Consider the following 232549-nt stretch of genomic DNA (forward strand, 5'->3'; position numbering starts at 1 on the left):
ATTTCACTTGGGAAAGTAGTTTCATTTTATGTCGTTCTTTAAAACACCTTGAGGTAACGGTTGTTGTGTTTTGGGGCTACATAAATAAAACTGAGTTGAATTTCCCATTGAATCTAAAGTATTTCACTTTCTGGCTTTCGGGATTACGCCTTCACAAACTAAACGTGTATGTGGGAATTTTCTGTTATTCTGGATGTAATTTGCATCATTTTTGTGTCATCTTTTGTTTCTCACATCCAATCAATATTTTAACCTAAAGCATATCAAATTTCAGGTAAATGATTACAGAAAATAATCTGTCGAATCTGTGAAAAATATTCCTCCTGGCTGTAAACGCCCCGTAAAGATCGTCCCTCATGCACTCTGGTACATGTAGTTTTTCAAACATGTTTTTCGGTCTACAACGCGTTCATACAACTACACTTCCCATAATGCACGTGGGTGAAGCTGTCTGAAAGACGGTGAGTCTGTCCAACATTTACCTGATTTGAAAGTGCCTTTAGCACTAGCTCACTAGCTCCTGTCGGCGTTTCTCTGCTATCTTGTTTTGTTTTCTTAACTGTAAACGTGCCCGTGTTTTTGTTACTATAATGTGTACTGAATAATAACGGGGCAAGACCCGGCACGGGGTTTCCTGTGCTCCACGTGACAATGTAAACGTAACCGCAAACATCCGCGAGCTTAACAGTCCCTTTAAGTTAGCCAGCCTGGCTAGCTCAAAGCACCGTGTTTGAAAGTAAAATAATGAGAAACAGTGAGGACGACACTAACACGCAAATATCCACTGACAGTTGCGTGTGGTCAGCTTGGCTTAAAGTCGCTGCCCCGTTCTTCGTTGTGCTGCTCACAACGTTTTACAGGAGTACTGCCCCTCACTCCACACTCCGCGGTGTCTGAGGGTTTGTTTGCTGTGGGAGCTGTTACCTGCCATGGTTAAAGTTTACCTGTCACTGGAGATAAAGGGCTGTTCACGTTTACGTGTGATGAAACATGGGACGTGGGATTGCACCTGCCACATTCATAGGACACAAGGGTTCAGCAACTGATTTTACAGTCATGAAAATCGTGTCCCACAAACCACTCATTCTTTTGGGGACAAAAGAGTGTTCCATTAATTAATTATAACAATAATAATAATACATTTAATAATTTGTGATGCCATTCCTTACATTACTTTTGAGCTACTGTGTAACGTGAGCTAAGATACATTATCACATAATTACAGCATAAACCCAGAAACCACATCCCCTCCCAAACGAGGACACACATGCCTTTTAGTGTTTGCTGAATTTAATACAGTAATCTGTTACATGGTACAAAAATTGTAAGTTTATTATGGTAACTTTGTAATTCAATAAATATCAGTTAAACCCAACAACGCTGTAAATACACGTTTCCAAAAAGTGGTAATGATGTGTATGCATCTCAAGATAAGGGGCTTTTTAAAGTCCCTTTTTTGACCAAGAGGCACTTAGTGATGGATATGAAGTGGTACCATCACACACCATGAACTTGAATTGTGTGAGCAGAAATTAGACGCAACATCATTTTCTGTTTTTGGTGCCAGTCGTACAGTGAGGATGATGTGGCCACTGCATTTTCCATGTGCCTGTATTACTTCTGCATTGTTTTCTGATTGTATGGAAGGACTTTTAATATTCTCATCTTTTTAATATCTAAACACTATTTTGGTACTAGTTTACTGATATGAAATGCTTAAACTTGATATGTCAAAGCAAAATACTGTTCCTCCAAAAGGAAAACGTATTCATGCCTTCATCACCTCTAGATTGGACTACTGCTGTTCTCTGTATTTGGGTCTTGAACATTCCTCTGTTCCTTGCTTGCAGTTAGTCTAAAGCACTGCTGCATGTCTTGTAACAGGTATAAGTCCAAAACTTACATCATCGATCTAAATGCTCTTGCATGCAGCTGAGGTCTTAATTAAAGCATGGAGGGCTTTCTCAGTTGCAGTGTCTGGATTAACCTCCCACTGGATATTCACACTGCAGAGTGTGTACAGTCTTTAAAATCCCGTCTTAAAATTCTCTTATTTACCTCGACTTTTAATTCAAGTTGAGTTTGAGCCCCATCAGGTTTTACATTGTCTTTTTTATTATTATCTATTTATTTGTTGATCTGTGTTTTTTTTCCTTTGCTTTTTAATGTTCTGTAGAAATAAAACTGACATTGACATGCACCGACAGCTTGTTCTGAATTATACCTGCTGCCAGTCCAGAGGGAGTGCAAGAAAGAAGGAGCACATAGAGCAGAAAAGTAGTTCCCTTTTCCTTATGGTACTTTAACTTGGTATACGTAATTATAGTCGACCCAGTGATATTGAATATGCAGTACATATGTTGCTCCCAATGTGTCTTTAAATGACATTTAATTGCAGAAATGCTAAAAATACTTTATTTCATTTCTGTGACATTAATTTACCGAAAATTGTTGGTTCTGTAAAGCTGCTGACACGATGTCGGTATGATTGTCAGCAGATGTTAACATTAGGCCACATTTTATAGTAATCAATGCGGAAATTTTGGAAATGTCAAAGAGTTGAATTTCTTGAAACCTTGATGGATCCACATGTAACACTGACCTGGAGTTTGTCAGGTCATATGGCACTGTATGTATAGTTTACCTTTTTGTTTCAGTTTCAAAATGTCAGTATAAGATCATACATCACCTGATAGTATTATGATTATGCACACAGCAACATGTCAGCATACTGGACATATTCATTTAAATCATAGCCAAAGTCATTCACAGAGCTGCTGCTTTGACAGTATGAGGCTGGTCTTTGAGCCAGCAAATGTTTTCAGGTTTCTATGATGAAATTTTTCCACTTTTTGTAAACGTAAGCTTTGTCTATACCAGGGGTCGGCAACCCGCGGCTCCGGAGCCGCATGCGGCTCTTTAGTCCTTATACTGCAGCTCCGCGTGGTTTGGGAAAATAAATTAGAAGTATTTAGCTGAAGTGCATTTTATTTGTGTTTAGTTCTTTTTTTAACTTGTAGTTCTAAATTGGAAGATTATTGTGATTTTGAAATATAAAAATAAAATTATATTCTATTATTTTTTTTCATCGCTCAAAATAAGAGTCACACTCGCTTAAGCCGGTGTACCCGCCGAAACGCCGTGCATTTATCGAGACTTTCGACCCCAGGTAGGCCAATTATGGATCTGGATCCACATTATGTCGGCAGCTGTTCTCCACCGTGAACTATGTTAAAAACAAACACGCTCACGCCTCACAGATGACAGCTTACAGTCCTGCGTAAAGATGAAAGCCCCGATTTGCAGACGCTGTGCGCAGAGGTTCGGGACCAGAAGTCTTATTGTAAACATATCACGGCAGACCCGACGATGTTTGCATGAACACGCTTTTCAGCATCTCTTTATTGACCACTTTTCACACACGGTTGCTGTACGCATACAGCCGGCTGTAGCTTTTCAGCTCACAGCCCGACATACACCACCACCAGCACAACAGCAGCAGAGAGAGCACAGGCTTTAAGGCGGCGAGGCGTGATTGCGGGTGCGCTCAGGTGCGTCCGCCTCCCCTGCAGCGGCGCTGCAAACCACGCCCCGCCACACACATTAACAAGGTAAAATACATATTTAGGCAGAATTTTGCAAATATCTATTTTTCATCTTTTAGCAGCATAGTGCTTTTTTTCCAATTACTTTTTAAAAGTCAGGTCAAGGCTCCAACAGCCCAAAGGAGATATAAGGGAGGCGGCTCACAACAGTTTTTGTTTGCTACATGGATCATTTTAGTTCAGCTGGGTGTCTTTCCTTTTGTTATATTTCTTTAAGAGTTCAAAAAGTGTTAATTACATAAATAAAATGTAATTTTCTCTGTAGCACTTCATGGATTTCATAAGCAGCACACCTTAGTTGCTCTGTGGATTCTTTTAAAAAGCAGTTAAAAACTTTTCTGTTCAAACAAGCCTTTTGTTGATCTACGTATTTTATATTCTTTACATTATTTACATTTGATCTTTTACATTGTGTATAAAGTCTATTGATTGTATTGTTTATTTTAATATTTGTGTACAGCGCTTTGTGACTGCCTGTCTGTGAAAAGCGCTTAATAAATAAACTTTACTTACTTACTTTAGATGTTCATACAAAGCACAAAGGTTAAAAACAATATATACAGTGTTAGCTTCATTTTAGATTTCAAAAAGTATTTGCGGCTCCCAGTGTTTTCTTTTGCGTGGAAACCGGGTCCAAGTGGCTCTTTGGGTGTAAAAGGTTGCAGACCCCTGGTCTATAACATTTCCAATCAAGATTCACATAATGCAGATCTACTTCAGCAAGTCAATAAAGCATCACAAGTGTTCTCATCTATAAACATGGTTCACAGTTGCACTTATTTTCTCAAGAGGAATCTCTTTTTTTAAAACACTGTATAAAACTCCCAAAAAGGGAGGGGCGTATCAATAGGCTTTGATCAGCGGCCATTTAAAAACATTTTAAAACAGAAACTTAAAAAATATTTCATAAATGAAGCTAAAATTTCCCACCAACCATTATATTTGTTTACAACAAGCCTGTGTTGATTTGAGATGGAATGACCCCAAAGTGCATTTGGTAATCTGAATTTTTTTATTTTATTTTATTGTTTCTGGCTCACAACATTTTCAGCTTTTATACTCATGTAAAAGTTCAGCATGAGCCTTATGCACTCTTTCATAAATGACATCAATGATCTCCAAACCAAGACAGTCTTTGACTCAAATTCAACCAAGCCTGGTCAGAATAAGGGTAATAAGTGAGGAACCTCTAACCTCTGAAAGTATTTGCTTCTGCAATGCCTTTATGAACAGCCATTATTCATGGCCTAACTTTCTCAGTTCTCTGTGACGATATTGCAGAACTTCAGGTCCCTTTTAAATGTACCCATAAAACGTAATGTGGGACCGCTGACTTTCCTGGTACCCTGGGTTAGCTGTTCATACAGGATCTCCCAAACATCTATTCAACAAACATACCCAGGCCCTCTCAGGTGGCTTAGCAGGGGAGAACATGCTGGGGACCTAGGCCTGTTTCAGGATGTCTGGGTGTGGTGGGCAAAATACTAACCCCAGTTTGCATTTCTCTGATACATCCCTTGGAGTATGAATGTGGATGAATGTTAGCTAGAAAGCAGTTAAAGTTTAGGAGAAAGTGCTTGTTTGAATGGCTGAATGTGGCATGGTGTATGTTGTAGGATGAAATTGGAAAAGCACTGTATAGGAAACAGTCCATTTACAATTTAAAATGCTGCTTTCATCCAGAGGTCAGCTGGAGTTCCCCCTCCTTCCCTTGGAGCCCTTTTCACTCAGTTGCAGTCTCACCAAGACATGGTGAGACTGCAAAAACAAAAAAAAACCCTGACTTGGATAGTTAGCTATAGATGATTTTCTCAGTAGGGTCATTAGTATTGTTGTAGGGTCTTTGCCTTACTATGTGAAGTGTATTGAGGCCACATATGTTTGTGGTGCAACATGTACAGTAAATGGATAGACTTTAGTCAGTTTGCCAAGTCAGATATTTTATACTGCAAATCACCAGAACTATTACCAGTAAACTGTTCTTCACTCATCCATTTCAGTCTGATCTAATAAATAGATACAATGTAGAGAAAATAACATTCTTGCACCCAAGCTTCCTCGTGGATGCCAAACCAGATGTGGATGCTATTTCTGAGACTGAACTTCAGTTTTCATGTTAGGTTGTAACTTAATATTTTGATTTATTCTTTAGATTTCCTGCTCCCACTTCCTGCTGTGACAAAACAAATTTCCCACGTGTGGGACTAATAAAGGTTAATAAAGGTTAAAATAAAGGTTAAAGGTTAGATTTATTTAAACTCTTACATTGTGCAACAGTCTGGAGTGACCCATAATTTCTCTATATTTAGCATAAGAGAAGCCAGACTGTCACCTAGTTTTTATTTTTAAAGTGCTCTCCAGGCTTTCTGAGGTATTTCAAAGTGGTTCTTTGGACATTGGCTGCTTTTTAAATCATTTTCAGTCCTGTATGTGTACTTTACCTTGAAAAAATATTCCCCTCTAAAGTATATTATGTTAACTTGATAGATGGGGTGTCGATGTGTAACTTTTATCCACTGTTTGGACCATGTTTTATCGCAGTTGAGCTGGGTCTTTGGAAATTTGAGCAAACAAACGAAACAACCTCATGATGCTTTCACAAAAACAGGACATTAGAAGGCTATCTGAAAACTGCAGTCTATACTACTCTGTGAATTCCATAAATTTAAGGTTTTCCTACTTGTTTCAAGAAGCAGAGTACATGCTCTGACAGTTACCCTAAGATAAAAAAAAGGGATATTCCGACATTGGAGCTTTCATGAACGCAGCCTTGCACTGAAAACTGTTTTCTCTGACTGAGCGTACCTAAATAAACTAACCAGGCATGTTCGGGCTTGTTAGATCATTCCATCAAGTAGAAATTACTCTGCATAGTTTTAAGTTACACTCTGTTATATACCCATTTCAAGCAGCTGTATCTGTAGGTGAAGTTGTTGACAACTTCTAGGACATCTCCATTGGTGGTGATGGAGGGAGTAGTGATGACATCTTCTGCATCGACATCTTTTTCAGGCTAATAGTAAGTCCAAACTGTTTGTAAGTCTCTCAGACTCTGAAGGCCACATCTCCATGGTTAGTGCCATTTTGGTCTTTGAGCACAGTTGTGCCAAGTTGAATAACTTTCAATCAGAGCTTGTATGCAAGTAGATAGCTTCGGTGAATGAATCAAGGGCATACATCCTACAGAGTGTTGGTGCTTACACACAACCCTACTTGACTCCAGTGTTGAATGGGAAGGAGTCTAACAGTGATTAGTAACTTAAGTAGTAAGTAACTTAACTTGACACATCACAACACAACTGTTGTGATGTTATGTGTCGTGTTGTGTCCTTTTGTGTTGTATGTAGTGCCGACGTGGGACAGTTTTCCAATTTCATTGTACTATTGTACTGCTTGTGCAATGACAAAGAGTTATCTTATCCCATGATGTCAGGGTGGAATGAGATCAAGGTCGCCAACTTGTTGCGAGTACCCCAAAAAGTTGATTCTGTTCATCTGGACGTAGCTGGTGATCTCTCTTATTCTGTAAATTGTCATGAGTGGCTTCTCTCATATTCTGGGGACTCTTCCTTTGTCCCTGCGAAGGTAACGGGGTTGTACAGGGGCTGAGGCAGAACAGATTTTTCATGCTGGATAGCTTTTTCCATATCCCAAAGTTTTCCCTCCTGGGAGAGGGCATTATTCAGCTCTTTCAGTGATGGTAACTCATCCTGTTCCTTCTTAAAGCCAGCTTTGGTGTGCTGCTGACATCAGAGGTGAATGAAGAATATATGGTGCATAACATAACTGCACGCAGCGCCCCCTATTGGGCCATTTGTTTCTCGCACAAAGTGATCTGAGGGGGGGTGAAACCTTTCACATCAGCGCTCAGGTTCCCTGGCTGTGTGTGGATTTCAACTTAGGAGTACAAATTTTGACCTGATTTATCTTCCTTTCAGCTGACTGGTCAATGTCATGTCAATCACAAACAGTCCAATCAGAGAACAGATGGGTTTGGCTGTTGGAGGGGTGCTTTACTGAGCTCATATTTCTCAAAAAAATTTAACATATGTTTGGGTGATCCTTTTATTGTGCAAATTTTAGAAGATCAATTCTGGGAACATTCTACATGTCAAGAAAATCTATCTGTAAGCGTACGTAAATGATTTCAATTACATCCACCTTACTCCTATAAAGAAGAAACTTGAAAACAGCTAAAAGTGAACTATTTGATTAAAAGAATGTTTTCTTTCTAAATGTTAGACAAAACAAATTATACAAATTATACAACAAAGCATTACTCAATGCAAAATAATAACCAGTGTTGGGACTAACGCGTTATTAAGTAACGCGTTACAGTAACTACGTTATTATTGTGGTAACGAGCACGGTAACTAGTTATTATGCCAAAACCAGGAACGCGTTACTCGTTACTGGGATTTAGATAGGCTCGTTACTCATTACTTCGTGTGGTGGATATCGCGGAGCTTCCACAGATTCAGTAACATTAGCAAGTGGTGGAGGCCAGCAGGTGGATGAGAGAAAGTGGAGGCAGGAGGAGGAGAGACCCGAAGCGGCCGCCGGGCCGAGAGTGTCAGGTGAACTAAAATTCAGGTAAGAAGTTATGACCTGCAGTCTATCTGGGTCAGATATAAACCAAGTTTAGGTGGAGTTTATTTTCGGTATGCTGACATTTTCGTACTGCGTGCTAGCTAGCATGACGGAGTTTCTATACAGCTGTGTGGGTGCTATGTTACTGATGTTGAACTTTATTTTGTTCATAAGATTAATTATTAGAGTTGCCAACCGTCCCGTAAAAAACGGAATCGTCTCATATTCAGAGAAAATATTACGCGTTTCGTACTGAGGTGAAAAGGAACAGTTTGTCCCGGACTTCAGCTACAATGAAAAAGACACAAAGCTGGAGTTATTCTGTGTTTACGCTGTCAGCTGCCTCTCCCTCTCTCATTCTCTCCTCTCCTGTTTCTACTTCAATCATGAAACTGATCAATGATCAGCTGATCGGCTTTTCTCTCTTGTTTGTTTATCGCCCACTTTGCGCCAGAAAGTGGAAACCAGCGGATGTCGCGTTAAACAACAGCAGCACGTTTAAGCTTGATCAGCTGTTGTTAGAATGTATTTAATATTAATTTCTAGTATCAGCTGATGTTTGCTGGAGCCACAGCTGTAAAGCTGCTGGTCATGATATCGGTTTGGTTATCTGGTGAGAGGGAAACATGCAGATGAAACCAGGAGATGTCCTTACTGAATCATCAGAGCTGAACAGGTGATGGAGAAACAGGTTTACCTTTTAGGTGACATGAATGAGTTGAAGGGAAGTTATGAGCTGTTTCTGAGAGACAAATAACACCAGGATCCTTTTCTACGTAGCTGACAGCTGGTAACTGTGCAGGGGCGGGTCTAGCAAAGTGATGCCAGGGGGCCATGTAGGGCATTAACAGGGAAAGGGGGGGACAAAGATATACTTTTCATTCTTATTCTCATTTAAAATGTCTAACTTTTAATAAATAATTATCTGAGTCTTACAACAAACGATTGATAGATTGATACATATATACCATCAGAACAGTGTACATCACTGTCACAACAGTGTTTGTTTTCATTCAAAGGCTTTATGATTTTTCCTATAATGGTGGGCTGGTCTCTAGTCAAAATGCCCGGGACGATTGTTTTGTCCCAGTCCAGCTCTGTATGCAGCTCATCTGCAGTCTGGTGTTACCTACATCTTCCTATTCAGAAGGCAGAATTTCTGAGTTCTGAGTACAATCAAAAGCACCACGACTGCAGTTTTTGTGTTGGATGTAAAAAGCGCACATGACGCTGTGACGTACGCTAGAATCATGGCGGCAGTCGACGATGGTCCAGGCGTGGGATTTCTCTTGTAGAAGTATGCACATTATTTTTTCCTTTCTATTGGTAGGTGGCACAGTGCACTTGTGGCAAGTAAGCAAGCTAGAAGACTGGCAGTCTGGCTGGGTATCCAGTTACGGAAGCAACACATTAACAAGAGAATTCTGAGTAAAACCAAAGTTACTTTCCCTAGTAACTAGTTACTCTGAAAGTAACGAGTAACTTGAAGTAACTAGTAATGTAACTAAGTTACTAATTTAAAGTAACTTACCCAACACTGATAATAACATAAATAATAATATAAAATAAAAAAAATCTTCACAGGTGGCCAGCATACCTTGTAATTAACACCAGTGGCATTTTTACATTAGTACAAAAGGCTACTGGTGGAGCCAGCTGTGCAAATTTAATTTGACAATGGCTGCATTTTATCTTTCATCATTAGATAATTGACACCATGTCCCTCAGATTGATTGACCTACTTAAAGTCATAACTTCACATGGAGATTTGCAAACAAGGATGGATAATGTAAGAGGCCTGTGTCAATTATGCCACAACAATACGTCATATGCTGGGTTTTCTTTGCCTCTGCTTCATGGATGAAACTTCTTTTTTAGGTTTGCCTTTGTTATTTTTCTAGAGACTTATCAGAATATCTCTTGGTGTTATCTGTCCATCACAGGTAGTTGGTGCTAGGCAAGTCTCAGCAGTAGCCATCTAGGTGTTGTTTCCAATGGCCTAGGCTCTTGTGACCCACTCAGTGGTTACTCCATTCCCCCTGCATCTTGCAGGTTCCAGTCTGGATTCTTGTAGACTGATAGCCTCTCTGCCTCTCAGGCATGAATGGTCACATCTGGCAGAGCTCTGACCTAGTTAGCATGTAAATGTATTCATTCATAAATAGATGGCAGTTTTTGCCTGTCCTGTCCGGCACTGTAGCAATCAGAATTATTGTCTGAATGCCCAACAGATTTATTTTCCCAAGAAGACCATTATGGCTTTTACTATACTGGTCCATTTCATTTTTATAGTTTATTCAATCTTTATTATTTATTATTTATTTTTTATATTTTTTATTTTAAGTTATTACAGTCAGAATGGACAGGACCGGGGGACGGGAAAGCGAAAGAAGAAGAAAAGAGAAGTTGGGAAGAAAGTTAACAGAAGGAGAGGTGAAGAGAGCCAGAGAGAGAAAGGACACTAAATGTCTGCCTGATCACAAGCAAAACAAAAACAACACAGCAACAATCAACATAAGCATCAGTAACAGTAAATAATAAATATTAAATGGTAGTGAGCAGTGTACAGGACTAATAGTGCATGATAAAGGCAGCAGCTAACCAAGATAGTGTGTGTCGGTGAGTACCTGTTTGTACACTTGTGTGAACACCTGTGTATGAGCGTGTATTAAGGTTTCTCCATGTAGGCCCCCCAGAGCACAGGAGCCCGAGGAGGACCACCGCAGGGGCAATCACACCACCCACCTAGAAAAGAGCTGAAGAGTGCCCTGGAGGGGGGTCACCCAGCAGCCACAGTGTAGAAGGCCCAGGGGGCCGTGACAACGAGCCTGCATGCCAGAGCAGACCGAGCTCTGAGTCCACAGACCTGAGACCCCAGTGCCCCCCCAGCAGGGGCCTGACAGAGCTGCTAACCCTATCCCAGGCAGGCTAAACCGTTCCCTTGCTCTAGTACTCATCGTAGGCATCCGATATCGCTTTCTGGTCCTTCAACCAGGACCAGTTTGCCATGGAGACCCTGCCAATATATGAGTTAACCTGCTTTACAAGTAGGCTGGACACTGGTCTTTCTGTCTGTCTCTCTGGACGGCAAAAAAAATGAGGCCCACAGTAATTCTACCATCTGAACTGTTAAAGTATTAAACAGCTTGGATTAGTCATTTCATCATGTGTTCTTTTTTAAAGATGAGTGCGAAGTGTGAAAATACTGTTCTACACAAAAAACAAAACCAAACAAAAAACTGCCTGTTTTTGTGTCGAATAAAGACTTTTACCATCTCTGAGCAGCAAATAATGCAGTTGTTTGTTTAGAGTAACGGTGATAGACATAAGGGCACCGGCATTAACCATATATATATGTGTTAAACTAAGTTTACTAAACTCTTCATACTCACAGTGGAGCACAGGTGGAGTGGTGTAGAGTAGTTGAGTTGCGTATCACTGCAGTAGCTCTAAACACTCACATTATGCAAATCAGAAAGTCTTTAGCCCTGTGAGGGCTGATAATGTCACTCCTCATTCATTCCACTGTAAACCCAGCACTCTACTGGTTTTATGGTTGTTACTGGTCATTGTAAGCTAGACCTCATTGGAGAGAATATTACCAGCTTTTCACCAGTATGTCAATTGTGCCACTGGTACTAGAGCTATTTTATGAAGATGCTGCTGATGCAGATGCACAGGCTAAACTGGAGCAGCCTCTCTTTCTTCTGGAAGCTGAGACCCTTCAGTCTATGCAGCAACATGACGATTTTCTGTCACTAGGTTTTGGCCACTGTGATGAACTTTGCTGTGGTCTGCTTGAAGAGCAGCATTAGAGCTGGTGGCTGAATAAAGCTAGCTCTGTGATTGGCTGCAAATTGGACACTTTTAAAGACATGGTGGAGTAAACAGAGTGTTCTCCATCACAGTGGAGCTCCTTCTCTGACATGCTGACTTAGCTCTGCTGCCACAAGAAGACATCAGACAGAAACTCATGCATGCAAATTGTTATCACCCTCTATTTTTATATCATCCCACTGTGGCAGCAGAGGGTTTGTTGCTGCTGTCATATAATAAAAATTAGGGAGGGGAGGGGGAAGAGAGCTCACTAGGCAGCTCTAACGTGACAAAGGATTTTAGATGGTTTCAAAAATAAAATGCCAGTGTTGCCATTTTGGCAAGTATTTGTGGTTTATTGTGTAACTTTGTCAGGACATTAGATGTGGGCAGCCACAGTGTAGGTAATTAGTGGGAATGACTATAAATTCATTTACTTCATCAGGCTTCTTCTATTTCTGTGCCCATCAGTACTGCTTAAAAATAAAAGTAATAAAGTTAGAAAGAGAGGCTGCTTGCTGTAATAATTCCAGCCATCACTGTGTCCATGCACACTGCACAAGATCAGTAGAGCTGCAACTGATTTCCACCAAGAGGGTTAATGTGGAGAAGCAAAAAACTGAATATGAGTGCTCCACCTCTCCTCTCGTTGGTTCTTACATTCACATCAAAAATAACATCCACTCTGCTTTCTCCTTCCCAGCCTGTACATTCTGCCTCAGCCACAAACGCAAGCAGTGAACCACTGAGAAATCATCCTTCAAGGTAAGGATTACAGCGCTAGCTCACTGTTGTTTTGCAATTCTGTGGTGAAAACTTAACCAAATAGCTGCAAACTGTGTCCACTTGATACAAAACACAGTCTTCATAGCATGCACATTTCAGCACACATGAACTAAAACAAACACATATTGTTAAATGTGAGTACTGTCTGTTCTGGGTGAAAACAGTTGGCATCAATTTGAAGTGTACACAATTAGTTATTAATACATGCAAACTCACCAGTGGAGTCCTTCAAGGTGGAGTATTCATCATCAGTAATAAATAAATGCAAATCAGTTGTGCTGCAAACACACTCCTGTGAGGAGCCGTGTTAAAGCAAATGGCTCATTCATCAGAGTTTGTGAGCTGACAGTGCTTCAGCCTGAAGCCTCAGTAATTCACTAAGTGACTGCTCTGCTTCCATTCATTCTGAAGACGAGGGAGTCATTTACAAGACCAAGCCCGACAGGAAGAGAGGGAGGCTCATAAAACTCATAGACAATCAGCCAAATAAGAAGAATGATCACTATTATTACGTCTCTAAATAGCATCTAATCACTGCAGTATGCAAGCATTACACTCCAGTGTTTTGGTGGAGCACTTAGTAATAATCTCCTTTTTCTTCTTGTTGTTGTTATTATTACCACAATCCATTCATTTCCTTCATGCTGTTAAATATCCCAATTCTTTAATCTTTGGGCTGAAGGAAGAACAACACTCGGTGTATAAATGCTCAATCAACAATCTCTTTATTCCATACAACACTTTGAGCATAAACGTCCGGACGGGAGATGTGGACAGGAGTGTGTCCGCCAGATCTCGAAGTGTCTGACCGTTTCTCACATTCTTCGGCCCCCCTCCACACTAAGCATTCACATTCTTTCTCTCTTACGGCGCCTAAGTGACGGCCTTGCCTTCCTGTTTTATCTCCTCCTGAAGAGATGGGGCAGAAAACCTCTACGGTATGTTCTGTTCTCTTTGTAATCAGAAAAGGAAGGCCATGATTCTACACAAACAGCATTTCTTATAACTCAGCAGTATAATGCATCATAAAACACTGTAATGATTTCACAATCTTTAATCCAGGACATATTGTGGCCTATAGCCCTATAATGATTCAGCACTTCTTTGATTAGAAGTATAAGGTGGCATAAGATGGTATAATAATCTCACAACGCCCTTAGCAACAAAGCCCAGACCTCCTTCTCCCTAGTTACCTCATCCAGGTTATCCAAAGAAACACAGGCCAGGCCAGCCAAGACATACAATCTATCACAAACACCTCACCAAAAAAGCATGCTTGTCAGATGCCTGAACCAACTCGTCTGAGTCCTGTTAATGTAGCGGTTTGGCGCTCTACACTATTCGAGGCCCACTCGAAACTGCACTCTCACTCTTCTCCATATCACCCTAGCCAACCACCCTTCAGAGAAAGCAGATTTCTGCTGTTAGTATATTCTCATTCTTTCAGTCACTCAAAGCTCATGAGAACAGGGATGTAGATCGACTGGAAAATTGATAGATTTGCTTTTACACTCGGCTCTCTCTTCACTACAGTGAACAGTGTGATTGCAGCTATAACCTGTCAATCTCCTGCTCCCTTCTCACTTGTGAACACAACCCTGAGATACTTAAACTCCTCCACTTGGCGCAGCAACTCATCCCCGATCTGGAACAATGCAAACTAAGATCTTGCAATGCTTGTACAGGGACTGAATGGGCCAGACAGTCCACAATCCTGACTCGCACCCCGAAGGATACCAGAAAGGAATGTGGTTGAATTCCTTCTGGAAGTCAACAAAATGCATGGAGACTACCAACAAATTAACTTACCTTCCAAGTACCTAATTGTAGACATTCCCAGGATAAGGATGAGGAGTGTGGTCCCCCTGTAGTTAGAGCACACCTCCCAGTCCCTACTTCTTAAAGATGGGAATCACCACCCCAGTCTGCCAACCAAGAGGCACTGCTCCAGATCTCCAGGCAATGTTACAGAGGCATGTCAACCAAGACAGCGGGACAATATCCAGAACTTTAAGGAACTCGGGGCAAATCATAACCGTCCTGCCTCCAAACTGATGTTTAACTACTTTGTTGGCCTTGTTCCCATGGATGGGTCCCCCTCTCCCCCAGAATCTTCAGTAGATGACACAACATAGCCTTCATTAGTCCCGCAGTTGGGAAATTTACATTTTTACAGCAGCAGAGTGGACAGGGTTTGAATAAATAAATAGATGCAGCATAACCTAACAACAGCAACACTATACAATGAATAAAAGAAAAATATACATGTGGCAGGGTGTGGTTTGTAGCTCAGCTGCAGGGGAGGGGAGGAGTAGTGGGTTCAGTGGGTGGTGTTCGGTAGGATGACAGACTTAGCAGATCTCCATCATCTCTGGTCTCTTCTCCTATGACTTAACTGAGGCAAGTGAAGTCTGGGTTTTGTTCTGGGTTGCCTTCTGTATGAGCTGCACTTAGAGTAATATTGGCAGGTTGGGAAGCTTTACTAGTGTTCAAAGTTTTTTCTGTTTGGAAATGACTTTTTCAAATATGGCCAGTTATGTTCACTGCAGCTCCTTAGATTTTTTTATGTGATGAGAATAAAATTATTTTACTTCTCATCACAGCTTTTCCTGCTGCACATCATCTGCATAAAAGAGAATTTTGTGTTCTGTATTAACATTTGCAATCCCCCTTAATATTGCTAATTTGTGTTACAGTGTCAACTAGTGGTTCAATGAATAATGCAAATAGAGATGGAGCCACAGGACATCTTTGCCTGATAGCATTCAGGAGAGTGAAGCTGACTGTGGTGAGGGTGGTTGGCGGTGCCGTGCGGATGCACCTGCACGGCATCCGCAATCACGCCCGCCTGTTAAAACACGGGGACCCACGGGTTGGTGGATGATTGTGGTGTGATGTATGTATGGCTGCCAGCAGAGAGCTGCAGCCGCGGAATGAATAAAGATGGCTCTCAATAACAACCTGTGGTCCCGCCGTGCCTTATTCATGCCACACTGACATTAACCTCTCAGTGTCGACTGCCTTTGGGGATGTGTAAAATGCTTTTATCCAACCAGTAAAGGATTCTCCAAACCCAAATTTCTTATCTGCTTCAAATTGAAATGATTGAATTTGGGGAATTTGTGAATATCTTCCATATTTTGGTCATTTTCAGAGGTGTTCATACAAAAAATTTCCCCCCGTAAATTTTTTATTCGTAGAGTTTTTGGAAGACTTGCTGAGTCCTTGATAACTGTGCTTGTTATTTTTTCTTTATTTTGATCAAGTATGTTTGCCAGATATTTACCAGATTTATTATTGTATGCAATGTTGTCATGTCTCAGCCGCTATATAAGAAATTTTGTCTTTGTGTTTAATACATTGTTTAACTCCTATCTATGTTTGATCAGACATAAGTGTATTCTTGATCATCTGGTGATGGTTTAACCTCCAACTATCACAATGGCCATCCTCTTCCATGTATTCCTTTAAAATTGCAGTGGATTACCAAACTTGAATGATTTTTTCCAACTCCACAGATTTTCCAACTCAGAAATTTCATAGGCGGCAGAAACATTCGATCCACGTTTGTAGAGATATGATGAATATGGATATGTGGTTTTGGATTAAATGTATGGTTGACTGTGTCGCCTGGACATGTATGAGCGATGATTAAAAGTGTAGTTTTAATGTGCAGTGGTGTTAATGTGTAAGGAGTGGCAAAGCAATATAAGAGGCGTTTGCATCTTTCCTGAATTTCTGGTGGGAATTGATCATTTATAATTGTGAGTTCCTTTCAGTTCTTTTCCTTGTTTTTTCACTACTTCTTTGCGCTTGTAATGTTTAAATGTAGCAGTTCTTTGTCTTGGTTTGTTGGTGTCTTTTTTAACAGCACCGAGACAGTGGATGTGATAAAAGGTTATTTGGTTGATGCTGTCTGTGGGGATCTTAAGCTGAGCCATCATGAAGTCCTTCAATAAGGACTATAACTCAATAATAATGTTTCTGGATCGAAGTGAGAGTGGTCAGAGGAATCTAAATTCCAGTGATAAGTAGGTTATTGCACCTTAAGCGTGATTGTAAATATAATATTGTTTGTTTCATCCTTTTGTTTTCTGTAGTTCTGGCCGCAGCTTATTCAGCGACTGTCATTAAATTCCAAACTATTTTTAATATCATGAAAGTCGTTGTGCAACAGTTAAATGAGGGAGAGTCTGGCAGCATATGAAGGCGGCTTTTGATCTATAGAAATAAGTGTGTAACTGACGTCTGACAAATAGATTTATTCAGTCTGGATTAACAAACTGGTGAATGAGTCCAGTGACCAATGGTGTTTTGATGAATTTGTCAGTGACTGTGGGCTGTGGTAATAAGTGACCTTTGCTAGTCTATTAGAAGCACAGCCAGCTCTTCTCAGTGCCTGGTAGGATGCTGATGTCATGATAAATGGGTTTTTCTCTCTTTAGCAGTTAAATATGGACAATTCAGCACAGTTAAAATAGGTGCTTGGCCCCATATTCAGTACAAACCCAGAGAGTTTTGTTTATAGACACTAGGTTTCTCTCCTAGATTTTGAGATTTCCGTCCCTATCAGTTTAGTTATAGAACAACTGCACCAAAGTCAGAATTGTGTCAGAGCAGTAGAGGTGAACTTTAAAATATAAATAAGGATGGAGAATATTTTTAGCTCCAGAGCTACTTAAACTCCTCCAGTTATGACATTTTGTTTATAGCTAACATAAAAATGAAGGCCGGGATAATGAGCGAGATACCAGGACTGTAGCAGTCTGCTCAGTCTAGTTTTGGTTGATCTAACATCACAACTGGTCTAGAATAGCAGCCACGAAAATGGGATCATAAAAAACAAAAACCTTTCATTGATTTATATTGGGCTGACCTCTGCGCTACACCTTAGTGGAGATTTCAGTTAAAATTCTATATGATGGACTAATGCAAACACACTCTCTCTCTCACTCACATAACATAACATAACATAACATAACATAACAGTTTTAGATTCAATACAACAAAAAAATGTGCAGTTAGGCAGAATTGCTCATTTGTTATTCGGATGCAGCGTCATCATTAAAAACAGGTCGGCAGTAATGCAGTACACATGTGTTATAGTATCAGTATCATAATGGAAGTCAGTGTGACAGAAGAGGGAGGCCCACAACGAGAAAGTGTTGTCGTAACCGTTTATTTATTTCTTTAAGTAATGTTATGGTGATGGGGAGTGACCTCACTTTTAGGTGCTGTTCTGCTTTGTAGTGCACTTTTTACTCTTATTTAAAAATGTAGTATAAATTAATGATCATTTTATTATCATTACCAATTGGATTATTGGTATATGACTTAGAATCTGGAATTTTCACTAAGAATAGCACAAAGCTCAAAACCACAAAACCATCATAGGAGATAACGGTCTATCTGTTATGGACATGAAATCATTATAAAGAATGTATTAATTAACTGTGAGTGGGCTGCATTTCACAGTTGTTGTTTATCTAACAAGGCCTTGGATTTTTGTGAAAAGCCATACAGAACACCTTTCTATCCAAATGTCCTTCACAGTGTTTTCCTCCCCCTTTCCTCTCTGGCTGTCTTTCTGCTATTTTGGCTAATCAACAGAGAAATGCAGCCTCCCCTGGACCAGGCCTTAAGTTCTGCTGCCTGCGCTGTTTACCACTGTGATGTCACACACTTTTTTCAGCAAACACTTTTCCCTTCACCTGCAGAACTGTCCAGATGGATGGCAGGGTGCATGTGTGTGTGTTCCCATGCCATCTGCTCATAATCCCCCCAGCATACACACACACACACACACACACACACACACACACACACACACACACACACACACACACACACACACACACACACACACACACACACACACACACACACACACACACACACACACACACACACACACACACACACACACACACACACACACACACACACACACACAGCCTTCTTTGGTTTAAATGGAGCTGGAACCTGCTACTGGCCCTCTGGGAATTGAGTCACATTAAGACTAACACACGCACACACACACACACACACACACACACACACCCACACCCACGCACACACACACACAGTCATGCAATAGTAACAAGCAAGACAGACATGGATAGCCAGTTCTCTGCTTCAGCTACAACAGCCTGCAGCAGGTTTATTTTGTGTTTAGTTCTACATCAGGATCCATCTTAAAACGGCTCAAACTGAACATGTCTGATAACAGACTACTGTTACCTGGGGATCTTTCATGATCTAAGAACTTACACACCCATCTGTTTCCAGCTGAGAATCTGCATCGTATAAACAGCGTCTGTCTTGCTCTTGCATTAACTGGCCAAAAAGGAGGATTATCTCCAGATGTACAAGAAATGTAACAGCTCTACATCCTGAGCAGCTGTGCCTTCTGAATTTCTAGGCTTGTCATTTGAATTTTTAAAAACTGCAGGTTTCTGTGTCCTTAATCACAGCTAGATTTGATGCCTTGTAGGTCATATATAGAACTGGTTAAAAATTTTAGAACACGCCAATTTTTCCAGTTATTTATTGCTTGAAATGGTGCAAAGGGAAGTGGAGAACTGCCAGAGGTTAAAAAAAAATCATGTGAATTTCTAAATTATAAAGAGAAATGAGTTTTTCAGTAAACACAAAATAGGTTAAGAATTTAAAGCTGTTCTGCAGCAATGGAGATTGATCAAGCCTTAAAAACTGGTGCTACTATTTCCTACAGGTGTTCCAACTTTTCTGGATTACTTATAAAAACAGTGTTGGAACACACTGTGGTACCATACCCTCGTGAGCATCAGCTGAACAGTATTCTGCTGCAGAAAGTAGTGTGTTGCTACAGAAACGGTGAGAAAAAGCTGATTAACAATAGAAGAGAAACAGAGCATCATAACACTTAAATGTGTTGGTCTGTCCTACAGAGAAATTGCAAAGTAAGTCAGGGTGTCAGTGAGTACAGTTTCCTTCACCATCCAAAGGCTCAGAAACAAACTGTGACAGGAAGAGGTCTGGCAGACCCAAAGACACGACTGAATCAGAGGACAAGTTTCTGAGAGTTAACAGCTTGTGTGATTGGCGGCTCACAGGACAACAGCTTCAAGCACAGCTTAATAGTGGTCATATAAGCAAGTCTCAGGTTCAGCTGTAAAGAGAAGACTTCGAGCTGCAGGTTTGACAGGATGAGCTGCAGCAAGAAGGCCATTGGTAAGATGTCAGAATAAGACAAAGAGGCTTGACTGGGCCATGAAACACCAACATTGGACTACTGAAGACTGGAAGAAGGTATTATGGACTGATGAATCAAAATTTGAAACATTTGATTTGGGATGAACTGGACAGGAGAGTGCAAAGCAACGCAACCTACAAGGTCCACATTTATGGGAACTTCTGCTACAGATATGGGAGAATATTTGATTTCTATTGTAGAAAGAATGTCACGGGTGTGTTCAGCTGTTATATCTGCCAAAGGTGGCTACTTTGATGAGTCAAAAGTTTAGAATACATTTGTTCTATATACTGATTCAAGGATTTCTTTTTTAATTCACGGAATTCTCTTGAGTTGATGAGCATAACAATGCACATAGCCTCAGGATGGAGCCTTCTAAAATGTGCTTGTACACCTTGAGTGGAGCCACTCATAACAGCTGCACCATCATATGTTTGTGCTACACAGACGCTCTGCAAGACCATTCATTTGGATCTGCTGCTGAAGCTCATTTCTAATGGACTGGGCATCAAATGATTTTATCTCTGCAAGTGCTAGGAAACACTCCTTCACTGCCCCCTCTGACACATACCTGACACAAACGGCTAACTGCTCTGCCTTTTCATCCTTTGCCTCACCTGCCATGATGGCACAGATTTTAAATGTGTCATTTCAGAAACAATGACACCAGTAACTAATAACTAACAATGTGAAATCCTTGACTCACCTCTCCAGTAGAGGTCTCTCCCCTCTCACTCTCTGTGCTCCTCCGCCTGACTCCTACAGGTTAATCCCACATAGCAGACAGGTCTGGCCTGGATCTGGTGTCAAGCCGGCACTGCTGGCTGAGTTCTGGCATGGTAAGACGTATGTCATCCAGATATGGGCCAGGCCTGGCATAGATGGCACTGTCTATGTGATGGCATGTCACATCTAGCACGATCATGGTTTGGTTTATGTGGCCCAGGCTCATAAAAAACAGGTCTGGCCCAGATCTGGCATCAAGTTGGACTGGTGTCATGGCAGGGTGTATATCAACCAGATGTGGGCCAGGTCTGGCAATGATGGCACTATTTATGTTTCTATTTTCCTATTTTAGTTAGAAGACCCAAATGCCATGTTGCAATACTATACTGCTATAGTAGCCAATGTTTCAAATGCAGGTTTGACAGGTTTATGAGTGTACACTTTAGTGGTGAGGGCTTACAACCACTGGATGGCTGTAGCTCAGGAGGTAGAGCAGGTCACTTACTGATTGGAACATTAGTGGTTCGATCCCTGGCTCCTCCAGTCTGCATGTCAAGAGTGTGAATGTGTATGAATGTAGTTAGGAAACACTCAGTTTAGAGAAAGTGTGTGATTGGGTGAATGTGGCATGTTGTATAGAGCACTTTGAGAAATCCGGGAGAGTAGAAAAGTGCTATATTAGAATCAGTCCATTCACTCTCTGGACAGTTTCGTCATGTTACTTATGCACTATTATGCACATGTTGTTATTTCATGGCTTGATTAAGGTACACATTAGGCTGACATCTGGGGCCAGAGCTGAAACTGTTCTGGCCCACACATGGGCCAGCAGTGTGTCTGCAACTGGCCTTGTGCTGGCCCATGTGTGGGCTACCTCTGGCAAACCAGATCTGGGCCACCAAAGGGCCGTCATTCTTTGCAGTATGTGGGCCATGTGTAAACACATTGTGTGGGCCAGATCCGGGCCATACCAATTTTGCTATGTGGGATGGGGATGGAGTGATTATTATTAGTGCATTATTATTATTTCCACTGATGATAACCATACCTGAATGAGCTCAGCTCGATGTTACAGAGCTAAAACAAGTGACAGAAATTAACATTATGCAAACAATTCAACTTAGTGTGCTAGCCAGGTTTTTATTTATCAAAATGGGGAGCACGTGGTTCATTAATTACATGGGACTCGCTGCTGTTAGCTGGAGGCTGGAGCTAACTAACTGTTACTACCAGCAGTGATGAAAACTTACTTTCTTGAAAAACTTGCGTATATCCATGTTGTCTTGCTGTTTGCAGCATGTACACTAGTGTGTCCGCAGGTGTAGCTGCAGCGGAGTGTAAAGTAGCAGAGAAAACGAGGACTGGATTTGTGGATGTTCCCTGTGAACAACTGGAACGGATCGGATAATGAAGCACTGATGCTACCTTAACACTGTTAAGTGAAAGGGACCAACAGTTTTATGAACATATTTAAGTGAACAGAGACAGGTTTATATTATCATTTATTTAAACTCATATTCCTACGTCTTTATAGTGAATTGATCTGCAATTTCTGTAAAAAACAAAAATAGAATAAGTAAAAAAAATTTAAAAAAAAATTAAAAAAACACCACATTATTTAGGGGGGGTTAAGAATATTTTAGGGAGGCTTCAGCACCCCTAACATAGGCCTAACGACGCCACTGTATATAAAACATTGCCTACTAACAAAAAAAAATCGCATTTACTTGTACAGTTGATTTCCGTAGTTGGATAAATTACTACTGCTCTCTTTTCCCCCACAGACAGCAGACGCAGCACAGACAGAAACTGCGGTCTGGTTTGATTGATTTGCTTAAATTATTTAGTTTTAGTTGATAAAGCTGTAATTTAGGCCTGTGGCAAATTACTACCTTAGATTTCAAATTTTACTCTATGGTAATTTCAGTTCCACGTTAACACAAAACAAACAATGCCAGTGGCAGTCGCAGTTGAACTGGCTGACAGGCCTGTACTGGAATTCTTTGATGCCTTCTCTGATTTTTTATTTTTTTTTGTATTTGACTCAAGAGCACCATGTTTGAGACGGGACATGCTTGATGCAGAGCAGCTCTGGCACTTGAATAACTTTGATCCTGAAAATTAAAAGCGGGACTTACATTACTTTATAATATATATGTTTGACTAATCCTTGTGATGAATAATGCTGAAACTGATATGTTGTTTGAGTCATTGTTCGGTTTTCATTGTTCCTCCTATGAGTCACTGAAATATTGTCTTGTGGTAACAGTGCTTTTTTCAGACACTTACATTTCTGTTTGCTGACTGTACTCTATATGGAGTATGTTACATAAAGTAGTTTCACCCTGGTTCTTTTTTATTCCTCGGGCCTCCAGAGACGACACCGGACTCAGTAGTCATTTCACAAAACCTTTATTCATCTTCAGTTACGCATGCATCTTCTAGAAGGGAAGATGTGCAAGGCCGGTGTCCCTCTGCAGATCTTCACTTCTTTGTTTGTTACAACCAGTTTTATAGAAGCGACCCCACCATAAAACCCACATGGTGTGTTGTAAACTCTGTGTTTGTGTATGTATACGCGAGCACGTGAGTGACTGTGCGTGTGGGTGTGTGTGCATTGTAACAGTTAAAGCACTGTGTGTATGTGTCTCTGTGTATGTGACTTCCTGTTGGTCATAAAAGTCCATCTCCCCTCACCCAAGCTACACCAAATTCCTCTACAAAACATACAAAACATATTACAAGCACTGAGACCCCCACTCTGCATCCACTGGGCCATTGGCCTCTTGTTGTCTTACTTTTACAGCGAAGCATGTGGAGGGTCTCCTGCAAACCTACTTCTAAGTTGTGATAGTTATGAGCTTTTATTACATTCAGGGACAAGCATCAGCATCAGCATCCCCCAACTTTAGCTTCCTGTCTCCTTTTATGACAGCAGACCCCCAGTGTCCATAAATTCCTCTCCCTCTACACAATTACACACACACTCAGGCCTACAGCTAAACCAAACTGAAACACACAGACATTCCTTTCCTATTCCTCTGATCTACAGCTGGACCCTCTCATGTAAGCACATTATATTCTAATTATGTTTTCTTTTACTCACAAGTGACATTATTACACGTTATGTACATCAGTTCCACTTAAGGCAGCAGAGAAACATATTTTGCTATAAATTACTTGTGGGCAGTGCATTAAAAATGGATTCTGTGCTATAGTCCAGAGTGTGGCCTTAGTGTTAATTTCCAGCATGGAACATATGAAGCCATCAGCTCTGAACATGCACTCCACATCTCTTCCATTACGTCCCAGCAGGAAGTGTCCCATTCGCCCCTCATCGTGGTTAATGGTGGCTGAGTGGCTCTCAGGCTGCTCATATAATGACCTGTAATGCATAACCTCACCTACTGAGTCATTTTCTTCCTCTCTCAATCCTAATGTATGTTTGAGAGTCTCTTGCAAATGTGTCATTCAGCCCAATGTCTAATGGCCAAAAAAAAAAATAAAAAAAAATTAGAACAGGCAGTTAAATGGATGACAGCACGGTTGATGGAAGGCTGGTAATTTCTTGCTACAGATACCCAAACCTTCCTTCTTTAAAGATGGTGCAAAAAGAGGAAATCAAACATAAAGGAGGAAAATTTGTATTCATTTATTTATTTATTTGTATTCCCATATTCTGAGGTGCTGCTGCTACCATAACCCAAACTGTGATATGTCCTTTAACGAAGACTCCATTAATAGTCTTACAAAAGTAAAATAGTACCAGCTGACCAGGCATTGCTCAGTTCAGTTCAGTTTTATTTATAAAATTAAATCACAACAACAGTCGCCTCAATGCGGTTTAAGGTAAAAACCCTACAGTAATACAAAGAAAACAGAAAAAACCCAACAATCATATGATCCCCTTTGAGTATGCTACAGCATGCTTTAATATGCTGGTTAGCATGCTGTAATAAATTATTATGGTCAACAGTATCGAACGCAGCACTGAGGTCTAGCAGGACAAGCACAGAGATGAGTCCACTGTCAGAGGCCATAAGAAGATCATTTGTAACCTTCACTAAAGCTGTTTCTGTGCTGGGCCAATTAATAGAGGTGTGTTGATCATATTTATGATTGAAGCATTAATTAATGGTAGCGAATCTTTGAGCAGTCTTATAGGAATGGTGTCTTGAAGACACGTTGATAGTTTGGAAGTAATTACTGAAGTTAACTCAGAAAGATCAATTGGATAAAAAGACTAAATGAATATCAATGGTACTGAAAGCTGTAGATAATGTTACATCTGTGAGATGGTTATGAGTCATGGTTAAAATTTTCTTTGTGGAGAAATTAATGAAGTCAATACTAGTTAAGGATAAAGAATTACTTGGCTCAGCAGTTGTTGATATGAAATTCCCCACTGCTGTGTGATCTATTATTAACATTATTAAATGTGATCAGGAAATGATCAGACAACAGAGGGTTTTCAGGAATTACTGTTAAATGTTCAGTTTCTATTTGTCCTAACAAGATCTAGAGTGTGATTAAATTGGTGGTTGGCTCTTTTACATTTTAGGAGAAGCAAACTGAGCCTAAACATAGATTAAATGCTGTGTTGAAGCTGTCGTTTTTAGCATCTACATGGATGTCAATACTTGTTTGATCTGAGCTGAGCACTAAAACAGATAAAAAAGTCTGAGAATTCAGACTTTGCTCTGAGTAGGGTCAAGGTGAATTGTAAATAACAACAAATAATACTGGGTTTTGAGTTTTGGACAAGCCATAAAAAGGTAATGCCGTCTCTCCTAACAAGACCAGGTTTTCTCCAGAAGGTTTCCCAGTCATCTATAAAGCTCAGATTGTTTTTTGGACACCACTCAGACAGCCAGCACTTTAAGGAGAACATGCGGCTAAACATGTCACTCCTGGTCCGATTGGGGAGGGGACCAGAGAAAACTACACAGTCCGACATTGTTTTGGCAAAGTTACACACCAATTCAATATTAAGATACGGAACCCTAAGTTGCTTCTGATGCGTTCATTGGAGTATGAATGTGTATGAATGGGTGAATGAGACATGCTGTATAAAGTGCTTTGAGTGCTCAAGTGGAGTAGAAAGGCACTGTATAAGAACCAGGCTGAAATTACTACTGCCAACTAAGTACTGCCTGTTTCTCTGAAGAGATATGAAAGCTGTCACACAATGTGACATTGTGAAATGAAAAATATTCAAAAAGATTCTTTTTTAAATTCTTTTGTCTCTGGAGTCCCATTAACACATCACTAGGGAAAGAGCTCAGCTCATCTCATTTAGCCACCACACAGAGTATGTGTTTCTCCCTCTCTGTGCACAGACACTCTTGCTTGGCATGACTAATGATCAGTGATTGTTTGCTATACAGCAACATCCTCAGCACTGTGGGCAGTTACTCTCAGAGGTTGGTAAACAAATCTTTTTGGAAAGAAGTCAAAGGAAGTTCTTGAACAAAAGCTTTGCCTGCCTCATATATCATTCATTCCATCCAACTGTATCCTTGAGATGTTTCCTTGTACTGCCCGAAAAGGCTAAAATGAGACATTACTGAAAGTGCACCACGCAATAACTGAGTCCTTCAACAGGAGAATATTAACGTCAAATCTGTCAGTGCTGAAAGAGAGAGGCAGTTAGAGCTCATACTGTGTCAACCTACATTTTAAGAATGGCTTCTTACTGTTTTGTGGTGGATATTTTGTTATTTAATTTAGAGTACTACTGTTGTAAATACAAATTTGGCAAAGCTAATATTATATATACACAATCATTGGCCAACTACTGTGATTTTCCCTCAGAATAATCTCTGGGATTTACAGAGAATAGTCTGAAAAAGACACACCCAGTGATCTGCAGCATGTCAGAGGTAAGAGTGGAATGGACAGATTGCTTAAAGGTGAAAAGAAGACAGTAACTCAAATCACTCCTTGTTAAAATCAAGCTTCCTGTGGATAGTGTGTCATTTCACAAAGCCCAGAGTTTACCAATCCTGCCATGAACTGGAAACTGCTGAATCACTACTGTATTTTTTGGATCATAAGGTGCACTGGATTATAAGGCACATTAAGCAAACAAAACAGTCAGATAAGTCAAACTTTACTCAACTAATTCTTTTTGCTTCCTCCTCTTCCGTACCATTGATTCATTAATGTTGAATCCTCTGGCAGCTGCTCTATTCCCGTGTTGTTGCAGTATATTAATGACTAACCTCGTATTGTGGATGGATTATCTCAGTTGTTCTCCTGACTGAAGTTTGGTCCGTTTACAGCATCCTGCCATGCGATTGCATTTGCCTCTAACCATCAGGAACCCTCACGTTAACTTTTATCGAGTGGAAAAAAGTTAGCGTTCATCCTCCAGCTTCACTGTGTTAATGTTATGCTAACATAGCTGTGTAGCTAGCAATCACGTAGCACAAGCCTATTCAAATGCCGGCCCGCGGGCCACATGCGGCCCAGAAGCAACCTACGAGTGGCCCTGCCTGTGGTCCTGGCAGAAACCCAGAGAAAACGCAAAAAATAAATAAATAAATTAATTAATTAAAAAAATTGAAATTCCTACAGCGTAGTGTACACTGTGAATGCAAAACACTCCTAGTAGCCTACCAATATTTAACCCACAATGCACCGTGATGTAAACATATTACACTATTATTGTAATGTATGATGCAACAACAGCATGTCTTTCTCAATCCAAAAGCGTAAAACTGACAATGAAAAACGTTGGTTTAACCCTGCCTGGACTTATACATTTTACCGCCAAATCCAAATGCCAAACCTATGTGTTTAATTTGCAGTGAGTGTGTTGCGGTAGTTACGAACGCACCACAATTACAAACACCAGACTTCCTACACTAGCTTTCCAGAGTGATCTCAGGACAGGGCTGCAAACGTACAGTTTAATTGCAAGTTTAATTGCATCTTACAACCGTTGTACTACCATGGTGAGGGTCCTGTACAGCCCAAGAGAGAGCTGCAGCAGAAAAGGCCTTTCACAGATTCTGAAACAGAGTAATACTGCATGCTGGCTGTGGTGGATGCGGTGATAAATGATGAAAAAATTAAAGTGAGGGTAACATCTGCTATTAAAAACGTATCCCTGTCAGACAGTTCAAATATTTGTAGAGTTCTGGCGTCAGACGAGTTTGAAATGCTGTTAGATGACCTGAAGAAAACTGATGTAATGTCTATAGCAGGAGATGGGTTCACAGACAGAACTGATAATGCACAGTTGTGCATATATGTCCGTTTTGTTGATGGCAAATTGCTCGGCTTATTACTGTTAGAAGGACGCACAGCTGGCGAAATAATGTTTGAGAAGATTTCAGCTTTATTTGAGGATAATGGTCTGGATATGAAGCGTGTCTGTATACTTGTGACTGACAGGAAAAGTGAGTGCTTTGGCAGCACCGTGGTTGGCTGTTGCATCTCAGTTGAGAACCTTACACTGCATTCTGCATCAGACAGTGTTATGCGGAAAACTAAGTGCGGAGCTCAAAACGACAATGGACGGCGTCATGGCTACAATTAATTTTATTCGCTCAACATCAAGCCTCCAGCACCGCTTATTCCGCATGCTGCTCTCAAAAGAGTCTGCTGAGCACCATGACCTGCTATTACACAATGATGTCAGGTATGATTGTTGATATGATCGTTATATATTTCTTTGTGTATGATGAGTCCGGTTTTCTTGAGCAGACGTTCCAGTTGGCGTCCTTCAGCTTTGAGATGGCGCAGGTTAAGAGTAAACCATGGTGCTGAACGGGAAAATGAGACAGTTCAGGGTTTAAGTGGATCAAATATGTTAAGAAGGTTGACATTATAGTGAGAAACAAAGTTCATGTGGGGATGAGGAGCTGTGAATAAATGGAAGGTCATAAATGGCAGATGAAAGATCAGCAGGGTTAATATTACAAATTTTCCTAAATGTGATGTCATGGGGAGTACAGGTTTTAGAGGCTGTTATATTTACAGTGAAAGAAATAAACATATGATCAGACTGGGGAAACAAATGGGCTTTACAGTGAGTGGGGGTAACGCCAGAACAGCAGACCAAATCCAAGATGTGACCTTTAGAATGAGTAGAACATTTTATGTATTGTATGTTTATGTAATTAATATATATTAAAACATTTTTCTACTTTGACCGACCTAATTTTTTAAATTAGCACTGGTACTAGTCATGAAAACCAAAATATAATTGAAATTCAAAAATTTTACCCTTTGAATACCAATCAAATTACGTATTATTATGTTTTTTGGGGGAAAATAGCAATAAACTTCAAATTTTTTCAGCATATGAATGATGAAACCTGATGTTTTTTTAATCATCATTGCAGGTGCTTCTGTGTGCATCCTCATTAGCAGCAAGATGTACTAACCAGAGTAGAGTGGTTTTTGTAGGCACACTTTCTACACCTGGTGCAAGGGGCTGCTGTTCCAATCCTGGAGGTGCGCCTTTTGCCTTCTTCTCATTTGTTGGTGGGGTGTGGGTCACACTCTGGTTCAGACCACTGTATCTTGAGTGGCGATTGTGGCTCAAGAGTTGGGAGTTCGCCTTGTAATCGGAAGGTTGCCGGTTTGAGCCCCGGCTTGACAGTCTCGGTCGTTGTGTCCTTGGGCAAGACACTTCACCCGTTGCTTACTGGTGGTGGTCAGAGGGCCCGGTGGCGCCAGTGTCCGGCAGCCTCGCCTCTGTCAGTGCGCCCCAGGGTGGCTGTGGCTACAATGTAGCTTGCCATCACCAGTGTGTGAATGTGTGCGTGAATGGATGGATGACTGGATGTGTAAAGCGCTTTGGGGTCCTTAGGGACTAGTAAAGCGCTATATAAATACAGGCCATTTTACCATCAATGGCAGAAGTGGCTGAGAATCAGGGACAAGGCCGTCTTGCAGTTGTTGAGGTCACCAGCATGTGCCCCAGCTCTTCCAGGATCACTCTTCATTTGTAGGTTGTAGAGGACTCCCCCACTTCAGTGAAGTTGTTTCCACGGGACAAAGGCATTGTATTCCAAGACATCCAGGAGACTGGCTGAAAGATCCAGCAGCCATCAGTTAGTTTTCCTTCATAAACTCGAGGTGCCAACATCCTGTCTAGGTTATCCAAGCTGTATTTGTGCCTACTGTAGTCCAGGATTGCTTCTTGCTTCCAGGAGTCCTCTATTCCACATCACTGACTGCTGGTTCCCTGTGTGTTGTGCTCAAAAGAAGCACATTCCTCCGTTGCTTTGGCATGTGGGATATCGCCGTGGTAGTTTTGGTGAAGCCAAAGACAGACAACAAAATCTTTCTCTGTTGCAACTGGAGGAGCTGGGGAGGAAGCTCTGGGTTGTTTCCCGTGTGCCAGTTTTCATCTGAGGAGTTCCTCTGCCAAGGTGACCGAAGGAAAGACGTTGTCCTTGGAGCTCCTCCGTCAGTTGGAGTCTGAACCCCTTTCCCTTTTTTACTTCCCGAGAACTTCCAGTGTTGTCATCCAACATGCTATGTATTGCTCAATCTTCCAGTCCTCACACCTCCTTCATGGTGTAAGTGTCACGGCTAGCGAAGCAGACTCAGGCGCAGACCACAAGTTCCTTCAAACCAAAAGTGAATTTATTTACAGTGTCCTCCACAGTGAAATATATATACACAACGGTGTCTGGGGAAAAGGGGTCGGGGTTCCAGGGTCCGGGAGTGAAAGGGGCAGGAGTCCAGGGAGGGAAGATTTCCACACAGCTCTCGCAAACACAAAGAACTCCTCTTCTTCCCACTACCACTCTTGCTCACGCTTAGTCACAATGCACAGGGAACGGGTCCAGAGGAAATCTGTACACAGACAGAGAAACAATTAGTCTCCAGGTGCAGGCGTACTCACGAACACAACTTGCAGAGAACAGGACGACTGACGCTGATGGCTCAACGATCCAGCGACGAGTAGAGCAGATCCACCATCTTAAGTAGGACTCGTAATCAGCGGCTGGTGTGCTGATTATCCCCAGGTGCGTGGGCCAGGGGCGGGAGCCCATACTGAGCTCCGCCCCGGCAGGAGAAAGAGAGAGTGGGAGAGGACGAGAGAGAAAGAGAGAGCAGAGGCGAGAGAGGAGAATAAACAAAACATAGCGCCTGACATGATGTCAGCTGGCGAGGTGCGGGGACCATGTGAGTAAGGGTGCACAGCAGCTAAAAGATCTCCGTTGTTGTAAAAAAGTCGAAAGTAGATCTTAGGCTGCTAATGCAGGGAACTACATACAGGGTGAGCCCTGGTTTGATACCAGTAGGCACTGGATTGCAGAGCAGTCTCTCTTCAGTAGTGGGACCACATGGTTTTCCCCAACCCCAATCCCCCCCAAAGAAGAGGATTTAGCCCGCGACATTCCAGAGATTGGTGAATAGGATCCTGTATGGCTTTTCCAACTGTAGTGCTTACCTAGATGATCTGGTAATATACACTAAAACATGGTTGGACCATTTGTACACTCTGCGCCAAGTATTCTACCGTTTAGCTCAGGCTTCTTTAACCCTCAATCTAGCTAAATGTGAATTTGCTAAGGCCACAGTGTCTTATTTGGGCAGAGAGGTGGGACGCAGGCAGGTGCGACCTCTTAATGCCAAGGTTGCAGTGATTATGGAGTATCCCACATCTACCACCCGGCGGGAGTCGCGCAGATTCCTGGGAATGGTGGGTTATTACAGGAACTTCTGTAAAAGTCCCGTGTTAACTGCCCCCGACTTGACGCGTCCATTCAAATTAGAGGTTGATGCCAGTGCTGTTGGGGCTGGGGGAGTACTGTTGCAAGAAGACTTGCAGGGATTGGACCACCCCATTTGTTACTTCTCCCGCAAGTTTAACAAGCATCAGGTAAACTACTCCGTCAGTGAAAAGAAGACATTGGCCCTGTTGCTAGCTCTTCAGCACTTCCATGTGTACTTGGGGTCCGGCACATTACCCGTTGTAGTGTACACTGATCATAATCCACTTATATTTCTTGCCCGAATGTTTAACCACAATCAACGACTCATGCGATGGGCCTTGCTGCTACAACAGTACAATTTGGAGATTCGGCATATAAAAGGATCAGAAAATGTGCTAGCTGATGGCCGGGTGTGAGTATGACTTGTTTTGTTGTCTGTCACGAATATTAAAATCTGTGTATACAAAACGTAGTCTTGTATTTTAAGACTGTTACGGCCCTGGGCCTTGGAGGGAGTGAGACTGCCTTTTTGTGTTCATGCAAATCCAAGTGTGCCATGACTTGTGGGTGATTGGCTGCTGGGAGTCTAGTGCCACCCTTTTTTTTTTATGCAGATCACAGTGTGCCAGACCTCACAGACGATTGGCTGCCTGGAGATCCCATGACCACTCCAAGACCAATTGACTGGCTGATTGTCTGCACCTGGGAGTATAAAAGGCTGAAGATCCTTCACACTATGGGGAACTGCTGCTCTGAAGTGAACATGCAGTGTCCTCCTCGTCTGCTTTGCATGTGAATGTTGTTTGTTAACCCTGTTCGCTGTGTTAAACCTGATATACAGCTGACCTTAGTTTTACTGTGTTGTGTTTGAGTTGAACTGTGTTTGTAACCTCTGATATTCAGCAGACCTTAGCTTTATAAGAGTCTTGTGTTTGCTGGCTCACCTTAGTTAACACTTAGCTTTTATTTCGTGTGCTGCCAGCCTACCTTAGTTAACCCTTAGTTTTTATTCTTGCCTGTTCTTTTCATTGTGTATTAATTGTTTCCCCGGTGGTCTGTTGAACAGCCCCGTCGGTTTTCGGTTTAATGTTTGTAATAAAACCCTTTATTAACTTAGATTTCGTGAGAGGGCTTGTGTATGTTTCTCCCCTCCTGTCGCCTAGCAGAGGGGGTCGTAACATAAGTGGGGGCTCGCCCGGGATCCTCCTTTTCCCCATAAGGAGAATTCCCATTTCTGCAGTCCCCTTCAGCCTGTTACCCACTACTCTCTACCTCACCTTTGGAGGTAGAGAGTAGTGGGTAAAACGTGTGTTTTGCTCCATTTTGTTTTTTTCTCTTCTGCCCTCTTCCCTGTTTTGAGCGCCATGTCGGCTCCATTTTGTTTAGAGGATTTTTTAAAAGCTCCATCTGTTGTGCTCCTTGAGAGCTGCCGCAAATGCGAATTGCTGCAAATTGCAGAACACCTTAAGCTACAGGTCTCTAAAACACTCCGTAAGAGTGACCTGAAAGCGCGGGTAGTAGACAAGTTGGTGGAGGCTGGTCTAATGCAAGCCCCTGATCTGCCTGAAGTGCCTGTGGTCTCTGGTGAGCCTAGTCAAACTTCCTCATTTGAGGGGGACCATAAAGATGGTACGGGTCATGACAGTGTGGGAGATGAGCGGGGGAAGACGCCGCGCACGCTCCCTTGCTATGATCCCCTTTCCTCTGGAAGTTCAGAAGCACGGGACGGGGCCCGGCTAAAGGTGTGCTTGGCACGACTCCAGTTGGAGGCCGAGGAGAAGGCTCAAGTCAGGCAAGCTCAATTAGAGCTTGCCTGAAATAGAGGCAGATAAAACAGTGAGGCTGCGTAAGTTGGAGCTGGAGTCTCAGCCACGAGCCTCATCTGTCTCCGCTGATGGTCCAGGTTCTGCCCCCGTGTCTACTACTCCTTATGACATTAGTAAGTGCATTTCTTTAGTGCCTGCTTTTAAAGAGGCTGAGGTGGATTCTTATTTTGCAGCATTTGATCGCATTGCTGGTGCTTGAGCAGAAATGAATGAGCAGAAAGTAACCACTTTAGCGACTGCAGGAGTTCTCGCAGATGAGTATGTGCTCACCCATAAGTCCTCTTTTCTGGTTAAAGAGAAGTCACAGTTTAGTGCCGTGCAGCAGGCTCGCCCTGTTAAACCCTTAGGCTCTAAAGAGAGTCGAGAGTGTTTCTACTGTCATAAACCGAGACATGTCATTGCGGACTGTTTGGCCCTGAAACGCAAAACAGTGAATTCTCAGCAACCCAGAGGTGTTGCCTTTGTGAAAGCAGCGTCCCATCCTGAGGTGCTTGATTGTGGTGGTAAGGTGCCAGACCCTTGTTTTGATTCATTTATCTTTGATGGTTTTGTATCACTAGCTGATAAATCCACTGATCTAAAATCTGTGCGCATATTGAGAGACACTGGAGGGTCTCAGACCTTAATCCTTTCTAGTGCTTTACCTTTCTCAGCAGACAGTGCATGCGGATTTAATGTTGTGCTGCGTGAAATAGAGATGGGTTATGCTCCCAAACCCGTTCACCAGGCCTATATCAAATCAGAACTCGTTACGGGATTTTTCCCCGTCGCAGTATGTCCGACATTACCCATAGAGGGGTGACCATGTTGCTAGGAAATGATATTGCGGGCGGATTAGTGCGTCCTAGTCTGGAGGTGCTGGATAAGGCCCTCAGTTCTGATGCCCTAGATATTTCTGTGACCCCAATGCTGTACCCAGCCTGTGTGGCCCGGTGGCGCCAGTGTCCGGCAGCCTCGCCTGTCAGTGCGCCCCAGGGTGGCTGTGGCTACAACGTAGCTTGCCTCACCAGTGTGTGAATGTGTGTGTGAATGGATGGATGACTGGATGTGTAAAGCGCTTTGGGGTCCTTAGGGACTAGTAAAGCGCTATACAAATATAGGCCATTTACCATTTACCAATAGTTTCCATTGGGTGCTAGGAGTGTGGACTGGAGTAAGGTTAAGCAGATTGTCATACCCACGCTGTATCGGTCAAAGATCCTGGCGATTGCTCATGAAAGCCAGTGGTCGGGACATTTAGGCATCACAAAAACGTATCAGTCACTATTAAAACACTTCTTCTGGCCCGGCATGACGATCGTGGGCGATCGTGGCTCAAGAGTTGGGAGTTCGCCTTGTAATCGGAAGATTGCCGGTTTGAGCCCCGGCTCGGACAGTCTCAGTCGTTGTGTCCTTGGGCAAGACACTTCACCTACCGCCTACTGGTGTTGGCCAGAAGGGCCGATGGCGCGATATGGCAGCCTCGCTTCTGTCAGCCTGCCCCAGGGCAGCTGTGGCTACAACTGTAGCTTGCCTCCACCAGTGTGTGAATGTGTGTGTGAATGGGTGGATGACTGGATGTGTAAAGCGCTTTGGGGTCCTTAGGCGGGACTAGTAAAACGCTATACAAGTACAGGCCATTTACCATTTACCATTACTCATCATCAGTGGTGATGCAGTCAGCCTCTGTGGAGATTGTCCCCTCATCTTCTGGAGATGAAGTTTCTTCATCTTGGCCAGATGTCTTTTCTTCAAGGGCAGAGGAAGGCTTGCTGTCCTTGCTCTCTGACCAGATCATATAGACAGTGCTTGAAGCAGTGATGACATTCTTACCATATTGTCAGAAAAAATGATCTGGAAGCTGTTAGGCTGTTAGGCTCAACAGAAATTCACTGCAGCCTATGTAATATTTGATGCGTCATAATTTATTCCAGACTATTTTGCAATTACATGTTTGTGCTGCTATGTCATGCACAAAAACTATTGGATCCAAACCTATCTCAAAAGTGTGTCATTCTTTTGGTCTATTGGAGTGTGGTAAGCCATCAAATGCCCCTATTGAAAACTAAGAATGTTACATGAAATTACTTGTTTGGCCAAAAAGGGTAAATGATGTAATTTGGTAAAAAACATTAAAAACTACAATTTTCATGTGTTGGGTTTAGAATGAAAGCAATTTTACCTAAATTGCATGATTTAGTACTGTCGATAACGAGGAATCAAAAAAGGTGGTTATTGGACAAAAATAGCCACGATAGAGCTTTTTTTTTTTTTTTTACATTTTTTAGAAAACAATATGAAAATTTGGCACACGGCGGTTTCCTTTTTTGTTCTGCACTGTATTCCTATAAATCCTTTTCCGACCACTAGTGGTGGGCGGATTGATCCAAATATCGATAGTATCAATACCAAGTCGGCATCGGTATCGGATCGATACTAGCCTGGTGAGATCGATTCTTTACTTTGAGTTCTGCTCTATTACAACGCTGTGCTTTCGGCAAAGACGAAACAGCCAAGTCGCTGGACTCGCCGCTCCAGTGTCAGCGAAGAGCAGGCACACTTTGCCCCCCCCCCTTATGTTTCGGTGTTGCGCTGTCACGTGACATGAGTTACACACTTTGGGGGTTGTTAAGTTGTTTACATATTAATTATATTTTTACCAGTTGTTTTTGTTGTTGAGAATTTTAATTGTAATTTTTGTATTATAGTTTATCACCAGTATTTGTTTTAATTTGTTTACTGGTTTGCGTGCACTTAAGATTTAAAGAGAAAAAAAAAAAAGAAAAAAAAAAAGATCGCCACCACGGCAGACCCGAGGGCATATTCATGCTTCGCAGCATCATTTATTCTTACAATAATCACACGGTTGCTGTAACAGTACATTCAACGACTGCAGCTCTCCTGCTGGCAGCCGTACACGTCACCACCACCAAACCTGCAGCAGCATCGCAGAACACACCCCGCCACATACCCTCATCGTCCGCTTCAGGCCGGTGAGCCATCCGGCCGAACCTACTCCGCAAGCAGGCGAGGGAATCGACCCGCACCTCGGCGCCCCATGTCCCGGCCCAGCGACGGGGAAGTGTCCACTCTGCCGCCCGTCCCTCCAGCGGCAGCCCCGGAGCTGGTCTGGTGGCCACCCATGTGGCAAGCGGAGGGCTCACGGCAGCTGGGCAGGCGGCCGGCACGGAGGACCATGCAGCGTGCCGGCCTCTGTTGGAGGAGGCCGGAGCGGACAGCACGACGCCCTCGGGCGTGGCAGGACCCCCGCGCACCTCGACCGCCGTTTCCAGCTTGGCAGGTCCCGCTGGCGTGCCAGCCTCCGGCTCAGCCCGAGCCGCGCGCTGTCCACCTTTACAGTAATCACACGGTTGCTGTAACAGTACATTCAACGGCTGCAGCTCTCCTGCTGCCAGTCGTACACATCACCACCAAAAACAACAACAGCACAAGCAGAGCACAAGTTTTAAGCCGGCGAGACATGATTTTAATTGCCGTGAAGGTGAGTCCATCTCACCTGCAGCCACAACGCAGACCACGACCTGCCACAATAATAAAGCATTTTTTAAATTTAATTATAAACTTTGTCCTAATTATGTCCTGGGTTTTAACTATTTATTAATAAAAAAAACCCACTTATTTATTGAAAAGTATTGGTATTGGTATCGGCGATACTGGCCCGTATTTACTTGGTATCGGATCGATACCAAAATATGCAGTATCGCACACCACTACCGACCACTCATGTGTGAATGGACTGACAATATTTAACACAAATGTACAGCACTGTGCAGAATTCTCACTTCTTTATATTTTGATTTTTTTTTAAGGAATGTATCCTTTAAAAAGCAGATTTCAAAGCAGAATTTGCCAATTCTAACAAGCTTTTAAAGGAACTATTTGGTGTGAGCATCAGATGACTGAAGGACATTCTGAAACCTGTGTAGCATTGTACATATGCTGTGCTCCATTGAGGTTTTTTCTAGCCCAGTATGCTTTTACTGCCTACCATTGTCATGCTGTATAAAACATGCTACAAACATAAAATAATGTTAGCAACATAAAGTACAAATAATGGTCCCACATAGGATAGTAAAAGGATGTGCCCACCCCTGCACACCGTGAAGTTATAGATGCTTTTGACAACTCTTGTGTTTCAGGAGTCACCAGCAACCAACCTATTCTTTCAGTAAGATATGAACGGAGATTCTGGGTTTAAATAATGGATAAATAATAAACTAGACTCATTGATTCTTGTCAGTTGATTCTAGAATCATTGACAGAAGCCACGTAATGACGTTTTATGGCTTTTTACCCCTCAAATGTGCAAAGCTGATGTCGTCGACCCACCAGGCGGGTGGACACCAAAGTTTGTGAATGTGATAACTAAAGAAGTCCCCTAGGTTTTTCAAATTGATACCATAGGTGTAGATACTAAAAGTCTTGGGCAACTTTGAATCCTGGTCTCTGAAGACTTTCACTCTTTATCTCTGTGTTTAGCAGAAGTTTTACTTTTCATACGCTGCTATATGTGTCTGGCTGAAAAGTAAGGGTGGAACAGAAAAGATGTGTACACAGATCAAGCAAAAAAGCAAGTGGGAATGGATTGGAAAGACTTGAGGGGGAGAAAAGAGGGGAATTACAAAACCAATAAAGTAGCTGTGTGGAGTGCAGTGGAGTGGTGTGGGGCAGAGGAATCACATCTCTGCAACATTGAATGGCCCATAGCTCTTCTGTCTTCTGCCATTGCCAGTGCTTTCCTGCTTTTAATTGCCATAAACTCATACATATTCACAAAAGGTGTCAGGCTCTTTGCTGGTGATAGATTGAAGTATACAGCCATTCTCCATAGAAATGATAGTGTTGTTTGGGTGGATGCAACAGCCAGCTCATGCTGCCATGCAGAAACAAATTGCATGTTTAGGTTATGTTTTATTTATTTATTTTGGCGATTTTACCCTTAAATGGCAAATTTTGAAATGAAATAAATTTTATATACATGTACTCTTTCTGAGCTATATTTGAACTCTTTCTGTTCAAACTCTTTCTGATTGTCTGCATCTTTGTTGCCATATGTTTGGCTCTGACACTATACAGTGTGAGAGACCGGCTGGCCTGTAGGCTGAATGACTGAGCCACCAAACACCAGCATACATGACAGGTTTCATGTGCCTTGGCATTGATTTTCCAAGGCTCTGGATGATGAGGAGGAGGACTGATCAAAAGCAAAAGGTATTCCCTTAGTTGATGTGCCAGTGGTCCAGGGACTGAAGAACTGATTTGTCACCTTATTTTTTCTATTATTAGAAAAAAGAGCACTATTATTGTTTCTAATGTATGTCTAGTCTGTGAAGGCTCTCAGTCATCCAGGTCATCGTAGTCAAAGGAGTTTGCAAAGAAAAGCGTCTGGACTTCTTTAAGTTGATTGAAGACGTTTCACCTCTCATCCGAGAAGCTTCTTCAGTTCTAAGGTCAAATGGCCGAGAGTCCCAGATTTAAACCAATTTTGAGTTTTGAGTTCCCTCCCCAGACGCCTTAACGCCCACTCACATCCTGGGCCATCTGACCTCAGGAATTCACACGACAAGGTGGGGCCAGGTTTCACAATGAGCTCACCCGAAACCTTGGCTGATTAGGTCCCACACCCGCTTTCACACCTTGGCTCATATGATTAGAGGATCACCAGGGGGTCCTTTGTCCCTCTTTGGGGGGATACTCCCACTTGGTTTAAATCTGGGACTCTCGGCCATTTGACCTTAGAACTGAAGAAGCTTCTCGGATGAGAGGTGAAACGTCTTCAAGCAACTTAAAGAAGTCCAGACGCTTTTCTTTGCAAACTCCTTTGACTAATGTATGTCTAATTCCCCTTTCATTCTCATACTTGTCCTGCTCTCCTCCACCCACCCAACCTTCCTTCCTTCTGCATCAAAACCTTCCATGACCTTCACGAACACTGAGGAAATCTTCAATATCCAACCAAAAGATTACAAACTCTGTCTCTCTCTCATTCATGTGCATGTGCACAGGGACAGAATTAAAGGGTTTTTTTGCTTGCAATAGAGCCTCATGTCAGATAAACCCATATGGAAAAGAAATAGTAAAAACTTATAAAAGACTTGCATCAGATGTGGCATCATATAAGGCTTATATGATTTACTCATGAAAGTGGCCACTTTCTCATTACTTTCATATATTGTTTTAGGAAGTATCCAAAACATACAAGTTTCATTTATATAATTTTTCAAGGGATCTTATATCTGTTTTCACTCTTGTATGCTTTTCATACAAGTTTCACACAAGACAGATACAAACTTTATAAGATTTATATACATCTTTTCCATATGGGAACACATGTACAGAATACATGTGGCCTTTTTTTTTATTTGCCCCACAAGTGTTTATGGAATACACACTGTATGATTGTGACCTGTGTTGACAGCACGCTCAGGGTGATCTTGTTTTTAGTGGTCTCTCTCACTTAGTCTGGCTCCAGTATTTTCAAGGGTAAAACAAAGACATGTAAAAACACTAATGACACAAAGTCTGCACACTGGCACAACTCCAAACAACATCGAGTGTGTCCAGTAGACTGCTTGTGGGTACATTCATGCTGTTAGTAGGGTAACACGCTATGCTCCGAAGGACTGTTTATTTTAGGTATTTTTTGATAGAACTCTTCATCATTACATTAAAGTAAATGGACAATCGGTTTCACACTACCTGCTAAAACTTAACTGAAGGCCATTTACACAAATTTGGTAACACCGGTGCTTTCTGGTTCTTTATCACGTTCTTTGAACAAAAACTGACGATTTGAGGTGCCCACAGCTAAGACTTGACACTCGGCACTCAATTGTGTGTTTTTTTCATGAACAACATTAGCATTTTGATGGCATTGTTTGAATCACAGCTTACAGGTGATAGATAGATGGATAGCTTCTTCAGGTTGTGTGTCTGTGCAATAACCTGCAGTCATGTCATCACACCAACAAAATGTAGGAATTCTTTGTAATCATGTGTTTGATGTCTCCAGGTGACAAATGTGTGACTGATATCAAAGCTCAGTCTGCTTGCTGCGTTCATTCTCATCCTCTGAACTCCCTTGAAATGTGTTAATTAGTTTCAGTTTGTTAACTTTATATTGCTTTGAATGTCATTTCACGCTAGCAAATTACTGATTTGCTTTGCACACACAAAAGCTTGATGCTCAATATCAAATCCCCCATTTGTTTCATCAGGAGGAATACTGGGAGCTGTGATGGATTTTATTTGAGTGTATTTGCGTCTGCTCAGCACCAACATGTACAAGAGTTTAATTAAAGGAGGGAAAGCATGAATGTGAATGTAACTGAACAGCAAATTGAATTATTGTATTTGTTCAGTCGTGTTGCCTCATGGGTGTACTCTGGATTGTGTTATTTTATTTCACCTAGTCGGTCCTCCTGAGAACACGGCTCACATTAAGAATGTTTGAACGTGAGTTTGGATTCCACATGTACTGTGAGGAAACGCTGGTTACACCTTTGGGCCGTTGGTGTACATTAAGGCCACCTGTGCACATCTGTATGTGTGTCTTGGTGTTGGCATTAATCTGACATGGATACAATTGCAAAAATCATTGCCAAATTCACTGTGGTGTTTTTACTGTAGTCAGCTCTGGGCTGACGTAGTGGTGTGTTTTTATTATTTCTATGATGTTCTACATTTAAAAAGATTTGTCAGTCTTTCAGTCTATAGTCTTTATGTGTCTATTTGTGCGTATTTGATTTATAATTTGAACATTTTTGGTCGTGGAATGGAATGAAGATTACAGAAACACTGAAGCACAGAAATTAGAGAGTTATTAGTTTAAATGAGGGCAGCACGGTGGCACGGTGTTTAGCACTGGTGCCGCACAGCAAAAAGGTCCTGAGTTCAGTTCCACCATCAGGCCAGGGTCTTTCTGTGTGGAGTTTGCATGTTCTCCCCGTGTTTGCGTGGGTTCCCTCTGGGTACTCCGGCTTCCTCCCATCGTACAAAGACATGCAGTTTGTGGGGACAAGTTAATTGATTAATCTAAATAGCCCAGGGGTGGTGAACTCCAGGCCTTGAGAGCCGGCATCCTGCAGGTTTTAGATCTCACCCTGGGTCAGCACACCTGAATCAAATGATTAGTTCATTCCCAGGCCTCTGGAGAACTTCAGGACATGTTGAGGAGGTCATTTAGCCATTTGAATCAGCTGTGATGGATCAAGGACACATCTAAAACCTAAAGGACACCGGCTCTCGAGGCCTGTTGTTGTTGTTGTTGTTGTTGTTTTAAAATGTGTGTGTTCGCTTCGCTTGAGTTCAGTGCAGCATTTTCATCAAATGCGCATGTGCGTCAGATGAAAATACCACAAAGTTTCCCAGCAAAACAAAATTATTAAGATGAACACAGGACGTTTTTAACAGAGTGGGAGAGTTTATATTTTTTTGTTGAACACAATGGCAAGCCATTCTGCCTTATATGTCAGATATCATTAGCGTATTTCAAAGCTTCAGATCTTCGGTGCCACTTAAGCTCACTCCATGCTAACATCGATTAGGAATTTCCAAAAGGGACTGAACTTCGCAAGCACGAGTTGGCCACTTTGGCAGAAAAGCAGGTACAGCTCTTCCAAAAATTTACAAAGCGCTCAGAGACCGTAACGCTCACATCGTATCAGCTGGCTTGGAACATTGCACCGGCTAAAAAGCCATACAATGAAAGGGAGTTCGTTAAAAATGCCTCAGTGACTTTGTTGAAATCTTGTCTCCTGAAAATGACAAACTAAAGCGCATGGTAGCAGACGTCCAATTGTCCCGCCACAATGTTGAACACAGAATATCAGACATTAACACGGCTACTGAATCACAGTTGGACTCTGACCTTCAAGCATGTGAGTATTTCAGTGTGGCATTGGATGAGAGTTGTGACATACAAGACAAGCCTCAGTTGACAATATTTGCACATTCCGTGTCAAACAATTGTGTGATCGAAGAAGAACTCCTTGATATTGTGCCATTAAAAGACAGAACCCGTGGCATCCCATATGGAAAAGATGTATATAAATCTTATAAAGTTTGTATCTGTCTTGTGTGAAACTTGTATGAAAAGCATACAAGAGTGAAAACAGATATAAGATCCCCAGAAAAATTATATAAATGAAGCTTGTATGTTTTGGATACTTACTAAAACAATATATGAAAGTGGCCACTTTCATGAGTAAATCATATAAGCCTTATATGATTCACTATATGAAGTAGGCCACATCTTATGCAAGTCTTTTATAAGTTTTTACTATTTCTTTTCCATATGGGATAAATGTGAAAGAAGCCATGATGGCTGCATTTGAAAAAGCAAATCTGCCCATAACAAAACTAACTGCAATAGCCATGGATGGAGCGCCAGCCATGATGGGATCTGTGAACGGGCTTGTGGGGCTGTGCGAAGTTGACCAAACATTTCCTGAGTTTTGGAATTTCCACTGCATCATCCACAGGGAGCAACTCCTGTCTAAATCATTGAATTTAGATAACGTCATGAAGCCTGTGATGGAAATTGTCAACTACATGTGCGTGGCCACAGGCAATTCAAGAATCTCATCGCTGAGCTGGACCCAGGTGACCTGCCACTGCACTGCACGGTGAGGTGGCTTTCAAAAGGCCAGGTACTCTCTCGCTTCTTTGAGCTTTTGGATGCCATGAAACTGTTAATGGAAGAGAAGGACAAGGACAATCACGAGCTCTCGGACCTCAAGTGGATTATGGATCTGGTCTTTTTGGTCGACATGATGTGTCACTTGGACAGACTGAACCTGACCCTGCAGGGTAAGTTAAAAATGCTGCCTGAAAGTGTGTTTGCATTTGTCAGCAAACTGAAGCTGTTCAAAGTGCATATTCAAAAGGGAGATTTAATCCATTTTCCCACTCTCCTAAAAGCCACCGGGCAAGTCACCAGCGCCGCCCTAAGTAAGCAAAGAGCCAGATATGCAACGCTGGTTGAAAACTTGCACGAAAGCTTTGTGACCCGGTTCCGTGATGTACAACTGAAAAGGCCACAGATTACGTTCCTTGTCGACCAATTTAATGCCGAGACGACTGTTTGAAAGTCCCGCTAGTCACAGATGAAGCTGCGGCTGAGTTGGAGATGATCGATCTGTTCTGACTGACACTCATGTGAAAGAATTCGAGTAGCAACAACGGAATACAAGCCAGATTTGAAGAGGGTTGTTCAAGGCATTGCCAGAAGTCCCACTAAACAACATGCATAGTAAAAGAAAAATGCTATTGTAGATTATTATATTTTTGTTTGTGGATTGGTTGAACTGAGAGTTTGTGTGTGTGAGACAGTGCACACAATGTTCATTGTTGAAAATGACCTGCCTGTGGTTTTAGTACTGTAGGAGTCCATTTCTGTCATCATCACATTGGTGTTACAATAAATCTGGCTGAGCAGAGCTGTGTGTATTTTTTGTGCGTGTGTGTGTGAGAGAGAGGGAGAGCGAGGGAGGAAGGGATGGGTGATGTTCATGTGTGCCCATGTGTATGATGTAGCTCTTTGTGGCTCTTGGTCTCTGACTGGTTGGCCACCCCGGTTTAAATGAACTAACTTTAAAGAATATGTTAGTAATATATATATAATAATAATATATTAGTAAGTTAGTATATATATTTAGTATTTAATAGAGATTTTCTTTATTACACACATTGCTCTAGCCTCTCAGGTCAGTTCAATTTGATTCAGTTCAGTTCAGTTCAGTTTAATTTATATCACACTAAATCACAACAATCACCTCAAGGAGATCCTACAATATTAGAAGGACACTCCAACAAACAGACAACCCTCTATGAGCAAGCACTTGGCAACAGTAGAAAGGAAAAACGGGAACAGGAAGAAACCTCAGGCAGAACCAGGACTGGATGGAGGTGAAGGGAGGAAGTCAGGACAAAGACTGGCTGAGAGAGCCAGAGATTAATAATAACTGATGATTAAGTGCAGTGTGGTGTATTAAATTGGACACACAAATTAGGGCTTCTGTCAAGCCCTAATTTTTTATCATTTAAGGTGCTTGGCAAAGGTAAGACCTATTTTATCCATTCTGAAACAGTAATCTACTCTTTTATTTCATCTCATTTGGATTACTGTAATGCTCTGTATTTTGGAGTTAGTCCGTGTCTTCCCTCGCGTCTGCAGCTGGTCCAAAATGCTGCTGCATAACTTTGAACCAGAACTCATTAAAGAGAGCACATAACTCCCATCCTCGCTCCACTCCAATGCTTAAACGGTCTTTCCCCACCTTACCTCTCTGAGCTTCTTCATCCTTACACCCCTCACCCCTCCAGCTGACCAGGTTTCTCAGGTCAGCTGCTCCTGGAGGTACCCAGGTCCAAGAGGAAGCTCAGACCTTCCCTGTTGCTGCTCCAAACCTCTGGAATAACTTGCCCCTGCACATTAAAGAGGCCCCTTCACTGTTCATTTTTAAAAACAGGTCTTATAACTTATTTTTATTATTATTGGCTTATGACACAGTTTGACCCTGATTTTACCACTTTAATTTAATCTGATGTGCTGATTTAATTTTTATTAGTATTATTATTATTATTATTTATCTTTTTTAACTTATTTTAATGTATCATATTTTGTCAAGTGTACAGCACTTTGTTTTCAGCTGGGTGTTGTCTGAAAGTGCTTGCTTGCAATAGGGCAGCTTTTAAATTTAGTAGAATGGAAGATTTGCATCATTGTTGTACAGCTGACAGATCTACAGCACATGTGATGCTATCCTGTTGGTGTGGACGACAATGTCTAAAGGATGTTTCCAACATGTTGCTGAATCTCTATGACGAACAATTTGTCTCAAAACAGAAGGAGTCCAACCTCAGTAACATCTACGTAATGAAGTTTTTTGTATCTGACAAAAATGACCTTGATTAGAATATGCTTCATGTAATAGCGGAAAAGCAGGCAAAGCAGTTATGTTTTCATGTGAAACTTTTCAGGCACTGAAATGAACATTTTGTGCTTAATGTGCCATGGCAGCATTCATTGTAGCTCCGTTCAGATAACAGGTTTAAATCAGCACTGATGTTTTACCATTCTGAGCAGCCTTTGAATAGTTACAATTCCTAAAAACCATTAAAAAAAGGCAGTTCACATAAAAGAAATTGTCATTTAAATTATAACTAATTCTTAGAGAGTTACAGTGTTTAATTATTTTTGTAATTCAATCTATCGATGTTCAGTGATGGTTGAAATCATCACACATTACACATTATTCTTTTTTGGTCATTTAACATATACCTTACACACTTTCAGTGGTGTCTGTTAATCTTCAGTCAGCAGTCGTACTATAGCTGAGTTTGTCTGACTCACAGGTCTGTGTCATTATATGCCAACCATGGCTTTCTTCCACTGCTCTCTGGATGGTGCTTGAGGATCACCAAAGCTCAGAGATTGCTCGGTTATCACCGGGAAGAGATTATTTTTGTCTGGCATTCGCCATGGCAGCTATCCAGTAGGTTGTTCACAGAGTTATTGTCTAAGGGACTGGAGAGGAGATGCCAACAGTCAAGACCTGCTAAAAGGCGGGAGAAGGAAAGAGATGAACTGCTGAAGATGGATGGCCAGCGCCACACTGTGTGTGTGTGTGTGTGCGTGTGTGTGTGTGTGTGTGTGTGTGTGTGCGTGCATTACCTTGTAAATAGTGCACTGTTCACTGTTAAAAGCCCTCCATCTGCTTCTGGCTTTGGTTGAAAGACTTGCTTGTTTAAAACATTGTGCTCAGCACTTTCCACACAGCCACATGAATTCTTACAGACATGTCTTTACTGAACTATCGTCATTATCCATCACTGAGATTAGCTTTGCTATTTCAAAGAAATGGTGCCTTTGTTGTGATTGGGTCAAAAAATATTTATTAATCACCTTAAAGATCTTTAAAAAAAGGCTCTTTCCTGATTTCTTTCTTTTTACATATTTGTCACATTTACATGTTTCAAAACATCAAACAAATTTTTATATTACACACTGATAACCCAAGTAAGTGTTTAAATAACGTGTTCATTATTGAAGAAAAGCTATCCAAATCTACCTGGCTTTCTTTGAACAGGTAAATTACCCCTAAACCTTGTTAGCAAGAAGTACAGTCAAGCGTTTATGGTAACTGGCCGTTCACATTGCTGTGGAGGAACTTTGGCCCAATGCAAAGCTTTAGGGTGATCCAAAGATCTGTGCTTTGATATAGCACACCAGCTAAATCCAAACCACATTTTACTGTGTTCTTGAATTCTGATATGACATTTGCTTTTTCTCCTTTTTGTTTCATTCAACTTTAATGGAACAAATAAACGAGATGCCATTTTTACAAGACATGCTTTTCTCCACTTAATATATTTTGCTTCATATATTGTTTTGTAAAACACAGAAAATCTGTGTCCATCAGAAATGACATCATAACTTCAAAAGATGATTTTCATCCCTTCTGTATAGATTTCACCACTTAATTTGTTACAGGGCCGGCAGTCCTTCTTTTAATTTGTGCTGTAATAACATTTGCATGTGTTTCACTCCATTCCTTAAAAATAATTGTTTCCTCTTGTAGACTGTATCTTATCATTTTAATATATGTGTATTTTGTCCTTTTGTATTAAGACTTCATCTGTACAGCGAGGATGAATGGGTGCCTGCACACTATAGAAATTCAGCAGTATTTTACTGTCATTTTTCCCCTCTGGTTGAGCGTGAGTCACTTTAAAACCTTAAATAAGTCTTCATATCCTTTTCATTCTCCAAATCTCTAAAATGTTCTCCTAATCTTTTCAGTTAAATATGATGTTGAAGTATGATTAAATGACTTAAGGTGAAATATTTGTGAAATCTATGATGGCAGCCCAATGGAGGGCTCATTTTGTTTAGAGAGGGCGATTCCTTGTAAGTTATTCTGTTCAGATAAGATACGCTGCTGTGTGAGTAAAGAGTAAGAGTGAAGAGGGAGAACTGACATGAGGGAGATATCACTGATTGGATTGTTGTACCTCTGTGCAGTTTCTCTGTACAATAAAATACATTTTCAAGAACCTCAAACTACTGCATGTAGTTTGAGGTGTTAACTCTTTATAAGTCACTCACAGTTTTAACTGGGAGTTATTTTTGTAACTTTTTTCAAAAATTTTATGTTGCAAAACATTACCTTGATAGTAACACTGGAGGCAAAGGTCATGAAGTCATTTTTGATCAGCACGTGTCCTTCAGTGTTCACATTAAACAAATATGTAGCAATGTTTTCTTCCATTTGCACAATATAAATAAAACTAGAAACATCCTGTCTGAGAGTGATGCTAAAAAAGTAGTGTCAATCTGTGGATCCAGCACCCCAATACATGAAGTCTTGATTGGCTCTCCGTTTAAAAAGTCCTAATCCTATGAGTCTTACCCAGTAGGCAGTGCAGCACTTAGAGCAAGGGTATGGCCTGCGACACAATTATATCCAGCTGACGAGATAATTTCATATGTCAGTTATTAATGTGCCGTTGGCATCTGGGAGACGAATCTTCAGGCCTGCTAAGAATCCATGCAGGCAGTGGTGGGACTTTATTTTGATAGGCACAGCATGCAGCCAGTCACATGCAAAGACAGACTAGGTTCATACAGTCCAGATCAATGGATAATATGGAGTACGACAGCATGCAGCGTTTAAAGCTTGGAAGTACTTACATTACTTTGAGTTTTATTACATAAAAAGTGACAAAAACATTAGCATCCGATGTACACTCTGCGTGGGAAGAGAATGTCTTTCTACAAATTAAAAAACTAAAAAATTAAACTTCAAATCTGAGCAATCACTCCCATTTCTTCTTGTTGCATGTTGAAGCTCGACTTGGAAGCTTGTTAAGATCCAACCATGCAAAATAGGATTTTTTGCTATTTTTCAAGTGGTCTTAAACTTTTGTATCGGGACTGTACTACTGTTACCTTCACCCTCCACATCTTCTCAAGCTTTTGTCTGAGTCCTTGGTGTTTCTCCAGCTTCTCATGTTCCTTTTTACTGATGTTGCTGTCATTCAGTATCGCTACGTCTATCACTATGGCCATTTTCCTCTGAGACTCTCCAGTGTCTCTCAATATGTGCACCGGTTTCAGATCAGCGGATTTATCAGTTAGTGATGCCAAACCATCAAAGATGAATGGTTCAAAAAAAGGGTCTGGCACCTTACCACCACAACCAAGCACCCCAGGATGGGATGCTGCTTTCACAAAGGCAACACCTTTAGTTTGCTGTGAATTTGATGTTTTGCGTTATAAGCCCAAACAGTCAGCAATGACATGTCCCGGTTTATAACAGACAGAAACATTCACGACTCTCTTTAGAACCTAAGGTTTTAGCAGTGTGAGCCTGCTGCATGGCACTAAGCTGTGACTTCTTGTTAACCAGAAAAGAGGACTTATGGGTGAGCACATACTCATCTGTGAGAACACCTGCAGTCGCTAAAGTGGTTACTTTCTACTCATTCAAGTATAACACTACGCTGTCTGGAAGGCACTTTTTAAAGTCCTCCAGCAACATCAATTCAAGCAGTGAATCATAATCATTGGCTTTTGACGCAGAGCACCACTTGTCAAGAGGATCCCTTTTTCCCTGGCAAACTCCACATAAGTTTGGGAGGGAAGTTTCCTCTGTTGCCGAAACTTCTGCCTGTACGCTTCAGGGACCAATTCATAGACCTGCAACACAGCCGATTTGACGCTTGAATATTCTAAACTGTCCTTTAAAGGAAGCGCGGCCACCACCTCCAGGGCTTTTCCAGTCAATTTTTTACTGCAATAAAAGAGGCCAGATCTCACTAGGCCACTGCGAAGCACCAGCAATGCGCTCAAATGCTGCAAAATAAGAATCCACCTCAGCCTCTTAAAAGCGGGCACTAAAGAAATGCACTTACTAATGTCATATGGAGTACTAAAATAGAATAGAATAGAATAGAATAGAATAGCTTTTTATTGTCACTGTTACAAGAACAGTGAAAGGCAGTTTGGCATCTCTCCATGTGTGTGGAGTACACAATAGCGTAAGTATTTACACAATAACAGACAAATTTACATTTACACAAGAAAGATATGTACAAGTTATACATACACCTGCAAACATACATGCACATACATACATATATGTATATATACATATATGCATCCGTACATACATATACACACATATTTCCACATACACGCTTACATCTACAGTTAAGCCCATAATTATTCATACCCCTGCCAAATTTTGACTTAAAGTTACTTTTATTCAACTAGCAAGTTATTTTTTGACTGGAAATGACACAGGCGTCTCCCAAAAGATAATAAGATGATGTACAAGACGCATCATTGTGGAAAAAAAAATATTTCACAGCTTTTATTTACATTTGAGCAAAAAGTATCATGTCCAGAATTATTCATACCCTTTACAAACTGTCACAGTCTCTGGGAAAATCCAAAGTTCCATACCATTCCAAATAGTCAAAGCTGTTCTAAAGCATCCTAATTACCCTGATTAATTGGGAATAGCTGTTTTAATCAACTCAACAGGTGAAAAACAGCAGCTCTCTGCAGGTGGTTTGTGGACATTCATGGCTAAGACAAAGGAACTCAGTGAGGACCTGCGGCTGCGCATTGTGGCTGCTCACAAGTGAGGAATGGGCTACAAGGCCATATCCAAATGTTTTCAAGTTCCAGTGGCTACAGTGCAAAGTATTATTAAAAAATACAAGATGTTCCGCACTGTGGAAAATCTCAGAGGACGTTGTCAGAAGCCAAAAGTGACACCTGTGCTGGCCAGGAGGATAGTGAGAGAGGTGAAAAAGAATCCAAGGATCACCACCAAGGCCATTCTGGTGAATCTGGGCTCTGCTGGTGGCAATGTCTCAAGGCAGACAGTCCAACGGACACTGCACACTGTTGGGTTCCACGGATGCAGACCAAGGAAAACGCCACTTCTCCAGGCACTTCTAAGGCATGCAAAAGCTCATTTGGCCTTTGCAAATGCTCATCTGGACAAAGAAGAAGGTTTCTGGTCTTCAGTGTTATGGTCAGATGAAACAAAAATTGAATTATTTGGTCACAATGATGTTGCCTTCATTTGGCATAAAAATGGAGAAGCCTTCAACCCAAAGAACACCATCCCCACTGTCAAACATGGTGGTGGGAACCTAATGCTTTGGGGTGTTTTTCAGCCAATGGACCAGGGAACCTAATCACAGTAAACAGCACCATGAAAAAGAGCAATACATGAAGATTCTCAACAACAACATCAGGCAGTCTGCAGAAAAACTTGGCCTTGGGAACCAGTGGACATTTCAGCACGACAATGACCCAAAACATACAGCAAAAGGGGTGAAGAAATGGTTAGCAGACAACAACATTAACGTTTTGCAGTGGCCTAGCCAGAGTCCTGACTTGAATCCAATTGAGAATCTGTGGAGGGAGCTAAAGATCAGGGTGATGGCAAGAAGACCCTCCAACCTGAAAGATTTGGAGCTCATTGCTAAAGATGAATGGGCAAAAATGCCTGTGGAGACATGCAAAAAGCTGGTCTGCAATTATAGGAAGCGTTTGATTGCTGTAATAGCCAATAAAGGCTTTTCTATTGATTATTGAGAAGGGTATGAATAATTCTGGACATGATACTTTTTGCTAAAATATAAATAAAACCTGAGAAATTTTTTTTCCACAATGATGCCTCTTGTACATCGTCTTATTATCTTTGGGGAGACACCTGTGTCATTTCTGCTCAAAAAAGAACTAGCTTGTTGAACAAAAGTAACTTTAAGTCAAAATTTGTCAGGGGTATGAATAATTATGGGCTTAACTGTATATACATACACATACATGCCATCTAACTAGCAGGTGCATTGAGAGGTGCAGTGTGATCAGTGATATTGCTCATTGAGTGGGGGGGGTGCTGTTGGAACTATACTAAATAAGGTTATAATAAATACAGTTTAAAGAGGTAAGGGTGTTGGTTGCATTGAAGTATAAACAGAAATACGATTTATAAAAAAGGTGTAATGTCCATGAGTGTTGGCAGTGCAGTTATCCTCCAATCAGGGTGGAGGTAGGGCATGTTTGACCCTGTGGGTCAAACATGCCCTACCCGCTGCAGTTTCCTCTTGTCCTCCGTGGTGCAGCAGTTGAACCAGAGTGTGCAGCAGTAAGTCAGAAGGCTCTCAATGGTGGAGCGGTAGAAGTTTACTAGCAGTCTTTGGGGTAATTGGGCCTGACAGCCTTTGTTGTGCTTTCCCTACCTGGTGGGAGATGTTTGTGGACCAGGTAAGGTCGGCCGAGATGTGGACTCCGAGGAACTTAAAGCTTTCTACCCTTTCTACCTCCTCCCCATCAATGTAGAGGGTAGAGTGCTCAGATCGCTTTGTTCTTCTGAAGTCGATTACCATCTCCTTGGTCTTGGCTGTGTTCAGATGCAGGTTGTTGTCGTCACACCATTGCTTCAGATGCTGAACCTCCTCTCTGTAGGCTGAATCATCGTTGTTGTCGATCAGTCCTATGACAGTGGTGTCATCAGCAAATTTTATAATGGTGTTACTGGTGTGGATTGGTGAACAGTCATGGGTGAAAAGTGAGTATAAGAGGGGACTGAGGACACACCCCTGTGGGACACCCATATTCAGAAGACATGGGGGCGGAACCTGGAAGATCAGCAGAGATAGCTGAGACTCGTGTCTGAGACTCCAGCTCCAGCTTACGCAGCCTCACTGCTTTATCTGCCTCTATCTCCAGCCTTCTGATCTCAAGCTGTAATTGAGCTCGCCTGACCTGAGCCTTTTCCTTAGCCTCTGTTAAGGTTCAAAAATTGGAGAAAAGGAGTACGGAGGGCTCACAAGCAAATAACAACTCTGGTCCAGAAGATGTGATCAAAGCAAAGATTTATTGATTACACGCGCGGAGTCCGACGCTGGGCAAAGTCAGCGATCGAACTGAACTTACAATAATTAGACAAAGGTTTTATATGGGTAAGACAACAAAGCCCCCTCTTTTGCAAAAACAGACACAATACAGCTTACGTCAACCTAAACCACAAAATGTTCCGTTAACTTTTAACATAGTTTTAAAGAACATTACGTCTCATCTCCATCCCGGTGTCGCACCACGAGCGCCTTCTTATCTCCCAGAACATCAGGTGCGCTTCCTGTAACCATCTGACAGTACGCCGGCACAATTTGCACTTGCAGCAAAAACACATCTTAACTTCTTACCTACTAAAATGAATCTACTATGGGGTGTACGTGTGTGTGTGTGAGTGTGTGGGTGCCTGCTGTGTATGCTATGTATGTGTCATGACCTCTCCTGCACCCTGGCTCACCTCACACCTCTCGTCCTAGCCAGACATAAGGCCTGCGCTCATACACAGCTGAACTATGTGTGACTTCTAGACTAAATGTCACACTCAAATGATGCTACTCAAACCATGAAGGAAACTTACTTAAACTGAACATAAATGAAACTTAAAACTTACTTCAAAGGATATAAGTGATAAATGATACAAACTTAAATCTTAGCTCTAAAGGATATAAGTAATAAAAGATAAAAATAACTCTAGACGTATGTCATGTAAGCAGGTGTGTTGCAATTCCTTTCAGAGCTCCTGTCCTCCTCACCGTGTATTGGCTGATCATTAACGTCTGCCAAGAGTTTCTGACCCTCAGTTGACCAGGAGCCACAGCTCTTTAATAAGCTCAAATGCAATCATGTATAAAAGATTAAAATCATTTTCATAACAAAGGTTCTTTCTTCTCAGATCTGCCAATATGTTTGCTCTTCTCTACTACAGTTCAATCATTGAAAATTACACTGATGAGCATACTATGTGGAAGTTACAGATTACATAATGGCAAAAGCATTTTGTCAGACCCCTCACCTCCAAATGGAGCCGTACCAGTCGTACCTTTAGCTGGGCCCCGTCCCGTGCTTCTGAACTTCCAGAGGAGAGGGGATCATAGCGAGGCAGCGTGCGCGGCGTCTTCCCCCACTCATCTCCCACACTGTCCAGTGTGGGACCAGAACCATCTTTATGGTCCCTCTCAAATGAGGAAGTTTGACTAGGCTCACCAGAGACCACAGGCATTTCAGGCAGATCAGGGACTTGCATTAGACCAGCCTCCCCCAACTTGTCTACTACCCGCGCTTTCAGTTCACTCTTACGGAGTGTTTTAGGGACCTGGAGCTTAAGGTGTGACGCAATTTGAAGCAATTCACACTTGCCGCAGCTATCAAGGAGCACAACAGACGGAGCTTTTAAGAAATGCTCTAAGCAAAATGCAGCCGACATGGCGCTCAAACAGGGAAGAGAGCAGAAGGAAAAAATAAAGATAGCAAAACACACGTTCTCTCACAAATGGGAATTCTCCTTATGGGGAAAAGGAGATCCCGGACAAGCCCCCACTTATGTTACGACCCCCTTTGCTAGGCGACAGGAGGGGAGTAACATACACAAGCCCCCACACAAAAACTGAGTAAAATAAAAGGTTTTATTGCGAACTTTTAACAGAAAACCGAAAGGGCTGTTCAACAGACCACTGGGAAACCAATTAACACATGTAAAGCAATAACACAAGCAAACGTAAAAGCTAAGGGATAACTAAGGCAAGTAGGGCTGCCACGATTAGTCGACTAGTCACGATTACGTCGACTATCAAAATCGTCGACGACTGATTTAATAGTCGACGCATCGTTTGAAGCTTTGTAAGATCACAAAAGACGCAGGAATAAGTAGTAGGATTTAAGAGTGTAATAGCGGACTGAAACAGAAGATGGCAGCACTGCATGTACAAGGATGCCAGCTGCCGTTACACTCCGAAGAAGAAGAAGCAGCAGTGTCCCAGAATTCATAGCGCGGCCCTGCTCAGTTTTCAACAATGGCGGCAGCTAGTTAGTTTTAATATTACTCTTATTAATCTTTCTGGGTCACAAAATAAACGTTTAACATATTTTCAGGCGAGAATGTAGCTGTGTAAACCTCAAATATTTGCTCAGTTTATCAAGACACTGCATATTTTCAAAAAGCGCTCCGACGTTTTGGAGACGTCTGTTACCCACTAGCTCGATAGCTAGCCGGGGCAAGGCTCACTAGAGCCCGTGAGAACACCGGACTCCCGGCAAATCGTTTTCAAACCCACCACTGTCTTTTCGCTACTCAGGTTAAACATATAAGTCAGTTAGATAACTTAAAAATGTTATTGTTTGGCCTTTTTTTGAGTATTTTATTTGTTCCTGAGTAAATCGGTTTGGCTGAGATTAAAGTTATAGTTTATACACGACTGAATAAACGCGTCAAGCAGACAACTGATTATCAGAAGTGTGAGATGTTCGAGAATATACTCCGGTGTCCCGTTATATTTTAGATAGCAAGGAGTTTATTAAACTTTACCGAAACAATCTGTAAATCTCATTAAATTTAATAAACTATCATCTTGTCTTTATTTTTAGTTAGCACATACCCTAAACACTTAAAACTGTAAGCTAATGTTATATAAGAGCAGATGCTGCTGGTGCAATAAGCTGTACGTTTTACGTCCAATGGATGCATGATCCGATTAGTCGACTAATCGCAAAAATAATCGGTGACTAGTCGACTATCAAAATAATCGTTTGTGGCAGCCCTAAAGGCAAGCTACCGTCACAAAATTCGAAGAGGGAGGCACGAAGGGCAAACTGCATGTTCAGTCCTAAGCAGCAGCCACTTAGTGTAGGACCTCCAGCCTTTTGTAGCCACAGGTGAGCACGATCAGCCACGGAGTATCACGGGATCCCCGGGCAGCCAGTTGTCTGCGTGGACTGTCACACTGTAATCTGCATAGAAGAGGGCCGGCACAGGTCTCCAAGTAACCAATCATCCATGAGTCCAAGCACACTTGGATTTGCATGAACAAAAAAAAAGGCAGTCTCACTCCCTCCAAGGCCCAGGGCCGTAACAATTTCAGACTCACTGAGTCTACCTGCAGGTTTTCCTGCATTAAAATGAAAGCAGAGAAAAAAGTCACTTGAGAAACCCCGTCCTCGTCGCCAAAATTGTTGTGGAAAAATAATTTCAGTATAGAATCCAAACCAATGTTCTGAGATCTATTGAAAGAAAGTAAAAATCTTTGAAAAGGGATCAAAGGATATGGGGGTTGTCTTTAAAGGTCTTGATCTTGTGTGAGTTCTCTGGTTGACATGCCTCTGAAACCTCATGTGGAAACTGGGAACAGTGGGACAGTCATAGAGCCTTTGAGCTTGGTTTGTATTGCTAGCAATAAGTCGAATACTGCCAGGGGCGCCCTTTGTCACTGATTTTGATTCATAATTTTTATTTACAAAATGTCTACTTTTAACTTGCACTTGAGTGGGTTGTAGCCTAAAAACAATGAGCTATGATTAATCAGTAAAGGCCAAGGTTCTCAGACAGGCCAGCAATTCCTTCTCAAAGAAAAAAAAAATTGAAAGAACTTGATAAAGCCTGGAGAGCTAATGTTGAACAATGTTGAAGAAAGTCTGGCTCGTTAGGGAAATATAAAGAATCATCAGAATGGGTATAATTTATTAATCCCAGATGAAACTATGAGGTCACATTTGCTTCAATTCATTAAGGTAAAGTTTGAAGTATGGGGAAAAAAATGGAGGAACTAAAACAGGCTGCATGCCGGTTGACACATGCGCACGGTTCAAGACTTTATGCTGTGAATTAGTGAATTTTGGGGTCTTGTTTCATGAGTGAGGAAAGAAAGGGTTAACAGATGGATTCATGCAGTGTCTTTAATAATATGGATACGTACAGGTCTGCTCTGTTAAAGACACAGCTCAGTGTGATTCCTGATTGCAGTGTTTCACTGGGAGTAGGCTTCAGGTAAGATGAAGGACACGCTGGAATAATCATGGCTCTTGACTAGCTTTGGAATACCTTGGGGTGTCCCAGAAGTGCTGGAGGAGGTTAGGAAAGGCTATCACTGTTTAGACTGCTGCCCCTGTGACCTGGCAAGCTGGCAAGTAAGGCCAAAACAACAAGCACTAACAAAGCCATGTCAAGTGGCAGAACTGCGGATTGGCATGGCAGCAAAATAAGCACAGAAAACTGTTTAAAAGAACAGACACAAAACAGCGCTTGTCAAGCAATTGATCAGGTACCACTACGTTCAATATTCATCTCAGTCCTCAGTATAGTCACTACTAGTCTCGCATGTCCTTTTGAAACACTAGTTAGTTTCTTCTTGTTACACCAGAAGAAGAAACAAACAGGTTAATCAGAGGGCTGGGCAAGGCTCCAGCTTCTCGCCCAGTAACTGTCATAGTAAGCTGTCAGCCATTGTCAGGCCTGTTTCCCTGGCCAGTGTTGGCAGGTAGTAGTGGTAATAGCCGACAGTGACTCCAATGTCTCCCACAATTAGTGTTCTGTGTCTCGTTCTGTGTTCTACCCCAACTTGAGCTCTCTCTTTCTGAGCTCTGTCCTCTTCTGCTCTCTTCTCCCAGTCTCTCATCTGTCAGCAGCAGATTGGCTCTTCCAGCCTTCTGTTAGGCTTCACAGTTGTGGCAATTAGCCATTCTTGATTCAAAGAAAGTTACAGTCCAGAAGAATATTCCATTAAATGCACATTAAAAAATCTAAAAAGGTTTTACACAACAACAAAAAACTCTTTTTAATGTATAATTGTTCTATTTTGAACATCTTTCTGACACAGAAATATCTCTACTGACCATGTCTTTGTGTGGTTTATGACCGGTGACACTGGTCTAGGATTTGTTAAGCCAAATCAGCGACTGGCTTTGTGTGGGCATCCTCTGGACTAGCTTAATCTCTTAGCTTGCAGTGTGTCATGTCTGCCTCCAACTGAATCTCATTTCTACTGCTAATGTCTGTTTCCTGGTGTGATGACAAGGCGCAATGTGATAATGATTCATGAACACAACTAAATAGGATCTCTTATACATTCCTGTCTTGAGCAGTGAGGGCTCCCCTGATGAGATTTGCTAGCAAGCTTTCCTGCTGAGGTCAGGAGCACCTGTTTGCACTGTGGACATGTCATGACTGTAGGGAGACTTTACAGAGTCTGTGATTCAATGGTCAGCCTAATTTTGATATTAAGTGTACATGGGTTATTCCAGACAGATCAATGTTGGCAATGTCAGCCATACTGCTGTGATTATCTGTCCACCCTGAAAACCACAATTTTTGATGTAGACTGAATATTTCAGTTTGGATATATGGTTTTACTTGTATTCTGTGTTTCTGCAGATGTATAAATACGTATACCTGTGTATGTACCACCAACGTATAAAACATCAAAACCTGTTAGTTTAGTGTTTTTCATATCAGGCAGAAGAAGCTTTGGCCTTTTTATTTTAAAAATGACCATTTTTAATAGTGCAGTGAACCAAATGTGATTAAGTTAGTAGTTTAATAACATGTTGCGTATTCACCTGCATTCATATAAAGAATTATACAAAAGACTTGCGCCCCCCCTCATTTCTTTATATTTTGCTACAATAAAGTACGATTTAAAAAAAAATTAAACTGGGATTAAGCAGTAATTCTCCGGCCATTGTCAAGGTCTTCTTTGGATGTTAGTTTTTTGGGTTTCTTAAACCCTTGACGTGTGAATCATAGCATTAACGGCACCTACCTCAAGGAATGAAGTGGTGTTATGTCTACACATAACACGCAATTTGGCAAAAATACTACTTTAAATTATACATTAGGCACTTTAATACTAGCATTAATACTAGGAGCTTGTCACAAAACGCATTTTCTTTCTCTTTCTTTAATTGAATTTGTGAAAAATGCCAAGAATAATAGTCTGAAAGGCATAAAATAGATTTTTGCACCAAAAAAGAGATTATGGTAGAGCTTTTAGTCAAGAAAATGAGTAACAATCAGATACAAATTGAAACAGTTTGTTAGAATTATTACTAATCTGGTCTATTGTGTTTGATGTTTGCTTGGATAGCACTAGATCCGGAGACCTGAAGCTGTTCTTGTGAACACACAGTGCTTTGCACTGGTGAGTAAATGGAATGTTGTAGCCGCTAACCGACATGCTGAAATGTTAACGTCACTCACTAAACAAATGTTAGCAATGACGGTGCTGTATAATTAGCTAGCGAGTAAGGAGTCCCGTTCTTCGAAGTTGAAATCCAGTAGAAAGCAATGGAATTCCAAATCCTCTTGAATCAATGATCTAACACAGAAAAATGAGCAGAGAAAAGTAAAAAATTATAAAAAAAACTATTTTTAACAACTCAGTCAACTCAATCAACAGCTTACTACTTTTTCTCCTCATAAGTTTCTGTTTGTCAATCATAATATATTCAATATAACTTATCATAACTTTTTTTTTTTACTACCAGTCAAAAGTTTGGACACACCGTCTCATTTAATGGTTTTTCTTTATTTTTATTACTTTCTACATTGTAGATACAAACTGAAGACATCAAATACATGAAGCAAGATAAATAACTCTATGCAGAAATGAGGTTGGTACACAGCTTACAGCCCTATTTTGACAACTGTTAGAATTGGCAAGAACCAATCAGCTAAGTAAAGAGAAACAACAGTCCATCATTACTTTAAGAACTGAAGGTCAGTCAGTCGGAAAACTGCTAAAACTTTGAATGTGTCCCTAAGTGAGGTCGCAAAAACCATCAAGCACTACGATGAAACCGTCTCACATGAGGACGCCCCAGGAAAGGAAGACCAAGAGTCCCCTCTCCTGCTGAGGATACATTCATCCGAGTCAACAGCCTCAAAAATCATTAACAGCAGCTCAGATCAGAGCCCAGATAGATGGGGGGGGGGGCTTTGCTGGGGAGATTGAACCAGCATGGCTACCACAGCATGCTGCAGCCACATGCCAGGACAGGACAATGACTCAAAACACACCTCCAGGCTGTCTGAGGGCTATTTGACCAAGAAGGAGAGTGATGGAGTGCTGTGCCAGTTGGCCTGGCCTCCACAGTCACCTGACTTAAACCCAGTGAGATGGTTTGGGATGAGATGGAGCGCAGAGTGAAGCCAAAAGGACCACCAAGTGCTCAGCATCTCTGGGAACTCCTTCAAGACTGTTGGAAACCATTTCAGGTGACGACTCATGAAGCTCAGAGAGAGAATGCTAAGAGTGAGCAGAGCAGGAATCAATGCAAAGGGTGGCTGTTACGAAGGATGTAACATATAAAATGTGTTTTGAGGCATTTCACACATTTTTTGTTTACTACATAAAAAAAGATGCCTTCAGTGAGAATCTACAATGTCATGAAAATAAAGAAAAAACATCAAATGAGGAGGTGTGTCCAAACTTTTGACCGGTAGTGTGCATGTGCATGTCGGACATGTTTCCTTAATCATTCTTACCAAGCACTATAGGCCTCAGACAAGATCTGAGCTGTGTGCCATTGTTTGTATTCCCCATAGGTACAAACAGTCCCAGCACTCAAGCACACACACACCAAATCACAGTAAAAGGTCAAGAGGTCAGTTATTAGAACGGCTTCATTACTCAACTACATTTCTTATTCAAGATATTAATTGGACTTTTTTGGACTTTTTATATCTTTGATTAAAATTAAACATCATTATTATTATTGTTTTAAAAAGCACATATTGATAAACTCTGTTTTAGCACTGTAATTATATTCTCTCAGATGTATTATAGGTAAGCTGGGGGGACTTCAATCTCTTTCAGTCCCACCTCTCTATACAAAGCCTTGATCAGGAATTTGATAGGGATGTGGCAAACAACACTAGAGGCCAACTTCAAGCCAATTGCACACACCACCATACGTGTGGGTTTTACCAGGGAGATCCTGTCCCCGCTGCTGTTCTGCATAGGCATAGCCCTAACTCTAACCTTAATGAATGGACCCATTGTTATCCCCCTCGTCTACATGGCATCAGGCTCTATGCCATCCAATGCAGGGGAATGGCAATAGCAGTACACTGGAGACACTGAGGACAGTTACAAGTACGTTGGAATTCCAAAACCAAATGGGAATCATGAAGAGGCTGCTAGGAAAGCCACAATCACCAAAGACCTGGAGACAGAATTCCTGAGGAGTCAGCTGAATGTGAAAAACAAGATCTGGGCATTCAGTGCCTACGCCCTGCTGGTCATGGAATAACAAACTGGACAAAGAAGGATAAAGAAGCCACTGACATAAAGACAAGGAAGCTCCTTGCCATGCATGGAGAGTTTCACCCAAGTCCAGCACCCTGAGACTCTACACTGAATTTTTAGAATGGAAATCAGATCAATGCTTGGAAGACTGAATTTATTATGAGCAGATACTCATAATGATTTTTAGCCAAGTCAAAAAGAAAGGGGAACAGCAGGACTAGCCCAGGCACACAGCAGCAATCTTTTCTTTTTCTTGTGGAAAAGCTGTGTACTGAACATTTTGTGTCCTGGAGATCAGGACCACTGTAACATTAAAACACTTAAAACCTTCTAAAACTACTTCTTTTATCGTTAAGTGTATATTTGAATGTTTTTTTCACAGTAGTGTTCCCCCTCTGCTAGTCCATTTTTCTTTTAAATCAAATGTGTTATCATAGTTGTCACAGAAAGATATAACGTGAAAAGAGTTCATTTTGTTTCGTTTATTTGTGATTTGTAGGTGATGTCCAGAGATTACGCCGTTTCTGCAAATTGTGAAATTTTTTATGCAGTGATGTTTTTATTTTCTACATACGGTGTTTATATGTATAAAAGTTATAAATAACAACTTTTATCTGTCGCATGATTCAAGGTAATTATGCAAGTACTTTGAGAGAATAAATGCAGAGTTATATGCATGGATGGTAAAGACATCATAACCCTTTTCTTGGCTAAAATAAGAGAGCATTGCTATGATTTCCATCTAATTGTCTTGGTTTGGCTATAATTATGATTTGAGAGATTTGAGAGAATTTCACAAGGACTGGATATTCGTTATCACAGGCCGTTCCTCCCAGCAGCCGTTAGACTTTGTAACCATCACAGCTCACAACAAACATGATAAATTGTTTACATCCCTGCTGGCATTTGCACAGTTTATCCATTTTCTGTAAATAGTCTGTTTTTGGTTTTTTTAAGCACAAATATATACAGCATGTTTAGTACATTAAAAAATTATCTGAGTTTGCTATTTTTAATAACTGTGCAGTCTCTTATTTCTTGTTTTTTATTTCAATATTCTTCACTTTTGTGCATGCTCCAGCTGCCTGTCAATTTACTGCTGGAACACCTGAATTTCCCCAGTGAGGGACAGTCAAGGATATTTCTATTCTATTCTTGTCCTTCTATTACCACTTACTCCATTAGCTATCTACTTATCCTTTGGTCAACATGTAATTTTGGTCTAAAGATGTGATAAGTGTGCCTGACAGATATATTGTTCACTTATCTCCAATCAGAAAATTGAATCTAAATAGGATTCTCTTTTCACGACCAAAGTCTTATTTGTGCTGAGTATGATACGTGTAGGGGACTGCACAGTGAAAGTCTTGTCATACGTGTTCTTTAATTAAATGAAAATCTCTTTTCTTACCCAGATTACCCGTTAGCAGGTTGCTTCATCACTGACACCAGGGCTCCCCTCCTGCTTGGCTAAGATTGTTAAGAAAGAGTGTAGATGGGTGTCGTAGAAAGGACCGGCCGCACACAGTGTTACAAGTATATGAATATCCTTATTTACAATGCATTAAATTTTTGCTTGAGTACCTTTCCAGCTGCCTCATTCTGTGCAGCACACAGCTCTCCCGCCAGCCATCCTCCTGAAATAGGGAGGGTGTCACTAGGTGATGGAGAACAGCTGTGTGGGCCAGCCTTCCCTGACACCACACCTTGAACCCACTGTTCCACCCCTCCCCTGTAGCTGAGCCACAAACCATGCCTGGCGACAATGACATTAAAAGCTTTTATTAACTAAACAGGCACTCGGACAGAGCCATCAGGTGAAGTCATATAGGCTTAATTTACTGTTTGTTAACTGATTTCACATTGACCTGTGTTATTAAGCCTAATTTCTTTAATAAGCAGGCTTGACAAGCACACACTGTTATTGGATTATAATACACTGTAAAAAAAAAAAAGTGCTGTTACTACAGGAAAACGCTGGCAGCTAGAGTTACCAGGGACTTCCTGTAAAAAATACAGCAGCACAGTAGATAGCTTTACATACAAAATATGTAAATTGATTTACAATGAATGAAACTCACAACTATTAAATCTACAAAAAGAAGTTAATTTCACACAATTATTGTTGTATATTCATAGAATATTTCCTGTATTTTTTACATGTAATAATTGCTTATTGTGGATCCATAAATTGTAAAATTAACAGGGAAATATCAAACAAAAAAACTAATTTGAACTGGTTAAACTGTGTATTTTAAATGGAACTGCTCTGTATATTATACATAAAAACTATTACTATGTTGTATTTTTATGTTTTAATGTAAAATTTTAAATCATTAACCTGCAAACTTGTTACTGCTATGCCTACACCTAAACATGCAAAAATACATCTTGAGAAAAGACTGTGAGGAAAATATCACTTTTGGGAAATTTATTTTGCAGTCATCATCAATAAAACAACTGACAACAATTGGATGCATTTTTTCCAACTTACACAACATGCAAGGAGCACAACAATCACACAATTCAAACAAAATGCTATAAAACTGTGGAACATTCCTACAAAGCAAGAACCATCTTCATGAAACAAGCATGTGGCAGACCCTCGACCAGAAAAAGTTACCTAGTAACCCGTTAAGACTTTAAAACAAAAATGACATATTGTGCTAAAATTACCGTAATCACCATCCTGCGCAACACGCACTCTGCTGTCACCACAACCATGGCCCTGGTCATAGGAAATACATGTGTAGTTACCATACCAAAACATCAGGAAAACCACCTGTGGGGAAACAAACCTATACAGGTGGTCTAGAAACACTGCAGTAACAGCACTGTAGAAAACAAACAAACAAACAAACAAAAACTGTGGAACATTCCTTCAAAGCAAGAACATCTTCATGAAACAGGTGGCAGACCCTGAACCAGAAAAAGGTTCAAAGTATACATTGTGGATTTAACAAAGTAAAAACTACCAGTCCACAGAGAGAGTCAATATTCAGGCTTTACGCTACTCGTGGTCGGAGGGATCCTGAATCTGGGTGAGGACTCGAGGGTTTATCAATAAATAATATTGTGCCCTTAATGAAAATAAAAATAATAATAATAATGATAATGTTCTTTAGATTATGCTTGATAGCAGTAGTTTGACTTTTGAAGCATTTTTGTGTGGAGAATAATGAAAATATATATTAAAAGTGGTTTTCAGACAATATTAATATTTTCCCTTTGGTATTTCCCAACAACAGAATCTTTACACTTCAGTCTGTATTTTAGCAATTTTCCCCAACGAACACTTCGAACAGGTAATATATGCACACTTTTGTGTAAAATAAAGATCATATGTAAAATCAGGATTTTTTTCTTATTTTTATTCATCTTTAGGCATGGAAAGATGAAAAAAATATTCAAGACATAAATCCTGTTTGAGGTTGTCATAATTCATGCATGACAGGGCTAAATAACAATAATTACAATGAAACACGTCGTACATCTATAGTAACATTAAACGACCAGTGGGTGTCAGGGTATGGAGTGACACATCAGTGTCCACTGCAGTGGTCTATGTGCAAGTATTCGGTCTTTAAGTGATGACATGATGAATCCTGCTTCCGGGCCCAAACTACTCTGCGTTTAATAAGACTTTCATGTCTTTAACATGTTTTAATGTTTTGTATCTTGTTCTATTTAATCTCAACAAGCCCTTAAAAACAGTCAGTGATCACTGTCGGCCTCTCTCGGTTTTTATTAATGGATTGCATTTATATAGCGCTTTTGTAGGCACCCAAAGCGCTTTACAATTCCACTATTCATTCACTCTCATATTCACACACTGGTGGAGGCAAGCTACAGTTGTAGCCACAGCTGCCCTGGGGCAGACTGACAGAAGTGAGGCTGCCATATCGCGCCATCGGACCCTCTGGCCAACACCAGTAGGTGGTAAGTGAAGTGTCTTGCCCAAGGACACAATGACCAGGACAGAGAGAGATGGGGGATCGAACCGGCAACCTTCCAGTTACAGATGAGCTTCCCAATCCCCTGAGCCACGGTTGTACTGCTAATCATTTTAAAGCTCAGTTTGTAAAACCTTACGATGTAACTACAGCCCAGCCCATGCAGCAGTATATTAATGACTAACCTCGTATTGTGGATGGATTATCTCAGTTGTTCTCCTGACTGAAGTTTGGTCCGTTTACAGCATCCTGCCATGCGATTGCATTTGTCCCTAACCATCGAGAACCGTCGCGTTAACTTTTATTGAGTGGAAAAAAGGTTAGCGTTCATCCTCCAGCTTCACTGTGTTTATGTTATGCTAACATAGCTGTGTAGCTAGCGATCACGTAGCACATCATTATATACCAGCTAGCCCAACTTCAGTAACCCTACAAACGTCACTGCTGTTTAGTTTTCTGTCTTCATTTATGTTGGAAGCATTGACTGTAGAAAAGATGGACGACGCGACTCCGCCTCCTCCCATTGTGCAAAAATGAAGCCAAAATATCCCGCTTGTGGAGGCTGCCATCTTGCAAATTTGGAGCCAGAGTCTGCGCAGTAGTGACTTGAGGTGGAGCGACTGTGTAACGCTCCCGCCCACACACCCGCTGGACGTGACCGCAAACACGCCCCCCTACACTTTTTACGTAGCCCGGCTGCTCGAGTTTTTTTGCTGGTTTACCACGACTGACGACTCGTTTAATTAAGGTAAATACAACCATGTCACTGTTATAAAAAAAAGACACACAGCTTATCATCTTATAGTTCTAAAATCACTCTGTTGTTAATTCGTTAGCTAGATTAGCCGCTAGCATACGCACTGTGTTGGAGGCTTGTTGCTAGCTAGTTAGCGATGCTACACACGTAATACTCTTAATAGTCTGTATTATTGAAGGATTCAGCATTTCTTATGTTTGTTATCCATTTTTAGACAGCGATGAGATCATCTGCACACGCTACAGAGGCCCAGAGTTACTGTTAATATCAAACATATAATGCTGTCCTTTGAGATTTTAACATAAGACTGTGAGTGTAATGGATCTAAAACTGTTTAAATCTTCAGAGCCCTCTACAGCCTGGTAACATGGAAACTTCAGCAGAACGTTTCAGTAGTGTAGTCTAATTTGTTCTTTTCATTTAATAATAGAGTCCATATTTTATCAACAGCTACATTCACCCTGGAGAGAAACTAGTGAGGGAGACCACCAGGACCAAGCTGGGTTTCCTGGGTCCAGAGGTTTGGAGAAACTTCTTCCTTTTCTTTCATCACAGCTGTCCTGTGCCAGAAGTTCTGTTGACCCACTGAAAGAGGCATCATTTAAGAAACACCAGGAAGACTGAAGCTCATCGCATTGATCAAGCAGGACTCATGATCTTCACCAGCAGCTCCCTCACAGGGAAATCTAAAGCACTCCTCTGTAGGCCCGATCCAGGAGATGGATACACCCAGCATTTCATGAACACTGTGATGGAGACCTTTGGTTTGTGTAATGTTATGAATACTCGGATACTCCCCAGAGGCTCCGGACTTTTACATAAAGATATTATATTCAGTCCTGTAGAAAGTTATATATTTAAAAATATATGATCCTCTCTGGTTACTCTGGTATGAACAACTCTGAATCACTTTATGGTAAATAACACACAATCTGCAAAAAACTGTGAAAGAATTCCAGATGACAAGTTTGTAGTTCAACATACAAGTGACGACCTTTGACCTTCATCAGGTTTTATTTAATTGTGTCAGAGAAAATCTCATATGCTCTTCATGCAGCTGAGTACATCAAGTGTTTAAAACGGAAGCTGTGCAGGTCTGAGATACAAACTGAGGTCCTGTTAATGCTGATATATAGTGACACAGTTACAGGGGTGATTAATCCTTTTGTTTTTTGTCTTTAACTTTATCAATAAAGCTGCAGCTTTCACTACAGCACGTGTGGTACTTTAACCTTTGTACTGTTTCCATCAGTTCATTTTGCAGTTAACATATGAACATGTTGGATGATCTGTCTGCTGTCACTGGGTGGTGCTGAGGTCTGAATCTGAGGGCAGCTCCTGTAATCACAAAGACAACAGAACCATCAAACTCAGATATAAATTTTATCCCTCAAAATTGAAATAAAGCTGATTCTTCTGTCCTCACACACTCAGGATCTGAAGTTCTTCTCTTACATTTTTTCAGTATTACAGTACACTACAGTACTTTAATCCATAGTTCCTGATTAATGAGGAGTTACTGAAGTACAAGCTTTTAAAAAAGATGTTACTGTCTTTACAGATGTGGCAAGAGACTGAAAACATGCTGTTGTTTGCACATATTTAATAATCAGCTCTGCACAGGAGCTGAAGCAGGATGCAGCCTGTTGCTTTTACAGTATAATACTTGTAATAAAAGTACAGTAACAGTAATTAGTGACTGAGCAGCCCGGGGCGTTTCTCTTGATTTCTTTAGTAAATTCATTCACCTGCACAGATTAGCTAAACGAACCCTGACAGCCGAGTGCTCATTTTAGCTAGCTAGGTCTCAGGACCTAGCTAAGGACGGTAGTTACGGATTAGCTTACAAACACGTTTAACTTACCGAAAAAGTGCAGCGGGGCCTCGGGTCCTTCTGTCGGGTAGTCCAGTTTACTGAAGAACACCTCAGGCTGTCAGGTTAAAACACTTGGTCGTGTTTTCGTAACATAAACGCTGGCCCTCCTTTCAGAGCCTACGCTCTATCTGCTATTCCCAAACAGAGATATGCAAGTTTCTCCGTGACTGCAGCTGCCAGTCAAAGCTGCTATGATGACGTTTCACCCCAATTTAACATGGACTGATTAGTAAATGGACTGATTCTTATATAGCGCTTTTCTACTCTCCCAGAGTACTCAAAGCGCTCTATACAACATGTCTCATTCACCCAATCACGCCCACTCATACAAGCACTTCTAAACTCAAGTGCAACTAATAAGCATTCACACACATTCACACTCCGATGGACGCATCGGAGGGCAACTTGGGGTTAGTATCTTGCCCAAGGATATTTGGCATGCAGACTGGAGGAGCCAGGAATCGAACCACCAACCTTCCAATCAGTAGCTGATCTGCTCTACCACCTAAGCCACAGCCACCCCAACAGCAACGTGGTAGGAATTAGAATCAAACTTATGGGGATTGATTGAACATCAATCAGCATGATGAGAACTATTGAAAACCAAAGAAAGAATCTTTGGAAAAAAAATTATCTGAGGAGAATTAATTTATTTTAGTCTGACCCCAGTCCCGTCCGCTAACATGGAGGAGGCGGGGTTTATGACCTATACTGCAGCCAGACACCAGGGGGCGATAGAGACGTTTTGGCTTCATTTTTGGGGAGCTGTCGCGTCGTCCATGTTTTCTACAGTCAATGATTGGAAGTGATAGCAGAGCTGTACGTTTGAATTTTTTCAGAAATCTCTCAGTCAGAACATGCTATATCATGTTTAGGTGGAAGCTAGCAAGCTAACTTCTAACTCCTTTAAATGTAATAAATTCTGTTTTCATGGCTGCCTGGATGTTAAACTTAATTGTTACACCTGGTAGAGCAGAACACTGATCATTTTATCACAGATGAAAGGATTTAGACAGTTTTTACCTCTCAGTGATGCTGCAGTGTTCGTTTGACTTTGGGACCCGCAGCAGAGTTTGGGCCCAGACACTACTAATGACGTCAGACTTAAAGACCGGATACCATCAACACTGACACAAATACAAGAAAACAGTCTTTGAATAGCTGTCCACTGTAGTGACCACTATGCATGAAAGGGTTAAGTCCACCCCTCAGTCTAATAACCAAGCAGAAAGGTAACGTTTAACCAAGACATCCAGATTAAATGTGTTTTGCTGCAAATGTATTTGGTGTTCATTCTCATTCACAGTTCAATTTAGTTTCAGTTAATTTGACTTTATTATTATTAGTATTTAAATTATTATAGTATAGAGGATGTCTGCATGTCAGATTCCTCGCTATTACTGCACTACAGTTCAGTATGAATTTCAGAAGTGGACCAATGGGATTGGTAAGGAAATACACATCTAATAGAATAATGCAGCCAGTTCATTTAAATAATGGTCACCAGTGTACCAGGAGCAAATAAATGGGTGAAAATGAACCAGAGTAACTTGCTAACCAAAGTAATATGGGTTAAAAATGCGCATTATCATTGTCTTTCTGTCTGGAAACAGAAAGGAAATTCAGATCAGCGAGTGACAGCTGAGGGATCACTGACTTCCCAAAAATTTACAACAGACACTTTCATATCAGGATTAGTGTGTGGATCAATGTGTATGATCTTTCAATAAATTGGAGTGATCTTTGGATCAATCCAGCAGCACAGGAGGAACGCATTATTCAACGGAGGGCTGATTTATTATAGATTATTCCATTAAAAATGTAAAAAAAAAGAATATAAAACTGAATTCTGTGTCTTACCGTTGACATTTTGCAGAACATATACTTATTGTCAGATTCTGAACCACATGTACATTAATGAAATTGTTACTGTGCCACCTTAGACGTACATATCTGATTTCTTTTGTTTCCAGCAGGCTGTGTGAGGCTGCCCCAGTGTAATTAAAGTCATTATTACATACTGTGGGATTCAGAAATTGATTGAACACACTATACATGTCTCTGAGTTAATAGCAGTATATTAATGGACGTTTTCACTGGTATGTAACAATATTAGACAGCAGAAAAAGAAAGTGGCTTTGTGTGTGTACTCTGCTCAAAAAAGACCTTTTTCACTGTTGAAACCCATGAGTCACCATGAAACCTATTCTGGCTGTTTGTAATAAACAGTAAACAAAACAGATCTTTCACTGCCTACAATTCTCCACTTTAACTTCAGTTAAGTTCAGCTCTGTTTTATCAGAATAGCAGTATCAGAAATATATGGAGCTCAGCTCTGAAGGTGCACTCAGAGAATAGCTACAGAACTAAGCCGAGGTTTTAGCACTGCGCTCGTACACTCCCAGTGGCAACTACCACATCTGGAGCAAACAAAGTTAAACTCAGCAGTAAATTGTATGCCACAGTACATCACATTTAACAATAATCTGTAAATACCCAAATACCTACAAATAAAAACAAAATAGAAACAAACAAAATATAAGAAAATGACAGCTGGAAAAATTTCAGTTACAAACCAGACTCTGGTGCAGGTACAGACCAAAAATACAGCCAATGAACTTCTCCACTGTGTCCATCCCAGAAACACCAGATTAATTCTCCTATCAGAATCACCTTCCATTCAACCCTAGTGGAATGGGAATGTCAGTATGGGTCTTTAGTTATATGTGGTTGTGTGAACAGAAGCTTTGTTTAGTGTGATGTTACTGACAACCTGCTGCACCTGCATTTCTTTCAGGCCTGGCAGTCAGTGAGACATGGCGACTCTACGCTTCGGACAACATCTCATCAAGCTCTCGGCTGTGTTTCTGCAGACTGAGCTGTCCTTCGCACTGGTCAACAGGAAGCCTGTGGTGCCTGGACGTATCTTTTTATTACTTACAGGTTAGAGGTGTTGAGCTTTGTGCGCTCCAGTGCGTGTTTGTTTCTTAACACCTTTCAGAGCCTTCTGTCCCTGGGGCTGTCCACATACTTTGTTGTGTAAGTTTTATTAGAGCGATGGATAAAGACACTGTTGTCTTTGAAACAGGTGCCTGTACGGCTCACACCACAACATTAATGAAAATGATTTTAATCCAGACAACAGGCACTCCTCATGTAAAGTTTTAAAATTCTACTTAAGTACACTAACAAAGTATTTGTACTTTGCTCCTTCCCACCTCTGAGTATGACACCAGTATGTATGTCTGAAACATCCATACAAGTCTCTTGAAGCATGTCCCTGTCTGTGCAGTCATAACGTTCCTGCAAGCAGAGCACAGATTGTCACGGTCCTGGGTCTGAGACCCAGTGTTGTGAGTTTTGTACTATTATTGATCTTTGATTTCATCATAAGTTTTCACAGTTCGTCTCTTGGTTTCAGTTTGCAGTATTTCTAGCTCCCTAGTTCTTTAGTATGTCATGATTTCTAGTCTTTTGGTTTCTGTCTCTGTGTTCCATGTTTGCTCCTCGGTGTTTATGTCTCAGGCTCCTCATTCCCGGTATTCGGTTTTTGTAATGTTTTCTATTTTCCTCATGTTCTTTTGTTAGATTAGCCTCACTAATCTGAAATTCTGAAAGTAGAAATTCTGGAATAAAAAGAATATTTTGTATTTGTTCACACATCTTCACTTTAAACTGGATCATAAATGAATTTTTACAGTTTGCCTAAGTTGTCAGTAGCTGTTCAGTGTGCAAGGTGATGTGCAGAAGGTACTTGAAGGTACATCAGGAGGATATGGCTATCGTACATGAAGCCACAGGGCGTCTCCAACTTTCCGTTGGTGCTTTGAATTAGCCTGTTAGCATTCTATCTTTAATTGCTGTCTTCCTGTTCATTAGCTGTCGATAGCAGATGCACTTCTGAGTGCTTTCACCTAATATTTTAGACTTATAAATGAATACGAAACCCATTACGGTTCAGTATAGAAACATCTATTGTGTAATGAGTAAACATGAGTATTCTCTTCTTTCCTGTCCTTGTGAGACAAACATGGTGGCGTTGTTCTGCAGAATCTGATAATATAAAACTGTGTGTAAGAGTTTGTACACAGTATTGTAAAACTGCAACACAGTATAGCCATTAACAGTCACTCCTTAATGCCAAAAGTATGTTATTTGATTTCTGACTTAGTATGAACGTAACAGCGAAGCTACAAGGAGTAGAGATAGAGAAGGTAGATGAGTTAAATACCCAGGGTTGACCTACCAAAGCTACAGACACAAGAGCACCAGAAATGTAAAATACTGGAATCAAAGACCCAAGGTAGCCTAGCCACCGTTAGCTCTCCCTGGCAGATTGTCCCGAGCAGTTGCGAAAAGAGGAAGGTGGGTTGATGGTGAGGAGGAAGCAGAGGTGGGTTGAGTATCCAAAAATTGTACTCAAGTAAGAGTATCATTACTTTAAAATATTATTACTCAAGTAAAAGTAAAAAGTAGTCGTCAAAAAAGTTACTCGAGTAAGAGTAAAAAAGTACTTGGTGAAAAGGCTACTCAAGTAAGAGTATCTGGTGAGTAACTGTTTGAAATGTCCGATTTATTTTATAAATAAATGCTATCAGACAATCAAAAATAAATAAATATACAAATTTTAGTATTTTCAAAAGGAATATATGTAAAAAGATCCACAAAATAAGGCACAACAATTCTAATTTCAAGATTTCAGTTTTTCACAACGTAAAGCTTTTTCAAGCAAAACCCACAGTGAATATATTCGCATTTACAGCAGCCTCAGAGAAAACATTAGAACGAGGCAACTTCAACATAACAGACTGCAGCTGATGCGCCAGAATGTCATACTAGGGCTGGTTCTTTTAAATACAAGGAGGGATTAAGTAAATCAGAAACAAATGACAAAGAGATGCAACAGGTATAATCCGGAAAAGTTTATTCCCAAGGCGGACAGCAGGAATAAAAAAACAAAAAAAACACATCTGTGCTAAAATTCCATAAGAATAGACATTCTAACAAAACTTATTCTGTATACTAAAATACCCTGAAGTATAGACAGTGGATTAACACAATGTAATATGTAAAATGTAAAACTACACTCACAAATAAACACTGAAATCAGAGTAAAACTAATTATAAAAGACAAATACAAATTTCCACTATGTGGATGTTCATATGTGTATGGCTCACTTTACCATAAATTGTTTCTTCAGTGAAATGGTGGTTCAGCTTCAGCTGAAAGATTAATTGCCTCTGTTTTCAGTTTTGTTCAAAAAAGAATGACTTCATATAGGGAAAAATATATATCACATATGCAGGACACCTTAAACTAATTTTTAAATTAAGCAGCAAGGCAGAACAAAGTCGGGGCTGTATCAAGACACAGGGACTAAACCCCAATTCAACCAGACCCAGAACTGATCTGGAATTAAAACAGGACTACAACAGTTCAAAATCAGGACTACTTAGGACTTAACCAGGACAGAACTAGAACCAGAACTAGATGATAGTAGCACTAAAAACCATCATAGACCTGCACTACACTTATTTTTTAATTCTACCAAAGTCCACTATTTAGATTCAGAAAAGTTTATATAATTATTTAGCCTTGTTGTGCAAACAAGCCTGCATAACTTAATATAGAATTTGAAAAATAACAAACCTAAAAAGAAACACTAGGTACGAGATACATGAGTACCTATGATACGGTGATACTTTTGGTAAACAACCATTTGACTAACATGTGTGTCTCACCTGCTCTTGTTCCTCTCTCTCCTCTTTGTGCTGACATTCATCAAATATACAGTGGAAACCAGATATTTATAAACTCTTCAGATAAAAACTAACATTTTTAATTGTAACGTCAAATCAGACAGCAGTTGGCTCTCAAGGTTCTTGCTGTGAAGCTGTGACCGTTTGGCAGTGAACAGGAGTCCTGCATGACTATAAAGTCTCTCACAGGCTGCAGATGCAGGAAGAGCTGTATTGACTTTGATCGACAGCTTCTTGATCTGAGGAAAGCCATGCAATAGATCCACACCTCCAGTGAATGGACATGAAAGGTACCTCTCCAGTTCCTCTGCTTCTGGCTTTCCTGACCCCATGGATCCATCATCTTCGTCGGTCAGGCTGCTGTTTGTCCTGGTCTCATCCAGCTCTGTGTCTAGGTGATGTCTGATGAAGTGGAGACCTGTGGAAAGACGTAAGGTTTTCAAAAGAATTAGGTCTGGTCATCATAGTGCTGTATACACTGCCAAGCTGCAGATGTTTGTTTGGAGCTAGCCTCCAAAAGCTGCCCATACACTGTGCGATTTTTGGCCCATTTTGAGACGATTTTTCAGTCGCGCAACAGTTTTGGGGATCGGCCGTGTTTTGCCTTAATTGTGTGTGCATCGTGTAGTATACATGGGGTAACGAAAAGCAGCTAACACCTCACGACCAGCTCCCAATCATCAATCGTATTGTCGCATGATAATCAAACCAGTTTGAAATCCACGACTACAACAACCAAGAGTTGAATGGACATTGCTGCTCAATCACAGCTGCCTGGTCAATGTTTTTCATTAGTAATTTAGCAGAGTTGAAGTGTGTCTGAGTGAGTGAAAGACAGAGAGGGAGAGCAAGTGACAGATTTTGTATGATAAGCTTCATGTTATGGACGCACAGTTTGAGTACTCAGGTCGCATCAGAGCATCAGGCCGTATAGTGTGAGACCCTGCATCGTGACCTATGAACTTCTAACCTCTGCGATTTAATTGTACAGTTTGAGCAGGAGCGGAATAACGCGACTGAAAAAACTCGCACAGTGTTTGCCCAGCTTAATGTGGACTGTTTAAACTAAACAAGCTGCTGTTTCACATAATAAACCCTGTCAGCCGCAGTATTGCCTTCTGTTTTAACAGTTAAAGCAGTAGAGACGAGCTGTTTGCATGTTCGTGAAACTCTAGCGTCATTAACCAGGCTAGCTGTTAGCTTATAGCTCACGCTAGCTTACCAGCGAGCAGTTAAAAAGACAGCCGAAGCTGCACAAAACACCCACAAACTTATCTCACTACAACGTAGGGCCGGAAATATGACTCGCAGCTCGAGCTCGACACAGCTGCTGTAACATAAGACTGACATCCAGCTAACCACAGCTAAAAAGATATTTAGAGAAAACTTACCGTTTCCTCAGGTTACACGAGTTGAGTTGTTTCACGCTGGTTTGTTTTGGCTCTCACTGAAGACACCGACACTGCAGACATAGCTGTTCTTTTGTGCTGCTTTTAAGCGAAACATTCTTTGTATGTGAGGCCAAAGATGTTCGTCCTCTTCAGCTCTAGCGTAGACTCTGCCATCACATTTCTTCTTTCCGTGTGTCCGCTACTTTGAAACGCTTGGGCCGCTCTGCCCGCCACGGTTTCAAACTGGTCATGTGACTGTATGGCCACGTCTCATTGGTAAAAAAGTTACCGGAAACTCCACTGACGGCATGTTATCTAATGTGTTAAACTAATTATTTTTTTTAAAGTAACGAGTCGAATTTTGCAAATGTAGCGGAGTAAAAGTACCGTTTCTTCTTCATAAATGTACTCAAGTGAAAGTAAAAAGTATTGTGCAAAAAAGGTACTTAAAAAGTACATTTTTTTCAAAAACTTACTCAAGTAAATGTAACGGAGTAAATGTAGCTCGTTACTACCCACCTCTGGGAGGAAGCGTAGTCTTAGGACTATGAAGCCCCTGGTTCATGTGTCTAATTGTTTTTTCCCACTCAGTGACACACCCACCAAGGAACAAGAGCAGGCCATATAGAATAGAATAGAATAACCCTTTAATTGTCCCACAAGGGGAAATTTGGTTGCAACAGCAGCAAGAAAAACACATATATAAACAAACAGTACACATAACAGAAACGTAAACAATTTTTTAAAATATTTACATCAAGGAAAATATTTACCAAATACCATATTATTAGGTAATTAGCCATTTTGTTTTGAGACACGTGGGAAGCTTGAGCTTAACTGCCAAAGGACTAATGATTTTGTCTAAACCAAAGGGACCAATGTAGCATGGCGACAGCTTGCGAGAAGTCATCTCTTTTTTTCTTTGCCTGTCCCGTTTGGTTCTTTAGCTGTCAGAATTGTTGTCTGAAGGCCAAGAAAGATACCCAACGGATTTATTTTATTTTATTTTCAGTTGTTACAGACGGGACAGACATGGCTGGGGGATAGGACAGGGAGAAAGAAAGATGAAGGAAAAGAAAAACAGAAGGGAAGAGGGACAGTGAGAAAGGACACTTAAAAAGAAAAAATCTCCTGGATCACCTGTTGAGAGGGAAAAAAAAGAAAAAAAAGAGAAAACAAGCAAAAAAAGAGAGAGCAGCATAATAAACACAACACCATCGCATCAATCTAGCTAAGTGTAAATAACCGTAAATACTAAATATTGAATGTTGTTGTGCAGCAGGCAAGATCGACAGAGCACAATGTGCTTTGAGGTAGCAGCCAAGAAAGGTGTAGTTTGTGTCTATTAACGCCTGTGTGTACACCTGTGAGCATGAGCGCGCTTGTATTCAAAAGGTTTCTCCATGTAATGATCTGCTAGAGGGTGTGGGGAGCCATGGCCCCATCCCCCAGGGCATGAAGCAGGCATGGAGGAGATCCAGGCCCCAGAGTGCGAGAGCCCAAGGAGGACCATCGGCAGGGCAACCGTGCCACTCTCCTGGGAAGAGCTGAGGAGAGCCCCAGACGAGGGGTCACCCAGCAGCCACAGAGCAGAAGCCAGAGGGGGCTGCAGTGATGTGCCCACGGGCTCTGCCGGCAGCCAGCTGTGCCAGAGTGAACCGAGCCGCAGGGCCATAGGCCGAGGGCCCCCCACCCCCTGGAAGAGGCCCGACCAAGCCACGGGTGCCAGGCTCCGCCAAGCAGCCACCGGGAGTGAGCCAGTACATACCTGAGTGCCCAGCCCCGGACACTCAGGTATGCACCGATGCCTGAGGGCATCAGCCACCAGCAGGGAGTGTGGTGAGGGGAGATAGCCCTTCATACTTTGGAGGGTCTGAGGTGTTCCCAGAGAGGTGGCGTCTAAGACCCGACCTGACAAATAGACACAGACAAACAGGCACACACAGACGCAAACATGCATTCCCACCCTCATGCACACATGAGGGGGTATTCCTCCCCTGCACCCTGGTGTCACACCTGCACCCCAAGGCCCTGCATGTTTGGGTGGGTGTGGTGAAGCGGGAAGAGGGAGGCAACCGGGATGCGAGAAGTCATCTTGAGGGGAATGTCTCTTGCCGCTCCGGTGCTCGGAGTCAACTGACAGCGGCACTACACTACTACGAGGATCGCCTCACATGTTTGTGTCCAGGCTTTGCGGCAGGATTGCCGGTGGCGGTAGTAGATGGTGGGAACTGTGGGCTTGTCTCATGTTCAGGAAACAGCAGGGGTTGATATCCTAGAGAGGCAGGGATTCAACTGGGATTCCATGTAGCCTGAATCTACTAAAATCCTGGCTGTCTCTGTGGCTGTGGAATGCTATGAAATAAAAGGGCGGTCTTTGAAAATCTATCTATGACAGTGAGTATGGTGGTTTCTCCTGCAGACACAGGTAGCCCAGTGACTAAATCCAAAGCAATTTGTGACCAGGGTCGGTGTGGGTGTGAGATTTGTTCCGAGTACAGAACCATTGGAGATGCTTCCGAGATGTGGGTGTTGGCCACTCTGTGACTGCCTCCACCTGCCCCCCTTCCAGGATGAAGCCAAAAGAAGAGACAGATCGTGAATGAAATTCACATTTTTCTGCTTTGATGTACAGTTTGTTCTCCAAGAGTCATTGAAGGATGGCACGAATGTGGGTTTGTTGTTCCTTGAGAGTCTTGGAAAAATCAGAATGTCATCTAGGTAAACAAAAACGAACCTGTCCAGAAAATCCTTGAGAACATCCTTTACCAAAGCTTGAAAAATGGCTGTGGCTGGTTAGCCCAAACGGCATAACCAGGTATTCAAAGTGTCCAAGAATTGCATTGAATGTGGTTTTCCTTTCATTTGCTTGTTGTTTGCAGACCAAGTGGTATGCATTGTGGAGTTTGCTATAAATAGTAGCTCCATGAAAAGGGTCAAACATTATTAAAGGCTTATTAAAGGCAGTTGATACTTGATTGTGATGTCATTCAGGCCATCATAATCTATGCATAGGCGGAGGGTTGCATCCTTTTTCTCCAAAAAAAAGAACCAACCCTACACTCAGAAAAATAGAGGTGCCAACTGGAACCAAAAGTGGTTCTTTAGACTGATGCCATAGAAGAACCTTTTTTGGTGCCACAAAGAACCTTTCAAACAATGGTTCTTTGAAGAACCATTTCTTTCAGTGGTTCATTGAAGAACCTTTAAAGGTGCCCCAAAGAACCATCAAGAAATGGTTCTTAGGGGCACCTTTAATGGTTTTTCAAAGAACTTTTTTAAAATCGGTTCTTTAAAGAACCATTTTTAAAAAGGTCCTTCAAATGGTTCTTTAAAAAAACATTTTAAAGAACCATTTTTGAAATGGTTCTTTAAAGAACCATTTTTAAAAAGTTCCTTCAAATGGTTCTTTAACAAAACATTTTAAATACTATATACTATATATAAATACTGAGAGAGAGAAAACAAGGGTCAATTATAAAGAAGAGAGAAAACTGAAACCCTCCTCAGAAGGTCTGACTCGCATACCTGCAGTCAACCTATGATGGACTCCAGTTTGGCATTCACGTCATCCCAGCGGCAGCCGCACTCCCTCGCTGTTGCCAGCAGCCGAGTCTGCAGGGTGCCCTGGAAGAGCCGAGTTAATGTTCGACTCCTCCTGGTCAGGCTGTCCAGCTGGATGAGCCGAGGTCTCCCCTCTCGCCGCCGCCTCTGAACACACAAACACAAATTGCATCTGAAGCAGGAGGTGCAGATTTTTTTGCTATTCTTTTCTAAATCCAGGTTTGATCACATGGAGGTATTTGGAAAACTTTTTTGGCCAGTGGACGACTGTTGTCTCGCAGAAAGTCAAATCAAATGTATGCGATACACAATCAATTCACAAGAACACATTAAAAAAGAAAGTGCCTGATTTCAACTGAATTCTGCATCAAAACAGGGAAAACAGAATTAAAACGAGAGTTTGCAGCAAATGTGAGCACAAAGTCTCACTTTGTACAAGCCTGCTATTAAAGTTCTCCTCTATGCAGACGACTTTCCTGTTTTCAAGGCACAACTTGGATCTGCTGTACAAATCTTATGGATACACGCTAAATGAAACAGTAGTGTGCACGACTCCAGATTCTGATCCCTCGTCCTAATATGGTCCCAAAAGGCTCACAAAAAACATTGGAATAGCAATAAAGCAAATGTTGAGGCTTTTAAATACAAAGTCCATAAACCAATGGCTGACATGGGTTTTATCATAAGGGTGATAAATATACAACATATGATCTTAAGACTAAAAGTATAATACAGATTTTAGTGTGAGAGATTTGATGTTCATTTACCTGCAGATGCACTATACGTGCCTGCTCTGTGGTTTTCCACGTTTTGCACATCACTATTTAATACAGGAACTAGGTGAACTAAAACAAGTCATCTTTCTTTGTGAGAGGACAATATTAATGAAACAAACCTCAATGACATCATAGAGATCCCCAAAGATGCTCCTGCTGCTTTTCTTCCTCCTCATCCTAAGCTTCCTCCTCCTTGTCCTCGACATCCATCCAATTGGAATTCAATCTAATTGTGTTTCTCCCGCTCCTCTTCCTCGTTTTGTTGGAGCTGTGAAAAGAATTAGTGTGAATTAATTTGTGCAAACAAGAAAAATCTACAGCTTTTCGGTCAGAGGTGGTCTTGTGATTTAAGCCAGGTAGAGTAGATTTATGTGTTGATGCTACATGCTTCAGCTCTATGACTGGCTGCTGAGTGATATTTACACCCTGGTTGGATTACAAACTTTAACCACGTGCTGAACTTCGGCCCAGCGTTGATACCTCTTGTTAGTATAAAGACCTCTTCTTGGCTTAATGTACGATGGTGGATAAATGAAACGTACAAAGAAAATTTAACTATATTACAAAAGGACATCCATCTTGGTAACATCAGATGACCGGAGCATAACTTGCCAACTAGTCCGAAAATAAGTTATACAGTAACAGTCAAAGACACACCTTCTCATGTGTCACATTTCTATTCATTCAAAACACTTATGCATTGCTGTGTTTTATACAGCTCTTACAGAATGCAAAGTACAGGCTGATGCAGTGGCGGTCCTAGCCTGTTTGGCGCCCTGGGCGAACACTCCCTCTGGCGCCCCCCCCCCGCCACACACACACACACACACACACACACACACATGAAGAGAGAGAGAGGGAGTATGCATAATATGCAAACGGCTACCAAACAGATATCATAATTCGTCAAACAATGAGAACAGGACAAATCAACAATTGACAATGACTAATTAATATTAAAATCTGTAACATAATATATTGTTTGGAGTTTAGTCTGTTAGTGTTGCTATTTTTACCATTTCTTCTTGGAGCAACTGTAACCCACATAATTTCCTTAGGGATTAATAAAGTATTCTGATTCTGATTGTTTCAGGATGACCTGCCATTATCCAATGACACATCTGCTTACCTGTATCTTTTGCTCGTTTCTCCTCCTCTTCTTTTCTCTTTTTTCTAAACTGATCACCTGATGGCTTTGAACTTTTCTTGTCCATCTTCCATTAGTTTTAATTTTGCACTCCAGTATGAACACCCATCCCCCAACCCGAGGATCACCACGACACACCTTAGTTCACAGATTCACTTTGTCTAGGGTGCATTTCTGGGATTTCACACAACCCAGGATTCAAATCATGAATACATAATGGGCTTGGATTTACAACATTATGAATGAAATGTGCTCGATTTGGAAGCAGCAGGTCTCCCTCCCCTTTCGACAGGTTGTGTGTGAGACTTTAAATCATCAAACTGTAAATTATGAATTTTAAATTGTTATTGATCCCTTTACCCCGAGTCCTAAAGTGTATATTTATTGTCTTACTCTTCTTATATTTATTGTTTGTTTACTTGCACTGTTGTAACTGGAGCCTCGTCGTCTCGTCTCTCTATATACTGGACTGTATGTAGCGGAGATGACAATAAAGTTTACTTTGACTTCAGCAGCGAGCAGGCGCACCGAGGGCTCTCGCGCTCACTTTTAGTGTATAGAATTTTGAAAAAACATCGGTGCAAATTATAAGTCTGTATCATAATGTCTGGTGTTTTTTGAGTTTGTTGTTTTGTTTTTATTTTGTTTTATTTTGCGAGTTGGTTATTAGACGCTGCTCCAGCCAGCCAGAGAATCCCCCGCCGCCCCGCCCTCTCCTCCCTCTGCCGCACGCAGCAGGCGCACCTCGCAAACGGAGGGCGCCCTTACTCCCAGCAAATGGGCGATAGAAAACCGATCGGCGCCTATGCCATTCCCAATATGCGCTGGCATGACGTCGGGGCAGCATGAGTACGAGCATTGTTTTTTATTTTTTTTGCCGATGCCCGTGATGCCGCCCCCCACCACGATGCCGCCCCGGGCAACCGCCCGTGTCGCCCGTATCTAAAACCGCTACTGGGCTGATGTGAGTATTTAATGTACGGCTCAGATCTACTGAATTTCTGAGTTTCTAGAGCAGACACAGAGCTCACGTCACAACAGGCTTCAGGTGCCATTTTAGTGACATTAACAATATTATAAATTTTAATCAGTCTAGCTGACATTACGTTATGTACGCAGCACGCAATAGAACCACATATTTTAGAAGCCAAAGGTTCAAATTAGTTGGGAGCACCTTCACTTAATTATAACAGTGGTTTTGTTAGGAAAACAGTTCTGTATACCGGATACTAAATTGCGTTAACATCAACGGCTAACGTAGCTAACATAGCTAACTGTTATTGTTAGCACAGCATTAACAGCAAGCTACAATGAGGAGTAACAAAAACAAAACAGTAAAAAAGTTTTAATGAAAATGTTTTACCTTTTCCAACAGTCCCACAATCCAGAGCTTCAAAGACCAGCAGGTACTCAAGACTGTTATTCGTTTCGCTGTCACCGGCCGTGAGAAAGTGTTTTTTTTTCCCTCAGAAAGTTCAAGGCCTGCCGGTCGCGCAATCTGTCTGCGCATGCGCATCCCAACGATTCCCACGCCCCTCTTTTGGGAGGTTGCCATAGTACGACGTGTTCTAACGTCACTCTCTCTCTCTCTCTCTGTCATTTATTTGGCTCGAAACACTAACAAATTGCTCAGTGATAAACAAGTACTGAGATCCTTTACCTAAGCAGTGTGCTTTGTCAAAACTAAGTAAGTGTGTCGGTAATGAACACATAAGTATGTTCATTACATTGACATTCTGTTGTGCAATTGTTATTTACTTGTATTTTATAATTTGACTTTACATACTGCTGGGTGGTTTGTAAAGTTTACAATAACTAGTATTATCATTATGCTATATTTTCTAATATATATAATAATCTCAAAAGTAATGCCTTGAAGCAGAAAATAGTAATACTTTATTAAAATTTAAAACTAAAGTACAGTATTTGAATGTGTGTATTGTGTCTACTGTTTGTTAACTCACCATAATCATAAACGTCTTAATAATAAATTCCTTATTCTATTACCACATTATTCGTGATCAGTGGGTTTGCGGGGTTGTGGGTGTGGGGGGGTAGGGTCTTTAGGCTTTGGCCCCCACCCCTGCCACCAGTATATTTTTAAGCAAGTATTTCTAACTTTTATTTGAATATTCAGTTTCCTACTGTTAAGGTTCAGATATTGAGGAGGAATCCAAAAATAACCACAGATCCAGCCGGGTGCAATTAGACGACATTTTAATGAATTACACATGTGTGAGTCCAAACGCTGTGCAGATTTCAGCGTCGAACTACTTTACAATAGTCAGAACAAAGACTTTATAGGGTTGGCAGTCTGCCTCAATACAGCATACGTCACTCCAAAACCACAAACGTTCTGTCAACCTTGAACACAGTTTTAAAAAAGAACATCGTCTTCGGCCCGACCCCAGGTGCTTCCTGTCACCATCCTGCCCAGGCTTATCTTCTGGAACATCAGGTCCACGTTCTGCACAACCTGTCACTCATGCACAACTTTGCAGTCGCAAGCAAAACATAATTAAACTCTTACCTATATAAATGAGTCTATCTAATATGTGTGCGTGCACGCATGGGGCGCTGCGTGCGTGCTGTGTACTGCGACGTGTCATGACCTCTCTCACTATATGTGTCTGTATGTGTGTGTATGTGTCTCGCCCTTAAATGCTCTCTCATCTCACCCGTTGCACTTCTGACCTGTCACCAGAACAGAGGCTCATCCTTACATGTAATACCCTAACTGGAACTATATATGTAATATGTTGAGTAAATGTTTAATCAAGAGCCTCTACTAAAAGCTTAATACAGTTTCATAACCTACTCACAGTACTTGCACTCAGACTCTGCTTTCAGTTTCACTTCTGCAAAAGCATGTAACTTCAAAAACATGTACTTCCTGTCGCTGCAGCTCAGTTTTCTCACCCACTGAAGACTCCAGTGTAAGAATATAAAAACATTCAAAAGCCTTTAAAATTATAGATTCAACTCAACAATTTAAAGTGGTTCTTGCTGGACCTGTAATAAAGACTAACATAATACTACGGTGGCCCTGAAGTGCAAACCACAAAAACAAATCACAAAACGCACAACAAATTGAAAAGCGCAAAAACAAATTGAAAAGCGCAAAAACAAATTCACTTAACGCAAAAACAAATTGAAAAGCGCAAAAACAAATTGAAAAGCGCAAAAACAAATTCACTTAACGCAAAAACAAATTGAAAAGCGCAAAAACAAATCACAAAACGCACAACAAATTGAAAAGCGCAACAACAAATCACTTAACGCAAAAACAAATTGAAAAGCGCAAAACAAATCACAAAACGCACAACAAATTGAAAAGCACAAAACAAATTGAAAAGCGCAAAAACAAATTGAAAAGCGCAAAAAACAAATTCACTTAACGCAAAAACATTCACTTAACGCAAAAACAAATTGAAAAGCGCAAAAACAAATCACTTAACATAAAAACAAATTGAAAAGCGCAACAACAAATCACTTAACGCAAAAACAAATTGAAAAGCGCAAAACAAATTGAAAAGCGCAACAACAAAAACCAAACCGAAGAGGTAGGTACCAATGCTGCAACAACAGGCATCACTGATTGGATGATGGATCCGTAGCCTTTTGAACCGGAAGTTGTTCTGCCGAACGTGGTTATGAGAAAGAGCAGTCAACGGCTGTATCCCAATTCAGGGTCTGCAGCCTTTAAGCACGCAGCCTCAACGATCCTCAAGGGCCGCAGACTCAAAGACCGCTAAGGCCGGAAGTGCGAGGCTTGTGAAATGGGACGGTCTAGCCTCCGTCGCGCTGCCCAGGTTGCCTAGCAACCATAACACCAACCGCTGGAAACGTTTCATACAGCTTTGACGGAAATGAAGGAGAACATATTTTGTTCGTGTGTTTGTTTCTACACGAGCTTTGTGTGATTTAATACGTATCTGAGGCTGAGACCACAGGACTGTAAAATATGATTGCTGGCCTTCATATCTGTACTGAACAGTCATTTAAGATTAGCTAGTAAATAACAATTAGCTAATGTTGTTCATGAGACTAAAGTCAGTGTAAATATGATATGGCCAATATTATAGTTATTATATTAATCATAAGTTATTACAGCAGTGAGTTTGAACTCTCAAATCAAATCACTTCTATTGTCACATCACATGTGCAGGTACACTGGTACAGCACATGTGAGTGAAATTCATGTGAGTGAACTCTGTGTCTAATACTGAGCTTCAGTAAAGATTCAAGTTGCAGTTATTTATATGTCCTATCACCTTAAATCTTCACTCAAAGACACTCAAGTATCTTTGACAGTGTATATGTAGATGTATTATATATAAGAGACAAATATTGTCCGTGTAATATGTTGGCATTACTAAATTTGGCTCAATGCTTACATATATGTGTAAATAGAAAATGTACGAGCTGTGATAACTGTGTCTGATAGAATGAAGAGTAGACTGATACATTAAATATCCCTTTATTGGGTGAGAAAATCAGACCATGTCATAACTGCTTTAAGTCATACAGAATAGATATCAGAGCCTTAAACAGGCTGACTTCTGCTAAATGGGTCAAACTGGGCAGAAAGTATACAAACACATAACATCCTTATAGAATATGATGTAACACTATAGATCAACTTACCTCAGAATATATAAAGCATATAAACAATTACAGCAATATGATGCAACAAACACAGCAGTACTACTAATCCAAAATACTCAAAGCTTCATAGAACTGAAACAAACATTTATTTTTAGCTCCATTCTGCTGCTGATACATACTTTAGGTTTCTGAATATTAAACTTGGTGCTGCCTTTCATAGTGTGTAACTTGAAGGCCCTGAGTACTTTCTCCCACACTGAAAACACTGGAATGATCAAATTATCTGAACATTACCTAATAATGATTCAGGACAGATAATTAGTTATTTTAAATGTTTCTAGCAGTCCTTCACAAACAGGAACAGTATGTCTATTCTCCACATCTGTCAGCTGCTGCTGGCTCTTCCTCCTCCTCTTCCTCACACACTGCTGAGTTTGTCCTGGTGGATCATCAGGGGTGCAAAGCCTCACAGATGATGTGCAGCAGTGGGTCCCTCAGTCTGTCCTCACTCTGGACACTTGCAGTCGTCACACATGGAAATCAAATGTGTGATAAGCTGCAGGATTCAAACACAAGTGTAACTTATAAATACATGTTCATACTTTTATTCCACAATCAGAGAGAAAGAAACAGAGAGAGAGTGCAGGACAGACAGACAGGTGACAGTCTCAGGTGTACACACTGCTACAAAACAGCACAAGAGAAGGAGGATTTAGTGTTTGTGTTATTACGAAAGTGCTAAACAAGAAGAGTTCCAGATGGTTGCAGTGGACACATGTGTGACTCCTGTGATTAAAGCATCTTTCTTTCAGCTTAACGAGTGAACCGTCAGCTCGTTCAAACACACGTTAAAGTCCGTTTGGCTCGACACCACCGAACAGAGGCAGCAATATAACATAGCTAACATTAACAGTGCAGTGAATCCTGCTTGTGCCGTGATATTCAGGACTGCAAACCGAGCAGCATCACTGACTTTCAGCTTGTTGTGTTTGTAGATATATGACTGACTTTAATTATCCATAAAATCATCACATTCTCTGTAAGATTAAGGTCAACTATTGTATTATTATATTTTAAATGCTTTAAAACAAAGTAAACGCTGAAAGTACAAACATCGCTAATGGCAAATAACTTTGCCGACATGTGGCCAACAGTAATGTTTTAATGTTCCTCATTATTAAACATTTGCACATAAAAAGTGACATCATATTCAGTACTTACGTTTAACAGTTTACTCTTCGCCGCCACGCTTCTGCCGTCTGCAGCAAAATTATCCACAGTGACTGCCGCTATAAATTGTGGGATATGTTGGGCCACGAAGTCTACACCGCCACAGCCTTAAAATTCAGGAAATGAAGGTCGAATTTGAGGGCCGCATTTGAGCAGCCTTTGAATTGGGACAGCCTTCGGCGCGCCGCTGTGACGTAATCGGCCTTAAAATGCAGCCTTTAAGGCTGCAGACCCTGAATTGGGATACAGCCAACAAGTTTTGTCCAAGTTGTGGAAAAAAGTTGGTAGAGCAGTCACCAAACTTCCGAACAGAACAACTTCCGGTTCAAAAGGCTACCGGATCCATCATCCAATCAGTGATGCCTGTTGTTGCAGCATTGGTACCTACCTCTTCCGGTTTGGTTTTTGTTTTTGCGCTTTTCAATTTGTTTTTGCGCTTTTCAATTTGTTTTTTTGCGTTAAGTGAATTTGTTTTTGCGCTTTTCAATTTGTTTTTGCGTTAAGTGATTTGTTTTTTTGCGCTTTTCAATTTGTTTTTGCGTTAAGTGAATTTGTTTTTGCGTTAATGAATTTGTTTTTGCGCTTTTCAATTTGTTTTTGCGCTTTTCAATTTGTTTTTGCGCTTTTCAATTTGTTGTGCGTTTTGTGATTTGTTTTGCGCTTTTCAATTTGTTTTTGCGTTATGAATTTGTTTTTTGCGCTTTTCAATTTGTTTTTGCGCTTTTCAATTTGTTTTTGCGTTAAGTGATTTGTTGTTGCGCTTTTCAATTTGTTGTGCGTTTTGTGATTTGTTTTTGCGCTTTTCAATTTGTTTTTGCGTTAAGTGAATTTGTTTTTGCGCTTTTCAATTTGTTTTTGCGCTTTTCAATTTGTTTTTGCGCTTTTCAATTTGTTGTGCGTTTTGTGATTTGTTTTTGTGGTTTGCACTTCAGGGCCACCGTATAATACCAATATATTTGAACATCTGAATGCATCTGGATGCAACATCACTATTAATAATGAAATGGTAATGATGATTATAGAAATAGCAGCAAATAATAGCAGTAAAATATTTCTCCTCTTGACACTACCATCTGCTCTTAAAGGGTAATTGCCAGGTAACCCGCCCTCCCCCTTCGCACACACATGCACACAAACGAAAAACACACAGTATAATTCACACCCTCATTATAGTGAATAAATATTTATGCCATTTTACACCATCAAACTTAGATGGCTAAGGATGAAGAACCTTTTGTTCTTTAAAGAACCATTTGTAATAGCTGAAGAACCACCTACAAAATAAAAAGGTTCTTTGACGTATGATGGTTCTTTAAAGAACCATGAAGACATCTGAAGAACCATTTAAGAACCATAATTTTTCTGAGAGTAGGGAATAGGACGGATGGATGATGCCTGCCGCAAGAGATTCGCAAATTTATTTTTCCATGGCCGCTCATTCGACTCAGGTCAGGTTGTAGAGATGACTGGTGGGGAGCAGTAACTAATGTGACTGGTTTAGAGCAATGGGTGATATGAGCAAAACTGGACTCTGGAGTGTTCGGGTGAATATTTGGTTTAATTTATTTAGAGCAGCGGTCCCCAACCCCCGGGCCTCGGACCAGTACCAGTCCATGAGTCGTTTGGTACCGGGCCGCGAGAGTTGAGGCTCAGGTGTGAAATGTATGTTTTTCAGGGTTTTTATCGGTTTTCAGCGTTATTTTGTTATCGTTTTTATCGTTAACTTGGTTTTCCTGGGTCTTTTCACATGTGTTATGAATAAATCTTCTTTTTTTCGGTACCGGCACTGGTTTTATTTTGTTGTATTTATCCGCGACACCTTAAAGGCCGGTCCGTGAAAATATTGTCGGGCATAAACCGGTTCGTGGCACAAAAAAGGTTGGGGACCGCTGATTTAGAGTGCAGAAATTTTACTTTGTGGTTTGGCACTTTGGATTTTTTCCTGGCAGTCAGCTTTGCAGCTGAGCATATTTCTCCTATGTTGGCTTCTCTTCATTGGCTACCTGTTAAATATGGAATAAATGAATTGAAAGTCCAAGCCAAAATTTCAGGAGGGTGGCCACATGGCCATCAGCAGAGACGAAACAGCTCAGGTGGGCAGCCGCGTGGCCAGCAGCAACCCTGGGGGATGCTCCACTGACCAGTGGAGGTGATGGGACACATGGGACACCTCTGGCAGCTTGGCAGGTCACTGGCAGCACTTAGACAGAGCAGGATCAGATGGTGCAGAAACCTCTGGCAGAGATGAAGCAGGCCCAGCAGGCACAGAAACCGCTGGTGTGGGCTGAGCAAGACTTGCACCCTAGGTGCAGGGACAGGCACAGGAGCTAGCTCGTCACCAACCACTGCTAACTGAGGAACAGGTCTCAAGGAAACGGGACAGGGACCGGCTGGGCCCTAGCCATCCTCATCTGAGTAACTGGAATGGGTGCAGGGAAAGGCAGGGTTCGGGCTGCCCTGCAAGGATGACAGATACAAGTGACTGGTTTTTATCCTACTTTGAGCACTCGAAGCGCTTTGAATAACTTGCCTTATTCACCCAATTCATGCAAACACTTTTTTCTATGCTCTTTTGATTTATAATTTTTAAATTTTGCCTCTTTGTACCATGACAGTGGATCTTAAATGAAAGGTGATGCAGCAAATTTTTTTTTTTTTTTGCCTGCCCTGTTTGGCTCTTTTGCCATCAGAATTATTGTCTATAGGCGAAGAAAGATGCCCAACGGATTTGCTTTACCAAATGGATCATCCCAGCCTTGCCGTAATGGTCTATTTGATTCACCTTTTATTGTTTATTTTATTTTATTTTCACTTGTTAAATACGGGACAGACTTGACTGGGGAAAAGAGAAGGGAGAAAGAAAGAGGGAAAGAAAAACAGCTGAGAAGAGGGACGAGGATAAAGGGCAAAAAACAAAAACCAACAGAATAAGCAGACAAAAAATACATATATCAATCACCTGGATCACCTGTTGAGAAAGAAAAAAGAGAAAACAAGCAGAAGGGAAAAAAAAGAGCAACATAATAAACAACATCACGATGATCTATGGGAATATAACAGTAAATACTAAATATTAAACATTATTGTGCAGCACGTAAGATCGACAGTGCACAGTGTGCTTTGAGGTAGGAGCCAAAAAGGGTGTAGTTTGTGTGTGTGAGCACCCGTGTGTACACCTGTGAGCATGGACGCACTTGTTTTTAATAGGTTCCTTCATGTAATGATCTGCTAGAGGGTGTGGGGGGCCACAGCCCCGTCCTCCAGGGCATGAAGCAGGTATGGAGGAGATCCAGGCTCCAGACATCCAGAGGCCCTCAGAACACAAGAGACCAAGGAAGACCAACAGAGGGGGAGCCCCGCCACTATCCCAGAAAGAGCTGAGGAGAGTCCCAGATGAGGGGTCACTCAGCAGTTGTGGAGCAGAAGCCAGGGGGGGTTGCAGTGACGTGCCCGTGAGCTCCGCCGACAGCCAGCTGTGCCTGAGTGACCGAGCCCCAGGCTGAGAGGCCGAGGGCACCCCACCCCCGAAGTGGCCCAAGTGAGCCCCAGGCTCCAGGCCCCGACAAGCAGCCACCAAGGAGTGAGCCGGTGGGTACCCAGACGCCCATCCCCAGACACAAAGAACCCCCAACGCACCGATGTCTGAGGGCGTCTGCCGCTGGCAGGGGAAGTGGTGGGGGGAGATAGGCCTCCATACCTTGGAGGGCCTGAGATGTCCCCAGAGAGGTGGCGTCTGATACCCAACCTGACATATAGACACAGACAAACAGGCACACACAGATACAAACATCCATTCCCACCCTCATGCTCTCATATGCAATTACTCAACACTCACCCAACGTGGAGACAGACATAGAGAGACACTGTACACACAATCACACCCCCCAAGCGTACTCTAAGCCTCGGGTCTAGGTACCCTTGCCCCCGGAGGGGGAAACTGCACCCAGACCCAGGTGGTGTTACCCTTTTCCCTGGGGTGGACAGAAGCAGACCACCCCGACTCCGCAGCAGCAGGGAGGCCCCACATTCCAGACCCCAGTCAGACGGCCAACTCATCCTCCCAGCCCCCCCGCTCCAACAGGCCGCAGAGAACGGGGGTGTGTGAAGACTCCAAACCTCCCTCCACCCGCTCATATGTAGTGTTGATGCATGTGTGTTCTAAGGTGCATTTAAAACCCAGGAGGGCATGGAGCTACCTGCCAGAGAGCAGCAGGAAAGCGCATAGCCCCTCCTGCTAGCCCTCAGTGTCTACGTGTATTTAAAATTGAGAGGTGGGCAACGACGCCAGGGGTGAGGTGTACACCCTGATGGTCTTTTGGATTCCGTGTAGCGTGCCCACCCCCAAGATCCTATATGTATGTGTTATGAGAGTGTGAGTAATTTGAATGTCTAAGTTGTGGGATAAAATTGAGGCAGAGGCAGCCAGAAGGGGACAGAGGGGGGGATGCCTCCCCTGCACTCTGGTGACACACCTTTACCCCAAGGCCCTGCATGTGTGGGTGATTGTGGTGGAGCGGGAAGAGGGAGGCAGCTGGAGATCGGGAGGGAAGGAAGGGAGGGGAAAGTGGCCCCTCCCTGGGGCCAGCTCCCCCGCTGACCCAAGTAGGCACCCCCATACTCTGCAACCCGCCAGGGAAAGGGGGTCCAGGCCCATCCGGACCGGGGCCCAGTTCAGCAGCGCCGCCTGGCCCCACAGTGCCCGTGACAACCCACCAGACCCCACCACAGAGAAAACTGCACCCACCCCATCATCCACTCATCTTCCAGACTACACAAGACAATAGACGCCCAGACTGAGAACTTCCTCCACCTCTCCTGTATCTCCCCCTCCTGCAGAGTGAGTTCCTGAAGAGAGGAGACCTCCTGCAAGATGTAAAAGCCTCCCCCACCAGTTGAAGAGCCCCCAGGTGGCTCGATGCACTGGCAGCACCCTGCGCCAGGGCTGGGACCCCAGACACCCACCCGCCCACAACCCCGGCAACACACCAACCAGGACCCAAGCCACCAAGGCCCAGCCAGGGCCCCAGCCCAGAGAAGGAGCACCCCCAGAACCCCACGCCCGTCCCGGACCCACCCAGGGGCAGCCAGGCTACCAGGTCAGTAACCCACATCCGTCAGCACAGACCCTCCCCTAGCCCCGCTGCACGCAGCCACGAGGAAACCGTCACCTAAGAGCCAACAGAGCCCTTAATAGGCCATGACCGCTACCCCGGGTTGAGCCCTCCAAGGAAGATGCTCCTGGGGAATCCCCCGACGCCCCAAGCCTGTCCCTGCCCCCACACCAATCACAACCGTGAAGGTGGGACCAAACTATGACCACCCACCCCCACTAGGTGATGGAGATGATCAAAGGAGTCCAGAACAATCTATCTGATGTGGTGGCAGAGGCTGTATCAAGACTAATGTAATCTAATAGATCATTTCTATATTGGTTAGAATTAAGATTATTTTTATTTTTCCAGTTCATGAGGACTGTTTTCTTGGATATGCATAGGGCAGTGAAAACCATATGGGCTATATTCTTTCTGTAGTGACATTATCTAAGCTGCCCAACAAACACACTGAAGGGGAAGTTGGAATGTTACATTTCAGACACTTTGATAAGTCTTCACATATCTCGCGCCAAAACTTCTGAACTGGTGGACAGAACCAAAGAGCGTTGATATAATTGTCCGGTAAATTGGTTTGGCAGTGTGAGCAGTTGTTGGTAGACGTAAAGCCCATCTTGAACATCTGATGACCTGTATAGTGCACTCTATGTAGTGTTTTGTATTGAATTAATTGAAGACTGGGATTTCTAATTAAATGAAAGGTTTTTAAGCATATCTGAGACCAGAAGTTTTGGTCTAAGTTAACTGATAAATCCGCTTCCCATTTTGCAATAGGAAGTGATATTGATTCATCTGTTTTAGAAAGTGTTCTGTATATTTTGGAAAGTAATTTGGGGGTTTTAAGAGTAAGAAATTGTACCACACTTGGTGGTGTTTGTAGTTCAACTTGACCCGATATAAATTTCTTTTTTATTAAGGAGTTAATTTGTTGATATTCCAAAAATCTTTTGTTGTTAATCCCATATTGTGTAACTAGTCTGTCAAATGGAATAAATTCTCTACCTTCTAATATATGTTCTAAATATTTGATTCCTTTACCACTCCAATCTGGAAAGTTTATCATATTATTGTTTTGTAATATGTCAGGGTTGTTCCAGATAGGTGTACGTTTGCATGGGATTAATGAAGATTCTGTCAACTTCAGAAACTCCCACCATGCTGTCAGAGAAGAGCTAATGTTGACGCTTTTGAAGCATTCATGTCGTTGGGTGTTTGAGCTGATAAATGTTAGATCTGAAACCTCTAGATTATTGCAAAGTGCTTGTTCTACATCTAGCCAAGGTTCATCTAAGAGGGTATGTTTTAGCCATCCTGAGATAAATTCAATTCAATTCAATTCAATTCAATTTTATTTATATAGCGCCAAATCACAACAAAAGTCGCCTCAAGGCGCTTTATATTGTACAGTAGATCGCACAATAATACATACAGAGAAAAACCCAACAATCATATGACCCCCTATGAGCAAGCACTTTGGGAAGGAAAAACTCCCTTTTAACAGGAAGAAACCTCCGGCAGAACCAGGCTCAGGGAGGGGCGGGGCCATCTGCTGCGACCGGTTGGGGTGAGAGAAGGAAAACAGGATAAAGACATGCTGTGGAAGAGAGACAGAGATTAATAACAGATATGATTCGATGCAGAGAGGTCTGTTAACACATAGTGAGTGAGAAAGGTGACTGGAAAGGAAAAACTCAATGCATCATGGGAATCCCCGGCAGCCTACGTCTATTGCAGCATAACTAAGGGAGGATTCAGGGTCACCTGGTCCAGCCCTAACTATATGCTTTAGCAAAAAGGAAAGTTTGAAGCCTAATCTTGAAAGTAGAGATAGTGTCTGTCTCCCGAATCCAAACTGGAAGCTGGTTCCACAGAAGAGGGGCCTGAAAACTGAAGGCTCTGCCTCCCATTCTACTTTTAAATACTCTAGGAACAACAAGTAGGCCTGCAGTGTGAGAGCGAAGTGCTCTAATAGGGTGATATGGCACTACAAGGTCATTAAGATAAGATGGGGCCTGATTATTTAAGACCTTGTATGTGAGGAGCAGGATTTTGAATTCAATTCTGGATTTAACAGGAAGCCAATGAAGGGAAGCCAAAACAGGAGAAATCTGCTCTCTCTTTCTAGTCCCTGTCAGGACTCTTGCTGCAAGTGAAGCCTGTTGGCTAAGAAGTAGTGCTGAAAGTTAGGTAGTTCTAATCCTCCTTTATCCTTGGTCTTTTGTAGTGTTTTTAAGCTGATATGTGGGGGCTTATTTTTCCAAAGGAATTTGGACATATATGAATCTAGAGATCTGAACCAATCTTGTGGCGGTTTAGTTGGGATCATTGAGAATAAATAATTTATTTTTGGTAATACCATCATTTTTATAGCGGCAACCCTTCCCACGAGTGATATGGGTAGACATTTCCATCTAGCCAGATCACCTTCTACTTTCTTTAAAAGTGGGATATGCTTTAATTTAGTTAGATCTGCAAGCTTGGGAGAAACATTAATACCTAAATATTTTATATTTCCCGATTGCAGTGGTGTAGAAGAAGAATTATGGAAGGAGCAATTAATCGGAAGGACTGTAGATTTTGACCAGTTAATTTAGTAATGTGATATTCTTGCAAAAGAGTTTATCAATTCAGTCACCCCAGAGAGATTGGTTTGTGAGTTTTGGGGAAAAAGTAATACATCATCCGCATAAAGGCTGATTTTATGTTCCACGTTCTTGCATTTTATGCCCTTAATTCCTGTATTCTGTCTAATTGCTGCTGCTAGTGGTTCAATAAAAATTGCAAACAGTGAAGGGGAGAGTGGGCATTCCTGCCTGGTGCCCCTCAGGAGACAAGCTGGAGGATGTTTGGTCATTTGTTTTGACAGAAGCTGTTGGGGAATTGTATAATATTTGTAACCAGTTAATGAAAGAGGTTCCAAAACCAAATTTGTGTAAAGTTCCAAACAGAAATTTCCAGTTAACTCTGTCAAATGCTTTTTCTGCATCTAAAGAAAATATTGTAGTTTCAAGGTTTTTACTGCATGAGTAGTCTATCAAATTAAGTAATCTACGTGTATTTGTTGATGAGTGCCTACCTTTTATGAAACCAGTTTGGTCAGGATGAATTAAGATGGGGGTTATTTTCTCTAATCTCTTTGAGATTAGAGTTGTGTTGGGGAGAGAGAGAGTGTGGGGGATAAATGCAGTGTGCTAAATTTAACACCGGCATTAAGTGGAGATGTGAATAGAGAAGCTTTGGTAAGCGCTCAGGAAAATGACAGGTCTTTGAGTCCCTGTTTTGCAGCCGTTGCCACGGCTGGGGAAAGCATCCTTCCCCGTTTTTTCCTGCAGGATGGCGTGTTAATGAGGCGGTAGTCCTCTGATCAGAGTGGCGCATCAAGTGTTACACAGGTGGTGGTACCATCTCAACATCGTGATCAGGTGCTAAGCCTAGCACATGATGCCGGCATGGCTGGGCATCTCGGAGTAAATAAAACTTATTACCGAGTGCTGCGTAATTTCTTTTGGCCTGGCTTAAAAAAACATGTGGCTGCTTACTGTCGGTCTTGTGCCACCTGCCAGTTGGTGGGCAAACCTAACAAGCCCATTCCACCTGCGCCGTTAACGCCTATCCCAGTAATGAGTGAACCTTTTGAAAAGGTAATACTGGACTGTGTGGGACCATTGCCGAGAACAAAAGCCGGTAATCAGTATATTCTTACTATAATGTTCTCAGCAACAAGATTTCCAGAAGCCATTCCGCTGCGTATGGTAAAAGCCAAAGCGGTCATTAAAGCTTTGATTAAATTCTTTTCTGTGTTTGGGTTGCCGAAAATCATTCAAATGGACCAAGGCACCAACTTCATGTCCAGAGTCTTTGCGCAGGTTGTTGATGAACTACATGCTAAGCATGTTACATCCAGTCCATATAACCCCGAAAGTCAAGGTGCTTTGGAAAGGTTCCACCAAACTCTCAAAGTTATGTTACGTAAGTTTTGTTTGGAGTCTGGTAAAGAATGGGATGAGGGGTTGCCCCTGCTGTTGTTTGCCATTAGAGAGGCTAGACAAGAGTCGCTGGGTTTTAGCCCCGCGGAGTTGGTTTTCGGACATGTGGTCCGAGGCCCTCTCCGACTTTTGAGGAAAAAATGGCTGTCGGAGACTCCGGAGGAGCCATGTAGTGTACTCGACTACGTAAGCCGGCTTCGAGACAGGCTTCGCCTGGCGTGGAAAATAGCCGGGGAAAACCTGAAGCAAGTGCAAACTAAAATGAAAGCTCGTTTCGACAAAAAAGGCGGTGGATAGGAGCTTTCAACCAGGGGAGAAGGTGCTGATGTTGTTGCCCGTAGTGGGGTCCAGTTTATCAACAGTTCGCTGGTCCTTACAGTGTTGAATGTAAACTCGACAACAACCATTATGTGATACGCACTCCAAATCGGGGGCGAAAAACCAGGGTTTGCCATGTGAATACCTTGAAACTGTTCTATCCCCGTAAGCAAAATACAACAGCGCCCCCGGTGTGCGCTGTTGCCACCCTTACTGCTTACAAACCGTCGGATGACGGGTTATCTGGGAAGGAAGATACCTTAGGTAGTGGGCTGAAAAATTCAGTAATTCTAAATGATCTTGAATCATTTGTTGCGGATTTACCTGAATCTGCTCAAACTGACATCATTACCCTGATAAAGGACAACTTGTCACTTTTCTCTGATCACCCGCGCCAAACGACTGTCTTATGTCATGACATTGATGTGGAGGGGCATAAGCCAATTAAACAACATGCGTACCGGGTGAACCCAGTAAAAAGGGAAATAATGCAGAGAGAAGTTAATTATCTTCTAGAGCATGGCTTGGCCGTTCCAAGTGCTAGCGCATGGAGCTCACCATGCGTGTTTGTGCCCAAGTCAGACAATATTCCTTGATTCTGCACGGATTATCGAAAGGTGAATGCGGCCACTAAAGCGGACTCTTTCCCATTACCTAGGATGGATGACTGTGTTGATCGGGTGGGGTCCACTACTTATGTGACCAAATTGGATTTATTGAAGGGATATTGGCAGGTTCCTTTAACTGCAAGAGTGTCTGAGATCTCTGCATTCGTTACCCCCGATCTCTTCCTTCAGTATACTGTGATGCCCTTTGGCTTGCGTAATGCGCCAGCAACTTTTCAGCGCCTGATGGCTAAGGTTTTGGCCGGGGTCCCAAACTGTGATGCCTACTTAGATGATGTGGTCATTTATTCTGCTTCCTGGAGCAGTCATCTCCAAACTCTCTCAACTGTTTTTAAGCGTTTCGAGGAAGCATCGCTCACTGTAAACCTGACTAAATGTGAGTTTGGAAAAGCCACCATCACCTACCTCAGAAAGCAGGTGGGTCATGGGCGAGTGTGCCCTGTAACCGCAAAGGTGGAAGCTATTATTGAGTTTCCGATTCCACAAACAAGGAGGGCGTTACGCCGCTTCTTGGGAATGTGTGGTTACTACCGCGGTTTCTGTAAAAACTTTGCCTCCGTAGTCGCTCCCCTGACTGACTTAGTCAGTCCAACCAAACCCTTCACATGGACTGCGGCGTGCCAAACTGCTTTTGAGTCAGTGAAGACTTTACTGTGCAGTGCCCCAGTTTTGGCAGCCCCTAACTTTGAATCTCCTTTCAAGTTGGAGGTGGATGCCAGTGCAACTGCAGCGGGTGCGGTTCTGCTGCAGGCAGATCAACACGGAGTGGACCATCCGATCTGCTATTTCTCGAAGAAATTCAATGAGCACCAAATGAACTATAGCACCATCGAAAAGGAAGCGCTTGCATTGTTGCTAGCCTTGCAACACTTTGAGGTCTACCTGGGGTCTAGCGCTGTGCCCGTTCAAGTTTTCACAGATCACAACCCACTTGTGTTTCTTTCGCGAATGCAAAATTCCAATCAGCGACTCATGCGCTGGTCCCTCCTGTTACAAGACTTCAACCTACAGATTAGTCATAAAAAGGGCCTCGATAATGTCTTCGCTGATGCCCTATCTAGAGCAGTGTAAGCAGATAGGAATTAAATAAGCAAGGAATTATTTAATTCTTATGGTGGGGGGTGTTACGTGTGCTGTTGGTTTGTCTGTTTCTTGATATGTTGACAGGGGATTTCTTTAAATCACCCTGCCGTTCTTCAGTTGAGACGTCTGAGTCAGAAAACACAAACAACTGCAGTTCTTCTTTCGCTCGCGAGGGCAGCCCTTTAGACGCAGGATCTGCGTCTATTGACTGTCCGCGTCCTTTATTTATACAAGATGTTCCTGTGTGTGTGTGTGTGTGTGTGTGTGTGTGTGTATGTGTACAAAGGTAACAACGTCATTTAGAGCCGCGGGTTTTTCCCCTTCACTACATTTGCATGTTCTTCTAAAAGAGCTGAGGTTTTACTTCTCTGTTCTCTGAAGACAGGAAGCGGTTAGTAGCTGCACACAAGTTACTAGGTGAAAAGTCACTTAGACATGTCCTTAATAATAAGATAAAAAGATACATTTCATATAGCTGATCATATTATACAATATTCTCTTCTGACATTCCCTCCTGTTGATCACGAAATGAAATGTACAATTCATCAGTGAGTAACTACTTGTCTTTCACATTCTCAGTTACTACATCATTAGTTACACCTCATCTTCATCTGAAAAATAGGAAAAGAAGTCTTCATGATCTTCATCAGTTTGTGATGCATCTGCGTATGCTGTGAATGACAAACTTATCATCTGTGAGATTACAGCTTTAAACAGGGAATAACATAAGTAAAGAACAGCAAAATAAAATCAAGAAAAATTCAATGACGATCAACAGTCTCTTTAAAACTTGTTAAAGTTGAGGGCTTCTTCCTGGATCAGGATTACGATGTTGCTGTTGTTGCACTTTACAAAAGTCACTCTGAAGGTGGTCAGGAATCAGAATTAGTGCACCTGTCCCAGGGTGTTTCCCATACATGGCTGTGTTAATATGCTCGGCATGTGCGAGCAAACATAACAGTCTTTCTCTGTGGTTTTGTTAAACACATATCTGTATCAGTCATTTTTCATCCAAGGATGGATGTGATCTTGTGTCATATCCATTAGGTGTAAGTTGTCGTACGTCCATCTACGTGTAAGTAGAAAGGCTTATCATAATCAGGCAAAGCCAAAACTGTATTTGTCTGTAATGCCAGTTTCAAGTTTCTGAATGCTTCTTCTGCTTTCTTCTTTGTAGATGCAACACTACATTTTGACTTAGGGCATTTTAGGCAATTCCTATTTCTCAAAGAATTCATACATCTTACATATTTCAAACTTTTAAGTTAAGGAAAAACTTCGCATTGCTTACAGCTCATAACTCACAGCTCTAAAACTCGTCATTGTTAAATCATGTGCCTAATCATTATATGTCACTGTGATCCACAAGTATGATCACAAATTTGTTTTCCAAGCTTACAAAACAAACAAACAAAAACAAAAACAAATTGCCTATGGCACCAAGGCTTTGCGTTCATTTTAATTGAGTGTAAGCTGCTTTCTTCATTGCAAGTGTTTGTTTCAATAAGGTTTAATTCATGCATCTTATCACTGAGTTCTAAATTCAAACTACCTCACTTCTAATTCATCTCAAAAATACTTTCACATGTAACAATTTGTGTATGTGTGTGGTCTATTTGTGTTTACCTCTTTTAAACGTGATATGGTGGACATCACTAAACAATCATGAGTTCCTGTTTCAATTTTTCCAATCCAATTATATCCTATATTCTCGCAGTCTTACTCGTCCACATTCACCTGACACTGGTCCCTTTTTCATTCACATTGTCCTGTTCGGGCTTCAAAGCTCCAGCAAACACAATTTGTTCCTTCTCTTTTTCTTCTCCAGTCTTCTCTTCCAAAATTACTCCAAGCATGGCAAATATGACACTCAATGTCCAGTGCTCTTCCACAATTCTTTATCCCACTGTTCAACTGCCCAGCCTGTATTTTCACAGTACATGTTGCATTACTCTTACATGCTGCTGCTGGTCGTCAGTCGTCATCAGTGTTAATGGATCCGGGGCACTGTCGTTTGCCTGCTGTATTCAAGTCCACGATGTTCTGTCGGTCTTCATCAGGCGATTAACTGTCCTTTGAACTTCTTCTCAGTTTAGGGACAAAGTGACAGGTGAAGCTGTAGAATGTCAGCCAAATGTGGCCTGTTTTTCCCAATTGTTCCTCTATACTTTCTGCCGGTTACTCAAGGTTCAATGTTGAGAGAAGCCCACCTGTATTGGCACACTAGAACATTTAATTAATATCCTTTTATCACTTTTTCTTAAAACCTCCATTTGCTTCATCTACCAAGAGTTTAACTCGTCTGTCTCTCTTCTCTGGGTGCACACTTGTCACAGTGAGTTTCCCTTTTATGGGCATGCAAAGTTCCTCTCACAACCACCACGTCCTCTCACACAGCAGGCACACAGAGCCATATTTCCTGTTTCTTCAAACTAATCTAACTCTTTTGTTTTTTCTTTGTATTTATAATCTACAGACCCTCTTTAATTCTACTAAATCTTAATCTAAAAACAATACACCTTTATTTCATTCACACTTTTAAACATTCTAACCTCTTTTGTCATTCAGTAATCGTCTCACACACTGCCTTTTCTTTCAAACAGAGTCACTCAAATCAAATACTGACAGCATTCACACGGTTAAAATCACTCAAAATACACTTTCATACGAGTATATTAAACATGCCTTCCATAATCAGAAAGAGCAAGTCAAAAAGAAAAGAAAAAAAACTGAAACCTCTCATCATCCTCACAGCTTCTCACCACACACACATAACTAAAAATAGAATCAGCAGCCAGTGCACTGTTGTGTTGTCTCAAACCTGTAGCTTTGGCTGTTATATTCAGGGCCTGACTTATTATTTATTATATTATACTTATTATATACAAACAGGTCAAGTGTCTCTATGCACTTGATTAGATTAGGTATTTTCCTTATTTTTTCATCTCATATATCATTTGTACTGAGTTTGAGCAAACCTTAAGTTTGAATCAGACTACTTTTAACAATTATCCACCTCACATCATAACTGACTGAGGTGCCTTTTATTATTAATAGTATGTCATTATTAATGTTATCATTGTATTGTTTTTCCTTTTTTTATAACAGCGATAGTATATTACAATATACTACTATACTACTAATATACAATAGTTTATTATTTTATATTTTATTATGTATCCATCACGGGTCTGTGTGAATCTGCAGCTACACACCTTCCCAAGCTGGAGACATTTGCTTTTCCTTGGCTGACCAATGACACAGCCATAATATACCTTATGCATCTCTCTTTTTTATTTTAATATGGTTTCGTGTGAATTATCTGCTTTCATGCATAGTTGTCTTCCCAATTTGTTTCATTTGTACCAATTTACAGGTTGTTATGCTTCCTATTATTAGTTTGAATATAGTAGAGATAAGCTCTAATTTGATTTAACCTTTTCTTTATTCCACTTTATTCCTAAGAGTATTTATATATATATTCAGTTGGGTCTGTATCCAACTCTTTTTAAACTTCTACTTTGATCTCAAATTTTATACTTGATGAGGGATTATTATGTTCCTCCTGATATGGGTGAATGTATAGTGGGACATTTTGTTGTCTTAGGAATTCTTCATCTACAAGCACTGATTTGTCCGGCGCCTGGACATTTCTTTTCTAGCCACTGCTCGTCAGCAGTGAGTTTTGTGGGCTGATTCCCCATTATCACAGAACTGCAAAGCTTTCTCTGGTACTAAACTCGGGGGTGGTTGCTGACACGCCCTTCTACCTTTCCCCTTTATCACCAGTACTTGAGCTTTTGCAGGATACACAAAGAAAACAATAAAAAACAAACAAACAATGGAAGTAGTTCAGCAGCGTATTGTGCTGTAAAATCAACTTACTTCCAAACACATACACAAAACAAATATACATACACACAGATAGACATTTGCGCGCTAATTTGTCACGAAGTAATTCCGGCTACCTCTAAAACCAGCCTAAATTTAGTTCCTTCCGGCGAACTCAACCTATTTCACGTGTTTTTCCGAAGTAATTCCGGCTACTTCTAACCTATTTTACGCGTATCCCGAAGTAATTCCGGCTACTTCCAACCTTTGCGCATTTCCTGAAGTAATTCCGGCTACTTCTAACCTATTTTGCGCATTCTTCTAAACCCTTCCGGCGGTTTAAAACCAAAAAGTGTTTTCTCACCCTCAGTCGTCTTTTGCTGGTTGTTCAGGTCATCTGGATCCCAACGTCGTGGACCAGTACTAAATCACCGGCCTGGACCCGAATTCAACGTTCCAGGACTCTCACCTCTACCTGGAGAGGGCTGTCGACAGACTTCGGTGCTGGTTTACCCACGGCGTCAGGATGCAGAAGTCAGACCTTATTGGAGTCACAGAAACGTGTCTGGTTTTTCCATCTCTAGGTTCGAAGGACCAATTTAAATGACAGGGGATTTCTTTAAATCACCCTGCCGTTCTTCAGTTGAGACGTCTGAGTCAGAAAACACAAACAACTGCAGTTCTTCTTTCGCTCGCGAGGGCAGCCCTTTAGACGCAGGATCTGCGTCTATTGACTGTCCGCGTCCTTTATTTATACAAGATGTTCCTGTGTGTGTGTGTGTGTGTGTGTGTGTGTGTATGTGTACAAAGGTAACAACGTCATTTAGAGCCATGGTTTTTCCCCTTCACTACATTTGCATGTTCTTCTAAAAGAGCTGAGGTTTTACTTCTCTGTTCTCTGAAGACAGGAAGCGGTTAGTAGCTGCACACAAGTTACTAGGTGAAAAGTCACTTAGACATGTCCTTAATAATAAGATAAAAAGATACATTTCATATAGCTGATCATATTATACAATATTCTCTTCTGACATATGTGTATGTAAATTCACCTGTGCAGGGGCTTGGCTGTGATTGGTGGACCTAATGAACGGCCTGATGTGACTGGTTCCTGCGGTGGACGTGAACTACAAAAGGGCGTCTGAAGAGCTGGGCGGGGGATGTGTGGCAGACTTCCCATGCACCTGCCTTTGTTCCAGACGGAGCGGCCGCAGCTATAGTCTCTTAGTTAAAAAGTCGGGCATGTGTGTGAGGTGCGGAGTAAGTAGGGGTGAGCTGCCGATTATTTTGGGATACCTTTTTTTCTCCTGTGTTTGTAGACCAGGGAAGTCAGTCTGTGTTATTTCTTTGTTTTCTTTTCCATGAACAGGTCAGAGGGGAACCGAAGCCTAGGTTGAGTTTTGTTTGTTGTGTTGGCCTTGGCTCACCCCGAAAGTATACACTCCCCCCATTGTGCCATTAGTGTGAATAAATTACTGTTAAAAGTCCAATGCTGTGGCTGTGTCTGTTTGGGCGTGGGAAGTCGCGTGACATCCCGCTCTGGTTACGGTCATTTCGAGCTGGGTCGTAACAGAGCTTTGCAGATTATTTTGAGGTCTACATTTATAAGGGATATTGGACGATAGCTTGAGGGATATACAGGGTCTTTGCCTGGCTTTAGCAGGAGATTGATGTTTGCAGAATTCATATTTGATGGAAGTCTGCCATTTTCTTTGATTTCCAACAACGTTCTGTAAAAAACTGGTGCTAGAATCGTCCAGAATTCTTTGTAGAATTCTGCAGGAAAGCCGTCTGGACCTGGAGCCTTATTATTAGGTGTACTTATCAGGGCTTCCTGGAGTTCACCTGGCGTCAGTGGTGAATCCAGTGCCATTGCTTGAGTGTCTAATAATTTAGGAAGAGTTATGTTGTCCAAAAACTGATCAATTTCCTTTTTAGATGGGTTTATTTGTGGTGAATACAACATTTTATAGAAATCCCTGAAAATGTTGTTTATTTGTTTCGGTTCATATATTGTGTTCCCAGATGAATCTTGAACAGCACATATAGTTGTTTTTTCTTTATTTATTTTTAGCTGGTTTGCTAGAAATTGACCGGATTTATTACCATGTTCATAATTTTGTAAGCGTAGTCTTTGTACTAAGAATTTTGTTTTTTTATCAATTATCTCATTTTTAATTCTAGTTTTGTTTTGCGTATTTTGTTCAATGTTTCCTGATCTTGGTGGGACGCGTAGGCTTCTTCTAGGGATTTGATGGTTTTTTCTAATTCCTGAGTATTTTTGTTTTCTTCTTTCTTTTTATGTGATGAGAAAGAGATTATTTTACCTCTCATCACAGCTTTCCCTGCTTCCCATAGAACAGATGCTGATGTTCCGGGAGTGTCATTAAAGTCTAAATATAGAGTCCATTCTTTTTTAAAATATTTAATAAAGTCTTCATCTTTGAGCAGCGATGTATTAAATCTCCAGTTTGTTCTTGGCGTAGTATTATTCTTGTGCATTAGTGTTAAAGATACAGGAGCATGATCGCTGACAGCTATAGGGTGAATCTCAGTGTCTGAAATGTCGCTCAGCAGTGAGCTGCTGACCAGAAAATAATCCAGACGAGAGTAGGAGTGATGAACATGTGAGAAGAAAGTATATTCCTTACTGGTGGGGTGAAGGGAGCGCCATGCATCGCAAAGACCAAAGTCGCTCATATACTGTTTGATTATATTTGTGGACTGCCAATTACGCTGAGTTCCTGCTGTGTTGAGCCTATCCATTCCTTCATTTAGTCCAAGGTTGAGGTCGCCTCCAAGAACAAGTGTGCAATCTAGGTGTTCAGAGAGTGCACTGACAAAACTGTGAAAGAATGAGGGATCATCAACATTTGGACCATATATACTTACAATACATAGCCTTTTATCAAGTCTAGATAGTTTAATGATTAAGAATCTGCCCTCTGGATCTATAACTGTATCGAGTACTGTGAAATTAATATTTTTATGTATTAAATTGCTACTCCCCTTTGTCTAGAATTATAACAAGCTGAGAACACATTAGGGAACTCAGGTGTTTTAAGTTCATTCGAACCTCTAAGACAGGGGTGTCCAAACTTTTTTCACTGAGGGCCACATACATAAAAATATAGGAGGGGCGGGGCCACTTACTAGAAATTAGGTATATAACCTTAACTGTAGTGTATTAAAGTTAGAAAAATCATTTAAAAGTGGTCAAATGTGTTATATTGTTGAATATAATTAAAGACAAAACTGCCTTCATCACAGCTTTCCATAGATGGATCTTTATTGATTTATTCAGAAAAAGCTTTGGTAGCTCATTCTCAGAACAGCAGCAGATTTCTTCTTAGACAGAAGATTTACAGCACAGAGAAAAAACAATAAAGGGGAAAATAGGACGGGTACATTTCAAGCTTGTTATTTAAGTTATTAGGCTTAGCAACACACCTATTAACGTTCATTTGAAACCGTTATCAACATTAACAGACTGAACTGGACTTAATAACAGGAGTGCATATAATTTTAGTGAATTATTCTGGTGAGTATCAGCTGCGCTGGGTATTTAAATCGGGCCATCCAGCCGCGGTGCTGATCCGACGCCACTCGTGCCAAAAATCCAGACAAATGTCACCTGACCAAGGAGCAGATCTGCATCAGATGAGATCAGCTGACTTTGCGTAAGCGCGCGCTGTGCACAGCGGTGTGTACTCTGTGTGTTAACAAGAAAACGCATATAAGAAAGTGGTGCGCAAAAGCAGGGTAGTGACAGAATTGATGCGCATTATTGATATTTGAAGCATGTGTACCTGCACATTAACACACCGGTACTGTGGAATATATTTTTTACTCACCTAAAGCGCTCGTGCTCTCGTCCACTCCCCGCAAAAAAAATTAGCAGCTGTGCGGCGTCTGTGGCATCGGTGCTCTCATCACATGCGATGGAGTAAAAATCAAAAGCACAGCTTTATCAGACAGTTGCAGTTTAATGTTGGCTGACAGTCTTCAATGCGTCTCACAACTGTATTTCTGGACATGCTGACGTTGTTGAAGTCCTGCACTTTTTCCGGGCACATTATTTCGGTGACTTTAAGGAGGCCGTGTTTTATGAGGTCTCCATCTGAAAAAGGCTTGCCATGTCTTGCGATGAGTTGGGCGACCTCATAGCTGCTATTGGAGCCTTTTCCTGGACAATTTGAGCACGAAAAAAATACTGTTGCTGACCCCAGGATAGCTACCCTTTGCTTTAATTTTGGCTCTCGCTCAGCACCAGTGTAGGATGCATAGGCCTGATGTTTGGTTTCATAATGACGTCGTACATTATACTCTTTCATAACTGCCACAGTTTCAGTGCAGATCAAACAGACACACGTCCCCTTTAATTCTTTGAAGAAATATTCACTCTCCCACCGTGTCTGAAATTTTCTGCACTCACTTTCTACCTTTCGCTTCTTTGGTTCTGCCATATTTGGTAACTTGGGGTAAATTTCTTCTGTGATTGTCCTTTTTGGTGGAGCAACTGCCTTGATCAACAGCAGCTCCCCCTGGTGTTAAAACTAAGAAGTGCAATACACTCAAGCAAAAGTTGAAGTGCGGGCCATTTTCTATTCTATTTATAAAATTACTTGAGGGCCAATTAAAAATGGACGGCCGCGGGCCGGACTTTGGACACCCCTGCTCAAAGAGGTCTGTGGGTCTCTTGTAAAAGGACAACATCTGCCTGTAGTTTTTTGAGTTGGTTAAATATTTTTAACCTCTTTTCTCTGGAGCCAGCTCCATTTACATTCCATGTAACAAACCTTAGTGCGCCCATAGATGTCTGTGTATAACTAGGGGTGTACGCTGTGTGTGTCGCTTAGACAGGTGGAGAGAATACATCACGTGTTCGTAAATAAAGAGGAGAGAGAGAAAAAAATGTGTGGCGAGATGCTCCCTGAGTCTATGTGTTTGCATATTTACTAATATGAGTGCGCTTGACTTAAGTGTGTGTATCCTATACGTCTGTGTGCGCTGTCTGACTGATGTAAATGTGCTGCCGTTGAGCGCATGACTGTGCGTGATCGTGCTGTGCGTATGTGTCGAAATAAAGTTTGTGGATGAGTGTGGAAGCAGGTGATCGAAGCAGTGAAAGAAAATAAAAAAGAAAGAAACCAAGGACAAGGGTGAGCAGCATAAAAACAAGAGGGGGGAAAAGAGGGGAAAAAAACGAGAAGAAAGAAAACCGGAAACATTCCAATCAAACCATTGACGGAGAGTGACGGTGTTAATTCTGCTATGATATCACACTTAAGATGCGATTTGATACTAGTAAGTTAAACAGATGTTAATGCAAGTTAGTGTGAGTGGATAGGGAAAGGGTGTAGCGGATTCTTATTTGGTGTGAAGTTAATACAGCCACGGAGTGATGTCGGGGTCGCGGTGGAGCTGTCCGTCCACGTACAGCCGGTCCACAGCGATGACAGCGCGGGAGCCCTTCTGGATGAAGCCGCGTCGGATTGGGAAGAGGACCCTGCGTCGTTCCAGGATCTCTTTGGGGAACTGGTCGTTCACGCTGAAGTCCGTTCCTTTTAATTCCCTGCCGCGGCTTTTCACATGTTCCTTTTGTTTGAAGTGGCCGAATTTGGCCACGATAGGACGTGGTCTCCCGGTCACAGCCCGCATGGGGCCAATGCGATGCACCCTATCGAAGACGATGTTCTTCACCGTGTCCTCCAGCAGCTTCAGGTGGGTTTTGATGAAGCTTTTCACCGTAGTCTGCGCGTCTTCTCCAGCGGCATCTGGAATACCAGAAAATACAAGATTATCACGCATGCCACGAGCTTGTAGATCAATAACTGTCTCTTTTATGTTTTTATTTTCTCTATTGAGCTGGGTAACATTTTCTGTGAGACATTTCACCGACTCCCTTAGCGTGGCATTTTCAGCAGCGAGCGTTTCCACCTGCTGCTGGCTGAACTCCAGGGATTCTCGCAAGGATTTAAATTCCCGGTGAAGAATCTCCACCAAGGACAGCCTTGCATCGAAGCTGGACAATCGTTGGTCGATTGACTCCAATATGTCGGCAATATCTTTGCCGGCTGGCAATGTTGTGCCGGGGGAATCTGCCGGGCGAAGTCTTTTCGACGACAGCGTCTCAGATTTGGCCGGGGAAGCTGCACTCTGAGCCTTTTTCATTATGAGATCCTGGAACCACTGATCAATGTAATCTTGGAGAGCCTCTAAACCAGGGGTAGGCAACCTTTTTGATGGCGAGTGCCATTTAAAATTTCCTCAGAAGTCAGTGTGCCATATGATTGCATTAGCAATAAATTTAATAACGCTCTATATTAACAGTTACACATTATATAGAACCACTTTATAGAATTATATTTGTTTGCAAATGTTGGCAGCTATCAGCGAATAGTTATCAGCTATTTTGAAACAAAAAAAAGACACTTTTTATTCATAACAAGAACTCCATAACAGCAAATGAACTGTACAACAGAAAATACAAATGCTATTTATGGTCTCCTCACAACAATGATAAGAAAAATAAACTGGGCCAATATGGTATGTTTGTTAATACAGAGACACACATGTTAATGTGATCTCTGGTCTCCCACTCAGAGACACAGGTCTCCGAGTGTCCAGCATTCAGACGGCTACCTGAGGACACTCATGTGAGAGAAAATCTGCTCACACAGATATGTAGAGCCAAATACTGTCAATAAAGCCTCTGCAATGTTCTGAAGACAGTTAAACTTGTCAGGTAGTGATGTCCCGCAGGTGAAAATGCAAGCTCCATGAACATGCACAGCTGTAGATTCCAGCTGCTTCGATGTCGCATTAACTGGCATTAACTCAGCCAGTTAATGCCAGACAAATCTAGCTGCTCATTAAAGATTTCTGGTTTGATCAGAAAATAAAACATTGGTCCATACACCTGAAAGTCCCAAAAATGCATTGTGTCTCGAGTCTATGGATGCATTTTGACTAAAGACCGGCCCCCCAGATATTAAAGCCATAAAGCCTTTGAATGAAAACAAACGCTGTTGTGACAGTGATGTACTCTGTCTTGTTGGTAAATGTATGATTTCTATTCATTTTACGTCAGATAAAAACTTTGGTTGTAAGCTTCAGATAATTATTTAATAACAGCCAGACATTTTAAATGAGAATAAGAAAGTATATCTTTGTGCCCCCCTCTCCCTGTTAATGCCCTACCTGGCCCCCTGGCAAAACTTTGCTAGACCTGCACAGTTACCAGCTGTCAGCTAAGTAGAAAAGGATCCTGGTGTTATTTGTCTCTCAGAAACAGTTCATAACTTCCCTTCAACTCATCCATGTCACCTAAAAGGTAAACCTGTTTCTCCATCACCTGTTCAGCTCTGATGATTCAGTAAGGACATCTCCTGGTTTCATCTTCATGTTTCCCTCTCACCAGATAACCAAACCGATATCATGACCAGCAGCTTTTACAGCTGTGGCTCCAGCAAACATCAGCTGATACTAGAAATTAATATTAAATAAATTCTAACAACAGCTGATCAAGCTTAAACGTGCTGCTGTTGTTTAGCGCGACATCCGGCAGTTTCCTCTTTCTGGCGCAAAGTGGGCGATAAATAAACAAGAGAGAAAAGCTGATCAGCTGATCATTGATCAGTTTCATGATTGAAGTAGCAACAGGAGAGAGAGGGGAGAGAATGAGAGGAGAAGAAGATGCAGCTGTGCAGCAAAGACACAATAACTCCAGCTTTGTGTCTTTTTCCATCCTGGCTGAAGTACGGGACAAACTGTGTTCCTTCTCAGCTCAACACGAAACGCGTAATATTTTCTCTGAATACGGGACGATTCCGTTTGTACAGGACGGTTGGCAACTCTACTAACTAACCTTGTGAATAAAATAAAGTTCACTATCAATAAAATCATAGCACCCGCCCAGCAGTATATAAACTCCGTCATGCTAGCTAGTACGCAGTACGAGTTATTGTAACTGACTGTAAAAAGTCAGCACAACGAAAATAAACTCCACCTAAACTTGGTTTATATCTGACCCAGATAGACTGCAGGTCATTAACTTCTTACCTGAAGTTCAGTTCACCTGAGGCTCCGACCGGCGGCTGCCTCGGGTCTCTCCTCCTCCTCCTCCTGCCTCCCCTTCCCTCATCCACCTGCTGGCCTCCACCACTTGTTAATTTTACTGAATCTGTGGAAGCTCCGCCATAGCCACCACCAAACAACTGAGTTATTTTTACACACCGACCAGCGTCTGGTCAGTCCACCACCATAAAAAAAAAAAAAAAAAAAATAATCGGGCCACCGAGCAAATGCCCTTATGCCCGATGGCCAGTCCAGCTATGGTCGTGCGTGCCATCAGTTAACCCTTCGCGTGCCTAGGGTTGCCGACCCCTGCTCTAAACTCTCCCCGTTGTTCTCCAGGGTGTTGAAGATGATTTAGACAAATATTGCTAGTTATAAGACAATTGATAAGTGTATTTGGTAATATCCATCCATCCATCTTCATCCGCTTTATCCGAGACCGGGTTGCGGGTGCAGCAGCCTAAGCAGAGAAGCCCAGACCTCCCTCTCCCCAGCCACCTCCTCCAGCTTATCCGGGGGAATACCAAGGCGTTCCCAGGCCAGCCGAGAGATATAATCTCTCCAGTGTGTCCTGGGTCTGCCCTGGGCCTCCTCCCGGTGGGACATGCCCGAACACCTCACCCAGGAGGCGCCCAGGAGGCATCCTTGTCAGATGCCCGAACCACCTCAACTGGCTCCTTTCGATGTGGAGGAGCAGCGGCTCTACTCTGAGCCCCTCCCGGATGGCCGAACTTCTCACCCTATCTCTAAGGGAGAGGCCAGCCACCCTTCGGAGGAAGCTCATTTCTGCCGCTTGTATCCGCGATCTCGTTCTTTTTCGGTCACTACCCACAGCTCGTGGCCATAGGTGAGGGTAGGGACGAGATCGACCGGTAAATTGAGAGCTTCGCTTTTACACTCAGCTCCCTCTTCACCACGACGGACCGGTGCAGCGTCCGCATCACTGCAGCCGCAGCACCAATCCGTCTGTCGATCTCCGGCTCCCTTCTCCCATCACTCGCGAACAAGACACCGAGATTCAGAAGACCCTTATGAAGAAAACATCGAGGGAACAGTTTACCCTGCCCGGGATAGGGTTACCGGGGCCCCGCCCTGGAGCCAGGCCCGGGGAGGGTGCCCGAGGGTGAGCGTCTGGTGGCCGGGCCTTAGTCCATGGGGCCCGGCCGGGCACAGCCCGAAGAGGAGACATGGGCCCATCCTCCCGCAGGCCCACCACCCGCAGGAGGCGCCATAGGGGTCGGGTGCATTGTGTGCTGGGCGGCGGCCAGGAGCAGAGGCCCTGGCGGACTGATCGCCGGCTGCCAAGACTGGCAATAGGGTATTTGGTAATACTGAAGCTTAAAGGAATTTGTTCAATTCTAGACTACCATTTGCTTTAATTTTCCGCCAAAATCTCCGGTGTCTGAGGTCAGTTACAACATGAGTCGCTTACCTTGTCCGTCACGATTATTTTACTTTTGAAAGTAATTCAGCATATATGATTCAAAGTTCTGTCACATCAGCATTTTTCAATAATAAGGATTAGTTTGATTTTGAGTTTTTTTTAAATTGCTTGTCTTGTATTGTTTATCTTTTGTTATATACTAATATAATACTAATATACTTGCTGACAGACTCTTTGAAGAATATTCAGTGTTAAGCTACACAGATATTCTCTCTTAGCAGTTGACGGGTGGCTCCTTTTCTTCAGTTGAGAGTGTGTTTTTAACTACAAACCAATCTCCCTTCAGCCAGCTCCAGGTGTGCTGCTGAGCTTGTCGGCCTCATTTGTGCTACAGAATGTTAGCAAATACACTGTACATGGACAACTTGGACTTTGAGCTTGGTCAAAAATGCACACTATTTTTAGTAATCTTTCTGCAGTCTCTACAGGCAAACACAAGCTGCCGTTTGCAGTAATTTATGAAAAAAGATTCATTTAATTATTAACCCAAACTAACAGGTGTGGAGCTGGCACAATAAAAATGAACATCTGCATCTTCTAAGCAATGAGTGGAACAACAGTGGAGTTTGAAAACAGAGAGAGTGGAGCTTCTAAATAACAGCTACACCACTAAATAAGTATTGTCCCTTTCATACAAGTAGTCATTGAAAGATATGGATAAATACTGGCTAAGTAATGCAAGAGTGCTTACAAGTGCATTTCTCTGTTATTTCTTAAACTCTCTGGCTTAAACCCAAATCAAGCAGCTGTTGCATGTTTCTACCACAAATGACAGAATTACAGGGGTGGTGATTTGCTGAATTTAGGAAGTATAATAGATTACAATACCTCTACACTGAAGTTGGACAAAAAATGCTTGCTAATTATAAATATATGCTCTAAATCTTAAATATAAATCTTATGCTTTGATGCTGTGTCTGGAATTTACTCGAGTCCATCTTTCAGTTTGGGGGCTAAAGCTCCTAATGATACAATTACCTCTGGGACCATTTGAACTTTGATTGGCTGCAACTTACCATAACCAACTTTGTTTATAAAGTACTTTAACAACAGCAACAGCAGATGCAGTGCTGTACACAAAAAATGCTTAAATACATTGAAAACAATAAAAAAGTAAAAACTACGCCATTGAAATAAAAACAAAAACAAGCAACTATTAAAACAGTCTGTTTCAGTTGTTGCCTTCAGCCAGATGTCTCATGCTCCTTCTTTGCTATCAACTAGGACTGCCACATCTGTCCCAGCTGTGGACTCTGCTCCTGTGTCTGTTTGGTTAGCCAGCACCTGCTTGGCCCACAGGAGCTTAGCCCTGTAGTGTTTTAACCACTTCTGTGGTTTCTTCCATCAGGACTTGGGAACTTGTAGTGCCTACACAGCCCAGATGTTCATGTACACTATCTCAGCTACTTGGCTGTGCCTCTCAGTGTATACTATCCCATTTTCCATCTTACTGCTACTATGTGTTGGATGTTCACCGGGTGATCTATCTCTGCCACAGTACATTTTCAGCTTGCGTCCGTTGGCTGTGGTACACTCCTGCCTGCATGGATGCTTAGGGCCTGTTGTTGTGGTGCCATGATCAGAGGTTTTAGCCACTGCTACAGATATCAGCCAGTTCTGTGTGAATATCAGACTGCCTAATGCACCATTGTCATGTGCTGTCATTTTAACCAACATTGTGTTCATTTCTGTTTTGTTCATTTTCAGCCTATAAACATAAATACTTTGGCTTCTATTAAGCACTTACATACACTGACCTTTCAAACTAATATAGACTCTCTCATAGTCATAGAAAGGAACTAGACTGTAATATTTTTGCAGCCTTACTGTGGCATTGATGGATCACTGATTACAAACTTCATAGAGGCTGTAATCATGTCAAAAGGGACCATTACTCTTAATTACCTTAAATTACATCTTGCGGGCTTATTAAGGCTGCCTACGTAGAGCAAGCAAAATTGAACTTTTCTTTTTTCCTTTTTTCCCTGGGCTTGCAAGGAAAGTTTTTTTTCTAATGATTTGTGTCAAGTTTGGTGGTGTTCTTGCAAACTGTGTGACACACACACAGCATTTTCATTTTGGTCCTCTGTGATGTGACTTAGCACGGGTTTCTCCTCCATCACTGTCCTCTCCTTCCACAAATATAGTGATAGAGAGTTACACAAGAACAGTGTATCTCTAACATTTGCAAAACCCCCCAACTCTATACAGTCCTCGTAAAAAGAAAGTATACCCTCTGTCAGTTTCATGTATCAGGAAGTAATAATGATAATATGGCAAGTCTGAGAAATGGGTAAATTAATCTCAGATGAACAATAAAACATGACGTAAGATACATATGACTCGATGCCATTAATCAGTATAAAAAATAGAAAAATAACTTAAAAAAATCAAGAAATTGTACTTGATTGCAAATCTTGTCTCAACTGAGTGTCCCAGCAAATTCAACCCAAGATCAGACCGTGATGCTCAGAGAAACTGCAAAAATCCAAATAGCTACATTTAGATTCTCGGGCCTCATTAAGCAGTAAAAGACTGAACAAGTATGGCTTATTTGGAAAGGTTTTCCAAATGACAGCCTTAGCTTAGAACTGCATCTAAAAAAAACAAAAACAATTTTAAATCAATGGCCCTCGTTCACCAATAGTGCATGTGAATGTTACACTCAAGTCCAGACTAGAGATGGCACGATACCACTTTTTTATGTCCGATACCGATATCATAAATTTGGATATCTGCCGATACCGATATGAATCCGATATAGTGTGTTTTTTAATCAATAAAACTGTTTTTTTAATATCTTGCTGCATTTTGTATAAGTTCATACTCAAGTTTAAATAAACAACAACACTAAAGCTATTCTGTTATACCTGTATGTAAAAAATACACTGCACCCAAAATATTTCATAGTTCAGCAACACTGATCAATCTAATAAACTTAAACCTACTGCATCCTTCCTATTCTGGTATTTTAAAGAGTACTTAGCAGAAATATTAACCAACCTAACTAATAGGGTTGCAAACTCCCAGCAAAAAAAAATAGGAACCACCCCCACCCCCACCTCATGATGCTTAATCGATGTAATCAACTTTAATTTGATGCAGGGTGAAAAAAATGCTCAGAAATAAATTATTTTTCAAGAATAATTAAATAGATTCAACATCTTTCTTCTACAGAATTGCAGAATTCACAGACAGTACCTTCCCAAAGGAAAAAGTACTATAGCTTACTCGGGTATATTAGACTTAACAGTTACTATATACAGTAATGGACTTTTATACATTTTACATCAGATTAAAACTTTGGGTGTAAGATTCAGATAATTATTTATTAAAAGCGAGACATTTTAAATGAGAATAAGAAAGAAAAGTATGTCTTTGTGCCCCCGTTTCCCTGTTAATGCCCTATCGGCCCCCCTGGCTAAACTTTGCTAGATCCGCCCCTGCACAGTTACCAGCCGTCAGCTACGTAGAAAAGGATCCTGGTGTAGATCATTCATTCACCCATTCACGCACACATTCACACACTGGTGATGGCAAGCTACGTTGTAGCCACAGCCACCCTGGGGTGCACTGACAGAGGCGAGGCTGCCGGACACTGGCGCCACCGGGCCCTCTGACCACCACCAGTAGGCAACGGGTGAAGTGTCTTGCCCAAGGACACAACGACCGAGACTGTCCGAGCCGGGGCTCGAACCGGCAACCTTCCAATTACAAGGCGAACTCCCAACTCTTGAGCCACGATCGCCCAGTAATATTAAATAAATTCTAACAACAGCTTATCAAGCTTAAACGTTCTGCTGTTGTTCAGCCGCTGGTTTCCTCTTTCTGGTGCAAAGTGGGCCAAAAACAAAGAAGAGAGACGGACTCGCGACAGAAAAGCCGATCAGCTGATCATTGATCAGTTTCACGATTGAAGTAGCAGCAGGTGAGGGAGAGAGAGAGGCAGTCGCTCCATATATCGGTTGTTAAGCTTAACATGGGAACGCTTTACAAACATTCAGAGATGAACTTACACACTTGCTTTACTTCTCTCTGGGATAACTTCCTCGGAGATGAAATGCTGGTTTGGTAGCGAGGCTACAAATACACACAGCCGCTCTATCACGTGACACATACTGCTCCGACATGCTACGGTTATGAGCCGAGTTACGCCGTGTCGCAAGTTTTGTGAGGTGCTTTTTTGATATTTAATGGATCGGATTAAATTTTTTATTTCTCTCCGATATCCGATCCAGTAATTTACGTCAGTATCGGACCGATACCGATACGTAATATCGGATCGGTCCATCTCTAGTCCAGACCTCATTGAAATTCTGTGACCTTAAGAAAGCTGCACATAAACAAATGCCCACAAACCTCAATGCGCTGTGGCAATATCGTAAAGAAGAGTGGACCAAAATTCCTCCACAATGACAATGACAACTGATAATCACTGACATTCCTCTTTGGGTCATACCTATAGGACACGGCCCTTCTCTTTTCCACGTCTCTCCTGTTAAAGATCAGAACAAAATAGAGTAGGTTAATTAGATAAGTGCAATTCAAGTGATTTGATGATTCTGTAATTAATAACTAGAGGGGAGCTGCCACAGTGGGTGTGGCCAGGCCTGCAATGCCACTCAGGGCTGCTGGTTTTTATCAAAGTAGGCATATCCTAGACGTCCAGAATATAGAGGCACGTAGAACTGGACAAGTCCTCTCAGCCATCTGCTCCGTCCAAGCTGTGCACTGCCTACAGGGTAATACTCATAGGATCAGAGAGTGGACTTATTAGTTAGGGGTGCAACAATACTCATATCGATATTGAAGCGTTCGATACAGTGCTTTCGGTTCGGTACGCATATGTATCGAACAATACAAAATTTTTTATTTATTTTATCAACTTTTCTTCTGACGATGCTGTCCGTGTTGAGCGCTCAGTGGATCTGCGTTCGACTACTCCGCCTAGGCTGCACTGTCAAGTGCAGATCCACTGAGCGCAGCGCAAGCTAGCAAGACAGAAGCTAAGCTCGTTGCAACATGGCAACTGCCTCAACGCTACCGGAAATTGAGCCTCCCCCACCCTCATTCAGATCTGGTGTTTGGAACTGTCTTGGTTTTCATGTGAAGCATGACCCTGATGGTAAGTGCGTCATGGACAAAAATAAAACAGTATGTCGGATGTGCCACGCAATGCTCAGTTGGTGGGAACTAGTGCGTTAGTTCCCATAAAACAGTCAATTTCTAGCAAACCAGCTAAAAATAAATAAAGAAAAAACAACTATATGTGCTGTTCAAGATTCATCTGGGAACACAATATATGAACCGAAACAAATAAACAACATTTTCAGGGATTTCTATAAAACGTTGTATTCACCACAAATAAACCCATCTAAAAAGGAAATTGATCAGTTTTTAGACAACATAACTCTCCCAAAATTATTAGACACTCAAGCAATGGCACTGGATTCGCCACTGACATCAGGTGAACTCCAGGAAGCCCTGATAAGTATGCCCAATAATAAGGCTCCAGGTCCAGACGGCTTTCCTGCAGAATTCTACAAAGAATTCTGGACGATTCTAACACCAGTTTTTACAGAACGTTGTTGGAAATCAAAGAAAATGGCAGACTTCCATCAAATATGAATTCTGCAAACATTAATCTCCTGCTAAAACTAGGCAAAGACCCTGTATATCCCTCAAGCTATCGTCCAATATCCCTTATAAATGTAGACCTTAAAATAATCTGCAAAGCTCTCTCGAAGAGACTAGAGAAAATAACCCCCTCTTAATTCATCCTGACCAAACTGGTTTCATAAAAGGTAGGCACTCATCAACTAACACACACGAGATTACTTAATTTGATAGACTACTCATACAGTAAAAATCTTGAAACTACAATATTTTCTTTAGATGCAGAAAAAGCGTTTGACAGAGTTAACTGGAAATTTCTATTTGCAACTTTACATAAATTTGGTTTTGGATCTTCTTTCATCAACTGGTTAAAAATATTATATAATTCCCCAACAGCTTGTGTCAGAACAAATGACCAGACATCCTCCAGCTTCTGTCTCCTGAGGGGCACCAGGCAGGGATGCCCACTCTCCCCTTCACTGTTTGCAATTTTTATCGAACCACTAGCAGCAGCAATTAGACAGAATTCAGTAATTAAGGGCATAAAATGCAAGAACATGGAACATAAAATCAGCTTTTTATGCGGATGATGTGTTACTCTTTCTCCAAAATTCACAAACCAATATCTCTGGGGTGATTGAACTGATAAACTCTTTTGCAAGAATATCAGATTACTCAATTAACTGGTCAAAATCTACAGTCCTTCCGATTAATTGCTCCTTCCATAATTCCTCTTCTACTCCACTGCAATCGGAAATATAAAATATTTAGGTATTAATGTTTCTCCCAAGCTTGCAGATCTAACTAAATTAAACCATATCCCACTTTTAAAGAAAGTAGAAGGTGATCTGGCTAGGTGGAAATGTCTACCCATATCACTCATGGGAAGGGTTGCCGCTATAAAAATGATGGTATTACCAAAAATAAATTATTTATTCTCAATGATCCCAACTAAACCGCCAGAAGATTGGTTCAGATCTCTAGATTCATATATGTCCAAATTCCTTTGGAAAAATAAGCCCCCACGTATCAGCTTAAAAACACTACAAAAGACCAAGGATAAAGGAGGATTAGAACTACCTAACTTTCCCAGCACTACTTCTTAGCCAACAGGCTTCAGTTTATCTCAGGATGGCAAAAACATACCCTCTTAGATGAACCTTGGCTAGATGTAGAACAAGCACTTTGCAATAATCTAGAGATTTCAGATCTACCATTTATCAGCTCAAACATCCAACGACATGAATGCTTCAAAAGCATCAACATCAGCTCTTCTCTGACAGCATGGTGGGAGTTTCTGAAGCTGACTGAGTCTTCATTAATCCCATGCAAACGTACACCTATCTGGAACAACCCTGACATATTACAAAACAATAATATGATAAACTTTTCAGATTGGAGTAGTAAAGGAATCAAATATTTAGAACATATACTAGAAGGAACAGAATTTATTTCATTTGACAGACTAGTTACACAATATGGGATCAACAAGAAAAGATTTTTAGAATATCAACAAATTAAACCCATAGTAAAAAAGAGATTTAAACCGGGTCAAGTTGAACTACAAACACCACCAAGTGTGGTTCAATTTCTTACTCTTAAAACCCCCAAATTACTATCCAAAATATACAAAATGCTTTCTAAAACAGATGAATCAATATCACTTCCTATTGCAAAATGGGAAGCGGATTTATCAGTTAACTTTGACCAAAACTTCTGGTCTCAGATTTGCTTAAAAACTTTTCATCTAATTAGAAATCCCAGTCTTCAATTAATTCAATACAAAATACTACATAGAGTGCACTATACAGGTCATCGGATGTTCAAGATGGGCTTTACGTCTACCAACAACTGCTCACACTGCCAAACCAATTCACCGGACAATTATATCCACACTCTTTGGTTCTGTCCACCAGTTCAGAAGTTTTGGCGTGAGATATGTGAAGACTCATCAAAGTGTCTGAAATGTAACATTCCAACTTCTCCTTTAGTATGTTTGTTGGGCAGCTTAGATAATGTCACTACAGAAAGAATATAGCCCATATGGTTTTCACTGCCCTATGCATAGCCAAGAAAACAGTCCTCATGAACTGGAAAAATAAAAATAATCTTAATTCTAACCAATATAGAAATTATCTATTAGATCACATTAGTCTTGATACAGCCTCTGCCACCACATCAGATCAATTGTTCTGGGCTCCTTTGATCAGCTCCATCACCTAGTGGGGTGGGGGTCTTAGTTTGGTCCCACCTTCACTGTTGTGATTGGTGTGGGGTAGGGACAGGCTTAGGGCATCGGGGGTTCCCGGGAGCATCTTCCTTGGGGGCTCAACCCGGGGTAGCGGTCATGGCCAATTAGGGGCTCTGTTGGCTCTTAGGTGACGGTTTCCTCGTGGCTGCGTGCAGCGGGGCTAGGGAGGGTCTGTGCTGACGGACGTGGGTTACTGACCTGGTAGCCTGGCTGCCCCTGGGTGGGTCCGGGATGGGCGTGAGGTTCTGGGGCACTCCGCCTCTGGGCTGGGGCCCTGGCCAAGCCTCAGGGGCTTGGGTCCTGGTTGGTGTGTTGCCGGGGTTGTGGGCGGGTGGGTGTATGGGGGGCCCAGTCCTGGCGCAGGGTGCCGCCTGTGCATCGAACCACCTGGGGGCTCTTCAACTGGTGGGGAGGTTGTCACATCCTGCAGGAGCCTTCCTCTCTTCAGGAACTCTCTCTGCAGGAGGGGAGATACAGGAGAGGTGGAGGAAGATCTCAGCCTGGGCGTCTATTGTCTTGTGTAGTCTGGAAGATGAGTGGATGATGGGGTGGGTGCAGTTTTCTCTGTGGTGGGGTCAGGTGGACTGTCCCGGGCTCTGTGGGGCCGGGAGGCGCTGCTCCACTGGTCTGGATGGGCCTGGGCCCCCCTTTCCCTGGCGGGTTGCAGAGTATGGGGGTGCCTACTTGGGTCAGCGGGGGAGCTGACCCCAGGGAGGGGTCACTTGCCCCTCCCTTCCTTCCCTCCCCATCTCCAGCTGCCTCCCTCTTCCCGCTCCACCACAATCACCCACACATGCAGGGCCTTGGGGTAGGGGTGTGTCACCAGGGTGCAGAGGAGACATCCCCCCTCTGTCCCCTTCTGGCTGCCTCTGCCTCAATTTTATCCCACAACTTAGACATTCACATTACTCACACTCTCATTACACACACATATAGGATCTTGGGGGTGGGCACGCTACATGGATTCCAATCACCATCAGGGTGTACACCTCACCCCTGGCGTCGCTGCCCACCTCTCAATTTTAAATACACGTAGACATTGAGGGCTAGCAGGAGGGGCTATACGCTTACCTGCTGCTCTGGCAGGTAGCTCCATGCCCTCCTGGGTTTTAAATGCACCTTAGAACACACATACATCAACACTACATATGAGCGGGTGGAGAGAGGTTTGAGTCTTCCCACACCCCGTTCTCTCTGCGGCCTGCTGGAGCGGGGGCTAGGAGGAGGAGTTGGCCGTCCGACTGGGGTCTGGAATGTGGGGCCTCCTGCTGCTGCAGAGTCGGGCGGTCTGCTTCTCCCCACCGCAGGGAAAAGGGTAACACCACCTGGGTCTGGGTGCAGTTTCCCCCTCCAGGGGCAGGGGTACCTAGACCCGGGGCTTAGAGTACGCTTGGGGAGTGTGATTGTGTGTACAGTGTCTCTCTATGTCTGTCTCCACGTTGGGTGAGTGTTGAGAGTATGAGGGTGGGAATAGATGTTTGTATCTGTGTGTGCCTGTTTGTCTGCGTCTATATGTCAGGTTGGGTATCAGACGCCACCTCTCTGGGGACATCTCAGGCCCTCTAAGGTTTGGAGGCCCATCTCCCCCCACCACTTCCCCTGCCGGTGGCAGACGCCCTCAGACATCGGTGCGTTGGTGGTTCTTTCTGTCCGGGGGAGGGCGCCCAGGTACCCACCGGCTCACTCCTTGGCGGCTGCTTATCGGGGCATGGAGCCCGGGGCTCGGTCACTCAGGCACAGCTGGCTGCCGGCGGAGCTCACGGGCACGTCACTGCAACCCCCCCTGGCTTCTGCTCCGCGGCTGCTGAGTGACCCCTCATCTGGGACTCTCCTCAGCTCTTTCTGGGATAGTGGCACGGCTGCCCCTCTGTTGGTCTTCCTTGGTCTCTTGTGTTCTGGGGGCCTCTGGGTGTCTGGAGTTTTGATCTCCTCCATACCTGCATCATGCCCTGGAGGTCGGGGCAGTGGCCCCCCACACCCTCTAGCAGATCATTACATGAAGGAACCTTTTAAAAACAAGCGCGTTCATGCTCACAGGTGTACACACGGGTGATCACACACACAAACTACACCCTTTTGGGCTCCTACTTCAAAGCACACTGTGCGCTGTCGATCTCACGTGCTGCACCATAATGTTTAATATTTAGTATTTACTGTCATATTCCCATATATCATTGTGATCTTGTTTATTACTCTTGTCTTCTTCTGGTTGCTTTCTTTTTTCTTTCTCAACAGGTGATCCAGGTGATCGATATGTATTTTTTTTGTCTGCTTATTCTGTTGGTTTTTGTTTGTATTCTCAGGTTGTTTTTTTTTTCCTTTCCCTCTTTCTTTCTCCCCTTTCTTTCCACCAGTCAAGTCTGTCCCGTATTCAGCAAGTGAAAATAAAATAAACAATAAAAGGTGAATCAGATGGACCATTACGGCAAGGCTGGGATGGTCCATTTGGTAAAGTAAATCCGTTGGGCATCTTTCTTCGCCTTTAGACAATAATTCTGATGGCAAAAGAACCAAACGGGACAGGTTAAAAAAGAAAAAAAAAAAAAAGAAAGTATTGGAATGGTATATGACATCAGTATTTCATTTAATCTATTTAATAAATAAGTGTACTGACCTGCCAATGGACAGTTTACTTACACTGTTGGTGTACTCCCTGTCCAGTGTTGTTGGAGGCAGATGGCTGTGCTCTGTGGCTTCTTATCAACAAGACAGTGAGTGAGTTGTCTCTTTAGCATCTTCATCAAGTGTCACCAGCTGGGAGATTCAGCCAAGCAAAAAGACCTGGGGTTATTGTGTCCTTTTGATAGTGCCAGTGCACAGAGAGCTTGTCATTTGTCTCCTTAGCTTCAGCCCTCTCATTCACCTCTCTTATTTTTCGGCCCACCAGGCTAGTAGTTAGTCACACAGTCCATACAGAAATGTGATCATCTTGCCCTTCTGCAGTTTAATTCAATTCAATTCAATATTATTTATATAGCGCCAAATCACAACAACAGTCGCCTCAAGGCACTTTATATTGTAAGGTACAATAATACATACAGAGAAAAACCCAACAATCATATGACCCCCTATGAGCAAGCGCTTTGGTGACAGTGGGAAGGAAAAACTCCCTTTTAACAGGAAGAAACCTCCGGCAGAACCAGGCTCAGGGAGGGGCGGGGCCATCTGCTGCGACCGGTTGGGGTGAGAGAAGGAAGACAGGATAAAGACATGCTGTGGAAGAGAGACAGAGATTAATAACAGATATGATTCGATGCAGAGAGGTCTATTAACACTTGTTGAGTGAAGAAGAAATACCCAGTTCATCATGCGAGTCCCCCAGCAGCCTACATCTACTGCAGCACTTACTGCACGGCATCTACTTCAGGGTCACCTGGTCCAGCCCTAACTATATGCTTTAGCAAAAAGCAAACTTTGAAGGCTAATCTTGAAAGTAGAGATAGTGTCTGTCTCCTGAATCCGAACTGGAAGCTGGTTCCACAGAAGAGGGGCCTGAAAACTGAAGGCTCTGCCTCCCATTCTACTTTTAAATACTCTAGGAACAACAAGTAGGCCTGCAGTGTGAGAGCGAAGTGCTCTAATAGGGTGATATGGTACTACAAGGTCATTAAGATAAGATGGGGCCTGATTATTTAAGACCTTGTATGTGAGGAGCAGGATTTTGAATTCTGGATTTAACAGGAAGCCAATGAAGGGAAGCCAAAACAGGAGAAATCTGCTCTCTCTTTCTAGTCCCTGTCAGGACTCTTGCTGCAGCATTTTGGATTAACTGAAGGCTTTTTTCAGGGAGTTTTAGGACATCCTGATAATAATGAATTACAGTAGTCCAGCCTGGAAGTAATAAATGCATGAACTAGTTTTTCAGCGTCACTCTGAGACAGGATATTTCTAATTTTAGAGATGTTGCACAAATGGAGGAACGCAGTCTTACATATTTGTTTAATATGTGCGTTGAAGGACATGTCCTGGTCAAAAATGACTCCAAGGTTCCTCACAACATTACTGGAGGCCAAGGTAATGCCATCCAGAGTAAGAATCTGCTTAGATACCATATTTCTAAGATTTTCAGGGCCGAGTACAATAACCTCAGTTTGATCTGAATTAAGAAGCAGAAAGTTAGCGGCCATCCAGGTCTTTATGTCTTTAAGACATTCCTGCAGTTTAACTAATTGGTGTGTGTTACCTGGCTTCATGGATAGATAGAGCTGCGTGTCATCTGCATAGCAGTGAAAATTTATGCTATGTCTTCTAATGATGCTGCCTAAGGGAAGCATGTATAATGTAAACAGAATTGGTCCTAGCACTGAACCCTGTGGAACACCATAATTGACCTTAGTGGGTGAAGAGGACTCTCCATTTACATGTACAAATTGGAGTCTATTAGATAGATATGATACAAACCACTGCAGTGCAGTACCTGTAATACCTACAGCATGTTCTAATCGCTCTAATAGGATATTATGATCAACAGTATCGAACGCTGCACTGAGGTCTAGCAGGACAAGCACAGAGATGAGTCCACTGTCAGAGGCCATAAGAAGATCATTTGTAACCTTCACTAAAGCTGTTTCTGTGCTGTGATGAGCTCTGAAACCTGACTGAAACTCTTCAAATAAGCCATTCCTCTGCAGATGATCTGTTAGCTGTTTGACAACTACTCTTTCAAGGATGTTTGATATGAAAGGAAGGTTGGAGATTGGCCTATAATTAGCTAAGACAGCTGGGTCTAGAGATGCTTTTTAAGTAAAGGTTTAACTACAGCCACCTTGAAGGCCTGTGGTACATAGCTGATTATTAGAGATAGGCTGATCATATTTAAAATTGAAGAATTAATTAATGGCAGGACTTCTTTGAGCAGTTTTGTAGGATTGGGGTCTAAAAGACACGTTGATGGTTTGGAGGAATTAATTATTGAAGTTAACTCAGAAAGATCAATTGGAGAAAAAGAGTCTAACTTAACATCAATGGTACTAAAAGTAGCTGTAGATAATATTACATCTGTGAGATTTTGAGTAATTTTCTCTCTAATGGTTAAAATTTGGGGGCAGCGCGGTAGTTAACACTGTTGCCTCACAACAAGTTCCTGAGTTCAATTCCACCATGAGGCCGGGATGTTTCTGCGTGGAGTTTGCATGTTCTCCCTGTGTTTGTGTGGGTTCTCTCCAAGTACTCTGGCTTCCTTCCACGTTCCAAAGACATGCAGTTAGTGGGGTTAGGTTAATTGGTAACTCTAGATTACTGTGGATACTGTATTGTCCTTTATTTGTGATTTTTATATTTAAGTTGTTTTTCCTGGTTTTTAGTTTGTTCTTTGTCTGTTTGGGAGCTGACACAGTCTCAATGGAGATGGGTTTTTGGGGGGGTAGCAGGAGGAGAGAAGCTGCAGAGAGGCGTGTAAGACTGCAACTCTGCTTTCTGGTCCCAACTCTGGATATTCATATTTTGGGGGGTTTAATAAATTTGTCCATATTCCTAGAAATAAGAGCTGCTCCATCCAAAGTGGGATGGATGCCGTCTCTCCTAACAAGACCAGGTTTCCTCCAGAAGGTTTGCCAATTATCTATGAAGCCCACATCGTTTTTTGGACACCACTCAGACAGCCAGCAATTTAAGGAGAACATGCGGCTAAACATGTCACTCCTGGTCTGATTGGGGAGGGGACCAGAGAAAATTACAGTCCCACATTGTTTTGGCAAAGTTACACACTGATTCAATTTAACCTCCTAGGACCTGGCGTCCACATATGTGGACATCACATTTTTGGTTATTTTGACCAAAATACTCAATTTTGCTCTACATGGGCCTGATATCCACTTACAAGGACATTATACTGCTACTGTTCTATCAAATTTTTAAATGAATATCCTCATTTGTGGCTCTCATTTTTCTTAAAAACAAAAATAAGGTAAAAAAAAAAATCTGGAAATTCTTTGTTTTTACATTCATCGGGCCCCAATATGCCCAAATATCAAAGAGAAATTAAAAATGCATGCCGTGGAAGAGTTCGGGTCTTAGGAGGATAAGGATAGCAGTCTGGGTCTTCTTCCAGACCTTGGCAAAGTGATCAGCAGCCATTTGTCCCAAATGAGCCACACCTAAGAGCTTCTTCTTCTTCTGTATAGGGTTTACTGGCAGTTGGCAAACAGCAAAATGGTGCAATGGTGTGTGGACTGAAATGACAAAAAAAATAAATAAATAACAAAATAAAATAAAATAAAATAAAATAAAATAAAATATTCAAATCCTCTCGAACAAATGGGTCTGCCTTAAAAACCAAAATACAGCCTGATAACTTTCACTTATAGAGTTCGTGCGAAACAAATCAATCAAGTCCAACTTCACTTTCATATCGTCCAGCTTTTTGATCAGTTGTCTCCTTTCAATATCATACTTCTGACAATTCAATAAAACATGTTCTATTGTTTCCTGTTCCCTACTGCAGTCCCACTCCCCTGTACAGTGTTTACCTATTAAAAATAACGTGCTATTTAAACCAGTGCGTCCTGCTCACACTAATAACCATGTCTACCATCGGTCTCCTTGTTGCGACTTTTGCTGTCCTATCTGCCATTTCATTTCCTTTAACTCCATGATGCGCTGGTACCCATAAGAATGTAACCATAAGCCCCATCATAACAATTCTGAATAATGTTTGCTGGATCTCTATCAGAATGTCAGGTCTGCATTCTGAGTGGCTGTCTTGCAGACTGGCCAGTGATGAGCTCGAATCTGAACATATCACAGATCTTAGTGGTTTTGTTTCTTCAATCCACTGGACTGTTAACAATATTGAAACCATTTCACCTGTGTACACTGATAAATCGTCACTGATCCTTTTCCCTACCTTGATATTAAATTCAGGAACTATAAATGCTATCCTGCTTTGGTTGGCTGTATTCTTTGATGCATCTGTGTAGATTTTGACATAACTATAATACTGATTAATATATTCCTGTGCTGTATGTGATTTTAAGATAAAACCCCTCTCCTTGTTCTTTTTGTTTAACAATGTGAAATCTACTACTGCATCAGGGAGCATCCATGGTGGTATTGTAGGCAACGGCACTGTTTGACTTATGTTAATCTTGTCCAGACTAGAGATGGCACGATACCACTTTTTTATGTCCGATACCGATATCATAAATTTGGATATCTGCCGATACCGATATGAATCCGATATAGTGTGTTTTTTAATCAATAAAACTGTTTTTTAATATCTTGCTGCATTTTGTATAAGTTCATACTCAAGTTTAAATAAACAACAACACTAAAGCTATTCTGTTATACCTGCATGTAAAAAATACACTGCACCCAAAATATTTCATAGTTCAGCAACACTGATCAATCTAATAAACTTAAACCTACTCCATCCTCCCTATTCTGGTATTTTAAAGAGTATTTAGCAGAAATATTTAGCAACCTAACTAATAGGGTTGCAAACTCCCAGCAAAAAAAAAATAGGGAACCACCCCCCACCCTCCACCTCATGATGCTTAATCGATGTAATCAACTTTAATTTGATGCAGTGTGGGAAAAAAAATGCACAGAATTAAATTAATTTTCAAGAATAATTAAATAGATTCAACATCTTTCTTCAACAGAATTGCAGACTGCACAGATGGTACCTTCCCAAAGGAAAAAGTACTATAGCTTACTAGGGTATATTAGACTTAACAGTTACTATATACAGTAATGGACTTCTATACATTTTACATCAGATTAAAACTTTGGGTGTAAGATTCAGATAATTATTTATTAAAAGCGAGACATTTTAAATGAGAATAAGAAAGAAAAGTATGTCTTTGTGCCCCCTTTTCCCTGTTCATGCCCTATCGGCCCCCCTGGCTAAACTTTGCTAGATCCGCCCCTGCACAGTTACCAGCCGTCAGCTACAAAAGGATCCTGGTGTAGAAAGTAATATTAAATAAATTCTAACAACAGCTTATCAAGTGTTAAGGTTCATTTTGAGGAGAGAGAGGTGGAGGAGATCGGAATAACACACTGACCCTGCCAGGGGGAGTCAAACGATGATTTTAATGAAACACATGCGTGGGAGAATGAGCTGACCCTGTACGCAGACAGCATCAAAATCTCATCTCAACAACGACACAGCATTAGTTTTATCCCGTCAAGGTATATTTTTACTGACGCCCTCTCTACGTCAGTCACATGCATCAGTTTCAAAACCACAAATGTTCTATTTGACAACTTGTGACACAATTAAAAGAACATCGCCTCGTCCATATCCCAGGTGTCTTCCTGTTGTCACCGGACGCTCACTTATCTCTCTGGAACATCAGGCCCACGTTCTGCAATAAACGGTACTTTTGCAGGCACACTTTGCAACTCTTACCTAGAAATGAACCCACTAACTGTATGTGTGTCTCGTCCTTAAATGCTCTCTCATCTCACCCGTTGCACTTCTGACCTTTCACCAGAACAGAGGCTCATCCTTACATGTAATAACCTAACTGGAACTATATATGTAATATGTTGAATAAATGTTTTAATCAAGAACCTCTACTAAAAGCTTAATCAAAAGATATAAATGATTAAAGATAATAAAGAATAACCTGGTTATTCATAACCTGCTCAAAATAACTTGCACACAGACTCTGCTTTCGGTTTCACTTCCTGCAAAAGCATGCCCTGCAAACATGTAGTTTCCTGTCTCATTTTGGCACAGAGTATACTCAACGTTAGGGCCTTTCTTTTACAATGCAGTCTGCATATAAACATTTAAGATTATAGATTCAACTCAACAGTTTAAAGTGGTGAGTTGCGGCACGAAAGAAACTCGGGAAAAAGCTCAGACTTGCAATGACACTGACGAGTGTTACACAATAATCCAGCGAAGAAGCACTCTCAGCAGCCGCCTTAAGAAGTGAGCGTGGTGATGATATGATTGCTTGCAGGTGTCCGAGCCAGGGGCTGGAGCCGTCATGACTCTGCCCCGGTAGAGCGCAGTGCGCGGGAGGGGAGAGAGAGAGAGAGAGAGACGCAACACAACAAAAACACTTGTAGCCATACAGAGTCAGCCGAGAGGGCACAGGGTCATGACACATTCATATCAATTTGCTGCATCTCCAGATCACTAACTCGTTCAAACGTCTCCCAATCTGCAGATCCAAAACACCATTTGTGCACACCTCCTGTATCACACCTCTCCACAGTCATTGCTATCTCAGTCTGTACCGGATAATGGTCACTTCCCACCGTTGTCTCTTTAATTACCTGCCATGAACAAACACCCGCCAAAGAATCTGACACTAATGTAAGATCAATTGATGATTCTGTCCCATCCCTACTATTGACCCTTGTACTGCTTCCATCATTTAGGCATACCAAGTTTTTAACTTCCATTAATTCTTCAATTACTGCTCCATTTTGGTCATTGTAACTTCCCCATAATGAGCTATGAGCATTGAAATCCCCACACCAAATTACTTTCCCCCCTAAGTGCCCCCCAAGTTCTCCCATTACTTCCAGTGACAATCTTTTACATGGGTTATAAAAGTTTACTACGTTTATGCTTCCATTTTTTGTCCAAGTTTCAACTACAATATACTCCAGCTGTGTCCCTTCTCCCAACATTCTATACTGAACTCTTTGTTTGATAAATATAACACACCCTCCCCCTCTGCCCTCCCTTCTATCCCTCCAAATATTCTCATACCCTTTAATAACAAAATCCAAATTTGGTCTGAGCCAGGTTTCCTAATTACAGATAATATGTGGTTTCTTTCTAAGATTCTTAATAAATCCCTTAAACTCTTGCCCATTTGTTATCAAACTTCTAGCATTCCACTGTATAACGATCAGACTGTCCTCTCTCCTGGTCCTCCTGCCTTCTCATCTCCCCCCAGTCTCTTATGAACTTGCTCCCAGGAAATATCTTTTATACCAAAAAATTTCTCAGCCCCTTTAACAATTATTTTAATCTTCTCTGTTTTGTGTTTAACTTGGTCTGTACAATTTATTGCATATGCAATGAATAAAATCATCTTCTCCACTGTGATTGCTGGATGGGTTTCATCAATCTGTTGTTGATCAACCTTTGAAAGTTGTTGAGCCGGTCCTTTCCCATCTTTTGCCTTGTTCACTTTCTTGACTGCTTCTGCATAACTTATATTTTGTACTGCTTTGACTTGCTCTATTTCCACAGCTGCCCTCCTAACTGCACATCCCCCGTATGTCACCCTGTGTTGCCCATCACAGTTACAACATTTATCCTGTACACTGTCACATTCATCATACCTGTGTTCACCCCCACACTTTGGGCACCTCTGCTCCCCCTTGCACAGCGCTGCGACGTGCCCATACCTCTGGCATTTATAACACCTGAGGGGAGGGGGAATGTACGGCCTTACTGGAAAACTCATGCACCCTATCTTAACTCTCCCAGGAAGTACCGGTTCTTGGAATTCCAGCATTACAGTCACACTGTCAACTCTTTCCCCATCAACCGTTCTCATCAGTCTTTTGATCCCACTGACCTCACTGCCAGAAATACTACGTCTAATTTTTTCTAAATCTTCCTCTATTGGAATGCCCGTGATTACCTCTCGCACCACTTTAGACTCCCTTAACACCTTTCTCTCTCTCACTGTCTTTCTGCAGATGCTCTCAGTATTTAACACTTTATTTTTCTGTTCTTCCGTCTTAACGATTATCAACAAATTCCCATCTCTAAGTACTTTGGCTAACGTTACCTCTCCAAACTTCTTTTTCAGCTCTCTTGACAAAACTATCGGGCTAAGTGCATCCTCCGGCCTAAATTTCAATATTATTTTAAACTCTTCTCTGACAATCCTTTTCCGGATAACACTCCCATCATCCGAACTATTCCCCTCCAAACTTCGTTTGCTGCCCCGAGTTCCTATGACACTTTCATCCTCTCTACCTCTCCTCGCCCCTTTCCCACTAACCGGCGTCCAATCTCCTAAATCCATGTCATCATCGTCTTCTACCTGAGTTGCCATTCCAGTCCAGTCACACACCAGTTTATGCCAACCGCCAAAATCTCTAATCCAAATCCGCAAGTCAGAGTCAAAACCAAGCCTTCTCCAAAGTTCAAAATCAGCGCCGCTCGTCTGTCTACTCCTCTTCCCTCACCCGGTATCCGCCCACGATCAATTCCACATCTAAGAGCTGAAAAGACCCGACTCCCATCAGGGAGAGCTAAATCTTCAGCCACTGGGAGAATCCATGTAGGCAGGGGTGGGACTTTTTTTTGATGGGCACTGTTAAGGGTTCAGAATTGGTGGAGAATAGAAAGGCAAGACAGTCCAGAAGATTTGGGTCAAAGCGATCTTTTATTGAAGTACTCGCGCGGGAAGACAGTCACTGCACACGTCAGCAAGGGTCTTCGCCAAAATTATACTTCAGACTGCTTTTATAGCATCAGGGTATTATGACGCCCCTTCTAGCGTTTACAAGCACATAATTTGCATGTACAGAACATTCATGTATTTTAAGCATAAAATGCAACATAGAGGTTCCTCTTTTTGGCATCTTCTTCCAAAAAAGGCAATGGAGTCGGGCCTCTGCAGTCTCCAGGGGCTGGTCCTCTCCACGCGTCACCTGTTGTCAAGAAAGCTCCAGTGCAACATGTTTGCTCAATACCTTAAGGCCTGTGCTTAAATCTGGTTCTAGGTTATATGTGATATATATGTGTTTTGTAAGCATGTGTGCAATCTTTCTTAAGCTCCCGGCTTCTTAACCAATGTGTCACCCAGACAGTCACGCTGAATGAAGCTTGAGACCTTTAATTACCTGGGAAAGCTTCAACTCCTTATGAGCACAGGACTGCAATGTGTGTATAAAGACATAGTAATACTGAAAGTGATTATGCTGCACCTGTAATAAGGATTAATATGGTGTCAGTGTGTTAAATGATTACTATGGTGTCCGTGTATTAACTGTCACCTAGCCAGCTTAAAGCTATACGAGATAATATTAATGCTGATTAATATGCTATCTAATATATTGTAGCAATAAAGCAATTTCCTCTTTTCCACAATCCTCCTTTTGACCTCTTGACCACAAGAGGTCACTACACCATGTGCTGTGTCACTCCTCGGCCCACTCAGTCGTTTCCATCTCCATCAATGGCATCATAGACACCGGGGTGACTGCCCCGGGATCCACTGCCCTCGTAATTACCTTTTCCAACAATCCTCTGACACAAGGAATGAGACAGCATCCACAGGTGACCAAAATCCCTAAAAAAGCAGATATAGAAAGCATTGCAGACATCACTAACCCTTTCCACTGCCCGAACACGGACGTCAGCCAACCCTCAAAGGGATTTTCAATCCCTGAGTCTTCATGCATGGTCCTGGACAAAGTTTTAAGGCCCTCCAGAGCTCGAGTAACTGAGCCATCTGGGGCAGTATTGTTTGGGATGAAGGTACAGCACATGTCACCAAACATAGCACAGACTCCGCCCCTTTCCGCGAGGACCATGTCGAGAGCTAGTCTGTTTTGGACCCCCATTAATGAGGTCGGACCCAACTGTTCCACAACTCCCTCAAAGGCATCCCTGGTTAGGTTTGAGAGTCTCAGCACATTATAATGAACATAGTTTATCCTGTCCACATTCTTGTTTGGGGTCACTGGAAAAGAGCAGAGATTATTGGTAAGTTTTCAAACCCGGCTGCTATTTGGTCCACTAATTTATACTGTTTGGAACTCCCTGGGCACTCCTATGGAGTCAATCCAGGTGGGTGAATCCATTCTAGGATCGTATGCATGTGTTCCCTGAGTGCTTCTTTTACTCAATATGTGTCTCTTACGTCTGGCTGTCAATGTGCGTGTGTTTCTTTCGGGCGTGACTTTCACTTTGTTGCCGATTAATGTCAGTGGAGCTCCCAACCTTACCATTGCACACGTCCCGACACTTCCCAGAGGAACACGGACCAGGAGAGTTCTCTCCCCACAATAATAATATAGCCCACTTCTTGCCCAGTTGCCAATTAATGTAGTTGAATGGTTTTCATATTTGTGGTTCTCCTGTGATTGTCACAGAGCACCAAGTAGGGTCGATATCTCCCAGCGTGTATCTCGTTTTATCTGTAGAGAACTTAAAGCACGTGTAGTTGTCCTTTCTGGGTCTGAATGGTCCTACCTGTGTCTGCTTGTCAATTGGTGGGAAGAGGCTGGCCAGAATTGAACAGTTGCCAGTACTCACTGCTTCTCTCGTAAGTCGCAGCATACAATCGCACCCCATTTGTCCCCTGGATACAGTGGGGCGGGCTCTGTAAACAAACGCGCCTAGCTGAGGCACAAGCAACACAGTTAGACACTTGTTGTTCTTTAGCATTTTGGGCCACCCAGTCCAGCCAGAGGTTACTGTCACTAAAACCGGTGGCACGCTCGATTAAATCCTGCGGCTTCAACCTAGTGTAATCGACCGTTAGCACTCGTCTACCTTTTGGTTCATGTTCCTCTGGGGTAGCGGTTGGTGACCCGTCCCCTCCTTTTCCTGTAATGTTCGTAACAAAATTTGTGACATTGTTAGACATGGGATTCACTAAGTTTATCCTCAGTATTCCTATCGGATCTGTACCCGAGACGTCTACCCCGATTACCAGGTAGAACACATTTCCTGGGCTCTGTGACCTGGGCAGGGTGTTCCAGGGACCCAGAGAGAGTGTGATAGGGTTTTGGGCAGTGGAAAAATCCCTCTGAATTGCTATTCCCTTCAGTCCCTCAGGCACCTGTGGCTGCCACCCTACTCCGGTCCAACTTACCACGTTCCCCCAGCCAGGGGCGCACCACTGTGCCGCTGTGTATGACGCCAGCACAGGGCGGATTCCCCGGCTGGAGTGAGGATTCCCTCCCCTTGTACAAATGTTAGGGTGGCTGCAAACCCACACGTCATATCCCCTCCAGCTGCTGTTTGCTCCTTCACAGTTAATCACTTCACATAGATCAAACGTGTATGAACTTGCGGACCCTTTAACATAGTCCAGTTCCATGCCATTATATGCGCTGAGACAATCATCCCTTTTACCTGACACCTCACGCTTGGGTCTTTTCAGCGGCCACATTTCGGTGTTCGGTTTTTCTGTCAGTGTTGGGCTGGGTTGACCTCCGTGCTCAGGCGGGCTGCGCCGGGCTGTCTGCCAAAAATACAGAAAAAGACAAATGCCCAAAACTAATACTATCTTATATAGAAGCCATGTGATTGTGAGAAGCATTTTTACCAATTTCCTCTCCTCACGCTTCTTGCTACGTGCCTGTAAGTCAAATGTGTGCATGGTGTCATGTGAAATGTGTACTACTGACATAAAAATTCCTTTTTTTTTTCTTTTTTTTAAATTTGTTACCACTCCTTTGCGTTGGCGTGGGGATCTCCTCCTTGGCTGTTCTTCTTGCTTCGGCCTCCCAGGTAGACTGCTGTTCGGCCCGTTGCACGGGTGAGAGGATTTATTTTGCCTCTGGCTGTCGCCAGCACCGTGTTCGGTGGAGCTGGGTCGTTGTCTACCAAGCTCTCGTCCGCTGCAGCACACTGCGTCCAGTGGAACCAGGTGTCGCCTTTCCCTTTCAGTCGGACCGCTGTGTTCGTCCTGGCGGTTACCTCGTACGGACCTGTCCAGCGAGGCTCTTTCCACTTCCGCTTGATGACTTTCAGCCACACTGCTTTTGCGTCTGGGACCTCCCCTCCTGCTGTGGGTCTTCCAGAGGTAACCTGTTTTGTGAAACTGGACACAAGAGCTTTCAACTCATTAAAATATTCAGCATGAGACCTGTTACTTTTTCTGGGCTGCTCCACCGGGACCACCGTCCAGGGCGCCGGAAACTGCCGTCCTGTCAGCAGCTCGTAAGGCGTGAAACCTGTGGATTGGTTAACAGAGCATCTTATGGTCATCAAAGCAATGGGCAGGGCTGCCAGCCAATTCAACCCTGTCTGTGCACATATTTTAGCCAGTTTGTTCTTCAAATTTAGGTTCATTCTTTCTACTTTCCCTTGCGATTGAGGGTGGTACACTGTCCCGAATTTATGCTGAACCCCCAACATTCTCTCCACCTCTGCTAAATCCTTGTTTCTAAAATGGGTACCGTTATCTGATCTAATTCTCTTAGGAAACCCATGTCTTGGGATGTAGTGGTTAATCAAACATTTAATCACACTCTTTGCATCCTCTCTTTTGGTCGCCCATGCCTCTGGCCAGCCGGTCAGAGCATCCACACATACCAACAAATACCTGACTCCTCCTGGACCTGGATCTACCATGTCGGTGAAATCAATCACGATTTCTTCTCCTGGTCTCTCTGGCACGAGAAACTTGCCTGTTTCTGGCTTCACCGCTGGCTTTGGATTGTGTGCCCCGCAAATCAGACAGGTTCGGGCTCTCTCTTTTATCATGTTTCTCAGATCCGGGTGCCACCAATGACACAAGTTTCTCTCCATCTGTGTCACTCCTACGTGGCCAAGTCCGTGCGCCTCGCTTACTTTCTTTTCAGCCAGCTTAGCTGTCAGAACCGGTCGCCCGTGGGGTCCTCGCCACAGACCTCTTTCTTTCCGGGCTCCTCGGTTCTCCCACACCTCCTTTTCCTCCTGGGTGGCTTCTTCCTGAGCCTGTCTGGCTTCCTCTAACACATCAATGTTTGGTTCCTCCTCCGCAGTGACCTCCACCATTTGCCTTCGTCCTTTGTAGCCTGCAGCTTCTTTTGCGGCTTCATCTGCTTTCTGGTTCCCTTTGGCCACCATTGTGTTTTCTTGAGAGTGTCCTTTGCATTTTATGATACTTACCTCGCCTGGGTCATTCAGAGCTTCTTCCAGTTCTTCCATTTCCTTCTTATGGCATATTGGGGCATTAGTTGCTGTTCTGAAACCTGCTCTCTTCCATTGAGCAAGTTCCACGTGAGCTGCTCCAAACGCATAAGCTGAATCAGTGTAAATGTTCACCTTCATGTCCTTGGCCAGTCTGAGGGCTCGAGTCAGAGCTATTACTTCAGCTCTCTGTGCTGACTGTTGGCCCTCGATTCTTCCAGCTTCTTTCACTTCATAGTGTTGTCCTCTTCTGCAAACCACAGCATAGCCTGCTTTCAGTCCTTCTTCATCACGGTGACAACAGCCATCTGTAAACCAGTCTTCAGCTCCGGGGATGGGCTCCGCTTTCAGATCTTCTCTAACTTTCTCTTCAGCTTCAGCTCTTTTAGCGCAGTCGTGTGGTTCCCCTGACCCCATCAAGTCTGCCATGTTTATTCCCTCATGTGTAAACGTCAGATTTGGAGCGTCTAGGACTTTGCTCAACCTCTGTTGTGTCAGTGGTGTCATGGTGAAGGCTTGTGAGTTCACGTATGCTACTACACTATGTGTGGTGAGCACTTTAAGTGGATGTTCTCTCACTACATGTGCTGTTTTCTGGATGATTTTTGCTACCCCAGCTGCGTGTTGTGTGCATGTGGGATGCCTGGCCTCTGTTGGGTTTAATCTTATGCTAACATACATAAGCACATCTCTACCTCCTCCTTTTTTCTGAAACAACACCCCATTTACAACCCCATTTGTTTCAGAAACATCAAGGTAAAATGGTTCGTCATAGTTGGGCGTGGCCAGGTCTGTGGCCCTTGACAGATCTTGTTTCAGTGAAATGAACGCAGTCTCTGTGGCTGGCGTCCAGGGCAATTCAGCCTTAAGGTTTCGAACGCCCACCTTTTTTATCAGGTCCCTTAAAGGGGCCGTTTTGCCTGCATAGTTAGGAATGAACTGTCGGCTGTAACCTGTCAGGCCCAGAAAGGAAAGGAGCTCCTTTACAGTTCGTGGTTTTGGGTGTGTCAGAATCTGGTCTCTGTGTGTGTTCATCAAACCCACTGACCTGTGTGCGATGACTCGGCCCAGAAATGTTACTTCCGGTCGGACCAACTGCAGTTTTTCTTTACTTACTTTGAACCCACATTCTGCCAATCGGTTCAGAACCACGAGCGAGGCTGCCGTACAGGCTGATGCTGAGGGGGCTGCAATGAGAAGGTCATCAACATACTGAATTAATGTACAACCTTCAGGCAGGTGGCATGGTGACAATGCATCTTTCAGCACCTGATTGAAAATGCCTGGGGACAGTGCAAAGCCTTGTGGCAGGCGTGTGTATCTGTATTTCTGGCCTCTGTATGTGAATGAAAAAATGTCCCTCAGTGACTCATGTAAGGGGAGACAAAAGAAAGCATTAGCAAGATCAATGCATGTAAACCACTTTTGGTCCCATGAGATGGCGGTTAAAGCCGTGTATGGGTTTGGCACAGGCACAGTGTCAGTGCGCAGTATGGCGTTAATGGCCCTCAGGTCATGTGCCATCCTGTACTTTCCTGTCCCGTGCTTCTCCACCGGCAAGATAGGCGTGTTCCAAAATGCCTGTGAAGGCTCAAGCACACCTACTTTCAACAGCCCTTCAATGGTTTCTGCAATTCCCTCCTCAGCTTCTGGTTTGTGTCTGTACTGTGGTCTATTAATTGGCGCCTCAGACTTCAGCTGAAACAGGACAGGTGAACAGGTGGCGAGGCCCACGTCAGTAGGCCCCGTCGACCACAGAGTGTCAGGTAGTTGTGAAAGCGCAGCGACTGCATCAGGGTGGTCAGTTCTTTCCCTGCCATGTGTTCTTGAGATTTCCTGGTGTTCCAGAACCACTGCATCATTAGACAGACAGGTGATTCGGTACGTTTTGCACTTCGGCGCATACCATACATTCGGAATCTGAGTGCTTTGCCACCAGCCGTTTTCCAAGGCCCGCTTGACCATCGGTCCCATTTCTCTAGCCTGATGACCTATGTGGACCGCCAATGTGACATGAGGAGCTGAATCTGATCCCATCTCGTACCAAGGCAGTTGTTCGTCCGTCAATTTCACAGCCGCTGCTACACCTTCCTGGTCAACATAGATATTGTGGCTACGTACGTTCCAAATTTGACCTTCAAGGTCAGATTGAAAGCTTTCCCGGTACGTGTCGTCGTCGTCCCTATCATAAAACAGAGTGACGTGGTACGGATCACGCGGCGGGGTGTAGACGGCCAGGCTCATTATCCAGGGTCTCCACAGCTCATATTGTCTGAGAATGCCGTCTTCCACCAGCCTTCCCCAGTAAATGTCGGCGGTAGCTTGTTCAGAGTCTTGGATCAAATATTGAGTCTTTGAATGTGTCCCCAGGCACGGGAACTGTCTGCCTCCTGGAAGAGCAACTGTAAGTCCATCTGCAGAACACATTATAGTAGCCCCCAGTTTCACGAGCAGGTCCCTGCCCATGAGATTTACAGGTACTTGTGGTGACACTACATATCTGTGCTTCAAAGTCTGTTTTCCCAGCTTGGTCAGTGCTGGATCAGTTAGTGGCAGAGTCATGGGAACCCCAGAGAAACCAACCACGCTCACAGTGTGGTCTGAGAGTGTTGCACTGTTTGGTGTGGATATAAGCGTTGAGTAGGTCGCTCCAGTGTCCACCAGGAAGGTCAGTGGTGTTCCTTCCACAGTCATCGACAGCATGGGATCTGCCGTTCCCACACCGTCCGGTTTCTCAGGGCCCCGTCAATATTGCTCTCCCTCCCAGCCCCAGTCTGCCACTGGATACTGGGCAACTGGCGCTGCACCTGGGTTAGGGGCTTGGTGTCCACCTCTGTATGCACCTCTTCCTCTGGGAGCTCCACGTGCCTGGGTTTGGTAGCCTCGCTGTTGGCTGTTCTGGCTTGGTCCGGGGTCCTTCAGCTCCACATCTGTAACAAGCATTCCAAGACGTGTAGCTGGGATTCCCCGTACCACGAGCCCGTTGTCCTCTCCCGGCGTAACCACCACGCCCTCTGTATGGTCCAGCCGCCCCCCAATTTCCCGCGGGTTGTCTCTGCCTTGGTGCATTGACGGGCCAACGGTCATCAGGATACAGGTTGGGATCCAGATCTGGCCACTCAGGCACGGGATCAGGCTGCGGCTTTGCCACCATCATTTTCTTTGTGGCTTCCTTACTTTCTTTCTTTTTCTCACTTGCTTTGTCTTTTGCTTCCGCCAGCTGCAACTTCACCAGCCACGCCTGCGCTTCTTCCAACTCCTTCTTCTGTTTGTTCACCTCATCCCGTTCCAGCGTCAGCCGGTGGATTAAATGCCGCTCCCACTGGGTGGAGTCTGCGACCGCAAAGTCCGGATTTTTCTCTAAATCAGTTCTCACCTGCTTAGGCAGCCCTGCAAGCACCGCAGCTCTAAACCAAGCTCGTGATTCCCCTTCTTGGCCAGGATGTATCCCTGTCTCTGACAGCCACTGCTCTTTTGCTCTTGCTAGAAACTCTAGGGGTGTGTGTTGTGGATCCCAAATTATTTTAGGAATGGCTCCAGTATTTGGGGTCGGGTACTTCTCACGCACTGCGTTCGCTAGGGCGTTTCGCACCTCGCGATAAGGCATGTTGTTGGCGTAGCTGGTTGTTCCTGCGATTTCTTCCACGTCCGCCAGGCCACACCCAATCATCGCCCTCCCAGCTAGGGCGCAGAAGTCACCGATGGCGATTTCCTCTCCTTCTGTTAATGCATCCAGCTTCCTCAGCCATCTCGCTCCTCCTTCTGTGACGGGTGGCAGTTGTCTGGCCAACGCTTCCAGATCCCTTACCTTATATGCTCGGTAGATCGGTTCATGTTTGGGGCCCACTATCAGCGGCAAACCCCAGCGTGGTCTCATGCCTTCATCCTCAACGTTCACAGCCCTGCTCCTTCTGGTCTTCCCCGAGCCTTTTACGACGTCAAACACTGATTTGCGTTTCACTCTGGCAGTGGACCTCAGTTTAGTAGTTGGACGTCTGTACACCGTTCTACTGCGCAAGTCCAGGTTTTTGTCCGGGTCACAGGCATCTCTTCCTTCAATTTCCTCCTCTTCTTCATCCATGTCCTCTTCCGATGACGTCTTGCACTCTGTCATGTCCTCCTCCACAACTTTCGTCAGGGGCTTATGCCCTGTGGATGAAGTCTTCCGGTCCTTTAGTTCCTCTTCCATAAGTTCCTTCAGGGCTTTCTGCTTTACCTCGGTCAGCGTTTCTACAACTGCCAGTAGAGCGTCTCGGTCCTCGTGCATTCGCCCATGAACTTGCCCGTCCCACCTATCCTGCTTCTTTGTGCTCTGCTTGCTTGCTTGGTGGTGTCTCTGTCTTTCCTGGTTCGGCGGCTCGACCAATTCTGACCTCTTGTCTTCCTCATCTTGTGAGGGCACCTCTTCCGTTAGGACAGCAGGTGAGGCTTCGGTGTGAGGCACCCCCGTCCCTTCCGCTTCTCCTAATGAGTCTCGCGTCGTCCAGGCCCGGCTACACGATGTCAAACCGGGACCTGTGGCACAGGCCGTCTGCGTCCCTGCATTCTCCCTGTTCTGTGGTCCCACCGCCGTCATTTCTCCATGTTGGGTTGGCCTGGTCGTGCCTGGGTACTCGACATTTACGAGTCCTCCTATCACAATGCCTGTCTGTCCATCAGGGCCATGCACCTGTCCTCCGTCTAAGGACATCACTGGCATCACATAAGGGGGAGGAGTCTCCGCTCCACCAAGCTGTGGCGGGGCGCTGGGAAGTTGTGGGATCCACGGGTATATTGCTGGTGTTCGAGGGTTGTTTACTTCTTCTCCCTTCAACGTGAGTTTTGCCATTTTGTCCTCCAGCTTTTCATTGTCTTCCTGTAATTTCTGCAGTAATTTCATTATACTCACCGTGTCCTCTTCCTTTGCTGGCTCAGGCTGTTCCACTTTGTCTTTCATCCAGGACGACACTGCATTGCACATCATCATCCACTTGCAGCAGTTGCCATGCATTGCCTTCAAAGCAGTCATTTCCTTTTTTGTTTTCCGGTTGACTGAGCGGCCTCCTGATTCATCCTGTAAGTTTTTTAGTTTCTTCTCACATCTCTCTCCCTCTGTTCTAAGCACAACCTCCAGAGCTGTCCTTTCATCTGTCCCTTTGTGTTGTAATTCAAAAATTTTGCTTACCTCTGCTTCCATGGCTCGGCACTCCTTTTCGGCTGCTTTAGACGTACCTGTGCAGGCCATCCTTATGGCCTTTTTCAGCTCCTCTACCTGATCCTCCAATGTTTTGTAACGTCTCTGTCCGTTGGCCGAGCTGTCCGCCATTTTGTGTTCTCCTGCAAGACAGCACGTACCTCTTCAAAATGGCTGCTGTCGGCTCCTCCCTGCCAGTCACCCTCCGGCACTTCCCTTTTCCGCCTCAGAGCTCGTCTCTCCGCTCTAACAGTCACTTCCTTTTTTTTTTTAAATTCTGCTTGGTGACACAGACAACAGTGAACTCAGGACTCCCCACACAATATTATCTGCTCAGTCGACCCCTGAGCAACAACCCAGATCCCGTCGACAACATAAACCTAGAAATAATAATCCCCACCAATACAGTTAATAACTTTTATTCTAGTTTCTTGCCTGTGGTTACATGTTTAACAGTATGTACAAAACCTTGACATCCCTCAAGGGACCCTGGTGTGCCTGTCAGGAAACAGAGCTGCTGCCTGTCACGCTGTAGTGAGCAAACAGGAACCACACCCTAGCCCTCCAGGGACCAAGCATTTCTTCAGCAAATGTCATCTAATAATCCACCCCCGTCTAACAGCCAAACTGAACTGTGTAAAGCAATAAAACAAACATGTATAAAGTAACCCCAAATGCATAGTTATTGTAACCCAACATGAACATTCCTAAATGTCTTCTCCACTCCCCTCATCCGGAGAGGCCCATTGTACAGTGTCGACCTCCTCGCACAGGTCTACCATTGTACTGAACAATGCAAAGCTCGTGGTCAACCACCATGCTATTTGTGATTCTGTGATAGTGGTGGCGAATTCAATTTCAACCGGGTCATCCGGTGCGTCCGCCCTTTCTCCACGAAACACACGACTGGCTCTGAACTGGCCCTCTCCCAGGGGAGTAATTTTTATTCTGCAGTGCCCAAAAGTCAGCATGTCACTGCGTTAATGTGTGCGCTTTATGCAATAAGATAGTATCAGTTAAAACACAGAATCAAATTTATGTATGCACACAAGAGCTATGTGGCACATAAAAGGCAACTACACTAAAGTGCAGAACAGGAAATGGGAAATGTCACACAAGCGTATAAGAGAGAAAATGTTTATCAGTCTACAGGTCTGCGGCCTCCTCGCTATGCTCTTCCACAATGTCACGTAGTGTGGTTACCAAGCGCAAACACTCATCTAATAACAGGGGGAATTCTGTTTCAGTCAAGTTCACAGTTATACTGTAGTCACGCTCAATGAGCCCTGCCTCACAGCAAACACGCACCTCTGTTTCCACCCACCATGTTTGACCGTCGGTTACTGGAGTCAACACAAGGCTGAAAGTAAAGCCGGTGACATCCCTGCGCCCTTCCCCCAAAACTGTATATTGTCTTTCATCCATCAAATCTACAAGTCGTTGCACATGAGTGTATGTACAAGACAATATCGTCGCGAGCAAAATCAAGCCGAAATACAATGCAATCTATCCGGTCCACTGAAAATCAATATCAAAGCCCCGAAAGGCAGAAGCACAAAATACGGGAAAGTCCCGTTCAGCCTCAGTGGAAGTGGGACCTCTCTCGGGATGACAGTATAAGTCCAGCACCCGAAATATAATGAGGCTACGAGCGGTGAAGTCTAATAACACTCTCTGTGAACGCCTTACCACCGCAGTTACTCTGAAGCCATAATCAATATTAGAAAACTCAGCGTGACAACGACAAGTGACGTTGGCAACGTCTCCTGTCCCGGTATACTCAACCACACAAGAGCCGTTATCGAACATGCGGGCAAAATGAGACAGCCAATTATCCTCTCCAGTCAAACAGAATATCAAAGTCCCTGAAAGCAATTCCACAAAAGGCCGAAAAGTCCTGTTCGGCGTCCGTGGGGTTTAAACTTCTATGCTGTCTACAGTATAATGTCAAGGCCCGAAAGATAACAACACTACTACATGCAAAATCCACTAATGTGTCTTCTGATGGCCCTATTACTGTAGTTACTGAAAAGCCATAGGGAATACCTGAAACCACAACGCGACATCGACAGGTTACGACATAAAGATCCCCTGCCCGTGTATATTGAAGTAAACAATACCGTGAATCCGACATGTGTATGTGCAGAAGCTTGTTATACAATATTAAAAGAGTGTCAGTGTAAACAATCAAAAAACGCAAGTCATATGAGTTTCAGCAAGTGTTATGTCTTTCTGGGACGTGTAAAGCAAAACACATCATAGGTTATTCACCATATTTAACAATCATAATGCCAACAAAGTAAAAATAAAAGCAAACCTTCCCTGAAAACACCAAGGCAAGTCTCCCTTATCTCAGGCTCTGCAGTCAGTCATTAACCACTCATTAGTAAACAGGAAATGTCAGTCTAAATAAGTCACAGGCATATCATTTACATAGACACAGACACACTCTGAAATAAAACTTCCTTATTTCGTCTCACCCAGAGCCATACACAGCACATACAAAATGTCACATTATATCCGAAAGACGTCTCACAAAGAAAATTATATATACAAGGCCTGAAAGCGAACAACCTACCAAATTTAGAAACAATTTACCATAACAGTCCGACCGATAAACTCCCCGAGTTTTTTGTAATCAATTTTAACCAGTCTCGGCCCCGGGCCGTGGTCAAATATCTAAAACCCTACACAATTTAAAAGCATCCCCCAACTCAACCCGAAAAGCCCTGTTTTGGGGACAGTCCACATCCCAGGCTTCCCTGAAGTTTAAAGTTAAAAGTTAGATGCCCGAAACCCGGTTTCTACTGACCAAAAAAGTGCATAAACCGTACCAAACGGCAAAGTGGTCCAACCACTAGTTATTCTGGAGTGCCCCAAGCTCCACAGTGACCAACTGACTATCCCTCATAGAGGACGGAGTCTAAGCGTCCCCGACTCCGGCAAGCGTTACCTCTGAGCGATGCACTTCCTAGAACATTCCACAGTTCCGTCCTACAGGAATTTAATCGTGTTTTGAAGACATCGTGTCAAACCACAAAACCTACTATATTGATGTCCAAGCCCAGCTTTATATTCAATTATAACTGCATGACCATATACAGATTTCAAATGACCTATACTCCTAAATTCAGTAGTCCAACTACTTTCACTTGTCCTTTTCCTATTTCCGGTACCTTTACCTATTCCTTTTGTATGTAAACTGCAACATATGAGATCATAACAACACAAACAGTCACCAGTAATCTAATGAGTAGACATCAATTTCAACATCCAATTCGGCACACTTCGGAATAATTCAACAGGTAGTGCCTACCTTTTTTGATGGGCTGCCCGTTTGTCCACTCAGTTCGATCACCGGATCCTGTCTGTGTGACCCTCTTGGACGTCCACAATGCCAACACTTCTTCTCCTGAACCAACCGCGGCCAATGCACCAATTGTTAAGGGTTCAGAATTGGTGGAGAATAGAAAGGCAAGACAGTCCAGAAGATTTGGGTCAAAGCGATCTTTTATTGAAGTACTCGCGCGGGAAGACAGTCACTGCACACGTCAGCAAGGGTCTTCGCCAAAATTATACTTCAGACTGCTTTTATAGCATCAGGGTATTATGACGCCCCTTCTAGCGTTTACAAGCACATAATTTGCATGTACAGAACATTCATGTATTTTAAGCATAAAATGCAACATAGAGGTTCCTCTTTTTGGCATCTTCTTCCAAAAAAGGCAATGGAGTCGGGCCTCTGCAGTCTCCAGGGGCTGGTCCTCTCCACGCGTCACCTGTTGTCAAGAAAGCTCCAGTGCAACATGTTTGCTCAATACCTTAAGGCCTGTGCTTAAATCTGGTTCTAGGTTATATGTGATATATATATGTGTTTTGTAAGCATGTGTGCAATCTTTCTTAAGCTCCCGGCTTCTTAACCAATGTGTCACCCAGACAGTCACGCTGAATGAAGCTTGAGACCTTTAATTACCTGGGAAAGCTTCAACTCCTTATGAGCACAGGACTGCAATGTGTGTATAAAGACATAATAATACTGAAAGTGATTATGCTGCACCTGTAATAAGGATTAATATGGTGTCAGTGTGTTAAATGATTACTATGGTGTCCGTGTATTAACTGTCACCTAGCCAGCTTAAAGCTATATGAGATAATATTAATGCTGATTAATATGCTATCTAATATATTGTAGCAATAAAGCAATTTCCTCTTTTCCACAGCACACTGTGGTAGGACTTGACTTAAGCAGCCAAAGAAGTGCAGGAGACAGATGCTGTCCAGTGTAGCAAGTGATTTATTCACCATTTTGTGAATGGTTCTTCGGTTTATTAGTCAGAGTTTACTAAGCAGGCAGTAATATAACCCTCCTTCCAGGAGCATGATGCCTCTACTTCTGCTGTGACGAAACCTCTCCAAGGTCATTAAGTGGCCCCAGGAACTCACATTGGATCAATTCCTGTTCCTTGCCCTGCTGGTTTTCTTTTGTCATTATTTTTTTTGTGTGTCAACTGCACCTCTCTGTTTCTGGTCGTGTGTAGCAATAATTATGGAGCTGATTTCTGTCTAAACTAAATATCTAATGTTGTTTTGTTTATTTGAAATGGAATATCTGCAGCAGTATGACAGTATGTGTACTTATTATACACACACACACACACACACACTGAGAGAAATGACAGCTTTGGGGGGAGTGGGAGAGTAACTGACTGAGGCGGTACAAATAAATTGGAGCTGTAAAAGCCCATCAGGACTGATGGCTGTGTGAGGTTCCCTCGTGAAGCAGGTCTTAGTATTGTGAAGTAGTAGACGGTGGTGTTGAATCTTGAAATAGATAAAAATAGAGAGAACACTCTGATTAATGGTAGGAATGAAGGAAGGGAGAAGGCCAATAGAGGGCAGGATTTTCAAACAAAATCACGCCTTCATGTGCTTGTCTCATGCTGATTAACTCTGTCATACATAAAGCGCTTCGAGTGCTCCAGGAGAGTAGAAAAGCACTATTTAAGAATCAGTCCATTTACTATTGCACATCCAGCACTGTAACTGTGAATGACTTGAAATTTAAGTGTTCTCGAGTATTACTTTTTACACTTGAAATTTTAATGATTTTTTTTTACACGTTGCAGTGCATGTAGTATATTTCACAATGAACAATATCACACATCCATTTCTATCTTATATTCCTATTTTAATAATATTTCTCTGACAAGAGAAGTCTTCTCGTGTTATCCCAACTGTAAGATTTTGTAAAAATCTTTAAAAAAAAAATTACGTTTGGAATTTTTAACTCTCTCTTCAAGCTCCCAGGTCCTCTACCAGAGACCTGAGAGTTTGAAGGTCCTGCACAGTATCTTTGCTGTTCCTGGGACTGCTCCTCTGGACAAGGATCTCAGATGTCATACTTGGGATTTTCTGAATGTATGTACATCTTCTACAACAGGGGACAATAGTGTTTCCTGAAGAAACTGTGGATCGAAGGTACAAACTCTTGGGAACAAGACTGGTTTGTCTCCATTTTAGGTTAAAGTGGAGGTGGTTTCTGTGCAGACAAACGATTCGAATAAGAACAGGAAGACACCACAACCAAAGACATTCGGGATAACTGGGTGAAAAACCTATTAGATAGGAATCTCATTGAACCTGAAAAGAATGCATTAGCCAAAGGACTCGATTTTGCAATATCTCTACAACATCTGCCCATAGTGGATCTTATCACAGCCACAGAAGCAGCGATAAGGATTAATAAATTAAAACAATCTGGAGCAGAGCAAATCAGGATGAAGGTCTCAGCTACCTTCTCCAGTGCAAGAATTCCTCTGTCCAACCTCCCAATACAAGTAAAGAATGCTGTCACAGCCGTGAGCAAACACCAAAACATCACCATAACACCAGATGAGAAGGGGACGTGCACTGTTGTTCTAAATTCAGCTGATTATTGATTACTACACCCCTCAGTGATAACAATACCTATGAAACCTTAAGGCGAGACCCCACTAGCAGCTAACAGTAAAAAACTTGAAAAGGAAAAAACCAGGGGATGCTGTGCTCTGTATATATGGGCTTCCAAAGATCCACAAAAAAGGGATCTCTTAAAACAAGTGTTTATGCATTTCCTCCAAACTTGGCATCCACACCCCTAGACAAAAATGGGTTTATCGCAAGGACAAGGAGAGCCATTTCGACAGGACATGTCTCAGCTGTACATCTGCATCTGAAGGACAAATGTCACTCTTTCAAAGAGGCTGATGTTCACATTTTGGACAGAGAAAACAGACCGTTTGAAAGAGGAGTGACAGAGGTTGTCTGTGTTCACTTAGAACGACCATCTTTGAACTGTCTGACACATACAATGCAGTTCCCTGCCCAGGCACCTTAACCCCCCTTACTGATGTAACTCTTATTTTTGACCAGGTTCTTGCTCAGCTCTTAGATGCACTACACACTCAGCATTGTGGGTCAGTATTGCTCCATCTCCAGGATTGGTGGGGCTGATTGAGTGGAGAACATCTGGTTTATTCTCCTTGTATCTATCTCTCTGCTATACCTCTTCAAGCAGCTGCCCAAAGCTGTGAGTCTTTGCTTGGCAGTTTCCACGGCTTGCTGTACTTCTTGGGTATCCCTTTTTTAATCATTCCTTTCTGAGGTTCCAATAGTTGGACTTCCCTATGTGCTACTTTGATCTTGGCCTCAAATCTCTTTCTACATGGAGGGTGCTGCTCCTTGTAGCTGTTTATCTTGTTCAGTGATCACTCTGCTGCCACAGTGTAGATCAACTGGTTGATTTCGGTGATGGTCACGTAAGAAATTGTACGTCATTTTTGGTCAGTGACAGTCCTGGCTATGGTGTCATATGCTATGACAATCTGTATGGTAGAGGAGTGTTTTCTTCTGGTAAATAATCTGGAAGTCACGGCTAAAAGTTCGATGTCTGGAGAGCAGGAAAGTTTCTTCAAAGTAACATTTTATTCACAATTACTGTGAAACCTCCACCATTCCTCTTACCGCTCAGTGTGTTGTCTCAGTCAGGCTGAACAGTTATGAAGCCATGTCACCAGGAAGCATAACATACTGCACTCGCAATATGCCTACTGAGGCCTTAAATTCCCAACAAAGACCAAAGGAAAGAAAGGTTTATATTTTCCTTTCCTTGCTTTGAATTTCACTCCAGTTCAACACACCCTCACTCTTCTTGAGCCAGATACAGAAGTGTAACAGGTTAACCATGAGGTGCCATTTTGCTACAAGCAGAAACTGCTGAAACAACTACAGAAATCCTCCTGATCACTGTGGCTTTATAGGAAAATCTAGGGTAGTGGTTAGCCTTCCCCTGTGGAAGGCTTCCACCTGTGTGAGCTGACTAGCTATTCATCTGAGCTGACCTTGGTTGCTGTGACAATCCCTAATGGCTTCGTCAGTTCTTTGGTCTCCAAGTCAACCTTTTGATGGAAATAGTCCATTGTTGCTGGAAAACTACGGCAACTGCCTTTGGAAGTCACTTCATCAACCAGATCACAGTACTTGGCCTTCCTCAGTTCATGCAAACTGAGCTCAACTACTGATGGTTTTGTACACCTAGTTAAAAAGATCACGTCTGGCTGGAGTGTGGTCACTGCCAAATCTTCTGGGATAACAAGCTTCTTCCTGGGATCAATGTGCATCCCCCAGTTGTATTTTGGTGTAGCCTCAGCTAAAAAAAAAGAGAAGCTCATGGTGGTTATTGACCCATTTATTCTTTTAACTTTATATGATTGTTTGTTGTGAACAAAGTAATTGAATTTTATGGTGCACGCACATGTTCCCAGGTACTTCAGACTGCTGTAAATGTGCCTTCATAGTGTATGGATACACACAGCCTGACATCTGTGCTAATTTTCCTAAAGGGTTCTTTTGGGTAAGAACTAGTGGGCTTTAGGCTCCCTGGTTCTGTTGGTGGCCTCTCTGCAATGATCCCATTTATTCATGTGGTTGGGCTCATACAGGACCTGACAGACTGAAAGGGAAATAATTAAGACTGCATACACTCACAGTCACACACATAAGTTCCTGGCTCCTGTTAGGTATAACATTGTATCCCGACGTCTTTATCAATATTTCCTTTCATCAGAGCACTCGGTCAGTGAACACCACTGAAAGGCCACCACTGCATGGCTAACTGCCTCATTAAAAAGTTTGGAGGGGCATGGGGGCAGCTAGCAGAGCCCAGAAGTGGCCCAAAGGTTGACAGAGCTCAGAATCCCTGAGGCAGTAGCCTCTGGAGGTCAACTCTCATTGAAAATTCTGATCCCAGCCACTGACTACGTCTATTTACATCCTGTTCAAACAGAAGGAAAGAACACTGCATCTCTTTGTCTCCATCCACCTGTTCACCTCCTCCCACCTCACTCTCTCTGCACTCCCTGCTGAAGTGCATCGAGTTTTCTTTGTCCACAGAGGAGTTTCTCCACAGAATCTGTAATGCTGAAAAGTCTTTTTCTGAATATATAGATTTTTACCTCATTTCATTTTCATAACAGAATTCTTAGCATCATGTGTTTACCTGTACAAGCGATCACAGAAAGTAGAAGACAAATCACAGAATGCAAAACAATAACACCAAGCTATATTTGATAAAGGAAATTGAATTCTAAAGTGGCTGTTATATGAAAGAATTGCCTGCTTTTTATTGTGTACCTTAGGGGTGGGCAATGGAAACATTGTAAGTAGAGTCGTAAACCAGTCATAATCGTAATGTGAAGCTCCCATAATGCTATTTCAGTTTTTATGGAGGTAAAGTAAGTGTGAGTATTCAGTTCTGCTGTTTTAGACTGGGTAGTGTAGTAGGAGGTAGAAAATGAGGACAGCAAAGATGTAATAAGGAAACGCAAACAAAAACAGACATGTATAACATTGGTATAAACACAATGAAGAAACACATCAAAAGTGAAGTCAAAGTGGACAGCTTGCTTCTCTTCTCTCCTTGGCTCTGCTGGCTGAAAGCTAACCAGATGGAGGATGACAGCATATGCTTAATGAGGTTTCAGACACACAAGCAGTAACCTGCATCACCAGAAAAGAAACACACGGGTAACTATTCATCAACACTTGAGGAATCCCTCATACTAAGATATGCATATTTGTCAGTTACCATAACCAGCTCAGGATGCACATTCTACACTTCCCATGAGAACAATACGCTGCTGTGGGTTTAGCTCTGGCAGAATTTAGGCTCTGCTTTAATGGCACTCTCACTGTGTACATCACTAGGCCGTGTGTGCATGGAAGCTTTTCAAGTGCTCAATGTATGTAAAAGCAATGTTGTAAAACATCATGATGAAAGAGAGAATTCACACGAAGGGTGCTGATTGTGATCACAGTGAGTCACACTTTTGTAAGCATCTTTGTTCAGAAAATTAAACCTGGTTAAAGAGATAATATCAAAAAGGTGACTGTAGTAGGCCTGGAATGAGGTTTAGGATGTTACTTTATGAACTTTAGGATGTGTTTCTGATGTAATGGCATAGAGATCACAGTTTCTAATGCTTAGCTAGTTAGGATTCCTTTAAAGGTTTCTATGGTTACACAGTGTCAAACAAAAGCACACATGTTCCACTAGAATACAGAAAATAGCTTGAAATGGTAAATTCATGTTATTTATAAGAATTCACTGTTTGTTTGTTTTTTTGAGCTAAAGAATAAAGACAGTTGACCAAATTTACATCTGTGAGCAAAACAACAGGGCACAGAAGCCTCGTCTCAAAAATTATAAACTTTGTCAAATGTTTTTTCCTTGATGGCAGAAAAACCTTATCATGTTGCACTGAACGTGTCTCAAAGATGAACTTAAAATTGATCAGGTGACATTTCCCTGAGAATCATTAGGAAGATGTGAACTCTGCTATTGCTAATGTTCAGCATTCAAGTTGAGGGTTGAAATGGAAAATCCAAATGGGAATACTAACGGCCACAAATGACTAAGCTCCATTTTCACTTTAGAGGGAAAGGTATTTTCTGTTAGCTGTCACCTGACAGTCAGCCACTGCGAGTGCCCCCTCCTTCCCTAACTTTCAACTACAAACACGCCCCATTCACTCAATTGCAGAGTATAACCAAGAGATGGCGCTTTCTTCAAAAGAAAAAACTTAGACTTGGACAGTTAGCTGTAAATGATTTTCTCAGTATTATTGTCAGGTTTGCCTTATAATAAAAAGCACGTTGAACCCACTGTTTTGATTTGACGCCATATAAATAAAACTGAATTGAATTTCAAATTCATTCATATTTCATTGATAGCTTTCGTTCGTAAACCTCTTCACCCATTCAATTATAAAAAATGTTACATTTTAAAGATGTAAAATAAATAAATAAACATATTTAGAAATTTTACACTGTAGATCACAAAAAACTATTTCCAGTAAACAGTTCTTCATTTATTCATTTCAATCTAATTGAAATTGCAGAAATTTTTCATTTAACCTGTTTGTTGCTTCTTCTGTTTGAATCATTTTTTTCTCTTAGAATTTTGATTTATTCTTTAGATTTCTTATATTGTCCTAAAGTCTTGAGCGACCCATAATTTCTTTATATTTTGCATAAGAGAGGCCCGACTGTCACTTAGTTTTTTTGGGTGTTTTATAAATGCTCTCCAGTCTTTATGAAGGTGTTTCAAAGCTGTTCTGTGGACATTGGCTGCTCAGTCCTGTCTGTGTAGCTGAGAGGGGAGCTTTGTTTTAACCTTGTCACCGTACAAATTTAAATTGTATTAGACTTTCCATTGAAACTGACAGTTTATTTCAAGGAGCAGAGTACATGCTCTCACAGTTACTCCAAGATTTTAAAAAAAAGAGTGATATTCTGATGTCTGAGTTTTCATGAACACAGCTCTGTGCTGAAAACTATTTCTGTGACTGAGCAGAGCTAAATGAACTAAACAGGCATTTTCTGACTTGTCAGATCATTCAATCCAATAGAAATTACTTCTGCATAATTTTAAGCTACATTCTGCCTGCATGATGTCACAAAGTTTGAAGATGCATCAACAGTAATTTTAGTAAAACACCCTGGGCTACATACTTTAAAAAATGAGATTTTAACATTAATCTGAAAATCAGATAAATTTTTTGTGATTAAGTTTATTAAAGGAAAAAACACATCAGTGGCATCCACTAAGGTTTTACAGACAGGCAGAGGTGTGGTGGTGGTGGTGGTCTGTAGAAGGCTCTTATTTCATGATTAGGTGAGTGATGACAGCGTCAATTTAATCCAAATGAAGTGCAGCAGCTAAACAAAGAGCACTAAAATGAAAAAAGCAAAAAATCCTTGATACCATTTACCACGCTGTGACAAAATCACAGCGATAGGATAGACAGGACATTTGAGCCGGGTTTTGGGAGTCGTTGGACTTTTGTGGGGGGTTGGAGAGCGGATTGAATGGTAACCTAATTTGTGACAGAAGAATTTGCTGTGATGCTAATAATAGCCTGGGCTCTCTTACCTCTCGGTAAAAGTTGGTTTTTGTTATGGCAGTGATTTACCAGAGATTTGCAGAGGGCAGGAGAGTTTTAAAAAATACAGGCTGTTTGTAGCAAACAATGTACTGCATGTTAAAATTATGCAATCCATACATTATTAATAAAACTACTGCTAAGACATCTATGTAATACATTTAAGAAATTGAGTATTTATGTATTCATCATTAGGATTCAGTCGTTCGTACAGTTTCCCATAAATATTCCATGGTTTATTTCCTGCATTCAGTTTGAGGGGTCCTAGGATGATGCACGATTGACCTTGATTCCACAATTTCAAGACACGATATAGTAAATGTTTAAAATAGGTATCAGCTGTTAATAATTGCATAGTTGGAAAAGAAAAGGTATTCTGTGAGGGCTGGGCGTGCTGTTTGTAGAGTCGCTCATTAAGACCAGGTTGAGTGCGAATGACTGTTAATCCTTTCCTACCTGTCAACACATTTTTGCACCTATAACTATCTAACAAGCTAAATATATAAATAAATAGGCATGAGTGTGATCGTTACCGTGATTGTTATGACTGTTAATTTATTGGGAAAATGTAAATGGCCAGAATTACCAATAGTTTTAAGCACAGTGCTAAAGCTTTGTGGTTCTCTCCTACAGCAGACTTTACTAATCATCAGAAATATTTGGAACAAAGTGCCACATATTTCAGACAGGAATACACACACATACATGTTGTTGTGCAATCGAGATAACATCACTTAAAGATCATTTAAATTGTGATTTTGCATTTTATATAAAAACAGAGGGTTTTCAGGGAATACTTGTAATTTTTCCGTTTCTATCCCATATCAGAGAAAAATCTAGAGTATGATGAAAGTGGTGTTACAAGATAAATATGTATTCTTAGTGCTAATTTTCTGATTATATTGTTTTTTGTACTTTGTGATAGAGTCTGTGACAAAGAACTAGGTCAGAGGGTGACTGGTCGCCTTGGCAACAGAGAATTCAGTAAGGGGAAGTTAAAAAACAGGAAGTTAGCGTAGCGCTGCAGAGGCATATTAATAAAACACAGGAAACCAGACAGAAAAAGCAGAACTAAGTAAACTGTGTGTGTGACATATAGCAGAACTATGTATAACCATGCTGGCTTCTAAGGCTTTCAGACCTGAGCGTGTGTGTTCGTGTGGCAGGTCTCCATTAACTGGAAATGTAAATAAATATCATTTCTTGAGCTTGACCACTCTGAGTCGGAAGTCTTTCTCTGTCACCAAAAGAATTCAAAAGAACGGAATTTAATAATTGGTGCCAGTGACCCGGATTCTTTTGCGGCTGAGAGGACAAATTCAGCTTAAGGTGGGATCTGATATGAGGCGAACAGGAGACCGGTCTAAAAAGATTTAAAGGTAAGCACAAGCCTGTTCAAAGAAAAGCAAATTGTGCACATTGGATGAATTCTAAATTATCTGTTCACCGAGTTGATGATCTCCACCGTTAAATTGGCTCAGTAGTGGTGAAATTAAACTAAATTATAAAATCTGTTAAGTAGATTTCGGGTGACATGTCCATGGTGATTTTGGGTAATTTGTGATAAATAAAAAGTAAAGTCTGGGGAATATTTGATGAAAGCTTATTGCTGTTAATGCTGGGGTGAATATTAAAGCTGATGTGACGTGTGCTTAAAGTTGGTGTGTTATGGGTGTGTCAATTGTGTTATGTCAGCCAAGGAAAGAGATTAGATTAGGATATTTGGTTAAGGGATTTCATTCCCAAGTTGATTAAAAGGGTTGGACCCGACCATCAGTTAAATAAACTGGCGGTTACAGTCCACAGTGATGCTCCTAAATTTATTTAAATTATTTAGGACTGGAGTTGGACTCCTACGGGTGCAAAAGGTTCGGATTGGTTCCCCACTTTACTGCGGACGCACGGTAAAGACCCGCGGCGACAGGAGATTCCGGGTGATCCCCGCGACAACTAAGGACAGTCGTTAATAATCAGTGGTCAAGTACCACTTTCGTTGCACCGTTTGAGCGAAGAGCTGGGCTCGGGCGTGACCATTTCAACGAGAGTGACCGGTAAAGCTTTAAGTAAAGCTTTAAGGCACCAGTTAAATACTGAGATAAATAGCATTTCTTGAGCTTGACCACTCTGAGTCCAGTCTTTCTCTGCCGCCAAAAGAATTCAAAAGAACAGAATTTAATAGTGGTGAATGAGTTCTTTTACATTTTCGAAGAAGCCAACTGAGTCTAATAACAGATCAAATATCGTGTTGAGGCCGTCAGTTTTAGTATCTACATGGATGTGAAAATCACCCACCTAATCTCCTATCTGAAGACCATTTCGTACTTTTTCTTGCATCACAGGCAACTTGCTTTCCCTCACAATAGCTCTACATATTTGCAGGTTTCCGTTCATGCAACTAAAACTAGCCAGAGCATGGCTGAGGCAAATGAGAGAAAGATTTCATGATTCTGTTCATCTGGATGTAGCGTTTTCAGTGAGAGAAACGCCATCCGCTTTGGTTTGGTTAACCTGAAAACGCTATGTCCAGATGAACAGAATCAACCTTTTGGGATTTACCTACCTGGTTGATTGAGCGTGCATCATTTGGCATCACATGATTGGTCGGATGAGGTCAGTTGAGTTCTTTTTCAAATTTCCACTTGTTTTTGACCTGACTTTTGAAGCATTGTCACAGAGTTATCTACTATATACATCATACATGCCCCATGCTCTTGCCAAGAAACCAAAGCTAAACAGTTGATTGGAAGAAAAGAACCTAATGGAGGTGATGGTAAAATTGAGCGTAATCTGTAAGTCTAATGAGAACACTCTTAGCATTACACTGGAATTATCTCTAAAACTATCGAACATGAATGAAAAACGGACTGTTTCGTATATGGCGCTTCTCTATCTGAGCACTCAAAGCGCTTTATATTACTCGTTCATTCACCAAACACTTTTTCTAAGCTGTTAAGTGGGGGATTTTTTAAAACTTAACTTGAGGTATTTATCTGTTATTGACCGTGTGTGTTTTAGCTCAACCTTTCCCAAGGTGATGAAGAAGCATATTGGAGTTGAGACTTGACTTCTAACTTGTTGGCGTGTCATGGTGCAAATAGCGTTATAGACTATTTGTTAAGGCTTACCGTAAATAAAGTTGTTGATGCAGCACCCTTTTTGCATTTACACTTTATGTAAGCTTTGGTGTAAGAGTTTTCTATTGAAGTGGAAGGATCTTGAATGTTACAAATGTTAACGTGTGAGCAAGTGCAAAAAGGTTCTTGAGTTGTCACCTGTAGTCTGTAGTTAAGTTTTAGACCTTTGCTGAAGACCTCTGAAAGGTCCAAACACCTAATTACAATGTATAGATGACAACTCAGGAACCTTTCTAGACTTGTTTTGTTGATACCTAAACATTTAGCATATAGATGAAACTATTCATTAAATCATTATTAATCAAATTAATTAGGTCCAAAACACAATCTAATTGGTGCCATTAAATTCAAATTAATATTGTCAATTGAACCTAAAGCAATACAGTTAATAAAATGAACAAAGTGTTTAAATTCTAATTAATAGCGTTAAATAGTAACAATGAAAGGAAAGCTGTTGCTTTTATAGAACAATTTCACTTCTGATATACATCACCATTGAAATTGCAGATAACAACCATATTGATTTATGTTTAATTGACCAGGTTTTGTGGAAAAGATTGCCTTAACTTTGTCAATTAAATCCAACGTTTTATTTCTTAGAGTGTAGAGAGGAAGAGGCAGCTGTGCAGCTCCTTTGTGTCTTTTTCATTGTAGCTGAAGTCCGGGACAAACCGTGTTCCTTTTCACTTCAATATGAAACGCGTAATATTTTCTCTGAATACGAGATGATTCTGTTTTTTACAGGACGGTTGGCAACTCTAATAATTAACCGTATGAACAAAATAAAGTTCAACATCAGTAACATAGCACCCACACAGCTGTATAGAAACTCCGTCATGCTAGCTAGCACGCAGTACGAAAATGTCAGCATAACGAAAATAAACTCCACCTAAACTTGGTTTATATCTGACCCAGATAGACTGCAGGTCATAACTTCTTACCTGAAGTTCAGTTCACCTGACACGCGGACCGGCGGCCGCTTCGGGTCTCTCCTCTTGCCTCCCTTTTCCTTCATCCACCTGCTGGCCTCCACCACTTGCTAATGTTACTGAATATGTGGAAGCTCCGCGATATCCACCACACGAAGTAACGAATAACGAGCCTATCTAAATCCCAGTAACGAGTAACGCGTCCCTGGTTTTGGCATAATAACTAGTTACCGTGCTCGTTACCACAATAATAACGTAGTTACTGTAACACGTTACTGTTAGGATGCCTGGGTCGTTGACCCAGGGTTTTTGGGTTTATTATATTATTTATAATTTCTAGTCTTTGGTTTCTTTGAGTTCTGTCTTATGGTTTGTCTCTGTCTTCTCTAGTTGCTCTGTCTCCCCTGTCAGCTGTATCCCCTTGTCTAGTTCGCGTTTCTGTGTATCCTTAGTTGCTATATCCCCGTGTCCAGTCAGTGTCTGTGTCTGCCCTGGTCCCATGTCTCTGTTCCGTCTGTTGTAGTGCCTGCCTGTGAGTCTGTGTCTGTGTTATGTTTCCTGTTTTATTTTGAAGGTCCATGTCTTATGTTAATATATCTGGTTTTGCTTCCTTGTCTCGTTAGTTCTGATTTCTCCCAGCTGTGCCCTCCTTCTGTGTCTCATTCCCCTCGTTACTTCCCAGTGTACTTAAACCCTGTGTTTCTTCGAGTCAGTGTCGCGTCGTCCCTCATGCTGTGTGGATCTCAGTGTGTTTCCCGTGAGTTTATGTTGTTTCCCAGTTTAGTTTAGTTTGCTTTGCTTTGTGTGCTCGTTTTCCCATGCCAGCAAATAAAGCTGAGTATTTTGAGTTCATCCCTTGAGTCTGAGTCCTGCATTTTGGGTCCACCACTCCTCCTTGCCTGCCTGCCACACAGCCAATCTTAACAGAACGACACGACCAGAACATGGACCCCGCAGACGTTTTCACTTCGGAGTCAGACGCTGAGATGGAAAGGCTGGTTAAATTGCTGGACCGCATATCCCAGTCCGACAGCCTACGGGCTATGTCTGTGGGACTGAGCACAGTGGAAGCAATGGTGAAAACCAGCCCCCGGCTTCAGCAGTTTGCTTCGGATGCCAATCTGGGCAGCACGATCGCTGCATGGAGGGAGCAGGTCAGGGCAAGTGAGCTCGCCCTCTCTCTCACCACGCCAATGCAGCAGCGGTCTGAGCTCGCCGTAAAGCAGCTTCCGCAGCGGTCACCACAGCGGGACCGAGTTTCCGCACCGCTGCCACGGACTTCCTCTCCCTCCCCACGCCAGCGGGGATCTCGTTCACCTGTCCGTTCGCCTGCCTTTTTCCTGGCCTCTATGTGGTCGGAGGATGAGGAGGAGGTCTCCATTTCTCCACCGGTTCCCTCTTCCAGAAGGAAACGGCGCCCTCGCCACCGCCACTCCTCTCCTCCGTCGCCTGTTCTGCAACCTGGTCCGGCTGGAGGATCCAAGGGGCCCGTCCGGCCTTCATCTGTTGTTCCCGCTGGGGGTTCTGGAGAACCGCACCAGCCTTTGTTTGCCTCCGCTGGGGGGTCCGAGGGGCCCGTCCAGCCTTCTGCCTCTGCTGGAGGGTCCGAGGGGCCCGTCCAGCCTTCTGCCTCTGCTGGAGGGTACGAGGGGCCCGTCCAGCCTTCTGTTCCCGCTGGGGGTTCTGGAGAACCGCACCAGCCTTTGTTTGCCTCCGCTGGGGGGTCCGAGGGGCCCGCCCAGCCTTCTGCCTCTGCTGGAGGGTCCGAGGGGCCCGTCCAGCCTTCTGCCTCTGCTGGAGGGTCCGAGGGGCCCGTCCAGCCTTCTGCCTCTGCTGGAGGTTCTGGAGAACCGCGCCAGTCCTTGTTCGTCTCCGCTGGAGGGTCCGAGGGGCCCGTCCGGCCACCTGCCTCCGCTGGAGGGTCCGAGGGGCCCGTCCGGCCACCTGCCTCCGCTGGAGGGTCCGAGGGGCCCGTCCGGCCACCGCCACCTGCCTCCGCTGGAGGGTCCGAGGGGCCCGTCCGGCCACCGCCACCTGCCTCCGCTGGAGAGTCCGAGGGGCCCGTCCGGCCACAGCCACCTGTCTCCGCTGGAGAGTCCGAGGGGCCCGTCCGGCCACAGCCACCTGTCTCCGCTGGAGAGTCCGAGGGGCCCGTCCGCCACAGCCACCTGTCTCCGCTGGAGAGTCCGAGGGGCCCGTCCGGCCACAGCCACCTGTCTCCGCTGGAGAGTCCGAGGGGCCCGTCCGGCCACAGCCACCTGTCTCCGCTGGAGAGTCCGAGGGACCCGTCCAGCCTTCTGTTCCTGCTGGAGGGTCCGAGGACCCCGTCCAGCTTCCTGCCTCATCAGCTGGAGGGCCCGAGGAGCCCGTCCAGTCTTCTGCCTCGTCAGCTGGAGGGCCCGAGAAGCCCGTCCGGCCGGCAGCTGTAGCCTCATCATCCTCGCTGGCTGCAGCTTCATCCACACCGCCAGCGGCGGCGGCTTCGTCCTCGCCAGCTGCGGCCTCCGAGTCTTCGTCCTCGCCGGCTGCGGCCTCCGAGTCTTCAGCGTTGCCGGCTGCAGCCTCCGAGGCTTCAGCGTCGCATGGTCCAGCTCCCGCTTCATCAGCGTCGCCTGCAGCGCCACCATCTCCGGCTCCCGCGCCTGCGCCTCGACAGTGCCGGCCTCCTTCCAGGCCTCTGATTGCACGTCCTCGCCCGCCCGCCCTGCACGTCCTGTCCGCCCTGCACGTCCTGTCCGCCCTGCACGTCCTGTCCGCCCTGCACGTCCTGTCCGCCCTGCACCTCCTGTCCGGCTGCTTTCCAGGCCAATGACTGGACGTCCTCGCCGTCATGGACGGCCTCCTGACCTGCTCCGTCGCCGGTGGTGCCTCCCGCCCGGCCGGCTTCCTGTACTTTTTTCTGGACTCTTAGGCCGTCGTCCTCCGGGCCGGCCCTCCTGAACTTTGTGTGAACTGTTTTTCCTGGTCGCCTGCGCCTGTCGTGGGCCTGTGTTTTGTTGTGTTGCTTTCCGGGCTCCGGTGTTTGTACTTTTTTGGTTTCTGGCTCCTTGTTTGGTTTGTCTCGTTAGTCCTGATTTGCCCCAGCTGTGTTTCCCTCCTGTTGCCCATTCCCTGATTGCTCCCTCTATGTATTTAAGCCCTGTGTTTCAGTTTGTCATTGTCGCGATCTACCGTTTATTTTGCTGTGTGTTTTGTCTGCTTGCCTGAGTTTATTTTTTTGCACTCTGGAAGTTTGTTATTTTGAGTTCAGCATTAAAGCTGTTGTGAGTTCACCTTTTGACTTCGAGCGTCTGCACTATGGGTCCACCATTCCTGCCTGCACACAGCCTACACCTAACAGTTACTTAATAACGCGTTAGTCCCAACACTGCAAATAAATAACAGATAACTTTTAAAATTCGACAACTCTCCACCCACCCTCCAAAAAAAAAAAAGAAAAGAAAAAAAGAATCTCATCTCTCTAACTACAGTCACTGCTTTGTTACATTCCTAATATGGGTGATGTCATTATGTAATGACAGTCACCTATAAGGTAAATGACTTTTAGGAGGATTTGCAAGAACACTTTTTTCCTTACAGTTTGATAGTAATGAATGATCTTGGAGGCCTACTAAGACTTAGAAAAGCCAATACAAGTTTGTAAAGTGCCAGCAACTTAAGAAGCATTTTGTAGTCGTTATCAGATGAAAAACAATAATAAATAATCATGTTTATAAACTTCACAATAGTGGTTAATGGTAGAAAGTTAGTTTGTCTAAAAGTGGGATGTACTAATTTTTTGTTGTTTTTAGTAAACTTAGTTTTAACGTCCCTGCTGTAGTTCAAGAAAAACTCCAACTTCCATCTGTTACAAGCATATTTTCTTTTGCAAACATAGGTGTGAAAGCATTGTAGTCAAGCGCATACACACTTGCACACAAACACTGTCACGCCTTGTGGTGCTAAACAGATTGCCTGTGTTGAAGAGCATGTGGGCTGGGTCCACTGAGAGATGTCTCTCTGTGGTGATGGAGTGCTTGCAGTGCTTGCTGGAAAACAAATGGGAGTTCTTTGTGTGCACAGACATGGGTGAAAAATTCCACTCATGGTAATAACACCCAGGCACTGACAGACTGATCCATGCAGGTAGATGGTGTTCTACTCTATATGTAGAAACATTTGTTTTATTCTGTACTTTGTATTGTTCACTCCCCACGTGTGCTTATAAAGCCTCTGCTGGTGTTTGAAGGTGGTAACTCACTAACTGTGTGAATCCCTGTAAGTGCCATTCTGGGCTACATTGAAATAGCCAAGCCCAAGTCAAATTGTGTTATGTTAATGTCAGATTGTGGCCATGGTTAACAGGTTTATCACTATTATGTAGAATTGCTTATGCCAGTCATGTTTCAGGCACAAATGTTCAACCTTTTTATCCCTACACTGGGGGTAAAAATGGGCCTGAGTGATCTAGAACAGCATTCCAGCAACTTAACACAGAATATCAAGTGATTGTTTTTTAGATGCACAGTGTTTCTTCCAGTCAAAAAAGACCCACCTTCATATTCTTCACCTATCCTTTTGTTGCGCTCTTCCCTGTCATGCATGCATATGTATAAATACGGTACAGTGGCCGTACTTCCCAAGGAAAAAAGGGTTAATGTGTAATAACTTGTCCTTTTAGGACAGTATTCATCATATATGTCTCTGCTTGACTGTGTACTGTCTCAAGGTTCTAAATTGGGTCCCATTTTCTTGTCTTTATAAATGCTCACCTTGGGGTCCATTTTTAAAAAGACATCTGTTTTCATTGCTTTGCAAATGATCAGCATATATCTGCCTATAGAAACCAACCGCCATGTTTCTATTCAGGCTCTGGTGAAACGTCTTTCTGTTTCCAAGATAATGTAAAACTACCGAACAGCTTTAGGACCACAACCAGCATTAATCAAACCTTTTTTCACCACCAACTTCACTAAATGAAATGCCTCACATGGATCCATATGTCAGGCAGTGCAACGCTGTTTCCTGTCAAGGGCACATGTGAAATAATTTATTGCTGTACCCAGTTCTAAAATCACACTGAAAACTCACTTATATAAATATAATTATCAGATAAAAATTGTGTTAACTGTAAATTTACCTGAGAAGGATTTTAGACAGGACTGAAAGCCTGGAGGCCAAATTAAAGTTTTTAACTATGTTCAAGTTTTAATGTATGGAGCCAGAAGAAGACTGGTTAAAAATGTGAGCAACTGGCAATAAGCAATAACATCTGCTGAGACCTTTAAGCAACATGTACAGGAGACATGGATTTAATTCATTTCCAAAAACTCAATCACACTACTTATTAATAATTAATTCGTCAGATTTATTCTTATTGTAAAAAAAATGAACATAAGCCCCAGCAATTCTCAGGTGTTTCTTCAGCAGTTCCACTGAAAGGAATCTACTTTATCATATAGCATTGAAGCTGCACTGTAGAGGAACACAAGGCTCTTATGAGAGTGCTGAGGGAGGCAGAGTGCATCATGGGAGCTAGGTTTCCCTCCCTCCATTAGATATACGAGCACTGACACACACTCCCAGCCCAATGAATCATCAAAGACTCTCACCACCCTAATCAACACCTCTTCCAGGCCTGTCAGAACTTGTGGCTTGTGAAACATTATAAATACATGCTCTGTAACACAATGCAAATTATGTTTATTTATTTATTTATCTTTCTATTGCCAGACAGATTTAGACTCTAAAAGCTCCCTGAAAAGAGTGGTGTATAGTAGTGAGTGGACAGGATGACTAAAGAAGAGAAAGAGCTGGTTCCACAGAAGAGGGGCCTGAAAACTGAAGGCTCTGCCTCCCATTCTACTTTTAAATACTCTACGAACAACAAGTAGGCCTGCAGTGTGAGAGCGAAGTGCTCTAATAGGGTGATATGGTACTACAAGGTCATTAAGATAAGATGGGGCCTGATTATTTAAGACCTTGTATGTGAGGAGCAGGATTTTGAATTCAATCCTGGATTTAACAGGAAGCCAATGAAGGGAAGCCAAAACAGGAGAAATCTGCTCTCTCTTTCTAGTCCCTGTCAGGACTCTTGCTGCAGCATTTTGGATCAGCTGAAGGCTTTTCAGGGAGTTTTTAGGACATCCTGATAATAATGAATTACAGTAGTCCAGCCTGGAAGTAATAAATGCATGAACTAGTTTTTCAGCGTCACTCTGAGACAGGATATTTCTAATTTTAGAGATGTTGCGCAAATGGAAGAAAGCAGTCTTACATATCTGTTTAACATGTGCACTGAAGGACATGTCCTGGTTAAATTCAACTTCTGTAGCAGAGTTAAGACAAATCTCTTCCTGTTATATAGAAGAAAAGCAAACAAAAAACAAAAGCTATTTTATATTTTGGATTTAATTGATGAGTGTATGAGCTTCACTTCATTCTCAAATTCTCAACTTCAACTCTAAAACACACACAAATACATAACTTATAACCTGAAGAAGAAAAGGTGTTACTTGTTCAGGAAATTCATCATTTACCATAGAAAAATAGTTTTTTGCTCTATAGAGATGACCTCCGTAAAGCTATAAGAACTTTTTATTCATCACTGATTGAACAAAATAAGAAACAACATCTGTCAAAAATAGTCCTCTAAGCTAAGATAGCACCTCCAACAGCAAAAGCTACTGTGTACCTCACAGCTCCACCTGTGCCAAGTAGCAGCGACAAACTCAGGTAGGTTGTAGATTCTCAAAAATCCCATCCACTGTTCTCTATCCATCCTTCAAAAAGTGCACTAGCAAAATTTTCTGGGACCAGGATTCTAGGTTCTCTTTCTCGATCCCTTATTCAAATATACCGTTTTCAAAACTGTCCCCACTGTCAGCACACCGTACATAATGACCTAAAACAATCATTGCTTGTAAATCTATAGACTCATCTCATTCTTCCACCCCTCGATCAGATTAAACCACCCAGAATGATTGACAGCCACAAGGGTCTGATCATCATGCACGCTTAAGCTCCAACTCCAGCTAAAGAGCTCAGTACTCTGGAGTTTGCTTCTGCATTTTCCCGTTATAGAGACATTATATAAGTAGATCATCATTTCATCATCATCATCATCACTTTTGGTCTTGAGCTATGATTCGACGGCAACTGCTTCTATCAGAACCACATCCCATTCACTTCAAAAGCTTCTGCTTGCATACAGCAGTTCAACAAGAGCAGTTGTCCTGCAAGAAATGTGGAGCACAATCCTGCTTCAGCTTGTGTGATCAAAATAACTAATATTAACACATCTGGGGTCACCTGCTTGGCTCTAATCACTCCAATCACTCTTCCAAAACCCCAAACTCCTGAATCCACACTGTATTTCGTGAGTATTCGGCTGCCCCAAGGCATAGATGCGAGGGCTAGACCTGTAATGCACCTAGGAGGCCTCATAATTTGCAATTATTTCAAATACATCAGATGTTTGATGTCAGTCTCACTATCTGCAATCCTGCTCCTTTCTCAGAGGTGGGTATTCCTGCCCAGCAGGGCCGCACAGCTCCACTAACCCTCAGCGTTATCCAGTTCCAGGTCTCTCTGCCCGTGGAGAACCTCAGCTGTTTTAATGTCCTCCTCCAAATCCATTTTCTTACTTTCTAATACAAACAACAGCTGCATCAAGGCTTCCCTTTGCTTCTTATTTTCTTTTACTAGCATCACCTAAATCCTTCCTTCTTGACAGGATCATTCTGGACAACTTTTCCAAGCTGAAATGTAGTCCTGGCAATATCTCTTCGCCATCTCAAATGGCATCATCTTCTTCTATGATCAGCTTTTATGCTTGATGGCATTGGCTACACACATTCAGCTGGGTTTTGGGGGTTAACATGGTGGAAGTTAGTTCCCAATGCCTCCAAAACTGTTTACTATCAACTTTGTTCATTTATGAAATCTACACAGTAGGTATTGCTACCTTACGCAAATGAAGTAAATTGACATTAAAGATAAACTCACCCTTAAGTTTTTATGAGCGATTGGGCTATTACCTCCAGCCGAAAAATCCCAGCATGCTTTACTGAGCATGCTTTTCAGAGTCCAGCCACGTCACTACCTGATTCAGGTTCTGCTCACTCGAACACTTCTCCTACCATTACATCCCCCATTTTTCACGACACATTCGCTTGACTCCGCTTCAGTCCCTGACCACCCAATCCAGGTCACTGGCTGCTTGTCATTAAAAGTCTGCCTACCAGTTGAATATTCACCCCACATTCCCTTCCTTTTTCAATTTATTCACTTCTCATTAGTAGTACATGGGGATATGCCTGACCCGGGAGCCACTTCCAGTCCCCTCTGAGGCCTTCCCCAACCGCAGCCTTAATTAATGTTCAAGACATCTGCCATTATCTGAAATGCTGGTCTCAGCTAGTGAATTTAGACAATCTTAAATATGACAACCCTATCTCTATTAATAGGCTACGTACTGCAGGCATTCAAGCTGGTGGTAGTTACATAAAAATGTTAGACCGTTACTTAAAAAGCTATAAATTGACCCATCTGTCTCAGGCCAATCTCCAACCTTCCTTTTATCTCAAAAAGTCTTGAAAGTAGTTGTTAAACAGCTAACAGACATTCTGTGGGGGAATGTTTAGTTTGAAGATTTTCAGTCAGGTTTACAGCTTTAGTGAAGGTTACAAATAAACTTCTTATGGTTTCAGTAGAGTGGACTCATCTCTGTGCTGGTCCTGCTAGACCTCAGTTTAACATTGTATACTGTTGACCACAATATTTTATTACGGCAATCAGAGCACACTGTAGGTATTAAAGGTACTGCGCTGCAGTGGTTTGTATCATATTTGTCTAATAGGTTCCAATTTGGTCTATTAGTGCTAGATAAAGTTAACTATGGAGTACAACAGGGCTCTGTGGTAGGACCAATTCTGTTTAAATTATACATGCTTCCAATTAATTAAACTTAAAACATAAAGACCTAGATGGTGTCTGATTTTCTGCTTCTAAATTACTCTGGATGGCATTACCTTGGTCTGTATTATCACTGAGTAATCTTGGAGTCATTTTTGACCAGGACATGTCCTTCAACGCACATATTAAACAAATATGTAAGACTGCTTTCTTCCATTTGTGCAACATCTCTAAAGTTAGAAATATCCTGTCTCAGAGTGACGCTGAAAAGCTAGTTCATGCATTTATTACTTCCAGGCTGGACTACTGCAATTCTTTATTATCAGGATGTCCTAAAAACTCGCTGAAAAGCCTTCAATTAATCTGACAGGGGATTTCTTTAAATCACCCCGTAGTTCTTCAGCTAAGACCCCCGAGTTAGAAAACACAAACACTGCAGTTATCTTTCACTCGCGAGGGGCAGTCATGAAACGCAAGACCTGCGCCTCATGACTGTCTGCGTCCTTTATTTATACAAGATTGTCTGTGTGTGTGTGTATCTGTGTGTGTGTGTGTGTGTGTGTGTGTGTGTGTGTGTGTGTGTGTGTGTGTGTGTGATACAAAGATAACAACGTCACTCAGAGCAGCGGGTTTTTCCCTTTTCTACATCTGTATGTTCTCGTAAAAGAGCTGAGGTTTCTCTTCTCTACATCTAAATGTTCTCTGAAAACAGGAAGTGGTTAGTAGCTGAATAAGTTCATCACACAAGTTATTAGGTGAAAAGTCACGTAGACATTTGCTTAGTGATAAGTAAAAGAATAAATTTCATGTAGCTGATCACATTATATACAATTTTCTTTTGACATAATCCAAAATCCTGCAGCAAGAGTGCTGACAGGGACTAGAGAGAGAGAGCAGATCTCTCCTGTATTGACTTCCCTTCATTGGCTCCCTGTTAAATCCATGCAGCCCCAGGGACACATTGCTTGACACCTTCATAACCATTGAGGATGACATTTAAATGAAGAACATTTTGTGAGATTGGCAATGTGTAGTAGCTATAACATTAATAGTAGCCACGACCTCTAACAGTATGTTTTGATTTCACACCATTGTGTGGAGTAGCGTCATTAAGAGTAGTGATGTAATCCAAATAATACATAAACCTTATAAAAAAGTCCTTTCAAAATAATATTTAATATACAAAATGGCTCTTGAGAACCACTAAAAATTGCTTTTTTCTCTTGTTCCAACTTTTTCATAACCAAATTGCATGTCAAATGTCAAAGTTAAAATGGCTTCCTTTTATTATTTATTTTGTTGGTACACACCTCTTAAAAAATTTTTAAAAAAACAAACCAATTTATTTAACATCAACATTATGCACTGCAAGTAATGTGCTGCAACATATGTGTTACTGAAACCTATTAAGCCTGGAAGGAAGAGACAAAACAGTGAGTGACATGACAAAGATCTTGTGCTAATGCTAATGACAGACCAAAACCTTCCATAGACCAATGGTATATTTTGTATTTTTCCAATTTGTTTTAGACTTGGTTGAGTGTGTCGCTGTAAATAATTCTGTTACCCATATTACAAAAAAAAGAAAAAGAAAAAATAATTCAAGGTTTCCTTCCATTATTTATATATGACTAAATCTATCCTTGATTTTCAAAGTCCGTTACCTTCCACTGTCTGAGAAAACACTAGTTGTAGCACTGATTTACAACCATGTTGCTATACTTGTAAACCTGTTCCTAGACATTAAAGAACAGACAAACACAGATATTTATTTATCAGATTTATCTCATAGTCAAACATTTAAAAAAATTCTTTAAAAAAGCATTCTTTTATTTTCTTTATAATTTTTATTAAAGTCTAAATTGTTTCTGGACTGACCAAATTATTATTATTACTCCTACTATTACATGAAGTATTAATGATATTAGTTAATAACAGAATTTATTTTAACTGGCAGTGTCCATTTTCATTTCATTTTTTTGTTTGAATCATGCATTATCTTATCCAAACCCAACCCTTTGAGTCTAGTACTGAGGTTTTACTAGAATCAGAATCAGACAGTGGAAGCAATGGAAGACACACAAACCTCTTTATTTACAATTTTTATGTTTTTTTAAATTTTCATTTATTTATATTTGTTTATGTTTTATTATTATTAATATTATTATTTGTATAAACAATATTTCACTACCAGATAGCAAAGTGGTGGAATGGTTAGCAGTGTCACCCTAAAATGGTTTTAACCCTTCTGGTTTGTTTGCATGTTCTGCCTAGGGGAGTTAATTCTGATACATTGGTTTCTTGCCACAGCTTAAAGACATACAATGATTCTACACTGGCTGTAGGTGTAAGTGTGAGAGTGGCTGGAGTTGTTAGTCACTATGCTGTAGCCCTGCAATCTTGGAGGATCTGCCCCAGGTGTACCCTGCCTTTCACCTTATGTGAACTGAGATTGTCACTGGTTGGAATTTGGAGCTCAGTACCTTACTCAAAGATGTGTGGTGGGGAGTCTGTAATCAGTGCATAGTCAGATTTTGCAGCAGACTAGGTACAGTGCTGATGCCTCTTTACATAGATCATTTAATATCCCGTCTAAGCAAAATGTGCTTGATACTCAGTAAACATAAGATAACAGCTGCATCACTGACCTTGATAACCATCATGTGCCTTTGGCCTTATCCATTCGTGTAAATGCAAATGGAAAACTATTAAAGGCAGTTTGAACACTGTATGCACCATAGAACCAAATTAAAAAGACATATATTTTAATAGGCACTAGCCTCATCTGTGGCATTTACCACTTTCTGATTAATGGCTCAGCACTCTCATTTCAATAACCCATGAATAATTCTTCTCTGGTGCCAAAGTCATGATTAAGTGTATCCATTGAGAAGAAAAAAGTGGAAAACATAGATGTGTGAGATCACCTGGGAGTACCTCGAACATAACTGGCAGTTGGATATAGCAGAGTGGAGATACTTTTAATACACATGTGAGTTTTTTGAGATTATGTGGACCAAGCACCTTTACACCTGTCACATTGGCCCTTTTGGTAAGCACTGGCACACAGCACATTTCATTCATATTTAGGATAGGTAGTTACAGCAATTAATGCAATTTGAAAGGAAATTGTTTAAATTCAATAAAGGGTGTGGTGTTTCACTCGTCATCTGATTGTTGAGGTTTTCTATATTTTCTGTAAGATTGTAGGGACAAAAAGCATACACCACACTTAACAGTACCCTATACATAGAGATTACAGCTAAGATTGGCAAACACACATGGCAAAAGACTGTATGAAAATGATTTTGGCAAAAATGAATGTCTGGTAAATCAAAGGGGAACAGATCAGAGTTAATGTCAGTGTCTGCAGGTGGGGCAGGGTGGGCTCCAGTGTCAGTGTCCAGATCCTTTGCAGTCCCTCTCTTAGCAAGAGAGGAAACAGAATGTCCTTTGGAAGTTAGAGAGTCCCAAGTATGAAACAGTTGCATGTTCACAACATGATAAACACCTGCATCCACACCGGAGTCCACCCAAGTGAGCCCGTAGTTAATGTCACTGAGTCTCTGAGATACACACAATGGTCCCTCAAACAGTGTTGCAAGTTTAGCAGTAAAGTTAGACTGGGCATCTGACCTGGGGTGCGTCTTAACTCTAACAAGGTAACCAACATGGAACGTGGCGTGTCGACGTCTCAAGCCACAGTAATGTTTTTGTCTGTCATGGCTAAAGTCAAGAGCCACTCTGGTATGGTCGTGAGCTTCCTGTGGGGAGGCTCTAAGAGTCTCAGGCTAAAGTAAACCGGTTTATCACCATCTGCCCTAAAAGGCAGAGTGATAAGGTCAAGTGTTCAACTCATGACCATAACACATCATGGAAGGCGTCATACGTGTACTGTCATGGGGGGGCGGTATGCAGAAGAAAGCAAATCTGAGGGAGGGAGGGAGGGAGAAACTTATCCCATGACGTGTGCACCTACAAAAGCGCAGATTTCAGTCTTCAGAGTCCGGTTGGCGTGTTCAGTAGCGTTTGTCGAAGGGTGATATGCCGTAGTGAGTCTGTGCACCGAGCCTAAGGCAAAAACAACCTGCTCAAAAAGCTCACTCACAAAAGGAGACCCTCTGTCAGAAATCAGGTAAGTGGGTGTACCATGCCTACCAAAACTGTCAGTGACAAATTTACCATCTGCTACCTGAGATGTACTTCTTTGACAGCACTGGCTTCAACCCACTTAGTTAAATAGTCAACAAACACGATCGAATATGCATTACCAGCAGGGGTGCGGGGCAGTGGCCCAACAAAATCCACAGCCACATATTCCCAGGGTTTCTAGGGAACAATGAGAACCATAAGACCAGCTGCTTTTTTATGACTTGGCTTGGTGAGTTGGCACACTGAGCATGAAGTCAAATAGCGTTTTACATCAGCAGCCATTTTGGACAAGAAAAACCTAAAGCGCAGTCAAGCCAATGTCTTAGAAACACCCAAGTGTCCTGCTGTGGGGTGGTTGTGGCAATAGTCTAGCAAGATGACTCTTACGGAAGTAGGGGCAAACAGTTTCAGCTCTCAAAGGGTGTAGAGCACATGTGGACTCTCTGTAATACAAAAGAGAGTCATACACAACATACTGTAACAAGGAGGCACTGTCTGAGCTGTTCAGAGAGTCCCCTTCAATGTCTCTGGGGCGATCGTGGCTCAAAAGTTGGGAGTCCACCTTGTAATCGGAAGGTTGCCGGTTCGAGCCCCGGCTTGGACAGTCTCGGTCGCTGTGTCCTTGGGCAAGACACTTCACCCGTTGCCTGCTGGTGGTGGCCAGAGGGGTGCCAGTGTTCGGCAGCCTCGCCTCTGTCAGTGCGCCCCAGGGTGGCTGTGGCTACAATGTAGCTTGCCATCACCAGTATGTGAATGTGTGCGTGAATGGGTGGATGACTGGATGTATAAAGCGCTTTGGGGTCCTTAGGGACTAGTAAAGCGCTATATAAATACAGGCCATTTACCATTTACTCTGAGGAGTGGACCTGTGATATGATCACCTAAGTGCAGCTGTCTCAATTGTAAACAATCAGCCAGAGTAACGGGTGGCAGAGAATCTCCAAAGTGACGGCTTCTTCTGGTAAAAGATCTGTCGGCCTGTCACAAGTCGGGGTAAAGGATTGCACTTTGTTGTGTGCACCAGGCTTGTGCACATAACTCAAATCAAAGTCCTGCAGGCAAAGTGACCAGCGGGCGAGTCGGCCTGTTGAGTTTTGAGGAGAGATGAGCCACCTGAGGCTGTTGTAGTCAGTGAAGATAGTAACATGAACACCTTGAACATATGGCCGAAAGTGTTCCTTTTCTGAAGTGCAGTAGGGGAGTTCAGTTTTGTTAAGGGAGCGACTAGCAAAAGCCACAGCATAATTCTGAATTTAGCACCAATAATAACCAGTCAGGTAGAGGAACTGGCGGACATGCTTCATCGTGGTTGGGGTATTGAACTCCTTAACCGCCTTTACTTTATCTTGATTGGGTTTGACACCTGAAGTGATGTGGTGCATGAGGAAGGTGAATTCATCGAGGCAGAATTGGTACTTTTTGAGCTTCAAGGACAAGCCAGCAGCCTGGAGTCTGTCCAGCACTTCCTCAAGATCCACAAAGTGCTGTTCAAAGGTAGGTGAGGCAATGACAATGTCATCCAGGTAGACAGTGCATGTTTTGTAAATAAGGCCAGCAAGCACTGAGTTCATGAGTCTCTGAAAAGTTGCATGTGCATTGCCCAAAGGGTAGCACCCGAAACTGGAAGAAACAGCAGTTAGAGATGAAGGCAGTTTTAGGCTTAGAGTTCTCCGCCAAAGCAACCTACCAATAGCCTTGTGTAAAGTCCAATGTTGAGACAAACTTTCCCCTTGCCAGAAAGTCCAAAGACTCATCTACACACGAGGCAATGGATGAGAGTCTTTTCAGGTCACTTGGCAGAGCCCTTGAAAGTCCACACAAAACCTTGGTTCTGCGGCCGCTCTGTTTACAATGACTAAAGGAGCGGCCCAGGGGCTTGTGGAAGGTTCTATGATGTTGTCCTTTAACATTTGTTGCACCTGTTCTTCATCACACTTTTCTTAGTGGGCGATGTGCGATAGGGTGGGAGATTCACAGGTTTTGCATCGCCAGTCTCTACGACATGTTCAGTGAGAGCAGTATGAACAAGACAACCATCAAAAATAGAGCTAAATTTGCTGAGCAATTGAGTAACACATTCTTGTAGTTCTCCAAGAGGCTTGATTCACACAGTTTGGCTATTAAGTCTGAGTGAATCATTTCCAATTACATCACCGTTTTAGTTGAATGTGAGTAATTGTTTTGAAGGTCCTCTTCATCATCTGTGAGTGGGCAGGGGATGTCTTCAACTGTTCTTGTGTGAATGTGAATGGGCACAGAAGCTCGTGTCATACAATCCATATCCAGAATGAAAAGAGAAGTCAAATCTGGTATTATTGCAAAATGCTGGTAAAAGTTCTTGTTCATGAATCCAATATTGAGTCAAGTGACACCCTCAGGGACACAGGGAGCATTATTGGCGAGGTTAACTCTAGGACCATACCACTTACTTGTGTTTTAGGGTAGGAGTCATTGACTTGAATGAGATCCGCTCTTACACATGAGAGGGATGCACCCATGTTGAAGGTAGCATCCATGAATGAAGCATTGAAGTTCACTTTTGTTCTTAGTGAGGTATTCCAGTGGACTTTTGAAAAATTGTCTTTCGACCGTTTCCCTCGGAGTATTCTGTGGGAGGTGGTTCAGGAGTATGGGGTGTCTGGCTTGTTGATGAGAGCCGTTTGATCCTTATACAGCCAAGAGCTTATCGCATAGATGGCAATAAGTCAGGTTCATGCCTGGGGATCTCAGATGTTGTTCCTGGGATCTGCTAGACCCACTCACCCAGCTTGGGGTCACTGCACCGAGTGCACCAATTACCACTGGGACCACTGTTGCCTTCACCCTCCAGATCTTCTTGAGTTCTTCTCTGAGCCCTTGCTATTTCTTGAGCTTGTTGTGTTCCTTCAGCCTGATGTTGCCATCACTTGGTATGGATACATCTAACACTATGGTTGCCTTCCTCTGCTTCTCCACCACTACTATGTCCGGTTGGTTAGCCATCACCAGTTGGTCTGTTTGTATCTGGAAGTCCCACGGGATCTTAGCTCAGTCATTTTCAACCACTCTAGGTGGCGTGTTCCATTTTTCAGAACTTCTAGGCCATACTCAGCACACATGTTCATGTATACTGTGCCGGCCACTTGGTTATGGCATTCCATGTATCTCTGCCTCTGTGGATCTTGTGCTGAGAGCTTGCTTGTGTGCTGTCATGATTAGTGCCTTTGTGCTGTCTTTCAGTCCAGCTTTGTTCAGCTGCTGGTAGGATTTTTGGATGTCAGCCACTCCCTCTTTCTGCCAGTGGTACATACCACATACCACTAACCTCTGACTGAACAAACAAGTAGATTTCCCAAAATGTTGGCCTGTTTAAATTGATGTTTTAATAGACAGGCCATTGTGTTTTTTGCGCCTGAAAATTTCATCATTTTATTACATAGTGAAGTGAATCTTAGCTGCACAGTTTACATGATGTATCGATTTTGGAAGTTTACTACAGAGAGTGCACAACTGACTCATCCAAACTGTTAACAACTGTGGCTTTTATGATGGATTTCTTCCTACTTAATGGGTAAACAAATGACTGTGAGAGAGCTGAAGCAGTGTGAGCATTTTTCATCTCCTGCCATTAAGGCTGTTTACATCACTCAGTTCCTATTCCCAGCAGACTTTAAGAAAGCATCTCAAAATACTTTGCTATCAACAGACACTATTTGCATAACTCGGTTAGGTCTTGAGTATGACTTTAAGCTTGTTTTTTTTTTCTCTCACTTCAATTTCCTCTCATTGCTCTCAGTTTTTGTTTTTAGTATCAAAGACTTGCTGGATGACAGTCTTGTCATTAGTTCTACTCTAAGAACAGAATGGGGCAAAATGTCCCTTAAAGGTCTTATTGTAGTTGCTTGTATCTGTCATCACTTTACAGGACATTGTAGAGTTATTGGGATGTAAAGACATACAGTGTCATTTTGCTGTTTTTGCACTCTTTCTGTTCATACATAGCAATGAGAAAAAGCTGTTCAAATGTGGCCAGCTACCCAGCTCTGACAAATATTTAGAATTTCTGCATAGGGTAGTGCCATATCTGTTTGATATTCCCTTCTGTAATCTGTTGTTTGCTCTCGTAACAACACTGTATGAGACATAAAAACAATATTCAATGCTCCCTGAGCACTAGTGTTATACTAATACGTTTCTTATCATGTGGTCTTTACTTCCCACAGGGTGACTAGTGGTCATTTTACACATATACGTATAACATTATACCCACACACATGGAGTCCATTCAAATGCACTGCAGTTTCAGCCTCCTGCCACATTCCTGCAATGGTCATATTTCTCCAGTGGTTTACATTTCAAAAGTCCTGATGAGTGTTTTGGGGTTTTTGTCTCAAAGATCTTTGTCTGCATTAAAACAGTCCAACATCCAGTGACTGTTTTTGCATTAAAAAAAATCACATAGTGATGGTCAGGTACAAAGTTGACCCTTTCTTAAATTGAATATGCAATGTTAGACAGTTGTCTTCAGAGTTGTTGTCACCACTGTAAATGTTTGGTTTAAATTCATTGTGCGCATTGGTCAACCGGCATGCAGCCCGTTTCAGTTGCTCTGCTTTTTCCTCCATACTTTAACTTTTCGTACTTTTTTCTTTGTCTTTTACTTAGTCCTTCTTGTTAGTTTGTTTTAATAGGTGTTTGTTCTCCTTGTTGCTTGTTACGCATCAGAACATGTGAAATGAACGCTACAACACAGGTGGACGTCGAGGCAAGACTATATCTGCTGCTCGGTCTGTGGCTGTTCGTCAGTCTCGTGGAACACAACTTTGTTTTTGTAACCATTTCCCTCATTGCCGGGTTTCAAAAATGGCGGTTTTGATTTTCATGAACTAGACACTCTCGTGACTCATCATCACCAGCCAGTTGGTGGCATGCAGTCTGATGATGTCACATTTTAGCGCTATGCCATAATGGATAACCTTGAAAGCTGTGGCGAACCGTGCCAAGTCGATCTGATAAGGTACTACTGGAAAAGAGGCTTAGGAGTAGAAGGTGGTCAGAGGAGGCCTTAGCTGAACTACAGGGCTGGTTTGAGGTGACACACTAGGAGACACTCATGGTAAGGGCCCCAATGGGTTTACCAGGTGTATCACTGACTACATAACCTTTTGCACCGACTCCATTGTTCCAGCTTGGACTGTCCATTGTTACCCAAACAACAAGTTGTGGGTGACTAAGGACAACAAAGCTTTCACCTTAGAGGAGGTGGGAATGGTTCAGGTATTATTGAAGGGCAACATCAGAGAGGCTAAGGACAACCAATAAAAAGTAATCAAATATATCAAAATATGACAACACATGACAAATTAGAGTGGTCTTCTTTTACTTTCAACTGTGCCATGTCTAACAAAATGAAAAAAAAACCTCCTAAAACAAAATAATGACTCTGGAAAGCTGGTCTTTGGTCCACCCATTCCTGGGAAATTTGAGACTTCCCTGGTGAAGGCACAGGCTCCTCGACACGCAAACAGCTGCAGGAGAGAGAAATCATGTAAATGTATTTGCTCGGGTGTAAATCACCCGGCGATAGTGTTCTAGGGTTAAAAACACCACTGCACTCTACAGGAAGGGCCAGAGTCATTTCTATTTTTGGAGGCAGCTGAGGTCTTTTAACATCTGTTGGAGAAGCGGATGTTGTCCAAGATAAGGACAGTACCTCCAACCCACTCCATGGCAAGCTGGCCAGTCACAGGAGCACGTTCAGTGAGAGACCGTGATTACAAATGTACCACTGAACAACACGGGGAATCATTCCTGCCTGTGCCTCTGCCTCTCTCTCTGTACAACTTTTTCAGCTAATGCAAAGTATAAAGTGTAATAGTTACAGCCTTTTGCACATCCTCTACAGGGAAAATGTTTAATTTAAATGAGAGAGCTTTGTAAATCAAACATGTATGAGGCAAGTCACATAATATCCAGTTAAGTGAGAACCATGTACGATTATTTCATGCATGGTTCTCACTCAACTTTGTAACTATATCTGACATTTTTATTCTCACACGCACTTCCATCTAGTAATGTCTCGAAAGAGGCTAAAGTGTATTTATGAAAATTACTGAATATATAGACCATGTCTCCTTTGGCATCATCAGGTGTATTCTTCAGGTTCAGCAGTAATAATGATCTCAAACCACTGGCAGTGCTAATTTAGTGTTTATTAAGATGCAATTTCAGATGCATGAAAGTTTCCATAACTATGTTTACGTGAATCAGTCCATCAGTTATTTAGATGAACTGATAATGATAATGATTTTATCATCAAACAGCAAATTCTGTTGTCTTTGATTAGTCTTTATAAACTGACACATTGTCCTTCATCTGACTTTTACACTGTATCCTGACCAAGCGACTCTGAGTCATGAGAAGTAGTGGTGAGCGATACTGCAAATTTTGGTACCAATCCAATACCAAATAAATACAGGGCCAGAATACTTTAACTCATAAAGGCAGGGAAAGGAAGAGCAGTGTGTAATGATTGATTGAGATGAATCACCATGAATTTGCAAATTCTGATTTTAATGACCACTAAATCACTGTGAATTGAATTTCAATAATTAGTTAACACAATGAAACACACCTTTCAGCTTTTCATGTATTTTGAAACTGGGGATCTTTGAGACCTGGAATGTAAATGAGTTCTTCTAATGAGTTGTCTCTGTGTAACCAGTCCTTGTCTGCAAGTGTGCAGTCACGCGGAGACTGATGTTATTGCTCTGATGAGCAATAACTAGTTTGGTTTCTCAGTAATCACTCCAACCATGCCTGAACGACTGAGCTTGAATGATCATGAGCACTTTACACTTGAAACATCTGTTGCAGGGGGACAGTTTTGAAGCCACAAAATTTTAATGATTAGTATCCAATGATCAAAGTCTTTTTGTGTATGATCAAAGTGGATGCTTATGTGCCAAGAGGGAGATAGAGAAGCAGGCCACTGTGTGTTAAAGATTAGCTTAATAAAATAGAAGGTGAATTCCATATGTTCAAAAGAGGTAATTGAAGACGTGTCTATGTATTAACATAAGTATTTTTTATTTCTGTTTTGTGGAAGGTGTTGTATTCTGTTATCACAGGGACATACACCTGAAACATTAGTTGTAACACATGTAAACATGCCACATTTTGTAGGATCACTACAGAGGCCCCCAGCAAAAGGTTTGGGGAACCAAATAGAAGTGAGAAACATTGTTAAAGTACTGTCCTTCTAAGGCAGGGGTCAGCAACCTTTAACATCCAAAGAGCCACTTGGACCCGGTTTCCACACAAAGGAAAACACTGGGAGCCGCAAATACTTTTTGACATCTAAAATGAAGATAATACTGTATATATTGTTTTTTACCTTTATGCTTTCTGTGAACAACTAAAGTGTGTTGCTTATGAAATCCATGAAGTGCTACAGAGAAAATTACATTTTATTTATGTAATTAACACATTGGTAACACTTTCTAATAAGTGCACACTATTAAGCATTAGTTAATCATCTGTTAAGCATTAGTTAATGGTTACTTAATTCTTAATTTCTCATAATCAGTTAATAGTTTACAAGCACTGATTTAAACACTTTATTCATGATTAATAAGCTAATGTACAACACTTTTTATTAATTATGTTTTCATGTTCTAAAACTCATTGATTAATCATTTATAAACGCTACTCTGCATCAGTTACAAACCACTCATTTCAGGATGTTCAGTGGTATACAAAATCATTGGTAAAAGGTAAGTAGATGGTTAACATACCCTACATAATACTATAAACTCTACATGTACTACACATAATAGTTTCAAACTAGATGTTTTATAAACACTGAATATCAGAGTTACATCAGTCAGCTGATATATCTTAACAGATGTCTTATAATACATTTATAACTGTCACTTAAAGGCTGCCAAAGCTGTAACTCACTATTGGCCAACTTCTTTTTCGATAGATTATCTATAAATACTCATAAATACCTTAATAAACTTATTTAGGAAGTTACAAACCATTTGCTACTTGTTAGTAAAGTATCTTGCGTGAGCCCATCTAAAGTGGGGACCATATATACCTTACAACCTATTTATAGATGTGAAAGTTTTTAAAGTACATTGTAACAAAAAATAAATGACAACACACAGGGTAGATCCACAATGCACTGTATTTTTAAGATGCCAATCACAAAAATATGAGAACAGATTGGACACACAAATTTTGATACAAAAATAAAAAGTGTCATAAACTATCAACCAATATTTGAGGTAATTCTCTTTATATTTGTTACCCTTGGGCCGAATCTTTGATAAATACAATTTCTCTTTTCACTTTTATGCGGATGACATTCAAATCTATTTTGAACTAGCTGAGGATGTCACGTCGTCATTGCAACACTTCTCTGATTGTATGAATGAAGTTAAAAACTGGTTACTGAGCAATTCTCTTATTCTAAATGATAAGAAGACTGAAATTCTAATCTTTGATACTCCCTTCTCTCGGGCTGAATCAACTGGTATTTTTGGGCCCTTTACTGACTCCCTTTCTGACACTGTGAGGGACCTGGGTGTTGTCTTGGACAGTTCCTTCAAGTTGGACAAACATGTGTCCTCCGTAGTTAAATCGAGTTTCAATCAACTACGTCTAATCTCTAAGGCCAAGCCCTACATACCACGTAAGGACCTGGAGAAACTTATCCATGCCTTTGTTACATCGAGGTTAGATTATTGTAATTCCCTTTATACTGGTCTCCATTCTGCCCTTATTCATAAACTGCAGCTTGTTCAAAATGCGGCTGCTGCTGTCTCTTAACTGGAACTGGCAGGTTTGAGTCTATTACTCCAGTTCTTTCCGACCTGCACTGGCTCCCTATTAAATTTCATATTGATTTTAAAATTTTATTGCTCACTTTTAAAATCATAAACAACACGCGCCCAGCTATCTTACGGATCTCCTCAGTTTTTATATCCCTGGGAGAGCGCTTAGATCAGCAGGCCAAATGCTCCTGGTGCAACCGAGATCTCGGCTCAAGACCAGAGGTGGCCGCGCATTCGCCGCTGTCGCACCCTACCTCTGGAATAACCTCCCCCTAGCTATTCGGGCGTCTGATTCAATTCAATCTTTTAAATCTCGATTAAAAACTTATCTGTTTAGCCTTGCCTTCCCCAGCTCTTAGAGCCCACATCCTTAGTGTATTGGAACTTATTTTTTACTTGTTAATGATTATAATGTTTTAACCTTCAGCCTTTCGGGTTGTGTCTACTATGCCTGGTGTATTATTGGTTAGTTATGTCACCTGCCTGTTAGTATATTTTATGTGTATTTTGTATTTTATGCTTTATATTTGTATTTATTATTGCTCTTAACTCATTCTGTGAAGCACTTTGGCATGCCTGTGGTTTTTAAATGTGCTATATAAATAAAATTGTATTGTATTGTATTGTACAGAACACGGCTGGATGCAAACTATATGACCTGTAGCTCTTTACATTAAGTTTTCAAATAACATTTTCAAAAAGAAAAAAAAAAGCAGTAGCAACATTAACTTTTAGAATTATCTGTATTTTTTGGAAATGTCACATATCAGTCTCCCCAATGTTCCATTTTTGTGCTTAAAAGACTAAATGATACTATGAAAGGTTGATAAATATATAGATGTAATATTAAATTACAGTCACAAAAACTTACCTTTTGTTTGTGATGAAAGTGACTCTCATCAATTACAACAAACTCCCTTCGGCCACCAATCTGCTGACCTGTACGAGAAAAAAGAAGATGCACATTCTCTGTCATATGGGCCTGGGATGATTTTTTGGAAGAGTGTTTTCCTGCTTGGAATTACTACTGCCCCTACCCCCTCTGCTCAGCGCAAACACAAGGCTCACGTGCGGTGTGAAGCAAAAAAAAGTTAGAGAGAGTGAGGGTGAGAGAAAGGAAAAAAAAACAAAAAAACGCGGCCCCCAATAAGAAGCCGGCTCCCTTTGTTCACTTCAAAGAGCTGACTCTAAGAGCTGTTTCGTTGCGACCGACACATCACTAAAAACCTCATGAAGCTCAGAGAGCATGCCAAGAGTGTGTAAAGCAGTAATCAAAGCAAAGGCTGGGTATTTTGAAGACTCTAAAACACATGTGAAATATTTTTCACATTTTTTTGTTTACTACATATTTTCCATATGTGTTCAATCATAGTTTTGATGCCTTCAATAAGAATCTACAATGTAAATAGTCATGAAAATAAAGAAAAACTATTAAATGAGAAGGCGTCCAAAGTTTTGACTGGTAGTGTATTTACAGGTTAGCAGGCAGAGGCTCTGAGGCTGTTTACCTGCACTGCAGTCTTCTTGAACTTTTAATGAAAAAGCATGTTGCAATTTGTGTGACTGACAGGTGGTTTGGTGTTTTTTCTCTGCCTTTGTTAAATTATAGGTGCATTGTGTCTGTTTACAATGCACTGTTTGTGTCTTCTTCACCCCACAGTAAACTACAGTAAGTCATGGGCCCAAGGCAAATTAAGCGTCTTGATTATCTCTCCAATAAGCATCGTATCTTCACAAATGGTGTCTTTCATTTCCTTAATGGACTCTCTAAAGAGCTTAAGTGGATAGAGCTTGTGGTGAGTATAGCCTAAAGCACAGAGAGGCGGCTACTGTGAGAAGAAAGCTCTGTAGTAAAGATGCTGGAGCTGAAATGCAGTTAATGGCTTGGAAGGCAAGCTCATTTAGTTGCATCTGCAGCGTCCATGGTTTATGATGATTACACCATCATTCCTGCCGTTACTGCAGGCCTCTAAGCTGTACACAGCAGCCCGTGTGAGAGAAGACGTCCACATTGGTTCACAAACATTCCATTATAACTGTGAGAATTCCATTTGGTCATTTGGTCTGTGATGGCTCAGAATAATATTTTACCTCCTAGATTCTTTGAACCATTTCAAACCAAAAGAAAATCAAAACATGATGGGGGAAAAAAAGGTCAAACAAAAGATTGCTGTAATTAGCCTGTAACCTGTGTTTTGCCTGAACAACCAAAAACCTCCTAAACATGGAATTAAAGTAAATAAATAACTCTTGGGACTAGAATATCTTAATACGTGTAGCAAGAAGGTCCTAAAGATGAATCTGTTTGTGACAAAGGCTTTGCATGTTCTGCTTGTGCCTCTGCATAGACAAAATTATGTGGGTTTCAAGAAATATAAACTCTAAACTAGCCAACTCAACTCTCTGTGTTAACCTCTGACTGACTGACAGCATTAAGCTGCAATGTTCAGTGCAGCCACTGCATGAAGAGATTAGCATTGGTTTGTCAGCCATGTAAACATGTTTGATAAGGACATGAATTATCAGAATTTATTAGCTGATTGTTCAAATCATGAATGATTGCATCTCACATCACAAATTATTTACATTCATTTTAGAAACCTACTGCAAATATGTGAGCAACTTGAGTTTACATATGTCACATATGGCATAATTTTAAGTCATTCAAACTGTGTTGATTTTCTTTATTTGAATAACGATTATTTACTAATGTAAATACACTGTATCCATATTTTAAAATACAAATTAATCACCACTGCTATAATGGTTTGTCTTTGTGTGCTTTATAATTGCAGAGCACAAATCACTATACTAGTTTTATCCCTGAGGAACCAAAACAACAAAAAGCAAATCAATGGCTCATGAAAATATAGCAGCTATCAGACTTAAAACTTCTGCTGAAATAAATCATTTTAAATAATTATAATTCATCAGCAAACATTAAAACTAACCTTTGTTTGGCCTGTTGAAAAAAAGCAAACAAACAAAATATGTTATATTTCCTATTGTAAATACTTTAGCAACTTTAGATCTATCATTAGACAATAGAAGTTTAAAAAGTAGGTTTCCATGGTGTGGCTGTAGCTGAGGAGGTAGAGCAGGTCATCTACTAATGGGACAGTTGGTGGCTGCTTCAAGACAAATATCTTTGGGCAAGATACTAATCCCAAGCTGCTCTACAGTGCATCCACTTAAGCATAGAAAAAGTGCTTGTATGAATGGGTGAATGAGAAAAGTTGTATAAATCATTTTGAGTGCTCAGGTAGACTCAAAAAGGACTATACAAAAATCGGTCCATTTGAAGAAAATGCTTTGAAATATTCTAACACGTCTATCTCACGTCATTTAAATGTTTCTCTCATTCTGCTCTATTCAGTAAAAAATGTGGAGAATACTGCAAACTGGCAAATGATACTGCTCTAAAAATAATCTCTGTAACCCATCCATAAACATAAAGGCAAAAATGCTGAGCCAAGATGGAGCGGCCAGTGTCAGCTTGAACTTTCTTCTCTTTTATTGTTTTTCTTTTACCGTTACATCATACAGACAGCTCTGGACCAACTGGCATTTCACTCTGCAAATATGGAAAGCAACCACTGGCGTTTAAGGCCTGTTGGCCTGTCCTTTCCCTTTCAGAGATTTGCAACACTTTTGAGATTACTGTAGTTAGGCACTTATCTGTCATGGTCAGACAAGACTGTGTCACCATGGTCTTGGAGGAACATTGTCTCGTTTCACTGTGTACTGTACCACACGGTGGAATTGACAATAAAGCCACTTGACTTGAAAGACAAATCTCTACAATATTAAGGTATTCTTGTGCTGAAAATACAAGTTATGAGCTCAGTACTGTATTTTTCAGACCATAAGGCGCACTAAGAAACAAAACAGTCAGATTCAATTCAATTCAATTCAATTCAATTTTATTTATATAGCGCCAAATCACAACAAAAGTCGCCTCAAGGCGCTTTATATTGTACAGTAGATAGCACAATAATAAATACAGAGAAAAACCCAACAATCATATGACCCCCTATGAGCAAGCACTTTGGCGACAGTGGGAAGGAAAAACTCCCTTTTAACAGGAAGAAACCTCCGGCAGAACCAGGCTCAGGGAGGGGCGGGGCCATCTGCTGCGACCGGTTGGGGTGAAAGAAGAAAAACAGGATAAAGTCATGCTGTGGAAGAGAGACAGAGATTAATAACAGATATGATTCGATGCAGAGAGGTCTATTAACACATAGTGAGTGAGAAAGGTGACTGGAAAGGAAAAACTCAATGCATCATGGGAATCCCGGCAGCCCACGTCTATTGCAGCATAACTAAGGGAGGATTCAGGGTCACCTGGTCCAGCCCTAACTATATGCTTTAGCAAAAGGAAAGTTTGAAGCCTAATCTTGAAAGTAGAGATAGTGTCTGTCTCCTGAATCCAAACTGGAAGCTGGTTCCACAGAAGAGGGGCCTGAAAACTGAAGGCTCTGCCTCCCATTCTACTTTTAAATACTCTAGGAACAGCAAGTAAGCCTGCAGTGTGAGAAGTGCTCTAATAGGGTGATATGGCACTACAAGGTCATTAAGATAAGATGGGGCCTGATTATTTAAGACCTTGTATGTGAGGAGCAGGATTTTGAATTCAATTCTGGATTTAACAGGAAGCCAATGAAGGAAGCCAAAACAGGAGAAATATGCTCTCTCTTTCTAGTCCCTGTCAGGACTCTTGCTGCAGCATTTTGGATTAACTGAAGGCTTTTCAGGGAGTTTTCAGGACATCCTGATAATAATGAATTACAGTAGTCCAGCCTGGAAGTAATAAATGCATGAACTAGTTTTTCAGCATCACTCTGAGACAGGATATTTCTAATTTTAGAGATGTTGCACAAATGGAAGAAAGCAGTCTTACATATTTGTTTAATATGTGCATTGAAGGACATATCCTGGTCAAAAATGACTCCAAGGTTCCTCACAGCATTACTGGAGGCCGAGGTAATGCCATCCAGAGTAAGAATCTGCTTAGATACCATATTTCTAAGATTTTCAGGGCCGAGTACAATAACCTCAGTTTTATCTGAATTAAGAAGCAGAAAGTTAGCGTCCATCCAGGTCTTTTTGTCTTTAAGACATTCCTGCAGTTTAACTAATTGGTGTGTGTTACCTGGCTTCATGGACAGATAGAGCTGCGTGTCATCTGCATAGCAGTGAAAATTTATGCTATGTCTTCTAATGATGCTGCCTAAGGGAAGCATGTATAATGTAAATAGAATTGGTCCTAGCACTGAACCCTGTGGAACACCATAATTGACCTTAGTGTGTGAAGAGGACTCTCCATTTACATGTACAAATTGGAGTCTATTAGATAGATATGATACAAACCACTGCAGTGCAGTACCTGTAATACGTACAGCATGTTCTAATCGCTCTAATAGGATATTATGGTCAACAGTATCGAACGCTGCACTGAGGTCTAGCAGGACAAGCACAGAGATGAGTCCACTGTCAGAGGCCATAAGAAGATCATTTGTAACCTTCACTAAAGCTGTTTCTGTGCTGTGATGAGCTCTGAAACCTGACTGAAACTCTTCAAATAAGCCATTCCTCTGCAGATGATCTGTTAGCTGTTTGACAACTACTCTTTCAAGGATGTTTGATATGAAAGGAAGGTTGGAAGGTCAAATTTTACTCAACTCATTCTTCTTGCTTCCTCCAAGAAGAATGAGTCAGCCTCATTTGATTCATTAATGTTGAATTCTCTCACAGCTGCTCCATTCCCATGTTGTTGCAGTATATTAATGACTAACCTCATATTTTGGCTGGATTATCTCTTGTTCTCCTGACTGAAGTTTGGTCCGTTTACAGCATCCTGCCATGCGATTGCATTTGTCCCTAACCATCGGGAACCTTCACGTTAACTTTTGTCGAGTGGAAAAAAGTTAGCGTTCATCCTCCAGCTTCACTGTGTTTATGCTATGCTAACATAGCTGTGTCGCTGGCGATCACGTAGCACATCATTATAGCTAGCCCAACTTCAGTAACCCTACAAACGTCACTGCTGTTTAGTTTTCTGTCTTCATTTATGTTGGAAGTGACAGCAGAGCTGTACGTTTGAATGTTTCAGAAATCTCTGTCAGAACATGCTATATCATGGAAACTAGCGGGCTAGCTTCCTGCTAACTTCTAACTCTGTTAAATTTAATAAATTCTGTTTTCATGGTTAAACGTAATTGTTACACCTGGTAAAGCAGCAACACTGATCCTTTTATTAAGATGAAAGAATTTAGACAGTTTTTAACTCTCAGTGATGCCGCAGTGTTCATTTGACTTTGGGACCTGAAGCAGTCGGAGTTTTGGACCCAGATTACTCCGCAAGGGTCCTGACTACGGTAGCCATAATGCCCCAACAATCCATCAAGCGGTGCGGCTTTGTAGCTTACCAAAGTCGTACTAAAACATGTTTTGCCAGATTTTTGAGCGCCGTATACCACATAAAATCAGTTTGAGGTCAGTAAGCACAACCAGAATTCATACATAAGGCGCACCGGATTACAAGGCGCACTGTCGATTTTTGAGAAAATTAAAATATTTTAAGTGCGTCTTATAGTGCAGAAAATACAGTATTTTTACATGTGACTTAGGTGACCATGCACAGCAGGTCAGCGAACGTGCATGAAGCCTGTCTTTGATTCCAACCTGCAACCGCAGGTTATGGATGTGTAATGTTCATTGTCAGCTTGTAGTACATATACATGTTTTTGTACATGCACTACAAAATTACCTTTTTTGTGATAAGTACTATTTAGTAGTATATGTCTGAGGAAGAAGTAACAAGAATAAACCACTAGAAGCTAGCAAATTGGCACTTTTGTTTTATTGTTGGGAAAGATGCTGCTGAAATTCACAAACTTTTTGTTAACATTACTTTGTGGCAGTTCATAGCTGAATTAAAAGATCCTCATTATGCTACATCTGTTGTTGTTATTTTATTTTCCCAAAACTCATCAATAATAAAATAGCAAACACTTGATCTGACTTAAATTTTTTCACTAGTTTGCAGAGAAATTTCAGTGTACATCACAGATGAGCACAAACAAGTGATTAGAGCACAACTTTCATTGAGGGACTTAAACGAGCACTGAAAGTGATTCCCTGCAGTTGCTACTATAATAAATACAGTTTATAGATAGAGATAGGAATGTTGGTTGCATTAAGGTGTAAATAGAAATACGGTTTATAAATAAGGTGTAATGTCCATGAGTGTTGGCAGTGCAGTTAACCTTCAGTCAGGGTGGAGGTAGGGCATGTTTGACAGCCTGTGGGTCGAAGCTTCTATTGAGTCTGTTTGTCTTTGACCAGATGGACCTGTAGCATTTACCAGAGGGAAGGGGGGTGGGGGGGTGGGTGGAGTATATTGAATTACTGCTTCTAGTTATGTCTTCTATTCATTTTAATATCCATCCATACATCCTTCCATTTTTTTCCACTTATCTGGAGCTGCGTCGCAGGGGCAGCAGCCTAAGCAGAGAAGCCCAGACCTCCCTTTCCCCAGCCTACTGTGGCTTATCCAGGAGACCACCAAAGTGTTCCCAGACCATCCGAAAGATATGCGGTCAGATGCCTGAACCACTGGGCATCTGGCTCTTTTCAATGTGGAGGACTAGTGGCTATACTCTGAGCCCCTCACCCTATCTCTAAGGGAGACGGCAGCCATCCTTCGGAAAAACCTGATTTTCGTCACTTGTATCCACTAGCTCATTCTTTCAGTCCCCACCTACCCACAACTTAAGTATCGTTTTTATAATGTTCTGCAAAACCCGTGCCTGCACTCCATGCTGAAGTGTCTTCATTTTGATTCAGTTTTTATTCACTTTTTTGCCTTCATCATCACTCAACTCTAGAAAAGCTGTGTGAGTATTAACTGATTGTTGTGACAGTGGTTTGCACCACATTAATTCAGTACTAATATTTACATATTCAGTGCAATACCTAATATATAACATAGAGCTCTAATGCTTGTGGCATGCTGTGTTGCCCCAAATGATCCTACATCTCACAGTTATTTATTTACATGTTTATTTATTTACATGAAAGGTGCTAAAACTGGGTGCAGTTTTAGCAGGGATTTAACTGGGATTGATGTCCCACCTCTAGTGTGCTGTTTGATTCAAGGACAACAGCAATTCCTGGCAGACTTTAGCTCATATTTTTTGTGACAGAGGGAATACGACAAGCTCCATTATACAAGAAGACAAGTTTAAGAAGCATATCATTAACTACATGAATGTTTTGATGTATTTTGCATTCGTGCATTGCAAAAAATGTGTCTGTCCCAGATTGATTTTTCTATTCAGTGTTCTGATTTTGTCTGTACACAGTGTATCTGCAAAGTATTCACAGTGCTTCACTTGTGCCACATTTTGTCATGTTACAGCCTTATTCCAAAAATTATTATGTTCACCTCAAAATTCCACACACAATACTCCATAATGACAAAGTGAAAAAGTTTGCTTGAAATTCAAATGAAGTGCGCTGTATAAAATACTGTTCAAAGAAGCTTTGGTCCCTCTGATAATCAGCCTGATTTTCACATGATGATTTTTTTTGGCTGTGTTGGTCACTTCCTGCAGAGCCTTTCTGTTCGCAGTTGAATTTCCTGCAAACCAAGCTGTGATGCAGTACATAAGTACACTCTCAACGGTTGTTCTATAGAAGGTCACAGCTGTGGTGGACCAGTAAAGGTCCCCTGAGATATGAACTCCCAAGAATGTGAAGGATGTCCCTCTCTCTACCTGGTTTCTATTGATTAAACATGGTATTGAGGGTCCATGCAGCACATGCAGCAAGAACTTTTCCAGATATTCCATCAGGTCCAGCAGCTTTCCTCTGGTTCGCCTCTATCTCATGTTTGTGTGAGAGCCAGTGAGGTGCTGCTGTGTGCTCGCAGGGGCCCGTGAGCCTCAAAGCAAGCAAAGAAGATGTTGAGTTTCTCTGTATCTTGTTCACCCAAGATGGACTTAGTTATCTTATGGCTATATTTTTCTCCTTGGTGCTGCTGGCAGTTTTTTGTACCTTTACACCTGCCTCTGTGTATCAGTGTGTACTCAGGTCCTCACTGATCTGCTGACTGTCCACTGGACAGCCGATAGCCTAGCTCAGCTAGCAAGCGATTCTTTGGCTCTACCTTCTGATTTTGCTCCGTGATGACTCGTCCATTGTGTACTCTCCTGGTTCTGTCTTCAATTCAATTCAATTCAATTCAATTCAATTTTATTTATATAGCGCCAAATCACAACAAAAGTCGCCTCAAGGCGCTTTATATTGTACAGTAGATAGCACAATAATAAATACAGAGAAAAACCCAACAATCATATGACCCCCTATGAGCAAGCACTTTGGCGACAGTGGGAAGGAAAAACTCCCTTTTAACAGGAAGAAACCTCCGGCAGAACCAGGCTCAGGGAGGGGCGGCCATCTGCTGCGACCGGTTGGGGTGAAAGAAGGAAAACAGGATGAAAGACATGCTGTGGAAGAGAGACAGAGATTAATAACAGATATGATTCGATGCAGAGAGGTCTATTAGCACATAGTGAGTGAGAAAGGTGACTGGAAGGAAAAACTCAATGCATCATGGGAATCCCGGCAGCCTCGTCTATTGCAGCATAACTAAGGGAGGATTCAGGGTCACCTGGTCCAGCCCTAACTATATGCTTTAGCAAAAGGAAAGTTTTAAGCCTAATCTTGAAAGTAGAGATAGTGTCTGTCTCCCGAATCCAAACTGGAAGTTGGTTCCACAGAAGAGGGGCCTGAAAACTGAAGGCTCTGCCTCCCATTCTACTTTTAAATACTGTAGGAACAACAAGTAGGCCTGCAGTGTGAGAGCGAAGTGCTCTAATAGGGTGATATGGTAGTACAAGGTCATTAAGATAAGATGGGGCCTGATTATTTAAGACCTTGTATGTGAGGAGCAGGATTTTGAATTCTGGATTTAACAGGAAGCCAATGAAGGGAAGCCAAAACAGGAGAAATATGCTCTCTCTTTCTAGTCCCTGTCAGGACTCTTGCTGCAGCATTTTGGATTAGCTGAAGGCTTTTCAGGGAGTTTTTAGGACTTCCTGATAATAGTGAATTACAGTAGTCCAGCCTGGAAGTAATAAATGCATGAACTAGTTTTTCAGCGTCACTCTGAGACAGGATATTTCTAATTTTAGAGATGTTGCACAAATGGAGGAACGCAGTCTTACATATTTGTTTAATATGTGCGTTGAAGGACATGTCCTGGTCAAAAATGACTCAAGGTTCCTCACAACATTACTGGAGGCCAAGGTAATGCCATCCAGAGTAAGAATCTGCTTAGATACCATATTTCTAAGATTTTCAGGGCCGAGTACAATAACCTCAGTTTTATCTGAATTAAGAAGCAGAAAGTTAGCGGCCATCCAGGTCTTTATGTCTTTAAGACATTCCTGCAGTTTAACTAATTGGTGTGTGTTACCTGGCTTCATGGATAGATAGAGCTGCGTGTCATCTGCATAGCAGTGAAAATTTATGCTATGTCTTCTAATGATGCTGCCTAAGGAAGCATGTATAATGTAAATAGAATTGGTCCTAGCACTGAACCCTGTGGAACACCATAATTGACCTTAGTGTCTGAAGAGGACTCTCCATTTACATGTACAAATTGGAGTCTATTAGATAGATATGATACAAACCACTGCAGTGCAGTACCTGTAATATCTACAGCATGTTCTAATCGCTCTAATAGGATATTATGGTCAACAGTATCGAATGCAGCACTGAGGTCTAGCAGGACAAGCACAGAGATGAGTCCACTGTCAGAGGCCATAAGAAGATCATTTGTAACCTTCACTAAAGCTGTTTCTGTGCTGTGCTGAGCTCTGAAACCTGACTGAAACGCTTCAAATAAGCCATTCCTCTGCAGATGATCAGTTAGCTGTTTGACAACTACTCTTTCAAGGATTTTTGATATGAAAGGAAGGTTGGAGATTGGCCTATAATTAGCTAAGACAGCTGGGTCTAGAGATGGCTTTTTAAGTAAAGGTTTAACTACAGCCACCTTGAAGGCCTGTGGTACATAGCCGATTATTAGAGATAGGTTGATCATATTTAAGATTGAAGCATTAATTAATGGCAGGACTTCTTTGAGCAGTTTTGTAGGAATGGGGTCTAAAAGACACGTTGATGGTTTGGAGGAATTAATTATTGAAGTTAACTCAGAAAGATCAATTGGAGAAAAGAGTCTAACTTAACATCAATGGTACTAAAAGTAGGTGTAGATAATATTACATCTGTGGGATGATTATTGGTAATTTTTCTCTAATGATAAAAATTTTATTTGTGAAGAAGTTCATGAAGTCATTACTAGTTAACATTAAAGGGATTGTTGGCTCAGTAGAGCTCTGACTGTTTGTCAGCCTGGCTACAGTGCTGAAGAGAAACCTGGGGTTGTTCTTATTTTCTTCAATCAGTGACGAATAGTAAGATGTTCTGGCTTTGCGGAGGGCTTTCTTATAAAGCAGCAAACTATTTCTCCAGGCTAAATGATGATCCTCTAAATTTGTGACACGCCATTTCCTCTCCAGCTTACGAGTTATCTGCTTTAGGCTACGTGTTTGAGAATTATACCACGGAGTCAGGTACTTCTGATTTGAGGCCTTAGTTTTCACAGGAGCTACAGTATCCAGAGTCGTGCGTAGTGAGGAGGTAAAATTATTAACAAGATAATCGACCTCTGTTGGAGTAGCGTTCAGGTAGCTGCTCTGCTCTATGTTGGTACAGGGCATTGAAGATGATAACAGTGGGTGGATTATATTCTTAAACTTAGTTACAGCACTTTCAGAAAGACATCTACTTTGATAAAGTCTACTCTCCACTGCTGTGTAATCAATTATTGTAAATGTAAATGTTATCAGGAAATGATCAGACAGCAGAGGGTTTTCAGGAAACACTGTTAAATGTTCAGTTTCTATGCCATATGTTAAAACAAGATCTAGAGTGTGATTAAAGTGGTGGGTGGGTTCTTTTACATTTTGAGAGAAGCCAATTGAGTCTAATAACAGATTAAATGCGATGTTGAGGCTGTCATTTTAGCATCTACATGGATGTTAAAATCACCCACAATAATTATTTTATCTGCGCTGAGCACTAAATCAGATAAAAAGTCTGAGAAATCAGAGAGAAACTCTGTGTAAGGCCCAGGTGGACGATAGATGATAACAAGTAAGACTGGTTTCTGAGTTTTACAGCTGGGGTGGACGAGGCTAAGCATCAGGCTTTCAAATGAATTAAAAGTCTGTCTTGGTCTTTCGTTAATTAATAGGCTGGTGTGAAAAATTGCTGCCACACCGCCCCTCGGTCTGTGCTTCGAGGTTTCCGGTAGTTAGAATGACTCGGGGTGTTGATTCATTTAAACTAACATAATCATCCTGCTGCAACCAGGTTTCTGTAAGGCAGAGTAAATCGATTTGTTGATCAATTATTAAGTCATGTACTAACAGAGACTTGGAGGAGAGAGACCTAATATTTAATAATCCACATTTCACTGTTTTACTCTTTGGTTCAGATGTGGATACTGTATTGTTCTTTCTTTGTGATTTTTTATGTTTAAGTTGTTTATTGCTGGTTTTGGTTTGTTTTTTTGTCTTTTGGGAGCTGACACAGTCTCAATGGAGATGGGTTTTTGGGGGTAGCAGGAGGAGAGAAGCTGCAGAGAGGCGTGTAAGACTGCAACTCTGCTTCCTGGTCCCAACTCTGGATAGTCATATTTTGGGGGTTTAATAAATTTGTCCATATTTCTAGAAATGAGAGCTGCTCCATCCAAAGTGGGATGGATGCCGTCTCTCCTAACAAGACCAGGTTTCCTCCAGAAGGTTTGCCAATTATCTATGAAGCCCACATCGTTTCTGGGACACCACTCAGACAGCCAGCAATTTAAGGAGAACATGCGGCTAAACATGTCACTCCTGGTCTGATTGGGGAGGGACCAGAGAAAACTACAGAGTCCGACATTGTTTTGGCAAAGTTACACACCGATTCAATATTGATTTTAGTGACCTCCGATTGGCGTAACGGGTGTCATTACTGCCGGCGTGAATTATGATCTTACTGTATTTACGTTTACCCTTAGCCAGCAGTTTTAAATTTCCTTCAATGTCGCCTGCTCTGGCCCCTGGAAGACAATTGACTATGGTTGCCGGTGTCTCTAGCTTCACATGTCTGAGAACAGAATCACCAATTACCAGAGTTTGACCCCCGGCGGGGTGTGTCGCCGAGTGGGGAAAAAGCAGTTGAACACATGAACAGGTTGGTGGTGTACCTGGGGCTTCAGTTTAAGACTATGCTTCCTCCTCACCGTCACCCAGCCGCCCTCTTTCCCCAGCTGCTTGGGGTCTGCGGGGAACAGCTAGCGGGGGCCACGCTATCTTCGGCTGCACCAGCTACAGGGGCCTGGCTAGCTACGGGTGAATGAAGGGTGCGGCCGAGTCTCCAATTCAGTAATCCTGGCCTCCAGAGCTGCAAATATGCTACATTTATTACAGGTATCATTACTGCTAAAGGAGGCCGAGGAGTAACTAAACATCTGACACAATGAGCAGGAAAGTGCAGGAGGGACAGGTGAAGTAGCCATGGTGCTAACGAGTCAGCTACGAGCTAAGCTAAGCTAGCGAAACAGTAAAGAGACAGTGAGTGAATACTTTGGCTATAAATTAGGTAGTGAGTACACAGAAAGGGTGATTCAGATGAAGCACGTTAAGATTATACTATGAAAAAGGAATGTATCAAAAGATTTAAATTAAATTGCTAAGCAGAAAAGCTACTCAGAAACACCACTGTGTTTGAGCAGGAACAGGAAGTGATACTATACCACAAAGCGAGCGAACACCAAGTGACAGCGCCACCAAGAGTCAGGTATCTATTTAAAACATTGGTTCTTTACTATTTATTATTTCTGATATGACTGTCAGATACTGTGCCTGTGCTGTAAATAGTTTTTTTGAGGCCTGCTGTTTCGCCTTTTGTCATCTAATTGTCCAGTTTCCTCAAATAATAAGGATGTGTCAGTAGGTTTTCAGCTAATAGCTATGTAAAAATCATCTTGTGGTCCACAATTTCATGGACATGTCACTTGAAATCTACTTAAAAGATTTTATAATTTAGTTTAATTTCACCACTACTGAGCCAATTTGACGGTCACGATCATCAACTCAGCGGACAAATAATTTAGAATTCATCCAATATGCACGAATTTGCTTTTTCTTTGAACAGGCTTGTGCCTACCTTTAAATCTTTTAGACCGGTCTGTTGTATATATTAAGTCTAAAGTATAAGTATACCTAAGTATAAAAATAAAATCAAAGGTCGATTGCTCTACCACCTGACAGCCACCCCAAATACTCTGTCTCATGTTGAACCTGGGCCAATAGACTCTTTTAAATTAGACCTTTTTATAGTAAAAATATAGATGGGAGAAAACATTTTACAACTCAACCAGGACAAATCAGAAGTTTTAGGTTTTGGTACTAAGGCCAAGAGAGAGAAGCTGTCAGCACATCTATATTTACTAGAAATTAATACCTCCAAATCCAAAATTTAGGTGTCATCTTTGACATGATTCTTAGTTTTGAGCTGCAAATCAGAAGTGTAACCTTTTGTTTTGGTTATTTACTGTATTTTTACCAGGAGTTACAGAAATCACTGGATTGCAGTTTGCCTCATAAGGCTTTAATAAAATATTTAGTTTAGGGTACACTCAATTTTTTCTAGGCCATTTTCACAATTATCACAATAAAAATCATTGTCTGATTATATCTTTTAAGCTTATATTACTTCAACAAAAAACTCTCAGATTTACTTTGCTGAATGAAGAACACGAGCTTTTGTCATAATATCTCAGAACTAACCGACTTTCTTATCTCAGTGCTTTCTGACTTCACAACCATGTCTGCAGCATGTTAATTCCTTAACAGAGCTGCTCAGATGTGCTGGTGTGCCCACTCAGACCAGTTGAGCGTTTTCGGGATCTTCGGCCGGATGAGCTAGCAGATTTGTTCTCCACCACTCAGAGAGTCGCCAACTTGGTGGAGAAACACTTCAGTGCCACCTCAATCACCATCGCCATTCAGGTAAACCACACACTCAGTGACTGTTAAAAAATATTTTCGTCACAGTCAGGGGAGAAGCTGACTTTGTGGAGTGACCAGGTGGACCCAAGTGCAGACAAGCAAAAACCCAACTTGATCTTAACAAAGGGCAAGCTGGAACGTGAACATGAACATAGAAACCTGACATGAGAAACCTGAAACATGAAGACTTGGCATCATTTCATAGACCTGGAAACATGGCATGACAAAGCAGGATGGACAGATGAGAAATGAATGAAAACTGACAGACTAAATACACACAGGAGGTGATTGAACATAATGATGCCACAGGGGACAGGAACGCCACAGGCATCATGACAGGACGCAGACATGAAAAACACCATAAACTCAAAATGCTGGGTGATATGACCCAGAAGCATGACAGTACTTAAAAAATAGGGTAATAATAAAAATAGGGTAATAATAAAAATAGGGTAATAATGCAGTAATGCCACCCTCCTGAGAGCCAGAGGCAGACAGGGTAAGACCCAGGAGACGCCAGCCGTCCACGGCACCCAAGAGAGCTGAAGATCCGAGGGGAGCAAGCATGTCTTGAGGTGTGCCATGACCAGTCGCTCAAAAAACTATGGGCACGAGTGCAAGAGGGCGATAGTTGTTCAGGCATGTTGGTGCTGAGTGTTTCGGCACTGGCACGATGGAGATGGTCTTGAAGCACATTTACGAGAGAGACGGGGGGAAAAAACTATGTAATTAATTTCTTTTACTGTAAGGTGATGGGAAGTGATGATCAGTGTGGTCACATAATTGTGTAGATACTGATCGTATCCTTTTTTCTACAAACCCAACTCTGAAAAAGTTGAAAGGTTGTGTAACATGTAAAAAAGAAAAGTCAAATTCAATCATCACATCAACCATATTTTATTCACAATATACCCTTCAAAACATATCAAATGTTAATCTGAAAAAATGTCTTTTCTTAGATCTTTTTGCGCAAGGGAACAAAAGTAAAGAAAAAAAAGGTGGTGATTTAGTTATAGTACATGTGAGAGGATCGGTCTTTTCAGATGTGGGCCCATAAACTGGTAACTCAGTATTTATTTCACTTTCCTTCATTTTGGAAGAGAATCAAGGCGCAAAAAATAGTCACTCGCCTCCAGTGAGTATTATGCTGCAGCGGACAGTAAAGGGACAACAATCATACTGCGTCTTGTACTGCTGCATCTGTAACAAACCACATTCACACTCTGACTAGAGCCACAAAAAAGGTTTTAATAATATTTCCTAGCATGGAAAATCTGAGTGACCCAACTGGGTGACTATTGCCAGGGCAATCTTTCCACTGCAGGTAAGCTCAGTGGAAAAATCACATACAAAATACATAAATGCAATTAGATAATCACATTTAACATAATTTGACAATCTCTACAAGATAAATGGAGAATTTACCTGCTGTATTTTCACATAATAGCTGTTAGATCGAGTGTTAATACCTGTTGTGCAAATCCATCTGTTCCAAAAGGTTTTGAGTAATGGTTTGAAGTGGAGATTTTGAGTTGGCTGTAATTCTTAAACAGATACTATATACCTTTGTTAAAACCCTTGAATTAAAGTTGGTTGTATGCACTTTAGTCTAAATATGGAACATTTAAAAAACTAACTCCCATTGAATAAATATAGCCAAAAAGTTGTCTAAGAAGACAAATATCTCAGGATAAAGACGGCTTTGACACAAACGTTGTTTTAGGGGAGATGTTATACTTCATCTTAAATTAAATTCTTTCTTTAAAATATTAATGCAAGTATTTCTAAATTCTCATCTCTGGACTAATTACCCCTTTCTGTTCCCACCAGGATGGCCCTGAAGCCGGACAAACTGTGAAGGTGAGAACTTAATAATTTATGACCTTTAAATATGTCATGAACCCTGTGCAATAGTTATACACCATTAAATAATCATCATAATTAATTTGTAGAGCTAAACTCCTGGAGAGGGCGAATTATTCAGTTATCTTTTCTAAAAGGTGTAATTATTTTTAGTTTGGTTGAAGGCTATATGAAATAATTCATGTCACTTGCTTGGGAGCCATTGGGGAAGTTCACATAGGTTAAAGTGAGGGGAGAGAATCATTACCAGTCTAACTCATCCTCTTGTAAAATACTCCACTGTACTGTTGTGCAATTTTGTACTATGTTAAAAAATGTATGATGCATTTGAACCTTTTGAATAATAAATAAAATATCAGTGTATGAGATACAGCATATGTCTAACTCATATTACAGTTTGAAATGCACATCATAAGTGGAGAAGTTTTTGGCAACAAATGAGTAAAAGATTTAGATGATGTGCTTGTATGCTTTCTGAGTATGAGGCAAGAAGAAGAACCCCCCCCCAAAAAAATTCACAGTTACTTATGTTCACATAAGTTTGCAACAGTGTATTTTTACATAAAAGAACGATTTGTGCTTTTATTTCTCTGTGCACAGCTAAGGTATGGGTGAAATACCCATAGCTTAGCTGGAACAATCCATATAAATACTCTGATCTGCCATTTTTTATGAACATGTATTGGCTAAAAATGTATTTTAATATAAGGACGTTCACTAATAAGAATATAAAATTTAAATAAGAAAGTATCTGACATGAAATTAACTAATCAAGTCTTACACAGAAAAATAAAAAAAGTTTTTTTTCTTTCCTGAATTCAAACTCAAAGATTACACTGACTTAGTTATATTTGAACCAAAACCAAAAACTCGGGTGTGGGCGGAGTTCAGAGAGGCCATGGAAAAAGACTTTCAGACTGAGTAATCAGAGTCTAAGGAAGAGGGGGACGACTTGTCAATCTCCAGGGGTGAAGTCACTGACAGAGCAGGGCCCCTGAGGTGGATGAGGTTCACCCTGAGTTCCTGAAGGCTCTGGATGTTGTAGGGCAGTCTTGGTTGACACGCCTCTACAATGTTCCGTGGAGATCAGGGTCTGGATTCCCATTTTTAAGAAGGGGAACCAGAGGGTTTGTTCCAACTATAGGGGGATCTCACTCCTTGGCCTCCCTGGGAAAGTATATGCCAGGGTGCTGGAAAGAAAAGTGCGTCTGTTAGTCAAACCTCAGATAGAGAAGGAACAATGCGGTTTTCATCCTGGTCGTGGAACACTGGACCAACTCTTTACCCTCTCAAGGATCCTTGAGGGTGCATGAGAGTTTGCCTAGCCAGTCTACCTGTGTTTTGTGGACTTGGAGAAGGCATTCAACAATGTCCTTCGGAGCGTCCTGTGGGAAGTGCTCTGGGAGTATGGGGTGTTTGGCCCATTGCTACGGGCCATTTGATCCTTATACAACCGTTGCAATAGCCTAGTTCGCATAGCCAGTAATAAATCAGACTCATTCCCATTGGGTGATGGGCTCTGCCAGGGCTGCCGTTTGTCACCGATTCTGTTCATAATTTTTATTGACAGAATTTCTAGGCGTAGCCAAGTGGCGGAAGGCATTCACTTAGTAGGTCTCAGAATCTCATCTCTGCTTTTCCCGGATGATGTTGTTCTGTTGGGTTCATCAGGTGATGGCCTCAAGCTCACACTGGAATGGTTTGCAGCCAAGTGTGAAGGGCACAGAAACAACCTCACAAGATCCATAGATGGGTCTACTAGTGGTGTGCGGATTGATATAGAAATATCGATTCTTCCGATACCAGTAATTTAAGTTCTAGAATCGATTCTCATATTAAAATATGGATATTTTAGTACTTTGGGGCAAATTTGTAGTTTTTCATTACCAGGAACACAGTGGAAAGAAACTATATCATTCGGATCGTCTAAATTTGAAGGAACTACTTCCGCTTACACCTTTCATAGTCATATGCGAAATACAGCTGTAAAAATGTGTCGCAGCCCCTGGCATGCGCACTCACAACAATGGCTGAGTGTAAACGGAGTCATGTGCGGACGTATTTTACCTCCACAAACAGCCAAGATGTGGTTTGCAATACATGTGGCAAGACAGTGAGGTGTTGTAGCAACACCACTAACCTCGTCAAACACCTCAGAGTAAATCATATCACAGTATATAACGAGCTTATGTTGAGCCGAACTGAAGAGGAGGAGAGGGACAGGTGCTGCTAGGGCAAGACAGACGTCTCTCGCAGAGTCCTTTAGTGCTGCAGGCAGGTAACATGCTCAAGTAGCGCACAACTTCAGGATTTTTATTTCTATATGATAATTCTGCATTATTAAGCAATAAGAACAAGTAGTCTGATGTCCTGTAATCATTATGAAGCTATATTATAATATTATTACAATTACATAATACAATTATATATTGTATTATGAAATACAGTTCAGTATCAGTATCGGATCAGTATTGTCGATACCACCCTGAATTTTACGTGGTATCGGATCGGAAAGGAAATCAGTGGTATTGCACATCATTATGTATGGCTTGGAAGTCCTGTGGTCAAAATGTGATACGCCCCGTTGAGAATGACTGAGCTAAAATCCTGTGGGACTTTCAGATACAGATGGACAAACTGGCAATGGCTGTTTGTCCCTTATGGTAGTCATTTTGTTAGAACAAATAATAAAAGTCTATTAAAATGACTGGCTGGACATAGTAGTGGTGGTAGACAAACAGAGGAAGACAGCCGTAATGATAGATGTAGCCATACCGAATGACAGCAACATTAGGAAGAAGTACTAAGGGTTGAGTAAAGGACTCGAGAAGATGTGGCGGGTGAAGGTAACAGTGGTCCCAGTGGTAATTCAAGCACTCTGCGCAGTGACCCCCAAGCTAGGCGAGTGGCTCCGGCAGATACCAGGAATGACATTCAAGATCTTTGCCCAGAAGAGCACAGTCCTAGGGACACATAGGGATGAGAGGGGAATTTATTATTTTGCATACATATGTATATGTTGTTCATTTAATTATGCAGTCTGTGGGCCAGCTTAAAGGACCACTATGCAATTGTCCTACAAGCACTGACACCAGCCCCATTCCATTGATCACACAGGACTGCCCAGTTAAATCTGTTAAAGCAGCTGGCCCCTCCCCTATCTTCCTTGTGCGTTCATGCACCTTTTTGAAGAACAAAGTGTATTCTGGAAGACGTGGTTGAAGAAAAGGCATCATATTGGCTAAGATGAACAGGCACATGAGTGGGGCACAGAAAGGGATTGGCAAGAAAATCGAGACTGCAAGACCAGACTGACCAACCTGTGCACTGCCTGGATTGATTACAAGAAGGCCTATGACTCAATGCCCCACAGCTGGATACTGGAATGCCTAGAACTGTACAAGATCAACAAGACCCTAAGAGCCTTCATCAGGAACTCAATGGGGATGTGGCGTACAACACTAGAGGCCAACTCCAAGCCCATAGCACAAGTCACCATCAAGTGCGGGATCTACCAAGGAGATGCTGTTCTGCATAGGCCTGAAACCCCTCAGTGAGATCATTAACAAGACTGGCTACGGATACCGACTACGGAACGGAGCAGTTGTCAGCCACCTCCTGTACATGGATGAGCTGTATGCCAAGAGTGAACGAGACATCGATTCACTGATCCACACTACCAGGATATACAGCATAACATACATTGGAATGTCGTTCGGACTGGAGAAGTGTAGTCGGATGATAACAAAGAGAGGGAAGGTAGTCAGAACTGAGAACTCAGTCAGAACTAGTCAGAACTTAGAACTTCTGGTAGTCAGAACTACCAGAAGGCAACATTGCAGACATAGAGGACAGTTACAAGTACCTGGGGATCCCGCAGGCGAATGGGAATCATGAAGAGGTCGCTAGAAAGGCTGCAACCACCAAATACCTGCAGGAGGAGTCAGCTGAACGGTAAGAACAAGATCCGGGCCATCAACACCTACGCCCTGCCCGTGATCAGGTACCCTGCTGGGGTAATAGGCTGGCCAAAGGAGGAGATAGAAGCCACTGACATAAAGACAAGAAAGCTCCTTACCATGCATGGAGTCCAAGCACCCTGAGGCTGTACGCTAAGCGGAAGGAAGGGGGCCGGGGACTGGTGAGTCCAGGATGAGACAACGAACATCCAAGAATACACTGGGAAGATGGCCCCAACTGACCGAGTGCTCAGTGAATACCTCAGGCAGCAGAAACCCAAGAAAGAGGAGGGAGACGAGGAACCATCATGGAAGGACAGGCCCCTGCACGGTATGTACCACCGGCAGATAGAGGAGGTGGCTGATATCCAGAAATCCTACCAGTGGCTGGACAAAGCTGGACTGAAAGACAGCACAGAGGCACTAATCATGGCAGCACAAGAACAAGCTCTGAGTACAAGATCCATAGAGGCTGGGGTCTATCACACCAGGCAAGCCCCCAGGTGCAGGCTGTGTAAAGATGCCCCAGAGACAATCCAGCACATAACAGCAGGGTGCAAGATGCTAGCAGGCAGGAGCGCCATAACCAAGTGGCCGGCATAGTGTACAGGAACATCTGTGCCGAATATGGCCTGGAAGTTCCGAGGTCAAAATGGGAGACGCCCCCAAGGGTGGTGGAGAATGACCGAGCTAAGATCCTGTGGGACTTCCAGATACAGACGGACAAAATGGTGGTGGCTAACCAACCGGACATAGTGGTGGTAGACAAACAGAAGAAGACGGCCGTAGTGATCGATGTAGCGGTTCCGAATGACAGCAATATCAGGAAGTGCGGTGTGCGGTGACTCCCAAGCTAGGCGAGTGGCTTCAGCAGATCCCGGGAACAACATCGGACATCTCTGTCCAGAAGAGCGCAGTCCTGGGAACAGCTAAGATACTGCGCAGGACCCTCAAGCTCCCAGGCCTCTGGTAGAGGACCCGAGCTTGAAGGATAAAACCGCCCGCAGGGGCGTGCTGGGTGTTTATCTGTAGCTGTTTCAGCCAAAGAACAAAACAGTTGAATGTGGACTATTAAACAGTGTGGCCCTCTTCTTGAAGTTTGTTACTTCAGGATTGAGTAATTGATTAGCATATTGATTTATTTTGCCTTAATGAAACCTAATTACAACAGAATGAATACATTAAAGTAAATTCATCAACATTAGAATCCTCAACGCACGGGCAAAGGATGGGGTGTGGCACCAATCTTCCACTCCAGCTTATTAATTAACAGTAGACAGAATTTAAATCCATTTGACAACCTGACTGTTAGACTTGTCCACAAAAAAATTATTTGTTGTTGTCATTTGTCCACCATGCTCAAAGTTTTGGATTTCTCAGCAAAATAATTATAGTGAGTGCCTCTAACATTTTTTTTTTTATTTTGATTTATTGATTAGCATTCAAATATCTCAGTAAGAATAAAGATTACCACAAAGCAAGAAAGCACGAGACAAGGCTAATCAAAAGGTATTGGCTGAAGCATTTGCTTATTACGCCAACCCTTTTAACAAAAGATCTTTTAGCATGCAGCTCCTGTACACAGGGCTCGAACACCAAAACAAAACAAAAACAAAACAAAAAAAACTTTCCACCTTAGATAAGTAACTACATCAAAGCAAAACGAAGAGTTTCAGTATTATTATTATCACTCTTTTCATTCTTGATTTATATATTTTTCTAATGCTCTATTTTTAAACATCTTTTTAAACAAGGAAAATGAACTACACCTTTTTAAATCACAATCATAACTATTCCACAAGTTAACTCCTCTAGAAGCACAAATAGGAAGAGCATTTGTTTTGTATGCATTACCTCATATCTCTAGACAATAAGTCATATATGGAAGCAACGGAGAACATTAAAGCATGTATAATGATTTCTTGTTTCTTGTGCTTTGTTTTTCTAGAGAATAGCAATGGTTTTTGACATTTTTGTTTTCACATGTTTTATATGAGACTTCCAGCTCAGCTTATCATCAATTATCACTCCAAGAAATTTATTTTCGTACACTCTTTCAATTTCAATTCCATTAATCCTGATTTTAGATACATTTTTCATTTGTCTAGTACCAAAAATAATAAATTTTGTTTATATTTAACTCTAACTTTAACTTATTTATATCAAACCAGTTTTTTAATATATTTAACTCCTTTTCCACTGTAGTCAGAAGCTCTTCTAGGTTTTTGCCTGAGCAATACAGAGTGGTATCATCAGCAAACAATACATATTTTAACAGTTTGGAAACATTACATATGTCATATATATATATAATATGAATAAATTAGGGCCCAGCACAGAGCCCTGAAGAACACCACAAGTTACCTTCAACTGATTAGATTTTACATTATTGATTTCGACATATTGATATCTGTCATCCAGGTAACTTTTCATCCACTTTTATGCTAACCCTCTTATACCACATCTTTCTAGTTTATTCATTAATATAGAATGATCAATTGTATCAAATGCCTTTTTTAAGTCTATAAAAACACCAACAGTATATTCCTTATTATCTATTGCATTAGATATCCCTTCTACAAGTTCCATCACTGCCATCAAAGTAGATGCTGACAATTGCAGCTTCAGCACTTCATGTAATTCATAAGAAGACTCTATTAGGTTTCTCAAAGTGTGAAAGAACCCAGCGCTTTAATGACTGCATCTTGCTCTGACATAGCACAGCACAGAAACTGAACATTTGTCAGAGTTCCTGGGTCACTGACTCAGTGTTTCAGGTTGGATTCTTTGCAACTGTTTACTTCTCATGTATGTTCCCTGTCTTAATGTGATAGTCTTTTGTCTGTGTGCATTATGTTCAGTTCTACTTTCCATGTCTCATTAGTTAGATTTAGTTCAGCTGTCTTCTTATTTGTTTGTAATCATCCTCATCATCCAGTGTATTTAAGCCCTCAGTTTCCTCAGTTCCGTTGCGTCATCATTAATTCCGCATGTGTGTTCTCAGTGTAGCTCAGTCATTCAGTTCATTTCATCATCCATGCTCAGTTCATCCAGTCTCGATAATAAAACTTCCTCAATCAGCCTGGGAGTCCTGCATGTGGGTCCTCTTTCCAGTCTCCACACACCCACCATGAGAACATTTAAAAGTTTTTCCTGACAGTGATCTTTTGTCTCACCATTTCTTAATGGCATTTAGTTTTACAATGGATTGCACAGCACTGGAAAGGAAAACAACAAAAAAACAAAAACAATTTCAGTACACTAAATATCTTTCTGAATGTGTTGGAACAAAACTGAAAAAAACTCTTCTCTTCTTTGTGCAGAGCAGATACCTGGGCCCGTATCCCTAAAGATTCTGAGAATCCTCTCAGAGAGCTCCTAACTTAACCTAAAAATTCCTTGCCAGGAGTTTTAGCTTAGAAGTGATTCCAGAACATTTTCAGTGAACTCTGAGCAAGGAATGGATGGAAAATCCTATCTTAGTGAGGAGGTGTGGTTGACCCCGTTGCTAGGTATGAGTCATCATTTCAAAAGCCGTGATTGGTTGATCCTACAAGTTTGATGGAAATGAGCTTTTGGTGAGAATGAGCAAAGGATGTACCCTCAAATCAATAAACATAATTATACACTCTAATCTTATGCTGACTGTAATTGTAAATAATATTTCACATTCAAGAAAATATCTGGAAAATGAGTAGTAAGCTGTAGGGGTTATAGCCTAACATTAGAATCTAAAATATGTGAAAACTTAAACTCATTACACCCTGTTCAAATAATGATTCGTGTCTTATTTGCTCATATCAATATCCTAGCTGGCATATTTTGTACTTTCACTCCCATATGGACCCCATTGAAAACAAGATGGCCTATCTCAAGGGGCTGTCCCTAATGAAGTAGAAATCACAACGTTACAAGTCCCAGTGTGGTCTTAACGAGGGTAACACGGCTCAGCTTTTATCAATGTCTGTGATTGCTGGCTGGTCTATTTATAAAGGCTTGTTAACAAATATCCTACAAACACAGAAAATGGAGAAAAAAGGACTATAAAGCCGAACTGGACTGAGGAGCAAGGTTTGTTGCTGGCCCAGTTGGTGAACAAACATAAAGGTATCTCTCCTGCCTCTTCTGTTGGCCATTTTGTGCAGCTGCTTAGGGGAACTCCTAAGCCACTAAAAGTCCTCTTCCCTGCTCTTAGCAGATCTCGCCTTAGGAGCCCTTTTAGGCGCTAGGAATCTTGAGGAATAGCTTTTATATTAACTGGGATTATTGTGTCACTTTTAGGGGAAATTCTAAGAAAACGTCATGACTCTGAGAATTTTCTTAGAATTTGGCCGCTAGGAGCCACTTTTTGCACAAAGATTCTTTAGGGATACGGGCCCTGGACTCTACTCCCACAGAGGTCGATTATCTTGTTAATAGTGTTACATGCTCACTGTATGCGACTCTGGATACTGTGGCTTCTCTGAAAAGGAAGCAGGAAATTTTGGAGGTTGATGCCCTGGCATATCCTGGTATAAAGTCATGCCTTGAACCAGAAAAGTCTTAAGCTTGAGAGAAAATAGCTTTGCATTTATTTAAAAGATCTTTCTTTGGTTTGGAAAAAGTTTTACTTATTTTATTCTGTGAAACGTCACTGACAGAGAAAAACGGGAACAACCCCAGGTGTTTCTTCAGCACTGTGGCCAGGCTGACAAAAAGTAAGAGCTCTGTTTGAGCCAAGCGTCTGTTACCCTTAACTATTAATGACTTTCTTCACAAATACAATATTAATCATTATAGAAAAAATTATTCAGAACCAGCTTAGAGACATATCATTACGTAACGCTACTTTCTCCTAATTGACATAAACTAAGGTTCTTGTACTCTGCACGTAAAATCTTAGTCTAGATGATATTACTTTGGCCTCACATAGCACTGTTGGAGTCATTGTTAACCACAATCTGTTCTAAAGTGTGCATATTAAACAAATATGTAGGCTTTCTGCTATTTGCACAGCATTTCTAAAATTAGAAATATCCTGTCTGAGTGATGCTGAAAAAGGATTTTATTCATTTGTACACTTGAAAGAGGACAAGAAAGAAAAATCATATTTCTCCCACACTGGCTTCTCTTCATTGGCCCCCTGATAAATCCAGAACTGACTTTAAAATCCTTCTCCTGACATACAAGGTCTTGAATAATGAGGCCCAATCTTATCTTAAAGATCTCATAGTACCACATTATCCTAATCACTTTATTCTTAGGCTCTATTTTTTTTATGGGGTAGCATTTCTAAAAGTAGAATAGGAGGCAGATCCTTCAGCTTTCAGACCCTGTGGAACCAGCTTCTAGTTTAGATTTCGGAGACAAACACCTTCTGTATTTTAAAGGCAAATGTATTTATCCTATAATTGGGGAAATTCTACTTTTAAAGTAAACACAGCCAACAAACAAAATAATAGTTTAATTAATGAAATAAAAACATTTACTACAGATTGTTACATCAGTGTAGATTAATATGGCAAAATTACTCAAAACCAAGAAATAAAGATGTATAAAAGCAATTGTATAAGCAATGTTTCTGAATTTGAAGGAAGGATCAAGAACACTGCTGCTAAAACACAGTTTTATATTGGAGTGGTCTGAATTTGTCTTTTTATTTCTTTGTAAATTGTAGCGTAAACTGATGAGGATAAAAATGCATAATTACTAGTTACCTACTGTAAAATGATATGCTTAGATATCATTTTTTATACTCAGTAGTAGGACTGGGCGATATGACCCAAAATTCATATCTCGATATTTTTTTGAAGCCATAAAGTAAGAACAAAAAGAGTTCTTAGTCAAAGCTGTGTCCCAAATCTCACACAGGCACTTTTATTAACATACAGCGCAGATGTACAAGAAAAAATTACTCAGAAATAAATTATCAGCATTTATTAAATAATAATGCTCCATAAATAAAATAAAACAATGTTGTTTTTGTGCATAACAAAGAGCTCACAATTGTGCAGTCAAAATGTAAACTAAAAGACGCTGAACATAATAACAATGACAGATTTCACAGCTGCTCTGTTCCCAACTTCTATTGCGTAACTGACAGTGTTGGGGAGTAACAGAATACATGTACTGCCGTTACGTATTTAAAATACAAAATATGAGTAACTGTATTCCGTTACAGTTACCGTTTAAAAAGGTGGTATTCAGAATACAGTTACTTTGTTGAAATAAAGGGATTACACAGCGGTCTTTTCCTGTTTCATATGTTAGGCTATACCCTCTCTGTTTTTGGTAATTTCACGTCGGTGGAAACCCAAACAAAACACATTAAGAGGCTCTAATGTCTGTGTCTCAATCTCGCGGCCCATGTCACCTCTACTTACGACCCATATTTTTAAAAATGATTTAATATGAAGGAAATAGGCAGAATGTTACAGGCAATGCCCTAAAGAATGTAGCCTCATGGGCAGTGTAGTCCGTGCTGCAGGGAGAATGGACTACCATACACGTTATGTGTCTGTGAGCGCGAGGAGGGAGAAAAAGGAGAGTGGAAAAGTACGAGTTGTCACCAAGCAGAAACAGGAGCTGGAAGCATGTAAATATAATAATAACCACTGCAGCCAAGAAGAGTGCCTGACGAGCCCAGCTGTAAGTAAGCTATTAAGACTCGACTGTACACTGTGTTCGTGTTTTCCTCCAAAACAATAAGTTCCGTTGGAGCAGCCTTTCAACGCCTCTCTCTGTCTCTCGCTAGCAAAGTTGACCCAGACGACAAAGCAAAGCTAGTTTTCGGCTACAAGCCCGACACGAGCCCGACACGGACCCAACGTATTAGCCAGAGGTCCCTTTACTACGGTTCGGAGCTGCGGACCTGTTTTATATACGCGCAGTAAGGCTGCAAAAAGTGCAGCCTTACCTAATGTCTACCCTACTGTTACTCATTTTAGATTAAGATTTAAATATCTAGTTGGTATTGGTACGGCGAGTAACCTTCAGTAAAAGTAATAAATCACACAGCAATAGTGCATTCATGTAGTTGGAAAAAGCTTGATAATATATTAAGTAATCCAAAGTATTCAGAATACGTTACGCACAGGGCGATCCGCGGTAACTCGTTACCAGAGATTTGCCCCGTTAATGCAGTTATGGCGTTAACATCATGCTGACAGCACTAAAATAGTAATCCCCAAATGTTTTCTTTTTACCGACCAACTCCTCTTTGATAGCTGCCGTGTCCATCTTGTCGTTGCTGCAGGTGAAGCGATGGGGGAGGAGGGGGAGTTGTGTTCAGTGAAGGAGAGAGGCGAGGCAGAGTAACGTTGTGTAGAGACAAAAGTGGACGAAAGAGAGACAAACTTGCGGTTCCACAACTATAATTATAACGTAACATAGACTATATCGATATAAACAATATTGTTACATCTCATATCTCGTATAAAAATATATCGATATATTTAAAAACTCGATATATCGCCGACTGGGCGATATATCATGCCAGTAATGTTCTGATGGCTTCTCCAGCATACTGTGAAACTCTGTCATAGTGCTCCCAGGAAAAAGTAAGATTTTCTCCAGATCAACCACAACATCTAAACCTTGTTTGTATGTTTACAGCATGTCCACGTCCATGTGCTGCCCAGGAAGGCTGGGGACTTTCAGCACAATGACAGCATCTACGATGAGGTAAGATGGACAACTTTTGGTCATCCTTATTAGTTCATTTTAAAATTATTTTTAATTTAATTTTAATTAAAAAAGTTTTTTTCACTGTCAATCACTGTGTACAGGACACAAAAACGTGTGTGTCAGTGTGGACTTATTCTTTGGAAAGCTATGTGAAAAATGTTAAGAAATAGTCAAGGGTACCAGGACTTGCATGGTTTTGTAAAAAATATGATCTGGGTACTTGATCACTGTGATAAATATCTCAGTTTCTATTATGGGCAATCAGATACTGATGAGACATCTGTGACACAAGACAGCCACCTATTTCCCATTCTCTCCTGCTCACCAGTAAGAACATAACTAAATGAAAACAGCACTATGGTGGCTGCTGACTTATCTTCTAGTTCTGCACAACTGGTATTGTTCTCCCAAGCTCATGCTCCAGTGTGTCACCACAGCAGTATGAAAGGACAATTCACTGCTAATGAACTGATTCACATGTGGCTGCTAATAATGTTAATTAAACATTTGAGTTTGAACAAATATCAGTGAGCTATATAGCCCTCAGGAGCCAGAATCCCCAAACCAATGAACTACAGCACTTCACTAAGAAAATAATGAACATGCCTTTCAGGCTATTTTAAATTTCACTGTGATATTTTGAATTTGTAACAAGAGGGTCTGTGGCAAATTGAATATCAGTAACTGGGGACTATGATATGAATATTCTAATAACCACGTCTAATAAAAAAGAGCTCTCTGTACTTCCTTCTCCTGCCTAAGGGGAGAAATGAAACATGGATTTCCACAGTGGAGTCCCAGCAGCAAAATGTAAATAGGTTTGTTTTTAATTTGCATGTGATCATAAGGTTTATTGTAAGAACAGTGCCATTTATATTTTCCATATCACATCCAGCAAGCTGTTGTTAGAATTTATTTAATATTACTTTCTACACCAGGATCCTTTTCTACACAGCTGATGGCTGCTAACTGTGCAGGTGTGGGTCTAGCAAAGTTTAGCCAGGCGGGCAGGTAGGGCATTAATAGGGAAAAGGGGGCACAAAGAAATACTTTTCTTTCTTATTCTCATTTCTAGTTTCTAATAAATAATTAATCTGAATCTTACACCCAACATTTCCATCTGATGTAAAATGTATAGAAATCCATTACTGTATATAGTAACTATTAAGTCTAATATACTCTAGTAAGCTATAGTACTTTTTCCTTTGGGAAGGTAACATCTGTGCAGTCTGCAATTCTGTTGAAGGAAAGATGTTGAATCCGTTTAATTATTGTAGAAAAATAATTGATTTCTGTCTTGATGCATTCTCAATCATCCAGGAAAGTAAATCTCCAAAAGCTGAATCTGTTCATCTGGACGTAGCGTTTTCAGTAGGAGAAATGTTTCGTCACTCATCCAAGTGACTTCTTCAGTCTCAGCTGACTGCAGGTTTCCCCAAACCTTATAAACAGTACATTTGCATAATGACTGAAACCAGCCCACTGAAGGAACAATGGGCTGGGAGGTCAGTTCCTTAATCATAATTATGCAAATTCCCATGACCATTGATCAACAATCACTGACCAAAACCCACTGATCAAAGAACACTGATCAATGGCCATGAGTACCATTCACAGAGAGTTGGGGAATGGCTGCAATCACAGCATTGTAAGATGGCGACAGATGTACCCTTAGGCCCCCTCCTCGATTCAGAGATGGTCTTTCCCTCTTCACGTAAATGGCCTCCTTGACTCCGCGCTCAAACCAGCGTTCCTCCCTGTCCAGGATGTGCACATCCTCATCGTTGAAAGAGTGTCCACTGGCCTGTAGGTGTAAATAAACTGCAGAGTCCTGGCCTGATGAGGTTGCTCTTCTGTGTTGTGCCATCCGCCGCCAGACGTTGTTTGGTTTCCCGATGTATAAATCCTGGCAATCCTCCTGGCACTTAACAGCGTACACTATGTTACTCTGTTTGTGTCGGGGACCCGATCCTTGGGTGGACCAGTTTTGGCGCAGCGTGTTTTGGGGTTTAACAGCCACAGAGACCGGTGTTTAGAAAAATGCGTCTCAACTGCTCCGATACTCCTGACACATATGGGATCACTACAGGTTTTCGCCTGGGCAGCGGTTGTCCTTCTCTCCTGGATCGGCTGGAGCTTTCTTTAGGTGCCTCCCAGCTTTGACAAAAGTCCAGCTGGGATAACCCATTTACTCAGGGCCTTCTTGATGTGCTGTTCTTCTGCCTCCCTGGCCGCTGTGTCAGTGGGGATGGTGTTCGCTCTGTGTTGTAGCGCCCTGATGACACCCAGTTTGTGCTCCAGTGGATGATGAGAGTCAAACCTTAGATACTGATCCATATGCGTAGGTTTACGGTACACGTCAGCTTTTAGATGTCCCCATTACTGATGGAAATCTCACAGTCTAAGAAGGCTAACCTGCCACTTTTCATATCCTCCCTGGTGAATTTGATGTGTTGGTCCACCGAGTTAATGTGATCCGTGAAATGTAGTACGTCCTGAGATTTGATTTTCACCCAGGTGTCATCCACATATCTGAACCAATGGCTTGGTGGTGTTCCAGGGTAGGATAGCAAAGCCCTCTTTTCCACTTCTTCCATGTACAAATTGGCCACGATGGGTGAAACTGGGAGCCCATGGCACACCCATGTTTCTGCCTGTAGAACTGACCCTTGTATGTGAAGTAGGTGGAATGAAGACACAGTTCCAAAAGCAAACACACTTGGTCGATGCTGAGAGTGGTCCTGTTGCTGAGGTTGGTGTCATCCTGTAATCTCACGGACTACCTCCAACGCTTCCGTGACTGGGATGCAAGTGAAGAGAGATGTAACGTCGCACGAGACCATGGTTTCATCTGCCTCCATAATGACATCTCTCACCTTCTCAACAAAATCCAGGGTGTTCTGGATGTGGTGTTCAGAGCTGCCCACCAGCGGGTTGAGGATTGAAGCCAGAAACTTGGAGATGTTATAGGTGACCGAGTTGATCATGCAGACAATAGGTCTTAAAGGTGCACCCTGTTTATGTATTTTCGGTAAACCATACAAACTTGGTGTAGACTCCCCTGGGTACAGCCTGTGGTATGAGGTCCGGTCAATAGCCTTGTCTTGTTCTAACTGCTTCAGACAGTCTATCACCCTCTTCCTGTAGCCACTTCCTGGGTCTCGTTTCTGGGGCTCATAAGTATTTTCATCACTGAGTAGTGAAGCTGAGACTGAAGAAGTCACTTGGATGAGTGACGAAACGTTTCTCCCACAAAACGCTAGGTCCAGATGAACAGATTCAACTTTTGGAGAATTGATTTCTGTGCGTTTTTTTTAAACACGTGCATTAAATTAAAGTTGATTACATCGATTAAGCATTATGAAGTGGAGGGTGGGGGGTGGTTTCCTTTTATTTTTGCTGGGAGTTTGCAACCCTATTAGTTAGGTTGTTTAATATTTCTGCTAAGTACTCTTTAAAATACCAGAATAGGGAGGATGGTGCAGGTTTAAGTTTATTAGCTCAGTATTGCTGAACTATGAAATATTTTGGGTGTAGTGTATTTTTTCCATACAGGTTTAACAGAATACAGGGCTCTAGACTAACTTTTTAACATGGGCGCACCGGTACGCCTAACTTTAAAAATTTAGGCGTACCGGCACAAAAGTTAGGCGCACTCAAATTTTTCAACCGCATCGCTTAACACCGCAGTTTTACATGTGCACTTTCTTTGGGGGGGAAGTCCATACAGACAATATTCATTTCTAAATTATTAACTAACAAACTTGTGCTTAAAGTGCTTTGTCAATATTGTAGAAAATGTTAAACTTAATCATCATCTTGGCTCCTCTGACGACCTGTTTGCTGCTGAAAGGCAGTGGGGAGAGGGGACACTTGGGCAGTGCATTTATTGCAGCATATAATGTGTTTTCTGGATACACTGCTGCTTTTTCAGCATTCAAAGATTGATGGCACCGTGTCAGAGCTGGCTATGAATTTCAGACGGATCAGGCCTTAACTTAACACAAAAGTTATCAATAGTTCTTTTCATCTTTTCTTATTACCCACAGCTACATCCACTTCTGTCAGGCCTAGGCTGCTCACTAGGGCTGGGTATTGTTACGGGTTCGAAATTGAGGACGAGAGTAAAACAATGATGGTCCAGAAGAGGTCAATCAAGCAATTGATTTTTAATGAATACACGCAGCGTGGAGAGGTGTAAACTGCCAAACAGTTGTACATCTCTACCCAAAATACACTCTAGATTGCTTTTATAACATCAGGGTATTGTAACGCCCCTTCTTGCGTTTACAAGCACATAATTTGCATGTACAGAACATTCATGTATTTTAAGAATTAAATGCAACATAGAGGTTCCTCCTTGTGGCATACTCTTCCGAATATAGTGATGACCTAAGGCCTTTGAGGTCACCCTGGACTGGACATCCTTCCGTCACCTGTAACTAAGCAAACTCAAATACCACAAGAAGCTGAATACATTCAGGCCTTTGCTCAGCTACTATTTTACTGTAACCATATACTCAGCATATGAGTTATGATACATATATATTTAACTCAATCATTTTAAAGTAGTTATAACTGCACCTGTAATAAACATGTTAATATTTGATTAGGATAACCCCTATAATATAAATTATAACATAATGCCAGCAACTTCAATAAATGCTTGGATGAAATGATAATTAATGCAATGACAAAGATGATGGTTATATAAAATAATCCCTATAATTCTACAATTCCCCCTTTTGACGTCTTCCAAAGACGTCACTACACCATTCCCAGGTCCACTACCTTCGCTCTGACCCTCTCTTGGCGCCCCTGACTCAGCAAACCAGACAATAACCTCACGTCATCTAGGTGGTCCAGTAATAAAACGCCAGCTCCCACTTGAAAACACTTCATGCTTAAGTGGTCTCTGCTCCTTTCCTGGGTCCCTCTCTAGTGGAAATCTAGTGGAATGGACCCTCGTCATCAATCACTAAGTAAACTGAATTGGGGCAGGTCTCAAATAAGAAGCAGAAGACACTTGGGCCTTCGCTCAGGCCTGCTACTAGATTTATGTGTATTGTAAGCATGCATGCAATTAACCTACTATGTTCTCATCTTCCCTCAACATGTATCACCTGGACACTCTCACCAGTGAAGCTTAAAACCCTCTTGGATAGAACATCAACTCTAAACTAGCACAGTTATGCAATGTGTATAAAATGAACTAAACCTGTGAATAGAATGAATGTGATGACAAACCTATTCAATGCACTATGAACCCTGTAAACAATATTACTGGTAAACAATGCTGTAAAACATGTTCTTAATGCAATCATAAAACATCACTGACACTTGCCAAGTTTACTTAGCCACACCTTTCCATTGTCCAAACACAGATGTCATCCAGGACGCCAGCAGATTTTCGATACCTGAGTGCTCATGCATGGTTTTAGATAATTCGATTTTGCTCTCCGTCAGTGAACTCGGACCAAATTGTTCTGCGAACCCCATCATGGCGTCCCTGGTTTGGTTAGAGAGTCTCAGCAGGTTGTAATGAACATAATGCGGCCAACATTTTTCTTAGGCGTTACCCAAAGAAATATACTCTCCAATCCTGCAACTACCTGACTTACCAGCTTGCACTCATTAGGAACTCCCCTGGGCACTCCTATGGAGTTTATCCAGGTCGGCGAGTTCAAACGAGGATCATATGCATGGGTAGTCTGGGTCCCTCTTTGGCCAAAATGTATCTCTTACGTATGGCAGCTAAAGTTCACGTGTTATGTTGTGGAATAGCCTTTACCTGGTTTCCAGTAAGCATGATCGAGCTCCCAATCGCACCATCGCACATGTCCCACGCTTCCCATAGGAACACGAATATCTTCCCCACAGTATTAGTAGAGCCCACTTCTTGCCCATGTTCCAATTACCGTGGTAGGGTCGCTTACATTGTTGGTGGTTCGTCCTGTGAGTGTGACAGCACACCTAGTTGGGTCGATCTCTCCCACCTTGTACTTTTCATTATCTGTAGAAAACTTGAAACATGTAATTATCTTATTTTAGCATAAATGATCCCACTGCTGTCTGCTTTGAAATGGCAGGGAAAAGTCTGGACAACAAAGTACAGTTGCCAGTAGTCACTCCACTTCTAGTTAACTGTAACATACAATCATAGCCCCACTCATCCTCTAATGCAATGGTGCGGGCTCTGTAAACAACCGTGGCCTAGCTGAAGCACAGGCAACACCGTCAGATACATGTTGTTCTCTAACATCTTGAGCCACCCAATCAAGCCAGAGGTTATTGTCCTTGAAACCCGTGGCGCGCTTTATCAACTCTTTAAGCTTCAGTCTAAAGTAATCTGTTGTCAGAAGTACTCTCCCTTTTGGTTCCTGTTCCTTTTGAGCTACTGTTCCCGAAGTTACCATCTGATCAGTCAGAATGGTGATTAAGCTTTCTGAGCGGCTTAGACTTTGCATCAACTAAATTTACCCTAAGCATATCATGGGGTGATTGCAGACCCGCACCTCATACGCTCTCCAGCTACTACTAGCTCCTGTACACTTAATGACGCCACACAAATCAAATGTGAATGAGCTGGTAGACCCTTTACCATAATTCAACTCTATGCCCTTATTCCTGCTGAGACTCTCATCACCTTTACCTGACCCCTCGCGCTTTTGTCTTTTTTACCGATCCTGTTTTAGCAACTACAGTCTCAGGAAGTGCTGGGCTGGACTGGCCTCCGTGTTCAGACAAGTGGTTCGGAGTGCCCTGCAAAATATAGACAATAAACAACACAGCCATAGTTAATATCATTGCATACAATAAACATGTAGTTGTAAGGAACATTCTAATCAGTTTTCTCATTACGTGTCTCTGATTCGTGTGTTTGCATCATGTTATATAAACTTTGTATACTTTGTAGTGCATTATGCTAAACAAACCAACCCTTTCAATTCCCCAACCCTATCTGTCTCCTCAACGGGTTGTATGTTTTCAATGTTTCCTTATTATTTTGTCATAAAATAAATCAAACAAATAACTTAAGCTGTGTGACGGCACCTTGCGTTTACGCCAGGCTGTGAGCTGCCCTGAATCTACTTGCTACACCCCTTTCACCCAATTTAATTTCTCAATCTTAGTTTAAACTATTCCTGACCTTCCCCTTCTCTCATCTGATCATCTCAAGCACGTCCTGTACCAAATTTGCTTCCTCTTTTCAAGCCCACATTTAATTACAAGCTCTAACACATTTGCCCTATATGGCGGTCTCGACGTGTTTCCTGTCTACTTACAAAAATACCAGAGTTATTCTCAGAACTCAGAGCTGAGGTTCCCCTTTTCTAAGTCTGTATGTTCTACAAGAAAGCAAGTCGGTAAACAAGTTTATCATCACAAAGGTTATTAGGCAAAGGTCACGTAGACATTTGCTTAGTAACCCTAAAAGAGCACATTTCATGTAGCTAATCGCATATATTAACACCCCCCTTTTTGTGACACATCTCATGTGTTACAAACTCAAAGTCCTTCACTCAGGTTAGGCAATTAAAAGAAAAGTTTAGTCCTATCATATTAGGCATACATGCTCCGGCCCTTCAAACCTGTATTTAAGGAATGAAATCAAATTAATCATCATGTCAAATCCTTTCTTGGCTCCATCCACAGCCTGCATCCTTGAAACGTCCTAGAAACAAAAACCTGTGTGTTAACCAGAACTTCACATTTCATACTCAGTTTTTCCTCACTTATGATCCAACCTGTATTATAAAAAAGAAAACTTAAAACAGAAAAGTTATCAGTCATGTGTCTAACCTTAGTCCAGTCTTTTGTCAGTGTCCAGTCGGTCCAACCTATGGTCTGCCTCGTCCGTCCAGTCACCATCCATTTACACACATTCACTCACATGCATTACCATCAGGTCTTGCTGACAGTGGAGACTATCTCGCAAATTTTCAGTCTTCACTCTCAGCAACATCAACTCATTTATTTGTTTTACTTTGTTTTTAAGAAAATAGTTCTTTCTGCTTTTGGACTGGATTGGCTCATGGCAATCCTTTTAGACAGAGAGTTAGCCTTCTCCTCTGCCTATTGTAATCTGGAGAAGGTCACCGAGAATTTTCAGCGCTGTTATCCACTCTTTTGCAGGCCTGCTTAGAACAAAAAAATGAGAAAAAGAGAGCTGATTATTAGCTCATCAAAACACAAAACAAAATCACCTGACAGGTTTTTTTTTCTAAGTGCACTGTTATAGAAACTATGGGCCCTTTTAGACATGTCCATGTTTATCAAAACTCCCTCTATTAAAAATAAAACAACAACCTCAAAAATCTTCAACACTCTGAAATTTCACCCGTTCGACACACTGAAAACCTCGCCAAAAGCTGCACCGTTTCAGTACACAACAATATCCCCTTTAGGCACTTTACCATACTCAGATTCAGCCTAAGATCTTACAACAATGTGTCAACACTAATTTATAAACCTCCTAATCAAATTTGCACCTCTGAACAATCTACCCCTCCTTTAAGGCCTCAATCACACACACACAGCAAGCTCCTCTGTCCACATTCACACGAGTTTTCGAACTTTTTGCATACTCAGCCATATCTCAACAATTTAACTTGGCAAGAGAAATACTTTTTAAAGCCCATGCCATTATTCAATTATTTTCATTTCCTTTCTATACTAATCACTTGTTTTGATCACTCAGTGCAAAAGCACTGCTAAGTCACTCTTTTAAACTACTTTAATCACTTTTTCGTATAACTGATTTCCTTGTCATCTAACTTCTTTTGAGTTTTTCCTCAACGTGACTTTATCCAAGTGTATTTTATTCAACATCCACACCATTTTAACACTCCTGAAATTAGCAACCTTATTTAATTACATATGTTTGTATTCTTAGCCAGGTTTTAATCGCATTAATCTTCATGAGCTTATCTTTATAAGGTTAGTGCATTTTCTGTTTGTATGTGTAATTTTATCACTGTTTCTTTGTGATCCTTGTGATCTTGTAAATGTTTCTTTTGCAGTGTTTCAAACTCCTTTTGACAAGGTGTGTTTTCTCTCTCTGGCTCATCACTGGTCATTGTTAGTGGCATTTCCCTTCGCCTGTGCCCAGCGGCTGTACCCTTGAAGTCCCGTCTCCTCCAGTGACTCCAAGGTCACTCCGGGACTTAGGTTCAAGCAATCGTGACTGCGCCTTGCCTTAGGTTGTCCCAGGGTTTCGAGGTGGGATCTTACCCGTCATGGGCTGTCCAGCCTTCCATGCTGCCTTATACGGGGCCAACTGGGCAAGGGTGTTATCAGGTCTAGGGGACACACTGGTTCTGGAAATTAAAGGAGTGTAAACTGCTTTCTTTATTTCATGTGTGTATTAAACTTTCCAACAATAATTTCACATGTAACAGTTAGTGTACGTGCATTTTCAATTCATTAATGTAATTGTCAGTTCATGTATTTATTTCTCTCAGTCTGTCCCTTTTCTAAAACCTGTAATTAATATAATTTTATTACTTTATTACTTTACTTAAAACATGCATTCGCTTCATCTTCTTAGAATTTAACTCGTCTGCCTATTTCTCTGGGTGCTCCCCTGACATCATCAATCACTCACACAGCAGCACAGTATTTCCTATTTCTCTTTCCTGTTTCTACAGATTAATCAAACACTTGTTTTTTCATATTTACAGTCTACAAACCCTCTTTAGTTTTACTAAGTCTTGGTCTAAAAACAATACACCCTCTTCTCACACACTTTTCAGCATACTAATTTTTGCATTTGTCAGTTTTTTTTGTTTTTTTTTTACTTCATTCACACAATCCTTTCCTAATCATCTCACACACACTGCCTTTTCTCTCAGACTTCCACTTTTTCACTCATTGTCCTATTGTACCTACCCAGACTTATTATTACTTATATTACTTTGTACAATTCACACAGAATCATTAAAATCCAGTACAACATTCATACACTTATAATCACCCCATACACGCTTTCCTAACAGTCTTACAGGGAGTTTTATCAAGCGCGCAGATCTCTATCAAACATGCTTGTTTACAATCAGGAAGGGGAAGTAGACAACCCTCAGTAACTGCGTCTGTCCTCTTAAAAGAGAGAGTTTTATATAATCTTGGTATTCTTATTTTATTCTATTATATACATCATTCTGTTCTATTTTATTTTATGGCATTCCAGTGTTTTCTGATTTCTACTGCATAACTTTGAGCTTTTGCTTTAACCTTTGGACTTATAACTCTAACATAGGTCCACACAGGGCACCAAGCACAGAGAAAATTCAACCTCAGTGCTTCAAAATTCTCCTCAAAATTCAGAAACTGTTTCTGTCCTTTATCCATATCAACATAATTGTGAGTCCCCATTTACAACTTGTTCTTCACTTGTGTCACAACACCTCTAGTAATATCATCAGAATTACTTCAACATGGTAAACAATGATTTTTCTCTTACAATCAACTTACCATTAAAACTCAAGATCGCCGCTGACTCGATTCTCTGAAATCCTGAGTCAGTTAAACACCTTACTCATCTCACGGTGTTTTTTCTCAGACTCCCTTGTCTGAGCTCACTATTTTTTCCCTGGCATCTCCACCAAAAGGTTATGATATCTTCATAGACCCAAAAGTAAGCATCATATTTCCCTAGTCAAAAGTCAAACCGTTACTCACAGTAATTTTTAATCTCACAGCCTTTATGTTTTAAAACTAAAAAGAGGAAGGAACAACGCCCAATTTAAACTGCGCATGTTGTCACTCAACAACACACACAGAAAATGTAACTGTATATATTATCTCAAACTGAAACAAAACCCATCTAAAAATCCTAAAACATCTTACTTCGACACCCCAAAACACACATCGCTACAGACATCTTTATTAATGAAATTATCTCAAATTCAATTTCAGTTCTCAGAACCCAGGTAACGGTCTTAAGTATCAACAGTTTATGTATCCTATCTCAACCCCCTCAAAAGTCATACAGTCATGGCAAGAAATAAAACTTTACTTACATATTGTAATAAACAAAACCAGCGTCTTAAGTACATGCACCAGCAATGTGTAGCAGTCCCTATTAACTTCCTCATACTCTATGGACCTCTCAGCTGCCTTATTTGCATTCTCACACACACACACAATCTAAAAATAATACCAGCCTGACTCTCAGACTCAGACAAGTCTCTTAATCTATTTACACAGGCGTCCTATGATTACAACTGCACAGATTTTAGGCCTCTCATTTCAAAACCTACACAATTTAGACAATTTTTAAATTAACGGTCCGACCGATAAACTCCCTGAGTTTTTGTCATCAATTTAACCAGTCTCGCCCCGGGCCGTGGTCACATATCTAAGACCCTACACAATTTAAAAGCGCCAACCAACTCAACCCCTGCCGAAAAGCTCTGTTTTGGGGACATTTCACATCCCAGGCTTCAAGTTTTAAGTTAAAGTTACACGCCCGAAACCCGGTTTCTACTGACCAAAAAGTGCAAACCACCGTCCCGGACGGTAAACTGACCCAGTCAGTGGCTATTTTGGAGTGTCGTAGTTCTCCACACTTGCCAAGTGAACTATCCTCCCGAGGCAGCTGTCGATCGTCACCGACAAATTGGAAGCGCCACCTTCCGACAAATGCACTTGTTAGACTCCCAGAGTCTCGTCCTATACAATTTAATTATTTTGAAGACACCCCAAAAATCACAAACCCACCATATCGGTGTCCAAGCCCGGCTTTATATTCAATTAAGACTTTAATGTCACAAACTTCACCAATTACCTATTATTCTAAATTCTCTTTATTCTCAATCCTCTTTATTCTTATTCCTTTGGGACTTTAACCCGGTACCTTTAGTGAGACTCTAACTCACTTTTACTCTTTTTCTTATCATTACTTCAACTTCAACTTCTCATGAGATTTTCACCAAAACCAAAACAGACCTTTACCAGTAATTTTCAGTGAGTAGACTTTCAATTTTGTCAGAACCAATTCAGCACTGTTTGGAAATAATTCAACAGGTAGTGCCTTACCTTTGAATAAGCCGGCTTATGTCCACTCACTTCGACCACTGACTCGTGTCTGCCTGTTTGAGCACCTTGGACCCTCTCAGTCTCAACCTCCAACTTTTCTCCCTCAACCCTCGGCCAATGCACCAAATGTTACGGGTTCGAAATTGAGGACGAGAGTAAAACAATGATGGTCCAGAAGAGGTCAATCAAACAATTGATTTTTAATGAATACACGCAGCGTGGAGAGGTGTAAACTGCCAAACAGTTGTACATCTCTACCCAAAATACACTCTAGATTGCTTTTATAACATCAGGGTATTGTAACGCCCCTTCTTGCGTTTACAAGCACATAATTTGCATGTACAGAACATTCATGTATTTTAAGAATTAAATGCAACATAGAGGTTCCTCCTTGTGGCATACTCTTCCGAATATAGTGATGACCTAAGGCCTTTGAGGTCACCCTGGACTGGACATCCTTCCGTCACCTGTAACTAAGCAAACTCAAATACCACAAGAAGCTGAATACATTCAGGCCTTTGCTCAGCTACTATTTTACTGTAACCATATACTCAGCATATGAGTTATGATACATATATATTTAACTCAATCATTTTAAAGTAGTTATAACTGCACCTGTAATAAACATGTTAATATTTGATTAGGATAACCCCTATAATATAAATTATAACATAATGCCAGCAACTTCAATAAATGCTTGGATGAAATGATAATTAATGCAATGACAAAGATGATGGTTATATAAAATAATCCCTATAATTCTACAGTATCATCACTGATTTCTATAATCCATTCGATTCCGGTTCTCAAAGTCCTGGTCTGGCTTTTTATAGCAGATAACCTTAAAAATATTCTGCAATATTCTGCAATTTTGCATAATTTTAAGAAGTTTAAATTTCTTCAGTATTGAACAGCAGAAATTAGGCTTTCTTGTCCGAGGTCATTTAAGTGAAAAAAAGAAAAAGAAAAGAAAAAGACAGCGGCCGACGGCGCTGTAAACAACGGTAGACTGGTGGGTAATAAGCGAATGAATAATGCAGAAAACAGAGATTTGAGACGGGAAACTGTTCTTGAAGTACAGAGAGAGAGAGAGAGAGAGAGAGAGAGAGAGCTGTGCATGAAGTGTGATTTTTATCGTGGTGGAAGCAAAACAGCAAAAGTCAGAGGGAATTCATGACGACATTGATCAAATGTGAAGCTAGTTTGCTGCTTCTTTTGCTGCTGGCTCGGCGAATTTTGGTTGGAGAGACAAAACCTGCAGCTCAGAATCAGCACAAAAAGACGGAAACACAGCGCGGACCCGACGCATCAGAATCGCTAAGCTCCGACAGCGTGTCTGTGTTCGGGCCGTGGGGTGAGAAGCCGAGAAAGACAAAGCTGATCCTGATGCGTCGGGTCCGCTCTGTGTTTGCGTCTTTGTGTGGAATCCGTTAATGAATTGATATCGCTTTATTCAAGCTACTCACCTCTCTCTTCCACCTGCACTTTCAACTGGACCACGGCCAATCAGAGAGGTCCCGCCCCTGACTATCTCTGATTGGTTTAGTCCACGATAGGGGCATAATGTGTGTCTGTTGTTGACCACACGGAGAGTTGCAGAGATTTTTTTTTTTTTTTTTTGTTACCCGAAAATATTTGGTCGCACCGGTGCGACCAAATATTTTTTTTTTTAGTCGCACCACTGAAAAATTTGGTCGCATTTGCGACCAAATTGGTCGCACTCTAGAGCCCTGGAATAGCTTTAGTGTTTTGTTTTTTTTTTAAACTTGAGTATGAACAACAGTTTTATTGATTAAAAAACACACTATATCGGATTCATATCGGTATCGGCAGATATCCAAATTTATGATATCGGTATCGGACACAAAAAAGTGGTAACATACCATCTCTAACACCAATACGTAATATCAGATCGGTCCATCTCTAATACATACCTGATATGAACAAAAATATTGGGCTGTTGCATAGCTGCACAGCACTCGAAACTCATGCCTTGAAGCTCTGGCACAGTTTCTTTGCTGATATTAATACCAAAGGGAGTTTAGGACTCTGCAGTGTGATTCCACTTCCACTTTGCACTAATATCACTTACAGTTGGTCATGGAATGTCTAAGATGGAATAAATTTAACAAACTGACGTGCTGCAGCGGTGGCATCCTATTTATATACCACACTTGACTTAGGTAAGCTCTTTAGAATGACCTGCTCTTTCACAAATGTCTGTAAAGGCATGGCTAGATGCCCAATTTTATATACCTGCTATTTTGCAAATGCTAATTATCTAATTACAGGAATATGAGAATAGGTCATTCAAACATTTCCTTTGCCTTGTTTCTCTTAAACTGGGTGTATGTCTTAAACACGGTATAATGATTTGTCAACATCACCTAAGCTATTAATAGAAGACACACAACTGCTACTTAACACTAGAAAAGATTAGGCTGTGATGTGCCACAAGTATCTGAGGCAACATTATGTCAGCTGGTGGTACAGGGGCTGAATCAGCCCACTCCCACACCACCAACCCCAATGTCCCTAGACTGATTGGCACTTTCCAGCTCTGTGTTTGTAAGGTAATTGTTGTTATTTGTTTTTTATGTTGTGTGTGTTTATTATTGGGTGCATTTCTATGCATTTCATTTCTATATAAGGTGCAATTTGAACATGCACCAAGAAAAAAAAAGGAAAAATGAGAGGCGGCGCACTTATGTGTGTGGAGCCAACCCCTTTTTTGACCTCTTTGTCTCTCTTCATTTTTAAAAAAATTTTGGCAAGTTTGGAGGCTCAAAGGAAATCTGATGCTAAACACAAACAAATAGAAGCTGCTATAAACTCTAGAACGGAAATGCATGCAATGCAGACTGCTCTTGCTGAGTCAGATGCAAAAATTAGACGTTTTGCAAAAGTATAGCTATATACAGAACACTCATGATCACATCAGTAATGCTGATAAAGGGGACTTTGAACCCCACAAAGATGCTGTACCTGAGTCATAATAGCAGCAGATTTTAACAGCCTCTGGGACTTCACCTAGCTCTGAGCAAGTGCTGCCCCCTGTTTTCCAGCCTTCAGCAGAACTTGCCTCACCCAGGGTCAGTGATACTCTGGGCTTACATTGAGTTTTTTTAACATTAGCTTGCTGAGTGATCGCGTTGCACAAGCTATCAAACACCGGACCCTCACCAAAGTCAACATTAAACCAAGCTGATGTTCTTGGAGGAATTTCTCAGTTTTCAGTGATCCAAAACTCTGTTTGTGTGTGGACAAAAGGCCCAAATGTATAGAAAAAGCTTTGTTTTCAAAAATACCGGTGTACGTGTGGGCGTAGCCTGTCTCCAAGCAGTCTCAAGAGTGTGGTAGAGATACCAGGAGACAGCCTATTACATGAGTATGAATAGCCTATCCCCTATGAGTACAGTATAAAACTAGATTCTTTTAAATAACCATGTCATATTTTTGCAGACAGGAAGTGACCACTTTGCAGTTCACAATTCACAAGACAAGCAAGTTATGAAGTGCAAGCTCCACCAGCTGTTTAGGTTTTACATATTAGAAATTACTGTGTTGACCTGATGTGCTAAGTATAACTATATTGATATTTTTTAATTGATATTTTGAATCTTGTTAGATATGCTCTCGCTTTTTTTCTATAAACAATAAAAGAAAATACAGTGAGAAGTACAAACAAGTTGAGGAACAAATTCATGATGAGTTTCTCAATTTTAATTTAATGGATCAGATTTTTACATTGTGCATGCAAAAACTGATTACTGGGTCTCCATACTGAACTTAAAGAGTGGTCTCATGTACAGTTTTGAATAAGAAAATCTGCACTCTGTAAACATTTTTTTAAAATCCAATAAAAGTTGAGTAATAAAAGTTATTTCAATGCATTTTCATGGACTAGTTAATACAGAAAACAATCCAAATTTGTTCTGACAATACATTATTACATATTACATCTTCATTGTCTTTGTAGTTACAAAACCATGATCAAGAGGATAAGGACATACCATCCAAGTGGAGATCAGAGGAAGAAATGGCAGCAGAAGCTTCAGATCTGAGGAAACAGCTCTAGAAACCTGAACGGTAAAATGGAAAAACCAATAAAGTCAGTAATTCAATAAAGGCAGCACCGCCATGAACATAAAGTTGACATTTGCAATGTAAAATATAATTAAAAATATAATTGTATTTTATTTGAGTTAATTTGATTATATGTATATTAAATCCTCAAAATCTTTGCTGAATTATGCTGTATATGAAAAGTCAACCAAAAGAAATCTAACTTGTTGCTGAAATATAAAAGCTACACAGTGAATGAATGTTTTTTTCCTCCTAAGTTCAACAGTATTGTACAGATGAAAGAAGGCAGTCACTGACATTTCTTTAATGAAACACTGAGGACATGTGCTTGAAAAAAGTAACCAAGGTTCCTTACAGTATTACTGTATTATAGAATTTGTGTAGTATCTGTATTTGGACACTGTGCTTCACAGATTTTCAGGGCCAAGTACACTGACTTCACTTTTGCCTGAATCTAGTATTTGAAAATAAAGGCCCTTCTGTCATTTATGTCTTACGAAACAGCTTGCAGCTTAACTAGGTTTTTTGTGTCATCATGCTTCATAGATACAGTTTCTTTGAGTTTGGCAGTTTATTCCCTCCTGGGTATCAAAGTGTACAAATCTTGTAGAATACTCCAGAAGACTCAAATGTAGTTGCTAAAGGGGCTCAATTAACAGTCTGAATGATTTTCTAAATAAGTTTTCAGATTGAGTGAGAAAAATTCCTTTATTAACATTTATAAAAATAAAATGTATTAAAATATTTACTAGATTATATAACAATTATTTAAATCAGTGACCTAAATTTGCACAACAAATATAAGGTTGTCAAACATTATGAAATAACTGCGTGAATATAGGAAAGACTCTTGTGGGCAAACTATTGGAAACATGCAGACTTTGTAAGCTATTGAATAAAAATGAGCAATCACCAGTTACTAATGTTTGTGGATTGGACTGCCATTTCATTAGTTTGGAACATACAAAAATGGTATACAAATGTGTGTCTCTTTGTCATACAACAAAAAGTTGTAAGGATTAAAACTGTGTTTTCTCTAAGTATCATTTTTGACTTTGCCCACTTGAGAGAGAGCGAGCGAGAGAGAAATGTAACAAAAACTATGTTTATATTAGTCTTCAGCGCTCCTTTCTATGTTCCAGTGCCAGGGTCCACAGTGGCCAGATAATTGTTCAAATCCACTCATCGAAACAAAAGAATCCACATGAAATTGAATATTAGTGAATATTAATGTATCCATTTTTTTTAAAATAAAGTGTAAATAAAGCTTTTTTTGTCACTGACCACCATAAACAGTAAATAGTGTTAATAGTGGTTAAAGCTGTAAAAAGTGTGATTGAAGTTAATACTTGTAGTGACTTACATCTACATCCTCTTTCAATTCTAAGGTTTTATGTATCATAAAAAAAATATGTGAAAAATTAAGTACACTCTCACTTTTCACCACAGGAGTTAAGAGGGTACGTAGCAGCCAGGTGCTAATCAAATGCACCTGATCAACTAGTAAATGGACTGGTTCTTATATAGCGCTTTTCTACTCTGTCTGAGCACTCAAAGCGCTTATACAACTAATTCATTCACCCAATCACATCTTCTAAGCTAAGTGCTAATTATCTAACATTCATACACATTCACACTCCGATGGACGCATCGGAGAGCAACATGGGGTTAGTATCTTGCCCAAGGATATTTGGTACGCAGACTGAAGCAGTCTGGGATCAAACCACCGACCTTGTGGTTAGTGGCTGATCTGCTCTGCCAAATGAGCTACAGCCACCCCACAGTAAAAATACATGTTTTGGCAGTTTGCTAGTCTGAAGCATTCAGGTGTGTTGACAGATTGCGGTGGATGCCATCAGAAGTCTGGAAAAGAATAAGAATGAGTGATTATGCCTTCAGATCAGCTAGCCTAGTCTTCGCTAACATACACATGATAAATCGACAGCAAATTGCTGTAGATTTGGGCTTAAAAGACTATAAAATAATACCAGAAGTGTAGGACGCCTCCCTCCCTGACATGTTGAATGGGTTCTGCTGTAGGTTTGAAGCAATGAGGGAAGAAAAAAAGAAAAAAAATATTCTACCTTATGGTGAGCAGGTGCTGAGATTGTATACAGCTGAGTGGAAGAGAACACTAAGAAAGGCCAACCTGCATGAAGCTGCAGAACCTGGTATTGAAAGACCTCATTCACTTCCTCATTCCTTCCTTGTTCATTCAGTGGGCCGGTTTCAGTTATTGTGCAAATGTCCTTTGAAAAGATAAACCCCCGTGTAGACATAGAACAGAATAAAAACCTGGCTAGACATAAAACAGGCACTATTCAATAATACAGAGATTTCAGACCTTCCAACCACACATACAATTCACTATTAACCTTTTCCCTTGTCACGTCTCGCTCTCAGAAGGAACAGTGGATATATTGGGGAAAGAATGTTGAATATGGAGCTGCCAACTAGAAAGAAAAGATGAAGGTAACAGAAGATTTATGTAGTAAAAATTGACATGCAGTTGGTGAGACAAAACAGCATGCTAAGACTAAGCTTAGATGGAGACAGAAGATCCACTGTATTGACCTCTAAAGGAAGGAGCCAAAACATATGCCTTGATATATATACCTTGGCAGACAACCTGAACAGGAACAAGTAGTAAATCGAGGGAGCAGTGTACTCAAAATTAATAAACTGCCAAAAGTATTCACCCACCCGTCCAAATAATGTAATTCAGGAGTTCCAATCACTCCCATGGCCACAGGTATATAACATCAAACACCTAGACATGCAGACTGCTTAGACAAGAAGACTACAGACAAACATTTGTAAAAGAATAGGTCGCTCTCAGGAGCTCAGAGATATGATACAGCTCTGTGCCACAAAGGAAGCTGTGAAATTTCCTTGCTAATAAATATTCCAATGTCAGCCGTTAGGCATTATAACAAAGTGGAAGGGATGGAGAATGACAGCAATTCAGCTATAGAATGGCAGGCAACTTAATATCACAGAGTAAGGTCAGTGGACGTTGAGGCAGGTCGTTAACTTTCTGCAGAGTCAGTCACTACAGACCTCCAAATTTCATGTAGCTTTCAAATTAGCACACAAACAGTGTGTAGAGAGCTTCATGGGATTTGTGTCCATGGCCAACCAGCTGTATTCAAGCCTTACATCACAAAGCGCAGTGTAAAGAGTTGGAATGCATTGGTCTAAAGCACACCACCACTGGAAACTAGAGCAGTGGTGTTGTGTTCTCTGGCATGGTTAATCACGCTTCTCTTTCTGGAAATCCAAAGGATCAGTCTGGGTTTGGCAGTTGCCAGGAGAACGGTATGTGTCTCACTTCACTGTGCCAAATGTAGTTGGTTGTTTTTCAGTGGTTGTGCTCACCGCCCCAGTTCCAGTGGAAGGAACTCCTAACGCTTTAGCATATCAAGACATTTTGGACAACTTCATGCTCCCAACTTTGTGGGAACAGTTTGGGGATTGCCCCTTCTTCTTCCAACATGACTGTGCACCAGTGCACAAAACAAAGTGTATAAATGGATGAGTTAATTTGGTCTGGAAGAACTTGACTGGCCTGCACAGAGTCGTGACTTAAACTTGACAGAATACCTTTGGGATGAATTAGAGCAGAGACTGTGAGCCAGGCCTTCTCATGCAACATCAGTGTCTCACAAATGCACTTCTGGAAGACTGGTCAAAAATTCTTGTCAACACACTCCTAAACCTTGCAGAAAGCCTTCCCAAAAGAATTGAGAACTATTTGGGTGGACGAGCAAATACTTTGGACATGTGTTTACAATTAGTAAAACTTGAGCTGATAGATCTCATTGTCAACCAAGTAAAATGAAAAATATGAAATAACAAATCTGTTAAGATAGAATAACTATAATAAATATTACTATAAATGTACCACTTTCAGTTTCCTTTCTGAACACACCTGTAATGTACAGATTATAAATCGTACTAAGTTGCAAAGTGAGGATTGGTGACAAAACCAGGGTTTTTAACCAATAAAATATTTAACTTCATTGCTTGTGACTGTTGTTCATTTCGTTGCTTTTTGGAGCTGATAGTAGACTACTTTTAGAGCACTATTGTAGAAGAACAGTGCTGTGAAAGAGAAGAAGCTGGAGGATGACACAGGTAAGATCTAGATTAATGAGAAGGATCAAGCAGCAATTTCATTAACTGCAGGTGACATCAATCATCTCATTTTAGCCAAGCTTAACCGCAGCACAGGAGAACATCTTGATACAACACTTTATTTTGATAAATGATGTTTATGAGTGAAGGAAAAAATTTAATTTAGACTTAATTGTTTGCACGTGAATCAGGGCTGAAACAACAAATTTGTAAACAGTGGCTTTGTGTTAACTGAGATCTGCATTTTCTGTTAAAAAAAAAAACACTCTCATTTATCATTAGTAATCACCTTGGCCAACATGAGAGAACAATTTTGTCGTGGTCCGAGCGATAATTTGCCACAGTTCCTCTCACTGGATTCACACCACCCCACTCCATGCTCTGTTTCCCTGGAAGGACGTCTTCACCATACATACATTCCTGCCCGAATGGGGAAAGAAAAATAGAGAGAGGAGAAGGAAAGAGAAAAAAAGACACTGAATACTTGCTTGATCACCTGCTGAAAAAAACAAAAACCCAACACAGTAGGGAAACCACAGCAAAAACCAACATAACCATAAGTGACAGTAAAAATAATTCATCTTAAATGTTACTAAGCAGAATACAGGACTAACAATGCATGATATGTTTAGAGGCAGCAGCCAATCAAGAAAGTGTGTGTCTGTGAGTACCTGTTTGTTGTACACCTGTGTGAACACTTGTGTGTGCACCTGTGTGTGTGTGTGAGCGTGCTTGCAGTCAGCTATGCCAGAGGAGGCTGAGGCCCAGGCCCAGAGACCTGAGACCCAAGGGCCCTCCACACTCTGGAAGGGGCCCGACCTAACATGGAGATACACAGTACTGAACGCAGTACACGCACTCACACTCCCCATACATACTCTATACTCCCAGGTTCAGGAACCAGCACCCCCAGAGGAGCAATCCGCCCCCAGACCCAGTCCCCTTTACTCTGGGGCGGAGACAAGCAAACTACTCCCGGTCCTGCAGCAGCACAGAAACGCACCAGCCAAGACCCCTGCCAGACGACCAGCTCCTCCTCTTGGCCCCTGCCCCAGATAGCGAACAGAGTGTTGTGTGAAGACCCCATACGTCACTCCGCCCACTCATATGTGGTGCTGATGTGTGCTGTTCTAAAGTGCATTTAAAACAGTTATCTGCCAGATAACAGCTTGTGTCAGTACGGCCCCTTCCGAGAACCCTCAATGTCTACATGTATTTAAAATTGAGAAGTGGGCACCGGCACCAGAGGTGAGGCTGAATAAACAGAAACCTGCCCCTAGGGAACCCCCGAAAATCATACCCATACCCACCCCTACATCAACTACAATAACGAAGGCGGGACAAAACCACGACCTCATGAGAATACATTTTTAGAATATCAACAAATTTTCCTTTGAATACGTATTCCAATTCCTTTACAGTTCGGGACGTTAATCATGTTATTGTTCCGTAGTATGTCAGGGTTGTTCCAAATGGTTGTGTTTGCTTGAGATGAATGAAGACTCAGTCATGTTTAGAAAATCCCACCATGCTGCCAGAGAGGAGCTGATGTTGATGCTTTTGAAGCATACATGCTGTTTGGTGTTTGAGCTAATGAATGGTAGGTGCCATATCTCTATATTACTGTAAAGTACTGTGCTACCATTGCCACAGTAGTGGTCCTGTGGTAATGGTCCTGTGCTACAAAGGACCATTAACTTGGTTCTTTGTAGCACAGGGGTGTGTCTTTCCAAAGGAATTTAAAAATATATGATTCCAGAGATCTAAACCAGTATATTGATGGTTTACAACACCATCAGTTTCATGAAAGCGACCCCTCCCATGAGTGATATGGCGAGAGAGTTCAATGTAGCTAGATTGTCTTCTACTTCCTTTAAAAGTGAGATGTGGTTTAATTCAGTTAAATCTACAAACGAAGGGAGACATTAATGCCTAAATATTTAATTTTTCCAGATTGCAGTGGTTTAGAAGAAGAATTGTGGAATTAATCAATTAATCGGAACAACTGTAGATTTTAACTAGAAAGCGAAAATTTCAGAAGAAATTTTATGTGTGCCTATGCCGCTGCTAATCACTGTAGTTGCCATTCATACGGCTACAGAGAGCAAAACTCAGAAGAGCAGCCATTCTCCACCATGAACTATGGTAAAAACAAACACCGCTCACGCTTCACAGATGACAGCTTACAGTTTTGTGTAAAGATGAAGTTACTTCATTACAGCGCCGATTTGCAGACGCTGTGCACACAGGTTCATGAGCAGAAGTCCCATTGTACCACGGCAGACCCGACAATGTTTGCATGAACACGCTTTGAAGCATTACATTATGGACCACTTTTCACACATGCATTCACTTTTTGTTTTTTGTTATTTTTACACAGTGTTCTGAATTATGAACAATGGTCTACAGCCAATCTTGTGTATTATTATACAAACTTTGGTTGTAAGATGCCCTACCTGGCCCCCTGGCAAAAGCTTTGCTAGATCCGCCCCTGCACAGTTACCAGCTGTCAGCTAAAAAAAAAAGGAGCTTGGTGTTTATTTCTCTCAGAAACAGTTTATGACTTCCCTTCAACTCATTCATGTCACCTAAAAAAAAGCTAAACCTGTTTCTCCATCACCAGTTCAGCTCTGATGATTCAGTAAAGTCATCTCCTGGTTTCGACCAGCCGCTTCTACAGCTGTGGCTCCAGCAAACATCAGCTGATACTAGAAATTAAAATCAAATGAATTCTAACAACAGCTGATTAAGCTTAAACGTGCTGCTGTTGTTTAGCGCGATAAACAAACAAGAGCGAAAAGCCGATCATTGATCAGTTTCATGATTGAAGTTGCAACAGGCAGAGAATGACAGGGGAGGCTTCGTAACGACAGAATAAATCGTAATATTTTCTCTGAATGTGGCACGGTTCCGTTTGTACGGCAACTCTACGAACTAACCATTATGACTAAAATAAAGTCCAACGTCAGTTACTTCGCGCGCACACAGCTGTATATAAACTCCGTCGTGCTAGCTAGCACGCAGTACGAGTTATTGTAAGTGATTGAAAAAGTCAGCACAACGAAAATAAACTACACCTAAACTCGGTTTATATCTGACCCAAATAGAGTGCAGGTCATAACTTCTTACCTGAAATTCAGTTCACCTCACGCTCCTGCCTTCGCTTTCCCTGATCCACGATTGACCTTCGCGTTAGCAAACACCGGTCGATCTGCGGTCGCGGCATGTCCTTTCTGTCATACACCGGTGGATAGCTGCCCACTGTTGTAGCTCCGCATTATAGCACCACCAAACAACTCAGTTATTTTTTCCACATCCAGCTGTAACTCCAATTCTGTGCGAGCATTTGCGAGAGACCGGGGAGGTGAAAGGAGAGAGAGAGTCCCCTCGCTGTCCATTTGCAGCCAAGTGCGGCAGCTAGCTAGGTAGCCGGCTAGCTGTCAGGCAGGACCGAGGTCGTCAGAGCACTGTCGCTAATAATGGGATGTCTTGATAAAACAAGCAGATATTTGAAGTTTACACACCTACATTCTCGCCTGAAAATATCTTAAAAGTTTATTTTGTGACCTAGAAACACTAATAAAAGACATAAAACGAAGTGGTGGCCGCCATTGTTTAACTCGGCAGAGGTGTGCTATGAATTGTGGGATATGGAGTTTTCCACCAAGCATAGAAGCCATTGTGTTTACCGTAACTATTCAATGGTTCGCGCAACCTTAAAACCTCCAATGGTTCCTGAAAGCAGCGAGGCTGTGCGCGCCATTGATATTGTCATCATTACGGTATCCAAATAAGGGTAGACAGGCTGTACCACTCCCGGCATACCACTAGAGAGAGCCAACACACCACAAATGAAGTTTGAAATTTGTTTCAATGGGACCAAAAGATGGCGCCAACACACCACAAATGAAGTCTGTTTATTTGGCGCCAAAAGATGAATTGGCCCAAATTTGCACTAAAATATTAATATTTAAAAACTATAAAAGTCATAAACACCAAAAGTCATGACATAATAGTCCAGCTCCAGCCGCACAAAATGATCTAACATATGTAACCCTAATGTCAAAACTGTTCGGCAGAGGAGCGCGGGAAAATTTTCACTAAAATATTAATATTTAAAAAACTATAAAATTCATAAAACCAAAAGTCATAGCACACCATTCCAGATCCGGCCGCACAAAATGAGGTAACATATATGAAGCTTGTCTCAAAACAGCGGGGCGAGATTCGCTGCAAAATTTCAGGCGGAAACTGGAGAATAATAATAATAACTAGAAAGGGAAAATTTCAGAAGAAATTTTATGTGTGCCTATGCCGCTGGTAATCAGTGTAGTTTGCCATTCATACAGCTACAGAGAGCAAAACTCAGAAGAGCAGCCATTCTCCACCATGAACTATGGTAAAAACAAACACCGCTCGCGCCTCACAGATGACAGCTTACAGTTTTGGGTAAAGATGAAGTGACTTCGTACAGCGCCGATTTGCAGACGCTGTGCACACAGGTTCATGAGCAGAAGTCCCATTGTACCACGGCAGATCCGACAATGTTTGCATGAACACGCTTTGAAGCATTACGTTATGGACCACTTTTCACACATGGTTGGTGTACCCAAACAGCCGGCTGTAGCTTTTCAACTCACAGCCCGACACACACCCAAAAACAGCCGAGAGCACAGACTACGCCCGAGAGGCGTGATTGCAGGTGCCGCTCAGGTGGGTCCACCTCCCTGCAGCGGCACTGCAGACCACGCCCCGCGACACACATGAAACACGTAAAATAAATATTTATGCACTTTTGCATAAACTTTTTGTTTTTTGTTACTTTTACAGTGTTCTGAATGATGAACAATGGTCTACAGCCAATCTTGTGTATTATTATACAAACTTTGGTTATAAGATTCAGATAACTATTTAATAAAAGCTAAATATTTTATATGAGAGTAAGAAAGAAAAGTATATCTTTGTGTCCACCTTTCTCTGTTAATGCCCTACCTGGCCCCCTGGCAAAAGCTTTGCTAGATCCGCCCCTGCACAGTTACCAGCTGTCAGCTACAAAAAAAGGAGCTTGCTGTTTACAGGGAGTGCAGAATTATTAGGCAAATGAGTATTTTGTCCACATCATCCTCTTCATGCATGTTGTCTTACTCCAAGCTGTATAGGCTCGAAAGCCTACTACCAATTAAGCATATTAGGTGATGTGCATCTCTGTAATGAGAAGGGGTGTGGTCTAATGACATCAACACCATATATCAGGTGTGCATAACTATTAGGCAACTTCCTTTCCTTTGGCAAAATGGGTCAAAAGAAGGACTTGACAGGCTCAGAAAAGTCAAAAATAGTGAGATATCTTGCAGAGGGATGCAGCAGTCTTAAAATTGCAAAGCTTCTGAAGCGTGATCATCGAACAATCAAGCGTTTCATTCAAAATAGTCAACAGCGTCGCAAGAAGCGTGTGGAAAAACCAAGGCGCAAAATAACTGCCCATGAACTGAGAAAAGTCAAGCGTGCAGCTGCCAAAATGCCACTTGCCACCAGTTTGGCCATATTTCAGAGCTGCAGCATCACTGGAGTGCCCAAAAGCACAAGGTGTGCAATACTCAGAGACATGGCCAAGGTAAGAAAGGCTGAAAGACGACCACCACTGAACAAGACACACAAGCTGAAACGTCAAGACTGGGCCAAGAAATATCTCAAGACTGATTTTTCTAAGGTTTTATGGACTGATGAAATGAGAGTGAGTCTTGATGGGCCAGATGGATGGGCCCGTGGCTGGATTGGTAAAGGGCAGAGAGCTCCAGTCCGACTCAGACGCCAGCAAGGTGGAGGTGGAGTACTGGTTTGGGCTGGTATCATCAAAGATGAGCTTGTGGGGCCTTTTCAGGTTGAGGATGGAGTCAAGCTCAACTCCCAGTCCTACTGCCAGTTTCTGGAAGACACCTTCAAGCAGTGGTACAGGAAGAAGTCTGCATCCTTCAAGAAAAACATGATTTTCATGCAGGACAATACTCCATCACACGCGTCCAAGTACTCCACAGCGTGGCTGGCAAGAAAGGGTATAAAAGAAGAAAAACTAATGACATGGCCTCCTTGTTCACCTGATCTGAACCCCATTGAGAACCTGTGGTCCATCATCAAATGTGAGATTTACAAGGAGGGAAAACAGTACACCTCTCTGAACAGTGTCTGGGAGGCTGTGGTTGCTGCTGCACGCAATGTTGATGGTGAACAGATCAAAACACTGACAGAATCCATGGATGGCAGGCTTTTGAGTGTCCTTGCAAAGAAAGGTGGCTATATTGGTCGCTGATTTGTTTTTGTTTTGTTTTTGAATGTCAGAAATGTATATTTGTGAATGTGGAGATGTTATATTGGTTTCACTGGTAAAAATAAATAATTGAAATGGGTATATATTTGTTTTTGTTAAGTTGCCTAATAATTATGCACAGTAATAGTCACCTGCACACACAGATATCCCCCTAAAATAGCTGAAACTAAAAACTACTTCCAAAAACATTCAGCTTTGATATTAATGAGTTTTTGGGTTCATTGAGAACATGGTTGTTGTTCAATAATAAAATTATTCCTCAAAAATACAACTTGCCTAATAATTCTGCACTCCCTGTATTTGTCTCTCAAAAATAGTTCATAACTTCCTTCAACTTATTCATGTCACCTAAAGAGTAAACCTGTTTCTCCATCACCAGTTCAGCTCTGATGATTCAGTAAGGACATCTGCCGTTTTACAGCTGTGGCTCCAGCAAACATCAGCTGATACCAGAAATTAAAAGCAAATGAATTCTAACAACAGCTGATCAAGCTTAAACGTGCTGCTGTTGTTTTTGCGCGATAAACAAACAAGAGAGAAACGCCGATCATTGATCAGTTTCATGACTGAAGTTTCAACAGGCGAGAGAATGACAGGGGAGGCTGTCATAAAGTTCACCATGCGCACACAGCTGTATAGAAACTCCGTCGTGCTAGCTAGAACGCAGTACGAGTTATTGTAAGTGATTGAAAAGTCAGCACAACGAAAATAAACTCCACCTAAACTCGGTTTATATCTGACCGAAATAGAGTGCAGTTCATAACTTCTTACCTGAAATTCAGTTCACCTCACGCTCCTGCCTTCGCTTTCCCTGATCCACGATTGACCTCCGCGTTAGCAAACACCGGTCGCCTGCCTCGTATGTCTCATTCGCGGCATATCCTTTCTGTCATACACGGTGGATAGCTGCCCACTGTTGTAGCTCCGCGTTATAGCACCACCAAACAACTCAGTTATTTTTTCCACATCCAGCTGTAACTCCGATTCTATGCAAGCATTTGCGAGAGACCGGGAGGTGAAACGACAGAGAGAGTCCCTCGCTATCCATTTGCAGCCAAGCGCGGCAGCTAGCTAGGTAGCCGGCTAGCTGTCAGGCAGGACCGACGTAGTCAGAGCACTGTCGCTAAATATGGGATGTCTTGATAAAACAAGCAGATATTTGAAATTTACACACCTACATTCTCGCCTG

At 41.8% G+C, this 232549-nt stretch overlaps 1 protein-coding gene across 1 annotated transcript; it reads left to right on the top strand.

Moving 5' to 3' along the window:
* Nucleotides 1-422: 422 nt before the first annotated feature.
* Nucleotides 423-221387, top strand: fhit (fragile histidine triad diadenosine triphosphatase). The gene is made up of 7 exons (XM_039612155.1): nucleotides 423-461; nucleotides 12715-12776; nucleotides 69769-69893; nucleotides 191141-191286; nucleotides 193117-193146; nucleotides 204702-204770; nucleotides 220792-221387. Exons 3-7 carry the CDS (start codon nucleotides 69788-69790, stop codon nucleotides 220888-220890), a joined length of 450 nt encoding a protein of 149 aa, XP_039468089.1. The 5' UTR covers nucleotides 423-461; nucleotides 12715-12776; nucleotides 69769-69787; the 3' UTR covers nucleotides 220891-221387.
* The last annotated feature ends 11162 nt before the right edge of the window (nucleotides 221388-232549 follow it).

This window comes from Oreochromis aureus, linkage group 5 (genome assembly GCF_013358895.1).
Source record: "Oreochromis aureus strain Israel breed Guangdong linkage group 5, ZZ_aureus, whole genome shotgun sequence".
In the NCBI taxonomy this organism is placed as follows: domain Eukaryota; kingdom Metazoa; phylum Chordata; class Actinopteri; order Cichliformes; family Cichlidae; genus Oreochromis; species Oreochromis aureus.

What these genes read in the sequence shown, in the direction of transcription:
- fhit (XM_039612155.1), top strand. Translation starts at nt 69,788, where the DNA reads ATGGCGACTCTACGCTTCGGACAACATCTCATCAAGCTCTCGGCTGTG. An exon ending in GAAGCCTGTGGTGCCTGGAC is followed by an intron (nt 69,894 to 191,140) that starts GTATCTTTTTAT and finishes AGAGCTGCTCAG; the next exon opens with ATGTGCTGGTGTGCCCACTC. An exon ending in ATGACAGCATCTACGATGAG is followed by an intron (nt 204,771 to 220,791) that starts GTAAGATGGACA and finishes TTGTCTTTGTAG; the next exon opens with TTACAAAACCATGATCAAGA.